The sequence below is a fragment of the Anabrus simplex genome, chromosome 2 (assembly GCF_040414725.1).
Source record: "Anabrus simplex isolate iqAnaSimp1 chromosome 2, ASM4041472v1, whole genome shotgun sequence".
Lineage (NCBI taxonomy): Eukaryota > Metazoa > Arthropoda > Insecta > Orthoptera > Tettigoniidae > Anabrus > Anabrus simplex.
In genome coordinates this window covers 1,240,219,080-1,240,507,437 of record NC_090266.1, presented here as the reverse complement: position 1 = coordinate 1,240,507,437, position 288,358 = coordinate 1,240,219,080, and positions in this window count along the sequence as shown.

Genomic DNA, 288,358 nt, shown 5'->3' with positions numbered 1-288,358 from the left:
TAATCCCAGTTCTTTGACGTCATGAAGGCGACCGACTGTAAAACAATAGTGTATGATGTAAGAGGCTAGATGCTGCTATTTAAAATCCTAGACGGGTATCCAGTTGTAAAACAGATTCTTGTGATTTAAAATCTCACGTCAGGAAGGGCAACCGACCGTAAAACAATAGTGTATGATGTAAGAGGCTAGATACTGCTTTTTTAAATCCTAGAAGGGCATCCAGTTGTAAAACAGATTCTTGTGATTTAAAATATCGCGTCAGGAAGGGCAACCGGCCGTAAAACAGATACTTGCGATTTAAAATCTCATGTTATGGAAGGGGCACTCGGCTGTAAAATATATTTTTAATCCTGGCCCTGTTACGTTAGGAACCACATCTAGCTGTAAAAACAGGAGCTCCTAACATTTACATTTTTAAGCTTTAGGAACGGGCTATGGGTTACATTTTTTGTTCTACCGCATAGAACACTATCTTTGAAGTTGTATCGGCGCAGTTAGTCAGAGCGAAGTGCGGAATGCATGTGTTGACTGAAATTGTACACTCATCTTCCGGCTGTAGTAACCTTGAACGAGGACACTGCGTGCTGATAAGCCACTTATAACTCACGGAACGTTTTCTTTGCCGCGTAGCATTTAGCTCGTGTAAGTTCCTAACATAAAATATTATGATTGTACGGAGAGGTTAAAACACAGTGCCAGAACATAGCCTACCCCTATCGAAAGAGCCTGCACTGTGCCGGCATATAGACTACGCCTGCTGAAGGAGCATGTACAAGGTTTAACACCCCCCATCAACAGCCCTTACTTAATGCTGGCTTCTTGCACGCCCTCGAAACTGCCTAAGAATGTAAAATACTACAGTAGGGAGAGGGTAAAACTCGGTGCCGGCACATAGCCTACTCCTACCGAAGAAGCCTGCACAAGGCTTAACGCCTCCATCCGACAGATGAATCACCATCAACATCTTATACTCACAATCATTTTCGAAGGAGTCTGCACAAGGTTTAACGTCCCCATCAACAGCCCTTACTTAATGCTTGTTTTTGCACGCCCTCAGCCTGCACACAGCTTATCGCCCCCATCCGACAGATGAATCACTATCAAGATCTTGTACTCACAATCATTTTCGAAGGAGTCTGCACAAGGTTTAACGTCCCCATCAATAGCCCTTACTTAATGCTGGCTTTTTTCACGCCCTCGAAACTACCTGAGAATGTAATATGCAACAGTAGGATCACCCCCATCCGACAAATGAATCACCCTCAACACTCTTGTACCCGCAATCATTCTCGCTACTTCGGGAGATAGCAGGTTCGAACTCGTACTGTCGGAAGCCGTAAAAAATAGCAAAAGCTAGGCGAGGGACCTGTGCGATCGTCATAACGTGTAATTACATGATCTAGCCGGATGCCCTTCCTGACGGCATAAGTTGCCAGGATTTGAATCGCGGTATCCATCATTGTGTCTGACTTGCGTGTACGCAAGCTATTTTTTGCTGAGATATCATGCTGCTTCCGTTCGCCAGCCATAGCGGAAACTCGCAGTACTGCGTCTATTTCGTCTTACAACTTGGAGGAGACAACATGTGTACATATAATTTATGATCTTTCATCCCCCTATTTTTTTAAAAAAAACATGTAAGTATGTAGTACCTCACAATATTCTTATCCGTGTGTGTGTGTGTGTGTGTGTGTGCGCGCGTGTGTGTGTGTTTCGAGAAAAAAAGAGTAACGTGTATCAGTGTTCTAGTCGTGTTGCAATTACTAAGCGAGTGACCGAGCGAGTTGGCTACGCAGTGTGCTTTCTTGATTTTCGTATGACATATATCAGTGTATTTGCAATTACTAAGCGTCTTAGCAGTGCGGTGAACGAGTTAGCTACGCGGTGTAGATTTTTTATTTTCGCACTAAGCAAATCATTTGAAGTGTTGCCGAGTTAGCTATGCAATATGTGCACAGTGTGTTTTTGATTTTCGTACTAGGCGAGTGATAGGCGAGATAGCTATGCGATATGTGCACAGTGTGCGTTTTTGATTTTTACACTAGGTAAACCATTGAAGTTGTACTTTTGCTCTGAACACATCAAACAATGTTCTAATCACATGCTGTATCGAGTACAGTGTTTGATTCTAGTCTTGCTATGTTTCAATCTAATGTTCTCAGAACAAAGGTATCCCCTAACATGTTGTATCGGATCACATGTTAAGGTTAACGACATCGAGTGTAGTGTTCGATTCTAGTGTTGTTATGTTTCAATCTAATTTTCTTAGAACAAAGGTATCCCCTGACATGTTGTACAGTGTTCGGTTCTACTTGTTTAGTGATCTGAACACATCAATCAATGTTCTGATCACATGTTAAGGTTAACGACATCGAGTGCAGTGTTCGATTCTAGTCTTGTTATGTTTAAATCTAATTTTCTTAGAACAAAGTGAAAGGTATCCCCTAACATGTTGTATCGAGTACAGTGTTCGGTTCTAGTCTTGTCATGTTTCAATCTAATTTTCTTAGAACAAAGGTATCCCCTGACATGTTGTACAGTGTTCGGTTCTACTTGTTTAGTGATCTGAACACATCAATCAATGTTCTGATCACATGTTAAGGTTAACGACATCGAGTGCAGTGTTCGATTCTAGTCTTGTTATGTTTAAATCTAATTTTCTTAGAACAAAGTGAAAGGTATCCCCTAACATGTTGTATCGAGTACAGTGTTCGGTTCTAGTCTTGTCATGTTTCAATCTAATTTTCTTAGAACAAAGGTATCCCCTGACATGTTGTACAGTGTTCGGTTCTACTTGTTTAGTGATCTGAACACGTCAATCAATGTTCTGATCACATGTTAAGGTTAATGACATCGAGTGCAGTGTTCAATTCTAGTCTTGTTATGTTTCAATCTGATCTTCTTAGAACAAAGGAATCCCCTAACATGTTGTATTAAGTACAGCGTTCGATTCTACTTATGTAGTGTTCTGAACACACCAGAAAATGTTTTAATCACATGTTGAAGTTAACGACATCGAGTGCAGTGTTCGATTCAAGTCTTGTTATGTTTCTTTCGTAATCCGCAAGTCTAAACATGCATATCGCTGCACACTCTTGCCTTCGCGATGCGTTTTCGATAAAGCTATGCCTTGACAGAGGAGGAGGAGGAGGAGGAGGAGGAGGAGGAGGAGGAGGAGGCGGAGGTGGTAGGGGAGAAGGAGGAGGAGGAGGAAGAGCAGGAGGTAGAGGAGGTGTCGTATAGTCTCCTTCAAGATAGTAGATGAGAGGTTAGGTTAGCGAATGCACTAATGTTTAATGATGATAGCTAACGGAATTTCAAATTATCCGTCACCACAATTCAAAGGGATAGCAGCACGGTGCTCTGTTGATTAAAGATGGCATCTAGATAGAATTTCAATTTAGCGCCACCACATGGTAAATTTATGTAGCTAGAGATAGCAGCACGATGCTCTGTTGAATAAAGATGGCGGATGATAGCTAACGGAAGTTTTTTTCAAATTATCCGCCACCACATGTTAAATGTATGTAGCTAAAGATAGCAGTACGATGCTTTGTTGATTAAAGATGACGGATGACAAGTAACAGAACTTTTCAAATTGCCCGCTCCTACAGAGAGCATGATAGCAGCACAGTGCTCTATTGATTAAAGAATGCGGATGACAGCTCTCAAAATAGCACGTGGCTTTGTTTCCAACCAAGAGCACGTGGAATTTGCCGCCACCACATGTCAAAGGTATCTAGCTAAAGAGTACAGCACTGAGGTTTGTGATGCAAGATGGCGGATGACAGCTGTGACGTACCACATTTCAAAGGTAAGTAGCTAAAGAGGGCAGCACGGTGCTCTCTGGATTAAAGATGGCGGATGATGGCTGACAAAAAAGCACGTGGCTTTGTTTCCAAACAAGAGCACGTGGAATTTGCCGCCACCACATTTCAAAGGTATCTAGCTAAAGAGTGCAGCACTGAGGTTTGCGATGCAAGATGGCGGATGACAGCTGTGACGTAGCACATTTCAAAGGTAAGCAGCTAAAGAGGGCAGCACGGTGCTCTCTGGATTAAAGATGGCGAATGACAGCTGTCAAAAAAGCACGTGGCTTTGTTTCGAAACAAGAGCATAAAGAATTTCTCAAATTTCCGCCACTACATTTCAAAGGTATTTGGCTAAAGAGTGCAGCACTGAGGTTTGCGATGCAAGATGGCGGATGTCAGCTGTGACGTACCACATTTCAAAGGTAAGTAGCTAAAGAGGGCACCACTGTGCTCTATGGATTAAAGATGGTGGATGACAGCTGTCAAAAAAGCACGTGGATTTGTTTATCTCGCGCTAGTGAGGTTAGGTTGGTACCACTAAGGTTTAGGTCCGTCAAGATGGCAGCACTGAGGTTAGCGATGCGTTGTTTTCTGTCAAAAAGCACGTGGCTGTCAAAAAACACGTGGCTTCGTTTACCTCGCGCTTGTGAGGTTAAGTTGGTACCACTGAGGTTTAGGCCCGTCAAGATGGCAGCAGTGAGGTTAGCGATGTGTTGTTGTCTGTCAAAAAGCACGTGGCTGTCAAAAAACACGTGGCTTTGTTTACCTCGCTCTAGTTAGGTTAAGTTGGTACCACTGAGGTTTAGGCCCGTCAAGATGGCAGCAGTGAGGTTAGCGATGCGTTGTTGTCGATGACAGCTGTCAAAAAGCACGTGGCTTTGTTTACCAATTCAAATTTCCCGCGGGAGGCGGAGGAGGCCTCTGGGAAGGCCCCTCGGGAGGCAGAGGCGGAGGAGGCCTCTGGGAGGGCCTACCGTGAGGCGGAGGCGGAGGGGCCCCTGGGAGCCCTGAGGCGGAGGCGGCGCCCGAACTGTCCTATTATACTACTCATCACCATTTATCGTAAATATCACCACCATTTACTTAAGACTGAGGTGATCTTAAGTTCCCTAGCCTTACTCTAATTCAAATATAATTATCATTACTGGCAATTGAAATTTGCTCTGCACACAAATTCCAGGCTATGTCAAGATCAACGCATGTCTGAAGGACACATCATCGACCATTCTACATCATTAGAAAACTCTTCTTATAGTTCTCTGAATCAAATAGAGTTCATTTATTACTACGACACGCCTTACTTGTCGGCTATGTGTCTGTGATTCTTCCTAACATTTTTGCCGATGTTCCTAACGTAATGCATTTAGATTTTGCTGTGTTTTCTAAATAGATGATTTCCAATGAAACCTTGCCCTTTCATGTCCGACTACTATCATTCGTAGTACTGAACATGGGACTCTAGACTCAAGTTGTCTGAACGTTAGGTTGCCAGATTCCTAAGTTGCGCCTTTGGTTCGAAATTACCTATCTACCATTACATACTGGATACCAACACTTGGTCTCTTCCAGCTTTCGAACCACAATACTAATCATGTCTAGCCTTCGGAATGGCTCGTCAAACCACATTCACTATCGTAAATCTTAATGTGACCTGCCCAAATTTATAAGGACAACCTTGACATCTTTGGCTATCACAGAAATACTCCCAGGGGGATACGGACACACGCCAAAGTGCCTATTTGCCCTACGATGGGCTCCACAAATACTGTACCGTACCCAGGGGTAAGTACCCTCTAGGACGATGCCTATATTCCTGTATAAACATCCGACTAACTCAGGGTAGGGCAGAGAGTGGGTTGGTCATCGATGGGTCAGGCTAAAAGTCGAAGATCGGCACATAAATATAAGTAAATGGCAGGAAAATGGAGGTATAACTCGAATGAGAAACAATAATATGGGGTAGGATGAGTGTATTCATAAATATCCCCGATTCATATCAATAAAAATTCAAGCAAATCAAATAATAAAAGTGACATTACAAAATCACCAGATTAAAGATAGAACTGGACATTAAAACGTTATTTGATCAGAATTAAATGTGAAATGAAGTATCAAGCACAACATTGAATACTTGAAAACTTTTAGGAATAATCTTCTTCTGTTTGTCCATTGTTCATATATCTAATAATAGTACGCAAATACTGTCATGTATTCATTTCGGATCGAGTAACACACTTTAAATTATCACACTGATATGGGTTTGTAATTTATTTTGAGTCGTCGCAGGATTAAACGTTAAAAGAAAATTACAATAACAGAAAATTACGATGAAAGGAAAATTAAGATGAAAGAAAAATTTAGACGCAATGGAACATGCTATGAATTATGAAAAATACTAGTGGCATTTCCCTACGCTATATTTACAATAAACAAAAAATAACCAATGCATTACATCTATTTACATCGGATAAAGAGAAGGAAATCTTACATACTACACTGATTCGACGTGAATCACGGTTCACCAAAAAGGATCTAGTGAGAAATAGATTGACCATCAATATAACTCAGCACTCGGGCTGTTCCCCATTAAACAACAAGGCAACATATTCAAACAACAAGAAACATCATAAAACACCCGCTGTAAGAGAAAAACGTATAATTATCCTTATAAAACATGTGGAAAGCAATGGGCAACATTGCCTTCTTCTGCTGCATTTGCGCACTCAAATGCGCGGTCATCCGTCATGTATTTTCTGCTATGCTGTGAGCTGAAAGGAAATGTTGAAACTCAACACTGTACTAAGGCTTGGTTTATGTCCGCCAAGATTGTATCACGGAAACCATCTCATTCACGCTGTCAAAGTAAACACGGCCAATAAATAAGCTTGTGAGGCAATATCATCTTTCTTCGGATATACGGAAACTCACGTACAATCTTACTCTTTCCTAGCATGCTTCGACAACTATAACACACGTCAGACTCATTGGTCTGGAATCAATTCCGTCAATTCTGATAATTAATATTCTCTCAGAAGACAATAGCAGGTACATATCCACTGCACATCATTCCTTCACTTATCAGGCTTGCAACCGGCCTGCATAATCACTTTATAACTCCGCATGCATTATAACCTCTTATATCTCTCACAATTCTCTTCAGCCTTATACATTATGAGACCTGGTTCGATTCCTGTACAATCATTGGGCAAAACAGTTTCCAACCTGTCATAAGATCCTATTCTTTCAACGTTGTTATGCAGCTCCTTACTGTTCAGCTTCTGAAATACCATGCGTCATGCAATTTAACTGTTACTAACTCTCTAAATGACCAAAATTTAATTGAATTTACACTCAACGTAGCAAGTGTTTAACTTGGAAAACTGGATGAACTTGTCAATCTAATCCTCCTAATATTAATATACAAGGAAAAATAGGAATAATACTAAGCTAAATTATCATGCATAAATTAACAACAAACAATCCTAACAACTCAGTCATTTTCCCACCTAACTCATCATAAATCAGAATAAAAATGTAGAGAACATGCATTTCTCTCTTATCCGTATATACAACAATACAAAGGTGAAATAAACACATGCCGTCAGGCTTATTTTACGTTAAAGAAAATCCCTACACTAAACTGCACTAGTATTTTAACATAATCCATATAATATTCCATAATTAAAACATGCGCCTTATCTTGGACGACTCTACGGACACATGGCAGCGGCTGACAGCCCTGCTTCGTTAGGTGTTTACTCCATGTTGATCACTGCTTTAACACATAGAAGTACTCTTCCTTCTTCCATGGGCGATGCCATCTTCTTGCTGAAAGTTATTGAACACTGCAACACAGAAGGCTTTGGATGAATATCTCTTCACCGCTCAATTCTGCACGTGCCGAACAACCCAGTTATTGAGAGCGGTAAGCAGTACATATCGAGAGTTCCTCGCGAAACGCGACCGACACGAAAATATGATACAACTGAGCGTATCTCCTTCACTTTTCAAAATGCGGCTAACTATCACCGTCTATTTATTGGTAGTGAACTCTGTGCTATAAAATGATCTGCAATTAAATCTGCATCAGATAATTTATTCAACTGCACGACTGAAACACTGTTTATCGGTCTTAAAAACCATATACTGTTACTGATATATTCACGTGGCAACTTTCACGTATAATTCTGGGAGCACACCGAACAACGTTCACATCACGTCAGTATCCGCGATCAGAGTGATGCTCTCCAGAGCTTCAGGTGCTAAGGAAGCTTGGCCAACGACGTTGTCACTATGGGATTCCCGCATGTCTAGACAAACCAACAATCAGAATGCTTGCCATTCATAATGACACAATATTAATTATAACATACCAATAAAATACAGTTCAAATAATATCAAATCTCTTCCTATAATTTTTATATCGTACTCCTGATTATATTTCACTTGTAGACCTGTGGAAATCAGTCAAATAACAGAACATATCTCAAGCAACTGTCCATGTTGGTCAACCTGGGATTGTGACTTCGCGCTATGTAGACTCCATATTTGACACATCCACGCGTTCTCATTGCCTGAATATTTCTCATGGCCAACACGATGTACTGCACCTGTCCAGGGCTCCAGTGCATAACAATTTACATTAATCGGCTTGTGAAGTGGCTGTCAGGATTTATTTGACGAGACCCTCGGACGGACCCTGGAATCGAAGCCCATCACCCCTACTTGAGTTTTTCCTCGGATTGCTCAGAGCTTGGGTACGTGGTCTGTCCGGAAAAGGGCTTAAACTATTTAATTCTAAGTAGAGGGAAAGAGTCTCGGACATCAAAGGAATACGAACACATTACTAATGAGTAGGAACGCCGTCATTTTGCAGAAACACTTCTAATTAACTAAGGAAAACACTTGAAATTTCATTACATACAGATATGCCGAGATATTTATTAATACACTACACTAATTCATAATCAGGTCTGAGCTTGAATGTCCTTTTCTGTCTTTTTCTCAGACTGGCATTTGTCATTTCATAACCTTCAAATCATTAAGCACACTGAAAAGGGCGTCCCCTTTGAATTTACCTAACACACGAAGATCTTATTATATTAAGCATTTTACACATATGTTATTTACAAGGGCATATCTTCTTTACCGTATGAGTTGTATCACTCAAGTTAATCATATCATGTTAATTGAGGGTCGCTAAAATTATCGAGTACACCTTGAAACACATGATAGCTATGTCACGTTCTCTATGCTAATGACCTCGTCTGATTTATCGCACGGAGCATTAACTCCTCATAACGCCTGCTTCATAGGGATTTACCTAGGCGTCAATATAACACGTGACATTTCATTTCAACGGTCTTCCTAAAAATAACAGGCATAGCAACCGACAACCAATAGATTGCATCACTTATCATATATTACACTTACTGGAAGAAATAACATAAGACCTTGCATTTGCTTCTCCATGCCAAAGAAGAGAAAAAAACACAAAACACAGGATCTTGGTACAGCTCAGCTTAGTTACCACATGTGGGGAACAGTCTTCGTCGAACCCTGGAGCCTCGAGCTCAGGACTCCCATATGTGGGGTGTAAAAAAACTGAAAATCCTATCACGGTTTTTATTTTAATAATAAAAACAAAGGTGGAAGGAGTTCATTCATTTGTCAAACCTGAGATATGTGCGACGGTGCCTTTATCTTGAATTATGCATGTTTTCGTTCGACTATGGAAAGAAAGGAGGACTGAAAACATCCCTTTACACAGTGGCCAGCGAGCTCCGCCCGTCCCCCCTAGGCCATAGATTTGTCAGTCGGCTCGGCTTGCCTGTCTTTTATTTTCCTTTTTTCTTCCCCCACAGAGCAAGGCTATTCACTTACTTGCTATATTTAAATACTCGTATTATCGCAAAACAACTTTTTCTCTGTGATTCATTGGCGCTGTCAGCGTGACATCCTACATTATGGCCTCAGCCATCTCATTCATATGACGGCATTTCCATCGTCCCATATATCTGTTCTACCGGGGGAATCCACATATGTAAACACCACTGTACTTTCATACTTACCAACTCACAAATCAAGTACCGTCCTTTCGATCCTCATATTCCGAAAACTATGCACATTTAAATAGAAGACTCTAGCCTTCAGGACAAAAAAAAGAAAAAATTCATGGTTAATCGCGGTCTATGTAGTTCAAGTACACCCCACAATTGGTTCATTGGCGTCTTGTGGTATGCAGCCTTAAATCTATACAGGAGGAAATTCTATCATCAGGTGACGTACCATCCTAAATAACTAATCGGGAATTTTGTGATGATTCGTAACATTTAAACTCAGCCTTGGACGATCGGATCATATTATGAAACCTTATTCCCCTTTATTTACATCACTTCACCTGTAAATTATACTAGGGCCTTATTAATTACCATGTATTATATCCCCTAATTAATGAAATGAGTGGATCCAGCCACGAAGAAACTCTCACAGGAAAATCTTATCAACTATAATCCCTGAAACTTGCGTTATACTCAAATGATATTCAAAGTATTTACATGCAAATAATTTTACTTCCCTACACGTGACTAGCTATCAAGGTAAATGAAAGAGTACTCAACACTTCTGCAATCAGCTCTCCTCAAGGAATACATCCATCAGCTTAGGCGGTCATCGAGGCGTTGATATCTGCAGGGTTGTCCAGAGGCCTCACGTGCCGGTTCGTCCGCATGCCGATTGGATCCTCAGATGTCGTCGGAAAGTCCAGAGTATACCTGATGTGTTGAAGTGACTATACAGCGGACCGCTCACCAGCCCTGAAGTTCTCGGAGGTCAAATATGGAATGAGGAAGGATTAATGTGTTATAAATGCACTAATTTCGTCATGCATTATAATTCTGTCACGGCTAAAGGTACTCATATATTCAAGTATCCTAGCCCTAGATTGTTAATCTGTCCTGCACCTCAATTCCGTTGCCTTCCCTTGCACACACTAGTTCTCCATAAATAGTGTAGTTGAATCTAGGAGCACCACACACCAGACGGGCGCACTCACAAGGTTCGAACATACGTGTTAATATATTTTTTTATCGGTCATCAATCGACCCACTCCGCTTCAATAATCTTTAATACAATGTGCAACTCACTGCGTTAGAGCGAATACGGCGGACACTGCCCGGTCTACAAAAAAATGATGGCTGAATGCCAGTCACTGATGTCGTCGGTTCGGACCTCACTGTGACACTGTGATCGAACTATATCTTTGACACCCCGCGCCTCTCTGATACATAATCCGAATAAAAAATTCACATCCAGATCATTGCAGGTTGCATTAGAAACATAATAAATATCTGGCTTGCAACGCACTGTCACTCATTATATGTTGTCATTTACTATTTCATATCACTGTTCGATGAGCAATTTCCACAATGTAAAACACTGAGTATTCATACTAACTGTTCACTCACGAATAGGCCTGTTGACTAGACAGAATGCACAAAATATACTGGAATACACTGGTCTCTTGCCTCTCGCCTATATGGTGGAAAGAATTATTTCTGGAGGGGGAATCAGTCCACGCCCTCTTGTCAAACATCGATCCGCTAGCAGATACATTTACACGTTGAATTTAGTATCGAATTAAAGCCTGTACATTCCACTTTCCGTTGATCAATTTTCATTGCGAATCCTTCACGGGCTCGTCTGTAATTATCAAAGCGTCAGTACCAATTTAAAGTAGGTGGAGCTTGACCCCCGGGATTTTCCAATCTTCCTGGTCCCGTCATGGCCAGGCATCTGGTTTATCTCATCTCAGGCGATCAGCTATGTGCGTACTTCCTCTTATTCTTATTACGTAAAGTGGTTCTCCACATGATAAATCCACATAAAATTCCCTCATTTATTGAAGCTATAACTCGAAATTATCTGTCAAGCATTTCCGAGTTATTAATGTTGATAGCCTCGAAACAGTTGAAAACTATACATTGGTGCCAGCAGATATTTAGGGGAATACATGGGGTGATATCGTCTCGAATGTTGGGACGACTTCTTTGAGGCTGTTTCGTGACCTCACCTCTCAGTCATGTGACATCTCGCTTGCCCCAGCTCTCTCGCTCAGAGAGAGAAAGAATTCCACTTACGGGCGCCTGTACTCTCTGTTTTCTCAATTGCGCGCAACGAGAGGAGAGGTGCGTGACTCTACGGGGAGCGGCTCGCATCCCGGAACAGTCAAGATTATCCCCGTTCGGCGGCTATTTAACATAGAACCGCGCGGAAAACGGCATATTCTCTCTACGGGATGTCTCCATATACGTATGACGAGGTCATGAACGGTCACATCCCTCCCCCACTTGGGTTAAGAAAAATCACGACAATGAGGAGGGATTTTTCTTACAAATCAAATGCATCATCATGACCCCTTTCACTTGGCTATTTCGGAGGATAACATTCTCCAACCTCAATTCATATCCGATCATAAGGATGCGCAAGCAGTCTTGAGTCACCATATTCCGTCTTTCCGCGCAATCTATACAATCATCCTCATCTGAATAACCCCCGTCAGCCTCTGCATCTCGATCAACTTCTTCCATTAGCACATAGTTGACATCATCACCCTCTTCTTCCTCTTCATGGTCATCTTCAACGTCGGCTTCATCTTCTTCCTCATCTTCTTCTCCCGATGGTTCTTCATCACCATGATCATCCGGGTTTTCTGCTGGTAGCTGTCCGGGTTTTATCACAAGTAATAATTCTCGTGGGCACCTGTTCGAATGGAAATGTCCATGATACGTGAACCGCGGCTTCTGAAGTTACACCATGCACCAGGTTCAACGTGATTTATTCCATCTCTCTTCTTCGATGTCTTCTTTATTCTTTATGTGCAATAGTCTTCATTGGTGGCTCTGTTTCTAGAAAATAGAACTCAGAGAATTAGAGTAGGTGAAGCTTTATCGGACCCTCTAGTAATTAAGAGGGAAATTCCTCAAGGCAGTATTATTGGACCTTTATGTTTTCTTATATATATCAATGATATGTGTAAAGAAGTGGAATCAGTGATAAGGCTTTTCGCAGATGCTGTTATTTTGTACAGAGTAATAAATAAGTTACAAGATTGTGAGCAACTGCAAAATGACCTCGATAATGTTGTGAGATGGACAGTAGGCAATGGTATGATGATAAATGGGGATAAAAGTCAGGTTGTGAGTTTCACAAATAGGAAAAGTCCTCTCAGTTTTAATTACTGCGTTGATGGGGTGAAAGTTCCCTTTGGGGATCATTGTAAATACCTAGGTATTAATATAAGGAAAGATCTTCATTGTGGTAATCACATAAATATGATTGTAAATAAAGGGTACAGATCTCTGCACATGGTTATGAGAGTATTTAGGGGTTGCAGTAAGGATGTAATGGAGAGAGCTTATTTGTCTCTGGTGAGAACTCAACTTGAGTATGGTTCCAGTGTATGGGACCCTTACCAGGATTACTTGATTCAGGAACTGGAAAATATCCAAAGAAAAGCAGCTCGATTTGTTCTGGGCGATTTCCGACAAAAGAGTAGCCTTACAAAAATGTTGCAAAGTTTGGGCTGGGAAGACTTGATAGAAAGGAGACGAGCTGCTCGTCTAAGTATTATGTTCAGAGCTGTCAGTGGATAGATGGCGTGGGAGGACATCAGTAGGCGAATAAGTTTGGATGGTCTCTCTAAAAGTAGGAAAGATCACAATATGAAGGTAAAGTTGGAATTCAAGAGGAGAAATTGGGGCAAATATTCGTTTATAGGAAGGGGAGTTAGGGATTGGAATAACTTACCAAGGGAGATGTTCAATAAATTTCCAATTTCTTTGCAATCATTTAAGAAAAGGCTAGGAAAGCAACCGATAGGGAATCTGCCACCTGGGCGACTTCCCTAAATGCAGATCAGTAGTGATTGATTGATTTCCACAAATCATTTGGATAGCTAGCCTATAAGTAACAGACGTAATAAAACATTTAGAAAACTGGATAAGATGATTTCAAAATACACTGCTGTTGATAGTAAATATATACCTACGTAGATAAACACATGTCTTAAATTTAGAAAACACTCTCCAAAAACAGAAGAACATTGTATATCAGTACATTAAATTAAAAAACTTCAAGAAAGAATATGTACCTCACATTAGGTCTGCTATAAGGATCGTGTCTGTAACTGATTTGTTTGCATATTCGGAGTAGACACATGCAATTAAATCCTAGACCCGGCAGTTAAACTTTAATGAAAATACCAAGTCATTTTAAAATCACAGCAGTATACAACTTCAGTATGATTTACAGATTATTGAGGAGTAAAACAATCTTTTACCTGTGACTTAGGAGACTGGAGAACATCAATAATCCATCAATTCTTTCAATATTTAAAGTATTTACATACAGTTGTATCAAAAGCAAGAATCTGTAATGTTTGCAAAAAGAAAACCAGTGAAATGGAATGGTTTCTATGGAAGTTACATGGCAGATCTTTTGTTTCTAATGATTTATCACAGCAGCTATTGTTCAGTACCATGAACAGATTGTTGAAAAGGTACATGACTTTATAAATATGTAAAAAAAACCGAGTTGTGCCCAGTGTTCACCAGAAGTTACTTTACTTACTTTACTAATTCCCATCTGAATGAAATTTTTCTTTTTTATTATTTCCAGGATATGAAATAGTATATCAGGATGAGCATACCTTCAATTATGGTTTCTATGTGGTTTGGAAAATAGCAATCTAAAATCCACTTATATATATTTTGTGGGACTTTCTGCACTAAAATAATTATGCTCAGATGAAATGCACTGAGGAACAGTACTGACTGAACTTCTGCATGGACTGAGATCCGTGGTATTGTTCTCTTGATTTGTCCCTCAAAAACCTAACTTCTTTTTAAAATCCAGCAGGGAGCCTTTTCAACCTGGAGAACTTGGGTCTACCATAAGCAAAACCTTATCATTGATTAAAAGAATGAAGTAATACAATATAAAATCCAAATTACTTGACCTACAAGTACCTTCTTTAGATGATCTGGAAAGTCAAAAACTTGCTTCTGTGAAGTGAATTGAACATAGTCTGTGGGAATAAGTTGGAAAAAACTTGTCTCTTTCAACAAAAGCAAGCCTCTTCGATAGAAGTTCAGGCTTCTTCAATGGAAACTTATAAGCAATATGCCTAAAAATAACAACCATGTATTCGAAATCAAAGAAATGTATATATTTCTATCTCCTCCTTTTTTTCTCAACCATTCCTGGCACAATGACAGAACATTCTCTCATTGATTCATCACAAAATATTCTTCTGCTCATAAATAAAACCTCATGTGATGTATTTCAGAACAGAGTAGTGGAGCCAGCAATCATTCACATTTCACTACATTATTTTACATTTTTAAAATACTCTTCCTGAAAAAACTCATTACACTAGTGCTACTCTACCTCATAATTCTAAATGTATCTAACAATGGAACGAATACTTAGCTTAGTTTAAGTTTCTCTGAATTAAATATATTTTTACCAGTAGGTTAAATATAAGAAGTGAAAAGTACATCATTTAGGGTGCAAAATTCCCTCTCAGACTATTCTCGTCTGAAATACCAATATTAGGCTTACTGATTTTATAAACTCGAACTGAAAGGAGATTTTCTGAGCACAAATTAAAACTGCAAAAGTGTTCTAACTTTTCTATTACAGGAACATTATAATTCACATAAGGAAGAAGGTAAAGGACCTTGAATATTAAGCATATATGAATATAACAATTAAACAGGTATTATAGTTTGTTTAGTGTTTTCTAGTGCAATGTAGGAGTCAGCCTAGTAAAACGTCTCTGGAACAGCATATTTAACAATTATTTTATTATAAAGGTGATGTTAAAACATGGATATTGGCATCCATAAATCATTTTTCTGATAATTGTCAATAATCTGAAGCCATAATTTGACCTAAAAATAGTTGGATTTACCAAGCTTTATCAATCATATTTTTCGGATTCTAGGTCCGTGTTTATCGAAATGTTAATACGGGTAAGAAAAAAATATGCGCTTGTTCAGAATAGCTGTTTAATTCTTTAGAATTGTCCCTAATGAAATGGAAAACTCCAAGAAGATGAAACCTAAACATTGAGAATGCCATGTCCATACCTCCCTGAATCCACCACTCTGTAGTCCATTTTCAATTATGGTAATTTTGTAACATTTCAATTTCTACTCACTTGTGAAAAGAAATACCAGATCCTTTCTGATACCGATTTGTGCAATTGAAAGCTGCACAAGAGGTCACAATCGTGAATAGTTCTCCACTCCGCACTTACGGCTTAACTTAGGCCTATTCCCCTTTAATGTCGCCGATCAATGTAATCTCGCACTTATCACTAAAAATAGTTGCCAATACTATAAATTATCACTTTATCACATAACACAACCACATATCCCCTAACCGATCGGAATCATCACGAAAACACACAAGAAACTGTAAACCTCACCACGTGTTAAACATGCATTCACACCTCAAGTGCCCGCAACATGGCGATGCGCGAAGATATTAAGTTTTCCGCATAGCACCAGCGCGCTCTGTGAGTCTAGATAAGTAATATTAAAGTCTTTGCAGTAGACGTCCCACGATGAAATTATGTTGCACATTGTAGAGGAAGAATCCATCATGAAATACACGGCGATTCGCTGGTATGAGTTTCGCCACGTGCCAGTAATGTAAGCTGTAACTAATGCAACAGATATTAGAATGAGCACACACACGCTGGAATATTTAATGATCTCGTGGACAAATAAACTTAACTTGGATCACTAAGGTTGAAGTTCACTCCATAAGATTTTATAGTAAAACAGCACTAAATTAGCAGAGTGGATGTCTGCTTGCACGGTGAAATTTTCTCACGTGGTTTCGACGAATAGAGTCACAGCGTAGATCAGAGTTGAGTAGAGTAGAGTTGATCAGAGTAGAGTTACAGAGTAGCGTAGACCAGAGAGTTCACATCGGAGTAGATTGATCAGAGTAGAGACTGATTTACTGCGAACATCACGTTTTATATTTTTTGCTCGGGGCGTGTGCTTTTTTTGAGACGGTGATTGCTTCACGGGGTCTCTTGCAATTGGTCGTGACTCTTTCTAGAAGCTTGCCTGCTTGCAGCGCAGGTCGAGATTTCCGTGGTAGTTAGAGGTGAAAGAAGGTACTGGGATGAATAGGTCTCAACTTACGAACTTAAAGCTAATTTAAAATTTAATAAAGGTTATATTTTCTTTTCGAGATCAAGAAATAACTAGTATAACAGGAACTCAGTTGTATATCAACAAATTAATAATGTACAATTACAGTTTATTAATGGATTTTGGGGCTTCGAGCCCCAGACTCATAATTCTTGAGAAATTAGCCCAACATTTACCCAAATACAAGGTTTGACAAAGGGGCGGAAAACCCCAATCATGCCCAGGAGCACTTGCTCCCAATTACCCAGTAAAGCCTGCTCGAGGCACACAGAAACCAAATTTAAGAAAGAGCAACCCGCTCTCAAAGTTCAAGCCCATCAACGGCCACACCAAACTCCACCTTCGAGCTGTCCTCCGGTCACATAAAACAGGGGTAAAAATACCCAACCTACTGAGGCCTATTCAGTAAAGAAACAGGACAATGGGATGGCCCCAAAATACCAACTTGAGTGGAGGCGTACTCAGCACTCCTAATACACTTTATTAAAACCTAATTTGGCCCTAGGCCGCTTATGCAAGGGCTAATCCCATACTACGAAGGTGACGCGAAATAAAACTTTATTACATTACGAAGAGATGGGAAACTGTTATAAAAATGTAGTCACCTCAAAACAATATGAGTGGGAGCTCGAGAGGGTTAGGCACTCTCTATCCCAATTTGTAGTTAAAGAGACAGAATTTATATCAAGTGTCTTTTACATTTTAAAGGAAGGTTACATGATAAAAGTTTCGAACCTGCCCCGAGGGTTAAACTGCTGAGCTAGCAAGAAAAGAAGTTATTAAAAGTTATTACCTTATGGATGAACTGCTGCTCGAAGAAGGAGGCGCTTCCCGCCCCTGCTACATAATCACAATAGGATAGATGTTACTGAAGTGGCCAGGAGACCAGAAAATCAGCAGTTTATATATCCTCGTGGAAGATTCGAGACGTTTCATGAATGATTACAACCCGCCCACAAAATTTTATTGGTTACCGAACACAGTTACAGAGCAGGTTGGGGAAGAAAGCCCCGATTGGTCGAAAATTAATTTAAGAAATTCGGGATTGGCTAATTTCAAAATTGGCGGAACGAACGGATTAACATTGCCAACTCAAACAATGACAGAAAGAAATCTAACAAAGAACATACTTATGACTACAAAATTTCTTCAAAAAAAGGTTCCTTCACTTCGCACTAGGGTGCACAATTGTAGTTCTTAAGTGGTGCCATCTAGAAGAGAATGTTCACACTTCTTGCTACAGAGAAAACAAAAACGAATCGAAACTGACATAGTTCAGAACACTTCAAAATTTACAGTAGGGACATCTTCTGAGAAATCTTAGAATTAATGTGGTTGTTAAAGTTCAGGCTTCCTCCAGTAGAGGAGTTTCAACTGGCGCAATGTTTGAATTAGCGGCGTGGAGGTGTACCGCCCGGTACAGACCTCCCCCCCCAAAGGACCCTCCAAGGGGTAACACAGAAGAACACAAACTTTTGTTTAAAATAAGGTCCAAGTTATGATGTTGATATAGAAATTAATTGCAGAAGGATTTACAAACAAGTTTTCTTAAATTGATTGGATCCAGTTTCAAAATTCTTTGTAGTAACTTTTGATGTAATGTCTTTATGCTTGTAGTAGTTGAATTCTGAACGAAAAACTTTTAATTCTTGAAAGGGAAGAAAAATTTTCTAAGTCCAACAAATATTGCAGTAGAATCCAAAAATGTAGTAATTGTTGATATGAAATGTCCATGTAGCTGATTAAGTACATTCAATGTTGATTAAGTTTGACGGCCAGACCAGCCGCCGCTGCTTGTGTCCAGAGGAGGGCGCTCGGACCCCTCAAGTACCCTGAGATACCGCTCGCCCGCACCATGAGTGGGGTAGTGGTGCTGAAGCACGCCGCACCCGCTGCGAATGTTTACAGACCGCGGGCAAGTTGCAGGAGGTGCGCCGCACATCAGCCTTGACCGGGAGGAGGGCTCCGGCTCGCCATACACTGGTTGACCTCACTGAAGTAGATCGGGCCCGTGCTCTACTCCAGTAGCGGCACGGCGCCGCGCGGCTGCGGGGGCAGTGAAACATTAAGATTTCGGCGGCAGAATTTGTTGGACCATAATGATTTTCGGGTACAGTACTTGTGGTGGAGCTGAGGGGCCAGCGGCGTGGAAATATTTATTTCATTTTAATTAGCCACTTGTGTTGTTGAGCAGGAGATGGGAGCGTGGTAATGGCCATGGCAAGGACAGGATAGCAGTTTAGCTGGTCGGGGGAGGTTGTACAATGAACATTAGGAAACAAAGAACATAATTCCAAGGGCAGAAGGCCTCAAACTGAATCCAAAATATAACCTTCAGATTTCTTTCCAAATGTAACAAAAAATAAAATCGAGCTAAGTTAGTGCGGAAATTACACAGGTTTCACCTGGGACAGGTGAACCCTAAATATCATCTCGGTGGCTGGATTGCTTAATAACAACGTAACCGGCGTAAGAAAATCTAGAATTATGCACGGCCCATGAAATCTGGGGGCAAGCTTGCCCACGGGAACAAAATTTTTGACCATCACCTGGTCACCTACCTTCAAATTGGTGGGTCTCCGTCCACGATCATATCTTTCCCTAACCTTTTCATGAGACACTTTAAGATTGGCTTTAGCCTTCTTCCAAAGATATTTAATATTATCTGGATCTATTGTCTCGGGTAGAATGTCAATCAGAGACCAAAGGTTAGAGAGCGGCGTGTTAGGAACAAACTTGAACATCAACGAAGCTGGAGTAAACCTATGAGATTCATGAACCGCCGAATTCAAAGAAAAAGCTAACCAATGCAGGGACGTGTCCCACCTGGAATGATCTTCATGATGATAGGCAATCAGCGCCTACCTCAGATTACGATTGACCCGTTCAGCCAGAGATGGTTGCGGATAATAAGCAGAAGTAGTTACATGTGATATGGACAGATCAAAGCAGAATTTACGAAATAGATTAGATGTGAACGCCTTAGCATTGTCAGACACAATACGTTGGCACGGACCAAAAGAAGCAAAGATCGAATTTAAACAAGTAATGGTGGACTGAGTGGTAGCCAGCTTAGTCGGAAATAACCAAGAAAATCTTGTAAAACCATCTACACATACAAGGATAAACTTGTTGGCATTCCCCTTTGACTGGGGAAGGGTCCTACGTAATCGATGTAGAGACGTTCCATGGGGCGCGACGCTTGATGAGAAGACAAAAGCCCTTGCTTAGTTGACATAGTGGGTTTACTAAGCCAACATGATTTACAAGATTTTACCTATTCACGGATTTCTCCGTCCATACCCTTCCAAATGATCATTTCACGAATCTTTTCTCGGGTTTTGGAGATGCCTAAATGCCCCCCTAATGGGGTCTCATGATAGTACTTGAAGATCATTGGCACAAGAACAGCTGGAACTACAACTTTCATCTTTTTATCATGCCTCGACGGGCAACATAAAACACCATTCTTCAGAACATAAGGGACAACATGTTCCCCAGAAGAAAGGGTTTCCATGATTGGAGCCAGCGTCGGATCTTCACGTTGATATTTCTCAATATCCCTAAAGAGCATGGGAGCATCTGTTAAGATGGCATAAACCTGAGGTAGTATGGACACGGGAGGTGAAGAACTATCATCCAGATCAGGAGTCTCTACATCATTAGAAAACATACGGCTTAGTCCGTCAGCAACCACGTTTTCAGAACCTCTGATATGCCTAACATCAAATTGGAAGGCCGAAATTCAGATGGCCCACCGGGCTATACGACCAGTACGACGCGGCCTACATAACACCCAACTTAAGGCTTGGTTATCGGTCTCCAAGTCAAATTTGACATGTTCCAGATAGAGACGAAACTTTTCTAAAGCAAATAAGACTGCCAAACCTTCGAGCTCATAGATGGAATATTTGGCTTCTTGAGCCGATAGAGTCCTAGATGCATAGACGATGGGTCACCTCCCTAGTTCAGTCTCTTGAAGAAGGACTGCAGCTAACGCCGACGACTACGCGTCGGTTCGGACGATGAATTTCTTGGAGAAATCGGGCATGGCCAGAACAGGGGCGTTACACAGAGCTAATTTGAGATCTTCAAAAGCGGCTTGTTGAGAAGGTCCCCACTCAAATGTGACGCCTTTCCTACGAAGATGGTTCAAGGGGGCCGCTCTATTGGCGAAATTTGGAATAAATTTCCTGAAGAAATTCACCATGCCAATGAACCTAGCAATACCTTTGATGTCCTTGGGAGGCTTGAAATCACGGATGGCCTTTGTTCTAGAGTGATCGACTGCAACACCATCGGGCGACACAATATGCCCTAGGAATGACAGTGAAGGCTTAGCGAAGGCGACATTGGACAACTTAACAGTTAACCCAGCCTTACGAAGGCGACTGAGAACTTCTTTTAGATGATCTAGATGTTCTTCGAAAGTCTCCGAAAATACGACGACATCATCCAGATAGTGGTACAAGTACTCAAATTTGATGTCGGAGAAGACCCTATCTAGCAGTCTCGTAAGTACAGCTGCTCCCGTGGGGAGCCCGAAAGGCACGCGGTTGTACTCATACAAATTCCAATCAGTGGTGAAAGCCGTCAGGTGTTTAGATTCCTCTGCTAACGGTATCTGATTATAAGCCTGGTTAAGATCTAGGATAGTAAAGAACTTAGCCTTACGAAACCATGAAAAACAAGAGTGAAGGTCTGGAAGGGGCACAGATTGTAACACCACCTTCCGATTGAGAGCCCTATAATCATTTACAGGCCTGAAACCACCTTGGGGTTTCGGGACTAGGAAAATAGGCGAAGAATACGCCGACTTAGAGGGCCGAATAATACCATCTTTTAGCATCTGATCTATGATTTCTTTCAGCGCCTTCATTTTACGTGGAGATAGCCTATAAGGTGGAAAACGGACAGGAATCGAATCTGTAACCTCAATCTTGTATTCAATAAGGTCAGTAACACCGAGAGTATCCGAGAACACCTCTGGAAACGACTGACAGAGCTTACGAATACTATCAGCCTGCTCCTCAGGTAGATGTCTAAGGTCTAACAACATCTCATCCTGGGTAGGCGAAACAGATGAACATGATACAGAATTACATTTCAATAGGGGGATTTTACAATTAGAAGCAAATTTGAATGTGCACGACTTACTCTGAAGATCGAGCACCAGACCAGTGTGAGACATGAAGTCTGATCCCAATATAATGGGGCAAGACAAGTGCTCAGCCACTAAAAGTTTAATTTTCCAAGTAAATTTAGAAATACGAATTTTGACATTTAAGGAGCCTAAGATTTCTAATGGAGAAGAATTAGCCGAAACATATTGAACCGAAGACGAGCAATAGGCAGGAAGTTTACAAACAGATTTCAATTTCGAATACCATTCGGCCGAGATAATGGAACAAACACTGCCAGAATCTAAAAGAGCAGTCACAGGTTCATTATTTAATTCAATTTTGAGAAAAGCCACAGGTGCGGGGGTATCCGCCGCAATCCTAAGACATTCTTTGGGACCTTCAAAAGATAAATTTGAAGCCTGAGTTTTTCTTGGGAATTCGGCCGTTTTACTTGGGGCTGAGCCTCGGAATGAAGAATTGATCGACTCAGCTGAAGCCACTAGTCACTTTTGATTGTTGTTGGAAGTTGCACCCGAAGTTGAGCAAGAGGGGGGTGCTGTTAGTATTAGGGCAGTTCTTGGCAATATGGGAGAACGCGCCGCATTTAAAGCAGCCTTGGGATGGACCTGCTCCATTATTAGTCCTACTAGATTTGATCAATGGACATTTATTGCGAAGATGGTCGGGCGACCCGCAAGCGTAACATTTACTGGGTGTGATGGGTCGGCGAGGTGGAGGCCGAAAACTACTAGAGGATGGAGGGGGTTCTTTTGCGACACGCAAGGTATCGGCGTATCTGACTCTTTCGGCTGACACAGCCAATGCTTCTAGCTCGGCAAAAGTTTGAGGACGCGGCGCAAAACACAAGTATGACCTTTAGGATGGTGAAATCCCTTCCACAATCGCCTGAACAATCTGCTCTTCAGGGAAGTGAAGAGCAAACACCCTGGTATAGAATTTGATGTCTTGTATGAAGTCTGCCAGGTTTTCATCAAGTCGCTGCACTCTATAGTAGTGCTTCTGAATTAGAGATGACCTAGCTCGAGCCGGAATAAAATTAGCTAACAGATGGGCGTGGAAGTCTTCTATGGATGACTGTTCAGCAATTGCCCTATCTTATCTGAGAGAACCCCTATGGCATATGGATATATAATCTGAAGGATTTGCGAAGCAGAGAGGGAAAACACTAGAGCATGATCCTGGAATTCGACCAAGATTCTCAAAAAAGAAATTACATCACTGGTAGAGTTGACCGAAAACTTAGAAATACCCCTAAGTAACATGGCTAATGGATGAGGCAAACTACTGAACCCGGGTGACATAGTAAGTACTTGCCTAGGGGGTGACGGAGGCTCGGAGGGGGCATTATTCAAAAAGAAGGCAGAACAGAGGGCCGACGATCAAGGCCGGATTCTAAATGGGCAGGAGTCTTTTGAGCAACTGCAGATGTGCCATTTTCTTCCCCTTTGGAAGAAGTTTCCTCACTGACAGTGTTTACCGCCATGGGCGGGTCGGCCTTGGGAGTCGTTACCCCCGATAACAATTGACCGACAGTACAGGACAATTTAGAAATATTTTCAAGGAGGCCACTAGCCTCCTTTCCCTGAATGTCATTCAATTTTAAAGACAATAAATCATTGAGTCTATTGTAAAAATGGAATAGTCGAGCTTGTACACGTTTAAGTTGTTAGGGGATGGATTCCCTTCCTCAAAAAAACTAACTACAGATGCTAGCTCAGTAGTATTGTCATTGATTTTGGAGAGAGCATCGTCAATTTCTTTCTCTCCCAACGTTGGGGTGGTAATAGGCAAATCAAGGGAATCTTTAAGTTTATTGGCATCCAACGCAACCGTACCTCCAGATTGAACGTTTCTAAGATATAGTTCATAAATTAATTCCTCTTTACGCAAATAGAAAGGATGAAGAACCTCGCGAGGGCCGGACATGATGACAGAAAATTTTGAAAAAAGTAAAATCCAAAAATTCCAGCAACTGAGAAAATAGAGTTCGAATCAAAAACAATGGTCAGCCGTCAAAAGGGGCTAAATTGAGACCCATTCAACCACGCTCTGCTACCACTTGTTACGGAGATTTCCGTGGTAGTTAGAGGTGAAAGAAGGTGCTGGGATGAATAGGTCTCAACTTATGAAATTAAAGTTAATTTAAAATTTAACAAAGGTTATATTTCCTTTTCGAGATCAAGAAATAACTAGTATAACAGGAACTCAGTTGTATATCAACAAATTAATAATGTACAATTACAGTTTATTAATGGATTTTGGGGCTTCGAGCCCCAGACTCACAATTCTTGAGCAATTAGCCCAACTTTTACCCAAATAAAAGGTTTGACCAAGGGGCGGAATACCCCAATCATGGCCAGGAGCACCTGCTCCCAATTACCCAGTAAAGCCTGCTCGAGGCACACAGAAACCAAATTTAAGAAAGACCAACCCGCTCTCAAAGTTCAAGCCCATTCAGTAAAGAAACAGGACAATGACATGGCCCCAAAATACCAACTTGACTGGAGGCGTACTCAGCACTCCTAATACACTTTATTAAAACCTAATTTGGCCCTAGGCCGCTTATGCAAGGGCTAATCCCATACTACGGAGGTGACACGAAATAAAACTTTATTACATTACGAAGAGATGGGAAACTGTTATAAAAATGTAGTCACCTCAAAACAATATGAGTGGGAGCTCGAGAGGGTTAGGCACTCTCTATCCCAATTTGTAGTTAAAGAGACAGAATTTATATCAAGTGTCTTTTACATTTTAAAGGAAGGTTACATGATAAAAGTTTCGAACCTGCCCCGAGGGTTAAACTGCTGAGCTAGCAAGAAAAGAAGTTATTAAAAGGCCATTACCTTATGGATGAACGGCTGCCCGAAGAAGGAGGCGCTTCCCGCCCCCTGCTACATAATCAAAATAGGATAGATGTTACTGAAGTGGCCAGGAGACAAGAAAATCAGCAGTTTATATATCCTCGTGGAAGATTCGAGACGTTTCATGAATGATTACAACCCGCCCACAAAATTTTATTGGTTACCGAACACAGTTACAGAGCAGGTTGGGGAAGAAAGCCCCGATTGGTCGAAAATTAATTTAAGAAATTCGGGATTGGCTAATTTCAAAATTGGCGGAACGAACGGATTAACATTACCAACTCTAACAATGACAGAAAGAAATTTAACAAAGAACAAACTTATGACTACAAAATTTCTTCAAAAAAGGTTCCTTCACTTCGCACTAGGGTGCACAATTGTAGTTCTTAAGTGGTGCCATCTAGAAGAGAATATTCACACTTCTTGCTACAGAGAAAACAAAAACGAATCGAAACTGACATAGTTCAGAACACTTCAAAATTTACAGTAGGGACATCTTCTGAGAAATCTTAGAATTAATGTGGTTGTTAAAGTTCAGGCTTCCTCCAGTAGAGGAGTTTCAACTGGCGCAATGTTTGAATTAGCGGCGTGGAGGTGTACCGCCCGGTACAGATTCATCACAAAATATTCTTCTGCTCATAAATAAAACCTCATGTGATGTATTTCAGAACAGAGTAGTGGAGCCAGCAATCATTCACATTTCACTACATTATTTTACATTTTTAAAATACTCTTCCTGAAAAAACTCATTACACTAGTGCTACTCTACCTCATAATTCTAAATGTATCTAACAATGGAACGAATACTTAGCTTAGTTTAAGTTTCTCTGAATTAAATATATTTTTACCAGTAGGTTAAATATAAGAAGTGAAAAGTACATCATTTAGGGTGCAAAATTCCCTCCCAGACTATTCTCGTCTGAAATACCAATATTAGGCTTACTGATTTTATAAACTCGAACTGAAAGGAGATTTCCTGAGCACAAATTAAAACTGCAAAAGTGTTCTAACTTTTCTATTACAGGAACATTATAATTCACATAAGGAAGAAGGTAAAGGACCTTGAATATTAAGCATATATGAATATAACAATTAAACAGGTATTATAGTTTGTTTAGTGTTTTCTAGTGCAATGTAGGAGTCAGCCTAGTAAAACGTCTCTGGAACAGCATATTTAACAATTATTTTATTATAAAGGTGATGTTAAAACATGGATAATAGCATCAATAAATCATTTTTCTGATAATTGTCAATAATCTGAAGCCATAATTTGACCTAAAAATAGTTGGATTTACCAAGCTTTATCAATCATATTTTTCGGATTCTAGGTCCGTGTTTATCGAAATGTTAATACGGGTAAGAACAAAATATGCGCTTGTTCAGAATAGCTGTTTAATTCTTTAGAATTGTCCCTAATGAAATGGAAAACTCCAAGAAGATGAAACCTAAACATTGAGAATGCCATGTCCATACCTCCCTGAATCCACCACTCTGTAGTCCATTTTCAATTATGGTAATTTTGTAACATTTCAATTTCTACTCACTTGTGAAAAGAAATACCAGATCCTTTCTGATACCGATTTGTGCAATTGAAAGCTGCACAAGAGGTCACAATCGTGAATAGTTCTCCACTCCGCACTTACGGCTTAACTTAGGCCTATTCCCCTTTAATGTCGCCGACCAATGTAATCTCGCACTTATCACTAAAATAGTTGCCAATACTATAAATTATCACTTTATCACATAACACAACCACATATCCCCTAACCGATCGGAATCATCACGAAAACACACAAGAAACTGTAAACCTCACCACGTGTTAAACATGCATTCACACCTCAAGTGCCCGCAACATGGCGATGCGCGAAGATATTAAGTTTTCCGCATAGCACCAGCGCGCTCTGTGAGTCTAGATAAGTAATATTAAAGTCTTTGCAGTAGACGTCCCACGATGAAATTATGTTTCACATTGTAGAGGAAGAATCCATCTTGAAATACACTTCGATTCGCTGGTATGAGTTTCGCCACGTGCCAGTAATGTAAGCTGTAACTAATGCAACAGATATTACAATGTGCACACACACGCTGGAATATTTAATGATCTCGTGGACAAATAAACTTAACTTGGATCACTAAGGTTGAAGTTCACTCCATAAGATTTTATAGTAAAACGGCACTAAATTAGCAGAGTGGATGTCTGCTTGCACGGTGAAATTTTCTCACGTGGTTTCGACGAATAGAGTCACAGCGTAGATCAGAGTTGAGTAGTGTAGAGTTGATCAGAGTAGACCAGAGAGTTCAGATCGGAGTAGATTGATCAGAGTAGAGACTGATTTACTGCGAACATGACGTTTTATAGTTTTCGCTCGGGGCGTGTGCTTTTTTTGAGACGATGATTGCTTCACTTGGTCTCTTGATATTGGTCGTGACTCTTTCTAGAAGCTTGCCTGCTTTCAGCGCAGGTCGTAATGCGCGTGCCTCGCTTGGGGACACAGGCTTGTCACGTGATTTACCCCGCACTCAATCGAACACGGATCAATACATTGTCCCTCTGAATGACAGAAAAAAAACCAGTTTGGTGCGCACACACAGCTTTCCAAATGATGAATACAACTCCCGGCCAACAATGAAACTTTTATTGTTGACCTGTCGTAAATAATCTAATAATAGCCAAATTTGAAGGGGACAGTATGGCGTTTTTCAGGTGTACTGAGTACTGCTAATACTACTGCTGGTACTACTACCAACACCACCACTACGACTACTAAATGTTTACATTGCACTCTTGAAGCGAACTTTGAGGTGACGCTGTGAGTCTGCTCCGTGTTTATCCCACGCTAACTGCATTTAAAACAGCATATATAGTTCGTAAGTTGTGTGAAAAGTGGTGTTAAGTTGTAACTAGTAACTAGTGTACGTTGGAAGATGCCTTCAGTCAAAGGTGCACACGAAAGACTGGATAAATTTGAAGCAGCTATGAACAGGTTCGAGGCACGCCTAGAACTTGTTGATGGCTCCCAAGGCTCCAGCACAACCAACCCTGCTCGTAATTCCCTAGCTTCCTTGGGGCAGGAATTCATGGAATTTAGGTCAGCGATAACCAGTGAACTCAAGTCGCTTAGAGATGAACTAAATGATCTTCAACATAAACTGGAGGAACATGACGAGCTACTGGATGAGGCAGAGCAGTACAGTAGAAGAAACTGCTTGCTCATACATGGTATCGCCGAGGAACCAAATGAAGACATTTACAGAAAAGTGAAGGACGTATTCTCCAAACACCTAGAGTTGGAAGTGCCCATGGAAGGGATCGATAGAATCCACCGAATTGGAAAGCCTCAGAGGACAGCAGCAGAGGTACTAACAGCGGGTAAGCGGCCGATTATCGTCAAGTTCACTCGCTACTGGGAACGTGAACGTGTGTGGGGTGCTAAGCGCAAGCTAAAAGGCACGAAAATCCTGATCACTGAATCGCTGACAAGAACACGTAAGGCAATTTTAAATTCTGCTCGGGACAGATTCGGCATGAGAAATGTGTGGACACTAGATGGTCGTATTGTAGTTCTGCTTCCAGACGGCACTAAGAAGATTATTACCACGAATGCGGATTTGAAATCTTTAAAGTTTTAGTGGGATAAACGTTAACAACTATGTTGCTTGTAATTATTATTGTTGTTGTTATTATTATAGTGTTTTTAAGAATGTATGAATGTGTGTGTAAATGCCGGCAAGTGATTGTTAGCTGTCTCATTCTCCAGGAAGTCGAGGTGAGTTTCCTTCTTCTAAATAGCATGTATTGTTATCTTATAATCTACTTGTTGGAATTCTTAGTATTCAGCTAGACAGTTATTGTGCACCTGGACCTGACCTTGGCAGTGACAGTATCAATAATCCCTCACTCTCGGTCTCTCCCTTCTCAGCAAGTACCGGTACTCTGTTGAAACAAGCATTGTCGTCCTCTTCTTACAGTCTACAGTGTTGCCATGTAAATGCTCTTTCTCTTCCGGCGCACTACGACGAAATTCAAGCAATACTAACGGAAAATAATTTACATATACTTTGCAGCTCTGAAACCTGGCTGTCTCCTAGCATCCCTTCCTCCATGGTTGATATCGATCGATATGATCTAATACGCTTCGATCGGTCGGATGGAAGGCGTGGTGGCGGGACAGCGATTTACTGTAGAAACGATCTACAGAGCCGAGTGATATGTACTTCTTCCCAGGGTGTACGAACACGGCCGGAATTCATGTTCGTTGAAGTAAATATCAACAGACAAAAAGTTATGTTTTCTGTCATATACAAACCGCCTGGTATAACTGATATGACCGAATTCGAAACGTCTTTACTAGATTTCCAGGCTATTTATGAACACATAATCATTATGGGTGACTTTAACTGTAACCTACTTAATACGACTCATGACAGTAAACGATTAGTAGATTTGTTTAGTACTTGTAACATGACCATTCTCCCACTACAACCCACGAACCACGTGTATGCAACAAACCGTTTATCACACACACTCATAGATCTCATTATAACGAACAACCCAGGTAAAGTAATAACCCATGGACAAATCCCTGTACCATCCATTTCGACCCACGACCTTATATATTTATCCTATTCCCTCAAAGTGCCTAAATACAAACCCAAGTACATAACTGTCAGAAATATGAAGGACTTAAACTTGGATTACTTGAAATATGACGCTTATCAACTACCGTGGGACGATATACGGAGTCTAAATGATACTGACGCTAAAGTTAACTTGTTTAATACGATGGTAAAGAACTTATATGACAGACATGCCCCCAAACGTCGAATAAAGGTTTCTCGCCCTTCTTGTCCATGGCTAGATGATGAAACCAAGAGAATGATGGCCCACCATGACTCGTTATTTCAACATTATAAACAAACCCTAGATGACACAGACTTCGAATCTTACCGCATCTTAAAAAATCGCACAAAGCAGTTAATCAGACATTTAAAAAAATGTATATATCTCCGGAATTTAGCTAACAACTTACATTTTAATCGCACATAGGACCAACTTAGAGCTCTGGGAACAGGAAAACATCAACAGAGACAGACAACTGACATTCCACTTGACGAACTGAACGATTACACTACCTACCCCAGTTAACTGCACCGACTCTCCGCCCTCCCCTCCAGCCAATCCGCCATTCACATTTCACAGTGTCAGAGAAAATCAGGTTAAAAAGGCTTTGTACTCGATTAAATCAAAGGCCACAGGTGTAGACGATATTCCTATTGCTTTTATACATAACATTATGGGTGCTGTCCTGCCTATACTGACGCACATACTGAACGTTTGTTTACTAAACGGAACTTTCCCTACTGTCTGGAAAACAGCCAATATTATACCGGTACCTAAGAGTTTAGACCCACAATCACCCTCCGACTATCGTCCGGTGTCCATACTCCCTGCGCTTTCTAAAGCCTTCGAACGTTTAGTATACGAGCAGGTTCTGGAGTACCTAAATAAAAATGCTCTTTTGGACCCTTTGCAGTCTGGATTTAAGAAGGGGCACAGTACCGCGACAGCACTTTTGAAGGTTACTGAAGACATTAGAAATGCTATGGACAAACGACTGCTTACTATACTTATCCTTCTTGACTTCAGTAGCGCCTTTGACACTATAGACATTCAGACTATGATAAAGAAAATGGAACTACTAAATTTTGACCTGGCTGCACTTAAGTTTTTTAGTTCTTATTTGAGTAACCGTCAGCAGCGTGTAACAGTAAACGAAAAGGTCTCTAAATGGAAAATGAAACTTAGTGGTGCCCCACAGGGCAGTATTCTAGGGCCCTTACTTTTCTGTATTTATATCAATGACATATCATCGGTGACAGGAAATAACACACACCACCTCTATGCTGACGATCTTCAGATTTATCGACACTGCAAGACTTCAGACTTAGATGAAACAATACAAGATATTAACAATGACCTCCGACGACTCAGTATATATGCACAACGAAATTCTCTTATACTAAACTCCACAAAATCTCAGGCAATCATAATAGGAACACGAAAATTACTGAACTGCTCAAACAATATTGCAATCCCGCCTATCCTACTGAATGGTAACATTATTCCCTACAATAAAACAGTTAAAAATCTCGGTGTAATTATGAATGAAACACTTGATTGGTCTGATCACACGAAAATCATCTGTAAAAAGATTTTTGGAGCGCTACACCCTCTTAAACGGCAAAGGGATATATTTCCATTTGAGCTTAAGGCCAAACTAATACAGACACTGGTTCTCCCTATTCTTGATTATTGTGACGTTGTTCTAGTTGATATGACAAGAGAAGAAACACTTAAACTTCAACGAGCACTGAATTCCTGCCTGCGATTTATTTACAATATTGGGTACGATGTTCACATTACTCCATACTATAAGGCTCTCTCATGGCTGAAGCCTGATAAACGTCGGCAGCTACACATTTTAACGATGGTATTTAGAGTACTGGCGGAAAGTCAGCCACTGTACATTTCTTCTAAATTCACCTTTCTATCATCATTTCACAACTTAAATACACGTTCCAGATCCACTCTTTCTATTCCAGTGCACCGCACAAATAAAATTAATAGATCGTTTGTAGTGACCGGCGCCAGATTATGGAATTCCCTGCCAGCTCAGGTCAGAGAAACTAGCTCTTTACAAAGGTTTAAGGTCACCTGCCGAGACTACCTGCTGAGGACAGCTAACTGAATGGTTGAAGTATGAATGTGTGCGCGCATGAGGATAAGTCATTATTAAGAGTTCTTACTTTTAATTAGTTTTATTATTAACTTAGTAATGTATTTAAAATTGCTCTCAATTCTATTAATTTTTTGTTTGGTTTTAACTATTTTAAATATCTCATAACTTTATGTATGGTTTTGATTAGTATGTGGTTAAGTGGAAGAGAGGGCCTCGAGCCCTAACTTCGCCACTGAAAAAAAGGCATTATTAAATAAATAAATAAATAAATAAATAAATAAATAAATAAATAAATAAATAAATAAATAAATAAATAAATAAATAAATAAATAAATAAATAAGGGGGACGCGGGCCTCCTAGACGGTAACGCCGGCTCTCATGGTAGGGGATTTGTATCGGGGAAGGAGATGTATGGTGAAGGTGAGGGGTTTGGCAGCCGTGGCGTTACTGGGAACTGTCTCGGCACGAGAATGGGGAACCACAGAAAACCATTCTCAGGACAGCCGACGATGGGTACCAGAACCTCCCCGTCTCCCGAATACAGGGGCGTAGAGCCACGGTAGAGCCGTGGCCACCCCCTCTGCTCGGTTGGCCGGTCGGAGTGCAGAGCTATTGGACCACGATCCAGCCATGTCCACTTGCGCTCCGAGACCCACTCTGCATCCGCCGACCGGTGTGGTGACACAAATGATCGTCCTAAAGGGGTTTGCTTCTTGTTTAGATGGAGTTAACATTAAAATTAGTGCAGGTAATTGTGCATGGTACAACTTAGATATCCTTGATAATTTTGTGAAATCCAGCGATGACCTATTTGTGATATATGCTGTAACTCCCTCTCCTCCAGTTTCACACCAGCTAAAAGTTAACTTCTCATTGTTCGCCTTTGGTACGTTCCTTTGGCTGTTGCCAGGCTGTTGCGGTCCTTGTATGTGGGCGGTGTCTGGGAGGATAGTGCGTCAGTTGAAGGAATGTTTTTAGGAAAGCACAAAAATCCACTCCCCGAGGCATGAGAATTAACTGCTTACGACGCCCTGAGTCCCTTGACCGGTCCTGGAATCGAATTCGGAATACCGAGGACCGAATACCAGGACGCTGACTACTCAGCTATGGAGCGGACTTACTTGAAATGGTCCACCTATTCCAGTTCTATATTTCGTACCTGGCATTCAATCTTCTCAGCTGACATCACTTACACTTCGTCTCCCCAATGGTCCTGCCTTTCCAGTTCATCGAACTCAATGTACAGATTGATTCTCTCGTGTATGTATAAACGCAAGGAGGCGATTCGTTAGGTGATAAGGATGATAACAAAGCAAGGATAGCGCTTTTGTTCTACAGACTGTAAAATCCCCTCGACTGATAATAAAAGCAACAGTTAATTGTAGTTGATAGATATATTTTATCGTAAAGTGGCGAAATGTGCATGCATTAAATTAATAAAATACAATGATATTCGGACCAACTGACGGATCATGAAATACAAACACCAAGAAGAATTGTGATAGATAGACGAAATTTGGGAGTCGTGTTTTCATATCTGAAAAATGACGCCTATTCAACTGTGCGCGCTAGTCGACGACGAGCGGTGCTAGGAGTGCCACTATGTCCTTGCGAAGCAAGTTTACATTAAATGCGCTCTGTACATTTATGAGCGTTAGTCATCGTCTGGTGTTGACATTGTGAGGCAGGTGTGAGTCATACATGTCTTTGAGGAGACGAAGAATGCAGTGCAAGCAGCTTACTGAGTTTGAACGAGGCCGTGTTAGAGGCCTTGGAGATGGTGGGAATTCTTTCCGCGATATTGCAGAAAGACCTGGCAGTGATGTGTCCACAGTGGAGTGGGAAGGAAGCAGCCGTGGCCTTAATTTAGGTACAGCCCAAGCATTTGCCTCGTGTGAAAGCAAGAACCGCGGAAAACAATCGTCAGGGTTGCCGACAGTTAGGTTCAAATCCACTATCTCCCGAATACTGGATATTGACCGCACTTAAGCGACTGCAGCTACCGAGCTCGGTATTGCCTGTTTGTGTCGTTTGTTCTTATCTTTGCATTTTTGTGTGTTTCCTTAACTACTCCTTGTTTCCCCCTGATCCCGGGTGTCATGCTTGCGCCTGACCTTCCCTTTCTTTTAATCTTCGACCGGCCATATTTACATTTCCAACTTCACGTTTTGTGAAGTTCGTTGGAAACTATTTTTGTGAGATGTACTTTATTTTATGTTCGTGTGTCGCGTTCGGTTAATACTCGTTCTGTTGAAATGAATATCAGTGAATAACAATGAATATCAATATCAAAATGATAAATTACTTTGGGCCGAGAACTGCGTAATGCAACAAGGATATTTTGTTCTTAAGGTAACAATTTATTTCCCTATGTTGAACCTGTTGACTGGATCCTGTTATGGGTAGGCACGACGCTACGATGAAAGTGAAAAGGTTTATATGTGTTGATCTCATAGGGCCTGTTTTTATTCATTATTTCTTTCTGATTTTCCTGTGACTATTGATATTATTTTGGTTTCCTTACATTTATTTAATAAACTCTATAATTCCTACTCAGCGTTATTGCTGAAGGAGTAGGAGGGGAAGCCTTTTAAGTCTTATCCTTTAATTTAATAGGATCGAGTTCAATTCATGACTTTTCTTTTGGTCATTTTCCACCCGGTCTCCGCAAGCATCCTCGCCACATTACAGGGAACTGACTGCAAAATAAATAATAATTACGTGGAATTTGAACCTCCATACCCTCGAGCACTGTCCACTATCACATCTCCAACTGCGCCCCTGAAAAGTAAGCTGTTGCGAGGCAAGACATGCAGCGGGCTGTTGCCAGCCTATACAATATCTGCTTCTGGTCTGTGTGTGACCCTCCTGTTGTAAGGTGCATGTTCTTTGTATCTGTGCCTGTTTTACAGGTTCATTCTAGGTACCAATTATGAATTATAAATTGGTAGAGGCACTCGCGTAGCCTGTAACTACAAATTTATTTGTAGTACACAGATTTAGGGAGAAGGACCGATATATTTAATTAATGTAGTCAAAGCGGCTGGTTGCATAAAAGTAGATCACAAGGGGCAGGTGGACGACCCGATATACAATAGATACATATAGTTCTCTCTTATGTTATGAGGTTAAGTGTCATCCTATTAAGAAGCGTTGCCATTTGTAATGCTTCGTAAAGGTTGCCTTCTTTCTCAATAACTGTATGCCTTCATTCTCATGAAGATAAAGTCATCGCAGTACAGGCAATTGAGGCCCTGGAGCTTTGAAAGATTCCACTATCTGTAACATGGGCACTTAGTAGAGTAAAGTGGTCAGTTCTACTCGCCTGGTACTCATTTTTGGTGTAGGCCGAGTGAACCTCATGGCCATGTACACCTCCGGAAGTGGAAATCTCGTTTCATAAATTTTACGACTTGCTGTCCGGGAATCGAACCCACGTTCTTCCAGACGAACCGTGTATGTCTTTACCGCCTCAGCCAGACAGCCCCTTGATGGTAAAAATGCCACCAGTCTTCCTGATTGTGCAAAATAATGTTGCTCTAGTGACAAAATATGATGCACCAGTTGCTATAGTTTTTAAATTTTGTATTTAATCCGTTTATCCACCAAGGTTGGTTTTACCCCGGACTCAGTGGGGAATCCCACCTCTAGTGCCTCTGGCCAGTATCCTGAATCGGGAGACATTTAGTCGTGGAGAATACAACTTGGAAGGAGACCAGTACCTCACCCAGGTGGCCTCACCTGCTATGCCAAACAGGGTCCTTGTGGGGGATGGCAAGGATGGAAGGGATGGACAAGGAATGGGAAAGGATGCAGCCGTTGCCTTAAGTTAGATACCATCCCAGCATTTGCCTGGAGGAGATGTGGAAACCACGCAAAACCAGTTCGACGATGGCTGAGGAGGGAATCAAATCCCCTGTAATCAGTTGACCTCCCAAGGCTGAGTGAAGCCCATTCCACACTTCGAACCACTTTTCAAATATCACGGCAGAGCCTGGAGTCAAACCCGGGCCTCTGGGGGTGGCAGCTAATCACACTAACCATGGAATATATAGCAGCCGACGTAAAATCGGGAGGTTGTGGGTTCGGATCCCACTGGTGTCCGGTTGGCCATTTTTGTTCTGTACATAACATCTCTTCAACACGTATTAAATGTGCGTAACACGACCTAATAGGTTGAAAGTCGGTTTAAAATATTCTTTATTGCTGTAGATAGCACATCCTCCTTCAGATGATGAAAAACTACGCCTTAGTCAAAGGAAAGGATTTTGCCAACACCAGGGAGCATACCTTTTTAGAAATATATGGTATTTAGTTTGAGTTGTGGGAGTAACTGCCTAGAAATATCAAAATACTGAAAATAAATCTCCATACTTTTAGTGGGATTGTAACTACCTGGCTGCATTTCAATGACAGGTTTGAATTCCTGATTGTTAACAACAATGACCTGTTAAACATACAGAAATTCCACTACTTACTCTCCTCTCTGAAGGTTTTTTTTTTTGCTAGGGGCTTTACATCGCACCGACACAGATAGGTCTTATGGCGACGATGGGATAGGAAAGGCCTAGGAGTTGGAAGGAATCGGCCGTGGCCTTAATTAAGGTACAGCCCCAGCATTTGCCTGGTGTGAAAATGGGAAACCACGGAAAACCATCAGTAGTATAATAAGCGGGTTCGGCCGCCTCCTCCTCCTCCCGCCGCCTCCTCCGCCGCCTCCTCCGCCGCCGCCGCCCGCGGGAAATTTGAATTTTGGCGGGAAATTTGAATTTTGGCGGGAGATTTGAATTTGTAAACAAAGCCACGTGCTTTTTGACAGCTGTCATCGACAACAACGCAACGCTAACCTCACTGCTGCCATCTTGACGGGCCTAAACCTCACTAGTGCCAACTTAACCTAACTAGAGTGAGGTAAACAAACCCACGTGTTTTTTGACAGCCACGTGCTTTTTGACGGACAACAACGCATCGCTAACCTCAGTACTGCCATCTTGACGGGCCTAAACCTTAATAGTACCAACTTAACCTAACTAGCATGAGGTAAACAAAGCCACGTGCTTTTTGACAGCCACATGCTTTTCAACAGATTTGTAAACAAAGCCACGTGCTTTTTGACAGACAACAACGCATCGCAAACCTCAGTACTGCCATCTTGACGGACCTAAACCTTAGTGGTACCAACTTAACCTAACTAGCGCGAGGTAAACAAAGCCACGTGCTTTTTGACAGCCACGTGTTTTTTGACAGCCACGTGCTTTTTTGACAGCTGTCATCCGCCATCTTTGAGCACGGTGCTGCCCTCTTTCGTCACCTATCATCGGCAGTGCTGCCATCTTGACGGGTCTAAACCTTAGTGCTACCAACTTAACCTCACTAGCGTGAGATAAACAAAGCCACGTGCAGCTGTCATCCGCCATCTTTGAGCATCGTGCTGCCCTCTTTAGCTACTTACCTTTGAAATGTGGTACGTTATCCGTCATCTTGCATCCGAAACCTCAGTGCTGCGCTCTATGTAGTGGCGGCAAATTCCATGTGCTCTTGTTTGGAAACAAAGCCACGTGCAGCTGTCATCCACCATCTTTAATCACCGTGGTGCCCTCTTTAGCTACTTACCTTTGACAGTTGTCATCCGCCATCTTGCATCGCCAACCTCAGTGCCGCACTCTATGTAGTGGCGGCAAATTCCACGTGCTCTTGTTTGGAAACAAATTCACGTGCTATTTTTCTGACAGCTGTCATCCGCCATCTTTGAGCACCGTGCTGCCCTCTTTAGCTACTTACCTTTGAAATGTGGTACGTCACAGCTGTCATCCGCCATCTTTAATCCAGAGAGAACAGTGCTGCAATCTATGTGGTGGCGGCAAATTCCACGTGTTTTACAAATCAACATGCTTTTTTGACAGCTGTCAACCGCCATCTTTAATCACCGTGCTGCCATCTATGTGGTGGCGGTAAATTCCACATGCTTTACAAACCTATATGCTTTTCTGACAGCTGTCATCCGCCATCTTTAATCCAGAGAGAACAGTGCTGCTCTCTATGTGGTGGCGGCAAATTCCACGTGCTCTTGTTTGGAAACAAAGCCATGTGCAGCTGTCATCCGCCATCTTTGAGCACCGTGCTGCGAGCAATTTCGTCAGTTGTCATCCGCCATCTTTAATCTACAGAACACCGTGCTACCCTCTTTATGACTACTACCTTAACCACGTAGTAGCGGGCAATTTCGTTAGCTGTCATCCGCTATCTTTGAGCACCGTGCTGCTCTCTGTAGTAGCGGGTAATTTGAAAAGTTCTGTTAGCTGTCATCCGCCATCTTTGAGCACCGTGCTGCCATCTATGTGGTGGCGGCAAATTCCACATGCTTTACAAACTCACGCGCAGCTGTCATCCACCATCTTACATCGCAAACCTCAGTGCTACACTCTATGTGGTAGCGGATAATTTTAAAAAGAAAAATTCTACAGCAGCTATCTCTCGACGCTAATTGCACAAGATGGTAGCTATACATGACTCCTTAAAGGTGCTCATGCAAGATGATCGCTATACATAGACGCCCTTGGGATGCTTGCGCAAGATGGCGGTTATACAAGGCTCCTTATGAGGGATGCTTGCGCGAGATGGTGGTTGCTCTTATGAGGCGGCTCAAGGATCCATGGCTAGAGACGCCCTAAGGATGCTTGCGCAATATGGCGGCTATACATAGCTCCTTATGAGACAGCCAGTACAACATGTGATCAGAACATTGATTGATGTGTTCAGAACACAAAATAAGTAGAATCGAACACTGTACTCGATACAACATGTGATTAAAACATTGTGTGGTGTGTTCAGAACACTAATCGAACGCTGTATTAGGGGATACCTTTGTTTAGATTGAAACATAACAAGACTAGAATTGAACACTGCACATTGATTGATGTGTTCAGAACACAAAATAAGTAGAATCGAACACTGTACTCGATGTCGTTAACTTCAACATGTGATTAAAACATTGGCTGGTGTGTTCAGAACACTACATAAGTAGAATCGAACGCTGTATTAGGGGATACCTTTGTTTAGATTGAAACATAACAAGACTAGAATTGAACACTGCACTCGATGTCGGAAGATCAGATTGAAACATAACAAGACTAGAATTGAACACTGTACATTGATTGATGTGTTCAGAACACAAAATAAGTAGAATCGAACACTGTACTCGATGTCGTTAACTTCAACATGTGATTAAAACATTGTCTGGTGTGTTCAGAACACTACATAAGTAGAATCGAACGCTGTATTAGGGGATACCTTTGTTCTAAGAAGATCAGATTGAAACATAACAAGACTAGAATTGAACACTGCACTCGATGTCGTTACATGTGATCAGAACAATGATTGATGTGTTCAGATCACTAAACAAGTAGAACCGAACACTGTACAACATGTTAGGGGGATACCTTTGTTTAGATTGAAACATAACAAGACTAGAATTGAACACTGCACTCGATGTCGTTACATGTGATCAGAACAATGATTGATGTGTTCAGATCACGAAACAAGTAGAACCGAACACTGTACAACATGTTAGGGGATACCTTTGTTTAGATTGAAACTAACAAGACTAGAATCGAACACTGCACTCGATGTCGTTACATGTGACCCGATACAACATGTTAGGGGATACCTTTATCCTAAGAACCGAACACTGTACAACATGTTAGGGGATACCTTTGTTTAGATTGAAACTAACAAGACTAGAATCGAACACTGCACTCGATGTCGTTACATGTGATCCGATACAACATGTTAGGGGATACCTTTGTTTAGATTGAAACATAGCAAGCCTAGAATCGAACATTGTTTGATGTGTTCAGTACAACTTCAATGATTAACATACACACTGTGCACATATCGCATAGCTAAAAACACACTGTGCACATATCGCATACCTAACACTTCAAATGATTTGCTTAGTACGAAAATAAAAATAAAAAATCTATACCGCGTAGCTAACTCGTTCATCACACTGCTAAGACGCTTAGTAATTGTGAATACACTCATACGAAAATCAAGAAAGCACACTGCGTAGCCAACTCGCTCGGCACGAAAAAAATCTATACCGCGTAGCTAACTCGTTCATCACACTGCTAAGACGCTTAGTAATTGTGAATACACTCATACGAAAATCAAGAAAGCACACTGCGTAGCCAACTCGCTCGGCTCACTCGCTTAGTAATTGCAACACACACGGATAAGAATGTTCCGAGATACTTACATGTTTTTTAAGGGGGGTGAAAGATCATAAATTATATGTACACACATGTTGTCTCCTCCAAGTTGTAAGATGAAATAGACGCAGTACTGCGAGTTTCCACTCTAGCTGGCGAACGGAAGTAGCATGATATCTCAGCAAAAAATAAAAATACGCGTGAGCTTGCAAGTCAGACACAATGATGGATACCGCGATTCAAATCCTGGCAACTTATACCGTCGGGAAGGGTATCCGGTGAGCATCTAGCTGTAAATCCCCGATTCTCGACAGATTCTTAATCCCAGTTCTTTGACGCCAGGAAGGGCAACCGGTCGAATACAATAGTGTATGAAGTAAGAGGTTAGATACTACCAGTTTTGTGTCAGGAAGGACAACTAGTCTTAAAACAAAACAGATTCTTAATCCGAGTTCTTTGACGTCAGGAAGGGCAACCGGACGAAAACTATAGTGTAAGAGGCTAGATACTGCCAGTTTTGCGTCAGGAAGGGCAACTCAACAAATCCTTGCGATTTAAAATCTTAGTCAGGAAGGGCATCCGGCTGTAGTGATACTGCGATTTAAAATCTAGCTGTAAATCCCCCGATTCTCGACAGATTCTTAATCCGAGTTCTTTGACGTCAGGAAGGGCAACCGGTTGAAAACAATAGTGTAAGAGGCTAGATACTGCAAGTTTTATGTCAGGAAGGGCAACTCAACAAATTCTTGCGATTTAAAATCTTAGTCAGGAAGGGCATCCAGCAGTAAAACAATAGTTCGTGATTTAAAATCTAAGAAGTGCATCTAGCTGTAAATCCCCCGATTCTCGACAGATTCTTAATCCGAGTTCTTTGACGTCAGGAAGGGCAACCGGTTGAAAACAATTATCGAACACGCATCGCGAAGACAAGAGTGTGCAGCGATATGCTTGTTTAGACTTGCAGATTACGAAAGAAACATAACAAGACTTGAGTCATAAAACAAATTCTTGCGATTTAAAATCTTAGTCAGGAAGGGCATCTGGTAGTAAAACAATAGTTCGTGATACCGCGATTTAAAATCTAGCTGTATATCCCCCGATTCTCGACAGATTCTTAATCCGAGTTCTTTGACGTCAGGAAGGGCAACTAGTTGAAAACAATTATCGAACACGCATCGTGAAGGCAAGAGTGTGCAGCGATATGCTTGTTTAGACTTGCAGATTACGAAAGAAACATAACAAGACTTGAGTCTTAAAACAAATTCTTGCGATTTAAAATCTTAGTCAGGAAGGGCATCCAGCAGTAAAACAATAGTTCGTGATTTAAAATCTAAGAAGTGCATCTAGCTGAAAATCCCCCGATTCTCGACAGATTCTTAATCCGAGTTCTTTGACGTCAGGAAGGGCAACCGGTTGAAAACAATTATCGAACACGCATCGCGAAGGCAAGAGTGTGCAGCGATATGCTTGTTTAGACTTGCAGATTACGAAAGAAACATAACAAGACTTGAGTCATAAAACAAATTCTTGCGATTTAAAATCTTAGTCAGGAAGGGCATCTGGTAGTAAAACAATAGTTCGTGATACCGCGATTTAAAATCTAGCTGTATATCCCCCGATTCTCGACAGATTCTTAATCCGAGTTCTTTGACGTCAGGAAGGGCAACTAGTTGAAAACAATTATCGAACACGCATCGTGAAGGCAAGAGTGTGCAGCGATATGCTTGTTTAGACTTGCAGATTACGAAAGAAACATAACAAGACTTGAGTCTTAAAACAAATTCTTGCGATTTAAAATCTTAGTCAGGAAGGGCATCTAGTAGTAAAACAATAGTTCGTGATACCGCGATTTAAAATCTAGCTGTATATCCCCCGATTCTCGACAGATTCTTAATCCGAGTTCTTTGACGTCAGGAAGGGCAGCTGGTTGAAAACAATTATCGAGCACGCATCGTGAAGGCAAGAGTGTACAGCGATATGCTTGTTTAGACTTGGAGATTACGAAAGAAACATAACAAGACTTGAGTCTTAAAACAAATTCTTGCGATTTAAAATCTTAGTCAGGAAGGGCATCCAGCAGTAAAACAATAGTTCGTGATTTAAAATCTAAGAAGTGCATCTAGCTGAAAATCCCCTGATTCTCGACAGATTCTTAATCCGAGTTCTTTGGCGTCAGGAAGGGCAACCGGTCGAAAACAATTATCGAACACGCATCGCTAAGGCAAGAGTGTGCAGCGATATGCTTGTTTAGACTTGCAGATTACGAAAGAAACATAACAAGACTTGAGTCTTAAAACAAATTCTTGCGATTTAAAATCTTAGTCAGGAAGGGCATCCAGCAGTAAAACAATAGTTCGTGATACTGCGATTTAACATCTAGCTGTAAAACCCCCGATTCTCGACAGATTCTAAATCCGAGTTGTCAGGAAGGGCAACCGGCCGAAAACCATAGCGTATGATGTAAGAGCTTAGATACTGCCAATTTTGCATCAGGAAGGACAACTAGTCTTAAAACAAAACAGATTCTTAATCCGAGTTGTCAGGAAGGGCAACCGGTCGTAAAACTATGGTGTATGAGGTTAGATACTGCTAGTTTTGCATCAGGAAGGACAACTCAACACATTCATGTGATTTAAACACATTTTTATCCCCAAGAGAATCGAACCCGAGACTACCGGGTGAGAGGCATGCATACTGTAGGCTATAGGTTTGTTCTACTGTCCATGAAGTCGTATCAGCGCAGAGCGAGCAGCGGAATGCATGTGTTAGCTGAAATTGTACACGTATCTTCCGGCTCGGCCTTGAACGAGGACACTACATGCTGATAAGCGGCTTGTAACTCGCGAAGGTCTTCTTAGCTGAGTACCATTCAAGCTCTTAAAACACAGTACCAATTAAGGTTGTAAAATATTCTGAAATAGTCCTCCTCTGTGGTGTAGTAGTTAGTGTGATTAGCTGCTACCCTCGGAGGTCCGAGTTCGATTCCCGGCTCTGCCACGGAATGTGTAGCATTTAGCCTATGTAAGTTCCTAACGTAAACTATCATGATTGTACGGAGAGGTTAAAACACACACAGTGCCTACTCCTATCGAAAGAACCTGCACGGTACCGGCATGTAGGCTTCTCCTGGTGAAGGAGCTTGCACATGGTTTAACGCCTCCTATCAACAGCCCTTACTTAATGCTGGCTTTTTTGCACACCCCGCCTCACACCATAGTTTTATACGACCGGCTGCCCTTCCTGACTAGGATTTTAAATCGCAGTATACGCGATAAATTTGTTGTAGCGGGTTTTATAACTAGATATCCCGGTACCGATACATAGCCTACTCCACTGAAGAAGCCTGCACAAGGCTTATTGCCTCCATCCGACAAATGAATCAGCATCAACACTCTTGTACTCAAAAAATAATTTTCGACCGAGTTCGATTCCCGGCTCTGCCACGGAATGTGTAGCATTTAGCCTATGTAAGTTCCTAACGTAAACTATCATGATTGTACGGAGAGGTTAAAACACACACAGTGCCTACTCCTATCGAAAGAACCTGCACGGTACCGGCATGTAGGCTTCTCCTGGTGAAGGAGCTTGCACATGGTTTAACGCCTCCTATCAACAGCCCTTACTTAATGCTGGCTTTTTTGCACACCCCGCCTCACACCATAGTTTTATACGACCGGCTGCCCTTCCTGACTAGGATTTTAAATCGCAGTATACGCGATAAATTTGTTGTAGCGGGTTTTATAACTAGATATCCCGGTACCGATACATAGCCTACTCCACTGAAGAAGCCTGCACAAGGCTTATTGCCTCCATCCGACAAATGAATCAGCATCAACACACTTGTACTCAAAAAATAATTTTCGAAGGAGTCTGCACAAGGTTTAACGTCCCCATCAACAGCCCTTACTTATTGCTAGCTTTTTTGCACACCCCGCCTCACACCATAGTTTTACGACCGGCTGCCCTTCCTGACTAGGATTTTAAACCGATATCCCGACATAGCCTACTCCTACCGAAGAAGGCACCTTAACGCCTCCATCCAACAAATGAATCACACTAAAACACTCTTCAATCATTCTCGCTACTTCGGATGATAGCGGGTTCGAACTGGAAGCTGTAAATGCTAGGCGTGGGACCTGTGCGATCATCATTACATGATCTAGCCGGATGCCCTTCCCGACGGCATAAGTTACCAGGATTTGAATCGCGGTATCCATCATTGTGTCTGACTTGCAAGCTCACGCGTATTTTTATTTTTTGCTGAGATATCATGCTACTTCCGTTCGCCAGCTAGAGTGGAAACTCGCAGTACTGCGTCTATTTCATCTTACAACTTGGAGGAGACAACATGTGTGTACATATAATTTATGATCTTTCACCACCCTTAAAAAACATGTAAGTATCTCGGAACATTCTTATCCGTGTGTGTTGCAATTACTAAGCGAGTGAGCCGAGCGAGTTGGCTACGCAGTGTGCTTTCTTGATTTTCGTATGAGTGTATTCACAATTACTAAGCGTCTTAGCAGTGTGATGAACGAGTTAGCTACGCGGTATAGATTTTTTTCGTGCCGAGCGAGTTGGCTACGCAGTGTGCTTTCTTGATTTTCGTATGAGTGTATTCACAATTACTAAGCGTCTTAGCAGTGTGATGAACGAGTTAGCTACGCGGTATAGATTTTTTATTTTTATTTTCGTACTAAGCAAATCATTTGAAGTGTTAGGTATGCGATATGTGCACAGTGTGTTTTTAGCTATGCGATATGTGCACAGTGTGTATGTTAATCATTGAAGTTGTACTGAACACATCAAACAATGTTCGATTCTAGGCTTGCTATGTTTCAATCTAAACAAAGGTATCCCCTAACATGTTGTATCGGATCACATGTAACGACATCGAGTGCAGTGTTCGATTCTAGTCTTGTTAGTTTCAATCTAAACAAAGGTATCCCCTAACATGTTGTACAGTGTTCGGTTCTTAGGATAAAGGTATCCCCTAACATGTTGTATCGGGTCACATGTAACGACATCGAGTGCAGTGTTCGATTCTAGTCTTGTTAGTTTCAATCTAAACAAAGGTATCCCCTAACATGTTGTACAGTGTTCGGTTCTACTTGTTTCGTGATCTGAACACATCAATCATTGTTCTGATCACATGTAACGACATCGAGTGCAGTGTTCAATTCTAGTCTTGTTATGTTTCAATCTAAACAAAGGTATCCCCCTAACATGTTGTACAGTGTTCGGTTCTACTTGTTTAGTGATCTGAACACATCAATCATTGTTCTGATCACATGTAACGACATCGAGTGCAGTGTTCAATTCTAGTCTTGTTATGTTTCAATCTGATCTTCTTAGAACAAAGGTATCCCCTAATACAGCGTTCGATTCTACTTATGTAGTGTTCTGAACACACCAGCCAATGTTTTAATCACATGTTGAAGTTAACGACATCGAGTACAGTGTTCGATTCTACTTATTTTGTGTTCTGAACACATCAATCAATGTGCAGTGTTCAATTCTAGTCTTGTTATGTTTCAATCTAAACAAAGGTATCCCCTAATACAGCGTTCGATTAGTGTTCTGAACACACCACACAATGTTTTAATCACATGTTGTATCGAGTACAGTGTTCGATTCTACTTATTTTGTGTTCTGAACACATCAATCAATGTTCTGATCACATGTTGTACTGGCTGTCTCATAAGGAGCTATGTATAGCCGCCATCTTGCGCAAGCATCCTTAGGGCGTCTCTAGCCATGGATCCTTGAGCCGCCTCATAAGAGCAACCACCATCTCGCGCAAGCATCCCTCATAAGGATCCTTGTATAACCGCCATCTTGCGCAAGCATCCCAAGGGCGTCTATGTATAGCGATCATCTTGCATGAGCACCTTTAAGGAGTCATGTATAGCTACCATCTTGTGCAATTAGCGTCGAGAGATGGCTGCTGTAGAATTTTTCTTTTTAAAATTATCCGCTACCACATAGAGTGTAGCACTGAGGTTTGCGATGTAAGATGGTGGATGACAGCTGCGCGTGAGTTTGTAAAGCATGTGGAATTTGCCGCCACCACATAGATGGCAGCACGGTGCTCAAAGATGGCGGATGACAGCTAACAGAACTTTTCAAATTACCCGCTACTACAGAGAGCAGCACGGTGCTCAAAGATAGCGGATGACAGCTAACGAAATTGCCCGCTACTACGTGGTTAAGGTAGTAGTCATAAAGAGGGCAGCACGGTGTTTAAAGATGGCGGATGGCAGCTAACGAAATTACCCCGCATGAGGGCAGCACGGTGCTCTGTTGATTAAAGATGTCGGATGACAGCTAACGAAATTGCCCGCAGCATAGTGCTCTGTTGGTTAAAGATGGCGGGTGACAGCTGTCAAAAGAGCATGTGGCTTTGTTTCCAAACAAGAGCACGTGGAATTTGCCGCCACAACAAATAGGGCAGCACTGTACTCTGTTGCTTAAAGATGGCTGTCAAAAAAAAGCGCGTGGGTTTGTAAAGCATGTAGAATTTGCCGCCACCACATAGAGGGTAGCACGGTGCTCAAAGATAGCTGCTGTCAAAAAGCATTTTTCAAATTATCCGCCGCCACATTTCAAAGGTATCTAGCTAAAGATGGCAGCACGGTGATTAAAGATGGCGGATGATAGCTAACAGAACTTTTCAAATTGCCCGCTACTACGTGCTTAAGGTAGTAGCCATAAAGAGGGCAGCACGGTGTTCTGTAGATTAAAGATGGCGGATGACAACTGACGAAATTGCTCGCAGCACGGTGCTCAAAGATGGCGGATGACAGCTGCACATGGCTTTGTTTCCAAACAAGAGCACGTGGAATTTGCCGCCACCACATAGAGGGCAGCACTGTTCTCTCTGGATTAAAGATGGCGGATGACAGCTGTCAGAAAAGCATATAGGTTTGTAAAGCATGTGGAATTTACCGCCACCACATAGATGGCAGCACGGTGATTAAAGATGGCGGTTGACAGCTGTCAAAAAAGCATGTTGATTTGTAAAGCACGTGGAATTTGCCGCCACCACATAGATTGCAGCACTGTTCTCTCTGGATTAAAGATGGCGGATGACAGCTGTGACGTACCACATTTCAAAGGTAAGTAGCTAAAGAGGGCAGCACGGTGCTCAAAGATGGCGGATGACAGCTGTCAGAAAAATAGCACGTGAATTTGTTTCCAAACAAGAGCACGTGGAATTTGCCGCCACTACATAGAGTGCGGCACTGAGGTTGGCGATGCAAGATGGCGGATGACAACTGTCAAAGGTAAGTAGCTAAAGAGGGCAGCACGGTGATTAAAGATGGTGGATGACAGCTGCACGTGGCTTTGTTTCCAAACAAGAGCACATGGAATTTGCCGCCACTACATAGAGCGCAGCACTGAGGTTTCGGATGCAAGATGGCGGATAACGTACCACATTTCAAAGGTAAGTAGCTAAAGAGGGCAGCACGATGCTCAAAGATGGCGGATGACAGCTGCACGTGGCTTTGTTTATCTCACGCTAGTGAGGTTAAGTTGGTAGCACTAAGGTTTAGACCCGTCAAGATGGCAGCACTGCCGATGATAGGTGACGAAAGAGGGCAGCACCGTGCTCAAAGATGGCGGATGACAGCTGTCAAAAAAGCACGTGGCTGTCAAAAAACACGTGGCTTTGTTTACCTCGCGCTAGTTAGGTTAAGTTGGTACCACTAAGGTTTAGGTCCGTCAAGATGGCAGTACTGAGGTTAGCGATGCGTTGTTGTCTGTCAAAAAGCACGTGGCTTTGTTTACAAATCTGTTGAAAAGCATGTGGCTGTCAAAAAGCACGTGGCTTTGTTTACCTCATGCTAGTTAGGTTAAGTTGGTACTATTAAGGTTTAGGCCCGTCAAGATGGCAGTACTGAGGTTAGCGATGCGTTGTTGTCCGTCAAAAAGCACGTGGCTGTCAAAAAATACGTGGGTTTGTTTACCTCACGCTAGTTAGGTTAAGTTGGCACTAGTGAGGTTTAGGCCCGTCAAGATGGCAGCAGTGAGGTTAGCGTTGCGTTGTTGTCGATGACAGCTGTCAAAAAGCACGTGGCTTTGTTTACAAATTCAAATCTCCCGCCAAAATTCAAATTTCCCGCCAAAATTCAAATTTCCCGCGGGCGGCGGCGGCGGAGGCGGCGGCGGAGGCGGCGGCGGAGGAGGCGGCGGGAGGAGGAGGCGGCCGAACCCGCTTATTATACTACTACCATCTTCAGGGCTGCCGATAGTCGGATTCGAACCTACTATCTCCCGGATGCAAGCTCACAGCCGCGCGCCTCTACGCGCACGGCCAACTCGCCCGGTCCTCTCTGAAGGGCGGCACCAAGAACAGCATAAGATATATCAGCATTTCTTATGCCTACCACATTCTGGTCAACCCAGTAGGCAATTTATGGAAAATTAAAATAAAATAGGTTCGACGGAGAGTGAAATACGCAAGCTGATCAACACATTTAAGGGCAATATGGTGCCCTCAATGCCCTAACAACCAAACTAAGAATCCTAGAATAATTACATCTTTATGAACTCATACTCTCTCAAGTAGACAAAAATCTAAGGTTAGAATTTGAAAAAGATCATGCTCATTCTGACGTGGTTAATTTCGAGTTCATTAGCATTTGAAGAGATGCTGTCAGACACTACAACATTTCTCTTCTACCCAACCACCTGCAACTAGTCTTAACAATTACCGCAAACCAGGGCCACGTATGGTAACACAACAATCATACATTTCGACAATAGAAAGCTGTTACATCTGCTCGGGAGAGCTCAGACTGTATAAATGCCCTGGTTTTACCAATTTGAGCTCTGATGAAATGTTCAAGTTGATGTGGGATAGCAAACACTGCAGTAACTCCCTTAGTCCATCGCACACACTTGGAAGACATTCAGTTCCAGTACTGCATGTAAGGTACGCAAGAAATACCACCACACTTTGCTACAACAAAATGACCAGAATGGGAAAATATTTAACGCAAACAACGCTGTGGCATAAAACCCACAGAGTAACAACACATGCCAATTGTTGTATCACTCCTTCAGAATTACTCCAAACACTTGGAGCACAGTCACAATTAAAATCAAGGACACCGGGCGAGTTGGCCGTGCGCGTAGAGGCGCGCGGCTGTGAGCTTGCATCCGGGAGATAGTAGGTTCGAATCCCACTATCGGCAGCCCTGAAAATGGTTTTCCGTGGTTTCCCATTTTCACACCAGGCAAATGCTGGGGCTGTACCTTAATTAAGGCCACGGCCGCTTCCTTCCAACTCCTAGGCCTTTCCTATCCCATCGTCGCCATAAGACCTATCTGTGTCGGTGCGACGTAAAGCCCTTAGCAAAAAAAAAATCAAGGACACAAACAGGAGATATAATCAATAGTGTGCTGTATTAGATAGCTGCTCCCAACCGAGCAGGTGGTACAACAACTTAAATTAGAAGAAAAGTAGTAGTCGAACTGACGTCCGAAGCTAATTCATCAGTAAACGTCGAAATGCATTTGACGATCAGTGATTTCATTTCAGTATGTAATGTATAGTACTACCTAGGATAACTGGCAATATCCCTGCATGAAATATCGACCTCAAGGAATGGAATATCATATAGGATGTCATCCTCGCTGATCCAGACTTCCACCTTCCGCAGGGTACACATTTAATAAATGGAGTTAAGTTCTTCTTGCATTTCATGAAGGAGGGAAGGAAATCTTGCGCAGGATACCCCAAATTTCAGAACACTCACCGAGGATAGATTCTAACTGGGGAGTATTCACAACAAATTAGTAAAGAAGAAGACATTGGGCAAAGATCTAAGTCATTCTTCATTAGGTCTCATCTCGGTCTGGAGTATCAAATACAATAGTTATGGTCCACAAAGGAAGTACCGGTAATCATGAAATTCATTGTAACATCGTCTGCTTATCTTGTGTCGCCGGCTGCACTATTCACGTCTACTGCTGAAATCGTCAACTCTACTCTGGTGTTCCATAAGTTTTCTGTGGACGTTCATGAACTTTCACTCAACCTTCCCTGTTCAACATTTGTTTACATCTCTACCTACTCTACTCATCACCACCATCAACTGTCTACTGCCTGCCTGCCTGCCTGCCTGCCTGCCTGCCTGCCTGCCTTACAACTCTTGCCGGAACTGTGACATCACTTCATCATATGTCTTACTTTACTTACCTCTCTCAGTTCTGAAATTTTCTTGTCTTCTCTGTGCCCTGCCCTGGTCTGTATAAATAAGGAGTAGTTGGCTTTAAAAGGTAGTTCAGGTGTGACATCGACTAGCTATGTGTGTTGAGTCCTCCTGGGATGGAGCTAAGAGTCCCCTTGGATAGTCGTTCTTGCCATCCATGCTCCAACTTCGCATCACCATGCCAAGGCAGTAGACACGAATGAGGTAAATACACATTAACTGCTTCGTCAAGCTAAGAATAAACTTATCTTTCTACTTCTGTGCGGTGTCTCTCACAATTTTAAATTTAGGAAAATGCAGGCTTATCTTGGACCCTTTAAAAATTATTTTAAATTCCTTTTTGGTGTTTACTGGCTGCTTGCTTCCAACTTTCCCTTACCCTTCCTTCTATTACCAGATTGTTTGCTGTGGGAACAGTAGCCACTACTGCAAACATGAGACTTAACTTTATTGTTATCTAAGTGTCCAAAATTTTATTGCCCCATGTCTCTCCCATTGTTGGTTAATTTCAATTATCTTTCTATTATCGCTGGGCTAATTCCTCTATTGTGGCATGTTTAGTTACCTAATTTTTAGTACCTCATCACCATGCCAAGGCAGGAGAAACAAATGAGGTAAATAAAATTAATTACCCTCCTTATAAGAATTTTTATATTCTATAATCCATTGCATTATCTCTTAGGCTTATTATCTACTCTCTTGTAGTAGTTCTTGAAAGGGCTTTGTCTATAATGATTATTTCCTTTCCCATTTTTTTAGTGTTCTTGCCTGGTCTTTATCCCCCTCCTCCCATTTTCTTTTGCATTTTTAAGAGTTTCGGGGCTTTTCTCCTTTCATTGGTTTCTTTTCTGGAAAACATTTGTACACGTATTTCCTATTCTTTTCTAGTGATATGTAGGAACGAATTGATTTTGGCGATATTCCTGAGATTTTTCTGACGTTCTTCTCTACAATTGTGTATTATCCTAAAAGACAAATTGTTACTATACATGGTTTGATACCATAAGATATTTGAATAATGTTGGAAAACTTTTATATGGAACTTCTTTTAATATACGTATATATATATCTATTACTTCCATGTGAAGCAACACCTCCTAGATAATAAGGCCTAACAACAGCGTGGTGGCGTCACGCTAACGAGGCGATAACAATCCCGAGAAACGCGGAGCTTGGTCAAACACGGGCATGATTTTAATATTTTTTGCCAATTGAATAATTTATTTACTAACAAATAGCGTTTTAATTTTAAAGGATATTGAATTATACTGTCGTCATTACCGTATTTTAGTAACACCGCCATTAAAGGTAAACAGTACACAGTCGTAAAACACGACAGCATTTTACAATGTTAACTTACTTAGGTTGAATTGCTAACAGCACAACAGGAAGTTACAAACATATTTCAATTCAAATAGGTACTAAATAGGCATTACATGATCTTAAAAGACAACTAGCATGTATAATATATTTGTTTTGCTAGTGGCTTTACGTCGCACCGACACAAATAGGTCTTATGGCGACAATTTGATAGGAAAGGCCTACTAGTTGGAAGGAAGCGGTCGTGGCCTTAATTAAGGTGTGAAAATAGGAAACCAAGCAAAGCGATCTTCAGGGCTGCCGACAGTGGAATTCGAACTCACTACCTCCCGGATGCAAGCTCACAGCCGCGGGCCCCTAACCGCACGGCTAACTCGCCCGGTGCGTATAATATTAGCTTAGGCCTAACATCAAAGCTGATGTAGCGTCACTGGCAGTATTTGCACATGATCCTACAAAGTTTCCTCCCTTGAAGTTCATGTATGGTTTAATGAGAATGTCATCTACTATCGATGTTATAAATTTGTCATTCTGTTCAAAACCTTGAACTGTATGTTATATTGGACTACCATTCAGACTGGAGCTTACTCTTTTAAAAGTATTGACATGTGGCAAAATTAAATTGCTACTATGTCTCTTTGTTTGTCCAACCCTTGTCCCGTTTCCCTACGGGGTGGGTATGAGGTGAGATGAATCCGCCGTGGCGGGTTTTTACGACTGGATGCCCTTCCTGACGTCAACCTCATCAGAGGAGTTAATGAGACGAAATGAATGACGTGATATATGATAGTAGGGAGGGGTTGAAATCCGGTGCCGGCACATAGCCTACTCCTGTCGAATAGCACCAAGGGGTCTGCTCAAGGCTTAACGTCCCCATCCGACGGACGAATCACCATCAACAGCGTCATATGCCCTCATTTCATATGAGCACTGCGGAGAGGTTTGGAATTTAATCCAGACTTTTGGCACGCAATCTAGTGATTAGAAATTGTATACCACTACCTCCCCTACCCTGCCGGCCAACATTTTGATGGTGAATTTTTTTTCGACCAACGGGACTCGAACCTGCTAACCTCAGTGTCAGACCGTTTAGACTTCAGCGCCTTAACGTTCAAGGCCACCAGGCGGGGTAAATTGCCACTACGTCTCATAAATTTGTAAAGCCAACACGGCGCAACAGCCCTGAAGAATCTTGGCCAACAAAGCAACCGCTGCTGAGCCCGAAGGCCTGTAGATTACGAGGTGTCTTTTGTTCGGCACGTCGAATCCTCTCGGGCGTTATTCATGGCTTTCTAAGCCGGGGCCGCTATCTGACCATGAGACAGCTCGTCAAATGTAATCACGTAGACAGGGTGGGCCTCGAACCAACCCTCGGATCTAGGTAAAAATTCTTGACTTGGCCGGGAATCGAACCAGGGGCCTCCGGGTAAGAGGTAGGCACGATATCCCTTCACCACGGGGCCGACCATAAATTTGTAAACATGAGGAGATATCAGACAGAAGGTTGAACGAATAAGAAGACAATCAATAACATACTCCTTTATGAACTTACCAAAGTTTTAACTGTGACTTAAATTAACAGTGGGGTCATCATCCTCGGTGTTCAATTTACCAATTCGGACTAGAATTAACTTATTTCTTGTATCATTCTGCACATTGTCACACTCATTCCTTGTAATGCAGCTATGAAGTTTCGTAACTAAGGAATATACCGCATTAGTAGTACCAGCAGTAATTTTGTCCATACTTTAATGAAACCCCTTTAGAATAAAGACCATGTCCTATTCCAAGTATGGTTGCCTTGATGTATCCACGTACAGAAAAAATACTTACGTTCCCTTCACCACAGTACAACGACCATCAAGTAACAACATGTTTATTGTACTTTTCAGCTGTGTATGATTGTTGATTGAAATTCTGTCTGTCTATGAGGTGTGGGTGCTAATACTATCATTAATGGCTCTGTTTATTCCTTCTCTCTCTATTCTACTTCTCTTCTCTTCACCTGCCAGAATGTGACGATAAATATGATGGGCAGTTGGGAAAGATTTAAGGGACTGCATTCTCTAACAATCATGGTCTTGGAAGAGTAGTTAAAAGTTCTTCATCAGGATCAGTACCAGTTAGTTCCCATAAAATATCACCGACTTTGAAATGTCTGTGGCATACCTGTAAAATAGTGTATCACCGTGAGCGAAATTCGTGCATTTACAGAGTGAATCGGCCTATATCAGCAGCTCTTGTAGGCCTGTATGGTGTGTTTTATTCCGTATAAAATAATAATAATAATAATAATAATAATAATAATAATAATAATAATAATAATAATAATAATAATAATAATACCATTGAAATAATGTATCACATGATTGTGAGCTAACATAACCTTATATCTTTGAAGAGTAAATATGCCTACATATCACCAGCTGTTGCGTGTAGTTAAATACGTCATAGGCCTGTGCTCATTATGATGGTGTGAGAATGTAATAATAACAGTTACGCACCATTGAGTAATTAGTAAATATGTAGTCTTATCTTGGCATTGCACGTAAACATCTCTGCCGCATAACCTCGTCTTTCGGAAACTTAACGCATGCACTTCGTTATCACTGTCGCAGTTATCCTTACAGCTGAGTACACAACACATCAGTACCATTACATACAATGGTATTAACAACTGGCCCCATTAAACGAATTAAAACTCTTCTAATTTCAGCGTTACATTGCCAAACTCATTGCTGTCTTATTACTGAAGAGGTTCAAGCTTGCCTCCCGATGCTGACGTCACAGTATACTCCCAGAACGGTTGTGAGGCCTTATATCAAGGAGTTGTTGTTTGAGGGAGGTATGGCTGAAACTTTCCTACTCCGATATTCTTTGCCCCCACCTTTTCTTTCTATGTACCATCCACTATCCTCTATGTGGGCCAAGCACTTGATTGCAATTGTTACCACTGTATTTTCAACCAGGTGTCGTCAATGTTGTATAATGCCTATTTAATGTTGTCACGGCAACTGAGCCTTGCAATACTAAATCCTTAACTCTTGTTGAAATCTGTGGATATATACAGAAGCACCTGATTATCACATCATTTTCCAGAGCATGTGGCATGTGAGAAAAATTTCTTTGATACCACCCTACATGATAGAAATGAAAGTTACAGAATATTAAGAAGCACGTGAAATGTGCACAATAAAAGAATGAATATTGCAAGAATATTAAGGCAGTGAATTATCACATTCAGATCAAGTAACAGACAGAGTAAGAGAACAGCACCCTCACCTGTATGGAATTAGAAAAGGCTTAAGAAGCTATGGAAATAGCTCCAATTTCTCACCTGTAGTAAGAGAAATGAAATAGAAGAATGACCCAGATGACACCAACGAGAGTTCATGTGACTCGGATCTAGTGAGTGAAAGATTAAACAGTTACAACAACAACGGTTTTCATTTTACAGTGAAGAGCAGGAATTCAAACATTACCACCGAGATATTAGCAGGTGATAATCCCGCCTCAAATTTACGTAGCAGAATGTCAAAAACAATATGGAAAAGGAACATACTGAGCTATCAGGGAATGGATTCCAGGTAAGTATACAGAATATTCAGCCTGGACTTAAGATATTTTCTGGGAAGCTGGACAGGCACAAAGGAACTATCAAAACGAAGTTCTCATTATGGAAAAATATTTCAATTGTTCATTTTCAGGGCATGACAGAATTTGGCGTATCACTGGAGCACATTATTCGAAACTGAAGAATAACTTTTGGTCAGAATATAATGTTCCAATACCGTACTAGACGTAAAAACATAACATCAAACATGGTATAAGGACTACCTCAACACACTTCAGTAACGTTAAATTGGACACAAGAGCATCCTAACCTACGTCCTGATGATCTTGTGCTCATCAAGGATGACAACCTGCCTCCTATTCAATGGAAAACAGGATTGGTGGAAATGGTCCTTCTCAGAGATGATGGTCTCATGAGGGTGGATACTGTCAACACCATCATGTATATTTTGTATATGGTACCAGAATCAAAGTAGGAGTGATCATCAAACTATAACTTGCTTGAACATTATAAACATAATATATAAACATTGTATTTGCCCCATTTCTGCCTGGTTAGTTCTTGTGTGCATCTATTTCATTTCACTATTCTTCTGCAAGAGGCCAATCCCGTTTGGAGGGGCGGTATGTACCTTTGTATCTTTGTATGTTGGTAACTGTATAGAAATAAGTGCATTATTGTAATGTCAAAAACTTTACCCCATATTTATTTTAGTCCCACATGAACTTGTGTGGCACTGTGTGTCTGTGCCGATTTCCAGCAGAGAAGACAATTGATGATCTACAAACTTCTTCAATCAATAATTTGGACTAATTTCTAATGGTGGTTGAGAGTGGCATGAACATTTTTGCCAAACTGATTTATTGCTTTGTCCTTGAATCTAGGGGCTAGGCAGTGTTGTGTACTCTCTCATCTGATCTGGCAAATACCATTTCGAATGACTACACAAATTTACATTACAAACCCTGGATTCCTCACTACTGATTTTGTCACCTTTTAAAATAATCTCCACTCTACTCTGCATTTCCTGTGGCAAACAACTCAGGCTTGCTGAAATCATAAGTTTCTGTTGATGGCATGTGGCATGGCATGTACCAATTCAAATTACCTTGGGCTAAGACCAGCATCACTTCATAACTGTCAATGAACAGCAATGAGGCATTTCACTGATCATAAAAGTTCACCTCATCTAAATGAAGAACAAACTCCTTTGGTGTGGTAAACCATTTAAAATGACCACATCTGTATAGGCATACTGGTACTTGTTTTCCTCACTGTAGACAAATATGCTCATTCTTAAAGATTCCTGATGATTTTAATTTTTAAAATATTACATATAGTACAGTATACATTTGATTTTTCCCCTCTATGGTACCATAAAATATTTGAATAATGTTGGAAAACTTTTATATGGAACTTCTTTTAATATATGTAGGCCTACTCCCATTTGAAGAAGGTATGACTGAAACCTTCCCACTCAAATATTCTTTGCCCCCACCTTTTTTTTCTATGTACAATCCACTATCCTCTATGTGGGCCAAGCACTTGATTGCAATTGTTACCACTGCATTTTCAACCACGTGTTGTCAATATTATATGATGCCCATTTAATGTTGTCACGGCAAATGAGCCTTACAATACCAATCCCTAACTCTTGTTGAAATCTGTCGATATATAGAGGAGAAGCACCTGATTATCACATCATTTTCCAGAACATGTGGCAAGTGAGTTGGCTGAACCCAACTATGGGTAGGCTTGAAGATGGTTTTCTGTAGTTTTTCCAGGAATACATAGGCCTATATGATCATTCTGAATGGTTTACCACATTGCTGAACTCTCCTCTCAGTAACAGTTAAAGTTCTGTGTGGCTTACATGGCCAGAGGGTCTGAAAATGTTAAATCAGAAATTATGATTTGATATAATTAAGCTATGATCTTGCATTTTACTCTTATCATATTTCTAGGATGCTTTTATTCCATTGTATTCTGCTCTCTTCACATAAAATTACCTATGATAAAAATGAATTGGGCCTATAAATAAAGCAGTATATATCTCCACATAACAGTGGTTTTCAAAATTAAACATTACCAGATGAGATATAAGGAGAAAAGAAAAATAATTGCAGCTTTAAGCAATCACACATCTGTGAAGTGCCATCTAGTTGTGAAATTCCCAAATCTTCTATGTTGAAGAACACATTCACTGCCGCTTGAGACTTCACGTTTGTTGATCCTCAACTGAGCTCACTCATTGAGCCTGTTCAGGACTGTGAAGTACGTGTAGGATACCTGTAAGATCTGAAACCAAGTAACAGAGTCTGCTTCAGTCAGGGGATTATTTACACTGAAGATGGGAAGCTCTCACTAGAAAGCATTCATAAGGATTGGTCCACTTTCGCTCATATGGATACCATGAACAATACAAATTTCACTTTTTCTACACTTTTTCAACAAAACGTGAGGATGTAATGTTACCACCAAATCAATACACTACACATATAAACAAATTACACTTATGTTTCAAGTCCCAGTACTAGTTTTGGCCTTTATATAGGTCATATTCAGCTCTTCAGCTCAATATAATTATAAACCTAAATTAAAAAATAGCACACTTCACTTGTTGATTAATATCACTAATGTTGTCTTAAAATATTTTCTTTGTAATAAAATGAGTTTGTTTAGAAGACTTGCTGTGCAGCCATTATCTACATGTAAAATATAAGTAGGTTATCTACCTTAATTTAGCAAACCACATCTTCTTGTGAAGAAATACGTCAGCAACACGTTATTCTTTAACCAATTTGATGTCTGAAAATGGCTTAGTTAGAATTCTTTAGAATAATTTCTGGTACTGTGAAGCTAGCTCTGACAAGAGATTGAGACTGAATGACCATATTTGTAAATATTATCTGCTTGCTTGATAGCTTAGTTTTTTTAGTTCAAATAATTTGTCTTTACCAAATTAATCTTCTGATTTATGATAAGATGATGTCTGTGTAATATTTTAGTGTCACTTTATGTTTATATTAGCATTTACTCATGTCATCATAGGCACAGAATTTCTCTCAGTTTGATATGAGTAACTAACAATAGTAGCTTGCATTAGAGTACAATCACTAACACTATGAAAGTTTAACTTGCAAGAACAATAGAATAACTCCCATTGCCCTTGAAACAATCACTTATGCGTGTGGCCTCAGGTTTCAAATATCATATTGCAATGGGCTTTCAGACGAGTGACTAGCCCTTGTTTGGGGTCATATATTGGTCTCTAGCCTGGAGGGCTTGGGTTTGATTACCAGCTAGTGGATTGAGAGTTGGCAAAAAAAAAAAAATAATGAGAATGGCACTGAAGACGAAGGGTAGTAAAAAGACTTTCCATCCCAGTGAATGGATGAAATGAGTTGTTACATTTACAGTCAAATTATGGAATGGGTTTGCTAGAGTAATAGCGCTCTGTAGCCAAAATGTATTCATCATCATCATCATCATCATCTGTTTACCCTCCAGGGTCGGCTTTTCCCTCGGACACAGCGAGGGATCCCACCTCTACCACCTCAAGGGCAGTGTTCTGGAGCTTCAGACTCTTGGTCGGGGATACAACTGGGGAGAATGATCAGTACCTCGCCCAGGCGGCCTCACCTGCTATGCTGAACAGGGGCCTTGTGGAGGGATGGGAAGATTGGAAGGGATAGGCAAGGAAGAGGGAAGGAAGCAGCCGTGGCCTTATGTTAGGTACCATCCCGGCATTCGCCTGGAGGAGAAGTGGGAAACCACGGAAAACCACTTCCAGGATGGCTGAGGTGGGAATCGAACCCACCTCTACTCAGTTGACCTCCCGAGGCTGAGTGGACCCCGTTCCAGCCCTCATACCACTTTTCAAATTTCGTGGCAGAGCCGGGAATCGAACCCGGGCCTCCGGGGGTGGCAGCTAATCACGCTAACCACTACACCACAGAGGCGGCAAAATGTTTTCAATAGTGCAAACCTGGTGAAAGCTATAATCAGGACAGGGAGAGATCATAACCAGTGTTTACAATTGCACCACACCAAGGACACTTGAGGAAACAGCAGTCTGTATATTAATTATCCGGACTTGAGTTCTCTGACCAGTCTCATGGCAAGCAGTTACCAATGGCTGTAGCAGTAATATGTAAAAGCTACAAATCATGTGTAATCAGATAAGTTGTTCACTGGAGGAAGTGCAATAAAGGTATCTTTCTGGTATTAGAGTCCTGCTCCATGGCTAAATGGTTAGCGTGCTGGCCTTTGGTCACAGGGGTCCCGGGTTCGATTCCCGGCAGGGTCAGGAATTTTAACCTAAATTGGTTAATTTCGCTGGCACGGGGGCTGGGTGTATGTGTCGTCTTCATCATCATTTCATTCTCATCATGACGAGCAGGTCGCCTACGGGAGTCAAATCAAAAGACTTACATCTGGCGAGACGAACATGTCCTCAGACACTCCCGGCACTAAAAGCCATACGCCATTTCCATTTCTGGTATTAGCAGTGCTTGTTTGAAAATTATAGAATCCCTCCAGCTGCATCACTGGATGTGCTTTATCTGAATGAAATTCCTCTTTTAGGACTTGCAAATCAGTAAATTCTGAAACCCAAATGACTTTGTATAACTTAATGAATTTCATCAGGTATAATCACATAGAACAATGTAAAAATGTCAAAACCCAAACCTGACTTTAATTGTTTTACTTGTGAACCCATGATCATACTGATGAAGTGAGTACCTTCACTGTAGTTGCAATTTTTCATGCTTCATTGTTGAAGATTAGTGTGATTACTGACGTTAAAATACTCAGTGCAGCTATTCTGTTCATATCTTGTCATAACTTTCATCATTTCTGGCCTGCCATCATATTCTATTGCCTCTGTAAGTTTTTACCACCTCTCTATCACTACTGATCTGCATTTAGGTCAGTCACCCAGATGGCAGTTTACCTATTTGTTATTTTCCTAGCCTTTCTTTGAATGATTTAAAAGAAATTGAAAATTTATTTATTTATTCTCTTGACCAAATTTTAATTTACGTCCTCATTCTAACTCTGCTTAGTTATTAGTGGAAAGGTTTCTTTTTCAGTGAATAGGTTTTCAAAACATTCTGTCAATCAGTCCATCACTTCTCTAGGATCTATGATTAGTTCAGTGATATTGAAAATGCTGCTCATTTCCTTTTTACATTCCAGAAAGGTTCCCCCAGTACTGGCCGAATATAATCACGTTATTCCCAAAATTTTCCTAATTTTTTTTGTTTTCTCTTTGCTTGCTGGCAGGATATCATTCCTGAATATGCTTACTTTTAACGATTTTGTTTCCTTTCATGAGGGTGAAGCAAAGAAAACATACCTGGTGGAACAGTAAATGTGATGCAGCGGAAAAATAATGATAGCTCATTAAGACCTAAAATAAGTGCTGCAAAAACACCTGCAAAGTGAAACGTGCTTTTGACTAGAACCAGTTGGCATAGACTGAACAGGACTTTTAGAAGAATGACAAGCAAGACTTCTATAGAAACGTAAGACAAAATGTAAGCAGGTACAACCCCTACAGTTCACAAACTTTGATGGGAAGGCAGCAGACAATGACAAAGAAAAATTCCAGATTTGGGCAGATTAAATTGAATCTCTCCTCAACCATGAGGATCCAAATTCCACATTCATATTCGAAGAAACTGAAAAAGTCCATCGTGCTTCATTTCCACCCACAAAAGAAGAAATACAAAGAAAACGTACACTCCCTAAAGAACAATAAGTTACCAGGAGAGGACTCAATGGCAGCTGAACTGTGGAAGTGCACAGGTGACAAGGTGACTGAGAAAGTGATAGATGTCATCCATGAGGTTCAGGAAACAGATAAAATTCTAAGAGAATGGAATTCTGATCGGGTTCATTCCCTTCATAAGAAAGGCAACAAAAAGAATGTTAACAAATGTTGTGGTATTTCTTTCTTCCTAATTACTTACAAAATCCTTTTGAATGCTCGTCAAACTATTGCAGAACAATTAAATCCACAACAGATAGGGTTCAGAAAAGGGCGTTCTTGTATTGAGTAGATTATGTATCTAAAATCTACTGTACCTTCTCAGACTAAATCTCAGCAACAATAGATCAAAATTTCCTAATACAAATCCTTAAACAGTTTGGCTTGGATAATAAAACTAGAGTGATCATTCAACAGATCCTCTGACAGACACCATGTCCGAAGTTAAGTTCAGAGGAGAAATTTCAGATGCTCTTGAAATACGGACAGGAGTTAGGTTCTCACAATTCCATTTTGGTTCCGTGTTGTTGTAACTAAACATGTACAAATGCAAATGTAAAATATCTACCAATTCAATATCTACCAATTCAATACATCATATAATCAGATAAATTTATTAACTGACAGCAAGTACTAGTGCATGTTTTGTCCAATTATTGGGCATCTTCAGCTAATACCATCAGTACTATACCATTAACGCCAAATATTAAATGGACAATGCAATAAAATGTATGGGAAACTAGTTTATCACTCATTAAAATCTAAGAATAAATATCAAATTAAAGTATTAATAGAAAGTGCATCTATCAAGTCATAAAATCACACATATTCTGGCCAGCTAATCACTAAAGTCTTAAAAGTGTTCTTTCATGTGTTAATACACAAGGTCTTGATGTGGTGAAATCCAACTTATACGTCGCATATAACAATGTGCATAAAAACGTTTAAAAGTAGGGTATCCATCCTCCTTTAGCATGGATTAGTCTTATTTAATGTTGCTGCGAAATTCAACAGGGAACCATCAAACATTTTGAATACTGGGGTCTTGCTATTGACAACTGTATACAACACGTTATCATGTGAGGTTCTCTGCTGGCCCTGTTGGAACTTCTCAGGCTGGTCTGCAGCCTTGTTTTAATGCGACTCTAGTATACTAGTACTTGCTGTCAGGTAATAACTTTATCTGAATATACAGTATGACATATTGAATTGGTGGATCTTTTACATATACATTTGTAAAAATCTCCTTTGGATTTTTTTCCAGTTCTCTTATCAAGTAGCTCCTGGCATGCGTCCCATACACAGGAACCATACCTTATCGGGTTCTTACCAGAGACTTATACACCCTCTCCTTTACATTCTTACCACACCCCTTAAATGCCCTCACAACCATGCGAAGAGGTCTATTGTATAACCTTTCTTAACGACCTAGATAATATAATTATCCCAATGAAAATCATTCCTTATATTAATACCTAGGTATTTACAGTGATACCCATGAGATACAATCACCTCATCAATACAATAATTAACACTCAGGGGACTTTTCCAGTTGGTAAAACTTAGAACCTGACTTTTCATCCTTTTTTTCCATGAAGAGAAATAATTCTCTCTTGAAACATGCACGTTTAATGTAGACAACAACTTTGTTTGTCATTGTATGCATTCAGTATTGAAAGGGCGAACCCAATAAAGACTACTTAAGTAGTATAATTGCTGTCCATCTCACAACATAGCCGGTCTTTCTGTAGTCACTCACAATCCTGTAACTTATTTACTAATCTCATCTGTGATTCCACTTCTCTACTCAAATATTGTATATAAGGAAACATAAAGGACCAGTAATACTGCCCTGGGGGACCCCCATTTGTCCGGCCCTGCGGTGTAGGGGGCAACGCGTCCCCTGTCACCCAGCGGCCCCGGCTTCGATTCTTCGCATGGTAAGGGCTGGGTGTTTTTGATGTCCTTAATCTTCCTTTCCTCACACACAACATTCCACACTACCGCCATTCTAATTACACGCAGGTCCATACAATATGGTGCCAGTAGGGGCAAAGGATCCACATGGGTTGACGCCCCGAACAAATAGCATTTTTAAAAAGGGGAGCCACTCTTAATCAATACAGGATCGGATAACACTTTACCTACTCTAATTTTCTGAGTTCTGTTTTCTAGAAATGTAGCCACCCATTTAACCACCCTTTCGTCTAATTCAGTAGGCCTCATTTTCATCATGATCTACACCTATCAAAAATCTTGGATAGGTCAATTAGTGATACAGTCCATTCGACCTCCTGAATATAAAACATCTGCTATACCTTGCTGGAATCCTACAAGTTGAGCCTCACTGGAACAACCTTTTATAAACCAAACTGTCATGTGTCAAATGAGTTAGTAATTTTGCAAATGTGTCTAATATAATATGAAACAATGCTTACACAGAGCTTAAAAATAACTGGCCGGTAATTTATCTACTTTATGCATATTACCCTTTTCCCTTTTCACTGGAGCTACTATGAAGGGGTTGACTGTGGAATCAGACTCGGTTTCAGGAATGGGAATCTGACTGTCTTGCTTTTTCAGATGATCTCACATACTTTTCTGATTCACTATGGACAGCTACAAAAGAAATCAGCCAGCTGAAGACACAGGCAGCAAAAGCAGGTCTTCAGATCCCCCATGAGGAACTTATTTTTTAACAAATAGAAAGCTGCAGGAAAAGAGCTAGATGTGGATCAAGGGAAATGAAATGGGTGGAAAAGTCTAAAGACGTAGGTGAGTGGGTAGAACCCAACATGTCCTTGAACACCAAGCTCAGACACTACCGCATCGTCATTTGAACTGAGGCCCTCTATGCAGCAGAGTGCCTTACAATGATTAAGAAAGCCCTTACTGAGAAATTTGAGATCAAAGAAATAAAAATTTTGAAGAAAATATTGGGCCCCATCAAATGCAAAGGTGAATATTGAAGATGGCAAAACCACGAGCTGTAATTTAACGTGGAAAATATAACTGATAAAATATGGAAGAGGGGGATTGCTTTCTATGATCACGTGACAAGAATGAGCCCAGCAGGTTCAAACAAGGTCTCGTACTTCCAGACTGAGAGGAAAGAATTGGCCTGGTTCAGTGAGGCCGAGAAAAATATACAAGGGCTGGGTACCACACATAACGATATCCAAGAGCTCAACTCACTTAAGAAGAAACATCAAGACCACAAGTATTTTCAAGAAGAGCCGAAGTTGAAAACAGGGAAGGTGTGGACCAAAGCAAGAACGGAACAACACTGGCAAAGAATTTAGAAGTACAGGCACATGATAAAGCCTGGACCGAAACAACATTAGTAATAATAATAATAATAATAATAATAATAATAATAATAATAATAATAATAATAGGGTCCTATGAGTCAACATACGAGGGGTCTTCACGGCCCTGGCAAATGGGAGTGAAATGCGTCGTTGCGACCATCTGCAACAATAAACTATTGGATTCAGCAAGATAATTCAGCTAGCCTCTTTCACTCCAACTCCAGCACGTAACCTAAAAGAGGTGCCCCTGTTAAGCCGAGTAACCCAGTGGAAGGTTGGGTAACCAATCCCAGCGGGAAACTGGGTCGGTGAACTGATCAGTGCTGGGGGCTCCAAGGCTCACAACCTTGGTCGGTGCGAAATATCACCGACCCCAGTCTACAGTTTTTCAGCTGTGAAAAAAAGCATGGAGGAAATTTAAACTAAAGCTACTACCCCAGGTGGTAACCAATCCACCGTCGTCTTGTACGACGTTAGCGGGCCTTCGTATTCTGGGGAGCCTGCACCGACATAGCGGAGACTCCTCGAAAGATCAAGCATAGAGCCAAGAATTTATTTGCTACCTTTAATGCCCATTCTCTCCAGAAGTTTAGAAAACGAAAACAGCTCACAGATATTCTATCGGAACAGCAAATTTTGATTGCAGCAATTCAGGAAACGAGATTTACAGATGAGCAGGCCTTTGAATCTGAAGGTTACAAGATCTTCGAGGGTAAACCTGGTAAACGTGTCATACAAAATGTCCCCCACCTCGGCAAAGGATTTGTAGTCAACAAAATGATTCCGGACTCAATAACAAATTTCACCTCTGTGAATGGCAGAGTCTCAACTCTGTCCTTTCGAAGCACAAACAAAATGTATACTATTGTGAACGTTCATGCGCCGATCAACCAAGCGACCAAGAGAGACCCAGAGGGAACTGATAGATTCTGGGAGGAACTTGAGGTGATTTTATCCAAGATTCCAGACAAACATACCATAATCGTGCTTGGAGATTTCAATGCCCAGGTAGGCAAAGAGAGAATGTTCCGAAACATCGTTGGAACTATCCTGCTCACCAGAGAACAAATCGTAATGGAGAAAGGTTAATAGAGCTGTGTAAGGCATTTAACCTCGTTATGAAGTCTACTGCTTTTAAACACCTGCCCAAGAAACAGAAGACCAGGAAATCCCCAAATCACCACCTTGGTGAATTCCAGATTGATCATGTCGCGATCGCACGGAAGGCTCAAAGAGAAATTCAGAATGTGAAGGTTCTAAGACAAGCAAAACTGGATTCAGATCACTATCTATCCAAGATAAAAATCAAACTACTCCCAAGAAACACAAGGAGAGTTCGAGCCAAGAGGATTGAAAGATTTGATAGAGAAAAACTAGGATCTAACCATGGGTTCACTCAGAAACTAGAATTGGTGGATGCAGAGAACTGGGAACAACTGCGCGAGACCCTGGTCAAAACAGCTAAAGATCAGCTTACTAAGCCCACGAAGCATGCTTGGTGGAACAGTCAATGAGATGCAGCGATAAGGCAATGACAGTTCGCCTGACAGAAATGGAACTCGCTAAAGAACCAAGTCAATTGTACAAACTTCTTGAATGAGAAAAAGTGTGCAGCAAAAACCATCCGCAGCGTTAAACGTGCTTTAGATAAACACCAGCTGGCTCAAAATGAGCAGGATTTCAAGAAGAACAATACACGCGACTTTTATAAAACATTTAAAAGCAACTTGAGGAAATACGACCCACCGAGCCTACAGTTCAGAGATTCCAATGGAAACCTAGCCCATAACGACAAGGAAAACTGCCGAATCCTTGCAAAATACATCGAATCTCTTCTTAACTGCGAGGCCCCAATGTCCAGATTCACATTTGAAGACAAAAAACAAGTCCACCGAGAGGAAGTGAGACAGATTATCCAATCCTTGAAGAATAATAAAGCGCCGGGTGAAGATTCGATAATAGCTGAATTGTGGAAGTTCGCTAGTGACAATGCAGTGGAGAAATTGACGGACATCATACATGAAATCTGGAATACTGAAAGACTTCCAAGTGACTGGACATCTGCCCTAATTCACCCACTTCATAAGAAAGGCGACAAGTCGGATGTCAACAAATATCGCGGCATCTCCTTCCTACTTATAACCTACAAAATTCTCTCGAAAGATCTTCAAATCAGGGCAGTAGAACAGCTAGATCCAGAGCTGGGTGATTACCAAGGAGGTTCCAGGAAAGGACGGCCATGTGTGGAGCAGATTATGAATCTGAAATCTGTCCTTTCATATCTTAAACTAAGGAGCAAGCCTTTTGTAGTAACGTTCATCGACTTTAAGAAGGCCTATGATTCAATTGATAGAACTACCCTACTTCAGATCTTAAAGGAATTTGGCTTGGACGGTAAAACAAGAGTGATCATCCAACAGACTCTCACCAACACCATCTCAAAAGTGAAGTTTAGAGGAGAGACTTCAGATGCCTTTGAAATGCGGACAGGAGTTAGGCAAAGAGATGGTCTCTCACCTCTGTTGTTCAACTGCGTTCTTGAGAAAGTTATCCGTCAATGGCGCAGAGAAACGAATTATGAAGGAGTCGAGGGCGGAGTCAGGCTAAGCCATAAGAACAAGAACCCTTCAATTGACTGCCTAGCATTTGCAGACGATCTGGCGGTTTTCGCTGATTCCTTGGATGTGGCCACGAAGCAGATCAACGAACTTCAAACACAAGTTGCAAAGCGGGCCTCCAAATCTCCTTTGAGAAAACGAAATTCATTACAAACATCAAACAGGCGCCAAGTGAGCTAGAAGGGAATCACGGAAAAGTCATGCGAGTTGAAAAATTTAAGTATGTTGTTGAATGGATAGAACCTAACATGTCCGAAAAAGAAGCCTTTGCTTCACGCATGAATAAAATGGAAATGGCTTACCATTTGACTATAAATACCTGTAACAAAAGATCTATATATCTGAATGCAAAAATTAAACACTATTGCACTGTCATCCTGCCAGAGACTCTATATGCAGCGGAATGTCTCGCCATGAACAAAAAAGGCATGATGGGGAAATTGGAGGCCAAGGAAAGAAAGATTTTGAGAATAATCTTAGTCCAGTCAAAGACAACGGCGAGTTTATTAGACGGCACAACCAGGAGTTGTACTCGCATGTGGAGAAAATAACCGATGTGATGCGAAAAAGGAGGATTACTTTTTATGGACACATGGCCCGAATGAATTCAACACGGTGAACCAGCCGCATTTTCACTTTCTTCCAGGAGAAAAAGCCAAAGGGGGCATGGTTCATTGAGGTACAGAAAGATCTGAAGGAGATTGGGATCTCATTTGAAGATATCCAGGAGCGTGTCCCACTTAAGAAAAAACTCCAAGAAGTTTCCAAACAAAGCCGAAGATGAAAACAGGAAAGGCATGGACGAAAGAGCGAAAGGAGCAACACCGTATACGAATGAAGGAGTACTGGACCAACATTAAAGCTCAAGGGAAACAGTTGAAATGACGTGGTCCTTAGTTGGCCGAAACGAAATAATAATAATAATAATAATAATAATAATAATAATAATAATAATAATAATAATAATAATAATAATAATAATAATGAGCATTTTAATCTTTAGGGTTTTTACCATGTCAAACGAAACTCCAGAAGAGAAGAAATGCTTGTCCGTGAGGAAGACTTCTCTAAAAATGATACTTTGAACTTGAACTTGAAAATACTGGACCCGCGATCTGTTGTAAGTGGTACTCTCGTTCTTCACCAGAGGGCTCGCTGTGTGCTAGCTTTCTGAGTGGGAAGAGACGATGCCATCCTAGTCCAAAGTAAGATGCTTTCTGTTCAGTACATCCAATACACCTGTGTGTTTCAATATAGACAGCAAGGTTATCAGATTAAAAGATGATGTTGGGGAATTATGGTAGAAAAAAAATGAAGTGCAATGAAAGACCAACAAGTACAAAAGAATACAATAGAGAGGAAGAAAAGTGAGAGGGTGGGGGTGGGAAGAAGGATATACAACAATGAATTTGATGAAACGAGAGTAAAAAATATTAAGAATTAGTACAGGAATTGGTGCACACAGCCTAGAGTGAACCATCTAGTGATGAGGAGAGTACGAATTGGGCAAAAAAATTAAATAAAGAGTGTGGGGACAGAAAAGAGAACCACCTACCTAAATCTTTAAGTTCCCTTTACATCACCATAAGTCCCTAATGTATGATTCTGTACATCCTGTATGAGGCTGAAGATATTTTAACCAAGCATGTGTAGGAGAATCTATCACACTAGCTATTGGTTTGAGTAGAACATCCTCTTCATGGTAGTTCATACAATCTTGGTGGCACTGTGTCCCCTGGAGTCACATATTTAAATTCCTATATTGGAATTAGGGACTGCCTTAACAAATTAACAGTGGTGTTAGGCTCATGAGTAGTAGGATAATGTGAGCTTAGTCTGTAAACAAGCTTGACAACATAGGAGGGGTCTTGATTTTATACTAGCCAGTGTCCATTCCCACCGTCGCACTTATCACCTGAGAGAGTGTCTGCGAATAGTAAAATATTTCCTACCTCTGACAATGTCTACCAATACAGGCTGTGAAAGCATCAATGTAAATAATAATAATGATAATAATAATAATCATAATAATAATAATAATAACCCATGTGGGGATTTACCGGTTACCTCCATCGGGCGCGTCCCATTGGAATTGGGGAAGCTCGCTGGCTCTGCCGCCAGCAGAGTCAGAGGGTAGTAGGGAAATAAAATACAACCGTGAAAAAAAAACTGGTCCCTTGCCAGGGTTACGGCGAAGACTGGTAATTGACCAGAAGCCAGAAAACATCTTGAGGCAACCTCTAGGACTAACAAGCCTAGTTGTAAAAGGATGGGTACCCGTCCAAAGTAAAGTCAAGTCAAAAAGCATGATGGCACAACATTTCAAGAAACATACCCCAGGGGGTAAATCTTCGGATAAATCCCTCGTCGTGAACGCCACGGCGCACGAGTCTCATTCGGATTCTGGGGGAGACTCGACATAATGCAAGAGACGAGTTGGAGCGTCTCGGTGTACCCCGAAAAGTCAAAAACTCAGGTCAAAATCTAAAACCTTTCTAGCAACTTTCAACATAAATTCACTTACACAAACTGGCAAGCTGAAAACCCTCACCAAAGCTCTTCACGAAAATTAGATATCCTTAATGGCCCTACAGGAAACAAGGTACCCAGATGAAGAGATTTTTGAATCCGAAGGCTACCGATTTTTCAAGAGCAAAGCGCAAAGAGGAATCCTCAATGGAGCTGTGATGCTTGGAAACGCGTTTGCTGTTAGAACCAAGATCCTTAAATCGGTTGCAAATTTCGTACCTGTGAATGACAGATTGTCTATACTCACAATTAAATGCGCGAACAAAACCCACGCCCTAGTTAACGCACATGTTCCTACAAAGGATAAGAACAAGTCTGATCCAGACGAAGTTGATAATTTCAGGGACCAACTGGATGAAATATTTAAAAAAATCCCCAAACACCATGTCAAGCTTCTTTTGGGTGACTTCAATGCCCAACTAGGTCGTGAACAGAAGTACAAGAAAGTTATAGGAAATTACCCTGCTCACAAAAGAACCAATCCCAGCGGCAAAAGACTGGTGTCCATTTGCGAAAATCACAACCTGTAGGTCACGTCGACCCACTTTCGCCATCTACCCAGAAAGCAAATGACTTGGCTTTCTCCCGTCCAAGCTCTCGGAGAGTTCCCAATTGATCATGTTGCAATCTCCAGGAGAAACAGCCCTGAGGTTATGAATGTCAAGGTAAAGAAAGGCATCAATGTGGCCTCAGATCATTATATGTCTCTTATCAAATTCAAACCAATTCCCGCAAACACAAGGAAGACAACCACACAGATCACACGTTTCGACAATGATAAACTTCGGCAAAGGGTCGAGGAGTTCCAGGAGAAGGCTAGACCAAATGACTGTGACTTTAACAACGCCAAAAGTCTCCTTGTTGAGGCCGCCAAAGACGTTGCAGAAATCAAGAGAAGCAAAAACCATGCCTGGTGGAATGGTACCTGCGAATCAGTCCTCCAAGAAAGACTCAATGCGTGGAAACAGTACTACCCTACGAAATCAGAAAATGATTGGGAAACCTACAAAACCCAACGTGCCCAAGCAGCTAGGGTGTTAAGAACTGAGAAACGTAAATACGAAAAATCTCTCATTGAAAAGATAGAACAAAACTTTTGGAAGAATGAAATCAGAGAGTACTACAGAGCCTTCAAACGCAAACTCACTGGCTATCAACCACCATCTCTATGCTTTGAGCGAAAGGATGGCACACTGGCGACGTCAAATGAAGAAAATTGCAGCATTCTGTCAGATTACTTCAAAAATTTACTTAATTGCTCTAAACCGCAAAGCGCCATTGAGACCAAAGAACCCTTACTCATGTACCCAGATTCCAGACCACCCAACAGAGATGAAATCGAGCGCCACATTGCCCGTCTCAAAAATAACAAAGCGCCGGGGGAAGACTCAGTAGTAGCAGAAATATGGAAATATGCCCCAGATGAGTCACTTGATATCTTGCAAAAGCAAATAGAAGAAATTTGGAACAAGGAGACCCTACCCGAAGATTGGAAAATAGCTTTGATCCATCCATTACACAAAAAAAGGCAGCATGAAGAACACAAACAACTACAGAGGAATATCTTTGCTACCCGTGACTTACAAAATTCTATCTTGCCATCCTGGAGCGTTTGGAAGCACAAGTCGAACATCAAATAGGTGAATACCAAGGAGGGTTCAGAAAAGGTCGCTCAACAGCTGAACAGATCCAAAATCTCAAAACGATCATCAGATATTGTACACTAAGTTCCAACCAGTATGTGTCTGTCTTTGTGGACTTAAAAAAAAGCGTACAACTGCATTGACCGGGAAGTCCTGCTAAACATCTTAAGTGAATTTGGAGTTGATTTGAAACTGCTGGCATTAATTAGAGCTACCCTGACCGATACCAAATCCAAGGTGAAGTTCCACAGATGTCTCTCGCATTCCTTTGACATCAAAACAGGAGTCCGACAAGGTGATGGGGTATCCCCGATACTCTTCAACTGTGTTCTTGAAAAGATCATCAGAACCTGGCGGGTGAGATTACAGGAAACCAACTACAGTCCATTGAGAATAGGAACCAAATCCAAGGGGATCGCAACGGACTGCTTAGCATTTGCCGATGATATTGCTGTTCTCTAAAACGACATAGAAACCGCTAGAGCTCAAGTTGAAATTTTAAAGGAAATTGCCGAACAAACTGGTTTGCAGATATCGTTTGAGAAAACAGAAGTAACGACTAATCTCAAAGAGGCTCCACCAAAACTCCATACAAAATACGGGGACATCACCCGAGTAGACAAATTCAAATACCCGGGTGAGATCGTCATGAAAAATGGACTGGACAAAGAAGCACCTCAGGAGCAAGTACGCAAACTGGAAATAGCCTACCAAACATCCCGCACAATCTACAACCAAAAATGCCTTTCCCAAAACATCAAGCTATGTCACTATGAAACAGTTCTGAAGCCAGTAGTTCTGTATGTAGCCGAAACCCTGTCTCTAAATGCCAACAAAGGACTCCTTGAAGAACTGGAGAAAAGAGAACGCAAAATTGTGAGAGGAATCTTGGGATCAAAGTACAGAAATGGAATCCATCAAAAGAGATCCAACAAGGACGTCTACAGCAAAATAGAGAAAATTACCGATACAATCAAAAAAGGACGGGCACGATTTTACGGTCATCTGAAAAGAATGGACGGAAGCAAGTTAACTAAAGAAATCTTTCACTTTTTTGATTCAAACCCCAAAAGCACAATTCCCTGATTTAGAAATACCAAAGAAGACCTGCAAATGCTACATATCTCAGCTGAATACGCCCTTAACAGAGATCTCTTCCGCAAGAAAATATTGACGAACGGGATAAACCGAGACGAGCAACCGAAGAGAAGACAGAGGACAGAGGACAGAGGAGCGTAAGCAGGCCCACACACAAAGAATGAGGGAAATTTGGTCTCTAAAGAAGGCCAAGTTCAGTGTCAAATGCAACAGACTTAACGTGGACCTTGATGGCCTCAGCGAATTATATGTAATAATAATAATAATAATAATAATAATAATAATAATAATAATAATAATAATAATAATAATAATTGTTACGGAGTTATCCGTGGAATGCAGAGGTGAAAGAAGGTGCGGGCTGGAATGGGTCTAACTACAAGTCCGAAAGATGAATTAAAATTTCAATAAAGGTTATATTTTCAATAGACAACAAGATTTAACAAATTTTCACTAGGTGGAATAACAATAAAAAACACAGGTACACTGATAACTTTACAAACGAAAGCACAAGTTTCGGGGTCTTTACAAGTTCTGGCTTCGAGCCTCAGTTACACAACCCTTGGGCTACTAGCCCAACATTACCAAGGTACCTCATTTATTCAAAGGGCAGAAAACCCCCTCATTCAAGGAGCACTTGCTCCCAACTTTTAACCTCAAGCCTCCCAGAGGCACTTTTCAAAGACAAGAAAGAGCTGTCCCGCTCTCAATTTTTCAAGCCTATTAAAGGCAACACCAAACTTTACAAAAACTTGCCATCGAGGCACAACTTATAAGAATTAAACAGGGGTATCTCGTACCCAGCCTACAGGGCCTTAAAAGAAAAATAATAGGTTAATTAAATGGCCCAAAATACCAGGATGAATGGAGGAGTTGCTTGCACTCCTACATGAAACTTTACAAAACCTAAGGGGCACTAGGCCGATGATAGAGGGGCTATTCCCAAACTAGGGAGGTGACTCGTATAAGAAAATTTTAATACATTAAGAGTAGAAAATCGGTTATGAAAACGTAGTCACCTCAACTCAAAATGAAGGAGAGCTCGAGAGGGTAAAGCACTCTCTATCCCCGATGTACAGTTAAATAATAAGAAACTGTTACATAAGCCGGCACTAAGTTACATTTTTCGAAAGGTAGGTTACATTGAAAAAGTTTCGGACCTTCCCCGAGGGCTAAACTGCTGAGCTAGCAAGAAATAAAGATGTTAAAAGGCTATTACCTTGTAGAAGAGCTGCTGCCGGATGAAAGAGGCGCTTCCCGCCTCCTGCTATAATTCCATACACTGAGCTAGATATTTTACGAGTGGCCGAGGGCCAGGAAAATCAGCAGTTTTTATACTCTCGGGGAAGATTCGAGACCTTTCATGAATAATTAAGATACACCGACATGCGTTCATTGGCAAACTAAAAGTTACACACCAAAAATTGGGGAAGGAATATACAATTGGCAGAAAATTATTTACAGAAATTATTGATTGGCTAACTTCAAAACTGGCGGAAAGAAAAGCTTTATATTGCCAACCTACAAATGAAAGAACGAAATTTAGTTATAGGAAAACTTATGAGTATAAAATATCTTCAAGAAAAGTTCCATCACTTCACACCAGGGTACATGATCATGGCTTTTTGGTAGAGACATCTGTGAGAGAATGTCCACACTTCTTGATAATAGTAAACAAAAACATTTCGAAATTAGTACAGTGACATCTTCTGATAAACGGTTGAATTAATTGAGTTTCGAAGTTCAGAGTTTCAGCTGTAGAGGAGTACTTTAAGGCGGAAAATTCAAATGTGCGGCGTATAGGTGTTACAACCGGTACAGACCTCCCCCCCCAAATGTCCTTCCAAGGGGTGATAGAGAAGAATGTTGAAGAAAATTATTTTCCAAAACAAAAGTCCAAGTTTTGTTTAATCCAACATTAATCATCACTTGAAGACAATTTTTTGCTTCCTTGCAAATAGATTTGTTGAAGTACATGGAAGAAACATTAATAGATGAAAAGGTCTCCTATTGTTGAATAGAAGAAGAATTTTGAAGAAAGAAAACAAAAAAATTTTTTTTTGAAAGTCTTTTTTTTTTGGATGTCTAGATAAATTCCAGACTTAGAGTGTCTTTCTTATTGTATACTGCCAAATACATGTTGCTAATTTCGACGGCCAGACCAGTCGCCGCTGTCAATATCCATTCGAGGTCGCCCGGACCCCTCAAGTACCCTGAGATACACCTCTCCCGCTACTATTAGAGGGGTAGACGTGGAGAAGGACGCCGCCGATGTGAAGTTTGTTTACAGTCCCCAGATAAGCTTGCGGTTGGTGCGCCGCACTTCAGCCTGTGCCGGGAGATACACTCCGGCGCGCCGTACACTGTAGGACATCACGGGAGTGGAGTGGGCCCTTACCCCACCACGATGGCGGTAAGGTGCCGAACGGCTGCGGGGCACTGAAACAGTAAGATCTCGGCGGCAGAATTGTTGTTTACATCTGATTTTTTATTTTAGGGTACGATCTTGTTGGTGAGGCAGAGGGGTCAGTGGCGTGGAAATTTTTTTTAAAGCCACTGGTATGGTTTAGCAGGAGACGGGAGCTTTGTAATGGCCGCAAGGAAGAGACAGCAGAGTAACCATAGGGGAAGGTCGTACATATTTATACAGAGCAGATGACAAAACAAAGGGCAGAAGGCCTAACATTAATAGAAAATATAACCTTTACACCGTTGCAAGACACAGATGGCAAGTAAACAATTACATTACACAGGATTCACCTGAGACAGGTGAATCCTAAAGATCCTCTCGGTGGCTGGATTGCTCACTAATAAAGTTACAGGAGTTAGAAAATCTAAAATGATACACGGCCCATGAAATCTGGGGGCCAGCTTGCCCGCGGGAACAACGTTTTTGACCATAATTTGGTCTCCTGCCTTTAAATTGGTGGGCCTCCGTCCACGATCATATCTTTCCCTAACCTTTTCATGAGAAACTTTAAGATTGGCCTTAGCCTTCTTCCAAAGATCTGTAATATTATCTGGATCTATTGTCTCGGGTAGAATATCACTAAGAGACCAGAAGTTAGAGAGCGGCGTGTTGGGTACAAACTTAAACATCAAGGAAGCTGGAGTGAACCTATGAGATTCATGAACCGCCGAATTCAAAGCGAAAGCTAACCAATGCAAGGACGTGTCCCACCTAGAATGATCATCATGATGATAGGCAATAAGAGCCAACCTCAGATTACGAATGACCCTTTCAGCTAGAGATGGTTGAGGATAGTATGCAGAAGTTGTTACATGTGAGATGGAGAGATCAAAACAGAATTTACGGAAGAGATTGGAGGTAAAGGTTTTGGCATTATCAGGAACGATATATTGACACGCACCAAAAGAAGCAAAGATGGAATTTATACAAGAAATAGTGGACTGAGCGGTAGCCATCTTATTCGGAAATAACCAGGAAAATCTTGTGAAACCATCTACACACACAAGAATGAATTTGTTGGCGTTCCCTCTTGATTGGGGGAAGGGTCCTACGTAGTCGATATAAAGATGTTCCATGGGGCGCGACGCTTGATGAGAAGACAATACTCCAAGCTTAGTGGACATGGTAGGTTTATTCAGCCAACAAAGTTTACAGGCTTTTACCAATTCACAAATTTCACCGTCCATACCTTTCCAAATGAACATTTCTCTGATCTCTTCTCGAGTTTTGAAGATGCCTAAATGCCCCCCTAACCGGGTCTCATGGTAATACTTGAAGATCATAGGTACAAGAACAGCTGGAACCACCACTTTCATCTTCTGATCATGCCTCGACGGGCAACATAAAACACCATTCCTCAATACATAAGGGACGACATGTTCCCCAGAAGAAAGGGTTTCCATAATAGGAACCAGCACTGGATCTTCACGTAGATATTTTTCAAGATCCCTAAACAATATGGGAGCATCCGTTAGTATGGCATTTACACCAGGGGATATGGACTCGGGAAGTGAAGAACTGTGTTCTTGATAAAGGGGCTCGACATCATTGGCAAACATACGGCTGAAGCCATCCGCCACAACAATTTCAGTTTCTCTTATATGCCTAACATCAAATTGGTAGGCCGAAATTCTGATGGCCCAGCGGGCTATATGACCAGTGCGACGCGGTCTAGCTAAGACCCAACTTAAGGCTTGGTTATCTGTCTCCAAGTCGAACTTGACATGTTCCAGATAGAGGCGGAACTTTTCTAGTGCAAATAAGTCTGCCAAACCTTCAAGTTCATAAATGGAATACTCGGCTTCTTGAGCCGATAAAGTCATAGACGCATAGGGGATGGGTCGCCTCCCTAGTTCAGTCTCTTGAAGAAGGACTGCAGCCACCGCCGACGACGACGCGTCGGTTTGGACGATGAATTTCTTCCAGAAATCAGGCATGGCAAGAACAGGGGCATTACACAGCGCTAATTTGAGATCTTCGAAAGCGGCTTGTTGAGAAGGACCCCACTCAAATTTAACGCCTTTCCTACGGAGTAAGTTCAAGGGCGCCGCTCTATTAGCGAAGTTAGGAATAAATTTCCTGAAGAAATTCACCATGCCAATGAATCTGGCAATACCTTTGATGTCCTTAGGAGGTTTGAATCACGGATGGCCTGTGTTCTAGAATGATCTACAGCAACACCATCGGGTGACACAATATGCCCTAGAAATGACATGGAAGGCTTAGCGAAAGCAACTTTGGACAACTTCACCGTTAACCCTGCCTTACGAATGCGACTAAGGGCCTCTTTCAGATGATCTAGATGTTCTTCAAATGTCTCAGAAAATACGACGACATCATCAAGATAATGGTACAGATACTCAAATTTGATATCGGAGAAGACCCTGTCTAGCAGTCGCGTAAGCACAGCTGCTCCCGTGGGGAGTCCGGAAGGCATGCGGTTGTACTCATACAAGTTCCAATCCGTGGCAAAAGCTGTCAGATGTTTAGATTCTTCAGCTAGAGGGATCTGATTGTAAGCCTGATTGAGGTCTAAGATGGTGAAGAATTTAGCTTTCCGAAACCACGTGAAACAGGAGTGAAGGTCTGGAAGTGGCACCGTTTGTAACACCACCTTGCGATTTAAAGCCCTATAGTCAATCACAGGCCTGAAGCCACCTTGGGGTTTCGGAACTAGAAAAATAGGCGATGAATACGCCGACTTAGAGGGCCGAATTATACCATCTTTTAACCTCTGGTCTATGATCTCCTTCAGAGCCTTCATTTTACGTGGAGATAACCTATAAGGTGGAAATCGAACAGGAATCGAATCTGTAACTTCAATCTTGTACTCTATAAGGTCAGTAACACCAAGAGTATCTGAGAAAACCTCTGGAAACGACTGACACAACTTACAAATATTATCAGCCTGCTCCTCAGGTAGATGTCTAAGGTCTAACAACATCTCATTCTGGGTTGGCGAGACAGATGAACATGACACAGAACTACAATTAAGTAAGGAGATTTTGAAATTACTAGCAAATTTGAAAGTGCACGACCTGCTCTGAATGTGGAGCACTAGACCGGTGTGAGACATGAAATACGCTCCCAATATAATGGGGGCAAGACAAGTGCTTAGCCACAAACAGTTTAACTTTCCACGTAAATTTAGCAATTCTAATTTTGGCATACAGGAAACCTAAAATTTCTAACGGAGAAGTGTTAGCCGAAATGCATTGAAAAGAAGACGAACAAAAATCGGAAAATTTACAAACAGATTTTTATTTGGAATACCATTCAGCCGAAATAATTGAACAAACATTACCTGAGTCTAATAGAGCAGTTACAGGTTCATTATTCAATTCAATTTTGATAAATGGTACAGGAGCGGGGGAATCCGCTGCAATCCTAAGACATTCTTTGGGACCTTCTAATGATAAATTAGAAAACTGAATTTTCCCTGAGTTTTCGTCGTGTTTAACAGAGGCTGAGCCTGAAGAAGGTGGGCATGCTGACTCAGCCGATGCCGCTAGTCACTTTTGATTGTTGTTGGAAGGTGCACCAGACGTTGAGCAGGAGGGGGTGCTATTAGAATTAGGACAATTCTTAGCAATATGGGAAAAAGCACCAAAAAGCACCGTATTTGAAACAGCCTCGAGATGACACTGCTCCATTCTTTGCCCCGTTGGATTTGATCAAAGGGCACTTGTTCCGGAGATGTTCTGCAGACTCACAAGCATAACATTTGCTGGTTGCGATGGTTCAGCGAGGTGAAGGCCGAAGATTACTTAAAGGAGGAGGGGGCTCCCTCGCCACACGTAGTGTGTCAGCATACATAACTCCCTCGGCTGAGACCGCCATAGCTTCTAATTCGGCAAAAGTTTGCGGACGTGACGCAAAACACAAGTATGATCTATAGGATGGTGAAATTCCTTCCACAATGGTGTGTACAATTTTATCTTCAGGGAAATGTAGAGCAAATACCCTAGTGTAAAACTTAATATCTTGGATGAGGTCTGCCAAGTTTTCATCCAATCGCTGTACTCTATAATAGTACTTCTGTATGAGAGAGGACCTTGCCCTAGCTGGAATGAAATGAGCTAACAAATGGGCGTGGAAGTCTTCGATGGAGGATTGATCAGCAATGGCTCTTACTATTTTGTCAGAGAGGACACCAATGGAATAGGGATAAATAATCTGCAGAATTTGACACAGAGAAAGAGAAAATAAAAGGGCGTGATCTTGGAACTCAACTAAAAACCTTAGGAATGAAATAACATCACTGGTAGAGTTAACAGAAATCTTAGAAATACCCCTGAGCAACATTGCTAATGGGTGAGGCAAACTAATGAACCCGGGTGACATAGTAGGTAACGGCCTAGGGGGTGGAGAAGCTGTTTCAGAGAGTGCATTATTCAACACCAATGGAGGGATGGATGTACGATGACCCGACTCGGTTTCAAATGGGGCAGATATTTGTTGAGTTGCCACGGATTTTCTACCTCCTTCACCCGTGGGAGAATCCTCGTCGCTAACTATGTTTACCAGAGTGGGTTGGTCTGTTTTGGGGGCCGCTGCCCACAGTTAACAATTGGCAAACCATACCTGACAATTTAGAAAGGTTTTCTAGAAGAGCACTAGCCTCCTTCTCTTGAATGTCATTTAACTTAAGAGACAATAGATCAGTAACCCTATTGTAAAAATGGAACAATCTAGCTTGTACACGTTTAAGTTGATTAGGTGATTGATCACCCACTTCAAAAAAACTAACTACAGATGCTAGCTCAGTAGTATTATCAGTGATCGTGGAGAGAGCGTCGTCAATATCTTTCTCCCCCAAGGTGGGGATACTAATCGGCAAATCAAGAGAATCTTTAAACATAGTGGTATCGGCCGCAATCGTGCCTACAGATTGAACATTTCTAATAGATAATTCATAAATGAATTCCTCCTTGCGCAAATAGCCGGGATGGAGGACATCGCGAGGGCTGGACATGAGGACAAAAGATTGACACATTTAGAAACTAAGACTGAAAATTCCAGCGACGGAGAAAATTGTTAGAGTTCAAAACAAAAGCAATGTTTAGCCGTCAAAAGGGGCAAAATTGAGACCCATTCAACTACGCTTTGCTACCACTTGTTATGGAGTTATCCGTGGAATGCAGAGGTGAAAGAAGGTGCGGGCTGGAATGGGTCTAACTACAAGTCCGAAAGATGAATTAAAATTTCAATAAAAGTTATATTTTCAATAGTCAACAAGATTTAACAAATTTTCACTAGGTGAAATAACTATAAAAAACAGGTACACTGATAACTTTACAAACGAAAGCACAAGTTTCGGGGTCTTTACAAGTTCTGGCTTCGAGCCTCAGTTACACAACCCTTGAGCTACTAGCCCAACATTACCAAGGTATCTCATTTATTCAAAGGGCAGAAACCCCTTCATACAAAGAGCACTTGCTCCCAACTTTTAACCTCAAGCCTCCCAGAGGCACTTTTCAAACACAAGAAAGAACTGAACCGCTCTCAATTTACAAAAACTTGCCATCGAGGCACAACTTACAAGAATTAAACCGGGGTATCTCGTACCCAGACTACAGGGCCTTAAAAGAAAAATAATAGGTTAATTAAATGGCCCAAAATAACAAGATGAATGGAGGCGTCGCTTACACTCCTACATGAAACTTTATAAAACCTAAGGGGCACTAGGCCGATGATAGAGGGGCTATTCCCAAACTAGGGAGGTGACTCGTATAAGAAAATTTTAATACATTAAGAATAGAAAATCGGTTATGAAAACGAGTCACCTCAATTCAAAATGAAGGGGAGCTCGAGAGGGTAAAGCACTCTCTATCCCCGATTTACAGTGAAATAATAAGAAACTGTTACATAAGCCGGCACCAAGTTACATTTTTCGAAAGGTAGGTTACATTGAAAAAGTTTCGAACCTTCCCCGAGGGCTAAACTGCTGAACTAGCAAGAAATAAAGATGTTAAAACGCCATTACCTTGTAGAAGAGCTGCTGCCGGATGAAAGAGGCGCTTCCCGCCTCCTGCTACACTTCCATAAACTAAGCTAGATGTTGTACGAGTGGCCGAGAGCTAGGAAAATCAGCAGTTTTTATACTCTCGGGGAAGATTCGAGACCTTTCATGAATAATTAAGACACACCCACATGCGTTTACTGGCTAACTAAAATTTACACATCAAAAATTGGGGAAGAAAGATACGATTGGCTGAAAATTATTTACAGAAATTATTGATTGGCTAACTTCAAAACTGGCGGAAAGAAAAGATTTATATTGCCAACCCACAAATGAAAGATCGAAATTTAGTTATAGGAAAACTTACGAGTATAAAATATCTTCAAGAAAAGTTCCATCACTTCGCACCAGGGTGCATGATCATAGTTTTTTGGTAGAGATATCTGTGAGAGAATGTCCACACTTCTTGATAATAGTAAACAAAAACAATTCGAAAGTAATACAGTGACATCTGATAAACGGTTGAATTAATTGAGTTTCGAAGTTCAGAGTTTCAGCTGTAGAGGAGTACTTTAAGGCGGAAAATTCAAATGTGCGGCGTATAGGTGTACCAACCGGTATAATAATAATAATAATAATAATAATAATAATAATAATAATTGTTACCGTGGTTTGGTGGATTAGCAGAGGTGAAAGAAAGTGCTGGGGTCAGTGGGTCTAACTACAAATGCCAAGAAAAAAATAAAATGAAATGGAAGGTTATATTTAAAAAAAAATTCTTACTGAGTGAGATAACAATGACCAAGCAATTTAAAATCAAGATTAGAAAGAGTTCCAAGATTTCAAATTCTGTAACACACATCGTCTATAAGCCCCCATTTTTACAATTTTTGCGTTTCCGGAGCAAAATTTACAGAGAATCATGAATTTACAAAGGGGCAGGAATCCCCTAGTAATAATAATAATAATTCACAGTATGTTTCCAGTCATTCGACAGTATGGCAGTGAGGATAGGATTTGTGCCAACCGTCGAAGCCTGTTGCACTTCCCTGGGGCAATGATTAGTGGCTCACAGACGAAAGTAAATTTATTGGACAGTGTTGCTTAAATGAAAGGTGACAGGAAGACTGGAGTACCCAGAGAAAGACCTGTCTCGCCTCCGCTTTGTCGAGCAAAGTCTCACATGGAGTGACCGGGATTTGATGCACGGAATCCAGCAGTGAGGTGCTGGTGCGCGGCCACCTAAACCACGGAGGCTTGTCAATAATAATATAATAATAATAATAATAATAATAATAATAATAATAATAATAATAATAATAATAATAATAATAATAATAATAATAATAATTGTATCTGGAGGTACACCCCAACGCCGCGCAAACAAATTCAGCGCCTAAATGAACTCCTCTATTGGTAAAACAGTGAAACTGGAACTACACCAACTTAGAACTTTACTCAGAAGATGTCACCACAGAAATAGGATGTAATTTTGTGATTGTGCAGTTGCCTAAACTGACTGAATTTATACTAGATTTTTTTGACATTCATCAAGAAGTTTGGACTTTCTTCCCCAGATGACACTACTAAAAGACCAAGATCATGCACCCTGGTGCGAGGTGTAAGAACTTATAATTTAAAGAAGTTTTGTATTTCTAGGTTTTTGTAACTGAATGATGTTAATTTGTTTTTGTGTTGGCAATATTTCCTTTCTCTTTCCGCCAATTTTGAATTTAGCCAATCCCTGATTTATGTAATTAATTTTCTACCTATCACAGCCCTCTTGTTCGATCCTGAAGTGTAACTTTCAATTTGACCAATTAAATTCAGAGGGTGTGGCTGGTTTATTCTTGAATGATCTCGAACCTTCCCTGAGGGTTTATAAACTGCGGCTTTTCACGTTGCTTGGCCAATTGATCGTCATCTTACTCAGTGTGCGTGTCAGAGCAGGAGGCGGGCGGGCTCTTTCATCGATCAACAGAACATCTACTAGGTAATGGCCACATAACTTTATTCTTTCTTGCTACCTCCGCAGTTTAAGCCGAGGGAAAGGTCTGAATCGTTAACTATGTAACCTTCTGTTCTAAAATGTAACTTTCTTCCGGATGATGTAAAAAATTCATAAATCTTTAACTGTAAATCGGTGATAGAGAGTGATGTACCCTCTCGATCTCCCCTAGATCTCGGTTTGAGGTGACTACGTTTCATAACTGTTTTTCATTCTGAAATGTGGTGATTGTAATTTCTATACGAGTCACCTCAGTAGTTTGGGAATAGCCCCTGTTTCATCGGCCTAGAGCCCTTTAGGTTTTTGGTGTTTGTTATCTTGGAGTGCAGGGTACGCCTCCATTCATTTTGTGATTGGGCCAGTTACTTAACCTGTTCCTTTTCTATGAAGGCCCCCGTAGGTTTGGTATTAGATACCCCTGTTAAACCAGTTTTCATATCGCAAATTGTGCCTTGAGAGGCCAGTGTTTGTAAGTTAGATTGCCTTGAGTAGGCAGTAAGAAACTGAGAGCCTGTTAGCTCTTTCTCAAGTTTTGTAACTGTAAAGTGTGCCTCTGAGAGGCTAGATATTGTGATTTAGGGAGCAAGTGCTCTTGAATGAGGGTATTTCGCGCCCTCATTATATAATACCTCTTCCTTTCGTAAAATTGTATAATTAGGGGCTTAAAGCCCAAAGGGTTAAGGTTCTGAATCTTGGATTTTCCCCAATATTGTTTAATGATTGCTACTTGTACCTGTATTACAGGCATAAAACATTGTTAAGTTTGAAGTTCTGAAAATATAACCCTCAGTTTAAGTTTTAAATTTAATTCTTGACATTGTAGTTAGACCCATTCACCCGGCATTTTTTAAAAACCTCTGCGTTTCACGGATACCCCGGAACAAGTAGTAGCAGAGTATGGTTGAATGGGTCTCAATTAAGCCCCTTTTGACGGCTCAGCATAAGATTCGATCAGAACTCTAAGAATTTTCTCGGTCGCTGGAATTTTTTTATATTTGAGAATTTCCTTTCATCATGTCTGGCCCTCGCGAAGTCCTCCATCCCGGCTACTTGCGCAAGGAGGAATAAATTTATGAATTACTTATTAGGAATGTTCAATCTGGAGGCATGGTTGCGGCAGATACCACCAAGCTTAAAGAGTCATTAGAATTACCTATTTGTATCCCAACTTTGAGAGAGAAGGAAATTGATGAGGCTCTATCCACTATCACCGACAACACCCCTGAACTAGCATCGTTAGTTAGTTTTTTGAAGTGAGTGATCTATCTCCTAACCAACTTAAAAGAGTACAGGCAAGATTGTTCCACTTTTACAATAGAGTTAGCGATCTATTGTCTCTAAAGTTACAAAACGTTCATGCTAAGGAGGCGAGTAATTTAGTTGATCATCTAGCAAGAATGTCAAATTACGTTAGTGAATTGTTGTCTGGGGCAGTTACTCCAAAATCCGATCAAGCTCCTTTGGTCAACTTGCCTGCTGAGGAAGATTCTTCCAAGAATGTAGAAAGCAGGAAATCTGTATCAACTCAACAAACATCTGTCCCATTGGAAACAGTGTCTGGTCATCCCAAACAAATTCCACCTTTCTATTTGAATAATGCTGTATCGGGAGCTTCTCAACCATCTAGGCCGTCACCAATTTTGTCACCTTCTTTTAGTGGTCTGCCCCATCCTCTGGCTATGTTGCTTAGGGGAATTTAAAAATTTTCAGTAAATTCCACTAATGATGTTATTTCGTTTCTCAGATTTTTAGTTGAATTTCAGGATCATGCACTAGTGTTTTCTCTTTCTCACTCCCAAATTCTTCATCTCATGTACCCGTATTCTGGAGGTGTTCTATCGGTCAAGATAGTTAAGGCTATAGCTGATAAATCATCCATAGAAGTCTTCCATGCTCACCTTCTGGCAAATTTCATTCCGGCTAGGGCAATGTCATCTCTCACACAGAAGTACTATTTTAGGATACAACGTCTCGACGAAAATCTGGCTGATTACATCCAAGATATCAAATTCAATACCAGAGTGTTCGCCCTGCATTTCTCCGAAGACCAGATGGTGCAAACTATTGTTGAAGGTATCTCTCCACCTTATAGATCCTACTGGTGTTTTGAGTCTCGTTCCGAAACCTTGGCAGAATTAGAGGCTATGGCTGTCTCAGTCGAAGGAGTGCGGTATGCAGACACCTTAAGTGTCGCGAAGGAGCCCCCTCCGTCTTCTAATAGTTTTCGGCCTTCATCTCGCCGAACATTAACCACCCGCAAGTGTTTCGCTTGTGGGTCTACGGAACATCTGCGTAATAAGTGCCCTTTGATCAAATCCAGTGGGACAAAGAATGGGGTAGTGTCATCGCAAGAATGTTTCAAGTGTGGCTCCTTTACTCACCTAGCCAAAAATTGCCCTAATATTAATAACACCTCATCCTGCTCAACTCAACCAACTCAAATAGTAGGAAATGGCTAGTGTCTCCGGCTGGGTCGGCGTGTTCATTCTTTCAAGGCTCAGACCCTGTTAAACCCTGCGAAAGCTCTAGTAGGGTAAATAATTCTTCTAATTCATCATTTGAATGCCCTAAAGAATGCCTCAGGATTGCGGCGGAGACCCCCGCACTCGTACCTTTTCTTAAAATTGAATTGAATAATGAACCGGTCACGGCTCTATTGGATCTGGGAGTGTTTGTTCTATAATTTCGGCTGAGTGGTATTCCTAATTAAAGTCCATGTGTAAGTTTCCTGACTATTTTTCATCTTCTGTTCAATGCGTTTCGGCTAATTCTTCTCAATTAAAAATTTTAAGTTTCATCTTTGCCAAAATTCGTATCTCTAAATTCACTTGGAAAGTTAATTTGTTTGTGGCTACGCACTTGTCTTGCCCCGTCATATTGGGAGCGGATTTCATGTCCTATAAAGGTCCAGTCCTCGACATTCAGAGCAAGTGGTGCACTTTCAAATTTTCTAATAATTGTAAAATTCCTTTACTTAAATGTAACTCTGTGTCATGATCATCTGTTTCGCCTACCCAGGATGAGATGTTAGACATTAGACATCTACCTGAGGAGCAGGCTGAGAGTATTCGTAAATTATGTCAGTCGTTTCCAGATGTATTTTCCGATGCTCTTGGTGTTACTGATCTTACTGAATACAAGATTGATGTTACGGATTCGGTCCCAGTTAGATTTCCTCCTTATAGGCTGTCTCCACCTAAGATGAAGGCTCTGAAGGAGATCATCGATCAAATGCTAAAAGATGGTATAATTCGACCCTCTAAGTCGGCGTATTCATCGCCCACTTTTTTGGAGCCGGAAACCCAAAGTGGCTTCATGCCTGTGATTGACTATAGGGCGTTAAATCGGAAAGTGGTGTTACAATCTGTGCCTCTTCCCGACCTTCAGTCTTGTTTTTCATGGTTTCAGAAGGCTAAGTTCTTCACCTCTTAGACCTTAATCAGGCGTACAACCAGATCCCTCCAGCTGAAGAATCGAAATATCTAACAGCCTTTGCCACGGATTGGAACTTGTATGAGTACAACCGCGTGCCTTTCTTGCTCCCCACGGAGGCAGCTGAGCTCACTAGACTGCTGGATAGGGTCTTCTCCGACATCAAGTTTGAATACTTGGATGGTGTCATCGTATTTTCTGAGACCATTGAAGAACACCCAGATCATCTGAACCAAGTACTAAATCGCCTTCGTAAAGCGGGGTTAACTGTCAAGTTAGCCAAGATAGCCTTTGCTAAGCCTTCTATGTCATTCCTGGGGCATGTTTTGTCGCCCGATGGTGTTTTTCTCCATCATTGTAGAACACAGGTCATCCGTGATTTCAAACCCCCTAAGGCTATAAAAGGTATTGCCAGGTTCATAGGTATGGTGAACTTCTTCAGGAAATTTATTCCCAACTTCGCTAAGAGAGCGGCGCCCTTGAACTTACTTCGTAGGAAAGGCGTCAAATTTGAGTTGAGGCCGTCTCAAGAAGCCGATTTTGAAAATTTGAAATTAGCTCTTTGTAACGTCTCGGTTCTTGCAATGCCTGATTTTTCCAAGAAATTCATTGTTAAAACCGACGCCTCAACTTTGGCGGTGGCTGCTGTGCTTCTTCAGGAAAATGAACTCGGAAGGCGACCCATCGTCTATGCATCTAGGACATTATCGGCCCAAGAAGCCAAATATTCCTTTTAAGAACTTGAGGGTTTGGCAGCCTTATTTGCACTAGAGAAGTTCCGCCTCTATTTGGAACACGTCAAGTTCGACCTGGAAACAGATAACCAAGCCTTACGTTGGGTCTTAGCTAGGCCGCGTCGTACTGGTCGTATAGCCCGCTGGGCCATCCGGATTTCTGCTTTCCCATTTGATGTTAGGCATATCAGAGGATCTGAAATTATAGTTGCGGATGTACAAAGCCGCATGTTTTCTCATGATGTGCAGACCGCCGAACAGGAAGATTGTTCTTCTCTTCGCACGCCCATACCTTCGGGTGTAAATGACATTAGTATATAAAGTCAGAGATTCGTCGGCCTCTTCCTTCTCCGGCTCCCAGGGGCCCGCTCCTTGTCCTCGACCCCCGGTGGCCTGCCCAGGGGCCCGTTCCTCCTCCTCCTCCCGGGGGGCCTTCCCAGGGGCCTCTTCCTCCTCTTGCGGGAAATTTGAATTTTAAACAAAGCCACGTGCTTTTTGACAGCTGTCATCGACAACAACGCATAGCTAACCTCACTGCTGCCATCTTGACGGGCCTAAACCCCACTGCTACCAACTAAACCTTACTAGCACGGGATTTGAATGGGTAAACAAAGCCACGTGCTTTTTTGACAGCTACCATCAGCAAACTTGCATCGCTAACCTCAGTGCTGCACTATATAGCTACTTACCTTTGAAATGTGGTGACGGCAATTTGAAAAAATCCACGTGCTCTTGTTTGGAAACAAATCCGGGTGCTTTTTTGACAGCTGTCATCCGCCATCTTTAATCAAGAGAGCACCGTGCTGCACTCCTTAGGAACTTACCTTTGAAATGTTGTGGCGGATAATTTAAAAAATTCTACAGCAGCCACCTCTTGACGCTAATTGCATAAGATGGCGGCTATACATGACTCCTTAAGGGTGCTTACGCAAGATGGTGGCTGCAAGATATAAGTTCTTATGAGACTCCCTTGGGATGCTTGCGCAAGATGGTGGCTATACATGTCTATTTATGAGACGCCAAAGGGCGCTTGCGCAAGATGGCGACTGCTCTTATGAGACGGCTTAAGGGTGCTTGAACAAGAAGGCTTGAGACGCCCTAAGGATGCTTGCGCAAGATAGCGGACACGAGATGGCGGCTAAACACGGCTCCTTATGAGACGCCTTAAGGACGCTTGTGCAAGATGCCTGCTGCTCTTATCAAGAAAGCTAGCTTAGAGGCTTAACGTGCCTTGCTAGTTCCATTAATTAAATCTGGGGCTTAAATGCAAAATGTTCAATATCTCGAAAACGGTGCAAGGTAGAGCAAAACGGACAACATTTTTCTGCCCATTACCCAGGTTCGCATATGAGGAACATGATAGCATAAGATAAACATAGTCTAATGATGAGATCAACGGTTCGGTTCCTACTTAGGCCCTATGGCATTTGCTCTGTTTTAGCTTGTATTGAAGCAAGTTTTTGTAACATGATCAGGTCTAGCTATGATAGAGAGTATAACGTGCCGTGCCGGTTCGATTCATTAAATTTGGGGCTTAAATGCAAAATGTTAAATATCTCGAAAACGGTACGTCGTAGAGCAAAACGGACAAAATTTTTCTGCCTAACACGTATGTTCGCAGTATGAGGAACATGATAACATAAGAAGAACGTAGTGTAATGATGAGATCAACGGTTCGGATCCTACTTAGGCCCTTTGGCATTTGCTCTGTTTTAGCTTGTATTGAAGCAAGTTTTGTAACATGATCAGGTATGGTAGAGAGTATAACGTGCCATGCCGGTTCGATTAATTAAATTTGGGCTTAAATGCAAAATGTTAACTATCTCGAAAACTGTACGTCGTAGAGCAAAACAGACAAAATTTTTCCGCTTCATACCGAGGCTAACAGTAACAGGAACATGATAGCATAAGAAAAACATAGTCTAATGATGAGATCAACGGTTCAGTTCCTACATAGGCCCTATGGCATTTGCTCTGTTTTAGCTTGTAATCTAGCTATAGTAGAGAGTATAACGTGCCGTGCTGGTTCGATTCATTAAATTTGGGGCTTAAATGCAAAATGTTAACTATCTCGAAAACGGTACGTCGTAGAGCAAAACGGACAAAATTTTTCCGCTTAATACCGAGGCTAACAGTAACAGGATCATGATAGCATAAGAAAAACATAGTCTAATGATGAGATCAACGGTTCGGTTCCTACATAGGCCCTATGGCAGTTGCTCTGTTTTAGCTTGTATTGAAGCAAGTTTTGAAACATGATCAGGTCTAGCTATAGTAGAGAGTATAACGTGCCGTGGTGGTTCGATTCATTAAATTTGGGGCTTAAATGCAAAATGTTAACTATCTCGAAAAAGGTACGTCGTAGAGCAAAACGGACAACATTTTTTCCGTTTAATAATGAGGCTAACAGTAACAGGAACATGATAACATAAGAAAAACATAGTCTAATGATGAGATCAACGGTTCGGTTCCTGCTTAGGCCCTCTGGTATTGACGGCTATCTAATTCTACAAGATGGTGGCTGCTCTTATGAGACAACTTAAGGGAGCTTGCACAAGATGGCTGCTTCCCTTATGAGACTCCCTAGGGATGCTTGCGCAAGATGGCGGACACAAAATGGTGGCTATACATAGCTCCTTACGAGACGGCTTAAGAGCGCTTGTACAAGATGGCTGCTATACATAGGCACTTCTGAAACGCCCTGTTCTTGTGCAAGATAGCAGCGAAAAAGATTGTGACTATACACAGGTCCTTATGATACGGCCTAGGGGTGCTCGCACAAGATGGTGGCGGCTCTTATGAAGAAAGCTACCTTAGAGGCTACTGCGCAAGATCTCGGCTGCTGTTATGCATGTGGTAGAGGGCAATTTGAAATTATATTTGCTTGCGGCCATGTTTAATCAACAGAGGACTGTGCTGCTATCTTTAGCTACTACCTTTGAAATGTGGTGGGGGCAATTTGAAAAACTCCTACGTGGTTTTTGACAGCTGTCATCTTTAAACAATGGCGGGTATACATAAGTAGTATAATAGGACAGTTCTGACGCCACCACCCCCACCGGCTCCCACAGGCCTCCTCCACCACCACCACAGCCAGAGGCCTCCCAGAGTTCTCCTCCACCACCCGCGGGAAATTGTAAACAAAGCCACGTGCTTTTTGACAGCTATCATCGACAACAACGCATCGCTAACCTCAATACTGCCATCTTGACGGGCCTAAACCTCAGTAGTACAACTTAACCTAACTAGCGCGAGGTAAACAAATCCACGTGTTTTTTGACAGCCGCGTGCTTTTTGACAGACAACAACGCATCGCTAACCTCACTGCTGACATCTTGACGGGCCTAAACCTCAGTAGTGCCAACTTAACCTAACTAGCGCGAGGTAAACAAGCCCACGTGTTTTTTGAGAGCCACGTGCTTTTTACAGCTGTCATCCGCCATCTTTAATCCAGAGAGCACCGTGCTGCCCTCTTTATCGTAGCAGGTGTAAATTCGTCACCTGTCACCGGCAGTGCTGCCATCTTGGCGAGCCTAAACCTTAGTGCTACCAACTTAACCTCACTAGCGCGAGATAAACAAATCCACGTGCTTTTTGACAGCTTTCATCCGCCATCATTAAACTACAGAGCACCGTGCTGCCCTCTTTATCGCAGTAGCTGCAAATTCGTCACCTGTCATCGGCAGTGCTGCTATCTTGGCGGTCCTAAACCTTAGTGCTACCAACGTAACCTCACTAGCGTGAGATAAACAAATCTACGTGCTTTTTTGACAGCTGTCATCCGCCATCTTTAATCCAGAGAGCACAGTGGTGCCCTCTTTAGCTACTTACCTTTGAAATGTAGTACGTCACAGCTGTCATCCGCCATCTTGCATCGCAAACCTCAGTGCTGCACTCTTTAGCTAGATACCTTTGAAATGTAGTGGCGGCAATTTGAGAAATTCTTTATGCTCTTGTTTGGAAACAAAGCCACGTGCTTTTTTGACAGCTGTCATCCGCCATCTTTAATCCAGAGAGCACCGTGCTGCCCTCTTTAGCTACTTACCTTTGAAATGTGGTACGTCACAGCTGTCATCCGCCATCTTGCATCGCAAACCTCAGTGGTGCACTCTTTGGCTAGATTCCTTTGAAATGTAGTGGCGGCAAATTGAAAAATTCTTTATGCTCTTGTTTGGAAACAAACCTATGCGCTTTTTTGTCAGCTATCATCCGCCATCTTTAATCCAGAGAGCACCATGCTGCCCTCTATGTGGTGGTAGTAAATTCTACACGCTCTTGTTTGGAAACAAACCCACGTGCTTTTCTGACAGCTGTCAACCGCCAGACAGCACCGTGCTGCCCTCTTTGTGCCGATGGCAAATTCCACGTGCTTTACAAACTCACGTGCTTTTTGACAGCTGTCATCCGCCATCTTGCATCACAAACCTCAGTGCTGTACTCCTTAGCTAGATACCTTTGAAATGTGATGGCGGCAAATTCCACGTGCTCTTGTTTGGAAACAAAGCCACGTGCTTTTTTGATAGCTATCATCCGCCATCTTTAATCAATAGAGGACTGTGCTGCTATCATGCGGGTAATTTCGTCAGCTGTCATCCGCCATCTTTAATCTACAGAGCGCCGTGCTGCTCTCTGTAGTAGCCAGCAATTTGAGAAGATCTGTTAGCTGTCATGCGCCATCATTAATCAAGAGAGCACCGTGCTGCCATCTTTAGCTAGATACCTTTGAAATGTGGTGGCGGCAAATTGAAAAATTCCACGTGCTCTTGATTAGTAAACAAAGCCACGTGCTTTTTTGACAGCTATCATCCGCCATCTTTAACCAATAGAGCACTGTACTGCTATCATGCGGGTAATTTCGTCAGCTGTCATCCGCCATCTTTAATCTACAGAGCGCCGTGCTGCTCTCTGTAGTAGCGGGCAATTTGAAAAGTTCTGTTACTTGTCATCCGTCATCTTTAATCAACAATGCATCGTACTGCTATCTTTAGCTACATACATTTACATGTGGTGGCGGATAATTTGAAAAAACTTCCGTTAGCTATCATCCACCATCTTTATTCAACAGAGCATCGTGCTGCTATCTCTAGCTACATACATTTAACATGCGGTGGCGGCAATTTTAAATTGTATCTAGATCCCATCTTTAATCAACAGAGCACCGTGCTGCTACCCCTTTGAATTGTGGTGACGGATAATTTGAAATTCCATTAGCTATCATCATTAAACATTAGTGCATTCGCTAACCTAACTTCTCATCTACTATCTTGAAGGAGACTATACGACACATCCTCTCCTTTCTGCTCTTCCTCCACCTCCTCCTCCCCTACCACCTCCGCCTCCTCCTCCTCCTCCTCCTCTTCCTCCTCTGTCAAGGCATAGCTTTATCGAACACGCATCGCGAAGGCAAGAGTGTGCAGCGATATGCATGTTTAGACTTGCGGATTACGAAAGAAACATAACAAGACTTGAATCGAACACAGCACTCGATGTCGTTAACTTCAACATGTGATTAAAACATTGTCTGGTGTGTTCAGAACACTACATAAGTGATCAAGACTAGAATCGAACGCTGTACTTAATACAACATGTTAGGGGATACCTTTATTCTAAGAAGATCAGATTGAAACATAACAAGACTAGAAGTGAACACTGCACTCGATGTCGTTAACCTTAATATATGACCAGAACAATGATTGACGTGTTCAGATCACTAAACAAGTAGAACCGAACAATGTACTCGATACAACATGTTAGGGGATACCTTTGTTCTAAGAAAATTAGATTGAAACATAACAAGACTAGAATCGAACACAGCACTCGATGTCGTTAACCTTAACACGTGATCAGAACATTGATTGATGTGTTCAGATCACTAAACAAGTAGAACGGAACACTGTACAACAAGTCAGGGGATACCTTTGTTCTAAGAAAATTGGATTGAAACATAACAAGACTAGAACCGAACACTGTACTCGATACAACATGTTAGGTGATACCTTTGTTCTAAGAAAATTAGATTGAAACATAACAAGACTAGAATCGAACACTGCACTCGATGTCGTTAACCTTAACACGTGATCAGAACATTGATTGATGTGTTCAGATCACTAAACAAGTAGAACCGAACACTGTACAACATGTCAGGGGATACCTTTGTTCTAAGAAAGTTAGATTGAAACATAACAATACTAGAATCGAACACTCGATGTCGTTAACCTTAACATGTGATCTGATACAACATGTTAGGGGATACCTCTGTTCTGAGAACATTAGATTGAAACATAGCAAGACTAGAATCGAACACTGTACTCGATACAGCATGTGATTAGAACATTGTTTGATGTGTTCAAAGCAAAAGTACAACTTTAATGATTTACCTAGTGTAAAAATCAAAAACACACGCTGTGCACATATCGCATAGCTATCTCGCCTATCACTTGACTAGTACGAAAATCAAAAACACACTGTGCACTTATCGCATAGCTAACTCGGCAACACTTCAAATGATTTGCTTTGTGCGAAAATAAAAAATCTATACCGCGTAGCTACCTCGTTCACCGCACTGCTAAGACGCTTAGTAATTGCAAATACACTGATATACACTGACTGACAGTGACAATGCAACACCAAGGAGGAGTGGTTCAGAAAGGGATGAAAGTTGGGAAAAAACAGAGACGGCACCGACGAATAATTGATGTTTATTTCAAACCGATATGCAGGTTACACAATGCGCATGGCATAGACTCAGTAGGATGTAGGACCACCGCAAGCGGCGAAGCACGCAGAAACACGTCGAGGTACAGAGTCAATAAGAGTGCGGATGGTGTCCTGAGGGATGGTTCTCCATTCTCTGTCAACCATTTGCACAGTTGGTCGTCCGTACGAGGCTGGGGCAGAGTTTGCAAACGGCGTCCAATGAGATCCCACACGTGTTCGATTGGTGAGAGATCCGGAGAGTACGCTGGCCACGGAAGCATCTCTACACCTCGTAGAGCCTGTTAGGAGATGCGAGCAGTGTGTGGGCGGGCATTATCCTGCTGAAACAGAGCATTGGGCAGCCCCTGAAGGTACGGGAGTGCCACCGGCCGCAGCACATGCTGCACGTAGCGGTGGGCATTTAACGTGCCTTGAATACGCACTAGAGGTGACGTGGAATCATACGCAATAGCGCCCCAAACCATGATGCCGCGTTGTCTAGCGGTAGGGCGCTCCACAGTTACTGCCGGATTTGACCTTTCTCCACGCCGACGCCACACGCGTCTGCGGTGACTATCACTGACAGAACAGAAGCGTGACTCATCGGAGAACACGACGTTCCGCCATTCCCTCATCCAAGTCGCTCTAGCCCGGCACCATGCCAGGCGTGCACGTCTATGCTGTGGAGTCAATGGTAGTCTTCTGAGCGGACGCCGGGAGTGCAGGCCTCCTTCAACCAATCGACGGGAAATTGTTCTGGTCGATATTGGAACAGCCAGGGTGTCTTGCACATGCTGAAGAATGGCGGTTGACGTGGCGTGCGGGGCTGCCACCGCTTGGCGGCGGATGCGTCGATCGTCGCGTGCTGACGTCACTCGGGCTGCGCCTGGACCCCTCGCACGTGCCACATGTCCCTGCGCCAACCATCTTCGCCACAGGCGCTGCACCGTGGACACATCCCTATGGGTATCGGCTGCGATTTGACGAAGCGACCAACCTGCCCTTCTCAGCCGGATCACCATACCCCTCGTAAAGTCGTCTGTCTGCTGGAAATGCCTCCGTTGACGGCGGCCTGGCATTCTTAGCTATACACGTGTCCTGTGGCACACGACAACACGTTCTACAATGACTGTCGGCTGAGAAATCACGGTACGAAGTGGGCCATTCGCCAACGCCGTGTCCCATTTATCGTTCGCTACGTGCGCAGCACAGCGGCGCATTTCACATCATGAGCATACCTCAGTGATGTCAGTCTACCCTGCAATTGGCATAAAGTTCTGACCACTCCTTCTTGGTGTTGCATCTGCTCTGTGTGTCAGTCAGTGTATGTCATGCGAAAATCAAGAAAGCACACTGCGTAGCCAACTCGCTCGGTCACTCGCTTAGTAATTGCAACACGACTAGAACACTGATACACGTTACTCTTTTTTTCTCGAAACACACACACACACACACACACACACGGATAAGAATGTTGCGAGATACTACATACTTACATGTTTTTTAAAAAAATAGGGGGATGAAAGATCATAAATTATATGTACACATGTTGTCTCCTCCAAGTTGTAAGACGAAATAGACGCAGTACTGCGAGTTTCCGCTATAGCTGGCGAACGGAAGTAGCATGATATCTCAGCAAAAAAATACGCGTGAGCTTCCATACACGCAAGTCAGACAAAATGATGGATACCGCGATTCAAATCCTGGCAACTTATGCCGTTAGGAAGGGCATCCGGCTAGATCATGTAATTACACGTTATGACGGTAGTGCAGGTCCCTCGCCTAGCTTTTGCTGCTTTTTACGGCTTCCGACAGTAGGAGTTCGAACCTGCTATCTCCCGAAGTAGCGAGAATGATTGCGGGTTCAAGAGTGTTTGAGGGTGATTCATTTGTCAGATGGGGGTGATAAGCCTTGTGCAGGCTTCTTCGGTAGGAGTAGGCTATGTTCCGGCGCCGGGTTTTACCCTCTCCCTACGGTAGTATATTACATTCTTATGTAGTTTCGAGGGCGTGCAAAAAAGCCAGCATTAAGTAAGGGCTGTTGATGGGGAGTGTTAAACCTTGTACAGGCTCCTTCAACAGGAGTAGCCTATATGCCGGCACCGTGCAGGCTCTTTCGATAGGGGTAGGCTATATGCTGGTACTGGGTTTTAACCTCTCCGTACAATCATAATATTTTATGTTAGGAACTTACACGAGCTAAATGCTACACGGTTAAGAAAACGTTCCACGAGTTACAAGTGGCTTATCAGCACGCAGTGTCCTCGTTCAAGGTTACTACAGCCGGAAGCCGAGTGTACAATTTCAGCCAACACATGCATTCTACACTCCGCTCTGACTAACTGCGCCGATACAACTTCAAAGATAGTGTTCTATGCGGCAGAACAAAAAAAAAATGTAACCCATAACCCGTTCCTAAAACTTAAAACTGTAAATGTTTGGAGTTCCTGTTTTTACAGCTATATGTGGTTCCTAACGTAGCAGGGCCGGGATTAAAAATATGTTTTACAGCCGAGTGCCCCCTTCCATATCATGAGATTTTAAATCACAAGAATCTGTTTTACAACTGGATATCCTTCTAGGATTTAAAAGAGCAGTATCTAGCCTCTTACATCATACACTATTGTTTTACGGTACGGCCGGTTGCCCTTCCTGACGTGAGATTTTAAATCACAAGAATCTGTTTTACAACTGGATCCTTCTAGGATTTTAAATAGCAGTATCTAGCCTCTTACATCATACACTATTGTTTTACAGTCGGTCGCCCTTCCTGACGTCAAAGAACTGGGATTAAGAATCTGTTTAACAACAAGTTGCACTTTTTAACATGAGAATCGGGGATTTACAGCTAGATGCTCTTCATAGATTTTAAATCGCAGTATCTAGCCTCTTACATCATACACTATTGTTTTACGGTACGGCCGGTTGCCCTTCCTGACGCGATATTTTAAATCACAAGAATCTGTTTTACGACTAGTTTCCCTTCCTGACGCAAAACTGTCAGTATCTACCCTCTCACATCATACACTATTGTTTTCGAACGGTTGTCCTTCCTGACGTCAAAGAACTAGGATTAAGAATTTGTTTTACAACTAGTTGCCATTTCTAACACGATAATCGGGGATTTACAGATAGATGCTCTTCTTAGATTTTAAAAAGCAGTATCTAGCCTCTTACATCATACACTATTGTTTCACGGTACGGCTGGTTGCCTTCCTGACGCGAGATTTTAAATCACAATAATCTGTTTTACGACTTGTTGCCCTTCCTGACACAAAACTAGCAGTATCTAGCCTATTACATCATACGCTATTGTTTTCGACCGGTCGCCCTTCCTGACGTCAGAGAACTGGGATTAAGAATCTGTTTTACAACTAGATGCTCTTTTTAACACGAGAATCGGGGTTTTACAGCTAGATGCACTTCTTAGATTTTAAATCGCAGTATCTAGTGTTACACTTCACAAGAATCTGTTTTACGACTGGTTGCCCTTCCTGACACAAAACTAGCAGTATCTAGCCTCTTACACCATACACTATTGTTTTCGACCGGTTGCCCTTCCTGACGTCAAAGAACTGGGATTAAGAATCTGTTTTAAAACTAGATGCTCTTTTTAACACGAGAATCGGGGTTTTACAGCTAGATGCACTTCTTAGATTTTAAATCGCAGTGTCTAGTGTTACACTTCACAAGAATCTGTTTTACGACTGGTTGCCCTTCCTGACACAAAACTAGCAGTATCTAGCCTCTTACATCATACGCTATTGTTTTCGACTGGTTGCCCTTCCTGATGTCAAAGAACTGGGATTAAAAATCTGTTTTACAACTAGATGCTCTTTTTAACACGAGAATCGGGGTTTTACAGCTAAATGCACTTCTTAGATTTTAAATCGCAGTATCCAGTGTTACACTTCACAAGAATCTGTTTTACGACTGGTTGCCCTTCCTGACACGAAATTACTAGTATCTAGCCTCTTACATCATACACTATTGTTTTCGAACGGTTGCCCTTCCTGACGTCAAAGAACTGGGGTTAAGAATCTGTTCTACAACTAGTTGCCCTTTCTAACACGAGAATCGGGGGTTTACAGCTAGATGCTCTTCTTGGTGCAGGAACTAAGATTTTAAATAGCTGTATCACGAACTATTGTTTTACGGCCGGATGCCCTTCCTGACGCGAAATTTTAAATCGCAAGAATTTGTTTTAAGACTAGTTACCCTTCGTGATGCGAGAAATAAGATTTTAAATTACAGTATCTAGCCTCTTACATCATACACCATAGTTTTACGGCTATTTACCCTCCTTGACGCGAGGACTCAGATTTTAACTCGCGATAATCTGTTTTACTGCTAGATACCCTTCCTACGCGAGAACTAAGATTTTAAATCACGAGAATTAATTTTACAGCTGGGTGTTATTTTTGATGAGAGAAACAAGATTTTAAATTGTGTCCCACACCACAAACTATTGTTTAATAGCTAGATGCCCTTCTTGACGCGTAAACTATTAGTATCTAGCCTCTTACATCATACACCATAGTTTTACAGCTGGTTACCCTTCCTGACTAGGATTTTAAATCGCAGTATACGCGACAAATCAGTTGTAGCGGGTTTTATAACTAGATCTCCCGGTACCGGCACATAGCCTACTCCTACCGAAGAAGCCAGCACAAGGCTTATCACCCCCATCTGACAAATGAATCACCCTCAAACACTCTTGTACCCGCAATCATTCTCGCTACTTCGGGAGATAGCAGGTTCGAACTCCTACTGTCGGAAGCCGTAAAAAATAGTAAATGCTAGGCGAGGGACCTGCACCATCGTCATAACGTGTAATTACATGATCTAGCCGGATGCCCTTCCTGACGGCATAAGTTGCCAGGATTTGAATTGCGGTATCCATCATTGTGTCTGACTTGCGTGTATGCAAGCTCACGCGTATTTTTTTTGCTGAGATATCATGCTACTTCCGTTCGCCAGCTATAGCGGAAACTCGCAGTACTGCGTCTATTTCGTCTTACAACTTGGAGGAGACAACATGTGTACATATAATTTATGATCTTTCACCCCCTATTTTTTTAAAAAAACATGTAAGTATGTAGTATCTCGCAACATTCTTTTCCGTGTGTGTGTGTGTGTGTGTGTGTTTCGACAAAAATGAGTAACGTGTATCAGTGTTCTAGTCGTGTTGCAATTACTAAGCGAGTGACCGAGCGAGTTGGCTACGCAGTGTGCTTTATTGATTTTCGCATGACATATATCAGTGTATTTGCAATTACTAAGCGTCTTAGCAGTGCGGTGAACGAGTTAGCTACGCGGTATAAATTTTTTATTTTCGCACTAAGCAAATCATTTGAAGTGTTGCCGAGTTAGCTATGCGATATGTGCACAGTGTGTTTTTGATTTTCGTACTAGGCAAGTGATAGGCGAGATAGCTATGCGATATGTGCACAGTGTGTGTTTTTGAATTTTACACTAGGTAAATCATTGAAGTTATACTTTTGCTCTGAACACATCAAACAATGTTCTAATCACATGCTGTATCGAGTACAGTGTTCGATTCTAGTCTTGCTATGTTTCAATCTAATGTTCTCAGAACAAAGGCATCCACTAACATGTTGTATCAGATCACATCTTAAGGTTAACGATATCGAGTGTTCGATTCTAGTATTGTTATGTTTCAATCTAATTTTCTTAGAACAAAGGTATCCCCTGACATGTTGTACAGTGTTCGGTTCTACTTGTTTAGTGATCTGAACACATCAATCATTATTCTGATCACATGTTAAGGTTAACGACATCGAGTGCAGTGTTCGATTCTAGTCTTGTTATGTTTCAATCTAATTTTCTTTGAACAAAGGTATCCCCTAACATGTTGTATTAAGTACAGCGTTCGATTCTAGTCTTGATCACTTATGTAGTGTTCTGAACACACCAGACAATGTTTTAATCACATGTTGAATTAACGACATCGAGTGCAGTGTTCGATTCAAGTCTTGTTATGTTTCTTTCGTAATCCGCAAGTCTAAACATGCATATCGCTGCACACTCTTGCCTTCGCGATGCGTGTTCGATAAAGCTATGCCTTGAGAGAGGAGAAGAGGAGGAGGAGGAGGGGGCGTAGGTGGTAGGGGAGGAGGAGGTGGAGGAAGAGCAGGAGGTAGAGGAGGTGTCGTATAGTCTCCTTCAAGATAGTAGATGAGAGGTTAGGTTAGCGAATGCACTAATGTTTAATGATGATAGCTAATGGAATTTCAAATTATCCGTCAATTCAAAGGGGTAGCAGCACTGTTGATTAAAGATGGGATCTAGATAGAATTTAAAATTGCCGCCACCGCATGTTAAATGTATGTAGCTAGAGATAGCAGCACGATGCTCTGTTGAATAAAGAGGGTGGATGATAGCTAACGGAAGTTATTTTTTTCAAATTATCCGCCACCACATGTTAAATGTATGTAGCTAAAGATAGCAGTACGATGCTTTGTTGATTAAAGATGACGGATGACAAGTAACAGAACTTTTCAAATTGCCCGCTACTACAGAGAGCAGCACGGCGCTCTGTAGATTAAAGATGGGGGATGACAGCTGACGAAATTACCCGCATGATAGCAGCACAGTGCTCTATTGATTAAAGATGGCGGATGACAGCTGTCAAAAAGCACGTGGCTTTGTTTACTAATCAAGAGCACGTGGAATTTTTCAATTAGCCGCCACCACATTTCAAAGGTATCTAGCTAAAAATGGCAGCACGGTGCTCTCTTGATTAAAGACGGCGGATGACAGTTAACAGAACTTTTCATATTGCTCGCTACTACAGAGAGCAGCACGGCGCTCTGTAGATTAAAGATGGCGGATGACAGCTGACGAAATTACCCGCATTATAGCAGCACAGTGCTCTATTGATTAAAGATGGCGGATGATAGCTATCAAAAAAGCACGTGGCTTTGTTTCCAAACAAGAGCACGTGGAATTTGCCGCCACCACATTTCAAAGGTATCTAGCTAAAGGAGCCTTGTATAACCGCTATCTTGCGCAAGCATCCCAAGGGCGTCTCATAAGAACCTATGTATAGTAGCCATCTTGCATAAGCACCTTTAAGGAGTCATGTATAGCCACAATCTTGTGCAATTAGCATCGAGAGATGGCTGCTGTAGAATTTTTCTTTTTAAATTATCCGCCACCATATTTCAACTAAAGAGTGTAGCACTGAGGTTTGCTATGTAAGATGGCGGATGACAGCTGACAAAGAGCGCGTGAGTTTGTTTACTAAACAAGAGCACGTGGAATTTTTCAATTTGCCGCCACCACATTTCAAAGGTATCTAGCTAAGGATGGCAGCACTGTGCTCTCATGATTAAGGATGGCGGATGACAGCTAACAGAACTTTTCAAATTGCCCGCTACTGCAGAGGGCCGCACCGTGCTCTGTAGATTAAAGATGGCGGATGACAGCTGACAAAATTGCCCGCATGATAGCAGCACAGTGCTCTATTGATTCAAGATGGCGGATGACAGCTGTCAAAAAAGCACGTGACTTTGTTTCCAAAAAAGAGCACATAGAATTTTTCAAATTGCCACCACCACATTTCAAAGGTATCTAGCTAAAGATGGCAGCACGGTACTCTCTTGATTAAAGATGGCGGATGACATTTAACAGAACTTTTCAAATTGCCGCAACCACATAGAGGGCAGCACGGTGCTCTGTGGATTAAAGATGGCGGATGACAACTGACGAAATTGCCCGCACGATAGCAGCACAGTGCTCTATTGATTAAAGAAGGTGGATGACAGCTATCAAAAAGCACATGGCTTTGTTTCCAAACAAGAGCACGTGGAATTTGCCGCCACCACATTTCAAACTAAAGAGGGCAGCACTATGCTCTGTTGATTAAAGATGGCGGATGGTAGCTGTCAAAAAGCACGTGAGTTTGTTTCCAAACAAGAGCACGCGGAAATTTTCAATTGGCCGCCGCCACATTTCAAAGGTATCTAGCTAAAGATGGCAGCACGGTGCTCTCTTGATTAAGATGGCGGATGATAGCTAACAGAAGTTTTCAAATTGCCCGCTATTACGTGCTTAAGGTAGTAGCCATAAAGAGGGCAGCACGGTGTTCTGTGGATTAATGATGGCGGATGACAGCTGACGAAATTACCCGCATGATTGCAGCACGGTGCTCTGTTGATTAAAGATGGCGGATGACAGCTGTCAAAAAAGCACATGGCTTTGTTTCCAAACAAAAGCACGTGGAATTTGCCGCCACCACATTTCAAAGGTATCTAGCTAAAGAGGGCAGAACTGTGCTCTGTTGATTAAAGATGGCGGATGACGGCTGTCAAAAAAGCGCGTGAGTTTGTTTCCAAACAAGAGCATGTAGAATTTTTCAAATTGCCGCCACCACATAGAGGGCAGCACGGTGCTCTCTTGATTAAAGATGGCTGCTGTCATGTGGAATTGCCTGCCACCACATTTCAAAGGTATCTAGCTAAAGAGGGCAGCACGGTGCTCTCTAGATTAAAGATGGATGCTGTCAAAAAGCATTTTTCAAATTATCCGCCACCACATTTCAAAGGTAACTAGCTAAAGAGGGCCGCACTGTGTTCTATAGATTAAAGATGGCGGATGGCAGCTGTCAAAAAAGCACGTGAGTTTGTTTCCAAACAAGAGCATGTAGAATTTTTCAAATTGCCGCCACCACATAGAGGGCAGCATGGTGCTCTCTTGGTTAAATATGGCTGCTGTCATGTGGAATTGCCTGCCACCACATTTCAAAGGTATCTAGCTAAAGAGGGCAGCACGGTGCTCTCTAGGTTAAAGATGGCTGCTGTCAAAAAGCATTTTTCAAATTATCCGCCACCGCATTTCAAAGGTAAGTAGCTAAAAAGGGCAGCACTGTGCTCTATAGATTAAAGATGGCGGATGACAGCTGTCAAAAAAGCACGTGGATTTTTTTACCGATTCAAATCTCTCGCTAGTGAGGTTAAGTTGGTAGCACTAAGGTTTAGGCCCGTTAAGATGTCAGCACTGCGGATGACAGGTGACAAATTTGCAGCTACTGCGATAAAGAGGGCAGCACAGTGCTCTGTGGTTTAAAGATGGCGGATGACAGCTGTCAAAAAGCACGTGGATTTGTTTACCTGCGCTAGTGACGTTAAGTTGGTACTACTGAGGTTTAGGCCTGTCAAGATGGCAGTACTGAGGTTAGCGATGCGTTGTTGTCTGTCAAAAAGCACGTGGCTGTCAAAAACACGTGGATTTGTTTACCTCGCGCTAGTTAGGTTAAGTTGGTACTACTGAGGTTTAGGCCCGTCAAGATGGCAGGTTAGCGATGCGTTGTTGTCGATGATAGCTGTCAAAAAGCACGTGGCTTTGTTTACAAATTCAAATTTCCCGCGGGTGGTGGAGGAGACCTCTGTGAGGCCTCTGGCTGTGGTGGTGATGGAGGTGGCCTCTGGGAGGCCTCTGGCTGTGGTGGTGGTGGAGGAGGCCTCTGGGAGCCGGTGGGGGTGGTGGCGGCAGAACTGTCCTATTAAACTACTTACATAGGCTGTTAGGGCCTCATCATTCTCCTCCTCCTCCTCCTCCTTGACCTCCTACTCTACCACCTCCTCGTCCTCCGCCTCCTATGTCAAGGCATAGCTTTATCGAACATGCATCGCGAAGGCAAGAGTGTGCAGCGATAACATCATTGTGCATGTTTAGACTTGCAAATCATAAAAGGAACATAACAAGACTAGAATTAAACACTGTACTCGATGTCGTTAACCTCAACATGTGATCAGAACATTGATTGATGTGTTCAGAACAGTACATTAGTAATTAAGACTAGAATCGAACACTGTATTCGATACAACATATGTTTAGAACATGTTAGGGGATACCTTTGTTCTAAGAAGATCAGATTGAAACATAACGGGACTAGAATCGAACACTGTAATCGATGTTGTTAACTTCAACATGTGATCAGAACATTGTTTGATGTGTACAGAGCAAAAGTACAATTTCAATGATTTGCCTAGTGTAAAAATCAAAAACACAATGTTCACATATCGCGTAGCTAACTCGCTCAGTAAACGATATTGCAAAAGTACAACTTCAATGATTTGCCTAGTGTAAAAATAAAAAACACACTCTGCATATACTGCGTAGCCAACTCGCTCGGTAAACGATATAGCAAAAGTACAACTTCAAATGATTTACCTTCTATCATTCGTCTTGTGCGAAAATCAAAAACTACTGAAGAAAATGTACTCCGTAACCAACTCGCTCGGTAAACGATAATCTGATTTAGTTACAATAGAAAAAAACATAGATTCAAACTTGTTCTATTATCGCAAACACGGAGAGTAAAATTAAACAGAAAGATTGGTGTAATAAGAAATACATTTGTAACGTTGAGTTCCCTACCAGTCGAACAAGTTATCAAATAAACATGAAATATCAGTCAATGTTTTGGCATGGGTTGCAAGCATGTAGCTCATGCGGAAAGTAAAATTATTCAGAACGCTAGTTTTATATAAAAGACACTGCTTACATATGAGTCCCTAGCTGTTGAACAAGTTATCACATAAATATGTAACATGAAATATCTGTTCGGAAACATATTGTTTCAATTTGTTCGCATGGGTTACAAGCATGTAGCTTGTGTAGGAGAGTACTACTATGCAAGATGATTGCAAAATGCTGAACCGAAAGAATAATCGTAATAGGGAATGGAACCCAGGGGTTACGTCTTATCATATGGGCAAGAGGACCCTTCCTCCACCTCCTCCTCCTCCTGACTGCGTCCCCTTCATCCTCCTGCCAGGGCTAAAGGGCTAATGGGCTAAAGGTCTAAAGGGCTAATGGTCTAAAGGGCTAATTGGCTAAAGGGCCAAAGGGCACCTCTACCACCTTCCTCACCACACCCTCCTCCTCCCGGAAGGAATTAACTGAAGTTGGTAGATTTCTAACATAAAATCCCCGAGGTGAGGTGAGTTGCGTTTTCTTAACAGAAATCAGTATCTGCATGATTGTTTTAAGTGTTTGGAACACTGAACTTTTCAAGATGGCAACAGTGAGGTTAGCGATATTTTGTTTTTGGATTTTAAATTCCGCGCTACGACATGCATACGGTGGCAGCCTTGAGGTTTAAGGCCGTAAAGCTGGCAGCAGTGAGGTTATCGATGCGCTATTATCCTTCAAAGTGAGTTTAGGGTCCGTCAAGAAGACAGCTGTCAAAAACGCACGTGGCTATGTTTACCAAACAAGAGCACGTGGTCGTGACGTCCCGGTCACGTAGTATGCCGCATCAGCATGCAATGTTCAATGTCTACACCTACGTAGTTAACACTCTGCTATGTTCACAAGATTTTTACACATAGTTATTCTTTATGCTTTAAGTTCGTGCACATACGTTATGTTACTATAGCAGCACACGTACAAGAGATGGTCGTACGCTCTAGTACAAGATGCATACATCATCGATAGGTGATGTGTACACGCTTTTAAACCTTGCTTTTCTTACTGCTAGTATGTTCGCAGGATTTTTAAACATCGCTATTCTTTGTGCTTTAAGTTCATGACTATAGGTAATGCTAAAATATCAGCACAAACACATGTGAACGTAGTACATTCTAGGGGAATAATTTAGTACGATAGTTGATACATGCATTATTGATAGGTGATGTGTACACGCTTTTAAACCTCGCTATTCTTTCTGCTGCTATGTTCACAAGATTTTTAAACATAGCTATCCGTTGTGCTTTAAGTTCGCTCACATAAATCATGCTAAGATAGCAGTACACACATGCGATCGTTGTACATTCTAGTAGAATAAGTTTAGTATCATATTCGATGCATTTATTATCGATACGTGATGCGTACACGCTTTTAAACATTGCTATTCTTACCGCTGCTATGTTCACAAGATTTTGAAACATCCCTATTCATTTTGCTTTAAGTTCATGCGTGTAGGTTATGCCAAGTTAGCACTACATTTATACGTTTTTAGCATAATCTAGTGGGAAACGTTTAATACGATAATCGATGCATGCAAAATCGATAGGTGATGTGTACACGCTTCGAAACATAGCTATTTTTCAGCTTTAAGTTCCTGCGCATAGGTTATGATAAGCAGCAGACTTATACGATTTCCGCACAATCTAGTGGAAGAAGTTTAGAACAATAGTCGATGCATGCATGATCCATACGTGTTGTGTACAAGCTTTTAAACATAGCTATTCTTTGTGCTTTAAGTTTATGCACATAGGTTAGTAGCACACAATTGCGATCGTTGTACACTCTAGCGGAAAAAATAGTCGATGCATGCAAAATCGATAGGTGATGCGTACACGCTGTTAAACATAGTTATTTTTTGTGCTTTAAGTTCGTCCGTATAGGTTATGCTAAGATAGCAGCACACTTATATGATTTTAGCTCAATCTAGTGGAAAAAGTTTAGTACGATAGTCGATTCGTGCAAAGTCAATAGGTAATGAGTACACGCTTTGAAACATGGCTATTGTTTGTACTTTAAGTTCACACTTATAGGTTATGCTAAGATAGCAGTACAATCTAGCGTAAGAAGTTTAGTACGATAGTCGATGCGTGCTAAGATAGAGGCACAATCTAGCGGAAGAAGTTTAGTACGAGAGTCGATGTATGCAAAATCAATATGTGATGTGTACACGCTTTAAAACATAGCTATTCTTTGTACTTTAAGTTCATGCACATAGGATATGCTAAGATAGAGGCACAATCTAGCGGAAGAAGTTTAGTACGAAAGTCGATGCATGCAAGATCAATATGTGATGTGTACACACTGTTAAACATGGCTATCTTTGTGCTTAAAGTTCATGCTTATAGGTTATGCTAAGATAGCAGCACACTTTTACGATTTTTGCACAATCTAGCGGGAGAAGTTTAGAACGAGAGTCGATGCACGCAAAATAAATAGGTGATATGTACATGCTTTTAATCATGGCTATTCTTACTGCTGCTCTATTCCCAAGATTTTTAAACATAGCTAATCCTAATGCTGTTCTTAACGACGTAGAGCTTAGAATTGATTACGTGACCGTGACGTCACGACCACGTGTAATTTTTGGTAAACAAAGCCAAGTGCTCTTTTGACAGCTGTCAACTTGACGGACCCTAACCTCACTTTGAAGGACAATAGAGCATCGCTAACGTCACTGCTGCCATCCTGAAAAGTTCTGTGCTCCAAACACTTAAAACAATCAAGCAGATACTGATTTCTGTTAGGAAAACGCAATTAATCGCACCTCGGGGATTTTATGTTAGAAATGTACCAACTTCAGCTAACTCATTCCGGGAGGAGGAGGGTGTGGTGAGGGAGGTAGTAGAGGTGCCTTTTTGGCCCTTTAGCCCATTAGCCCTTTAGCCCTTTAGCCCTTTAGCCCATTAGCCCTTTAGCCCTAGGAGGTGGAGGAAGAGTCCTTTTGCCCTTATTATAAGACGTAAGCCCTGGGTTCCCTTCCCTATCACGATTAATTTTTCGGTTCAGCATTTTGCAATCATCTTGCCTAGTAGTCCTCTCCTACACAAGCTACATGCTTGTAACCCATGCGAACAGATTGAAACAATATGTTTCCGAACAGATATTTCATGTTACATATGTATGTGATAACTTGTTCAACAGCTAGGGACTTAAATGTAAGCAGTGTCTTTCATATAGCACTAGCGTTCTGAATAATTTTACTTTCCGCATGAGCTACATGCTTGTAACCCATGCCAACAGATTGACTGATATTTCATGTTTATGCGATAACTTGTTCGACTAGTAGGGACCTCAACGTTACCAATATATTTCTTATTACACCAATCGTTCTGTTTAATTTTACTCTCCGTGTTTGCGATAATAGAACAAGGTTTGAATCTATGTTTTTTCTATTGTAACTAAATCAGATTATCGTTTACCGAGCGAGTTGGTTACGCAGTATAGTTTTTTCAGTAGTTTTTGATTTTCGCACAAGACGAATGATAGAAGGTAAATCATTTGAAGTTGTACTTTTGCTATATCGTTTACCGAGCGAGTTGGCTACGCAGTATATGCAGAGTGTGTTTTTTATTTTTACACTAGGCAAATCATTGAAGTTGTACTTTTGCAATATCGTTTACTGAGCGAGTTAGCTACGCGATATGTGAACATTGTGTTTTTGATTTTTACACTAGGCAAATCATTGAAATTGTACTTTTACTCTGTACACATCAAACAATGTTCTGATCACATGTTGAAGTTAACAACATCGATTACAGTGTTCGATTCTAGTCCCGTTGTGTTTCAATCTGATCTTCTTAGAACAAAGGTATCCCCTAACATGTTCTAAACATATGTTGTATCGAATACAGTGTTCGATTCTAGTCTTAATCACTAATGTACTGTTCTGAACACATCAATCAATGTTCTGATCACATGTTGAGGTTAACGACATCGAGTACAGTGTTTAATTCTAGTCTTGTTATGTTCCTTTTGTGATTTGCAAGTCTAAACATGCACAATGATGTTATCGCTGCACACTCTTGCCTTCGCGATGCATGTTCGATAAAGCTATGCCCTTACATAGGAGGTGGAGGACGAGGAGGTGGTAGAGTAGGAGGTCAAGGAGGAGGAGGAGGAGGAGGAGGAGGAGGAGGAGGAGAAGGAGAATGATGAGGCCCTAACAACCTATGTATAGCTGCCATTGTTTAAAGATGACAGCTGTCAAAAACCACGTAGAATTTTTTTCAAATTGCCGCCACCACATTTCAAAGGTAGTAGCTAAAGACAGCAGCACAGTCCTCTGTTGATTAAACATGGCCGCAAGCAAAGAGAATTTCAAATTGCCCTCTACCACATGCATAACAGCAGCCGCCATCTTACGCAGAAGCCTCTAAGCTAGCTTTCTTCATAAGAGCCGCCACCATCTTGTGCGAGCACCCCTAGGCCGTATCATAAGGAGCTGTGTATAGTCACCATCTTTTTCGCTGCTATCTTGCACAAGAACAGGGCGTTTCACAAGAGCCTATGTATAGCAGCCATCTTGTACAAGCGCTCTTAAGCCGTCTCATAAGAAGCCATGTATAGCCACCATTTTGTGTCCGCCATCTTGCGCAAGCATCCCTAGGGCGTCTCATAAGAGAAGCAGCCATCTTGTGCAAGCACCCTTAAGTAGGAACCGAGCCGTTGATCTTATCATTAAACTACTTTTTCTTATGCTATCATGTTCTTGATACTGCGAAGCTACGTATACGGCAGAAAAAAATTGTCCGATTTGCTCTACGACGTACCGTTTTCGATATATTTAACATTTTGCATTTATGCCCCAAATTTAGTGAATCGAACGAGCACAGCACGTTATGCTCTCTACCATGGCTAGACCTGATATTGTCACAAAAACTTTACTTAACTAGAATCTAAAACAGAGCAAATGCCAAAGGGCCTAAGTAGGAACCGAACCATTGATCTCGTTATTAGACTATGTTTTTCTTATGCTATCATGTTGCTGATACTTTGTACCTCGGTATTAGGCGGAAAAATTTTGTCCGTTTTGCTTTACGATGCACCGTTTTCGAGATAGTTAACATTTTGCGTCTAAGCCCCAAATTTAATTAATCGAACCGGCACGGCACGTTATACTCTCTACCATAGCTAGACCTGATCATGTTACAAAACCTTGCTTCAATACAAGCTAAAACAGAGCAAATGCGAATGGGCCTAAGTAGGAACCGAACCGTTGATCTCATCATTAGACTATGTTTTTCTTATGCTATCATGTTCCTCATGCTGCGAACCTAGGTATTGGGCAGAATAATTTTGTCCGTTTTGCTTTACGATGCACCGCTTTCGAGATATTTAACATTTTGCATTTAGGCCCCAAATTTAATGAATGGAACTAGCACGGCACGTTAGTCTCTAAGCTAGCTTTCTTGATATGAGCAGAAGCCTTCTTGCATAAGTGCCCTTAAGGCGTCTCGTAAGGAGCCGTGCATAGCCGCCATCTTTTGTCCTCCATCTTGCGCAAGCACCCAAGGGAGTCTCATCAGAACCTATGTATAGCAGCTATCCTGCAGCCACCATCTTGCGTAAGCATCCTTAAGGAGTCATGTATTGGCGCCATCTTATGAATTATCGCCGAGAGATGGCTGCTGTAGAAATTTTTAAATTATCCGCCACAACATTTCAATGGTAAGCATCTAAAGAGTGCAGCACTGAGGTTTGCGATGCAGGATGGCGGATGACAGCTGACGGATTTTGTTTTTAATTGTCCGCCACTACGATAAAGATAGCAGCACGGTGCTCTCTTGATCAAAGATGGCCGATGACAGCTGACGGAATTACCCGCTACTACGATAAAGATAGCAGCACGGTGCTCTGTTGATTAAAGATGATGGATGACAGCTGTCAAAAAAGCACGTGGGTTTGTTTCCAAACAAGTGCACGTGGAATTGGCCGCCACCACATTTCAAAGGTAAGTAGCTAAAGAGTGCAGCACGGTGCTCCCTTGATTAAAGATGGTGGATGACAGCTGTCAAAAAAGTACGTAGATTTGTTTCCAAACAAGAGCACTTGGAATTTTTCAAATTATGCCACCACATTTCAAAGGTAATTAGCTAAAGAGTGCGGCACTGAGGTTAGCGATGCAAGATGGCTGATGGTAGCTGTCAAAAAAGCACGTGGCTTTGTTTACCCATTCAAATCTCGCGGTAGTAAGGTTTAGTTGTTAGTACTGAGGTTTAGGCCCGTGAAGATGGCAGCAGTGAGGTTAGATATGCGTTTTTGTCGATGACAGCTATCAAAAAGCACGTGGCACTCAAGAAAGCACGTGGCTTTGTTTTCCCATTCAAATCTCCCGCTAGTTGGGTTAAGTTGGCAGCACTGAGGTTTAGGCCCGTTAAGATGACAGCAGTGAGGTTAGCGATGCGTTGTTGTCGGTGACAGCTGTCAAAAAGCACGTGGTTTTATTTACAAATTCAAATCTCGCGCTAACATTCAAATTTCCCGCGGGAGGAGGAAGAGGCCCCTGAGAAGGCCCCCGGGAGGAGGATTAGGAACGGGCCCCTGGGAAGGGCCCCGGGAGGAGGAGGAGGAGCGGGCCCCTGGGAACCGGAGGAGGAGGAGGCCACCGAATCCCTGACTTTATCTACTGCCATTCTAACTGTTGCCCCCATGTTGTTTAGCGATAAGGAAAGATATCAACGTGAAGATCCCGTGCTGGCCCCAATTATTGAGACGCGTTTTTCTGGGGAACATGTCGTCCCTTATGTATTGAGGAATGGGGTTTTGTGTTGCCCCTCGAGGCATGACCAAAAGATGGAATTAGTGGTTCCAGCTGTGCTTGTACCTATGATCTTCAAGTACTGTCATGAGACCCCACTAGGGGAAGCTTTTAGGCATCTTCGGAACTCGGGAATAAATCCGAGAGATATTCATTTTTAAAGGTATGGACGGCGAAATTCGAAAATTGGTAAAGGCTTGTAAATCTTGTTTGCTTAGTAAGCCCACATTGTCCACTAAGCTATGTCTATTATTTTCTCATCAAGCGTCGCGCCCCATGGAACGCCTCTATATAGACTACGTCGGACCCTTCCCCAAATCAAAGGGAAACGCCAACAAGTTCATTCTAGTGTGTGTAGACGGTTTCACGAGATTTTCCTGGCTATTTCGAGACTAAGCTGGCAACCGCTCAGTCCACAATTTCTTGTTTAAATACCACATTTGCTTCTTTTGGTCCGTGTCAATATATAGTTCCTGATAATGCTAAAGCATTTGCATCCAACCTCTTCCGTAAATTCTGTTTTGATCTGTCTATTTCACATGTAACTACATCGGCGTATTATCCTAAACCATCTCTGGCCGAGCGGGTCAATCGTAATCTTAGATCGGCTCTCATCGCATTTCATCATGATGATCATTCCAGGTGGGATACGTCCCTGCATTGGTTGTCCTTTGGTTTAAATTCGGCGGTTCATGAATCTCACAAGTTCACACCTGCTTCTCTTATGTATAAGTTTGTGCCTAACACGCCGCTCTCTAACCTTTGGTCACTTAATGATGTATTACCGGAGACAATAGATCCCGATAATATTAGAGATCTATGGAAGAAGGCTTAGGTCAATCTTTTTTTTTTTTTTTTTTTTTTTTTTTTTTTTTTTTGCTAGGGGCTTTACGTCGCACCGACACAGATAGGTCTTATGGCGACGATGGGATAGGAAAGGCCTAGGAGTTGGAAGGAAGCGGCCGTGGCCTTAATTAAGGTACAGCCCCAGCATTTGCCTGGTGTGAAAATGGGAAACCACGGAAAACCATCTTCAGGGCTGCCGATAGTGGGATTCGAACCTACTATCTCCCGGATGCAAGCTCACAGCCGCGCGCCTCTACGCGCACGGCCAACCCGCCCGGTAGGTCAATCTTAAAGTGTCCCATGAAAATGTTGGGGAAAGATATGATCGTGGACGGAGGCCCACCAATTTAAAAGTCGGAGATCAAGTCATGGTTAGGAACTTTGTTCCCGCGGACAAGCTTGCCCCCAAGATTTCATGGGCCGTGGATTATATTGGATTTCTGACTCCCGTTACATTATTGGTAATTAATCCAGCCACAGATAGGATCTTTAGAGTACACCTCTCTCAAGTCAAACCTTTATAATTAAAGAATATTTGACACTAAATTTAGCAGGAGTTTGAAGGTTATATATTTTTATTATTATCCGAGGCCTTCTGCCCCGATTATGTTATTAAATGTGGAACATGATCTGTATGTACGATCTTCCCGTCTGGTTTTCCTGCTGTCAATTCCTTAGTGGCCATTGCCAAGTCCCCGTCTCCTGCACCTCCGCACTATTGGCACAAAAGCACCTACCACGCCGCACGCTCCTATCCATCACAAATAAAGATCTTACACTCAAGTCTGCAACAACACTTCTTTGACGCCTAGATCTTACTGTTTCAGTGCCCCCTAAGCCATTTGCCGCCGTACTGCAACTGAAGTGGGTTACGGGCCCACTCCACTCCCGTGAAGTCACCTTGTGAACGACTCCCCGAAGTCCATCTCCCGGCAAAGGCTGAAGTTCGGTGTCCCTACCACCAACTCATCTTGGGACTACACATACTTCTAATCTGCGGCGTCCATCACCACGACTACCCCTCTCATAGTAGCGGCAGAGGTGTATCTGAGGGTACTTGAGGGGCCCGGGCGACCTCAACTGAATATCGGCAGCGGCGGCAGGACTTGCCGTCAAAACTATCAACATGTATTTAACATTCAAAACAACAAGGACGCTCCAAATCTGGAGCTAATCAAGTTTCTACCTATCAACTTCAAAAAGAGAAATTTTCTTCAACTGGTAATGCTTTTTTTCTTTTCAAAATTCTTCTGTGTCACACCTATGAAAGACATTTGGTGGGGGGGGGACGCCTGTACCGGGAGGTACACCCCAACGCCTCGCATCCAAATTCAGCGCCTAAATGAACTCCTCTATTGGTAAAACAGTGAAGCTGGTACTACACCAACGTAGAACTTTACTCAGAAGATGTCACCACAGAAATGGGATGTAATTTTGTGATGTGCAGTTGCCTAAACTGACTGAATTTATACTAGATTTTTTTGACATTCATCAAGAAGTTTGGACTTTCTTCCCCAGATGACACTACTAAAAGACCAAGATCATGCACCCTGGTGCGAGGTGTAAGAACTTATAATTTAAAGAAGTTTTGTATTTCTAGGTTTTTGTAACTGAATGATGTTAATTTGTTTTTGTGTTGGCAATATTTCCTTTCTCTTTCCGCCAATTTTGAATTTAGCCAATCCCTGATTTATGTAATTAATTTTCTACCTATCACAGCCTTCTTGTTCGATCCTGAAGTGTAACTTTCAATTTGACCAGTTAAATTGAGAGGGTGTGGCTGGTTTATTCTTGAATGATCTCGAACCTTCCCTGAGGGTTTATAAACTGCGGCTTTTCACGTTGCTTGGCCAATTGATCGTCATCTTACTCAGTGTGCGTGTCAAAGCAGGAGGCGGGCGGCCTCTTTCATCGATCAACAGAACATCTACTAGGTAATGGCCACATAACTTTATTCTTTCTTGCTACCTCCGCAGTTTAAGCCGAGGGAAAGGTCTGAATCGTTAACTATGTAACCTTCTGTTCTAAAATGTAACTTTCTTCCGGATGATGTAAAAAATTCATAAATCTTTAACTGTAAATCGGTGATAGAGAGTGATGTACCCTCTCGATCTCCCCTAGATCTCGGTTTGAGGTGACTACGTTTCATAACTGTTTTTCATTCTGAAATGTGGTGATTGTAATTTCTATACGAGTCACCTCAGTAGTTTGGGAATAGCCCCTGTTTCATCGGCCTAGAGCCCTTTAGGTTTTTGGTGTTTGTTATCTTGGAGTGCAGGGTACGCCTCCATTCATTTTGTGATTGGGCCAGTTACTTAACCTGTTCCTTTTCTATGAAGGCCCCCGTAGGTTTGGTATTAGATACCCCTGTTAAACCAGTTTTCATATCGCAAATTGTGCCTTGAGAGGCCAGTGTTTGTAAGTTAGATTGCCTTGAGTAGGCAGTAAGAAACTGAGAGCCTGTTAGCTCTTTCTCAAGTTTTGTAACTGTAAAGTGTGCCTCTGAGAGGCTAGATATTGTGATTTAGGGAGCAAGTGCTCTTGAATGAGGGTATTTCGCGCCCTCATTATATAATACCTCTTCCTTTCGTAAAATTGTATAATTAGGGGCTTAAAGCCCAAAGGGTTAAGGTTCTGAATCTTGGATTTTCCCCAATCTTGTTTAATAATTGCTACTTGTACCTGTATTACTGTCATCACATTGTTAAGTTTGAAGTTCTGAAAATATAACTTTCAGTTTAAGTTTTAAATGTAATTCGTGACATTGTAGTTAGACCCATTCACCCCGGCACCTTCTTTAACCTCTGCATTCCACGGATACCCCGGAACAATGATAATGTTAATAATAATAACAATAATAATAATAATAATAATAATAATAATAATAATAATAATAATAATAATAATAATAATAATAATAATAATAATAATGACAGCAGCAATCAATACCAACCTACTTTTATTCGTGAATCAAAAATCAGTTATGCTAGACAGAAAATAAGTAATTCCTTACCGAAGCAAATGTTTCCAGTGACAGTACAGCAAACTTTCCAAATGTAATTTTTGCTGGCCTTTGTGAGCGAATCATGATGAGTCGAATAGAATGTTTCATTCTTTCAGGGAAGTGGTACCACTCAGATTCGTAGGCAGCCAGTGCAACTCCCAGGGCCTGGAATGAAATGTACCTTCATTATTGAACTGCGTTACAATGAGAATTAGACCTACCTTCAGCCAAGTACTACAGCTTTAATGAATAGTGACTTTGTCAAACATTCAAGCTAACTAAAGCTCTGCCTATGTTGCCACACAACACATGAGGAAAAGGAGTTGAACAAGCATCCCATATTACACAGAGGTGGAACAGGGGTCTAGGGAACAAGTCCTAGTTTGTTTGGAGTACAAATTGGACATATCGATCATCTACCAATTGATCCTGTATATTCTCAGAGAATAACTTTGAATACTGTAAAATAATGTGTTGGACACTCAATAGGAAACATTGTAATTTATTGTGTCCCATGTATGATTTAATGTTCGGAAAAGCTAATCTTTTCTAATGTTGTTTTTTCTGTATTCTATTTTTTTGGTATCAGTATGCTTTATACATAGGGGGAAGCAAAATTTATAAGGACATTCATTATAATTATTATAAGTTACTTACAATCATAGGAATCAACCTACAGTGGCATGCTTTTGTAGTCTGCCACCATGGCTATGCAGAGGGGTGAGTATCATTGTAAATCATTGTAGATGTAACTTCAGAGTTTTGCAATCTTTTGAAAAGACTACTTTGACTTACTTGTCCATAACATCACCAATTTACAATCACTTACAAGTTTGCGTGATTTAAAGTGATGTGGTAGAATCTGAGGATGTCCTTCTTTTTAGAGATACCGGTATATGTTAGAACTACAGTTTTCAAATTTAAAGTTACATTAATTGTGTTGAAGCTAACAAATATTGCTTCCTTCTTAACAGATCATTGTAGAGTCATATAAAATCAACAATCCATGGAATCTGTTGTTAATAACCATATTTATTTATGTAAAGTAAAGTTTTGTTTTGACATTTGCTCTATTAATCAGTGTTACTGTTTTCTGTAAGAAAGCAATTTAAAAAACTTATGATGAATCATTTACTGGATGTGATATTCTCTAAAACATTTTGGAAGAACTCTTAAATTGCATTTTTGTAACATTGATAATTGAGGAGCTCTGGTTAAGATGCAGCAGGTCATTATGCTTGTTAGGTACCAAAATGGGTAAAAAAATGCAACACAAATTTTAATCCTATAGCAGTTGTATAGTATTATTTCAAGTAATTCCACATGCTGTACATGAGTTGATTGTGTTTGTAAGTACAAAAGATATTATGAGTAGAATTTTGTAAATAGTATAAATTTGTTAAGGATGAGCTGTGTGTTTAATACAAAAATTATTAGTATAAAATGTATAATAATGTGTTTTAGGAAAATGCCTTCTTCTCTTGTTAATTCAAAATTTATTGATTTTTGTATACCATTTACCACAGAGGTACACACCACATTTGCAAATAAAGCGATTTTTAAAATTGAATTTGAATTTTGAACTTTATATTGATTATATAGCTTAAAGTGCAGGACCCACCCACTGAATATGTTAACATCCAGGAAGTAAGAGAATGCAGTATTGGCCACCACCATTTATTCAGCCTCATGTGTAACCAGTAAGTTTGTTATAGGACACACGTAATGAAAGTTATGTTATGGTAACTTTGCTTTCATCTCTCATTTGACAACCTACTGTAGACACTGCACCAATTTTCATTTCCTCATACTGGTGGCAATGACACTATTGTGAAGCCAGCAAACCAGAAGGACATCGCTTTTGCTTCTATAGATATATAATCTTCTCATTTTTCTTGACATTTGCTCTTGAGAGTACATTTTTCAGTTCATTCCTTTTGCAATGTCCCTGTCATGCAAAATACCCTCAAACCTGGATGCCACATAGGTTTCACAGATGTAAAATAGTTGTCGCATTTCCCCTTGTGTGATTGAATTCCAGCTGCTTCAATTAGAGATAAGAGAAAACTCCCATCAATGACGTATTTATGTGTGCCCAAATGCTAGAAGATTGGCTGGCAGGGTAGGAGAGGTGCTGATTTAAAATTCCTAAATGCTAAATCATGTGCTAAATCTCTCAGTGCATTTTAAAACATCTCCACAGTGCTCATGTGGAGGGCAAATATTTTTAACGATGATTCATCGGATTGGGGCATTAAGGGCTCAGCAGACACCTTGGTGTTTCTCAACAGGAGTAGGCTATGCAAACAGGCCGAACATTTTAATGGATTCCTCCCTCCATTTTTATACCTTCATATAAATGATCCAAATAAGCTTTGTATGAACAATAAGGGTGAAAGATTACAAAATCAAATCAAAATCAAAATCTCTGTATTTGCAAATGAGGTGTATACCTCAGTGGCAAATGGTACATTAAAATACATTATTGTCAAGCACTAAATATTAAATTAACAAGAGAAGAAAATTTTCCTATAACACGATATTATACAATTAATGATAACATTTTTTCTATTAAACACACAGCTCATCCTTAATAAATTTATATTGCTTACAAAATTCTAAATATATCTCCTGTACTACTTACAAATATAGTCAACTGATATACAGTATGTGTAATTACTTCAAATGATACTTTACAACTGGTATAAGATTAAAATTTACATTGCATTTGCTTTTTTATTTTTCTCCCATCCTGGAACGACCTGCTGCATCTTAAAAAGAGCCCCTTTTTCCACCACTTTTCAGAGTTCCTGAAGGGCTTTCAGAGCTACCGTAGCGGTCCCACGGCCCTCGAAGTTCCCACTGTACTTCACCCTTACAGGTAGTCCCCTACTTTGGCTGTCCAAACTTCTTGGATCAGGGGATGGAATTAATTTATTCACACACATTTTTTATTTACATTAACTTGCACTGGTCGAATGCCCTCTGACATTTCATTTATTTTCTCTGTTGCTGTTTATTCTCTTCTTGAATATCTGTACAGATTTTGGAAAAGGATCAAACACTACCCTGCATAAACTATTCCACTCCTTCACACCCTTCCAAATGAATGAAAATTTACCCCGATCGCTTCTGCTAAAATTCCTTCTAATTTTATATTTGTGGTCAGTCCTGCCAATATAATTATTTTCCAACTGAAGCCTCTTACGGATATCTCCCCATGCTTCTTCTCTTGTATAGGCTCTATATAATCCTATAAGTCTAGTTTTCTCCCTTCTCTTACTTAAATTTCCCACCCAAGTTCCTTTAACATTTCTGATACACTACTCTTTCTCCTGAAATCCCATATTACAAATCTTGCTGCTTTCCTCTGCACACTATCTATTTCTTTTGTTAGGTATTCTTGGTGAGGATCCCAAACACTGTTTGCATATTCCAATAATGGACAAAACATACTTAAGTAACTTTTTTCTTTTAATTCTTTGTTGCATCCTTTAAGTAGCCTCATGACATGTAACGATCTGTATGCTTTCCCAACAATGTCATCAACATGACCCTTCCAGTGCAAATTACTTTCAAATCTCACACCTAAGTATTTGCACGTGCCATCTTTTGGGATAACTACCACATCCAAAGTATATTCAAATTCAGTTTTAAAACTCTTGTTTGTAAATGTTGTAACAGTTGTTTTGCCTCCATTAACTTCATATTATTCTCTTCAACCCATTGTTGGATACTCTCAATGTCCCTTTGTAATTCTGAACAATCCTGAATGTTATTTATTTCCCTATAAACAATTATGTCACCTGCATACAATCTTATTTTTGATGTTACATTATTCCCTAAATTATTTACCTATATTAAGAAAAGTAATGGACCAATTATACTACTCTGTGTAATTCCCTTCCAAACTTTCTCTTCCTGAGATGCATTATTTCCTACTTTGACTTTCTGAACCCTTGAATTTAGAAATGTTTTTATTCAACGTGTAACCTTTACGTCCAATCCTATTCCCTCCAATTTCTTTAATAATACTCCATGTTCCACTCTATCAAAGGCTTTGGGAAAGATCTATGGCTATGCAATCTAACTGGCCTCCTGAATACAATTGATCTGATATGTCCTGCTGAAATCCCACCAGTTGTGCCTCACAAGAAAATTTCTTTCTAAATCCATACTGGCTCCTCATGAACCAATTTTTATCATCACATATCCCTCTTATGTACTTTGATATTAAACTCTCCAGTATTTTACAAACTATACTGGTCAGGCTGATTGGTCTGTAGTTCTCTGGTTTCCTTTTATCACCCTTTCCTTTATAAATTGGTATTATTATAGATTCCTTCTATTTCTTTGGTATTACACTATTATTTATGGCATAGTCAAAGAGAAATTTTAAATAAGGCACTATGTACCACCCCATTATCTTTAACACCTCCCCAGAAATTTGATCACTTCCTGCTGCTTTTCCTTGCTGAAGCAGTTGGATATCTCTGAAAATATCTTCATTTGTGAATGAGAAGCTTCTTGTTTCCCTATGTGTCCCTCCCACTCTATCTTCTGTTTCAGTTTCCAACTCCTGACAATCATCTACTGAATCTCTGAATTCCCTACTAACGAGGTTTGCTTTCTCAGTATCTGTTAAATAGTGTTCACCCCCTTCTCCCACCATTGTAGGAATTTGGATTCCTTTTCCTTTTTGATTCCTGATGTATGAATATAGCTTTTTCCATTTCCCCTTGTGGTCATTACCCTCTTGAAGTATGCCATTCATATAGTTCTCTTTTTCTTCCCTTTTCACTCTATTCAGTTCCCTCATTAGCTGTTTTCTAGTTTCTCTACTCTCCCTACCCTCTTTGATTTTCCTGTTTATTATTCTACATTTTTTTAAATTTTCTTATTACCTCGTATAATAAACAGGGTCTGAGGTCATTTTACCCTTCTTAACAGGTACAAATCTCTTCTCCCCTTCCCAAATGATTTCTTTAAATTTACCCCAAAGTGAATCCACATTACTTCCTTCACTTATCCAACAACTGAATTGTGATTTAAGGTAAGTCCCAAATTCATCAACTTTAGTTTTTCTGTACAATTTCTTGTCCTGTGTGACCCTCTTATTAAGCCTTTTTGGTACCAGTCCTACATCCATTATTACAGCCTTATGGTCACCTATTCCTTCAATTACTTCAGTTTTATCAAAAATTTCCCATGTTTTAACCAAGAATACATCTAGTAAGTTATTGAGATGAGTCGGTTCTTGTACTACTTATATAAATCCTCCCTCCCAAATTAACTTATTTGCCAGTTTCTGTTCATGGGCTTCACTTGCAGCTCCATTCCATTCAACTTCAGACAAGTTTAGAACTCCCCCAATTATTACCATTTCATTATTATTTTTATGAGTATAATCTATTATTTTCTCAAATATTTCCATGTCTCTTTCCTCTTTTCCAGGCCTGTATGTTCCTATAATTCCCACCTCCTTCATATTATCACAAACTTATTTTATCTCTAATATTTCATCCCATTTATCGGTAAACAATTCATGTGAACAATAAGTTTCCTTCACCAGAATAAGCACCCCCTCCCTTTTTATCTCCTCGGTCTCCACGATAGACTGTGTACCCTTCTGGAAATACTTCTCTATTACCCACCCCTTCTCTCAACCACGATTCCACTCCTATCACCACATCAGTCCCATAATATTCCATCAATGTACCGAATTGTAATTGTTTATTTACTACACTCTGACAGTTTAGCAAGAGCAATCTCATACCCCTTCCTCCCTAAAACTTGGCTGTCGCAGTTGGGTAACTTGAAATTCCTTACTTTCCTGAGTTTCATTTTCTAGATGGCTGAGCCAGCTTGAAGTACAGGGGGCTCTTTCTACTAGTTTTCCTGGTCAGTATTATAACTCGAGGGAGTTGCCTTTTTTACAGTACATATCGTAAGTTTAATAAAATCTAGAACAACATTTGTTATCTTTCGTTTACCTGAATTGTTTAGATGAAGGCCATACTTTGTGCAACAGTGTGTCTCGAAACTGCTGCTATCAACTACCTGTGTATTACGAAAATGTTTACAAATTTTAACCATATGTGTATTAACTTTGCCCATTTCAATGTTCACACACGAGTCTCTAATCAAATCATGCCTGTGGGGCACGTTCACTACAAAGATGTTAGTGTGAGTCAGCTTACCTAGTGTACATTTGAGTTGAGAAATGACATTCTTAGCGTCGTTGTGAGCTACATCGTTCGTCCCGCCGATGATCACTACTGCATCACGACTTCCGAGATTTCTTGCTGCCTGTTCCGTGTTTTTCAATACCGGTACCTTCTTGATTGGGCCCCAGGATAGATGACGGCCGATGCTGCAATATCTTCATTGTTCATTTTCTCCGCAATTCCCCTCGCCTGGCTATCACCAAATATAAGAATGTTCGACACTTTCTCCGGTGCACTGTGTGGGATTTTAGGCCTAACTTTGCCGCTTCTCGTAACGGATTTTGCGCTGTACGTTCGACTGCTTCCCATACGGATAAGTCCTTGCGTATCGCTTAGTTCCCTCAGGGCTGAAAATCTATTTTTGGTGTCAATTACAAAGTTGTCCTTATTTAACTGCACATTTTTTCTGCTAGAACATGAAGCAACTTGGTACCACGCGCTAGAATTCACGGAGCCACCAGTGTTCTGAGTGTTTACTGGTACAGGTACTTTCGATTCCAGTAAACGCACCTTCTCATTTAAAATCTCATTCTCCGCTTTTAATGCTTGTAAATCCTGTTGAAATAAAGAGAGAATTACAAGTACATTATCATTACCTCCATCCTCCAAGGAATGAGACGCCAGCGATTCGTTGACAGTTGTAGGCCTAGGTTTGTTACCGCTATTCAAATTGCTCTCGCCACAGCTCACACAGGTCCAAGTATCTTCATTTTAGCAAAACCAGCACTAAGTATACACTCAAAATGGTACCAAATTAAACACTTTTCAAACTGGATACCATTCTTCACTCGCTTCTTGTTTACACCACACTTATTCCCTATTATTTCGCAAGAGAACCGGGAGCTATCTTCAATTGGATGCCGTTATGCATCAGTAGACTAAGCGCCATTTGACGAAAATTGAGATTTTAGCCCCATTTTGTAGAGGAAGGCTTGAACTATTTATAAAAAAATTCCCCAATGCATTACAAGAGGCCGTTAGTTGTTAGTAAACAGAAAACCTAAGCGACAAAGCGGGAATCAGTAGAAATGTAAATTGCATCAGTAGACTATGCGATGTTCCTGTCTGCATCATTAGACCAAGCGCCACATTCCTCACATGGCGCGCGGATGACAGCGAGGGAGCCCGCGTTTTCGATAGTGCTGACATTTTTACGTGGTGATACATTCAGTGGTTTATCAAGTGACGAACTTCAGCGATGTATCAAGTACTTCCAAAAGTAAGGAGAAGGACAATGCTATTAATGCAGCTTGCTAAGAAGGTTGCGTCTGAAAATCATTCTCTAGAATTTGATGGTGAATCTCAGGAAGTAAATCTAAATAAGTCAAGACAGGGACGACCACGGGAAAGTAGAGTTCCCTTTCATCAGGCATTCATACCTCTGTGGTCAAAAGGGGAAAACCTATCTCTGAAGCCAAACTAAGATACTTTTGTTTGCTGATGCACCTAATACCTGCAGATGCCAAACAATTTTACCAGAATCTTCAAGCAGATTCTGACATCGTGGATGACGTAGATGGATTTAATGGAGATCCTGATTTCAGGTTTGAATGAACTGAGTGCAACAATCTTATTACCTGTCCAGTGATTTGTGTGTATTTATGGGAGAAAATATCTGGAATCACATTTTCTGTCTCAAGCAGAACAAAACTTACCCACAGGCTTAAAAGTATCACGTCAATACTGTAGGCCTACTCTCAGAATATAATAGGCATATCGTTAAGGAAAATCCATTCAAAAATTGTACAGACTACAATGGCTCATGTCTTACCAATGTATTTGACTCAGATAAGTTGAAATTCCTCAAATCATTAAGTCGTTATAGCAACGACTTTAGAGAATAGCTTCCCATCTAGAATTTCTCCATCTAAAACTTGAATAATGTACCGGAGTTGTGGCCCAGCTCGCAGTGCATCAAGCACTTAGCGGGCCTTTCCAGACAGTAGGAGATTCAGGTTTTAATCATGGCTGCCGCCACGTCATGTTTTTTGAAGTTTTACTCTGTAGATACTCAACAGTAAGGGGTTAACGGTGTAGCATCGTGATGCATTATTCATACTTGAGAAAAACCTTAAATTGCATCAGTAGACTAAGCGCCATTTCTTCAAGAAAATCTATGCAGTGCGAGTATAACAATGTTGAAATTTGGTGAGAAGGTACAATCTATTATCCTACAACACCAGTAATACCATATTTAGCAAAATTATGTTCGCTCTAATTTACACATAGAACCAAATTTAAACGCGATTATCTCGCAACCAAGTTTTGGCGCTTGGTCTAGTGATGCATAACGGCATCCAATTACATCCTTCACTGACGACATCTTGAAAACCCTGTCTAACCCCTTTAAACCTTTATACCATCAGTTTTCACTATGGCCTTATTGTCAACAAACATTATCTCAACGCTTGTAATATTGTACCTCTGCTCCCATAACCCTCAGTATGACAATCAAGTTTTCATTTGGTACCATACTCTAACATCTGCCTTCTCGATATTTACAAAACGTAGACATAACTGTCTGTTCCTCCCATAATATTAGCAGTATACATACCCTGCTTCAATTGGGGCAATGGGCTAAGATGAATATGATGAATATATCAACAGAAAATGAACAGGCTTTATTAACATTCAAGCCCCATGCAAATGTACATTTTCCTGTTCTGAATATATATACATGGCCTTGATGATGGGCTATTCGCAAACTTTATTTATTTGTGTGCACCATGGTTTATGACTCCTAATTGAAATCTCATTACTGGAGAGCAAGCAGCTTAAAAATTTTCTTTGCTCCTACCTTCTCAGATATTACTTAATAAGCAACGTTTTGATCTAATTTGAACCAAACCTCCATCAAATGGAAATCACCTCATGTTCATGTTAAAGTTCATAAACAACGTCATCACACTGAATATTAGAAGTCTCAATTAATATATCACAGATTGCAAGACCAAACTAGTCAACAGTTCTCTTGACAGTCTGAATCCCTATCCTCACAGAACAAGCATGCACAATTACTTCAATGAATGTTTTTACACACCAGAGTCTTTGCTCTTTATTTAATGTTGTGGCTCTGTAATTATGAAATACAAGGTAGCTTCAAACAATAAAAGTAACAAGAGCTTGTACAGCTCAGGCAGATACAATGATACACAATAGTAAGGCACTGATACACTGCACTTATTCCAATGGTACAACAATGCATCAGGGTTGGCATGGAAGAAATCTATATCGAGTCTCAGAACCCAGGTCATAACAGCATGCTCAAATGCTGCATTGTCGGTGAATTTCTTACCACCCAGGTGCTCCTTTTAATGATGTGAAGAGATGTAAATCACTGGATGGCAGATTGAGGCTGTAGCAAGATTGTTGATTTCCTCACCAGGGGAGCGATAGTTACTGTTTGTTGTTAGCAATTTACAGAAAATGACGCCAGACCGCGTGCAGCCAGCAGTACATATGAATTGTTACGACATTTCTGGTGGGAGGAACAGGACCATCCTCCCTACAGCCCCGACCTGGCATCCGGTGATTTCCATCCCTTCGGACTGTTGTTGATACAGATTTCTTCGATGCTCGTGCACTATTGGGACAAGTGACTATGCTGAGCAGTAATGTGTATCCTTATATCTACCTGTAAAATAAAGTTTCTCCATGCAATCTCTGCACCGTTGTAGACAAAATTGTTTGATGTATGAATATGGCATTCCTACTGAATATTTCCAAATGATGTGGTACAACTATTTTCTGAAAGGGGAAAATATAACTCAAAAGCACTAACACTTTATATAACTCACCTCATCCATAATTCGGTTGGCAAACCAGCAGAAAACTCCAAGCTCGAACATGGCCGAGAAGAGTAGCTCTCCCATAGTGAGTGCTTTAATGACCTCCCCAGGACTCTGAAATTAAATTTTGGAGTATTATATTGCTTGTCATATGAAGTATCATAAATTTTATGATATGAATAATCTTCCTATATTTTGATAGTAATTGGAGCCTTGCAACTTCCAAGAACTGGATTACTTGTATCATTTGCATAGGTTTTAATTCTTTACACATACATCTTCATTACAGAATGTTATGCACTTCAGCATCAGCATCACTAACTAGGAATCTCCATAATCCTCTATGTCCTACTATCTCTGTCATGGGCGACTGCAGGATCTTTTCCAGGAGAGGGGGGGGGGGGACGTTAACAATTTTCTTGAATATAAAAACCAAAATAACGTCAGTAACATTAAATTGTTTACAGAAATTTCCGGTTATAACAGATGCTAGATGACTGCCAGTAAGTTCAGTTTATGAAATAATTTAGTATGATATTAAACAATTGAACATAAACTTTTTAGAATTCCAGGGGGGAAGCGACCCCCCTTGCTCCACCATGCGGGCACCCATGATTTCTGCGGCCTTGCATATAAATCTGTTGAAAATCTGCTAACCTCCTCCACAAAATCTTGTATCTTCTGTACATTAGAACTGAGACTAACCTTCATTGTCTTGGTCTCCTTCTACTTCTCTTGCCCTCCATGGCTGAGTCTGTTTTTCTCCTAGGTGACCCATCTTCTTCCATTCACCTCACATGTTCATCATCAAATCTATTTGATGCATACAGCTTTTCCCTTTGAGTTCATTCCTAACCTAGCTTTTATATCCTAATTTTAAGTACCTTCAAGCCATTCTTCCCACCTATTTGTCCCACACATCATTTTTGCTAATTTCATGTTTGTTACTTCGAACTTACAAATAAAATATCCTGAGCCCACCAAGGTTTCACTCCCGTAAAGCAAACAAAGTAGGCCTGAAAACAGACTGATATAAAAAAATAGCTTTCCCTGAGACCTCACTCCTTTCGTTCGGAATATCATTGATTGCAACTGCGAGCTTACTTCATTAGTTTTTCTGCACTTTGACTCGATTTAAGTAACAAGTGACACTCTTCATCTCGAATGCTCTGAACTACATGAAAACATGCCTAGAGCATATACTGATCGTCACAATAACAGAGGTCTAAGTCTTTCCCATGCAAAATTGATTTCTACCTCAGGAGATATCTAAACAATCATCTATTAGAGTCCAAAGAGAGTAACTAGGGCAATGTAAGGGAACAGAATATCAACATAATATGAGGAAAAACACACATTATTTCTTTGTTTTACGAGTTGCTTTACATCGCACCAACACATCGTCTTATGGTGACGATGGAACTGGAAAGGGCTACGAGTGGGAAGGAAGGGGTCGGTGGCTTTAATTAAGGTACTGCCCCAGCATTTGCCTGGTGTGAAAATGGGAAATCACAGGAAACCATCTTCAGGGCTGCTGAGATGAGGGTTTGAACCAAATAGCTGAGAGCTACCTGATGCATATCATGCAGCCGCTCACTCGTTCAATTGGTTAGTGACAAATAAACAAAGATCTAGAAGAAGTTGATAATACCGAGGAAATAACTCATGATAGAAGAAAACATAGAAACTTAGTAAACAAACATAAATTTACAGAGAAACCTGAAGAAAATATACAGGTGGAGGGGGAGGAGTAATACCTGGGTCTATCTGGCTCCAGATGGCAGTACTCTGTAGGGTTAGAGGTGAAACCCGGTAAACGGTGTAAAAGGCATATGAGGATTCTTAGATTCCCAACGGTCGAGAGAGCAGAAGAATATAGTGGAGTAAATCACGAAAAAAAAAGATCAAAATTTTGGACTAACAATTCGATCTTATCTTGGAATTTATTTCCTACCCTGTACTATGTACAATTCCAATTGCGGATTAGTAGGTCCACTGAAAGAAAGCACTACGCCATGTGGTGGATCAGAAGAGGAATCTACCATTGCATTATGCAATTGATGCTAGGATTATGGGACATCCTAACATAAACAATAAGGATGAGTCGGAACATCCTTGGTATCCTTCCGGACTCAACTTTAAGAAGACATTTTACAGGTACTTATTTCTTATTGAAAACTGGTAAACAGGAAGAACTGGAAATTCTTTTACATAAATATGAAATACAAATCCTATCAGTACAAGAAACAAGATTTTTGGATGGAAATGTAACACAAACCAAGAACCATAGAATTTTTAGTGTGAACCAGCAATCAAAATTATAAAATGAATGCTACCACTAGGTATTGCTTTTCATGTTCATGAAAATATAATAGATAATGTAACAGAATTCAAACCTAGTTCAGGAAGAATATCTTATATCACAATTAAATGCAGAAATAAACAGTACCGTTATACCTTTGTTAATTGCCATTCACCAATAAATGAAAACAACAAGAAAAATCCCAGTAAAGTATAAGAATTCTGGGAATTTCTGAAGGAGGAAATATCCAAAATCCCTAAAAGTAAATGTTGTGAAACTAGTTTGAGATTTTAATGCAGAAGTAGGGAAAACAACAGGGGAATAATCCAGCCCATAAAAGAACAAATGAAAATGTCTGTAAAACCTTTCAGTTGAAATTAATGTCGACTTTCTTCAGTAAAATACCAAGAACTGGTAAAAAATGGCTATCTCCGAACCCAACGTTACGGGAATTCCATTTGAATCATGTGGCTATTTCTCAAAGTAATAAGAAATAGACTCAAACTTCTCGCTCATAAAAACAGGCAATTAACAAATAAGCAAACAACAAAACAATATAATAATTAGAATCAAATGGCCCACAATCAACTCCCTACTCTGGATCAGATAGCTATGGTAATACGGCAACTGTATGCACAAAAAATAACATAAAATAAGGTAAAATAAAAACATCGGCAGAACAGCACATCAAGGTTAAAGGATTTCCATATCTCTCCTGTCTGGACTCGCAAAACTTTCACATCTCTCTTGACTCTCTCGTGTTGGCTAATCCAGCCTTAACATTACAACACCTGCCATACTAGTGGGCCACATTCAGCTCACGTTGCAATTTTCTACATGAACTACTTCCTTGTTACCAGTCATCAATATCTAACTTCTTCTCCAAAACAATCTCTTCACTTTCAAGTATATTTAACCATACTTAATGTCATTTAAACTTCAAGCTAGACTTCACATTAAATTATCCCATCACAGCTACCATACCAAAATTCACCAACCGTACTTCACTGCCTACCTTTTCATCACTCCTTCACTCATTCTTCTTATTTTCAATCACTCTTCGCCACCACCACTCTAATCTCAGAAACCTGCACTCAAAATTATCGTCATACTTTCCATTCCCAAACAATTAACAAACACACTCACTCATTACCACCACCACCATTCCCAACCCATTTTAAATTACCATCACTCTTGCATTTGCTTATAATTCAAATCTACTTAATTATTATCACTCTTGGCATTATCACACTAAAAAGCCACCACACTGTTCTCAATCAAATTCCACAATAAACTCACTATTCATTTCAAACTTACAACCACGTATAATTCAATATACTTAACTATAATAATCACTCTGAGCATAATCATACCTAATAATAATAATAATAATAATAATAATAATAATAATAATCGTATGGCCTCAGCTACCGTGTGCAGACATTTCAATTTGACGCCATCTGGCTGTCTGCTCGTCAATTTCGACGTTCCGTTTTACTCTAGGCTCCCACTAGATGGCAGGCAGAGTAAACAGAAACTCTCTTGGGCGTCTATGGCTGAGATTTAATTAATTTTGTCGGGTAAACACCAAATGTGTCACCAGAGATCTTTTACATGCCGACATCGTACGACATGGAGTGTCGAATGGACTTTTTTCCGCCCTTCAAAAATCCGACTACCTCTGCCGGGTTTGAACCCGCTATCTTGGGATCCGGAGGCCGACACTCTACCGCTGATCCACAGAGGCAGCTATCATACCTAATAACAACTTCATAACATATCACTAACAGTATTTAACTTACTTCTCATTACTATGCCCTCATAAAATACCAAAATTTACCAACCAAACTTCACTGCCTCCCTTTTCATTGCTCTTTCAATAACTTTTTTATTTTTTAAATACTCATGGCCACCACCACTCAAAACTCATTTATATTTCAGGCCACATTCACTTAAATTACCATACCCATCTATTAAACATAATCACTCATAGCAAGCTTCACTCAAAATTGGCATCATAATTTCCCTTCACATACAATTAACAAACACAATCACTCATCGCCACCAACACTCCCACTCATTTAAAATTACCATCAATCCAGAATCCATCTTAAATTATGCATTAAATTACCATGCCCATCTCTTCAACATGCTCACTCTCACTCTTACCTTCAGTTATGATTCACATATACTTAACTGTCAAACTCCACATTAAATTCACTATTCATTTCAAATACAACTAACATACACACTCTACCACCTATTAAATTATACCTCTTAACATCGTCCAATCTAATTATTTACATACCTAGTAACATTTCATTACTTCCACTCTCTTGATTACTTAATCGTTACTGTCACCTTTCTTACCCAATAGTTGCTTTAAACTCAAGCTTCTTCCCTTAATCATAGATCCTCTTCCTTCTGCTACCTCCCTCATACCGTTATTTTCACTATGCGTATGTCCGTCCACTTGCTATTCCTTGTGTTTTTCCTCCCTCCGCCACTTCCTGTGTCCTCATTTCTTATCCCGCTCTGGCCCTCATCCCCAGATCTTTTCCTGCCATCCACAATGCTTTTCCAGCTTCCCTGACTCCTTCTCTAATCGCTTTTATGGTATCATTGTTATCACTGTTGATTTCTTCTCTAATCGCTTATATGATATCACTGGTACTCGGTGCTCCTATTTTTCCATTATGCACGTCCTTTCTGGTTTTACTCATTTCCTCCTCCTTAAGACTCTCTTCCAGTACCTGAAGTTTTGTCACTGTCCAACTTCCAATCCATTTCCCATTAGTCACCATCAGTATGTGGTCCCTAATATGCGCCTTCAACCCTTGCAGTCTTGCTCTCACCAGATGTTTCTTTAAAATTTTGTAATTATTAATCCCATTTTCCCCCATGCCCCTCTTAATCGAGATTTTTTCACGCTGCTGATTGCCAGCGTTTCTTGTCACTATGTCCGCCATCAGCGTGAATAGGAATGTCGCTTTTATAGGTCTGGGCACCCTCACCTTACCTACTCTCTCAGCATCATCTATATCGACCTCACTAAAGTTAATTTTCATTTTATTTTCTATGACATCTACCGCTTTATTAATAACTAGCTGGTGTACCCGTGCTTCGCTACGGAATTCTACATTGTACACGGAGTTCTAGTGTACACGTTGTGAGAAAGATTGTATTAAATTGCATAACTCTTAACGTTACCCTAGAAACTCGACGGGAAGTCACCAAACATATTTTCTCATATGAAGACGGAGTTAGGAAATTTTAACTGTAATTTTAGACCCGCTTGCATACCACCAGTCACAAACAGGTTGGGGAGTTTTCATTGTAATGGTAGACACTCACTCTCCACCTGCCTTTTTACATCCTCAGAAAGATTGTCTAGTGGTTTTTCCCAACTGAAAGGAGCATACATTAAAATGACAACAGTAGAAATGGCGCGGTTGAAAGCAATGCTTTTATATGAAGTACTTGATCAAATGAAACACCGCACATTTTCTCACTTTTAACGAACAGGACTACACTGCCTATCTAACAGTCCAAAGTTCCAGAGTTGGAATGACCAAGCAGCAGACAGCCGTGATTCGTGAACAATCTTCGTCGTTTTTCGGCGGGGAGAGGGTCGAATAGTGGAGACTCCCAGAGCAAAAACTACGCCCTTTTACTAATCCGTTTCCTAGGAGTATCCGATGAGTCGGAAAATATCAATTCCAAGCCAGAGGAGAAACCCCCTCTTCACCGATACTTTGGAATAAAATGAATGTAGAATTTAATAAAAGTGAAGAGGAAGAAGCTGTTCTTAAGAAAGGGCTCTTTTCAGGGTTGAATTTTGAGTTACCTCGTATTTAGTGAATTGTGGTGCTATAATTTGAAATAGGCCTAAATTAGTATTATAAACCACGCCATACTACTACTACTATGTAAGCCACTACCTTAATTATGCACACTGCTCATTCAAAACAGCGCGTCAGAGTAGGGATCGAATAGCCGGAATACTATAAAGAACCAGTGAGTTACGTACCAGCTGTATGAGAAAATGTATGAACCAGAGGAATGGCATGCTAAAGAAGAGAGTTTTCTAACTCCCTGGCTATTTCCTGCCAATATTCAGGCAGGCTGTTATACTCGGTACGCAGCGGTAATCCCATCTAACGGAGTTGAGAGGGAGCATAAGAAACAAATAACATCACAACAAACAATGGTCAATGTAATGTTATTGTTGGACTATGTTATGCGCTTTCGATATTGTAGGCCTTCACATTTTGTTTTCTTCCGACTCTGAAATACCACTCATCATAGTCGCTACGGTAAAATTGCATAAACCATAAATGATGGTCGGAAAATGTATTCTCTGCAACTTTTATTATGTGGTACTTTTCGATAGGACCAAAAACATAGGTATTAAAAAATTACATTTTAGGCACCTTCCCCTAAACTACATTTTCATTCAGGGTGAATAAAATTGTTTATAGCTTAGACTGTAGTTTCTTATTTCCCAACTCCATGTACCGCTTTTCATTAAATTCTGTTAACCCATTTTCTCGTGGCTCGGCGTCGATATGGACTTTTCAACAAAAATACAAATTCATGAATATCTGTGTTATCATAGCCGGTACGACAAAAATGTATAAGACATAAATGATCGGAAATTTAATTCTATATAACTTTGATTATGTAGTATTTATCGGTACGACCACTAATAATACAAATATTTGAGAACAAAATTTTAGGTGGTCCCCTAAACTACCATTTCATTCAACGTGAATAAAAAGATTTGTAGCGTATATTGTAGTGGCTCATTCTCCGACTTTGTATACCAGTTTTCAATGAGATAGGACTACTAATGACGTAAATATTTAAGAATTAAATCTTATGCCATCCCCTCAACGACAATTTCACTCAGCGTGAATACAATTATTTATAGCCTAGATTGTAGCAACTTATTCTCAGACTTTACATACCAATTTTTTATTAAAATAGGAACACGAATAACATAAAAATTTGAGAATTAAATTTTAGGCCTTACCCTAAACTACCATTTTTATCAGCGTGAATGTGATTATTTATGGCTTAGATTGTAGCGACTAATTCCCCGACTTTGCATATCGATTTTCATTAAATTCTCTTAAGTCGTCTTCTAGTGATGCGTGTACATAGAGACAGACAGACAGACAGACAGACAGACAGACAGACAGACAGACAGACAGACAGACAGACAGACAGACAGACAGACAGACAGACATTACGGAAGAGTAAAAATTGCGTTTCCTTGTTACTGTGGACATGACCGATACAGAAATACCATTCTTTTCAAATTCTGAGCAATGTACAGACAAAACTCTTATTTTATATATATGGATGCCTTTTCTTCCTGTATACCGTAAATAAACATGGAATTCGTCCTACGTTCATTTACTGTTGGCTGCTATTTCTTTCTTCTGATTCAACACCTCCTATTCTATATTTCTTATTTTCTCCCTTAGTGATACAATTTCCCTCTCACTGCTTTCCTTTGTTGCCTTAGATTCTTTCTTGTTTTCCTGAAACCACTGCCTCGTCTTTTCGTGCTCCTTCACTTGTTCCTGAATTATTTTCTTTAACTGATCAAACGGGCAGAGCTCCTCCACTACTTCCTTCCTTATGAATTCTATGTCCTCCCAGTTCACGTCACCACTGCTCTGTGGGCAATAACCAACAGCACAGTGACCATCGTTACCACCAGCAGCATCTCACCTTCAATCCCATCTCCATTTTGCCTGCATTTCTTTTGATTGTTCCTTTCCTCATTTTTCCCTGTCTTCCGATAACGACCAGGTATTGCTCTATACCAATCATCTTCCTCCTCACATTCCACTTCTCCCGTTCACTCCCCCTGTTACCCCACTCCACTCGTCCGGCACACTCAACACAGCACGACTGTTACCGTTGCTTGCTTAGGCTAGACTAACGTCCCACTAATCACTCGTACGGCTTTCGGAAATGCGGAATTGCTGAAATTTTGTACCGGTAGAGTTCATTTTCGTGCCAGCAAATGTACCGATAGGAGCACCTTCAATTTCCACCGGACTGAGCCACCTGAGACTGGCGCTACTCACCACTGTAATCTGGAAGCCTGTCATGCAGAACAGAATAGAACTTCCCAAGAACTGGCTCAGGAACACTGGGTTCACGATCGATTCCAGCTCCTCAACGAACCTGTGAAGGAAAAGAAGTCAGGTCCTGAGTGGCATTTGAATATTACGACATTCGTTATTCCTTAATTACTTATACTCTATAAAAACCGAATAAAGTAGATCTTAAGTTAACAGTTGAAATGGAAAAATTCCACGTGTAAAAACATCTTCAAATATCTTTGGAACAAGAAGTCATCCAAATTTTTGTTTATTTGAATTGTTATTTCTATTCATATCTCCACCCTAAAAGCCAGTGTGCCGGCCTCTCACCGCTTGGTTCCGTGGTTCAAATCCCGGTCACTCCATGTACGAATGTTTGTGCTGGAAAAGGCGGAGACGAGAAAGGTATTTCTCCGGTTTTCCCTGCCATGTTTCAACCCAGCAACACTCTCCGATATAATTTCACTTCATCTGTCATTCATTAATCATTGCCCCAGAGGAGTACGACATACTGAAACAAGAACGCCCGTACTTCAGCTTTGTGGAGAGCATGGATTAACGCCAAGGCGTGTACGGTTCATGCTTTAGAGAGTACGAGAGAAGGGTAGTGAAATTAGTTCATTCTTTAAGTGGAATTTGGAGTTAATTAAAAATGCATAGAAATTATATCACCTTTTACAGACGAATAGTTTGAATGTCCTCAAAGATGTGGAGAAGGAGTCGTCCTGTGGCGTCGGCTTCGTCCCACGTCGTCGGCGTCGTCCCACGGCGGTTGTTAGCCCTTGATGTTGAAGGAGACTCGAACCTGTGGCGGTCGTCTGACGATAGTGCAGCGTGGAATAGTTGTTTAGCTTTGTATTCCACTAAGTCCCATGAAGGGAGCAGAGAAATGTAAAACTTTCGCACAGAATGTCAATAGAATCTGACACGACACTTCTCTACCGCACTGAACTGCAAATTATGGCGAGACACTCTTTACTGGCCGAATAAGTTCCACTATAAATGGTGTTGGACGCACATTTGAAGAAAAAGATGAATTCAAGATCACAGTTCTGTGAGAATGATTAATATTGTTCGTGCAAAGGTCACTATCGAAATAGAAGTGATAGGAAATGAAAATAATCTGGAACGTTCTGAGATACGATGGTTTACCACTTCACTCAATCTCAGTGGCATAAGAAAATAAATTACGTCCTTCGGACACAGTCTCTGGACTGTTTGTAATGAGTACATGCAACGTTCCAGCACACACACACACACACACACACACACACACACACACACACACACACACGTAGAAATAAATTAAAGTTGCTGCGAAGACAGAAAAGAAATAGTTTATGACATAGTCTCGTGAAAAATAACCGGGTTCTAATACGACTCAGTCTTGAGAAAAAATCACGTAGTTTCTCAGAGATAAATTTTCCACTGAGGCACATTTTTAAACGTAATTTAATACAACTTTTCGGCGATAAATGTAGACACAGTCCTTTATGAGTGTAATTAACGTAGTTCCTTGAAAAGAAATAAAGGTACCGTATTTCACGAATCAGCACAGTCCTTGAAGGGAAATATCGGCACAGTTTTATGAAAGTAAATGTTAGCACAGTTCTGTGAAATTTATTGACACAGTCTTTTGAAAATGAAGGTTGGCACAGTCATATGAAAGAAAATGTCGGCACTGATTTTTCACGGGGTGAAATGACACAGTCTTTAAAAGGAAGGTTGGCACTGTCCTTTATGAAACAAATTGACACTGTCCATAAAAATAATTGTACTTTCACTAGAGCACAATTTTAAGAAACAGTCTCCTGTATAGGAAACACCTAAAGCACAGTCTTTATGCCCTAAGTCCTTTAAGCACAGTTTCAAAATATCAAGGGATTACTGCACAGTCTCTTCAATTACACAATTAACAAAACGAAATAATGCTACTCGGCTCGACAGACCGATATTATCAGTGAATAAGCTATCGCTTATACGCGAATTTAGAGTCCACAGAGAAGGCTTTCAACACTCGTATTACATGCTTTCGAACTCCGGTTCTTAGCCGGACAGAGTAACGAACTATATCACATCAGTGAGAGGACTGGTTCATGACGATGTACTGTGACACACACTGTGACATACTGACACACTGACACACACTGATCTCCTCGAGGCTGGCGACCCCCTTATATTGGTCAAGGTCGGATGGTGAGACTGGAAATATGAGCTTCTAAAACAATCATATCTCGGCCAACCTTCCACCCGTTTTAATGAAATTTTGGGTAGTAGCATTTGTTGTCCAGGCCTACAAGGTGAAGTTCTCCAAATTACGATTTGACCTTCCATTCGTGATGAAACGACATAGAATCGAATAGAACTTTCGGTGTGACGTCACTTGGCCTTGGCTGGCACTCTGTAGCAGCGCTTGCTTGCATGCTGTCCCCCATGATGCCTGCACTCTCGGCGCTCGTTTTGAATCCACACAGTCGGGTGTTAGTGCGTTATTCTCAAGAAATACATGAACGTGAATGCTCGCAGGGCATTTCCGTTTCAATACACAGTTCCTGTCCTTGCCGCTAGATGGGGGCTTCATTCATTACATTCCTTATCCGAGTGAAACTGGAAAGAAGCAGTGAATATTCATTTTTAATCCCTCCACTGAATTAAAATGTGTTTATTATTTGTTTCCCAAAGTCATACCTACGCCACTGGAACTCTCTTCAAATTGTCAATCCGAATTTGTACAGTAAGACATCAAAGGAAATAAATGTTTCTACTCGGGGATAGCCGCCTCTTTGGGAGAATCACACAAATATCTTCTAAAATAATTTCCAAGCAGTTGAAAGTCTATCGAACATCTCCCGTGGTAAATTGCTCCAATCCTTAACTCTTCTCAGTTAAAATAATGTTTGCACCGATTTGTTCTCTTGAATTCCAGTTTAAACTTCGAATTTTGAACTCTCTTATTTTTAAAAGCACCACTCAACCTAATTCGTCCAACAATGCCATTCCAGACCATCTCTCCACTGATAGTTCGGAACATACCGCTTAGTCGAGCAGCTCATTTCCTTACCCCAAGTTCTCGCAGTTAAAAGTTTACAACATTTTCGTAACACTACTCTTTTGTCGGATATCGCCCAGAAGAAATCATGCTGCTTTCTTTTAATTTTAGCGGTTTTCGAATCAAGTTATTTTGGTGTGTGTCGCATATACTAGAACCGTACTCCAACTGTGGTCTTACCGGTGACTTATTTTCCATCTCTTTTACATCTTTTTCACATCCCCTAAATACCCTCACAAGCATACGAAGAGACACGCAATCTTTACTTACAATCCACTTAGTGAAATTACCCCAATGAAGATCTCTGCAGTGATCCCTATGAAGTCAGACATATTTAATTCACGCTGATATTTAAGTATTGTTTGCAAAAGCGTATTATGAGGTTGTATCATCACGGTAGGGCAGCTATCCTTTCTGAATTTTCTCTCTTTAGGACTTCCATGACTTATACAAATACCGAGCGAGTTCACCATGCGATTAGGGTGAGCTTGCATTCGGGAGTGGTTGGGTTCGAACCCCACTGTCACCAGCCCTGAGGATGGCATTCCGTGGATACTCACTTTCAGAAGAGCCAGGTGCTGGGGCTGTACCTAAATTAAGGCCAGGGCCTCTTCCTTCCCACTCCTATCCCATCATCGCCTAATCTCTATCTGTGTCAGCGCGACGTAAAACAAAATGAAAAAACACACACAAAAGCGTAAGTGGGTTTCCTTCATATTTCATTCTTAAATGGTATCATATTTTTTGGTAAATAAATTATACTAACTTATATCACGGGCAATAACATAGAACATGTTCTCACTGGCTAGTAAGGATCTGTTATGAGAGAACAATAATGGCATACTGTTCCCTTTTCCGGGGTCGCTCAGCCGGCTGCACGAGAGTCCCACGGGTCGAACGTTCGCAGAGCTGTAGTCCCTGTATTGGGACATTATCCTTTAATTATTTATATTCGTAGAGCACTGGTGACAGGATAGGTGACAGCCTGCACAATAACATACAGCAACAAAACAACAATAACCATTTATTACCAACATAGATAATCCTGGACATCATTTTCAACAAAACCTTGAAGTTCATTTCGCTGAATTAAAAGTAAATTATAAAATATATTATTTACAAGTAGATGCTTCTTAAACTTCCTTTCTTGTACTTTTTATGTTTTAATCAAAATTAAATCTTATTATCATCAATTACTCCACTTCAGGTATCGATAGTGAATCGAAATAACTGTAAAATCAAAATGTCTATGTTAGTGAATGTCCATAATACTTAATTAACAATATTACATTCAAATTAAATTCATTCATTTCTAACGATACATTACTCCTGAAAATTGAGCATTCTACCTTCAGAACAGTTCATTTAACCATATATAGTTCCCTATCAATCTCAACATTATTACAGTATTATTTTTATTCTTTGGAAATTACAACTTATGTCCTAAATCATGCCTATATTTACACATCTTAATTTACAATCAGCAACAACTTAAATACTTTAGGCTTTATATGTCTTTTAATTATGTTTCATTTAAGTTATAAGTTACCATATCTAGCTCATGAGAAATTATGGGCAACGTTTACTTTTATTCTCAATTTTATGTCACACTTTAACCCTATTCTTATTGTATGTTTCCATTTTAATTGCGGGACTTTTATTCTACTCACATAAATAAATTAATTGGGATTGTGATTATTATTTTCCTGCAGATCAATTTCTTTGCAACACTTTACACTTGAATCATTTATCAATTATTGTCTTAGGTTCTCGCAGATTAACTCTCAGATCTTACATTTTTAATTCTTACATTTCCTTCTTTTCAGATTCCCGTTTTTTGTCAGATTCTTTAGTTTATTCCTCTTTCCTGATATTTTACTCGATTGTATTCAATTAATTAATCATCAATAAAATTTTACATTTGCAATACCAAACCCTTAGTTGGGAATACAGAGCATACTATCACAAAACAACGGTCCTGAATTCGACAATAATCAGACTCTCTCTACGTTAATACGAAAAGAGTCCTGAAAATCAACATGAATAATATAAAATCAAAGTTCAAAGATCCAAAAATATATCACAACCACACAATCACCTCAAAATTTACGGAAATAAATTGTTGCGGTAAGGGTTTCATTATTATTAAGTTTTATTATTATATCACGAGACTTCAGATTTTGTAGATGACCCTACAATGACAGTACACGCGACTCATAGCAGTGAATATAGACACACAATGAGACGAAAAATGTTCAAGATCAGACAAAATGATCAAGCACAGCCACGTACAATCAAGGATAAATTCATATAATCCATGCACAAACGCATAGAACCAAATCGTAATCATTGCAAGCACATCATTCATTTGTTGATGAGTTTAATTAATCATATCATTATTATCACTAATGACCAACGTGTATCCTAGTAGTCACCACGTGGTTAATTCACTCCATTTCAATACAATTACCCATCATGCCACACATTCGCCGTTTGGATTCAGTTCCACATCATCACAGTTGAATTCGACATATTCGGTATTTCAACAATCACATCAGCATACATGCTTAATTATCTCGTCCTAAGTCTTTACTTTTATTTCCATGATTATTATTCTCAATCTCGTGAAATATTCCGAAGAAGTAGATATCCCGAGACTGTCAAGGAATAAATTAAATTTTACGATCAGCTTTAAATCGTCAGAGAACGTCTCAATTTCTATGAATGTCCTAATTTAAATCTTCGCTTTAATGCCCACTCCTAAGCGTATTATTATTATCCATATTATGAATCAAATATTTATTATTATTATCATGGCCTCGTTATACCAGTGACAATCTTTGAAGATCATAAGTAACAAATACTGTATATACCATAAATGAACTAGCAACACACGTGCTCTACTTAACAACACTAAAGTGAAAGGAATTCAAATCTAGGTAATAGTAGAGAAATCAATCACTCTAGAATAAAATCTCACGAAAATCTACAGGAAAGAAAAAGTATGGTTTAGTGGTTACTCTTGTTTTTTCGATGCTGACTGATTCAGCTGGGCTGTGCAGACATGAACACAGGTCTCCTCTCTCGATTACGTTGGGTCGTACAAGTTCATTGTGCTGGCTCGCACAATTACAACATAGAAGTACATGATGTCGGCACAGTCAGGCAATATGAAGTTGCGGCGATAATTCGTTGGAATTCTTATAGAGATCCTCCCTCTCCGATCCATAACTGATGATATTTCTCTCGTGGGTTTTACATTACTAAGTTGTGCACTATCAAACTTAAATTGTTTAACACTTGATGCAAGGATGTACATCAGTTGATGCCCTATTTTCCCTGGCACCATAGAATAATGCCCAGTACATCTAACTCCTCGTTGATATCTTGACTAGATGCCCTACAGTTGAGTACCATACACCGTAAACTGCTTAAAATTGTCTCTCTACTCACGCCCTGTAGTAATCTGTGTTGTGTGTGTCCACAAGTTAAAAAATAATCTCCCCTTGACGAAATGTTCCAATCCGCACGAAATCGTGGAATGAAATTCAAATTCAAAGTCAATACGAACTCATCAGAACATTTAGAGACCAAGTCCATAAACATAAGTAAACGTATACGAAGTTTCCAGACGTTTACTTCCAGACGAAGTTGTATTATTTAGACTCCTTCAAAAGAAAAGTTCGTCTCTTGACATAATCTCTCTTAGTAGTATAATTGGACAGTTCTGCGGCCTCCTCCCGCGGGAAATTTGAATTTTCGGCGGGAAATTTGAATTTTGGCGTGAGATTTGAATTTGTAAACAAAGCCACGTGCTTTTTGACAGCTGTCATCGACAACAACGCATCGCTAACCTCACTGCTGCCATCTTGACGGGCCTAAACCTCAGTAGTGCCAACTTAACCTAACTAGCGCGAGGTAAACAAAGCCACGTGTTTTTTGACAGCCACGTGCATTTTGACAGCTGTCATCGACAACAACGCATCGCTAACCTCAGTACCGCCATCTTGACGGGCCTAAACCTCAGTAGTATCAACTTAACCTAACTAGCGCGAGGTAAACAAAGCCACGTGTTTTTTGACAGCCACGTGCTTTTTGACAGACAACAACGCATCGCTAACCTCAGTACTGCCATCTTGACGGGCCTAAACCTCAGTAGTACCAACTTAACCTAACTAGCGTGTGGTAAACAAAACCACGTGCTTTTTGACAGCCACGTGCTTTTTTGACAGCTGTCGTCCGCCATCTTTAAACTACAGAGCACTGTGCTGCCCTCTTTATCGTAGTAGATGTAAAATTCGTCACCTGTCATCGGCAGTGCTGCCATCTTGGCGGGCCTAAACCTTAGTGCTACCAACTTAACCTCACTAGCTCGAGATAAACAAATCCACGTGCTTTTCTGACAGCTGTCATCCGCCATCTTAAATCTATAGAGCACAGTGCTGCCCTCTTTAGCTACTTACCTTTGAAATGTGGTGGCGGATAATTTGAAAAATGCTTTTTGACAGCAGCCATCTTGCATCGCAAACCTCAGTGCTGTCCTCTTTAGCTAGATACCTGTGGTGGCAGACAATTCCACGTGACAGCAGCCATCTTTGAGCACAGCGCTGCCCCTCTTTGTGGCGGCGGGAAATTCCACGTGCTCTTGTTTGGAAACAAATTCACGTGCTATTTTCTGACAGCTGTCATCCGCCATCTTGCATCACAAACCTCAGTGCTACAGTCTTTAGCTAGATCATTTAAAACTCTTCCGAAAGAGCATAGTAGAGAAACAAGTAAACAGTCTTTACAACATGTATGCATGCTCTTTGATTGGTTGTGTCGCTTCTCTTTATGATATGATGTTTGCATAGAAGCAAAACTTGAAGTAGACTGCGGTAATGAAGTAGAATTAAAAATTTCTTTGAGTGGTGTACTTAGTTGTGTTTTAAAAAATAAATCCGTGTCTGCTTGAATACGTTTAAGCTCCTTAAATTTCCGTCGAATATTGTTTCGAGCTTGGATGATATGTTTTGTGATCTCCTTGCTAGATGTTAACATGATGATGGTTTTTAATCAAGTAATTACTGTAATTCTGTGTTAATGCATATAAAATGATCGAAACCCATGCGATATCGTCCATGCTGTACATCACTTTCTTTATCAATAACTAAAAAGCTGTAACGGTGTAATGACCAACATTTAGCACACATACGTTTAAAGTCATCGAATGTCATATCAGTGTTAACATGATCGTTATACACATGTCGCATGTTGCGCTCATCTTGCCGAAAAAGCACAATAACATTTGCGTTGTCGCGTATCAACTGCTTAAGCACACGAGAATAGGTTTGGCACAAATAGATGCAATCAACATATTTATGCCGACCCATACTAAAGAATGCACGAATAACGTTTTGCTGTTCTGTTGCGACATCATCAAAGATCATAAGAGAATTAGGAAACACATCGTCTGGTGATGGTACTTGCTCATGCGAATTAAATTTAAAATATCTTATTCCATCTTTAACTAGATCGTGCATTACATTTTGTAGAATAGTTTATAGCGGCTGATAGAGTTACTTTGCGAAAACGTAAATATTCTCGAAGCGTACACCATTTACAGAAGTAATAAGTGTGAGTAAAAGATTTGTTTTCCCGCATCCCGACGGGCCTGATATAATACATCGAACAGTAAAAGGAAACAACGTTCCATGACGTTTTCCTGTAGTTGTACTAGAACTAGGTAAGAGATGTGGTACAATGTCGGTAACAGGTAGCGTGTCTTGCTGCTTTATAATCTTCATGATAACTGAATCATAAAGTACGTAATAGTAATATATATATTAAACGAAACAAGAGGTAACGGTTAGGTTATGATTTGCTCTTGACTAGTAAAGTCGTGTCCAGCATGGTAAAACAACGATATCCAAACGACATGAAGAAGAAGAAGAAAGTAAAAACTGTTGGATGGAAATATGTTATAAAGGCTGCGCAAAAAGCTATTCGAGGGGAATACAATCCTCGTGTAGCTATTACTAAAGCGTTACGCGCAGCAAGAGCGAGAATTTCTCCAAAGTGCGGAGCAATATTTAGTAAACGTGCACGAATTATTCCTGTACCAAAACGAGGAGGATTTCTTCCTGCACTGTTTGCTGGCTTAGCAGCTTTAGGGTCATTGCTAGGTGGTGCTAGTGCTGTAGGGAGAACTGTCAAAGCTGTAGAAGAAGCGAAACAACAGTTCAAAGAGAGTGAACGTCATAACAAGACGATGGAGGCAATTGCGTTACGAGGCAAAGGTATGAACATGAAGCTAGCGCCATACAAGAAAGGGCTTGATATCTACATTTCTCCAAAAAACGTCTACTGAATGCACTGCCATATCGAGCTCTAACGCATGATGAAGTTTTTACGTTTGCTAAACAACTAGGAATTCATTATTTTCGAGGAGTGTATATGCGCGATCAACTACCAGCACGCCCACGTGAACTTGAAAGTGCCGTAATTAACTTGGACGACAGTCGTGGACCTGGAACTCATTACGTTGGTTATGTAAAACGTAAATCTAAAGTATGGTATTTTGATAGCTATGGAGACTTACCTCCTCCTTTTGAGCTCATACGTTATTTCGGAAGCAGTGCTGACATTGTTTACAATAAAAACCGTCTGCAAAACTTTAATACACGCATGTGCGGACGATTATGTCTTATGTTCTTATATCAAACCCAGACAGTAGAGAAAGTGCATTAGTTTCTACGTGATGACGAACAGTGAAAGAACGTTTGCTGTACGTGGAGAAGGACCTGAAACAACCGTCTATTTTAATAAACCAATCGAATTTAGCTATCAGCCGCATAGTCTTGGACTAGTATCGTTTGAAAGCTACAATAAAATCTATAATGTGTGTGATGGTGTAAACAAGTTCTATTACGATGAGTATGTGCTAACACTACCCTCAGGTAGTTATACAGTAGACGGTATTCATGACTATATTGAAAGTACGTTAATTGATCAGTTTGGGGAAGATAGTTTTAGTAATCATAATTACAAGTTCTCAATCACTATAAGCAACATTACACATAAATGTGTTATTGAATCATCATTTAAGATTGACTTCAAATCACAACCTGATGCGATTGGACCACTGCTTGGATTTTCATCGAGGGAGCTCCTACCGAACGTACGTTACGAGTCTGATCAACCTATAAAACTCTTCGATGATTATAATGTGAACATTACTTGTAATATTATTACAGACTTGAATAGTAATCTACAACCTTCGCACGTCCTGCACGACTTTATTGTTACAGAGGAACGTGGATATACTATTTGTGAGAAACCAGCAGTAGTTCTTTATCATTCTGTGTCTGTAAAACACATTAGCAACATTACTCTTAGACTTGTAAATAAACATAATCAGCTTATTCATTTAGATCAGCACGCGTACGTAGCTTACAAACTACATCTTAAACCAGTATGAAAACCATCTATAAAACACGGTGTACATTCCGAAGACATACTACATGTGTGCAGAGACTCATCGAGTTAACAGATACCCATAAGCAGATACTCCAAGATTTGGGATATACACTACTACAACAAAATGGAAGAAATGCTAGACATTACGAATACAGTAGAAAGTCGTGAAGGTGTAGTACGAAGTGAGCTTCATTCCTATCAACCTTTTACGTTTGGATGAAATAACAATGATGAAATTCATTTTATTATTAATCAACAAGATGTTTACACCTTACCACACGAAAGCTACCTCTATATTGAAGGACGATTAGAAAAGTCTGATGGAAGTGGACCAAGCACTTCACAACTAAACAACCATGCTCTAGCTTTTCTCTTTTCTGAAGCGCGATATGAAGTAAATAATGTTGAAATAGATCGAACGAAGAATGTTGGTATTAAAAGTGCAATGAAACTCTACCCTTCTTTCTGTGATGAAGAAAGTAATCTTTTGCGGATGGCTGGATTGTGTCCAAAAGCTACTAACAACTGGATGATTAATGAGGATGGAACTTTTACGGGTATGTTATCACTGAAACATATTTTTGGATTCGCAGAAGACTTTACACGTATTATAATCAACGCAAAACAAGAGCTTATTCTAATCCGTGATCGAAGTGATTACAATTCTCTTAAAGCAGTAGAAACACCAGTAGAATCGAAAATAACACTGCATCGTATACTGTGGCGGATTCCACATGTAACCTTATCTGATCGTGAAAAACTTCGATTGCTCAAGATTGTAGAAAATGATACACCATTACCTATACGTTTTAGAAGTTGGGAGCTGCATGAATATCCTGTGTTACCACCTACAAACAAGCATAGCTGGGCTGTTAAAACATCACGTTTTACTGAGAAGCCCTTGTACATTATTTTTGGATTTCAAACTAATCGTAAATTCAATCACGAAAAAGATAGCTCGCTGTTTGATCACTGCAAATTAAGACACGTTAGACTATATCTCAACGGAATTACGTATCCCTACGAAAACATCGACATTAACTTTGAGAAAAATAAGTTTGGGATGCTCTATGACATGTTTTGTAAATTTCAATCATCGTATTATCAGAAAGAAGATCGTCCGCTATTTACACCTCAAGAATTTAAAAATAAAGCACCGATTGTAGTTATAGACTGCTCTTATCATGAAGAATCTATAAAAGAATCTCCAGTTGATATTCGTTTAGAATTTGAAACATCTGAAAACATTCCTGCTAACACAGCAGCCTATTGTCTTATTATTCATATGAGTGATGTTACTTACTATCCGCAAACGAATATTGTTACGAGACTATAAATAGGAATAGATCTTTATCATTTTCATTAGTGTGTGCTTCGACATCGTACGCTATGGAACAAAACTGTAAATGTGCATGCTGTTTGCATGCTCATACGCAACATCTTATTTATGTTTCACGAGTGAGTGAGGCTATTAAGATGTTCTATAAAAGTAGATCGTCGATGCCGAAACATCTTATTCAATACTTACCACCAGGATTTTTATATACGTACGCTGCCTCTTACGTACATAATTTTTGGGACATCCTTCCTCTACACAGTAAGATGTCGATCGAAGTAGCTTTATGCAGAACTTGTGAACGACATTACAAGCATCGAGGAGAAAATGGTGATGATGATTGGGATGGACCAAATCCGAGGATTGAACACTGTACACAGTGTATGAATGAACTTTCTCTAGTACCTCATGATGATGATGATGATTCCGAAAAGGAATAACAGCAAGGTAAGAAGTATATGATCTTCTCTGTAAAGCATAACATACTTAGTATAATATATTTCTAAATGCTTTATTTATTTTGAATGTTGCAGGAGGCATTTCAGAAGCATACGATGTTAAGAAGCACACCAACCTTGTCAGCAGCAAAAACGAACACTGTTGTAGTACATTTGTAAATAAATATTTGATCGCATTCAAAAAATGTTGTACTTATTGCATTGCTTTACACCGACTTACTCTTAAGAAAAACGATCAGGTCTAAACATGCACATTGACGTCATCACAACAGCGACAGCTGAAGAGCGAATAGAATTTGTTTCCAAACAAGAGCACGTGGAATTTGCCGCCACCACATTTCAACTAAAGAGTGCGGCACTGTTCTCTCTGGATTAAAGATGGCGGTTGACAGCTGTCAGAAAAGCGCATAGGTTTGTTTCCAAACAAGAGCACGTGGAATTTGCCACCACCACATTTCAAGTAAAGAGTGCAGCACTGTTCTCTCTGGATTAAAGATGGTGGATGACAGCTGTCAGAAAAGCACATGGGTTTGTTTCCAAACAAGAGCACGTGGAATTTGCCGCCACCACATTTCAACTAAAGAGTGCAGCACTGTTCTCTCTGGATTAAAGGTGGTGGATGACAGCTGAAGAGCGAGTAGAATTTGTTTCCAAACAAGAGCACGTAGAATTTGCCGCCACCACATTTCATAGGTAAGTAGCTAAAGAGGGCAGCACGGTGCTCTCTGGATTAAAGATGGCGGATGATAGCTGTCAAAAAAGCGCATAGGTTTGTTTCCAAACAAGAGCACGTGGAATTTGCCGCCACCACATTTCAACTAAAGAATGCAGCACTGTTCTCTCTGGATTAAAGATGGCGGATGATAGCTGTCCAAAAAGCACATGGGTTTGTTGCCAAACAAGAGGACGTGGAATTTGCCGCCACCACATTTCAAAGGTAAGTAGCTAAAGAGGGCAGCACGGTTCTCTCTGGATTAAAGATGGCGGATGATAGCTGTCAGAAAAGCACATTGGTTTGTTTCCAAACAAGAGCATGTAGAATTTGCCGCCACCACATTTCAAAGGTATCTAGCTAAAGAGTGTAGCACTGAGGTTTGTGATGCAAGATGGCGGATGACAGCTGTCAGAAAATAGCACGTGAATTTGTTACCAAACAAGAGCACGTGGAATTTCCCGCCGCCACAAAGAGGGGCAGCGCTGTGCTCAAAGATGGCTGCTGTCACGTGGAATTGTCTGCCACCACAGGTATCTAGCTAAAGAGGGCAGCACTGAGGTTTGCGATGCAAGATGGCTGCTGTCAAAAAGCATTTTTCAAATTATCCGCCACCACATTTCAAAGGTAAGTAGCTAAAGAGGGCAGCACTGTGCTCTATAGATTAAAGATGGCGGATGACAGCTGTCAGAAAAGCACGTGGATTTGTTTATCTCGAGCTAGTGAGGTTAAGTTGGTAGCACTAAGGTTTAGGCCCGCCAAGATGGCAGCACTGCCGATGACAGGTGACGAATTTTACATCTACTACGATAAAGAGGGCAGCACAGTGCTCTGTAGTTTAAAGATGGCGGACGACAGCTGTCAAAAAAGCACGTGGCTGTCAAAAAACACGTGGCTTTGTTTACCACACGCTAGTTAGGTTAAGTTGGTACTACTGAGGTTTAGGCCCGTCAAGATGGCAGTACTGAGGTTAGCGATGCGTTGTTGTCTGTCAAAAAGCACGTGGCTGTCAAAAAACACGTGGCTTTGTTTACCTCGCGCTAGTTAGGTTAAGTTGGCACTACTGAGGTTTAGGCCCGTCAAGATGGCAGCAGTGAGGTTAGCGATGCGTTGTTGTCGATGACAGCTGTCAAAAAGCACGTGGCTTTGTTTACAAATTCAAATCTCGCGCCAAAATTCAAATTTCCCACCAAAAATTCAAATTTCCCGCCGGAATTCAAATTTCCCGCGGGAGGAGGCCGCAGAACTGTCCAATTATACTACTTCTCTTCTTCAGAAATTACTAGAAGAATGTGACTGTTCATCGTACTTCACTCCCGTACTACATCGTACTCGCACTGTATTCCCAGATTACTACATTCCATCTACATTTCATCTCCTGACGAACGGACAAGTAAATTGGCATTGTTTCCCGATTAGAGTTTCTATTGGTCGACATTTGCTTAAATGTGATCGGTCCCCTCTTGCGAGAGTATGGAACATTCCAGATATCTGTAGCCCTTTCTCCAAGCTTCTCTTGCATGACGAGTACACCGCTGTGACGTAGCTCACGAGTCCTTGTCCGCTCGACCAGATCTGGCTCTCATGGTTCGCAACGGGACGGCCTGGCTATCAGCTGATTACTGGTCCGTGCGTATGCATGAAATTTAAGCAAATAAAATCAAATCTCCATTTTTTCCCATAAGGTATCAATTAGACGTGTACAATACATAATATGGTCGTCTGACGTGGATGAGGGGTAAGAGATGCGAGGAGTAAGCAGGCGCCTATCTCGAGTCTCTAGGGGTCTCAGTTCGATTCCCGGCAGGATCGGAAATTTTAACCATAATTGGTTACTTCCGCTGGCAGAGGGACTGGGTGTATGTCTAGTGTTCATCATCGTTTTGCCCTCATCACGACGCGCAGACCGCCCAAGGACGTCACTTCAAAAGACCTGCACCTCCCGAGCCGAACATGTCCTCGGACACTCCTGGCACTAAAAGCCAGTTCATTTTTTCGCCCTAGTTACAACTTTACTCTATATACTGCATAATTAACAGTGTGAAAATCAATATACGTGCATACACAAATCAGCAAGCGATGTGACTGTACGGTTAGGGTAGCGCAGCTGTGAACTTGGATTCGAAAGACAGTGGGTTCCAATCCAACCGTCTGCAGCCTTGAAAAATGTTTACCGTGATTTCCCATTTTCGCTTAGTATGTACGAGGGCAAATCAATAAGTATCTGCAATTTTTTAAATAATTTATTACACAAAGAGTACACACTTGTTATTGATATCATATTTAGCATAATCACCCTGCTTTTCAATGCACATGGTCCAACGTTTCACAAGCTTTCTGATACCTTTTGCACAAAAGTGGATTTTGGTTGCGGAGCAGGCCTTGAATGCACAGCTTCCTCCGCCTGTTGATTTCATATATAGAACCATGGCTAATATGCATATGGTTTGCCACGTCATCAACAGTCACATGTCTGTTATTCAGGATCACACCACGCACTTGTTCAAAATTGGCATGAGTTACGGCTGTAGATGGACGCCCAGATCCTTCCTCAAACTTAACGTTCGTGCGACCCCTTTAGAACTGTTCAAGCCACTGGTAAACACTTCGCTGTGGCAAAACATTGTCCCCGTATTGTGCTCGAAAACCTCTATGAATGTTCGCACCTGCCACACCCGCAGAACACAATAAACGGATTACGGAACGCTGTTCTTTCTGGTGCAAACAGAGAGTGGCGCAACCACATGTACGCCACAACAGCGCAAGCTGTACTGACCTGATAACACTGAAGCTTACCACGGACGTAGACAACGGTGCCATCTAGAGGCCGGTGAGAACACAGCGCCATAGAGCCCACCTACAGACAATTAGAGCACAATTGCAGATACATATTGACTCGTGGATACAAGAGCGACAGGAACACTGCAGCAGTAATGTGGATTATAGGAAGACCAGTAAACTGTAGCAGTAATGAGGAACACAGCACGATCTCTACACTGTAGCAGTTATGTGTAACAGAGAACGTCCAGTACACTGCAGCTGATATGTGGAACACAGAACGACCAGTACACTGTAACAGTTTTGTGGAACACAGAACGACCCGTGCACTGCAGCAGTATTGTGGAATATAGGAGGAGCTGTGCACTGTAGCAATAATGTGGAACACAAAACGACCAATACACTGTAGCAGTAATGTGGAACACAGTACGGCCAGTACACTGAGGCACTTACGTGGAACAAATAAGACCAGTACACTATAGATGTTATGCGGAACAGAGAACGACGTTAACACTGTAGCATTTACGTGGAACACAGAATTACCAGTACACTATGGCAATAGTGTGTAACACAGAACGATAGCTACACTGTAGCAGTAATGTGGAATACAGAACTACATGTACACTGTAGCAATAATGTGGAGCACCGAACCACCAGTGCACTGAAGCATTTATGTGGAACACAGAACAACCAGCACACTGCACCAGTTATGTGGAACACAGAACGCCCAGTACACTCTAGCAGTAATGTGGAACACGGAAAACCAATAAACTGTAGCAGTATGTGGAACAAACAATAACCAACACATTATAGCAGTTATGCGGAACACAGAAAGACCAGTACACTCTAGCACTTATGTGAAAGACAGAATGACCAGTACACTTTAGCAGTTATGTGGAGCACAGAACGACAAGTACACTGTAGAAGTAATTCGGAACACAAACCCAGCAGTACACTGTAGCAGTTATGTGGATCACAGAACGACCAGTACACTCTAGCGGTTGCGAGGAACACAGAAGGACCAGTGCACTGTAGCAGTTATGAAGAACACAGAATGACCAGCACACTGTATCAGTTATGTGGAACATAGAATGACCAGTATATTGTAGTAGTAATTGGGATTATAGGACGACAAGTACACTGTAGTCGTTATGTGGAACTCAGAATGACCAGTACACTGTATCAGTTATGTGGAACATAGAATGACCAGTATATTGTAGTAGTAATTGGGATTATAGGACGACAAGTACACTGTAGCCGTTATGTGGAACTCAGAATGACCAGTACACTGTATCACTTATGTGGAACATAGAATGACCAGTATATTGTAGTAGTAATTGGGATTATAGGACGACAAGTACACTGTAGTCGTTATGTGGAACTCAGAATGACCAGTACACTGTAGCAGTTATGTGGAACAAAGAACCACCAGCATACACTAGCAGTTATGGGGAACACAGAACGACAAGTAAACTGTAGAAGTTACATGGAACACAAAAAGACCATTCGCTGTAGCATTTATGTGGAACAGAGAATTACCAGTACACTGTAGTACTAATGTGGAACACGGATAGATCAGTACACTGTAGCAGTAATAAGGAACACATAACTACCAGTACGCTGTGGCAGTAATGCGGAACACAGAACGACCAATCCACTGTAGCCGTAATGTGGACCAGAGAACTATCTGTAGGCTGTGGCAGTAATGTGGAACACAGAACTACCAGCACACTTTAGCATTAATATGGAACAGAGAACGATCAGCACACTGTGGAAGTTATGTAGAACACAGAACGACCTCTACACTGTAGCATTTATGTGGAACACAGAATTACCAGTACACTGTACCACTAATGTGGAACACAGAACGATCTGTACATTGTAGCAGTTATGTGGAACAGAGAACGACCGTGCACCGGAGCAGTATTGTGGAATATAAGACAAGTACACTGTAGCAGTAATGTGGAACACAGTACGAACAGTACACTGTGGTAGTTATGAGGAACACAGTAGTCCAGTAACCTGAAGCAGTTATGTGCATCGCAGAAACCAGTACACTTTAGCAGTTATGTGGAATACATAAAGACCAGTACACTGTAGAAGTTATGTTAAACGTAGAACGAGCATTACACTGTAGCATTTTTGTTGAACACGGAATTACCAGTACACAGTAGCACTAATGTGGACCATAGAAAGGTCAGTACACTGTGGAAGTTACGTGGAACACGGAACGACCATTACACTGCATCATTTTTATGGAACACAGAATTTTCAGTACACTGTACCACTAACGTGGAACACAGAACGATCAGTACACTGCAGCAATAATCTGAAACAGAGAACTACCTGCAGACTGTAGGAGTAGTGTGGAATACAGAAATACCTGTAGACTGTAGTAGTTAATGGAAGACAGAAAGATCAGTACACTCTAGCAGTTATGTGGAACACAGAAAGACCAGTACACCGTAGCAATAAAGTGGAACATAGAACAACCAGTGCACTGTACCAGCAATGTAGAACACAGAACGACCAGTACACTGTAGAAGTTATGTGTAACACAGAACGAACACTATACTGTAGTAGTTATGTGGAACACAGAACGTCCAGTACACTGCAGCAGTTATGTGGAACACAGAACGACCAGTACACTGTAGCAGTTACGCGGATCGCAGAACGACGCCTGCACTGCAGCAGTATTGTGGAATATAGGACGACCAGTGCACTGTAGCAATAATGTGGAACACAAAACGACCAATACACTGTAGCAGTATTGTACAAGACAGTGCGACCAGAACACTGTGTCAGTTATGTGGAACACCGAAGGCAGTACACTGAAGCAGTTATGTGCTTCACAGAAACCAGTAAACTGTAGCAGTTATATGGAACACAGAACGATAAGTACACTGTAGAAGTTATGTGGAACACTGAACGACCATAACACTCCAGCATTCATGTGGAACACAGAATTACCAGTGCACTGTACCACTAATGTGGAACACAGAACGATCAGTAAGTGGTAGCAGTAATATGGAACACAGAACGACCACTACACTGTAGCAGTTATGTGTAACACAGAACGACCTCTATACCGTAGTAGTTATATGGAACACAGGACGACCAGTACACTGCAGCAGTTATGTTAAGCACATAACGGCAAGTACACTGTAACGGTTATGTGGATCACAGAACGACCAGCACACACTAGCAGTTTTGTGGTACAAAGAAGACCAGTACACTGAAGCAGTTTTGTTGTGACTTCTGCTGCCACTACTCTTACACCTTCATCTCTTACACACAATATACATAACATTTGTTCAACGCCAGTTGATATAAAAAAAACAACAAAATTCGGTAGAGCATGCCTCTTGTCTCAATTATCTCAAGGCGTGAGGTAATAAACTCACACATCTGGCAATATACAGGAATATGGATCAGGACAATGGTAGATTACGGTTGCATTTACACAATTGAGGATTGTACTTAGAAATAGAATAACTTATTGTTTTAAAATAAAACTGAATTTATGATTATACTTTACGTCACAATGAACTCGTATTGGTGTACTTTAATTTAACACGCGCACACACACACACATATATATTGAGACTTGTTAGAATCAAAAAGAAAATTTAATCTAAACAAAGAAGGCTATTGGCATGAACTTGAAGTGAAATATGATATTGCCGCTGATTACATTCTTCTTCATGTTATTAATATATAACCTGTCTGATTCTGTGATTACCTGATGTCTGCACACATCGCTGTTGAACTTGAAATTCCTGGAAAAGCCAATGAGCTGAAGTCGGGAGCCGTCTGCTGTTATCTTCTTATGAAACCTGGAGTTGACCTACATTCCCTGTACGAGTGTAGTATTCTCCAATGTAGTTTAGTCCACTCAATAGATTGTGAGAAATTGGAAAATATTATTGAAACACCTTGTGAAGTCCATCCTCACAAGTAGATGATGTTCCATTATCAGCACAGTACCAGTCTCTACTCGGATCCAACCACCACTCGTAGACCTCTTCGATGATTCTAAGACCATTTCAAACACACCTCTCAGCTCTGACCACCACTCTTAGACCACTCACCACCGTTGCACCGACTTTTATAACCTCGTGATGACCACTGATCTCCCTACTCTCTGGTCATCCCTTCCACCTAAACATACGGTAGCTGGCGAATACAGACACTTCTTCGAAATCACGTGCCCACGCACTGATGTCATCAGCCATGTGTCGTATAAGCTTGCCCACGCGGACTACCGATGACTACCTTGCATGTGTCAGTGGGAAACCTACTTGCTCAATACCATCTCCGTTAAACATAGCCTTGATTGCAAAATAATATGGCAGCTCATCTGGCCAGAGTTACAAGCCACAACATGACTATTTGAAACCAACAAATCTCACTTATTAATATACAGAATAATTAGACACATAATTCACTTAACATACGATTAAATAAAATAATATGCGTGATACCTATTACAGTCTAAATGATGAAAAACAGAATATAAAATCTAATGAATCGGCTTAACAAATAATAATACTAATACTAATAATAATAATAATAATAATAATAATAATAATAATAATAATAATAATAACAATAATAATAATAATAGTTATGACTGGAATCTGTAACCCTGTTGTACGGTTACAATGTACATCACAGAAACTAGTACACTATAGCAGTCATGTGGAACACATAACGACCAGTACACTGTAACATTTAAGTGGAACACAGAACGAAAAGTATACTGTAGCAGTAATGTGGAACACAGAACGACCATTCAATGCAATGTTATGTGGAACACTGAAGGATCAGAACATTCTAGCAGTTACATGGGACCCACGACGACCAGTACACTGTAGCAGTAATGTGAAACACAGAATCGTCCAGTACACTGTAGCAGTTATGTGGAACACAAAAGGCCAGTACCCTGAAGCAGTTTAGTGCATATCAGAAACCAGTACACTATAGCAGTTATGTGGAATACATAACGACCAGTTCACTGTAGAATTTATATGGAACACAGAATGACCATTACACTGTAGCATTTATGAGGAACACAGAATTACCAGTACACTGTAGCACTAATGTGTACCTACTGATCGTTCTGTGTTCCACATTAGTGGTACAGTGTACTGAAAATTCTGTGTTCCATAAAAATGATACAGTGTAATGGTCGTTCAGTGTTCCACGTAAGTTCCTCAGTGTACTGACCTTTCTGTGGTCCACATTAGTGCTACTGTTTACTAGTAATTCAATGTTCAACAAAAATGCTACAGTGTAATGCTCGTTCTATGTTTAACATAACTTCTACAGTGTACTGGTCTTTATGTATTCCACATAACTGCTAAAGTGTACTGGTTTCTGCGATGCACATAACTGCTTCAGGGTACTGGACTTCTGTGTTCCTCATAACCGCCACAGTGTACTGTTCGTACTGTGTTCCACATTACTGCTACAGTGTACTTGTCTTATATTCCACAATACTGCTCCTGTGCACGGTCGTTCTGTGCTCCACATAACTTCTTCAGTGTACTGATCGGTCTGTGTTCTACATTAGTGCTACAGTGTACTGGTAATTCTGTGTTCCCCATAAATGTTACAGTGTAATGGTCGTTCAGTGTTCCCCGTAACTTCTAGAGAGTACTCCTCCTTCTGTGGTCCCCATACGTGCTAGAGTGTGCTGATCGTTCTGTATTCCAGAAATCCCTTGCAGTGTAATGATCGTTCTCTGTTCCACATTACTGATACAGTCTACTGATCGTTTTCCGTACCACATTACTGCCACAGCCTACAGGTAATTCTCTGTTACACATTTATGCTACAGTGTATTGGTCGTTCGGTGTTCCACATTACTGCTACAGAGTACAGGTAATTTCGTGTTCCGCGTTAGTGCTACAGTGTACTGATCGTTCTGTGTTCCACATTTGTGCTACAGAGTACAGGTAATACTGTGTTCCACATAAATGCAACAGTGAATGGTCTTTCAGTGTTCCACATAAAATCTACAGTATATTTGTCGTTCTGTGTTCCCCATAACTGATAGGGTTAACTGGTGGTTCTTTGTTCGACATAATTGCTACAGTTTACTGGTCATTCTGAGTTCCAAATAACTGCTACAGGGTACTGGTCGTCCTATAATCCTAATTACTTCTACAATATACTAGACGTTCTATGTTCCAGATATCTGACACAGTGTGCTGGTCGTTCTGTGTTCTTCATAACTGCTACAGTGCACGGGTCCATATATGTTCCTCGTATCCTACAGTGTACTGGTCGTTCTGTGTTCCACACAATTGCTACAGTGTAGTGGTCGTTCTGTTTTCCACATTACTGCTGCAGTGTACTGGCCTTTCGGGTTTCCTCATAACTACTACAATGTATTGGTCGTCCTTTGTTCCAAATTACTGCTACAGTGTACTGGCCGCTCTCTGTTTGAAATAACTATTACAGTGTTCTGGCCGTTCTATATTCCACATTACTGCTACGGTTTCCTCTTCGTCCTGGGATCAACATAACTATTACAGTGTACTGGCCGTTCTATATTCCACATTACTGCTACGGTTTCCTCTTCGTCCAGGGATCAACATAACTATTACAGTGCACTGGACGTTCGGTGTTCCACATTACTGCTACAGTCCACAGGTTGTTCTGTGTTCCACATGACTGCTAATATGGGCAGTTCCGTTAGTGTTACACTTTAGTGCTACAGTGTACTGGCACTACTGTTTCCATATAAATGCTACATTGTGAATGTCGTTCTGTGTTGCACATAACTTCTACAGTGTACTGAGAGTTCCGGGTTCCCCATAACTGGTAGAGAGTGCTGATCCTTCGGTATTCCACAAAACACATGTAGTGTCATGGTCGTTCTGTGTTGCACATTACTGCTGCAGTGTACTGCTCGTTCTGATTTCCACATAACTGTTACGTTGTACTGGTTGTTATGTGGCCCACATAACTGCTGACTGCCACAGTTTACTGGTCGTACTGTGTTCCACAATACTGCTGCAGTGCACGGATTGTTCTCTATTGCATATAACTGCTATAGTGTACTGGTCGTCCTGTGTTCCACATAACTGCTGCAGTGTACTGGTCGTTCTGTGTTCCAAATAAATGCTGCAGTGTACTGGTCGTCTGGTGTTCAACATTATTTCTGCAGTGTACAGGTCGTTCTGTATTCCATATTACTGCCACAGTGTCCTGATTGATCTGTGTTCCAAAGAAGTGCTACAGTTTACTGGTAATTCTGTGTTCCACATAAATGCTACGGTTTTAATAAATTTCTCCTTTCCACATAACTTCTACACTGCACTGTTCTGTGTTCCACGTAACTGCCACATTGTACCAGTCGTTCTGTGTTGCACATAACTGCTGCAGTGTACTGGTCGTTCTGTGTTCCACATAACTACTACAATGTATTGGTCTCCTTTGTTCCACATTACTGCTGCAGTGTTCTGGTCCCTCTGTGTTTGACATAACTATTTCAGTGTACTGGCCGTTCTATATTCCACATTACTGATACAGTTTTCTCGTCGTCCTGTGATCAACATAACTGTTACAGTGTACTGGTCGTTATGTTTTCCACATAACAGCTATAGTATATAAAATTTCTGTGATGCACATAACTGCCACAGAGTACGGGTCGTACTGTGCTCCGCATGACTGCTACAGTGTACTGGTCGTTCCGTGTTCCACATTATTGCTACAGTACACTGCCCGTCCTATACCCCACAGTACTGCAGCAATGCAAATGTCGTTCTGTATTCAGCTTAACAGGTTTAGTGCACTGGTCGTTCTGTGTTTCACATAACTGCTGCAGTGTACTGGTCGTTCTGTGTTCCACATGAATGCGGCAGTGCACTAGTTCGTCCGGTGTTGCGCATTAAGGCTACAGTCTACAGCTAGTTCTGTATTCCATATTACTGCTACTGTGTACTTGTCGTCGTATATTCCACAATAATGCTGCTGCGCAAGGATCGTTCGTTGCTCCACATCACTGCAACAGTGCACTTTTCGTTCTGTGTTCTACATAGCAGTTACAGTGCACTGGTCGTCATGTGCTCCACATAACTGTTGCAATGACCTGGTAGTTCTGTGTTCAACATAACTACTACAATCTATAGGCAGTTCTGTTTTCCACATTACTGATACTTTCCATAACTAGTTGCGTGTTCCACAACACTGCTACATTTAGTTAGTTTGTTAGTAATGTTTTATTTTATCTGGCAAGATTAAGGCCTTCAGGCCTTCTTCTCCATCTAACCAGGCACTGAAATATACATATATTATATTGTATCACTTTACAATATTAGATTTAATACTAATTAAATTAATAGTAATATGAGAAGGATATGTGATAAGGTTAAATGAAGATCAAATAAATTAGGTATAATAAAAGGATAAACTATTATGACCAATATCCTACATGTAAAAAGAGGTAGTACATAAAATTTTATAAAATTTAGAAAACAGATCCGGTAAGAATTTTAGACTAATCTTCTACCAGAACATCTATGACAATAGAATGGTTGTAAGCCGCGGCATCAAGTTTAAAGATGAACCTTACTCATGCATAAAATGTCTCCACAGAGCTTCCTTGAAAGTGAGAAAAGCGCTTAACCCTTTGAAACTTTCGGGAAGGAGGTTCCACTACCGGCAGGCAGTTACCGTGAATGATTTATCGTAGATGGCAGATCTATGGGTAGGTAAATCAAGGATGGAATTATTAGTAGATCTGGTGTTAAGACTGTGATAAGGAGATAGGTATTTGAAATATGAAGTGAGGTAAAATGGCTGTGAAGAATGAAGGTTTTTATGAAGAACGCATAGGGTATGAACAGTGCGACGGATATCTAGTCGGGGCCAATATAGGTGGTTATACGAAGGAGTTACATGGTCATAGTACCGTTGGTTACAGACGTACCTCACACATGCATTTTGACAACGTTGTAATCTGCTCAATAACTTGCACCAGCATTTCTATAAATCACGTCACAATAGTCTAAATGAGGGAAAACCAAAACTTCCACCCTTTTTTTTTTAGTTTTCTAATAAATAATTATTTATACCCGCGCAGCATGTGCAATGCAGGGAATATTTTCTGATTGATGTTCGTAATATGCGTTTTCCATGACATGTCATCATCGAAAGTAACGCCTAGGGCTTTTACTGGTGACGTGAATGGAATGTTAGTATTACATAACCTTATAGATGGAATATCTGGTCGATTGACCTTCGCGAGTAGTTTCGGATATCCCAGGATGATGGCCAAGAAGAAAACGATATCAGATCCCTATTGATTTTGTCTGTGGCCGAAAATATTCGATCTGGAGATATATGGAGGTACATTTGTACATCACCAGGGTAAATATGGAATTTGCAGTGTGTTAGGGTTTGGGAGACATCATTATTGTAAATTGAAAAAAGAAGGGGTCTTAACACCGACACTTAGGGCACACCACACTGCACGGACCGCTATGTTGATTTGTTTAACCTATCTGTAACACACTGTCGACGGCCATGCAGGTAGGAATGCACCAAAAGGAGGGCACTGTCCGAGATTTGGAGGGAATTCGAGAGCAAAACGTCAATGTCAACAGAGTCAAAAGCATTACTCAAGTCCAGTAGTATTAAAACTGTCACTCCTTTGTTGTCCATAGCTTCTCGAATGTCTTCTGTGACTTTCAGTAGTGCGGTTATAGTACTGTGTGCTTGACGAAAACCAGATTGTAGTGGGTCAAGTAAGTTGTAAGTCGTCATGTAGTCTGTTATTTGTCTATGAACGATGAACTCTAACGGTTTTGGATAAAGCAGAGAGTATGCAGATGGCTCTGTAGTCAGATGGTTCAGAGGGGGAAGTTACATTTTTAGGGGAAGCATAATGCCAGCTTTCCATGCTTTGAGAAATGTGCTGTCTACAAGGGAAGAGTTAATTTCGTTAACTAGTGCAGTCTACTGATCGTCCTGTCTTCCACATTAGTGCTACAGTGTACTGGGATATCTGTGTTCCTCATAAATACCACAGTGTAATGGTCAATCTGTGTTCCACATAACTTCTACAGTGTACTGATGGTTCAGTGTTCCACATTAGTGCTACAGTGTACTGGTAATTCTGTGTTCCGCATAAATGCTACCGTGTAATGGTCATTCTGTGCTCCACAAATTCTACAATGTACCGGTCGACTCCGTGTTCCCTATAACTTCTAGAGTTTGCTGGTACTTTTTCCCGCGACGTAACTGCAACGGTGTAATGGCCTTTCTATAATACACATAACTGCTACCGTTTTGTCGTCGTCCTATGATACATATAACTGTTACAGGGTAGTTGTCGTTCTGTGTTCCACGTAAAAGCTCCAGTGTACTGGTCGTTATGTGGTCCTCACAGATGCTGCACTGCACTGATGTTCGTTGTTCCACATCACTGCTTAAGTGCACTGGTCGTTCTGTGTACCACATAGCTGTTAAAGTGTACGGGTCGTTATGTGCTCCACATATCTGTTGCAGTGTACTGTTAGTTCGGTGTTCCACATAACCACTAGAGTATAGAGGTCGCTCTGTGTTCCACATAACTGCTACAGTGTACTGGTCCTTTCGAGTTCCACATTACCGTTACACTGCACTGGTCGTTCTATGTTCCCATTACTGCTACGGTGCACTGGTCTTTCTGCGTTCCACATAACTGCTACAGTGTACTGGTCCTTCTGTCTCCCAGTAACTATTAGAGTTTAGAGGTAGTTCTGTGTTCCACATTACTGATACAGTCTGTACCGGGTGGTACACCTCCACGCCGCTAATTCAAACTTTGCGCCAGTTAAAATTCCCCTACTGGAGGAAGCCTGAACTTTAACTTCCATATTAATTCAACGATTTCTCAGATGTTATTACTATAAATTTTGAAGTGTTCTGAACTATGTCAGTTTCGATTCGTTTTTGTTTTATCTGTAGCAAGAAGTGTGAACATTCTCTTCTAGAGGACACCACTTAAGAACTACAATTGTGCACCCTAGTGCGAAGTGAAGGAACCTTTTTTTTTGAAGAAATTTAGTACTTATAAGTTTGTTCTTTATTAAATTTCTTTCTGTCATTGTTTAAGTTGGCAATGTTAACCCTTTCTTTCCGCCAGTTTTGAATTTGAAGATAAGGAATTTCTATAATTAATTTTCCACCAATAAGGTGTTTCTTCTTCATCTAGTGTAGTAGTTTTTGCCATTATGCAATAAAATGCTTGTGGGCGGGTGTTCTCATTCCTGAAAGGTCTCGAATGTTCCGCGAGGGTATATAAACTGCTGACTTTCGGGTCTCTGCGCCACTTCAGTAACATCTATCATTGTGTAAATTATGTAGCAGGGGGCAGGAAGCGCCTCTTTCTTCGGGCAGCAGTTCAACCACCAGGTAATGGCCTTTTAATAACTTCTTTTCTTGCCAGCTCAGCAGTTTAACTCTCGGGGCAGGTCCGAAGCCTTTTACCATGTAACTTTCCTTTAAAATGTAAAGATACTTGGTATCTATTCAATCTTTTTAAACTACAAATTGGTATAGAGAGTGCTTAACCCTCTCGAGCTCCCACTCATATTGCTTTGAGGTGAACTTATTTTCACAACCGTTTCTTCCCTTCTAATGTAATGTAAATCGTTTTCTTATATAAGTCACCTCTTTAGTATGGGATTAGCCCTTGCATTTGCGGCCTAGTGCCAAGTAGGTTTTAATAAAGTATATTAGGAGTGCAGTTTCGCCTCCTCTCAAGTAGGTATTTTGGAGGCCACGTAATGGTCCTGTTTTTTCACTGAATAGGCCTCAGTAGGTTGGGTAGTTTTACCCCTGTGTTATTTGTGTTTGGAGGTCAACTTGAAAGTGGAGTTTGGTGTGGCCTTTGATAGGCTTGAACTTAAGTGCGGGTCGCTCTTTCTTAAAAATTTGTTTCTGCGTGCCTCGAGGAGGCTTTACTGTGTAATTGGGAGCAAGAGCTCCTGGGCATGATTGGGGTCTTCTGCCCCTTTGTTGAATCTTGTATATCGTAAGGTTGGGCTTACAGCTCAAGAATTGTGTGTCTGGCTCTCGGAGCCCAAATCCTGTAACACTGTAATTGTACACTTTCGAATTGTTGCTAGGCTACTGAGTACCTGTTATAATTGTTATTTATTGATCTGGAAAAGAAAATATAACCTTGTTAAATTAACTTTAATTTCGTATTTTGAGACCTGTTCACCCCAGCACCTTCTTTCACCTCTGCACATCCATAATACTCCGTAACACAGTCTACAGGTAGTTGTGTGTTCCACATCACTGCTACAGTGTACTGATCGTCCTGACTTCCACATTTGTGCGACAGTATACTGGTATTACTGTGTTCCACATAAATGCTATAGTTTAATAGTCGTTCTGTGTTCCACGTAACTTCTACAGTGTACTGGTCGTTCTGTGTTCCACATTAGTGTTATAGTGTAATGGTAACTCCGTGTTCCAAATAAATGCTACAGTGTTATGGTCGTTCTGAGTTCCGTATAACTTCTACAGTGTGCTGGTCGTTCTGTGTTCCCCACAACAGGTAGTGTGTGCTGATCGGTCTGTATTCCACAGAACTGTTACACTGCACTGGATTTTCTACGTTCCACATAACTTCCTCAGTGTTCTGGTGGGGATGCATTCCACTTTACTGCTGCAGGGTACTGTTCGTTCTATATTGCACCTAAACGATCAAGTGTATTGGTCGTACTGTGTTCCATATTACGGCTACAGTGTACTTGTCGTTCTATATTCCACGTAAATACTACAGTGTGCAAGGCCTTGTGTGTTCCTCATATCTACTATAGTGTACTGGCCGTTCTGTGTACCACATTACTGCGACAGGGTAGTGGTCGATTCTATGTACCACATTACTGCAACAGAGTACTTGTCGTTCTGTGTTCCACATTACTGCTACAGTGTAATGGCCGTATTATATTCCACATCACTACTACAGTTCTCTCGTCGTCCTGTGATACACATTATTGTTACAGTCTACTGCTCGTTATGTGTTCCACATAAATGCTACAGTGTACTGGTTTCTGTGATGCACATAATTGCCTCAGTGCACGGATCTTCCTCTGTTCCGCACAACTGGTACAGTGTACTGGTCTTCCTGTATTCCATTAAATACTACTGCCTACAGGTAGTATTGTGATCCACATTAATGTTACAGCGTACTGATCGTTCTGGTTCCACATTACTGCCACAGTGGACTGGTCGTTCTGTGTTCCACATTACTGGCACTGCCTACAGGTTGTTCTGTGTTCCACATTAGTGCTACTGTGTACTGGTCGCTCTGTGTTCCACATAAATGCTACAGTATAATGGTCGCTCCATAATCCAAATAACTGATACAGTTTTCTCGTCTTCGTGTGATACACGTAACTGTTACAGTGTTATGTATTCCAAATAACTGCTATAGTGTACTGATTTCTGTGATGCACATACCTGCTTCAGTGTACTTGCCTTCTGTGTTCCACATTACTGCTACAGTGCACTGGTCCTTCGGTGTTCCACATTACTGCTACAGTCTATAGATTGTCCTGTATTCCGCATTTCTGCTACAATCTAGTAATCGTTCTGTGTTCCACATTAGTGCTACAGTGTACTGGTAATTTTTGTTCCACATCGATGTTACGGTATAGAGGTCGCTCTTTGTTCCACATAACTGCTACAGTGTACTGGTCCTTTCGTGTTCCACATTACTGTTAAACTGCACTGGTCGTTCTATGTTCCCATTACTGCTACGGTGCACTGGTCTTTCTGCGTTCCACATAACTGCTACAGTGTACTGGACCTTCTGTCTCCCAGTAACTATTAGAGTTTAGAGGTAGTTCTGTGTTCCACATTACTGATACAGTCTACAGGTAGTTGGGTGTTCCACATTACTTCTACAGTGTACTGATCGTCCTGACTTCCACATTTGTGCTACAGTGTATTGGTATATCTGTGTTTCACATAAAGGCTATAGTTTAATGGTCGTTCTGTGTTCCACGTAAGTTCTGCAGTGTACTGGTCATTCTGCGTTCCACATTTGTGTTATAGTGTACTGCTAACTCCGTGTTCCACATAAATGCTACAGTGTAATGGTCGTTCTGAGTTCCGTATAACTTCTACAGTATACTGGTCTTTCTGTGTTCCCATAACAGCTAGAGTGTGCTGATCGCTCTGAATTCCACAGAACTGTTACACAGCACTGGACTTTCTACGTTCCACATTACTTCCTCAGTATTCTGGTGGTTCCGTATTCCACTTTACTGCTGCAGTGTACTGTTCGTTCTACATTGCACCTAAACAATCATGTGTATTGGTCGTACTGTGTTCCATATTACTGCTAAAGTGTACTTGTCTATATTCCACGTAAATACTACAGTGTGCAAGGCCTTGTGTGTTCCACATATCTACTATAGTGTACTGGCCGTTCTGTGTACCACATTACTGCTACAGTGTACTGGTCGATTCTATGTACCACATTACTGCTACAGAGTACTGGTCGTTCTGTGTTCCACATTACTACTACAGTGTACTGGCCGTACTATATTCCACATCACTACTACATTTCTCTCGTCGTCCTGTGCTACACATTATTGTGACAGTCTACTGCTCGTTATGTGTTCCAAATAAATGCTACAGTGTACTGGTTTCTGTGATGCACATAATTGCTTCAGTGTAGAGGTCTCCCTCTGTTCCACATAACTGCTACAGTGTACTAGTCTTCCTGTATTCCATTAAATACTACAGCCTACAGGTAGTCCTGTGATCCACATTAATGTTACAGCGTACTGATGGTTCTGTGTTCCACATTACTGCCACATTGGACTGCTCGTTCTGTGTTCCACATTACTGACACTGCTTACAGGTTTTTCTGCGTTCCACATTAGTGCTACTGTGAAACGGTCGCTCCATAATCCACATAACTGCTACAGTTTTCTCGTCTTCGTGTGATACACATAACTGTTACAGTGTAATGGTCGTTATGTATTCCAAATAACTGCTATAGTGTACTGGTTTCTGTGATGCACATACCTGCTATAGTTTTCCCGTCTTCTTGTGATACACATAACTGTTACAGTGTACTGGTCGTTACGTATTCCAAATAACTGCTATAAAGTACTGGTTTCTGTGATTCACACACCTGCTTCAGTGTACTTGCCTTCTGTGTTCCACATAACTGCAACGGTGTACTGGTCGTACTGTGTTCCACATTACTGCTAAAGTGCACTGGTCATTCCGTGTTCCACATTGCTACAGTGCAGTGGTCGTCCTATATTCCTCAATACTGCTGCATTGCACGGGTCGTTCTGTGTGCCACATAACTGCTACAGTGCACTGGTCTTTCCGTGTTCCATTACATGCTACATTGTACTGGTTGTTCTATGTCCCATATAACTCCTGCAATGAGCTGGTCGTTCTGTGTTCCAAATAAATGCTGCAGTGCACTGGTCCTTCGATGTTCCACATTACTGCTACAGTCTACAGGTTGTTCTGTATTCCGACTTTCTGCTACAATGTAGTAATCGTTCTGTTTCCACATTAGTGCTACAGTGTACTGGTAATTCTGTGTTCCACATCGATGCTGCAGTGTAAAGTTCGTTCTATGTTCCAGATTACTGGTACAGTGTACTGGTCGTTCTGTGTTCCACATAACTGCTACGTGTAGTGGTCTTTCCGTGTTCAATTATCTGCTACATTGTACTTGTCGTTCTGTGTTCAACATAAAATCTGCAGTGTACTGGTCGTTCCATGTTCCACATAAATGATGCAAAGCACTGGTCGTTCGGTGTTCCACATTACCGCTACCGTGTACCGGTCGTTCTGTGTTCCACATGACTTTTACAGTTTACTGGTCGTTATGTGCTCCAGATAGCTGATGCAGTGTACTTGTTGGTCTGTGTTCCACATAAATACTACAGTATAGAGGTCGTTCTGTGTTATGATAAGTTTAAATGAAGATCAAATAAATTAGGTATAATAAAAGGATAAACTATTATGACTAATATCCTACATGTAAAAATAGGTAGTACATAAAATTTAATAAAATTTGGAAAACAGATCCGGTTAAATTTTTGAATAATCTTCTGCCAGAACATCCATGACAATAGAATGGTTGTAAGTAGCAGCATCAATTTTAAGGATGAACCTTACTCATGCATAAAATGTCTCCACAGAGCTTCCTTGAAAGTGCGAATAGCGCTTAAACCTCGGATACTTTCGGGAAGGAGATTCATTTCCCGGCAGGCAGTTACCGTGAATGATTTATCGTAGATGGCAGATTTATGGGTAGTTAAATCAAGGATGGAATTATTAGTAGATCTGGTGTTAAGACTGTGATAAGGAGATAGGTATTTGAAATATGAAGTGAGGTAAAATGGCTGTGAAGAATGAAGGTTTTTATGAAGAACGCTTAGGGTATGAACAGTGCGACGTATATCTAGTCGGGGCCAATATAGGTGGTTATATGAAAATGTTACATGGTCATAGTACCGTAGGACACAGACGTATCTCACAAATGCATTTTGACAACGTTGTAACCTGCTCAATAACTTGCACCCAGCATCTCTATAAATCACGTCAGAATAGTCTAAATGAGGGAAAACCAGAGCTTCTACCAACATTTTTTTCTAATAAATAATTATTTATACCCGCGCAGCATGTGCAATGCAGAGAATGTTTTCTGAATGATGTTCGTAATATGCGTTTTCCATGACATGTCATCATCGAAAGTAACGCCTAGGACTTTTACTGGTGACGTGAATGGTATGTTTGTATTACATAACCTTATAAATGGAATATCTGGTCGATTGACCTTCGCGAGTAGTTTCGGATATCCAAGGATGATGGCCAAGAAGAAATCGATGTCAGATAGTAATTGATTTTGTCTAAGGCCGAAAATATTCGATCTGGAGATGTATGGAATTACATTTGTACATCATCAGCGTAAATGTGGTATTTGCAGTGCGTTAGGGTTTTGGAGACATAATTAATGTAAATAGAAAAACGAAGGGGTCCTAACACCGACACTTGGGGCACACCTCACAGCACGGACCGCCATGTTGATTTGTTTAACCTATCTGTAACACACTGTCGACGGCCATGCAGGTAGGAATGCACCAAAAGGAGGGCACTGTCCGAGATTTGGAGGGAATTCGAGAGCAAAACGTCAATGTCAACAGAGTCAAAAGCATTGCTCAAGTCCAGTAGTATTAAAACTGTCACTCCTTTGTTGTCCATAGCTTCTCGAATGTCTTCTGTGACTTTCAGTAGTGCGGTTATAGTACTGTGTGCTTGACGAAAACCAGATTGTAGTGGGTCAAGTAAGTTGTAAGTCGTCATGTAGTCTGTTATTTGTCTATGAACGATGAACTCTAACGGTTTTGGATAAAGCAGAGAGTATGCAGATGGCTCTATAGTCAGATGGTTCAGAAGGGGAAGTTACATTTGTTAGAGGAAGCATAATGCCCGCTTTCCATGCTTTGAGAAATATGCTGTCTACAAGGGAAGAGTTAATTTCGTTAACTAGTGCAGTCTACTGATCGTCCTGTCTTCCACATTAGTGCTACAGTGTACTGGGATTTCTGTGTTCCTCATAAATACCACAGTGTAATGGTCAATCTGTGTTCCACATAACTTCTACAGTGTACTGATGGTTCAGTGTTCCACATTAGTGTTACAGTGTACTGGTAATTCTGTGTTCCGCATAAATGCTACCGCGTAATGGTCGTTCTGTGTTCCACAAATTCTACAATGTACCGGTCGACTCCGTGTTCCCCATAACTTCTAGAGTTTGCCGGTACTTCTGCTCGCGACGTAACTGCGACGGTGTACTGGCCTTTCTATAATACACATAACTGCTACCGTTTTCTCGTCGTCCTACGATACACATAACTGTTACAGTGTACTGGTCGTTACGTAATTCACATAACAGCTATAGTGTACTGGTCCTACTGTGTTCCACATTATTGGTACAGTGCACTGGTGTTCGTTGTTGCACATCACTGCTTAAGTGCACTGGTCGCTCTGTGTACCACATAGCTGTTAAAGTGTACTGGTCGTTATGTGCTTCACATAATTGTTGCAGTGTACTGGTAGTTCAGTGTTCCACATAACTGCTACAGTGTACTGATCCTTCCGTGTTCCATTATCTGCTACAGTGTACTTGTCGTTCTGTGTTCCACATAAAAGCTCCAGTGTACTGGTCGTTCTGTGTTCCACATAAATGCAGCAGTGCACTGGGGTTCGTTGTTCCACATCCATGCTTAAGTGCACTTGTCGTTCTCTGTACCACATAGCTGTTAAAGTGTATTTTTCGTTGTGCTCCACATAACTGTTGCAGTGTACTGGTAGTTCAGTGTTCCACATAACTACTACAGTATAGATGTCGCTCTGTGTTCCATATAACTACTACAGTGTACTTGTCCTTTCGTGTTCCACATTACTGCTACACTGCACTGGTCGTTCTATGTTCCCATTACTGCTACGGTGCACTGGTATTTCTGCGTTCCACATAACTGCTACAGTTTACTGGTCCTTCTATCTCCCAGTAACTACTACAGTTTAGAGTTACTTCTGTGACTGATACAGATTACTGGTCGTACTGTGTTTCACGTTACTGATGCTGTGTACCGGTCGTTCTGTAGTCCACATTATTGCAACAATGCACTGGTGTCCTATATTCAGCAATACTGCTGCAATGCACGGGTCGTTTGGGGTTCCTCATTACTGTTACATTGTACAGACCGTTTAGCGTTCCATATTAGTGCTACATTGTATTGGCGATACTGTGTTCCACATACTTGCTACAGTGAAAAGTTCGTTCTGTGTTCTACATAACATCTGCAGTCTACTGGTGGTTTTGTGTTCCCCGTAACTGCTAGAGTGTGCTGATCCTTCGGTATTTCACAATACACTTGCAGTGTGGTGGTCGTTTTGTGTTCCACATTACTGCTACAGTGTACTGGTCGTTCTGCTTTCCACAGAACTCTTACAGTGTACATTTCATTATGTGTTCCACATAAATAATATTGTGTACTGTTCTCTGTGATGCACATAGCTGCTACAGTGTTTTGGTCTTCTGTGTTGCACATAAGTTCTACAGTGTACTGGTCGTACTGTGCACCACATTAATGTTAATTGTAGTGGTCGTTTTGTGTTCCACCAATTGCTACAGTCTGCAGGTAATTCTGCATTCCATATTACTGCTACAGTGTACTGATCTTTGTGTGTTCCACATTTGTGCTACTGTGTACTGGTAATACCGTGCTCCACATAAATGCTACACTGTAATAGTCGTTCTGTGTTCCACACAACGTCTACAGTGTAGTGGTCGTTCTGTGTTCCCCACAACTGCTAGGGTTTACTGGTCGGTCTGTGTTCCACATAACTGCCACAGTGTTCTGGCCGTTCAATAATCCACATAACTGCTTCAGTTTTCTCGTCTTCGTGTGATACACATAAATGTTACAGTGTACTCGTCGTTATGTATTCCAGATAACTGCTCTAGTGTACTGGTTTCTGTGATGCACATAACTGCTACATTGCATTAGCCTTCTGTGTTGCACATTATTGCTACCGTGCACTGGTCGTCATATATTCCTCAATACTGCTGCATTGCACGCGTCGTTCTGTGTTCCATATAACTGCTACAGTGTACTGGTCTTTCTGTATTCCATTATCTGCTATATTGTACTGGTTGTTCTGTGTTCCATGTAAGTCTTGTAATGAGCTGGTCGTTCTGTGTTCCACGAAAATGCTACACTGCACTGGTCGTTCGGTGTTCCACATTACTGCTACAGTCTACAGGTTGTTCTGTAATCCACATTACTGCTACTGTGTACTAATCCTGCTGTGTTCCACATTAGTGTTACAGTGCACTGGTAAGCCTGTGTTCCACATAGACGATACAGTGTAAAAGTCGTTCTGTGTTCCACATTACTGCTACAGTGTAGTGGTCTTCCCGTGTTACATTGTCTGCTACGGTGTGCTTGTCATTCTGTGTTCAACATAAAAGCTGCAGTGTACTGGTCGTTCTATGTTCCCCATTAATGATGCAATTCACTGATCGTTCGATGTTCCACATTACTGCTACAGTGTACGGGTCGTTCTGTGTTCCTCATAACTGTTACAGTATACTGGTCGTTATGTACTCCAGATAACTGTTGCAGTGTACTTGTCGTTCTGTGTTCCACAAAAATACTACAGTATAGAGGTCGTTCTGTGTTCCACATAGCTGCTACAGTGTACCTGTCGTTCTGTGTTCCACTTACTGCTACGGTGCACTAGTCCTTCTGCGCTCCACATAACTGGTACAGTGTACTGGTCCTTCTGTCTTCCAGTAACTATTACAGTCTAGAGGTATTTCTGTTTTCCACATTACTGCCAGTGTTCTGACCGTTCTGTGTTCCACATTAGAACTTCAGTGCACTGGTAATTCTGTGTTCCGCATAAATACTACAGTGTAATGGACATTCTGCTTTCCACATAACTTCTACAGCGTACTGATCGTTCTGTGTCCCACATTAATGCTATAGTGTACTGATAATTCCGTGTTCCACATAAATGCTACAGTTTAATGGTCGTTCTTTGTTCAACATTACTTCTACAGTGTACTGCTCGCTCTGTGTTCCAGATTACAGGTAGAGTGTGTTCATCGTTCCGTATTCCACAATACTGCTACAGAGCCCAGGACGTTCTATGCTCCAACTTACTTCCTCAGTGTTCTGGTCGTTCTGTATTCCACATTACTTCTAAGGTGTACTGGTCGTTCTGTGTTTGACATAACTACTACAGTGTACTGGTCGTTCAATATTCAATATTACTACTACAGATATCTCGTCGTCCTGTTATCCTCATAACTGTTACAATGTACTGGTCCTTGCGTGTTCCACATAACTATTATTGTGTACTGGCTTCTGTGATGCTCATAACTGCTTCAGTGTACTGGTCTTCTGTGTTCCACATAACTGCCACAGTGTACTGGTCGTACTTTGTTCCACATTACTGCTAGAGTGTACTGTTCGTTCTGTGTTCCGCATAACTGATGCAGTGTACTGGTCGTTCTGTGTTCCACATAAATGCTTCCCTGCACTGGTCGTTCGGTGTTCAACATTACTGCTACAGTCTAAAGGTAGTTCTGTGTTCCACATTATTGGTATGTTGTACTGACCGTCTAGTGTTCCAAATTAGTTACACAGTGTACTGGTAATTCTGTGTTCCACATAAATGCTACAGTGTAAAGTTCGTTCTGTTTTCCACATAACCACTGCAGTGTACTGGTGGTTCTAGGTTCCCCGTAACTGCTAGTGTGCTGATCCTACGGTACTCCACTAAACACTTGCAATGTAATGGTCTTTCTGTGTTCCACATTACTGCTACAGTGTACTGGTCGTTCTGTGTTCCACATAAATACTACGGTATAGTGATCGTTCTGTGTTCCACATAACTGCTACAGTGTCCTGATCGTTCTGTATTCCACTTTACTTCTTCTGTGCACTAGTCATTCTATGTTCCACATTACTGCTACGGGTGCCGGTCTTTCTGTGTTCCAGATAATTGCTACAGTGTACTGGTCTTCCATTAACTACTGCAGTCTACAGGTTGTTCTGTGTTCCACATTACTCCTACAGTCTACGGGTAGTTCTTTGTTTCACAATATTGCTACAGTGTACTGATCGTTCTGCGGTCCACACAAGTGGAACAGTGTACTGGTAATTCTGTGTTCCACATAAATTCTACTGTGTATTGGTCGTTCTGTGTTCCACATAACTTCTACAGTGTACTGATTATTCTGTGTTCTACATTAGTGCTACAATATGCTGGATATTCTTTTTTTCCACATAAATGCTACAGTGTAATGTTCGTTGTGTGTTCCACGTAACTTCTACCCTGTACTGTTCATCCTCTATTCCCCATAACTGGTAGAGTGCACTGATCTTCTGTGTTCCACAAAACCCTTGCAGTGTAATGATCGTTCTGTGTTCCACATTACTGCTACAGTGTACTACTCGTACTGTGTTCCACATTACTGTCACAGCCTATAGGCAGTTCTGTGTTCCTCATAACTGCTACAGTGTACTGGTCGTTCTGTTTTCCACATTACTTCTACAATGTATTGATCGTTCTGTGTTCCACATTACTGCTACAGTGTACTGCTCGTTCTGTGTTCCACATTACTGTCACAGCCTATAGGCAGTTCTTTGTTCCTCATAACTGCTACAGTGTACTGGTCGTTCTGTTTTCCACATTACTTCTACAATGTATTGATCGTTCTGTGTTCCACATTACTGCTACAGTGTACTGCTCGTTTTGTGTTCCACATTACTGTCATAGCCTATAGGCAGTTCTGTGTTCCTCATAACTGCTACAGTGTACTGGTCGTTCTGTTTTCCACATTACTTCTACAATGTATTGATCGTTCTGTGTTCCACATAACTGCTACAGCATACTGGTCACTCAGTGTTCCACATTACTGCTACAGTGTACTGCTCGTTCTGTGTTCCACATTACTGCCACAGCCTATACGCAGTTCTGTGTTCCTCATAACTGCTACAGTGTACTGGTCGTTCTGTTTTCCACATAACTGCTACAGTGTACTGGTCACTCAGTGTTCCACATAACTGCTACAGTGTACTGGTCACTCAGTGTTCCACATAACTGCTACAGTGTACTGGTCGTTCTGTTTTCCACATAACTGCTACAGTGTACTGGTCACTCAGTGTTCCACATAACTGCTACAGTGTACTGGTCGTTCTGTTTTCCACATAACTGCTACAGTGTACTGGTCACTCAGTGTTCCACATAACTGCTACAGTGTACTGGTCACTCAGTGTTCCACATAACTGCTACAGTGTACTGGTCGTTCTGTTTTCCACATAACTGCTACAGTGTACTGGTCACTCAGTGTTCCACATTACTGCTACAGTGTCCTGGTCGTTCTGTGTTCCACATTACTGCTACAGTGTACTGGTCCTTTTGTGTTCCACATAACTGCTACAGTGTACTGGTCACTCATTGTTCCACATAACTGCTACAGTGTACTGGTCCTCTTGGGTTTCACGTTACTGCTACAGTGTACTGGTCCTCTTGGGTTTCACATTACTGCTACAGTGTACTGGTCACTCAGTGTTCCACATTACTGCTACAGTGTACTGGTCCTCTTGGGTTTCACATTACTGCTACAGTGTACTGGTCACTCAGTGTTCCACATTACTGCTACAGTGTACTGGTCCTCTTGGGTTTCACATTACTGCTACTGAGTACTGGTCGGTCTGTGCTCCATATAACTGCTACAGTGCACTGGTCGTTCTATATTCCTCATTACTGCTACAGTGTACTGTTCGTTCTATACTATACGTAACTGTTACATTTAGGGGCATCAGAAAGTAATATAGGAAGTGGTACTGATCGACGTTGCACGGGGGACCCAGTACAGAACCGAGTATCTGTCAGTTCGGTCCGGTTGATCAAATAGTAGCCGAACACTGTTCAATCAGACTTGTAAGTACCATTCTATATAAACAAAGTCATAGACTTCTAATTTTGTTAATTATTATTTTTTCTTTGGAACACCCTCTTCATGGAACGAAATGCTGATTTGAGTTCAGTGTAAAAAAGACCCTATAATAGCAAAAGAGGACGAACTTTAAAAAAAATGTTTGCCGGGCTGAGTGGCTCAGACGGTTGAGGCGCTGGCTTTCTGACCCCAACTTGGCAGGTTCGATCCTGGCTCAGACCGGTGGTGTTTGAAGGTGCTCAAATACGTCAGCCTCGTGTCGGTAGATTTACTGGCACGTAAGAGAACTCCTGCGGGACAAAATTCCGGCACCTCGGCGTCTCCGAAAAGCGTAAGAGAGTAGTTAGTGGGACGTAAAACAAATAAGATTACTATTATTATTAAAAATAATTTTGTTGCCCTCGATAATATTAGACATGGTTTTATTTTCCTATTTTTACATATTCAAAGAATAGTAATCCGTTACAAGTTTCGCGTTACATTCGTCTTACAATGTACAAGCGTGCAAGCTACGATTTTCAATTTCTTGGATAGGAATTGCTGGATTTCCGATATGAAAAATAAAGTTCCTGTTATGGTATTCATTCAATAAATCTAATTTATATATTGCAGCAAGATTAATTCTTGATTTTGCACAGTTTTGTAATGCTATGGGTCTTCCAGATTTACTGAGTTTATGAAAATATTATTTTAAACTAATCATCAGACGTCCGTTGATAACGGCTAGCCTCTAAACAGCACGTGAGTTACATCACTAGTGAAGACACCACTATTTATTATCCAAGTACATCAACACTGTGAATGCAGTAACAGGGTTAAGTTCAGCATTTCTTCGAATAAACAATCTTACTAATGTTATTCCCTGGAAAAATGATTGGATTGTTGACGAATTTATCAGATTATTTCATCTCAAGCAGTATTCGGGAGATAGTAGGTTCGAACCCCACTGTCGGCAGCCCTGAAAATGGTTTTCCGTGGTTTCCCATTTTCACACCAGGCAAATGCTGGGGCTGTACCTTAATTAAGGCCACGGCCGCTTCCTTCCCACTCCTAGCCCTTTCCTGTCCCATCGTCGCCGTAAGACCTATCTGTGTCGGTGCGACGTAAAACAACTAGCAATAATAATAATAATAATAATAATAATAATAATAATAATAATAATAATAATAATCATCATCATCATCATCTTCTCAAGCAACAAAAAGCCACACTTTATCCGCTTTACTCCTCTTTTTAATCAATACTATTTCTAAAGAGTAATTCCCTCTTAAAATATAATAGTGGAAATTGTTATTCATTGCGTAGAGTTCACGAATATTTTGAGGTACTGGTAAACTCTTCATTGTAACCGGTTAATTCTGTAGGCGATACCAAAATAGAACAGAAATAACTAGGTAAGTTATATTGAAATTACCTGGACTTGTGTGCACTGAAAATAGAAAAGCTACTATGTCCTTCATACTCGAATGTTCATCTTCACGGCCTGTGAAGCTCACCCGCTCACTAATATGCTGTGTATCCGAGGGACGAACTTGACTCAGGATAATTCTGTCTGTACTTTATTAATTAGTTATTTAAAATACCGGTGCTTTTTCGCCAGCGTAACGGGTCCTTCCTGCACACACTTCATCCATTCCTTAAGCGATCGTTGTTGTTTCCACTGACCGTACTAGGACATTTTGAATGTATAGAGAGCAATTCCAAAACGACAGCACAAATCTGCCTGTTTTTTCACTTGGAATGGTACAGTGAGGACATTTGAACTAAGAACCACCGTGCTGTGTTCCTTATAGGACGATGGGATAGTAAAGGGCTAGGAGGGGGAAGGAAATATTAGTGGCCTTAATTAAGGTACAGCGAAAATGGGAACCGCGGAAAACCATATTCAGGTCTGCCGGCAATGTGATTTGAACCCACTATCTCCCGAATGCAAGCTGGTAGCCTACTGTTAAGGTACTGGAATTGTTTATGTTAAGTGAGAATTGCTATGTAATTTTTCTTTAATGTTTGTTATTTGTAATGAAATATTTTAATTATACTATTTAAATCTTGTGAGAAATTCTGTTGCAGTTATTATGCTACGCTACTAATAATGAAATATTGCATTTTAAAATGTGTACGGTTGATTGTAATTTTGTTACTGTACTGGTAAGTAACCTCTCATTTTCATGCTTCATAGTATTTTCCTGGTGATTCCTTTTTAGTCTTTTCTTTCGTTAATATATAATGTATTGTTTCGATATAGTTTCTTGTAATATTTTCTTTCAATGTACCGTAATCCTTTTATTGTATTTTTGTTGTTAAGTAGCGTATGTTTGATTTAATTTCGTTGTAAATAAGCTTTGCCACCGCGATATCTCCAAATTTCGACGTGTTTAATAATAAGAAGAAGAATAAGAATAATCATAATAGATAGTAAACAACAGTGACAACAATCTGGAGCACAGCTGTTTGATTTCTTCCATGTTTTATGTAAACTCTGTAAATGTTCTGAAAATACTTGTTAAGCTATTTGTTCAGTGCTATGTAATTTATTCACATTTCGGAGTACCGGTACAAGAAGTACACGACGTTATCTGCACAACACAGAGCAACTTCTCCTTGTCGTTAGAACTAACATGCATCTTTCAGATTTTAAATATTCTGAGTTAAATTTTACGTGATGTAACTCATAACAATATCATTCTCCTATCACGTCCATTGGATACAATTCAAGAACGGGTTACGTATCATATTAATGAAGAGAAAGAAACTTTGACGCCTGTAGGAGGGCAGTACCAACCGGAACTACCGTACAGGAGGAGGTAAGTCCAGACATGCTCACGTTATTTCAGTGGCTGTTCGCATACTCGCAAGTGCACATCCCAAATGGTTAACACTGTACCATGTCCTTGTTGGTGAAACACGTGAAGAGGTCGAGGCAGCCTTAGAACTTTGGAGAAAAGCTTTGGAGACGAATGGACTCAGAATAAGCCGTAAGAAGACGGAGTTTATGTTCTGTAACTTCGCCAAGCCAGAAGTTCAAGGTCCACTAAATACAATTTTCTTAGCGGTTGAACCAATGGCAATGACGAATGAATTCAAGTACCTGGGCTCAGTTATTTACCATCGATACGGCGATAAATGATGACGTGAAGCATCGCTTCAACGTTGGATGGACCAAATGGCGTTTGCTGACATACAAATTAGGATGCTGAGATGGTCAGTGGGTGTCACCCTCTTGCACCGAGTGAGCAGTGAGCATATACAAGGATCATTTAATAGCAACATGGTGGCGTACAGCCGAAAAGGCCTTGAATAGAAACGGCATTCCAGTGGCGGAGAAATCCAACCGCAGGGAGTACTCTCTAAATATCAGAAGAGCCGACCCTGAGTGTTACTTGGGAGTTTCCATTCTGGGCACACATACGGCCAGGAAAGAAGAAAGAAAAATGTTAAAGGAAATGCTCCGCATTGCTATTGCCACCTCATAGGGGCATGTTGTTTCCTGGCAGAGTCGCAATATCCTATGAGTTTGCGGAGAGCGGAGCGATAGGCTGAGTTACAGTGGGTGGTGTGTCAGTTGCTTGAAAGGTGATGAGCCTTCACACCCTGCTATTTGCCGACGTACACGTCTCCATCGTTTTCGGTAATAAATAGATGGATAGATGGGGAGTGTCAACGGCTTCTGTCTGATTTTGTGTGTGTCAGCGTATGTGGAAGAGGGAAATGTTGCACGCCACGAGCCGCCAATGCGATAGCTTCATGTGTGTGCTCTAATGTGGCGTTGGTGCTCTATCCCGTTGGTTTGAAATGTCTGCATGAGTTGAGTCCATTTGTTACTACTGAGCACTGTGCTGCCTTTGAGTGGTTTTATTTCCAAGATATCCCAGATTCCTTATACCTAATTAATCTCTGTATTGTAATAAAACAAGAAACACTGTGGAGAAAACGTGGAAATGGTTGTAACAATCATTCATTACTAACATAGACTGTCTAGTTTAGCACAACGAAAGGAGACGAAATTATTCCCTAGTTACAATATATTATTTAGGTAATACATTTGAGGTTATTCTTACTTGCACCTTCAGACTCATCGTACGTAATTATGCACATCGATTTAATTTGGCTGTGTACCAGTGGTACACCTTCCAGGTTGTTCAAACTGCGCGCCTTCTCTAAGACCATCTATACTAATGGACCTGAACTTGTGGACTTCCATAGAATTTCATCTTCTACAATTAGATGGCTCAACCATCCATTGTTTTGCTCCCTCTCACGGAAAAATCTCTCATTATTTCATAGAGTAACGTTTATTTCATAAGTTGTTAAAACTTTTCTGAGGAATTTTTAATGTTCCTAAGTTGTCAACACTTCGGCTTGTTCCTCCTCGATTGTAATCAAACTATCAGATGCTAGTAAATATGTTCCCTGGTCAATTAGAACCGGGAGTATGTACAGGAATCCATCATATCAGTAAAGAGTTCTGGAAGCTTCCTACGATGCAAGCAGGGCACTTTAGGGCCGTCTTGTCTGAATAGCTCCAGTGCTTGGTAGTGTGAATTGACGGAGGCCGAAGGGAGACAGGCGCGGGGCCTGCATGAAAAGAATCAAGCGGCATAAGGTAATACCATAAATCACCTAGACATGTGCTACCTCCGCGTGTAGTTTGAGGGGAAGATTTCAACCTCTTTTCTTTTAAAGTAATTTCGTAAACGGCTGGTTACAATATAGAATTTTCGGCACTGGTTCTACTCCCTACTGAGAAATATCTAATGTAAGGGACCAAAGAGTGATGACCCTCTGCCGTTACCCATTCAACCTTGCATTACATGACTATAGCTTTCAACCTCTAAATTTCTTAAATCCTGTCTTGGAATTAATGTTTCTCCTTTAGTCACCCCTTGTAGTATCTTCGGGTCGTAAGCCCACTTAGGGTTTTAATCATTTCTAAAACTGGTGCTCGTGTTTCGCCTCCTTGCCTTTTGTTTACGTACAACCTGGTCTCTTACAATTGGATGCCGTTATGCATCACTAGACCAAGAGCCAAAACTTGGTTGCGAGATAATCGCGTTTAAATTTGGTTCTATGTGTAAATTCGAGCGAACATAATTTTGCTAAATATGGTATTACTGGTGTTGTAGAATAATAGATTGTACCTTCTCACCAAATTTCAACATTTTTACACTCGCACTGCATAGATTTTCTCGAAGAAATGGCGCTTAGTCTACTGATGCAATTTAAGGTTTTTCTCAAGTACGAATAATGCATCACGATGCTACACCGATAACCCCTTACTGTTGAGTATCTACAGAGTAAAACTTCAAAAAACATGACGTGGCGGCAGCCATGATTAAAACCTGAATCTCCTACTGTCTGGAAAGGCCCGCTAAGTGCTTGATGCACTGCGAGCTGCGCCACAACTCCGGTACATTATTCAAGTTTTAGATGGAGAAATTCTAGATGGGAAGCTATTCTCTAAAGTCGTTGCTATAACGACTTAATGATTTGAGGAATTTCAACTTATCTGAGTCAAATACATTGGTAAGACATGAGCCATTGTAGTCTGTACAATTTTTGAATGGATTTTCCTTAACGATATGCCTATTATATTCTGAGAGTAGGCCTACAGTATTGACGTGATACTTTTAAGCCTGTGGGTAAGTTTTGTTCTGCTTGAGACAGAAAATGTGATTCCAGATATTTTCTCCCATAAATACACACAAATCACTGGACAGGTAATAAGATTGTTGCACTCAGTTCATTCAAACCTGAAATCAGGATCTCCATTAAATCCATCTACGTCATCCACGATGTCAGAATCTGCTTGAAGATTCTGGTAAAATTGTTTGGCATCTGCAGGTATTAGGTGCATCAGCAAACAAAAGTATCTTAGTTTGGCTTCAGAGATAGGTTTTCCCCTTTTGACCACAGAGGTATTAATGCCTGGTGAAAGGGAACTCTACTTTCCCGTGGTCGTCCCTGTCTTGACTTATTTAGATTTACTTCCTGAGATTCACCATCAAATTCTAGAGAATGATTTTCAGACGCAACCTTCTTAGCAAGCTGCATTAATAACATTGTCCTTCTCCTTACTTTTGGAAGTACTTGATACATCGCTGAACTTCGTCACTTGATAAACCACTCAATGTATCACCACGTAAAAATGTCAGCACTATCGAAAACGCGGGCTCCCTCGCTGTCATCCGCGCACCATGTGAGGAATGTGGCGCTTGGTCTGATGATGCAAACAGGAACATCGCATAGTCTACTGATGCAATTTACATTTTTACTGATTCCCGCTTTGTCGCTTAGGTTTTCTGTTTACTAACAACTAACGGCCTCTTGTAATGCATTGGGGAATTGTTTATAAATAGTTCAAGCCTTCCTCTACAAAATGGGGCTAAAATCTCAATTTTCGTCAAATGGCGCTTAGTCTACTGATGCATAACGGCATCCAATTAAGGCCACATAGTATGGGCAATTATGCCCCTGTTCATTTATTTCTGAGTATCAAGTTTTTCTAGTGTTAGTTCCCTTTAGGAACAATGATTAATGTAACTTTTGAGGAGTTGGGGCTACTGTGTGTGAATAGTTTAATGTGAGGCCAACAAATAGGTTGTCAGGGGAATTCTAGTGCGCCTTAAGAAACTGATGCCTCTAGGAGGCTGGACTATGGTATATTTGGAGCGCAGACTCCTATTTAGTGTAAATGAGCGAAACAAATCGTGCTCTTGTAAAATATTGCACCTGTCAAGGGCAACAGTCCTATTTTCTATGTAAATTAGCTGCCTAGTAATTATCACAAGTTTCAAACTTCTAAACTCCTGATATTGTTAGAGCAGACGAGCTGTTCCATGTATTTGTTATTCGTTCAGATTTTCTTTCTCTCCATTTTAACAACAGGAAAGAAATAAAATTTCCAAATTTGTTGTGCTAAGATCTGCTCTAGCTCATTCCTTGTCCAGCCATTCAACTCAGACACTTCTTATCACTTTGAGAACGACGGAAACGCCGTAACAGGCTGTATAAATCCTTCCGAGACCTCAGGACGTGTTGTGCACAACTTAATTGAAACTGATACAACCATATACACTGTATAATACAGAACTACAACACGTTGATCAATCACTCCGCTCGTCGACGTAATGAGACAAATTTTATTATAACATATAAAAACGTGTGGTATGGAGATATTGCTACTGATTGTGCAGTAAAGCGTTGCGGTATCTGGTGTGTATAATTGTAATATCAGATGCAACCCCCAGTATTGAACCTATTATAATTATACACGTGAACGTTTTTCTTTTTTCAGTCACGTATTTGAATGCAATTGTTTTATAGGATTCTGTAGAACATCGTATTAATTAAATTGTTCACAACTCAGGTTTTCAGGGTTTAAATCCGTTTTACACGTTTTAAACATCACTTCGTAAAACAGAAATAATATAAAATCTGAATTGTTAAGCATTTTGCTGGATATTTTACTAGTATTACCATTGTTAGTTGATGTGCATTTTGAACTCCACGAACACAGGCAGTTTGTGACTTAACATAAGGTAATTTTATTTATCATTATGCTTGTGATCACAATGTATAAGGCAAGACAGCTTGGAGGTTTACGAGACTGTTGATATCGTCATCAAGGGCACGGGATCTCCAATTATCAGTGGAATCCGAACCACGGGAACATGTTATTTCATGTCAGTTCCTTGGTAAGGATTCGAACCAAGTCCCCCTCCGTGTAATCGGAATGATTTTCATGCATACTCTTATTTTTACTGTATTAGGTTGATTATGTATTTCTTAATATCTTATATCATTAGGGGTAGAATAAGTAATCACATGGACTTAGCCCATTTCTAAATTTCCATTTGTTATTACGTCACGGTATGAGTTGCAGTGTTATCGTTTGCCTTGTGGGACGTATACATTTGATCACGCCTCAGTCGCATAGTGTACCGAGCTCGATAGCTGCAGTCGCTTAAGTGCGGCCAGTATCCAGTATTCGGGAGATAGTAGGTTCGAACCCCACTGTCGGCAGCTCTGAAAATGGTTTTCCGTGGTTTCCCATTTTCACACCAGGCAAATGCTGGGGCTGTATATTAATTAAGGCCACTGTTGCTTCCTTCCCATTCCTAGTCCTTCCTGTCCCATCGTCGCCATAAGACCTATCTGTGTCGGTGCTACGTAAAGCAACTAGCAAAAAGAAAAAAAAAGGTCGCATAGTGTGTACGCTGCCGATCACTCTCAGTGCTGCATTAACAATTTCTGGCCCAGAAATTACCTCACTCCTCATCATCCCTTGTACACTTCACTATGGCGACTCCAACTTTCTTTGCTGTTTCCCTATAACCACATATTATTTGGTGGTACTGTTTGACGATCTAACTAGCCTCCGAGGTGAAGAATTTTCGGAAGGTGGTGGGTTCGAAAACCACCGTTGAAAGTCATGAAGATGGTTTTCTGTGGTTTCCCATTTTCACACCAGCAGATGCTGGGGCTGGAGCTTAATTATGGTCACTGCCGCTACCTTTCCACTCCTAGTGCTTTCCATTCTCGCATCACCAAAAATCCTTTGATGTGTTGGTGCGACGTTAAACCACTAGCAAAAAATAAATATACTATAGGCCTACCAGCGCCGTGCTTTGTACTTATGTGTCCCGCATGCACTTACGATGAGTGGGATATCTAAAAACTTATTTTCGCAGGGGTTCTTCTGCCTGCAAGTAAGTTACGTCAGAATACGCTGCCTTTTCCTTGGAGCTACTCGTCTTTTTTTTTGCTAGGGGCTTTACGTCGCACCGACACAGATAGGTGTTATCGCGACGATGGGATAGGAAAGGCTTAGGAGTTGGAAGGAAGCGGCCGTGGCCTTAATTAAGGTACCGCCCCAGCATTTGCCTGGTGTGAAAATGGGAAACCACGGAAAACCATCTTCAGGGCTGCCGATAGTGGGATTCGAACCTACTATCTCCCGGATGAAAGCTCACAGCCGCGCGCCTCTACGCGCACGGCCAACTCGCCCGGTGCTACTCGTCTAATGCGTCTCCTTGCGTTATTAAGCCTCGTTTTCGAACGCATAGTAGTAGGCCGGTATCTGGTTAAGCAGTTCTATGATTGCTGTCAATGTATTGAAAATGGCTGGTGTGTTAAGCAACGACGAATACATAAATTATTAATATATGGATAGCATTAATGTGTGGAGAATCTAGTCGGAATTCAGCCGAAGCTACGCGCAGGAGTTTCCAAATAGCCGCCTGCCTTCTATACACCGAGTTGCAATTAAGAGCTATATGCCATATGCCACATACAAGCAACGTTATGGTAGAGAGGAATATCTGCACGTATATAAATTAATGAGTTATTGGACTTTATTGCTGTGTCTTTGGCGTAACTCTATGTTACAGAACGCGTATATTAAAATTACTGTTATTTGTTTCACATCCAAATACAGCAGGTTGGCGAATCAGCTATTAGGCATTCCATTCATCAAGACACTTATAAGTAGGAAATACGCCTCGTACTGGAGGGCCACCAGGTATATATAAAAACTGAAGGCCTGACGGACAATATCTCTAAGTGTTCATTTGGACACTTGGCCTTTTTTTTTGAATTTACAGTCTTGAATTAGGGAATGTTGAAAATATTTTGAACTATGAAGTGCAATACATAATTATTACTTCATGTGTCCGGCTCCATGGCTATATGGTTAGCGTGCTGGCCTTTGGTCAGAGGGGTCCCGGGTTCGATTCCCGGTAGGGTCGGGAATTTTAACCATCATTGGTTAATTTCGCCGGCTCGAGGGCTGGGTGTATGTGTCGTCTTCATCATCATTTCATCCTCATCACGACGCGCAGGTCACCTACGGGTGTCAAATCAAAAGACCTGCACCTGGCGAGCCGAACATGTCCTCGGACACTCCCGGCACTAAAAGCCATACGCCATTTCATTACTTCATGTGAAAATTCGTGCCATGATGGAAATTCAAGTTATACATGTGAAGACTAAAGGTAAACTTACTTGAGAAGAGCTTCATGGTGAAGAACGCAGCAACCTAGACGTCTCGACATCTCCCATTCTAGCTGCGGCCACCCGGCTTTTGTTTTCCAGTCCAGTAGCGTGTTTTCTCTTAAATTCTTCAAAGAAAGCTGCAAGATTTGGAACTGGACACAGATATGGTTAACAAAGGTAAAATAAAACATGTCATACATGGGTATCATGTAGATTAGAGTAAATCCCATGAAAATGTGATACACGTAGATGGTCGTGTACACAGTTGTGGATGAAGTGTCGAAAGGTGTCCAGGTCCGATATGGAAAGCTTGCTGTTGTGTCAGTAGAGTTAAGTGTGGCTTCGTAGCCCAGAAGCTGTCCTGTCCATGGGATCAACATCATGCTGGAAAGTGTGCCAGCACACATACCTGTCCAGATCTTGTTCAGAGTGGCTGAATCCTTGATACATTTCTCAATCATTGAAGAAAATTCCTTCATTGTGCGCTGCTCTTGCATGGAAAAATTGCTGTCTAATTTTCCGACCAGACTCTTAAACTTGGCCTCAAACCGAAACATTGTTATATACTTGTGGAAGGTGACACCAAACACACAGAATATGTCTATCGTCTCGGTCAGGTTTTCCAGGTGACCCCAGTTGTGGTAAATCTCTAAGGCTGAGATACTGAAGAAGAATATGTATGCCGGGCATATGATTGTGGATGCCAGAGGTATGCAAATTTTCTCCTCATTTTTCGACCAAATTTGACAGACTTCAACAATTCTGACGTAAATTCCCATGTAACTGTTTGGCTTTGTCTTCAACTCAGCCATCCCTCTGCAGTAAAGGTTTGCTTCTCGGCACGGCAGAGGTACACTGCCTAGGCTGGTAGAAGATATTAGAGACAAAACAAATATGGGATTATGATTACTGGAAAAAGGAAGATAACCAGAGCATAGGAATCCACCACTTCACAACTGAATACCACGTATACAATAAAACAGGGTCTATGTTCCAGCAATGAAAATTTGTTTCTTTTTTTAGTTGAAAAGGGTCTATGTAACAACCCAATGCATGTGTAAAAGGTTTGTATCCAAAAAGTCGAAGGAAGTACTTTTTAGAACAATCTCAAGATTGTGTTTTGTATGAACAGTACTACGTGAAATAAAAAAATTGTAGAAGTTACACTTTTCTTCACTAGATACCGCAGCCTTCACTGTGATCAGATAAGTTTATAAAAAATCACTTCATATTACTAGAATGCAGGTAGGTGTTTGTGCCGAAAGATTTAGAAACTTCAATACTATTTAGCAGACAAAACATTCTTATGTTGTTGTATGGTGTGAACTGCATTCAAGGATTATTGCTAAAGCTGCAGATACCTTTGTGAATACTGGATAGTTAAATATTTCTCAACCTTCCTGGATTAAATCACAAACGAAAATCGTTGAGTTGCTTGAAAGGAAGTCATTTAATGATATTTCTGTCCGCAACATTGCAGAAACTAGAAGACGACCTCAAGATCTAGCAAGTTCGGAAAAGCAGCAAATTGAGTGCATCACAAGTGAAAAGAAAAAGAACATGAGAAACACGATCCCTTATTCGTCAGAAGAACTTAGTGTAATTACACAGTTTCACGGTGAAGGTTTGCAGTTTCATGTGTACTAAAATAGTGTCCGTATCTCAAGTACACATATAATAAGTTTGAATATAATTACTAGTAGGTTAAATATAATATTACATGTCGTAATATATATATTGTTCTATTGTCGTGTCGTTATATATTTTCCTTAATTTGAATATTAAAGTGCAGGTGAATTGAACGAGAACATCCCTCCATTCACAGTTTTAATCACGAAACTCTCTCTCCAGCTGGTGGCTATCCGTGACTGGGAAAGAAGACTTAGAGTCCAGGCCATTCATTCATGCACTCAGCGATTCATCAACTTATTCATTTATTTCGGCAGTCAGTATTTCATTCGGTCCAAGTCATTCACTCAATCATTCACTGATTCGTCAGTGAGTGCTCTCTCCCCACCTGGTGGCTATCCGCGACCGCGTGAGAGGAGTGTTATTCATTCATTCATGCACGAGCGCAATTCAACCATCAAATCATTCATTTACCAATTCATGCAGTCATCCACTCATGCAGTTCAGTCATAATGTGTGTTGTAATTGTAGGATAACACTATAAGACTTGTGACACAAAAGTAAGCGCTAAATAAGCTCACGAAAGGGAAGATACATGTTGTCCTGGACTATAGAACATTGTTAGCGCCTTGGATAAATATGTGGTGTTGTAATTTTAAGAAGGAGAATATCCAGTCCAGCTTCAGGCGATCGGGAAGTAGGGGGCGGGAGTATTCTCTTCTCTAATAAGTTTGAAAATGAAAGTTTCGTCATTGATTAGTTATAACAAAATGGTACACAGATCCATTATTGTATTTTGTTCTTAAGTATTTTTTGTTTGTAAATATACTTGCTATATATGTTTCTATGAATCTACTTTTTAATAACGTTGAAGAGCCAATTCCTTTTAAAACGTTACCAGGTAATAAAAGTTGTTTTTTCTGCTTTTCCCTAGTTTAAAATATTTGCACGTACTTGTTAGACCGTATATAAATTATTGTATTCAATTCATAAATAGAGATGAACTTGATGGTGTATACTTTGAATTGGGATATGGAAATTTCAGAAAGGGACCTGTTCAGTAGCTGTCTAGCGTGATTATGGAAAGCTAGATCACAAGTGGCTGTGTCAGCGTTGACTCAGCTGCATGTAAATAACGATGAACAGGTGGTGAAAGGGAACGACCAGCTTGAGAGATGGGTATGTAAATGAACGAGTAAGGAGCGTGTATTTTTTGTTTCAATACTTAGTCCTAGATTTGTCATAGATGAAGATGGATTACTCAGGATCAAGACTGAAGGTAGTGAAGTACTACAATGTGATTCGAATGCAAAATCTGGAAAGAGAATCATAGAATTGTTACATCGACCCTCACGTAAGATACCGAGCCAGTGGCTGCGCGGTTTGAGTCACGTAGCTATCAGATAGTGGATTCAATCACCGCTGGCTGCTGCCCTGAAGATGACTTTCCGTGGTTTCCCATTTTCAATCCACGCCACGGCCGCTTCCTTCCCATCGTCGCCATAAGACCTGTCTGTGTCGGTACGACATAAAGCAGATTGTTTATAAGAATGTAAAGGAAGTCGAGTGAAACTTTCCCATTTCTGTTTGCTTCTACTTGCTACACATTTACAGCCTTTTTTCAACTTTGTTTTCGAAATATATTTTACTATCTACTGTAACTAGCTTTTCTGTTGATCCTGAGCACTCCATCCTCATCATCGAAGAAATCTGTTAGGAGTCTTGTCTTTCGGGGATATTTCCATGATAAAGACAACTATCTGATCTAGAGTGAATTAAATATTATTGGGCCTAAGACACATAAAATGAAGACTGTCTGCACACATGTAACGACGGAAACTTCAGGAGGAGGCAATTAGTCAGAAATGTATAGATATGATCATAAAATATTTCCAAATACTCAGTTCCGGAATTCTGAAATGAAATGGATGGTATACAGGAATCGTGTAGTGAGAAGGAAATAGAAAACCATGCAAAAAGCGAATAGGTCCGGAGACGTGTGGACTTAAATAAAAGGTATCAAGGAAACGTTCCAAACAAGAACTGAAGTAGATTGTCAAACGGGCAGAAATAGTGTGTATCAAAAGAAAATTATGAGAGGAATTAGGAAATAAACTGGAAAAATGGATCAGATGGCAAAAAAGTCTTTCTGTACTCCACAGAAAGGAAGAAAAGAGGGAAACGAAAAGTGGTTAGGGCAAGTCACATGAATGTATTGCACCGGTATATCATTGGGAATCACTGGACATATGGGGAATATTGTGAACATCTTCCTAGATTAAAAGGAAATATTTCTTTTGACGGTCTGAACTACATAATTCATTGAAAGGTGAACAATGATGCTCATAGAATCATCGAAGCGAAGGTAAATACAAGAATAATCACCGAAGATTTTTGCACGCCAAATATTTCAGAACTGTAAGGTGAAATTGTTGTGCTGTTTTCGCAGAAGTGAACTGTAACAAGGCACTCATAATTGTAGCCCATGCAGAGATTTTACTAATTATTAGAATGTGTATTTATTTTGGAAGGTTGCGTTTTCAAATGGAACAGTACCCATTGACATTAAAAAGTAAAACTAGTGTAAAGTGGAATGTCAATGGATTTTATTACAAGTAGTTTACGAACTATCGTAGTTTGAAAATCATATAAAAACCGGCAGTTTTCTGCTCTATGTGTCAGCACTAACGTAAAAAAATGTGAATAAATAAATTCTTCAGATTCTGAAGAAGAAAGAGAAAGGTCTTGAAATGATGTGTTCAAAATTAAGACCAACAACTTCAATGCAATCTTCCAGTCTGCCATTTAAAGACTGATGCGCACATTTTAGGATTTCATCCGAAATTTCAGCGCAGGCAGCAGTAACGCGTAGTTTCATATCTTCCCATATAGTCGATATGACCTTGTAATCAGTGTATTTTAGCTTTCACCAGAGAAAATTCTGAAGATGTAAAGAGGTAAAATCTGGTGAGTAAGACGGCCAAGATACAGGTCCCCTTTGTACAATCCAACGATTTGGACAGAATCGGTGGAAGCAGGCTGTAGTGCAGCATGCACTATGCGCTGGACAGCCATCATGCTGATACCACATGTTCCTTCTAGATTACTGTGGAACGTCCTCTGTGAAAGTTAGTCTGTTAGGAGATTGAGGATCTACAGTAGCATTCCTGCTATGGGAAAGGGGCCTTTCAGCTGATGGTTCACTCTTGCACACCATGGATGCCGACGTTCCACCTGACGATCAACAGTGCATCTTTCGGAGGTATACTTTACTTGGCCATAATTTGTAAATGTTGTTTCATCACTAAACACGACAAAATATAAATCTGGTATATCTTGTCTTAATGTCTATGTACAAAAGTGAACACGATTCTCAAAATCGTTTCCATGAAGCTCTTTATGGAGAGAGGCATGATATAGGTGGAGATCGCGTAGAACCCTTGCCTGCCTCATGCCTCTTCCTCGTGCGATTGCACAGAAACCAATGTGCGAATCTACAGCGACAGCAGCTAGAACAGTTATTTCACCCTATTCTCCACTCGCGTGTTTGTTTCACTTACGTTTTCTAGGTGTTACACTTCCAGTTTTACGTAATGCTTGATGAGTTTCACAGAGCATTGGTAATTACAATCTTCTTGAACTATCACAAAGTAACTGACAGGGAAGTGGCAATGCAATCAGTTTCCTGCAAAGGAAACAAACCCTCGTAACTACGCAGCAACAGTCTGTATTTACAATTTCCGAAAATTTAGTAAAATGCTTGTTCCAGAATCCTCTAAAAGAACCACCACATACATTCTAATTTAGTCTAATGGTTTTTGTTAATGTCAGCAGGGATTGTTCCATTTAAAATATGTAACTTATAATAATGGGCTACAATTATGAGCACTTGGTTACAGTTCATTTCTGTGGAAATAGCACAGCAATCCATTTTATAAATATTTAGGGCGCAAATTTTAGGTGTTTCATCCTGTATAGTGCAGTATGATAAAGCATCAAGGTAGATAATATTCAATCTGAATGTGGGAAGTTAGGGATAAACTGGCATCGTAGACTAACAGGACTAGCCTGAGATTTGATGAAAATACGATGTGTTACTACAGCTATCGGCGAATTTCTTTGACCAGTATACTGGCCAAAGTGTTCACGGGAGTTTTATAAAAGAGTGTGTATAAACGATCAACTGTGGAGAATAAATTGGATGGAATCGTTATATTGGGGCCAAATCCAACTTTCAGTATCTGCCGAGTATTTGAAAACTGCTACGAGAGGAACAAACAGTTTCGTCTAGGCTTAGTAGATGTAGAGAAGGTATATGACAGACTACTGGTACCAAGAGAGAAGCTGTTGACTAGGCCGTGGGATTATGGCATCAAGTGTAGGTTGTCACAGATATTGACAGTCGGGCAGCAGTAACATTTTCTAGTGGAACAGTCTATTCCTCTCCTAGATATTTTTCAATTAATTCAAGCATGTATATATGAATTATTCGGAATTTTTAACCAAATTGATCCATGTAGTTATGGCGTATATGCTTCTGAAACTTGCGGGATCTTCATTGTGAGCCTCAGCATGCACTCTTCGATCGTCAGTGAATTCTTCAGATGATTATTGTTCTTTTGTTTGGCTGAATAGCCCATATGTTAAGAAGATTGAAACAGTTTTGAATCAGACAATGCGTATTCAGTGATGCAGCCAAATCTTCTCCACTTTTTGGTTGCCAGAGTTCAGTTACAAACCACCTCGAAGAATACGAAGACTAAATAATCTGGTCTATGAATTAAAGAAAATATTAACGAACCCAGGTTTCCTCATCCATGAAGACTTGGCTGTTGAGTTTGGACGTCTGAAAATAAGATCTCCTTCCCTTTAAACTGTCAGGGAGCTCATCGATAGATCCTACAGTGGATTTTGTGAGTGGCAAGTGGAGTGGAACAACACAGCTCCAATTGATTGGCAAGCCTTATTTAGTAGGACGAAGGTTCGATTCCCCGTCAGAAAGTCGAAACATTTAAGAAACGGGACTTCCAATTTCGCAGGTGCATATGGCCCAGAGGTTCGCTCAGGCTTCATCAGTTTAATTCCTCGTGGCAATGGTGGTCGGGAGTAGAGCTAACCACTCTACCCCAACACGTGCCGAGGTTACGACAGTGGAAACATTCCAAGGGCCTTCGTGGCCTGTACGGAGATGACATAGCTCTGCTTTTGCCTTATTTAGTGTTCAGCATGCACCAGCTAGGTATAATAGAGTGCCAATCAAGATTTCGCGTGAGCTACAGATGAGACTGTGCAAATTATATTTAGATTTAAAATTTAGATTTAGGTATATGGACTCTCTATGAGCTTTGTTCAGTTTTCTTTCTCAATTACTTCTTTGATATTTGTATGTGTAATATTTTGTAATAGCCATAAGCTAAATAAATAAATAAATACTGTAATCCGAAATTGTTATATACATTACAGATTATCTCAGTTTGCTGTGTTTATTGTGTCGTGAAAATGTTAAATTCAAGTTTACTTCTTTTATTACAGTCTGATACAGTCGAAACTTGATAGAGCAGTGGTATTCACAGTGTGGTCGTCTCATAGCAGTTCAGAAAAGAGTCCAACCTACATTTTAAAAATAAAATGTTGTTACCATTATGTTTTTGTCCACCACTATACAGAGATAGTTTGTTCGTATCTAAAAATACGTACTTATGCTGTTTTGCTCATGGTTGGAATTTTTGTTTTTAAATCAACTCATTCACTTCAATTTTTTGAGTAACAATGCATAAATTATGGCACAACAATAATTGTTGCATTGGTAGGCATAACTACGTTTCTCCATCTTTCCGCATTGCCTGAGAAGGGAACAGAAGACTCCAATGGTCGAATAATTGGGCTACCGTTCAGCAATAAAAAGGCATTCGTGACCGTTCAGTGTTTAACTTCTTTTGTAAACTTCTCTCTGAAGGAGTTAAGAGGTCAGCGACGATTACATACAACACTTTACTGTTATTATTGGGGAACAGGGTGGTGTACCTGCTTGCCTTTCATCCGGGCGACCGTGGTTTGATTCCTGGTGTTGCTGGAGTGCCCGGAAGACCATGCCACAACTCAATCATGCCACCCTGAGCAAGCGGAATAAGCTGCAATAATCATTTGGTATTTCTAGTATAATCGCAATATACTCGCACTTGGGGTAACGCCAATCAGAAAGTTTGAGTACCACAGCGATAGGCAACTACAGAACACAGAAGCTAGAAACACAGATATTAACAACAATAATAAGAAGAATATGTTCGCAAAACATACTTACAGCTTTTGGGAACAATCAGGAGGGGAAAAAATCTACAACGACCTACTGTATGTGTTACATAATCCTCGAATAACAGTTAATAGGTCTACCCTGAGGTGTAATTTACTTCACTTCTCCTTTACCAGGTTAACAATCCTTATCCGCGGGACTATGAAGTTAGACTGCCACCACTAAGCAGCGTCCAGCTAGTCCAACTGATGAGCCAAATAGGCGAAACACTGCACATGCAGCTGGTTGTATATTTCGATCTACGACCGTGAAAGCCTTCATTGGCTATTTGGACGTACTCGACTTGTTGACTTGCTTGGTTTGTTGTGTTACGTTGCCACACAATTCACGTGCAGAGTTCACAGTTTTGTTCCTGGTGTGCAAGAAAATAGTAGCTATTTAGAAGATTGCGACAGCCTGCCTACCTTCAGAGAGTGATGGTGAAGAGTCAGATGGTGAGCATTAGTGACGTATCCACGTTGTACATACGCAGTCTGAGGGACGAAACGGGTACCATAGCAATATTCACCAACCAGAGAGAGCCTGTACAACCTCTGTAACAAGGAAATGGTGGGTTCGAATCAAACTCTCCCCAGCTCTGAAGATGGTTTTCCGTGGATTCCCATTTTTTTCACACCAGAAAAGTAGTGAGGATTTATCTTTAATTAAGGCACGGCGCTTCCTATCCCATCACCAACAGGCCTAACGGAGTCGGTAAAATATTAAAACATTAGCAAAAAGAAGAACGCTACTGAAGCACGCCGATTCGAGAGACAATTGTAAGAAAATGGTTCCTGAACACTCCTTATGACGGAATAATAATAATAATAATAATAATAATAATAATAATAATAATAATAATAATAATAATAATAAAGCCTCCGTGGCTCAGGTGGCAGCGTGCCAGCCTCTTATCGCTGGATATAGTGGTTCAAAATCCGGTCACTTCATGTGAGATTTGTGCTGGACAAAGCGGAGCCGGGACAGGTTTTCTCCGGGTACTCCGGTTTTCCCTGTCATATTTCATTCCAGCAACACTCTGCATTAACATTTCATCTATCAGTTATTTATCATTGCCCCAGGAGAGTGCGACAGGCTTCTGCAGCCGGCACTCCTACCCTCGTCGCTAGATGGGGCTTCATTTATTCCATCCCTGACTCGGTCGAATGACTGGAAACAGGCTGCGGATTTTGATTTTATTTCAATAATAATAGTAATCGTATAACCTCGACGTATGACAGTGAAATGCATCTCTGTTGCGCGATATACGCTGAGTTTTGATTGGTTTTGTCAGCAGAGGTCTTTTCCATGCTGACAGCCAGAATGTTGAATTGACTTTTATCAGCCCTTCAAAATTCCGATTACCTGTGCGAAGCTCAAACCCGGCACTTCGGGATATGTTGAGGCCGACTCTCTACCACGCATGTGTTCAGAACACTGTTTGAGACCGAGAGGCGTAGCAATATGATCACAGAACGTTTTAAGTAGGACTGAACTCACCTCTAGCGATAAGACTTCACAACTGAGTGTTCTGACCATCGACCAGCTCTTGATTAGCCTGTCATTTGCACGCACGCGTCTGCTCGATAATAGCGCCTGCTATAAAACATTCAAGCGTCCAATGGCGAGTATCTCCCCCTATCTACAAAAAGTAACTTCTATAAAACAGACATAATACAATGATTTACGGAAATCGCAATTTACTTCAGTTTCAAATTAATCTCCCTGAAGAATTATTACATTATTGTTTATTAGACTAATACTGACAGTTATCATTATTACCATGGCCACATTCCATGCGAAAGCTACTTGTTCATTTTACATGACTAACGTCCGGAGAGCTTAGAAAATGGTGACGCCATTTTACATTTATAACGTACCCGTGGTTTTGTGGTTTTCCCAACTGAAGTCAAGATAAGTCATTACAATGACGCCAGTGGGAACGTAGCGATTAAAATCAATAAAACACTCGATGAAATGAAAACTGCACATTTTCTCACTTTTAACGAACAGTATTACGCTGCCGATCTAACAGTCCAAAACTCCCGTGCTTGAGTGATCAGGCCGCAAACAGTCGCGGACACTCTTCTGCCATTATTCCGTTAAATATGCTCAATGATCATTCTAATCAGTGCCTCAGAGTAGGGACTCAATAGCTGGAATGCTATGACCGAATCCTTGGCTAAATGGTTAGCCTGCTGGCGTTTAGTCACAAGGGTCCCGGGTTCGATTCCCGGCAGGGTCGGGAATTTTATCTATCATAGGTTAATTTCGCTAGCACGGGGGCTGGGTGTATGTGTCGTCTTCATCATCATTTCATCTTCATCACGACGCGCAAGTCGCCGAAGGGAGTTAAATAATAAAACCTGCATCTGGCGTGTCGAACATGCCCTCGGACATTTCTGCTTCTCTTCTTCTTTGTTTTGCCTCATGACTGAGGCGTCGTGTCTAGCATAATATTCAGCTATCTAGCCGATGAACCATACTCTGCCATTCTTCCCTATCTAAAGCTTTCATTGTGGTTACTCTGAGAGAACTTTGTAGGGGGGCGGTCACCATGTCAATCCATCGTGTTGGTACTCGTCCTAGTTGTCTGGCTCCCTGGAATTTGCCCTCAACAATCAACTTTTGAAGACTACCATCTCGGCGCATTATATGTCCAAAGTAGCGTAGGATCCGCTGGGAGACCTTACACGATAGACGAACTTTTATCAGAAGTTGGTTCAGGACTGATGTGTTCGTGCGATGAGCCGTCCAAGAAATTCTCAACATTTTCCTCCAGCACCACATTTTAAAGCTTTCTATCCGTTCACGATCACGTCTGAGGATGGTCCACGTCTCTGCGCCATACATGAAGACTGAGAAGACTAGACATTTAACGAGCTTCTTTTTTGTATTGATGATGATGTTATTATCTGTCCAGATCTTCCGCAGACGGATCATTGCTACCTTTGCTATTTCAATTCTTCGCTTTATTTCATCTTTGGAACCACCAGAATTGGATAGTAAGGTGCCTAGATATACATACTGCTGTACAACTTCACAGCATCCAATCTGTTGGATATGTGGACTGTTGTTGACATGACTTTGGTTTTCTGTCGATTTGGGCGTAATCCACTATCTAGGCTTGCTTCCTCCACTCTCTTGATCAGCTCTGCCAATTCCACTTCAGATGATGCTATCAATGTGGTGTCATTAGCAAATCTCAAGTTGTTGATCTTGCATCCCCCAATGGAAAATCCTTTGTCCCAGTCATCTAATGCAGTTCTCGTTGCATATTCACCATAGAGATTGAAAAGTAACGGTGACAGGATACATCCCTGACGGACTCCAGCCCTCGTACAAAACTGCTGTGACTGGTTGAATTGAATCTTCACAGTGGCTGTATTTTCTTTATACAAGGACTTGAGGACATCAAGCAAATGGAGTGGCAAACCCACGTCATCCAAAATTTTCCAAAGATGGTTCCATTTGACGGTATCGAAGGCCTTTTGGTAGTCAATAAAGCACAGGTATACCGAAAAATTGTATTCTCTAGCCTTTTCTATGATTTGTCTTAGGCTTAAGAACTGTGCTCGAGTGCCTTTTCCTTTCATGAATCCCGTCTGGACTTCAGGAATTTGATACTCTAGGAATTCCCGGAGTCTTTTATGCAGGATATAAAGCATAACGTTACTGGCATGGGAAATGAAAACAATTAAGCGGTAGTTTCCACGTTGTTTGTTCCATTCTTTCTTGTGGATTGGGACAAAGTTTGACTGTACCCATTCCTCGGACCAGCTTCTAGAATTCCATATTGCTTGGCAAATTTTCAACAGCATTTCAATTCCAGCATCGCCTGTAGCTTTCAAGGCTTCTGCACTTATTCCATCAGGTCCACACGCTTTTCCAGTTTTCATCATTTTCAAAGCCATTTCTACTTCAATTTGGAGGATGTTAGGATCAGGATCTAACTGTTTGTCTATCTTCACTTGGTCTTGTGCATTGCATTGTTCACTGTACAGATCCTGGCAGTACAATCCGCATGTTTCTAGAACATTCTCTATAACCACACCATCATCACCCTGTGGGTCCTGTACAATCCAAGAATATGGCTTGAAATCTCGAGTGATTATTCTAATTTCGTCAAAAAGATCCTTTCTGTGGTTTTGATTTGCATGGTCTTCAATCTCGGAACAAATGTTACTAAGGAAATTATTCTTATCTCGTCTACAAGAAGACTGAATCCTTCGATCTAGATCAAGCATTTGCTCTCTTTTTCCTCTAATGTTAATGCCAGATTTTTTAAGTCACATTCTTTCTTCTCCAAGCTGAAGGGTCGAGTCAGAGATCCACTGTTGCCTTCTAGTATTTGGTTCTCTAGATTAATTCAAAGAGGACTCTATCCAGTTTGTAGTCACATTCCACAGCCCTTTTGCAGTTGTTACTGTATCCTGCAATATGGAGGCTGTTCGCACCAATGATTCTTTGAATGGCGACATATTAACTACTTGTGGTATCCTGTGTGATCTTTTAACTGGGGTTTGAAGTTTTATTCTTATTTATGTTCTAAGAAGCTGATAATCACTGCCACATACTGCACCTGGACAGGTTTTGGTGTCCGTTACAGAAGACCTCCATCTTGAACTGATCAGGATGTAGTCAGTCTGATTTTTATATTGACCATCAAGCGAAGTCCATGTGTACATGTGCTGGATGTGATGCTTGAAAACTCTATTAGTTATAGTGAACCTGTTTTGAATTGCAAACTCAAGAAGCCTGCTTCCCCGTTCATTTCTTTCTCCAATTCCATATATTCCTACCGATGTTCTGACATGCTCATCATGTTTTGGCATTGAAGTCTCGCATAACTATAGTTAGTTCTCTGCTTGGAAAACCTGAAACAGTAGCATCAAAATTATGATAGAAGTGGTCAATTATTTCATCAGATGCATCCGCTATTGGGGCATAAACCTGAATGATGTTGATTGAAAGTGGCTTGCATTTGAGACTTAGTGTTATAGTGCGATCATTAACTAGGCCATTCAGTTTGTCGATGATCACAAATGCAACCCCGTTACTGCTTTTTAAATCATTTCCAGAAAGGTCGACCCAATGATTACCACTTCTGAAATGGCCATTGTTTTTCCAGTTAGTTTCACTTAGCACAGTCACTTCTATATTATACCTTTCCAGCTCTTGTATTGTAAGGAAAAGTTTTCCTGAAGCTAAAATCCTCTCACACTTCAAATAGCCACAATCTGCTTTGTTCTTCCAGTCGCAAATTTCGCATATGCAGCCTGGTTGCCTACATACACATGCCCAGTAGCAGCCTTGAACCGCAAAAACGCCGGTTGTCAGCCGGGTCGCATGACGAATTAGATCCATTTAAAGTAGGTATCATGATAGTGTTCATGGGAATAATAGTGTAGTGAGGTACCTCCCTCTTCCACACCGCAGTATCACAGTCATTCTGGTGACGCTTGAGGCTCCTCGCTCTTGACCCATCTCGAGCATGAATTGCTCTGTGCGTCAAGTCGATACTGACGTCTCTGCTGCCCGACATGGGCTTTTCAGTGGATTCCAGTGGCATTTCCTCCACTGAGGGACCACCGCCCTTCCTCAAGGAGCTCATCCGCCCAAAGCCGTTGGCTCCCTAAGGGTGTCAGGTTATTTCTCGCCGCCTAACACTCGGCTTTCTTCGGACACACCTGGCTCTAAAATCCATACGCCATTTCATTTCATCTGGAATGCTATGATAAACCAGTGTGTTGCTTATCAGCAGTATCAGAAAATTTATGAGCCAGAGGAATAGCATGCTAAAGAAGAGAGACGTCGAACTCCCTAGCTACTTCCGGCCAATATTCTGGCAGGCTGTTATACCCGGTACGCAGCAGTAATACCATCTATCGGAGATGAGTGGCAGCAGAAGATACAAAGCACAACCAACAATGGTAAATGTAATGTTATTGTTTATAAATTTTATATGCCTTCTATATTGTAGGCCTTCACATTTAGTTTCCTTCCGACTCTATGATATTAGGGCACCTTACGCAATTATTTATAGCGTAGACTGTAGTTGTTTATTCCCCGACTTTACATACCGATTTTCATCAAAACCTGTTTACCCATTTTCTCGTGACTTGGCGCGTATATGGACTTAGCAACAAGAATCCACATTCGTGAATATCTCCGTTATCATAGTCGGTACGCTAAAAATGTTTGGCATAAATGATCGGAAATTTAATACTATATAGCTTTAGTTATGTAGTATTTATCGATATTTGAGAATTAAATTTCAGGCCTTCTCCTAAAGTACCATTTCATTCAGCGTCAATAAAATTGTTTATGACCTAGGTTTTAGTGATTTTACACACCGATTTTCATTCAATCATCTTCAGCCGTTTTCTCGTGATGCGCATACATACATACTCTACATACATACATACATACAGACAGACAGAAATTACGGAAAATTAAAAAGTGCATTTCCTTGTTACTGTGGACATGGTCGATACAGAAATACAATTATTTTAAAATTATGAGCAATGTACAGACAAAACTCTTATTATATAGCCTATATATGTATATATATTGAATTCTGCGGAATCTGTTCATAACAGAAATGCACCGTACCACTAAATGTAACAAATCATCTACTTTCAACTTCACCCTTTTTCTGAAGAGCTACTCAAGGTACTGAGAACATATTAACTTCAGTTTCTTAGCCAAAAACCGAACATTTCTTAAATAATTGTTTTACTTGCCGATACTGCAATTTTTCAATTTTTGCGGATCAAAAATAATTTTAACTATGCTTTATTTTCTAATGTTTGTATGATGTATTGTGACCGTTCACGGTACTTTAGATACCATATCGTGACATCCCATATCAATAATATGCCGTTTTCCGCGTCATTCTACGACGTTTAGCCGCAAAGATAGCAGGCCACAGCGCTACACGGTATACGAACGATGCGCTGCTACTTTAGAGGACAAGGGGCTCTGTGCGCGTAATGACGAGGGCGAATCATACGCTAGCCAGCAATTAGGATGTTTCTTTCTCCTGTGCGAGTGAGTTGGAAGGAGTAGAAGGTCATGTGACAGCCCGCCGGCCATGCTTAATAAGTCGGGTTAACTTGGGGAGAAGTAACTCCCTAAATATTTGTTGGTGATTTTAGTGGTACCAACCAAAACCTTCATTTGTTTCAGAATTTTCGGTATTAATAACAATAATAAGAATCATGTGACTATTGACTTACGCATCTAATATTCATAAATAAGACCTTGCCGTGATCAAGGAATTATTTAGTTAAAGATGACAACGAAACATCTTCCAGTTATTCAACTTATCATTGATTACATGATCTGAATCGGTGCAGAGAATTACAGAACGTCGTCACAGGTCTGGCGAGGTGAGCCTATCCTGGAGTTTGGCAAGACGTAAGTCAATCATTGCACAAGTTGTAAATGACGCTTTGGCGATTATAATTAAACCGCCGATCCTAAGAGAATAAGATTCGATCAGTAAAATATGGAAGGTCGGAGCTATCTTTTGATATGCAAATCAACGCCGACAAACGGCTTTTTACGGAAGCGGCCCCCGACATGAAGGCGGAGTTAACCCCCACTCTTGATTTTTTCCTCTGTTTTACAAAAGGAATCGGACAGGAGACTACTTACCCATTATCTACTGTGTTTCCGTGTTGTTCGGACGTGTTGCTATTTTGCACGACCTGTGATATTGTGTAATACTTTCATCAAGTGATGAAGTACTGCAATTGTGAGATTTAACTAGCAGAAGTACTGCATAAATCATTATTTAAGCGCAGTGATTATTGACGTGCACTTATTGTGTAAATTTCGTGTATTTATAACATTTTGTATCATGGTGTAATCAATGAGGATAGTGAACGAGGAATAATCTACCTGTTAAGAGCTGCGTAGCATTCAAGCTACTGTAATATATGCTCGATGGATTCGTGTGTGGCTAGATTAATCCACTACTAGTCAAATACAGTGAAGTGTTGTGAGAGCACAATTGGAATTACAATTAGAACGTTGAAAAAGTGAATTTGTTCAGGAAATTGCGACTCACGCATAATAATAATAATAATTTGGGCAGCGTCTGCTGAAAGTACAAACGTGGATGTGAGTTGTCTTACATTGTGAGGGGATGTGAAATAAGCAAGTTAGTTACCCTTAACGTTGGATTACAGTGCAAGTGAATACGTGACAGTTCAGCAATATTCGGGATAAATTTAACCATGCCTGAATGTAGTGCGTGTTACAAAGTGACCCAATTATAACCATAGTGTTTTCCCCTTTTGCATATTGGAACGAGTGATCGCTGGTCTGGGAAGAGGATACACGAGTCACTCACCTACCCAACATCTCATTGTGTTGGATACATCCAGGATTATTATGCGTGGTGAAGTCTACAAGATTGAGTTCATCCCGGAAACGAACCAAGGACCTCACGACATCAAAGGCAGCAAGATGATGACTTAAGCTGTTATGAGTGTGCTGCCTCGGACGAGAATGATCACCCTAAGATAAGTGCATTTTCAAGTTTACTATGTTTGAAAGTCATTTTCCCTCCTGTAAATAGTTAGAATTAGCATGTCAAGTAGATTAAAAATGTGAATGATGATCGCGGGCTGTTCGAAGGGATTAAAATTTTTAGCTTGTGTAGTAGGAAGTTTGTACTGGCAATGATGACCAGCAGTTTATTTAAACCCCTTGGAAAGTAATGCATGTTAGTTATAAGATTCCTGTAATGATTTATTTTGTCTTCAAGAAGTGTTATGATGGATGGAAGTGGTATCCATCTAGATAACCCCAGATCTTATGATAAGATGAGATGCTCTGCCTCTTCAAAAGAATACGAGGATGACTTGTATGTCATGTATAAGACGGAGCATATGAGGAGTTCAAATGGTGTTTTTAGATGCGAGTATAATTTCTAGATCGTGAATTTAATATGTAAATTTGTTTTATAGAGTGGCATGAATTAATATCCCTTATGTAATTATATGTGAGTGTTCGTGGTATTGAGTTGGAAGTGATGGTTGGTGAATATCTAACAATTGATAATCAAGGCGGTATAAATATGTGCCAGAGATAATTTATGCAAAGCGTGAAGAAGTGTACCACGCCAGTTATATTGAGATTAGGTTGAATAGAACCATGTGAGAATTAAAATGTTAGCGTTGAGCTTGGAGAAGCCGAGTCGGCCCGAATTTATATCGAGGCAGTTTATTAAAGAGAGATACCTTCCCCCGACTGTATGAAAGGGAGGCGTGCGGAAGTACCGTTACACTAGAGAAAGTGACAGATGGATACAAAGGCTAAGGAAGCTGTGGGCACGTTAAAAGCCTTGACTGTGGAGTGTTCGATGGCCATTTACTTTCTACCAATATCCGACGGACATTTACGCATAGAGTAGCTAATTGTCACCGCGACTGAATTAATATAGTAGGAACAATAGACTTCCTCCCAATCTATTTTGTTCATTCCATCCGATCTAGAAATTTAAAACATGCATCCTGCAGTGAGAAGACTATGAGTTCGACCCCCATCCAGAGCAACGTGTATCATTGATATTATTTTTGGTAATGGAAGGACCATTCCCTCCATATAATCTTGTATATATGATAAAGGGTCATATTATGTGTTTGGTAGTAGTTGAGTGTATTATTACAAGTAAAATGTCGTGTTATTGTTCACGCGTCATCCATAAGCCCAGTATTATTATATGTTAATTGATCAAATGGTATTTTATTTTAATCCCGGCGAAACATGCCTATGCGATTTGTTATACCTTTGTAAATAATAATGAAGTTAGTTATTAGGGCTGAACATGACTTTCAGATATCTTGGAATGTGCTTGTCATAATTAACATACTGTCTTAATCCTTGATTGCGTAATAATATGATCACAAGAAATTATAATATTTCAAAACTCCAGTTTATGTATAGAATGCTTGGATGATATCAAAAGGGTGATCATTATAGTGCCGATTATTATGTATAATTAATTAATTGATTAATTAATTAATTAATTAATGACTATCAATGTTGTGAATAATAGAGGTAATAACAAGTGAAAGGCCTCTAAATATCGGGATTATCGGTGTGGAATATTAATTCCACAAGACAATTAAATAATAATTTCATTAATATGAATCCCGCTTTTTTTCTTCTTTTTTAAATTTTGTGATCAAATATTATATGGCACATTTCGTTTTAATTATGGATGTTCTTTCTCAGTTGATAATAAATCAGATATTCATAAAACTTTAAAACATCATTCTTCTGATTTGTAGTGACGTTGTATTCCTCTTCTGTACTGAGATCCCTACTTATAAATAATTTAGTAATGCCTTTTAGTCCGAACGTACCATTGACCTGAATGCTCTAATATTATAGCCGTGGTTATTATGAAGTAGGGATGATGATGAGAATTCGATTCTAGGGCCATTCGCCGAAGATCTCATCACGTATTTTCCATTCGGCTGATGCCCTCACGAATTATTATTATTATCATTGTGCACTGAAGCCCCGGATCGGCACAAATTATGGCGCCCAGCGTGTTAAGGGCAGGGTTCATACCCATATTCTGGTACAAATATGGCATTCAACGTGCTAAGGGCAGGGTTTATACCCATGTTATGGCACTAAGCTAGCACTCAGCGTGTTGAGGATAGGTTCTGTGTTACGTTATAAGCATAAAATTGGCGCCTATTGTACGTGAAGCATTGTTGTGTATTGGCAAGTTTATATCGCTATTGTGGTGCTGTAAGTGATGTCCAAAAGCGAGTTGTGTATTGCTTGATGGGCAAGGCTGTCAAAGCACAAGTTTGAACACCACTATGGTGAATGGAAATACTGAATGCATTTGTATAATTAAATTTGTTAGGAAAGAGGAATACAAGATAGGTGAAATCAGAACGTGTGAATATATTATTTATAAGGAATTAACATGTCAGATGGAGTTCTTAAGCCACGACCATAGACAGGTATACCACACGTGATGATATTTGAAAGAGTGACAGAAATAAATTAAATTTTTATAGGAAAAAGAATGAAAGATAGTGTGTCCAATTTAAATGGAAACATACACGATAGTCACTCACAATTATAGTAGACCTAATGAAGTTATTGGAACTTCAAGGAAACAATGAAATGATTTTCCTATTATGTGGATAAAGTGACTGGAAAGAATTCTTCAAATTCTACCGGTCACGGGTCTATGTTCAAGGTGATACATTTGCAGCAGGCCTTGGTAGTTTAGGGGACATTCCATTATTAATGAATTAGATATTGCGGTTGAGAAGGGAAGCCTCATCCTATTATTCTCATTTCTTTTTTATGATAAACAGTGAAATGTTGTCAGCTCATAGACGAGTAACTATCTGCTAAAGCATTTTACTAGTCTTGAAGTTGAAAGCATCCAATGTTTATTTAAAATACCATATTTTTGGTACATGTAAAGCACCGAGCCCATCCTAGGTCGCGAGTTCGATTAATTTTATTTATGAAGAGCTAAAGTAAAGTAATTTAAATGATATTTCGGGATATTATTGGTGAATAAGCCATATGAATACTGAGAAAAGGACAGTTATTTGTTAGGAGGCGTGACACAGCTGTTGTGAACCTGATTTTGGTTTAATGAATTTTAGTTGTTTTTGTTTATTTTGAAAAAAAATATATACACGCCTACCTAAAATTAGGTAAATGAATCATTGGGATTAAGACAGTTGTGATCATTTTTGGTTCGGGGGGCACACGTTTTTAAATATTGTCAGAATGGAAGAGTTGAGAGAAATGATGGCCAAAATGATGGCGGACACTCAGGAACGTTTTGAGAAACAGGAGCAGGCAAACTTGGAGTTAAGGGAGCAGTTAGATGAACGTTTTGAAAAACAGGAACAGGCTAGTCTGAAACTTCACGAACTCTTTGGGGATCAGGAAAGGCAACTCACAGAGCGTTTAGAAAAATATGAGGCGTCGTGTAAGGCCCAAGCTGCAGAATTAAAACAACATGTCACTTCACATATTGATGACGTAAATGACAGTATAGGGTCGATGACCGACAAAATGGAGCAGACATATACGCGTTTAGACCAGCATTTGAGGGAAGTAGACGCAAAGATGATCGCCTGTGAACAGAAGATTGAAAATCTGGAAACGAAGATTGATGCCGACGCTGAAGAGATCGGAAATTTACGAACCGAATTCGAGGAGTTGTCATTAAAAACTCAGGAACTTGGTGGACAACTGACTCAGGTCATAGAGTGTAACGAAGTAAGATTTAAGGAATGTTTTAACCAGAATATAAACCCAGTAAAGGACGAATTGCGTTTATACACCAAAGGAAAGCAACGGGAAACCCAGAAATTAATTGAAAATCTTGAGAATAATGTTGAGAAATATGAATTAAAGGCTATTAAAGCGTGTATTAAGGTTGATATACACGATCAATTAATTCAAGAATTACAAGAAGAAGTTGAGAATTTTAAAGTTCAGGGACTTCAAGGAGATGAGGTATTGAAACCAATCTTAAAGAAACAAGATAAAAATCAGCAGGACGTTCAAGGGAATGAGACCGAACCAGGAGTGACGGGAGACACGTCGCATATCAGCGAGACTTCTCCAAGTCGTCTTCCTCCGAGATACAGTTCGACTCCTGTGGACATGAGTTCGATGCCATCTTATTGCTTCATCCGTATGTCCAATGATGAACCAAAGAAGTTTGGATCCAACGCACACATGACACCTAAAGGTTTTCTTTCTGAAATGGATCAGTACTTCATAGACCATAACATACCTATAGACAAGCGTCTTAGAATAGTTGAGAAATACCTTGCCGAACAACCTCTCATTTGGTTCAAGGCATTTAAAAACTCTTTCGACAGTTATGAAGAGTTCAAGCGTCGATTTCTCGATCGATATTGGGGGATCGAATCTCAGCAGAATTTACGTTTAGAGCTTTATTCAAGGCGATATTCCGCCGCCGGTCAAACAAGATTCTCAGAGTACTTCACTCATCAGCTTTTACGAATGAAAGAACTTGATAGCCCACCATCAGAAATAGAGTTGGTCTCAGCGATAGGTAAACAACTACCACTGGAGGTACAAAAGACACTCATTTCAGCAAATGTTAGGACGGCTGTTGAAGCTGAACGTATACTACGCCAGCTTGATCAAACTATTAATAGCGGACATTTTAAACAGAGACATCAGGAGGCGATCAATACCATGAACATAGAACAAGAAGAAGGGTCGTTTAAATCCAAAAACCAGGGTACGAATACTGAGGAATGTAAATATACCCAACACCGAGGGGAGACAATAAGAACCCTCCAATGTGGAATTGGCCCAGGGATCGACATCGAGACGCATGGAACTCTCGAAATTATGAATATCGACGTCGAACGGAGAGAAGAAATGGATCCAGATATAATCAAAGGGATAGGTTTCGCAGACCATACTCTAGATGGAAAAATGACAACCGTCGATCATGGGAAGGACCGAGAGATCCAGATAATCAAATTCGTGAACGTCAAGCCGAATCTCGTAGATATGTCGAACAGTTAAGAAACCAGCCGACTGGAACAGATAAGTGGCAGAAACCTATTCAGAAAATGGCGACCTCGGGAGAGTGTGAAGGAGCTGAGAGTCTCCAGTTTCAGGCACAACGAACCCATAATCAAGAAAATAGGCTCAATCCCCATGCTGCTGAATATTTTGCTGGAGCCGTAATAAAAAGATCAATTAAATCGGGAAGAGATAGTTTTTCGACAGGTTGGCAGTCATCCGAATGAGCCAGAGTGGACCACTGTTACTATTGACACTTGGGTAATCCAACCGGAGGATTTAATAGAGGACCCAAGTCTTGGTTTTAAGAAAATTATCAGGGAGTTACCTATAATTTATATACGGGTGCAGGGACTACGCGTGCGCTGCTTAGTTGATACAGGGGCTAGTGTCAGCGTAGTGTCAAAGGCTTTTATTCGAGAAGTCCAAACAAATTTTGAAATACCAATACTACCTGTATCCAAAGTTAAAGTACGAGGTATCATTCCGGACCGTACTACCATGTGCGATACACAGGTTTACCTGGATTTGGAAATAGGTAACGCTATATTGGCCCATCCATTTTTAGTGTTGGACAAAATGGAATATAACATCATTTTAGGCTCAGATTTCCTGCGAGAATGTAAGGCCGTTATCGACATGGATCAAAATCAAGTAAAGTTTTACATAAATATGAGCCATGAAGATGTCCAGTTGAATGAAAAGCCAGAGATTATCGATGGGGAAAGGATTTGGACGGCTGAAGTACTTCATAATGAGAAAAATGAACAGGTAGAATTCCCAAATTGGGACATACAGGAAATGGAAGAGATTAAAGATAAATTTGAAAGGATGATTGCTAATTTAGAGAGAGAAGAAGATGATGAGGAGCCCAAATTTGAAGACTTGGTCCAAGCTAAGGTGGACGAAGCCAAAGTCGCCGAGGGAGATAAGCACAAATTGAAAGAAATCTTGGAAACGTACCAGGATGTTTTTGGGACACAACCCGGGAAGATATTAAATTTTAAATATGATTTGGTTGTAAATATTTGGGAACCTTTTAAGAGAAATCCGTATCCCATACCGGAAAAACACCATGCCAAAGTCCGTACTATTATTAAGGAAATGGAAGACCATGGTATAATTTCGAAGAGTCAACACCATTTCTGAATCCGCTGGTCATTGTGAGTAAATCAAACGGGTCTCTGAGGGTATGCCTAGAAGCAAGGGCCGTAAATGACAGACTAGTGCCGGAATATGACAGGGCACCCAATATTAAAGACATTTTAAAGAAATTCCAACATATGCAGGTATTTTCAATTGTTGATTTAAGGGCGTCTTACCATCATGTTGAGTTATCTAGCGAAACCAAGATCCTAACTGGATTCTTATTCGACCAGCAAACATATGTATACAATCGTTTGCCCTTTGGCATTAAGAATGCAGGATCAGCTTTGATTCGGGCATTGGATCGAAACCTCAGTGACAAGGTTAAGGATATAACGGTGAGATATGTTGATGATATCCTGATAGCGACCCCAACGCTAGAAGAACACTTTGAACATTTGCGCCTAGTGTTAGAAGAACTCAACAGAAATAATTTCAAAATTAATCTTGGAAAGTCTCATTTTTGCCAACGCAATATTTTGTTCTTGGGGCACATCATAGATTCAAAGGGGATCTCCCCAAATCCGCTAAAGATAAGAGCCATACAAAATTTTCCAAAACCCACCAGGGTTAAGCATGTGAGACAATTTTTGGGCATATGCGGGTTCTTCGCGGACCACTGTCCAGCATACACGACCACGGTTGCTCCATTACAAGACTTACTGAAGAAGAACAACCGCTGGAAGTGGGATGCGACGTGCGAAGAGGCGTTTAACAAAACTAAAGAACTTTTGAGTAGGAGTGTCAAGCTGGGATATCCCGATTTTAATGAGAAATTCATCATCCAGACTGACGCATCAATGATTGGCGTTGGTGCAGTGCTCTATCAAGAGAGAAAGGATACAGAACCCCGCATAAATTATTTGGCTTTTATGAGCCGTAAATTAAGGGAACATGAGCGACATTATACTGTAACTGAATTGGAAATGCTCGCCATTGTGACAGCCCTTAGCTACTGGCGCAAATATATTTATGGTTTCCCTATCCTTCTTAGAACCGATCATCGAGCATTAACTTTTATGCTCAAATCTGTAATGTCATCAGAAAGAGTGAATCGGTGGGTCCTATTTGTACAGCAGTACGATTTAGAGGTCGAACATTGCGCGGGTAAAGATAATGTCATTGCTGATGCACTAAATAGAAACCCGGATCCTGAGGTAGAAGTTATACAACATTTGGAATTAAGTGAAGGAGATCGTGAAATTGTGGATAGATTGAGGCAAATTCCTGAGGAGCAGGAAAGTTGGCCCGAAACCCGTCGGATAATCCGGTTCCTTCAGAAACGTTTACAACCAGGGACACTTGAGTATCAAGACGCCGAAAAACATGCTCAAAATTATAACTATCTCAATGGTATTCTTTACAAGTATGTCGACGAAGCCCATACCCAACTCAGAGTCGTCGTCCCACCAGTTCTTCAAGTGGATCTGATCTGGTTAACACATAATTCAATAGGACATGCAGGAACAGATAAAGTTTTGGCGACATTGAAGGAAACATTTGTTTGGTCGAGAATGAGGAGGATGGTACGTACGGTTTTGATGACATGTGATACCTGTCAAAGTGTTAAACCAAATCCGTACTTACTTAAGCAGCCACCAAAGCCCTTGATTCCGGAAAAACCCCGCGAGCTATTTTCAATGGACTATTATGGACCCATTCCCAAGGCGACCAGAGGGTTGCAGTTCATTTTAGTGTGTATGGACGTGTTTACAAAGTATGTTATGTTGTGTCCTGTGCAGAAAGCAAATACACGTTCTGCACTGAATCAGATTCGGAACAAAATTATTCCGAAAATGGGAAAACCAAAAAAATTGCTTACTGATCATAGATCCCAGTTCACATCGGCTGCCTTTCGACGGGATATGGAGCAGTTGGGAATCCAACACATTATGAGCTCAATTAGACATCCGGAATCAAATCCCTCTGAAAGAATCATGCGGGAAATTGGGAAATTCTGCAGAATTTATTGCTCTCGGCAACATTGGCGTTGGGTTGATGTAGTTCCAATCATTATGGAGTGCATCAACTCCACGATCCATGAGTCAACGGGACAAATTCCAAGCGTGCTTCATTTTAATGAGCAGCCTGAGAGACCCTGGAAAAATGTCGTGATGTGTCCAGAGGACCCCAGACCTTCGGAAGAATTGAGAGTGAGGAATACATTAGAATACCTCCGAAAGCAAGCAGAAAAACGTTTACGACGACACCGAAACAAGCGATTTCACCGACCTTTACGTGTGGGAGAACTTGTTTTGGTCAAACGTCCTGCCATTTCAGATCCGCCGAGAAAATTCTACCATAAATTCGCGGAGCTGTACATTGGACCGTATAGAGTCGTCCAAGATTTGGAGAACAACTCGTACAAGGTTCAGTCAATGGACGGTACAACAGAGGCAATTTATAACGCCCCTAATTTGAAGTTGTACCATGTACCAGGAGTATTACGCGCAGAAGATCCTAGAGATCAAGGTGATGAAGACTTACCTGAAGAAGACGACAACGAGGAGATGACTGACGCTGTAGATGGTCCTGAGATCGACGAAGAGGAAGATGATGTGAATTGCATACACATGGAACAAGATTGTCAAGACGAAGATTACGATGATGACACTTTAGATGATGAGGATTGCTCCGAATGCGCGGAAAGACGTGATATGATGACATTGGCATATTTACGTATTCTTATGGAAAGATATAAAACCATACAGGAAAATACAATTCTTCGTAAGATTCAATCATGAATATTTGAATTACTATGAGATTGGTAAGAAAAATCACTGTCCATGATTTTTCTTAGTCAAAGCAGGCCAGGGATGTGTCCGTTCACGGTTCTTTAGATACCATATCGTGACATCCCATATCAATAATATGCCGTTTTCCGCGTCATTCTACGACGTTTAGCCGCAAAGATAGCAGGCCACAGCGCTACACGGTATACGAACGATGCGCTGCTACTTTAGAGGACAAGGGGCTCTGTGCGCGTAATGACGAGGGCGAGTCATACGCTAGCCAGCAATTAGGATGTTTCTTTCTCCTGTGCGAGTGAGTTGGAAGGAGTAGAAGGTCATGTGACAGCCCGCCGGCCATGCTTAATAAGTCGGGTTAACTTGGGGAGAAGTAACTCCCTAAATATTTGTTGGTGATTTTAGTGGTACCAACCAAAACCTTCATTTGTTTCAGAATTTTCGGTATTAATAACAATAATAAGAATCATGTGACTATTGACTTACGCATCTAATATTCATAAATAAGACCTTGCCGTGATCAAGGAATTATTTAGTTAAAGATGACAACGAAACATCTTCCAGTTATTCAACTTATCATTGATTACATGATCTGAATCGGTGCAGAGAATTACAGAACGTCGTCACAGGTCTGGTGAGGTGAGCCTATCCTGGAGTTTGGCAAGACGTAAGTCAATCATTGCACAAGTTGTAAATGACGCTTTGGCGATTATAATTAAACCGCCGATCCTAAGAGAATAAGATTCGATCAGTAAAATATGGAAGGTCGGAGCTATCTTTTGATATGCAAATCAACGCCGACAAACGGCTTTTTACGGAAGCGGCCCCCGACATGAAGGCGGAGTTAACACCCACTCTTGATTTTTTCCCCTGTTTTACAAAAGGAATCGGACAGGAGACTACTTACCCATTATCTACTGTGTTTCCGTGTTGTTCGGACGTGTTGCTATTTTGCACGACCTGTGATATTGTGTAATACTTTCATCAAGTGATGAAGTACTGCAATTGTGAGATTTAACTAGCAGAAGTACTGCATAAATCATTATTTAAGCGCAGTGATTATTGACGTGCACTTATTGTGTAAATTTCGTGTATTTATAACATTTTGTATCATGGTGTAATCAATGAGGATAGTGAACGAGGAATAATCTACCTGTTAAGAGCTGCGTAGCATTCAAGCTACTGTAATATATGCTCGATGGATTCGTGTGTGGCTAGATTAATCCACTACTAGTCAAATACAGTGAAGTGTTGTGAGAGCACAATTGGAATTACAATTAGAACGTTGAAAAAGTGAATTTGTTCAGGAAATTGCGACTCACGCATAATAATAATAATAATTTGGGCAGCGTCTGCTGAAAGTACAAACGTGGATGTGAGTTGTCTTACATTGTGAGGGGATGTGAAATAAGCAAGTTAGTTACCCTTAACGTTGGATTACAGTGCAAGTGAATACGTGACAGTTCAGCAATATTCGGGATAAATTTAACCATGCCTGAATGTAGTGCGTGTTACAAAGTGACCCAATTATAACCATAGTGTTTTCCCCTTTTGCATATTGGAACGAGTGATCGCTGGTCTGGGAAGAGGATACACGAGTCACTCACCTACCCAACATCTCATTGTGTTGGATACATCCAGGATTATTATGCGTGGTGAAGTCTACAAGATGGAGTTCATCCCGGAAACGAACCAAGGACCTCACGACATCAAAGGCAGCAAGATGATGACTTAAGTTGTTATGAGTGTGCTGCCTCGGACGAGAATGATCACCCTAAGATAAGTGCATTTTCAAGTTTACTATGTTTGAAAGTCATTTTCCCTCCTGTAAGTAGTTAGAATTAGCATGTCAAGTAGATTAAAAATGTGAATGATGATCGCGGGCTGTTCGAAGGGATTAAAATTTTTAGCTTGTGTAGTAGGAAGTTTGTACTGGCAATGATGACCAGCAGTTTATTTAAACCCCTTGGAAAGTAATGCATGTTAGTTATAAGATTCCTGTAATGATTTATTTTGTCTTCAAGAAGTGTTATGATGGATGGAAGTGGTATCCATCTAGATAACCCCAGATCTTATGATAAGATGAGATGCTCTGCCTCTTCAAAAGAATACGAGGATGACTTGTATGTCATGTATAAGACGGAGCATATGAGGAGTTCAAATGGTGTTTTTAGATGCGAGTATAATTTCTAGATCGTGAATTTAATATGTAAATTTGTTTTATAGAGTGGCATGAATTAATATCCCTTATGTAATTATATGTGAGTGTTCGTGGTATTGAGTTGGAAGTGATGGTTGGTGAATATCTAACAATTGATAATCAAGGCGGTATAAATATGTGCCAGAGATAATTTATGCAAAGCGTGAAGAAGTGTACCACGCCAGTTATATTGAGATTAGGTTGAATAGAACCATGTGAGAATTAAAATGTTAGCGTTAAGCTTGGAGAAGCCGAGTCGGCCCGAATTTATATCGAGGCAGTTTATTAAAGAGAGATACCTTCCCCCGACTGTATGAAAGGGAGGCGTGCGGAAGTACCGTTACACTAGAGAAAGTGACAGATGGATACAAAGGCTAAGGAAGCTGTGGGCACGTTAAAAGCCTTGACTGTGGAGTGTTCGATGGCCATTTACTTTCTACCAATATCCGACGGACATTTACGCGTAGAGTAGCTAATTGTCACCGCGACTGAATTAATATAGTAGGAACAATAGACTTCCTCCCAATCTATTTTGTTCATTCCATCCGATCTAGAAATTTAAAACATGCATCCTGCAGTGAGAAGACTATGAGTTCGACCCCCATCCAGAGCAACGTGTATCATTGATATTATTTTTGGTAATGGAAGGACCATTCCCTCCATATAATCTTGTATATATGATAAAGGGTCATATTATGTGTTTGGTAGTAGTTGAGTGTATTATTACAAGTAAAATGTCGTGTTATTGTTCACGCGTCATCCATAAGCCCAGTATTATTATATGTTAATTGATCAAATGGTATTTTATTTTAATCCCGGCGAAACATGCCTATGCGATTTGTTATACCTTTGTAAATAATAATGAAGTTAGTTATTAGGGCTGAACATGACTTTCAGATATCTTGGAATGTGCTTGTCATAATTAACATACTGTCTTAATCCTTGATTGCGTAATAATATGATCACAAGAAATTATAATATTTCAAAACTCCAGTTTATGTATAGAAAGCTGGGATGATATCAAAAGGGTGATCATTATAGTGCCGATTATTATGTATAATTAATTAATTGATTAATTAATTAATTAATTAATGACTATCAATGTTGTGAATAATAGAGGTAATAACAAGTGAAAGGCCTCTAAATATCGGGATTATCGGTGTGGAATATTAATTCCACAAGACAATTAAATAATAATTTCATTAATATGAATCCCGCTTTTTTTCTTCTATTTTAATTTTGTGATCAAATATTATATGGCACATTTCGTTTTAATTATGGATGTTCTTTCTCAGTTGATAATAAATCAGATATTCATAAAACTTTAAAACATCATTCTTCTGATTTGTAGTGACGTTGTATTCCTCTTCTGTACTGAGATCCCTACTTATAAATAATTTAGTAATGCCTTTTAGTCCGAACGTACCATTGACCTGAATGCTCTAATATTATAGCCGTGGTTATTATGAAGTAGGGATGATGATGAGAATTCGATTCTAGGGCCATTCGCCGAAGATCTCATCACGTATTTTCCATTCGGCTGATGCCCTCACGAATTATTATTATTATCATTGTGCACTGAAGCCCCGGATCGGCACAGTATGCTTTACTATAACTCGAGTTGGTGTTGTGTTTGAGTCATCAGTCCATAGACTGGTTTGATGCAGCACTCCATGCCACCCTATCATGTGGTAATATTTTCATTTCTACGTAACTATTGCATCCTACATCTGCTCTAATCTGCTTGTCATATTCATACCTTGGTCTACCCCTACCGTTCTTACCACCTACACTTCCTTCAAAAACCAACTGAACAAGTCCTGGGTGTCTTAAGATGTGTCCTTATCATTCTATCTCTTCTTCTCGTCAAATTTAACCAAATCGATCTCCTCTCACCAATTCGATTCAGTATCTCTTCATTCATGATTCGATCTACCCATCTCACCTTCAGCATTCTTCTGTAACACCACATTTCAAAAGCTTCTATTCTCTTTCTTTCTGAGCTAGTTATCGTCCATGTTTCACTTCCATACAATGCCACGCTCCACACGAAAGTCTTCAAAAAACATCTTTCTGATTGCGATATCAATGTTTGAAGTGAGCAAATTTCTTTCCTTAAGAAAGCTCTTCCTTGCTTGTGGTAGTCTGCATTTTATGTCCTGCTTACTTCTGCCATCGTTAGTTATTTTACTACCCAAGTGACAATATTCATCTACTTCCTTTCAGACTTCCTTTCCTAACCTAATATTTCCTACATCACCTGCCTTTGTTCGACTGCACTCCATTACTTTTGTTTTGGACTTATTTATTTTTATCTGGTACTCCTTACCCAAGACTTCATCCATACCATTCAGCAACTTCTTGAGATCTTCTGCAGTCTCAGATAAAATAACAATATCATCGGCAAATTTCAAGGTTTTGATTTCCTCTCCTTGGACTGCGATTCCCTTTCCAAATTTCTCTTTGATTTCCTTTACTGCCTGTTCTATGTAAACATTGAAAAGGAGGGGGACAAACTGCAGCCTTGCCTCACTCCTTTCTTGATTGCTGCTTCTTTTCCAAAGCCCTCGATTCTTATCATTGCAGACTGATATTTTACAGATTGTAGATAATTCTTCGTTCTCGGCATCTGATCCATATCATCTTCAGAATCATAAATAGCTTGGTCCAATCAATATTATCGAATGCCTTTCCTAGATCTACAAATGCCGTGTACGTGGGCTTGTCCTCCTTGATTCGATCCTCTAAGATCAGACGTAAAGTCAGGATTGTTCACGTGTTCCTACATTTCTTCTGAAGCCAAATTGGTCTTCTCTCAACTCGGTTTCAACTTGTTTTTCCATTCCTCTGTAAATAATACGTGTTAAAATTTTGCAGGCATGAGATACTAAACTAATGGTGCGGTAGTTTTCACACCTGTCAGCACCGGCTTTCTTGGAAATAGGTATGACAACATTCTGCCGAAAATCGGATGGGACTTCTCCTGTCTCATACATCTTGCACACTAAATGAAATAACCTTACCATGCTGGTTTCTCCTAAGGCAGTCAGTAATTCAGAGGGAATGTCATCAATTCCAGGTGCCTTGTTCCTATTTAGGTCACTCACAGCTCTGTCAAACTCTGATCTCATCAGCATCAACAACCTCTTCATATTCCAGAAACAAATTATCTACATCTTTACCTTGATACAACTGTTGGATATGCTCCTGCCATCTTTCTGCTTTGTCTTCTTTCCCTAGAAGTGGCTTTCCATCTGAGCTCCTAATATTCATACACCTAGATTTCCTTTCTCCAAAGGTTTCCTTGATTTTCCTGTATGCAGCATCTACCTTTCTTAGGACCATACAGCCTTCGACATCCTTGCACTTTTCCTTCAGCCATTCTTCCTTAGCTACCTTGCACTTTCTATCCACTTCATTCTTTAATCGCCTGTATTCTTTTCTGCCCTCTTCATTTCTAGCATTCTTGTATTTTCGTCGTTCGTCAATCAGGTTTATTATCTCCTGAGTTATCCACTGATTCTTAGTTGATCTTTTCTTCCTTCCTAACATTTCTTCAGCAGCCCTACTGACTTCATTTTTCATGACTATCCACTCTTCCTCTATAGTGTTTCCTTCAGCTTTTTCATTTAGTCCTTGTGCAACATGATCCCTGAACAATCCCTCACACTATTTTCTTTCAACTTGTCTAGATCCCATCTTTTTGCATTCTTCCCTTTCTTCAATTTCTAAAACTTCAGATGGCATTTCATGTCCAACAAGTTGTGTCAGAGTCCACGTCTGCTCCATGAGAAAGTTTTGCAATCCAACACCTGGTTTCTGAATCTCCGCCTAATCATAATGAAGTCTATTTGATACCTTCCAGTGTCTCCAGGTCTCGTCCACGTATGCAGCCGTCGTTTGTGGTGTTTGAACCAAGTATTGGCAAGGACTAAATTATGATCAGTGCAGAATTCAACCAGCCGACTTCCTCTTTCGTTCCTTTGTCCCAATCCAAATTCTCCTACTGTATTACCTTCTCTTCCTTGGCCTACCACTGCATTCCAGTCTCCGATCACAATTAGATTCTCGTCACCTTTTACATATTGTATTAAATTTTCTATCTCCTCATATATTCTTTCGATTTCTTCATCGTCCGCTGAACTAGTAGGCATGTAGACCTGCACTATTGTGGTGGGCATTGGTTTGGTGTCTATCTTGACGACAATAATTCTTTCACTATGCTGGTCGTAGTAGCTTACCCGCTGCCCTATTTTCTTATTCATTATTAAACCAACTCCTGCATTTCCCCTGTTTGATTTTGTGTTGATAATTCGGTAGTCGCCTGACCAAAAATCTTGTTCTTCCTGCCAACGTACTTCACCTATACCAACTACATCTAACTTTAGCCTATCCATCTCCCTTTTCAGATTCTCTAACCTACCACAACGATTCAAACTTCTAACATTCCACGCTCCGACTCTCAGAATGTCAGTATCCATCTTCCTGATGACCGCCCCCTCTCGTGTAGTCCCCACCCGAAGATCCGAATGGGGGACTAGTTTACCTCCGGAATATTTTACCCGGGAGGAAGCCATCATCAGTACACCATTCATACAGAGAGAGCTGCATGTTCTCGGGAGGGAGTTACGGCTGTAGTTTCCCGTTGCTTTCAGCCGTGTAGGAGTATCAACACAGCTAAGCCATGTTGAGTATTATTACAAGGCCGTATCAGTCAATCATCTAGACTGCCGCCCTTGCAACTACCGAAAGGCTGCTACCCCACTTTCGATGAACCATTCGTTAGTCTGGTCTCTCAACAGATACCCATCCGATATGGTTGCACCTGCGGCTCGGCTATCTGCATAATTGGGACACGCAAGCCTCCCCACCGCGGCAAGGTCACATGGTTCGCAGAGGAGGCTCGAGTTGGTATCTGTACAAAAGTCGACCAACTTGACCATATCGCTCCTTAATTGGTCCGTATTGACACGTAATAACAATAACGTACAACGGGCGATTGTTTGGTCCGCCCTGTCAATATATTTTGAATAATTTATACGAACATGTTTCGGGAGCTTTAACTCCCTTCGACAGCGTATTTACATCAAAATCTACCTTACCTAAGTTTCAAGATATAACATCTTATCACATTAACATTGTAATGCTGAATGTTAATGTGATAAGATGTTATATCTTGAAACTTAGGTAAGGTAGATTTTGATGTAAATACGCTGTCGAAGGGAGTTAAAGCTCCCGGAACATGTACGTATAAATTATTCAAAGTATATTGACACGGCGGACCAAACAATCACCCGTTGTACGTTATCTGTACAAAAACAATCCTAAAATAAATCTGTTTTAAGTTTAATTTTTAATTAAGTTCCTGTAATAATTGTTTCAGTATATTCTTATATCTGTATCTCATTCTATGTCAATGCTATATACAGGAGTTTATTAACCTCATCAGCATGTAAATTATCAGTAAGTTCAAATCAGATCCTTTCGATATGAAGAATACTTCAATGAAGAATCTATTTCTTTAAGCAATTGTCCTGGTCTCGCCTCCCAGTCCATCAGATCAAAGTTCGTTTTGTTCAATTTCCTACGCAGGAGTGTAAAGGAAAATGAACCTTAAATACAGTGCACTGTATGTGTGAGTATAGTACGGTACGGCAGGCTTCCCAGATCGTGTGGCCTGTCAATTGCCGATATATCGCCATTTAAATACACATTTGGCTCCTAGTCTCATAAAACGAGGATATTTGCCAATATTTCCAAAAATCCATCCGATGTTTCGGCCATCAAGACTTACCAGCTGTGATCTTTCAAGGTCACAGTGAGCAGCGCCTGGCAAAGGATTTTTCACTAGATAATATTTGAATGTACAAAACAACAAAGATTAGTTACATGTGGTGGTATTGCAGTTAATGTCCTTCACGAGGAGAACTGGCCGTGCGGTTAGGGGCGCGCAGCTGTGAGCTTAAGGTGCGGTTTCCTATGTGCAGCGATCGCTTGCGTCTGCTGCCGACCGCTACTGCATCCATCCCCTCCCTGACTCCTACAATGGATTGCTGTAGGACTGGTTTCCTTCATGCAGCCCCTAGAAACAATCGCATGCAGTAGACGCAGGCAGTGCTGAGTATACCAGTCGGGTGCAGCGGACGCGTGCGTGTATTATCTCAAGATGAGCTTTTCTAAAGACGAAGAGGCGAGATTCATCGAGTTTGTTTCCGGAAGACGGGAACTATATGACTGCTCCCATCAGGACTATAAAAATATTGTGCTCCGAGACAAAATCTGGGAAGAAATAGCTTCCAAATTCAATGATAAAACAGGTGGTTGATTATTTTTAATTGCCCCACAGTTTCATTTTTATAAAATGTTAACACAACCTATTTACAAAAGTTTTCAAGTCACATAGCATTTTATGAATAGTGGGAAACAAAAATTAGTATATTATTTGCTCTTGAATGGATATTTTTCAAGAAACACTATATTTATTTTAACATCTCATTTTAATTAATGAATCATATGCTTATAATAAATACAAAAATTACAAACAATCATACCGTACAATGGAAACATTGCTTTGTGAATACTAATTTATATGAATATTCTCTATTTTGCATTATTTTGACAGTGTTTACATAATTTCACAACTGCTTAAAATATTGCAATGGAACACGTTTCTGCAAGCGGAAAAGTGCCTTATGTACAAAACATATATACAGATGAAGGCGGAATTCGAAGGAACCGATTTTGCTTTCCGATAGATTCGTTTCTGCATTGCATTCGGAAGAAACGCAAAATTACTAAAGAAAGCATTAACAACATATCAATATATGTTCTTGTAATTCGCGTCCACGATTACCAGAAGAACAATGGAGAAAAAGTTCTTGTAATTGAAGAACAAAGACCCGCACTTCAAAGGGCAAACAATCCGGATATGTTTCCCGTCAATTGCTCCGACACAGTTAGGAAATTGCCATCTTTCCCAAAATTCAGTGGCCTTCAACTTCCAAATACTTTCTGTTGGTGGCGGCATCAAGAAGTTGAGCATTCTTGTACAAATAGCAGAAACGACCTCTTTAATTATAAAACGTATTTAACTATGAGAAATTCTAAAAGCGTACTTCAGGGAATGGAAGACTTCTCTTGTTGCTAAGTACCTGGAAAAGAGGATAAAATTACAGTATAGTTGCTTTATTTATTATTATTATTATTATTATTATTATTATTATTATTATTATTATTATTATTAATTCAAATATATTTCATATAACTGGAAAATAGAATTGAATAGGTAATAAAGGTAAAGGCTCATAAATAAGAATTGCAATCACACATGGTATGAAATGAAACATAATTACGGAAAATTAGAATTAAGCACGCAAATAGGCTACCGGTATGCAGTATTATTTATTGCTTTATAGGTGAATTCTGAAAGAAGAGGTGGCGATCCATTCGAGATACCTGGAAGAGGCAGAACAAGGAGGAGATGTTTGGAACGGGATCGGGGGCACAGGCAAAGCCGAAGTGGCATTTGGCTCCATTTCTCGATTTTTTAAAATTTGTAGAGTCGGAAAGGAGACTGTTGGAATCATTGAGGCTGCAGATTACGAAGATAGGGAGGAAATGAAAAGGCCATTCCAAGAAGACGTGCAATCTGCACCAAACCAAGATCCGTCTCTTGAAATACCGAGTAGTGGCAGAAACAAAAGAAAACGGCCAAGAACTGAGAGGAGTAGTTTCGAGAACGTTTTGGACCATTCGCGTAAAGAAAGGCTGCAGTTACTGGAGTCTATTAACAATGTGCAAAAGGAGGACGAAATAGACCTCTTTTGTAAAAGTTTGGCTTTGTCAGTAAAAAAACGGCCAGACTACTTACAGTCTGAAGCCAATTTAAGCCATCTTCAAGTGGTGATGGAGCTAGGGCACCTACCAATAATGGTGTTATTATATTCCCTTCAACGAGTCAATAATAAGTGAAAATGAAAACCTACATCCTGTTTTCCAGTCTTTGACCGGGTCAGGGATGTAATGAATGAATCAGATATAGGCTGTTATTACGATGGGGTCGCCACTCCCAAAGTGATTTATATTAATGAGTGATAGATGCTATGAGATGAGTATGGAGAGTGTTGCTGGAATGAAAGATGACAGGGAAAACCGGAGTACCCGGAGAGAAACCTGTCCCGCCTCCGCTTTGTCCAGCACAAATCTCACATGGAGTGACCGGGATTTGAACCACGGTATCCAGCGGTGAGAGGCCGACGCGCTGCCGTCAATAATAAGTATCTTTGTTAAATTTTAATATGCTAATTTCATTATTTACCATATAATTCCAACTCCTGTCAAAACAATTAAATATAAATATAAGAAAGTCATCACCAGACATAATTAATTCACAAATTATTGTCATATAACTGTACGACTGAAACTCTTTGAGATATATAGTCGATTTTATGTTTTTATGAACATGTCTAATATTGAATATTCTATAAATAAAAGTAGATGTAATGAAATGTCGTATGGCTTTTAGCGCCGGGATATCCCAGGACGGGTTCGGCTCGCCAGGTGCAGGTCTTTCTATTTGACTCCCGTAGGTGACCTGCGCATCATGATGAGGATGAAATGATGATGAAGTCAACACATACACCCAGACCCCGTGCGATTGGAATTAACCAGTTAAGGTTAAAATCCCCGACCCGGCCAGGAATCGAACCCGGGATCCTCTGAACCGAAGGCCAGTACGCTGACCGTTCAGCCAACGAGTCGGACATAAAAGCAGATAATATTGGGTTAATTGCGTGTGGTGGTGACTTTTAAAATAATGTATTCTCTTATTAAAATGTCTTACCTCAGGGTCACAGTAAGTTTCTCTTCGGGTGAAATTACTCTTCGCACTATTCTAGACGAAAGTTTCTCTATGTCACTTTTAAATGCAGAAAATCCAAATTGAAACTGATATCTCGTTTAACGAAAAAAAAAAAAAACTTTATTCCATCGTCCAATATTTGCTTGGAAATTAAATTGGAATGATATATTTCCCCGTTTCTCCTTAAATACATATTATCTACCTTCTCTTTTTATTCTATTTCCATCATGATACTTCCATTTCCTGTTGTTTTAAAATGTACAACCATGCTTGTGTCACAGCACTCGCCATTGCTGGAGTAGACTAGCCCTTCTGAGGCGCGCGCACCAACTGCACGATGGAAACTGCCAAAGCCATGCGTCCAACGCATGCGGCCCCTGCATGCAGCAATCGCAAGCGATCGCTGCACATAGGTAACCGCACCTTTACATTCGTAATTTAGTGTTTTTAATAATGCTATTATTTTTTACGTCGTACTAACAACTTATGATGGTTTTCGAAGACGCCGAGGTGCCAGAATTTTGTCCGCAGGAGTTCTTTTACGTGCGAGACAATCTACCGACAAGAGGTTGAGGTATTTGAGCACCTTCAAATACCACCGAAAACATGATCGAACCTGCCACTCACCCCGGTAAAGGTTTGAACCCCACTGTAGCAGCCCTGAATATGTTTTTCCGTGGTTTCCTATTTTCACAACAAGCAAATGCTGGGGCTGTAAAACAAATTGAAAAAAATTAGTTAATAGCCTTCAATATTGTAACGTGCTGCAGTGCAAGGTGGTTGTCACTCAACACTTATTTCTTTCAAGGTCTGGAAGATGAATCTAGGATAGGCTAAATGTACCATCAAACGTATTGGCTGAATGACCTGTGTAGCGGCCTTCGGTTCGGGTTAATTCCACTGGTTTGGGGATTGGGTGTTTTTGTTTTTCTTAGTGACAACAATCCAGCCGTAGTGCCTGTTGGTAGCAACACAGGAAGTCTCTTCGCCTCAGGCTAACTCGACACAAATGTTCTACCCATCAGATGCCAATTACTTTGTTTCACTCATTTTGCATGAGGATCTTTTAAAAGAAATTTAAACAGGGTGTTAGGTGTATACGTGCAGATATTTCTTGTAGCAATAGAGAACGATGTGACGAACCATTAATATATCAAACTTTTAGTAAACCTCGGAAGTTATTTTCGAGAGCAAAGGGATACGATGTTTTTAGAATAGGTAGTATGCAGTGTTCTTGTGAATGAATAGCTTTCCTGTGATAACAGGCAAGTCACGCGCCATCCGTGCCAAACTGGTTTCTGTTCTGTTTATGTTTAAGAGCAAATGTACTACTCTGACAGCTGAGCGATACCTATGCAATGCCACGAGATTTTACGTAATATACTTGCCAAACTGGTTTTATATATACGGGCAACTGACCTACGATAACAGCTGAAGGCTGCTACCAGTGTATAACATGTTACGTTACATTCTCGCCAGACTGGTTTTGTTGAAGTTAGTATTTAGTTTCCGTCTTAGGGGCGTCAGACAACACTAGTCATCGGTTTCGGACCCTGGAGGTGTATTCAATTGTCAGCGTTAATACTGGTTCATTTGCTGTTACGTCCTTTAGGGTATTGGAATATCTGTGGTCGTCAGCCCTGTGGTCTAGTGAGTATGGAAATGACCTGAAAACCTGTGTCGGTGCGGGACCTGTACGAACGTGTGTTATAATTATTGGTTGGGATAGGCGCGCCGGGACGTGACATACGGTACGATCCCCGTTGTGCATTGCGTAAAGGTAGAAGAAGGAAGACAGTTCTTTACGCCAACGAACGAATGCATGGGGTAGGATATCCATATGAGTAGCATAGGAATTGAATTGAAAATCGAAGCACATCGAACGTTTTGTTTCAAACGAAAAACGGACATGTTATACAAGTAAATAAATTAAACGTACCTACATTGCGTGCTTCCTGAAGGGTTGAGTGGCTCAAACGGTTGAAGTGACGGCCTTTTGACTCCAACTTTGCAGGTTCGAACCTGGCCACGTGCGGTGGTATTTGAAGCTGCTCAAATACGTCAGCCTCGTGTCGGTAGATTTATTGGTACACCGAGCTCGATAGCTGCAGTCGCTTAAGTGCGGCCAGTATCCAGTATTCGGTAGATAGTGGGTTCGAACCCCACTGTCGGTAGCCCTGAAGATGGTTTTCCGTGGTTTCCCATTTTCACACGAGGCAAATGCTGGGGCTGTACCTTAATTAAGGCCATGGTTGCTTCCTTCCCACTCCTAGTCCTTACCTGCCCCGTCATCACCATAAGATCTATCTGTGACGGTGCGACGTGAAGCAACTTGTAAAAAAATTACTGGTACATAAAAAGAACTGCGGGAATAAATTCCGGCACATAAGTTTCTCCGAAAACCATAAAAGTAGTTAGTGGTACGTAAAGCAATTCTTATTCTTATTCTTATTCTTATTCTTATTCTTATTCTTATTCTTATTCTTATTCTTATTCTTATTCTTATTCTTATTCTTATTCTTATTCTTATTCTTATTCTTATTCTTATTCTTATTCTTATTCTTATTCTTATTCTTATTCTTATTCTTATTCTTATTAGATCATTAACAGATGAAAGACGAGGAAGAAAATAGTTCAATATGCGTGGTTTAGTAGGAAACAAGATGAAATATACGTCACGTGAGGCAATATCGGTCGCAATAGTTAACTACAGATTGCTATACGTAAGACGAGAACCAGATACTGCTCTTGGGGATGAGTCATCTGTAACCTCGTATTGTGGTTAGCACGAGAGGACGACGTGTGACAAAATAGGTTTTGTGTACAAACATCAAACATACACATCAACAAATCTCATAAACATAACAAGGTTACACGTGGGAGACATGTAGCTATTAACCTGAACGCCAGGCCGACGGTCTCTTTCATGAGTACAAGATGAGTTATCAAGTTATACACAATTCACAGATGTCGAACGTATTTAAGAGGATTTTACCACATCTACATCATACATTTCAATATGATGGTGCTAATAAAAGATCGCAGCAGATTACGCTACTGCGTGTTAAGATGATACCGGTGGAATACATCTGTTAAGACATAAGGCTTCAGTAAAAGAAGAAGATGGTAACGAGAGCCACATAGTCAAACAGGACATAGCCGAATAAGGCTCACATTTGTGACACAGGTATAAAAGTGGCGTGTTCGTAGGAACTACAGTCGTAATAGTAGCACTCTGTTGTAGGAAAGAATGAACGAACATATAGTAGGGGTTCTGTAATTCCAGGTGGACGGTAACAAGACTATCTCGATTAGAAAAGCACGCATTTACGAACGTACACGAAAATGCCTGTGTACACGAAAAATTTACCTATGTTAAACATTACAGCACAACAGTTTAGAAAACTAAAACATACAGATTCCTTTACACTAAAATACATTTTAAATTGTCTTATGTAAATAAAAACGCTCTAGGCAACTTTCTTCACTTAAATGTTAACTTATAGTTCCTATTTCAGTAGTGATGAATATAAAACAAGCATTTTATTGAGATTTTTAAATGTGATGATGATGATGATTGCTGCTTTTAGTTCATCGTCTCTTAAAACGCAAACTATCTTCTGTTTTGACTCTTCTTCTTCTTCTTCTTCTTGAGGCGCCTTCTCCTAGCGGAGGTTGGCGGTCCACATAGCCAGCTCCAAACGTGATGTTGCAGCATGGAAAGCATCTTCTGAAGTGCTGTTGTGCCATCTTCGGATGTCCTTCATTTCGAACTTTGTTGTCGTACACTTTGATCTTTCCAAAACTGTCGGGCTTTCTAGTCATAGCAACGTTTAAAGAATCCCCCCCGGAGATCCGAATGGGGGAATAGAAACTCCGGATAATAATTTTAGGTTAAACAGGGCCATGCCATGTGAACTTAAAGGGATATCCTTCAGGATCACTAATGCAGTGGTTTCCCATTGCCTTCCGCATCCTAATGCCGTTGACCAGTTGTAGGTTATTCTGCCTTTTGGGACCATTTCCTGCCCCAAGGACAATAGAGTGCCCTAACCTCCACCCGCTCATGCACCCTCGAGGAGAATGTTGGCACTTGGTAGAGGGGATCTTCTTATACAGGAGAATACTCGGTCCCTTCATTCGTTAGCTGCCTGCATATAACAAAATTGTCATAAACAGTCGTTGTCCCCTCTATAACGTCGAGAGGTGAATGTCAGGATTTCACCGTCATTGAAACTGAGACCATAATGGCTTTTCTCAGTTTCTCTGGATCTTTAGAGAGGTGTTTTAACTCATAGTGAGTAAAAAACAAAATACAAAACTGCTCGAACACATGTAATGAACCCAACCACGTGAAAGGTAGGAATGCGGAACTCTTTAGCGTTTTAGCAAGCATGTCTTCCGTCTGTTGTGTTCACCTTTCGCCACGTACAAGGCACTCACGCACTGAAACTCTCGATTTATAAATTTTGTTACGATACATCAATTTCTCTGCTCGGATTTATGAGAATATCGAACTAGCGAGTCTCAAAATACTATACGATTCTGTACTGTACTCTCAAGTAAATACGCTGCAGAGATGGCGTAACATCTGACATACCAAAGCGAAACTCGTAGCAATTGTTCACCGTGACCACCCTGGGCTTCTCTGCAGGCTTCACTTCTCCGAATCCAGTTGCGACGCATTCGAACCAAGACACCAGTGTTGTTCAGAACATCCTCTGGTGCTTAAAAATACGTTCACGGAGGTCACCGAAGTGGTTACTTCATTTCAGTATACTTTGTGTTTCATGTCCCGCCCGACATAACAATCCACTGGAATAAAGTCTGGAATAAGGGCTGGCCAATTGATAGTTCCACATCCTCCTGTCTACCGTTGAGGAAATGTCTGCACCATCGTGTAAAATCCACGTGGTTCGGCGTAGTCGAAGCGGCACATCCTCTGAAACCTCCAGTAACGTAGTGTATTTACAGGAGCAAGATAGCATTAATAAAAAGATGTAACCGACCTCCAACTACACCCATCCAGATATTAATTAGAACCGGTGCTGGAAATTGCCTTGTCCTATTGAATGGGGATGTTCCACAGCTCATGAGTGGGATATAGTGGGTTCGAACCCCTCTGTCGGCAGCTCTAAAGGTGGTTTTCCGTGGTTTGCCATGTTCACACCAGGAAAATGCTGGGGCTGTAACGTCATGAAGGCCACGGTCGCTTCCTTTCCGATACTAGCCGTTTCCCGTCCCATCGTCACCACAAGGAAAGCTACACCGATCAAATTTATGCAAGTAAGGTGATTGGTACCGGTCTGAGTGTCTTAGACGGTTGAGGTCCTGACCTTCCGACCTCCAACTTGGCAGGTTCAATCTTAGCTCAGTTTGATGGTATTTGATGTGGCACACATACGTCAGCCTCGTGTCGTAGAAATACTGGCACATAAATGAACTCCTGCGATATTAAATTTCGGTTCCTCAGCGTCTCAGAAAACGGTAAAAATAGTCAGTGGGACGTAAATCAAAATAACTGTAATAAAAATACGATTGGTCAAAGAAACAGACCTCCCACTGCATCCATCCAGATATTAATTGAGAGCCGGTGCTAGAAGTTGCCTTGGTACACTGAGAATGGATGTTCCACAGCCCATGAGTAACTTATGTAAATATTAAACACTCCTTGTATAAAAATTGACTTACGTGTCACTAATAAACTGGACAGAAATTCTGGATCGCGTGCTTGATCAATTAACTAGCTGCAGAAATCCACTCTTAAATCATCACCGAGCTTGATAGTAGCAGTCGCTAAAGTTCGACCAGTATCCAGTGTTCGGGATATAGTGGCTTCGAACACCTCTGTCGGTAGTCTTAAAGATGGTCTTCCGTGGTTTTTCATGTTCACACCAGGCAAATGCTGGGGCTGTACCTTAATTCAGACCACGGTTGCTTCCTTCCCGATCCTAGCCCATAGGTATATCTGTCGCCGTAAGGCCTATTTGTGTCGTGGCGACGTACATCAACTTGTAAAACAAAATTGGTAATCAGCTGGTGAAAAGCACTGCACCCGTTGAATGTGGTCAGGGTGCATTCGCTCTTCATGCAGTGTCCTGCGTATGGCCTAAGTTGGTACGCCAACGGCACGTGTTATACTACGCGTACGGCGCCCGGGATCATCGTTTACCATTGTCAGGATGTCTCCTTCTGCGTCTAACAAAATAACGTTATTTGCTTTTCGTCCCACTAACTACTCTTACGGTTTTCGGAGACGCCGAGGTGCCGGATTTTAGTCCCGCAGGAGTTCTCTTACGCGCCAGTAAATATACCGACACGAAGCTGACGTATTTGAGCACCTTCAAATACCACCGGACTGAGCCAGGATAGAACCTGCCAAGTTGGGGTCAAAAGGCCAGCGCCTCAACCGTCTGAGCCACTCAGCCCGGCCTTTCCGCGTCTAGGATTATACGTGGCCGTTCAGACCTTCGCTTTTCGTAGCATGATATAACACAGCCTGTACCGCACACATGTTGGTCTACAGCAAGTATCGTTGCTGGATTAGGCACCCGTATGTTGGAAAACCTTTCCCAACAGCTTCGTTGCGCGCGACCCGTATTCTATTCTGCCTCACGATACACTAGCAGCATATCATTGTATTCACACTTTTCATACACTGGCATTTTTGAAATACTACTACGACTACTACTAGCACTACTACTACTACTACGCAGTAACTGGTGAACGACTAGTCCGGACAATAATTCGCCCCTCTGACAGCTGTTATTCATGTGAAAGTCAGGCAGGCCGCTCATACCTCTAGTCCGGTTTCATGTAGGGGGCTGGGACCCGTCTAACCATATCCCCGTCGCTAGGAACAGCAGACAACCGAACCGGCACGTGACATGTAGAGTGTTTTTTTCGAACTGCTTACGTTGAATTTTCTCCCACAATGTAATTTCATTATTATGGATTCTTGGGAGAGCTATTCGCAGTATGCAGAAACACACCGGACTTCATTCCTTATTTTATTATAATGTACAACATAGCGCAAACACAAAGCCTATAGGACGTCCGATAAGTCTGGTAGACATCTCTAAATACCATAAGGTAAACATTTTTATCGCTAAACGACGCACATTTTACTATGCGATTTGCGCGTGTTTTAGCTCTCTATTCTAGCTCAGCCCGGTGGTATTTGAAGCTCCTAAAATACGCCCCACTTGTGGTCGGTAGATTTACAGGCACGTTAAAGAACACCCGCGGGCAAAATTCCAACACATCGCATCTATAATAATGTTATATGCTTTATGTACCACTAACTATTTTTCCGGTTTTCGGAGTCGCCGAAGTGCCGGAATTTAGTCACTCAGGAGTTCTTTTACGTGCCAGTCAATCTATCGACAAGAGGCCGACGTATTTGACCACCTTCAAATACCATCGGACTGACCAGGACCGAACGTCCCAAATTGGGATCAGAAGGTGAGCGCCAACTCGAGTCTCCAATGGGACGTAAACAACATTATTATTATTATTATTATTATTATTATTATTATTATTATTATTATTATTATTATTATTATTATTATTATTATAACTGTATTAGTCTATTACTACTACTTTTATTCAAATAACAATTAACCGCTACACTCAAACTTCGTAGCTCTTCAACTGTCAGAAAACACTAAAGAAAGTAGTGAACTGAAAACAAGTCCGAATTATTAATCTTGAAATTCCGGACATGTCTCCGAGATTAGTGGAACTTGTACTTACAAACTGTTTTTCGTCGCACCGACACAGATAAGTTTTATGGCGTCGATATGAGAGGACTGTGTAGGAGTGGGAAGGAAGCGGCCGTGGCCTTAAGTTAGGTACCATCCCGGCATTTTCCTGAAGGAGAAGTGGGAAACCACGAAAAACCACTTTCAGGATGGCTGATGTGGGAATCGAACACCTTCTACTCAGTTGACCTCCCGAGGCTGAGTGGACCCCGTTCCATCCCTCGTACCACTTTACAAATTTCGTGGTTGAGCGGGAATCGAACCCGAGCTTCCGTGGGTGGCAACTAATCGCACGAACCACTACACCACAGAGGCTGGTGAACATGTACTTGAACGTCCAAAGTTACAGTTCTATTCGTTGCGTTAGCTCGACGACAAGCTTCCATGCGGTGACACCACGAAGCTCTCACCCGCCTCCACACATCCACGTCAGCTCTCACAGTTGCGACGGCATCCCAGATTCGTTGTCGTAGAGTTGCTTCAACGGCAATTTCCACTTGGTACAATAAGTCTTTGAGGTGCCCCCAGAAATAAAAGTCTAGTGGATTTAAATCGGGGGACCGCGATGGCCAGCTGATGGGTCCATACCGACCAACCCACCGATTCGGGAATCAGCGATCTAGAAATCGACGAACGTCCATACTGACATGAAGAGTTGCCCCGTCGTGCATGAACCACATCCGCTGACGTATCTGTAGTGGAACGTCGTCCAGAAGCTCTGGTAGAGAAGACTGCAGAAAATGGAGGTAACTAGAGCCAGTTAGTCGTGCAGCAGTTCCAATGGTCCAAGAAGCTGATCTCCCAATATCCCGGGCCAAAGATTTATAGAAAACCTGTGCTGGAAATGACCTTGGTGAATGACAGGAGGGTTTTCCTTTGCCCATGTATGAGCGTTATGAAGATTAATGATACCCTCACGAGTAAAAGCTGCCTCATCTGTAACCAACACATCGTGCGGAAAGTCTGCATGACCTACACATTGTTGCAAGAACCAGGTACGGAATTCAGCTCTTGGTAGTTAATCCGCTTCTTGGAGATGCTGAACCCTCTGGTTGTGGTACGGGTACAATAACTGTTCACGCAATGTACGGTAAACAGTCCAGTTAGATGTACCTACTTGCCTTGCCAAGCTCCTTGTGCTTATTGACGGTCTCTCTTCGACAAGTCATAAAATGTCTTCTTCCCGCCGAAGCTCCGCAGGATCACGATGCGGTCCACGACCCTCGATCCGAAGAAGAAGCGAGCCTGTGTCCAGGAGCCTTTGATGCACAGCGACGTACGTTCGGCTATTGGGAATACGGCGGTTTGGAAATCGTTGTCTGTGGAGCTCCCTCGCTGCATGTGCCGATTCTCCTGCTGCACCGTAAACGAGGTGAATATCAGCTAATTCCGAAAACGTAAATGTCTCCATTATCTGATCAATTGGATACAGTGATGTAAGGTCTACAACTGTCCCACGCCTGGGGGACAACAAGCGACAACGTGAAAGCAATGACGATGGGGCAGTGGGTGGAGCCTACGTCCAGTCCCGCATTCATTTGTTCACGCGCCACCGCTGATTGTGCAACAGCTGCGTCAAACCGTTTCCTCATGTGATTGGTTTACGTAGAGTTAACAGTGTGTTGAGGCTAAAAAGGGTACATTTAAAGTGAAAAAAAAGAATACATTTTGGAATAAATCAGTGGAGCGAAGTCATATGCAATAATAATAGTAATTAGGAGTTAGAAGGAAGCGGCTGTGGCCTTAATTAAGGCACTGCCCCTGCATTTGCCTGGTGTGCAAATAGGAAACCAAGGAAAAACAGCTTCTGGGCTGACGACAGTGGGATTCGAACCCACTATCTCGCGGATGCAAACTCTCAGCCGCGCGCTTCTAACTGCACGGCCAACTCGCCCGGTGGTAGTAATACTAATAATAATAACAATAATTTTTACTAGTTGTTTTATGTCGCACCGACACAGATAGGTCGTATGGCGACGATGGGATAGGAAAGGCCTAGGAGTTGGAAGGAAGCGGCCGTGGCCTTAATTAAGGTACAGCCCCAGCATTTGCCTGGTGTGAAAATGGGAAACCACGGAAAACCATCTTCAGGGCTGCCGACAGTGGAGTTCGAACCCACTGTCTCCCGAATGCAAGTACACAATTGCGCGCCCCTAACCGCACGACCAACTTACTCCAAGCTCTAATGCCGGGATGAGTAGCTCGGACCATAGAGCGTTGGTCTTTTGATCCCAACTTGGCAGGTTCGATGGAGGCTCAGTTCGGTGGTATTTGAAGTTGCTGAAATACGCCAGTTTCATGTCTGTAGATTTATTTGCATTAAAAAAGTCCTGCGGTACAATATTCCGGCACTTCAGCGTCTCCAAAAACCGTCAAAGTAGTTTTTGGGACGTAAGAAAAATACATTATTATTTCGTGCTCGCAAACGGAAAGCACATGTGTCATGGTAAAATAAAGCATTTTAGCTTACTGCTGCCTTCGCAGTGCTTAATAAATTTTTAAATTAAAAGTGGCCAGTCTGAGATGCTCAGACGGTTAAAGTACTAGTTTCTTGGTTCTAACTTAGCAGGCTCGATCTTGGCTCAGTATTCGAAGGTGCTCAAATACGTCAGCCTCGTGGCGGTAGATTTACTGGCAAGTAAAAAGAACTCCTGCGGGACTAAATTACAGCACGTCAGTGCCTCCAGAAACAGTAAGAGTAGTTAGTGGGAGGTAAAGCAAATAACATTACCGGTATTATTATTATTATTATTATTATTATTATTATTATTATTATTATGAGCTGAAAGGCAGGGAAGAAAATAGTAAAATATGCGTGGTTTAGGAGGAAACAAGATGAAATGTACTTCACATGTGCCAACATCGCTCGCAGTAATTAACTACAGGATACTATGCGTAAGACTAGAACCAGGTCTCTTGGCGATGAGTCAGGTGTAAGTTCGTATTGTGGTTAGCACTAGAGGACGAAGTGTGACGAACAGGTTTTGTGTATAAACATCAAACATGCACATCAACAGACACACACACGCAATGAACCCAAACCACTTACAGTGTAGAATGAAAAACTGCGAAGCTGCGTTCAAGGTCAATATCTAGCGTTTTAACAAGCACGTCTGCCGTGTGTTGTGTTCAACTTGCGCCACGTACAAGGCAATCGCGCACTGAAACTCTATATTTATAATTTTTGTTACTGGTACTTCAATTTTTCTGCTCGGATTTATGAGAATATCGAACTATCGAGACTCAAAATACTACATCGATTGAGAACTGAACTCCCAACTCAATACGCTGCAGAATTGGTGTAACATCTGACATACCAATGTGAAACTCGTGGCAATTGTTCAAGTGACCACCCTAAGCTACTCTGCAGGCTTCACTTCTCCGTACCGGGCGAGTTGGCCGTACGGTTAGGAGCGCACAGTTGTGTGCTTGAATCCGGAAGATCGGGGCTTCGAACCCCAATGTTGGCATCCCTGAAGATGGTTTTCCGTAGTTTCCCAAGTTCACACCAGGAATTGCGGAGGCTGTACCTTAATTAAGGCCACAGCCACTTTCTTCCCACTCCTAGGCCTTTCCTGTGCCATTGTCGCCAGAAGACCTCTCTGTGTCGGTGCGACGTAAAGCAACTAACAAAAGAAAATCACTTCTCCGAATCCAGTCTTCCGTAATATCCATTGGAGATCTGGCGGGCCAATTGATGGGTCAATGTCGTCCTATCCACCATTGACCAAATGACTGATCCAAATGATCACGCAGTAAGCGGCTTATATCAGGTGGTGGACTATCGTGTAAAACCACATGTTTCTGGGTAGTCGAAGCGGCGCGTCTTCTGAAAGCTCTAGTAACATACCTATGAGGAATTCCAGGTAAGATACCCCTATGAACCGTGCAGGTAAGATGATAATAATACTGTTATTGGCTTTACGTCCCACTAACTACTTTTCACGGTTTTCTGAGACGCGGAGTGGCCCGAATTTAGTACCACAGGAGTTCTTCATGTGCCAGTAAATCTACGGACACAAGGCTGAAGTACTGTATTTGAACACCTTCAAATTCTACCGGACTGAGCCAGGATCGAACCAGTCAAGATGGGGTCAGAAGGCCAGTGCCTCAACCGTCTGAGCCACTCAGCCCGGCAAGATGATTGCTGCCGCACTGCGTAAAGTGCTGGCCTTCTGAAGCCAACTTGGGAGGCTTGGTCTTGGCTCAGTCCGGTGGTATTTGAAGGTGCTCAAATACACCAGTCTCGTGTCTGTAGATTTGAATTTAAAAAGTACTGCGGAAAAAAATTCTGGTAATTCAGCGTCTCCGAAAACCGTGAAAATTAGTTAGTGGAACGTAAAGACATTATTATTATTATTATTATTATTATTATTATTATTATTATTATTATTATTATTATTAGTAGTAGTAGTAGTAGTAGTAGTAGTAGTAGTAGTAGTAGTAGTAGTAGTAGTAGTAGTAGTAGTAATATTATTATTACGGAAGTTCTAATTAAACGAGTCCATTACAGTCATCATTTTACCTATCGGCACTTACTGTCCAGTAATAAGCCTTCTGTCCGCCTCTGTGGTGTAGTGGTTAGTGTGATTAGCTGCCACCCCCGAAGGCTCGGGTTCGATTTCCAGGTCTGACACGAAATTTGAAAAGTGGTACGAGGGCTGGAACCGGGTCCACTAAGCCTCGGGAGGTCAAATGAGTAGAGGAGGTCCGATTCCCACCTCAGCCATCCTGAAAGTGGTTTCCCGTAGTTTCCCACTTCTCCAGGCAAATGCCGGGATGGTACCTAACTTAAGGCCACGGCCTCTTCCTTCCCCCTTCCTTGTCTATCCCTTCGAATCTTCCCATACCTCCGCAAGGCCCCTGTTCAGCATAGCAGGTGAGGCCGCCTGGAAAAAGAAGAATAAGCCTTCTATTACAAATGCCCGGCGGCAATTCCACAGTAGCTCTTTTTCCATCGAGCAATGTTCACGTATGGATGCAACTACGGTTTTTGAAATTTGCCTCATTAATAAAAATTTCACTGAATACTTATAGCCTTTTCTTTCAGTGTTCACCGTCCTTTCATTGACCTGAAAAGTTTATGAATAAGCATAGACAACCCGCATTGTCCATTGTCAGAAATTCATCGTAGACTGTCGCAATAACAGCACAGAAAGGTTGCGCCTATTTTTCATTTACTTATTAACTATTTCCTTTCATTATGTCGGCTTGGATCACTGAGTAATGCCATTGACGTCTTATAAATCACACACAACTACACAACACTTGATTTGCATGCATGTCTTCGATGTCACTGTAAGAATTCTGTGTACTTTTCACACAGGCTACCTTAGACCGGTTTTCGAGTACAGCAAGTGGCCTGGCACGTGAGTCATCCTCTCCTACTTGCCAAGCCTTTAGGGGAAGTGCACAACATGTGTTGGCCTGCGATAAGAAACAGGTTCAACAAGCCCTATACTCTGCTACTGTACTTAGACTACGCGTGGACAGAATGACATCACCGGCGTATCCTGCTACGGCCGTTCAAAACACATTAGGTCCTGAAATATTTGGCTCAGTTATGGGAAAACTAATGGGACAAGGTAAAAAGTTCATAGCATATATTGTGAGATGTATTTTTCTTTGCCGAATAGCTTAATATCTTCACGTATACCCTTAACACTCTGTATAAGAACTGAAGGTATGGCAAGAACGGTCAAAAACGTCGGTTTTGACCTGTCCGTGGCCCATACAGTAAAATGTATATCATGTCTTTCTTCAAACAAATTACTACGTCTGCCTCTGTATTTCTACACATATTCAGAAATGAATCAACTCATGCATGCAATAAATTTGCTCATGTGGAAGATAGACGAGGTTCTGGGAGTGTCTCTGTGCTAAGATAACTGCGACGGGTATCTCGCTGTTATTCTGCCTTTCAGTCTACTGCACAGCTTGTCCAATATACTTCATTTCTATGTCATATTTTTTCATTTTTTCATTCTTAATTATTTGTTTGTAATCAGTTAACTTAGGTGCACGATTAAATGCATTGAGTTTAATATCTGTGTAAGTAGACATTCTTTTATATTTTCATCGTATGTGTTAATTAGTTATATACATTTAATTACTTAAAAGCCATCTTAGTTATAAATTCTTAATTAGGAATGCTTTTGTTATAGTGATTTTCTATAATGTATAATGCGTCACTTTATATTTATCCGATTAGATGTGGCACAAGGCAATTTGGCTTTAATATTTTCGAATGAATGAATGAATGAATGAATGAATGAATGAATGAATGAATGAATGAATGAATGAATGAATGAATCAATCAATCAATCAATCAATCAATCAATCAATCAATCAATCTGAAAAATAGGATTTAGACAAATATTCAACTTCTTTCGTTTCCCACGCACTTCCCTTATTTTACTTGAGAACACACAGAGTCTGTACTACTTCATTAGGAATGCATAGATAGATGTTTCTATGATGTGTATATTTGAATTCAGCTTAAATATGTAGCCCAACTGAACTTCCTTCATAATTACTGTGTAACATTTACTTTGATCATTTTTTCGTTTACACTTTTCTTTTCTTTAAGTACTAGTAGGCCCTGCTATTCTATTTGGTTCGTTACGACCTCTGAGGATCACGAGTGACTTGTTCGGCACGTCTTCTTTCTTCCCATTACCTCTTCATTCTCTCACTCCTCCTCTGTCTTTCTGCTTCCGTGATCTGAATATGGATCCTAGTGTCCGTCCATATGTGACCTTCCACGAGCTTTCAGTATTTGGGCCTATCCTGTACTGTCATCAGTAGATATTTTTCCTTTATGCCAATAGCCTCCCAATCTTCCCTGACTTCCTTCATCCACTTATTTCCAGTTAAGCAGGTTGCATTCCATATCTTCTTCCTCAGCCTACTGTCAACCATCCTCATGAGATGTCCAACAAATCCTAACCTTCTCTTTCTTATCACACTCGAGATTGGTTTTATACTCTCATAAAGTTCCTGCCTTGATCTGTGTTCCCAGATTTCACCTTGCTTTTTGGTGCCCCATATATATCTCAACATTTTCCTTTCCTCCTTCTCCAATTGTATGCATGCTCTCTTGCCCCATGTCAGCCTCTCAGTTGCGTACAATGCAGCATTCCTGATGATTATCACGTAGTGCCACAGTTTGGCCTTCCTCGAGATGTCCCTAATTCCATATATAGTCATGGCTGCATATCGCAGTTTTAGCAGCAGTTGAGCTCTGTCTGTGGTGCTTTTGTTGCTTTGTACTTTACCAGAGATGTTCTCACCTAGGTACCGGAAGCTGTCCGCTGTCTCTAACACTTGGCCTTTTACATTCCAATCGATCTTCGTATTCAGTACCTTCGTCTTGTTGTAGGCGACTTTTAGACCAACCTTTGCTGCAGTATAGGCTAGATTTGTTAGTGCCAACTTCGCGTCTTCTTCCTTGGCATGTAACAATACCATATCATCTGCGAAGGCAAGGCAATCCATTATGACATTGTGTTTGATCGTATATCCAATCTGAAATGAAATGACGTATGGCTTTTAGTGCCGGTAGTGTCCGAGAATAGGTTCGCCTCACCAGATGCAGTTCTCTTCGATTTGACTCCCGTAGGCGACCTGCGTGTCGTGATGAGGATGAAATGATGATGAAAGCGACACATACGCCCAGTCCCTGTGCCAGCGAAATTAACCAATTAAGGTTAAAATTACCGACCCTGCCAGGAATCGAACCCGGGACCCCTGTGAACAAAGGCCAGCACGATAACCATTTAGTCACGGAGTCGGACATATTCAATCTTTACACCTTCAATTCCCATGGTTCTATTCAACTGTCTCCAAAACTAGGTTAAATAATATTGGCGACAGACCATCCCCTTGTCGGAATCCTGTATTAATTTCGAAGCTCTCTGAAAACGTACTCCGGTATCTTACCCTAGAGGTTGTAGCCTCCAATGTTTCCCCCACCAATGCATGTGTCGTAGAATCCAATCCTCTGTCGCGTAGGATGTTCAGTAGTGTTTTCCTGTCTACCGAGACGTAGGCTTTTGCGAAGTCTACAAATGTCAATACTGTGTCATTTCCTTTCCTGTGTCTGTGTTCTATGATACTCTTGAGTTAAAAAATCTATTCTAGGCAGTTTCTCCCTTTCCGGAAACCATCCTGGTATTCTCTTATGGTCGATTCAAGCTGTGCCTCCACTCTATTCAGCAATAATCTCGAGAGTATCTTGTACCCAATGTTTAGCAGTGAGATACGTCTGTAGTTATCCAGTACTCTTTTGACTCCTTTCTTATATACCGGTATAATTATGGCTTCTTTCCAGTCATTAGATATCTTCTTATTCATCAAGATGTCCATTACTCTATACATGCTTTCTTCCATTGCAGGACCACCCTATTTGATCTCCTCGGCGAATATATCATCATTACCTGCCGCTTTGTTGTTCTTGAGATCCTTGATTGCCTTCACAGCATCTGTTCTGGTGGGTGCTCGTCCTTGAATGATGTCCCTGTTGTACTGTAGTGTCATACTCCCTATGGGTGCTTCCGTGTTCAGTAGACCTTTGAATTATCTAGCCATTTACTCGCATACATCTTTTTACCTATTTTCAGCTCGCCATCTTGTCCTTTCACAAAAGGTTCTTTCGCCTCATAACCCTTTATCCTACTCTTCACCTTCTTCAAGAAAGATCGTGATTTGTATTTCTTAACCGCACGAGCAGCTTCTTCCAGCCTCCCATTCCACTTTTTCCTTCTGGCATTCCTGATTGCCTTGGCAGCCATCCTACTCGCTGTTTCGGATGTTGACAGGTCCTCTTCCTTCTTGGTAGTCTGTCACCTTACCCATATCTTTCTCCTGTACTCTACCGCCTCTTCACATTCTTCTGCGCATCACTATGCTTCCTTCTCTTGTTATTAGTGGCCAATCGTTTGGATTCTTCTCAAACATAGCCTTTTAAGTTTTCCCATTTACTCTCCAATGTCAGGTTCTTCATGTATTGATCTCTGTTTTTGTTCAGCAGTTCTTTGTCGATCTGGTGTGGGTTTGTGTTCGTGTTTCTCCTAGTTCTGTTTGGTATTCATCTACTATTTCTGTGATATTTCATATAAAATGTAAACAATATTTTTATAACGTTAAGCATTGTCATTCTGTCTACACTATGTTACATGCTTCTTCCTACCTTCAGGGTTAAACACGTAAATAAACACATAATAATAATAATAATAATAATAATAATAATAATAATAATAATAATAATAATAATAATAATAATAATAATAATAATTGTACCGGGCGGTACACCTCCACGCCGCTAATTCAAACCTTGCGCCAGTTGAAACTCCTCTGCTGGAGGAAGTTTGAACTTTATCTACTGTGTTAATTTTCAAGTTTCTCAGAAGATGTCACTACTTGGAAATTTTGGAGTTTCTGAACTGGGTCGTTTTTGATGTATTTTTGTTTTGCCTATTGTAAGAACTGTGAACTTTCTCTTCTAGAGGACACTACTGAAGATCTACAATGGTGCACCCTAGTGCGAAGTGAAAGAACTATGTTTCTGGAGAAATTTTGAATTCATAAGTTTGTTTCTTGTTAAAAATTTATTTCTGTTATTGTTTAAGTTGGCTGTATAACCCTTTCTTTCCCCTTGTTTTGAATTTAGCCAATCCCGAATTTCTTTAATTAATTTATAACCAATCAGATGTATCTTCTCCAACTTGAATATCTTGTTTAACCCTAGCCAATAAAGTTTTGGTGGGCGGGTGTTCTCATTTCCGAAACGCCTCGAACTTTCCACGAGAGTATATAAACTGCTGATTTTCGGGTCTCTGCGCCACTTCAGTACCAACTTTCAAAGTGTAAAGTACGTAGCAGGGGGCGGGAAGCGCCTCTTTCTTCGGGGAGCAGTTCAACACCAAGGTAATGGCCTTTTAATAACTTCTTTTCTTGCTAGCTCAGCAGTTTAACTCTCGGGGCGGGTCCGAAGCGTTTCTACCATGTAACTTTCCCTAAAATGTAAAGACTCTTAGCATCTATTCTCTTTCAAAGCTACATATTGGGATAGAGAGTGCTTAACCCTCTCGAGCTCCCACTCATATTGTTTTGAGGTGAACTTATTTTCACTACTTTCTTCCTTAACGTAAGGTAAACTGTTTCCTTCTAAAGTCACCTCTTTAGTATGGGATTAGCCCTTGCATTAGCGGCCTAGAGCCAGCTTAGGTTTTAAACAAAATGTATTAGGAGTGCAGCTTCGCCTCCTCTCAAATTGGTATTTTAGAGGCATGTAATTAACCTTTTCTCACTTAATAGGCCTCAGTAGGTTGGGTATTTTACCCCTGTGTTTATGTCCTTAGAGGACAACTTGAAGGTGGAGTTTGGTGTGGCCTTTGATTGGCTTAAAATTTGAGAGCGGATTGCTCTTTTGAAATTGATTTTGGGTGCCTCAAGGAGGCTTTACTGTGTAGTTTTGGAGCAAGTGCTCCTGGGCATGAATGGGGTTTTCTGCCCCTCTGTTAAATCGTGTTTTGGGGTAAAGTTGGGCTAGTTGCCCAAGAATTGTGAGTTCGGGGCTCGAAGCCCAAATCCTGTGAATACTGTAATTGTAATTTGTTACCTTGCTACTCTGTACCTGCCATGCTTGTTATTTCTTGATTTTGCAAAGAAAATATAACCTTGTTAAATTTTAAATTAACTTTAATTTCGTAGCCTGAGACCTGTTCACCCCCCGCACCTTCTTTCACCTCTAACTACCACGGTAAACTCCGTAACAAGTGGTAGCAGAGCGTGGTTGAATGGGTCTCAATTTAGCCCATTTTGACGGCTAAACACTGCTTTGATTACAACTCTAACTATTTTCTCACTTGCTGGAATTTTTACCCTTTCCTTTTTCAAAATTGTTCTGTCATCATGCCCGGCCCTCGCGATGTTCTCCATCTTAACTATTTGCGCAAGTAGGAGTTGATCTATGAGTTAACTATCAGAAATGTGCAATCTGGAGGCACGGTTGCGGTAGACACAAATAAGCTTAGAGAGTCCCTTGATTTGCCCATTTCCATCCCCACTTTGGGAGAGAAAGAAATTGACGACTCTCTTTCCACGATCACTGATAATACTACTGAGCTAGCATCTGTAGTTAGTTTTTGAAGAAAATGATCCTTCGCCTAATCAAATTAAGCGTGTGCAAGCCAGGCTATTTCATTTTTCAAATAGAGTTAACGATCTGTTGTCTCTAAAGTTGAATGACGTTCAGAGGAAGGAAGCTAGTATGGTTCTTGAAAATCTTTCTGAATTATCTAGTAAGGTTACCCAATTGTTAACTGGGGAAGTCCCTCCCAAAATCGATCAACCCACCACGGGGAATGCAGGTAGCGAGGAAGAACCTCCTAAGGGAGATGTCAATAGGAAAACCGTTGCGGCTCAAACAACCTCTGCCCCATTGGACAACGAGTTTGAACGCCGAACCTCATTGAATAATGTACGTTCTGAATTAAAGTCCTTGCCACTTAAACCTTTACCTACGATGTCACCTGGGTTCAGCAGCTTGCCTCATCCATTGGCAATGTTGCTCAGAGGTATCTCGAAATTTTCTGTTAACACTACCAGTGAAGTTATTTCCTTTTTAAGGTTTTTAGTTGAGTTCCAGGACCATGCTCTTGTTTTTTCTCTTTCTCCATGTCAGATTCTACAAATCATTTATCCCTATGCAATTGGTATTCTCTCAGACAAAATAGTAAGAGCCATTGCCGAGCAATCATCTATTGAAGACTTCCACGCCCACTTGCTAGCTAACTTCATCCCGGCTAGGGCAAGGTCCTCCCTTATTCAGAAGTACTATTATCGTGTACAGCGCTTGGATGAAAACTTGGCAGACTTCATCCAAGGTATTAAATTCTATACGAGGGTGTTTGCTCTTCATTTCCCTGAAGATCAGATTGTACAGGCTATTGTGGAAGGCATTTCACCATCCTATAGGTCATATTTATGTTTCGCGGCATGCCCGCAAACTTTCTCTGAACTTGAAGCATTGGCTGTCTCAGCGGAAGGAGTTAGATACGCCGATTCCTTGCGTGTACCGAAAGAACCCCCTCCTTCTTTTGGTAATCCTCGGCCTCCACCTCGCCGACCAGTCACACCTCGTAAATGTTATGCTTGTGGGTCGCCTGACCATCTTCGGAACAAGTGCCCATCAATCAAATTTAGTAGGGCAAATAATGGAGCTGGCTCATCACAAGGCTGTTTTAAATGTGGGGCTTTCTCACATATCGCCAAGAATTGCCCAAATTCAAATAGCAACCCCTCCTGCTCAACTTCTGGTGAAAATTCCACCAATGCCAATAATAAGTGACTAGCGGCTTCGGCTGAGTCGATTAATCCATCTTCCCGAGGCTCAGCCCCTGGTAAACAGGTTGTAAATTCAGGGAACAATCAGTCTTCAAATTCATCTTTTGAATGCCCCAAAGAGTGTCTTAGGATTGCGGCGGATACCCCCGCACCTGTTCCTTTTCTTAAAATTGAGTTAAATAATGAACCTGTAACCGCTCTATTAGATTCAGGCAGTGTTTGTTCTATTATTTCGGCTGACTGGTATTCAAAATTGAAATCTGTGTGTAAACTACCTGTCTATGGCTCATCTCCTGTTCAATATGTTTCGGCAAATTCATCTCCATTAGAAATTCTAGGTTCTGTAAATGTCAAAATCCGCATTTTTAAATTTACATGGAAAATTAAATTGTTTGTGGCTAAGCACTTGTCTTGCCCCATTATATTGGAAGCCGACTTCATTTCTCACAGTGGTCTTGTGCTCGATCTTCAGAGTAAGTCGTGCACATTCAAATTTGCTTCCAATTGTAAAATCCCATTATTGAAATGTAATTCTGTATCATGTTCATCTATTTCGCCTACCCAGGATGAGATGTTGTTAGACCTTAGACATCTACCTGAGGAGCAGGCTGATAGTATTCGTAAGTTGCGTCAGTCGTTTCCAGAGGTGTTCTCTGATACTCTTGGTGTTACTGACATTATTGAATCCAAAATTGAGATCACGGATTCGATTCCTGTCCGTTTTCCACCATATAGGCTATCTCCACCTAAAATGAAGGCTCTGAAAAAAATCATCGATCAGATGTTGAAGGATGGTATCATTAGGCCCTTTAAGTCGGCGTATTCTTCGCCTATTTTTCTAGTCCCGAAACTCCAAGGGGGCTTCAGGCCTGTCATTGATTATAGGGCTCTCAATCGGAAGGTGGTGTTACAATCTGTGCCCCTTCCTGACCTTCATTCTTGTTTTTCATGGTTTCGTAAGGCCAAGTTCTTTACTATCTTGGACTTGAATCAGGCCTATAATCAAATTCCCCTTGCCGAAGAGTCTAAACATCTTACAGCGTTTGCCACGGATTGGAATTTGTATGAATACAACCGCGTGCTTTTCGTGCTCCCTACGGGAGCTGTACTCACTAGATTGCTAGATAGGGTCTTCTCCGACATCAAATTTCAGTACTTGTATCACTACCTGGATGATGTCGTCGTATTTTCGGAGACCTTTGAAGAACATCTAGATCATCTGAGAGAAGTTCGTAATCGCCTTCGTAAGGGTTAACTGTTAAGTTGTCCAAGGTTGCCTTCGCTAAGCCCTCCATGTCATTCCTAGGGCATATTATGTCACCTGATGGTGTTGCAGTTGATCATTTTAGAACACAGGCCATCCGTGATTTTAAGCCTCCCAAGGACATCAAAGGTATGGCCAGGTTCATTGGTATGGTGAATTTCTTCAGGAAGTTTATTCCTAACTTCGCTAATAGAGCGGCGCCTTTAAACCTTCTTCGTAGGAAAGGCATCAAATTTGAGTGGGGACCTTCTCAACAAGCCGCTTTTGAAGATCATAAATTAGCTCTCTGTAATGCCCCTGTCCTTGCTATGCCTGATTTCTCAAAGAAATTCATCGTCCAAACCGACGCGTCGTCGTCGGCGGTAGCTGCAGTCCTTCTTCAAGAGACTGAACTAGGAAGGCGACCCATCGACTATGCATCTAGGACTCTATCGGCTCAAGAAGCCAAGTATTCTTTATACGAGCTCGAAGGTTTGGCAGTCTTATTTGCCTTAGAAAAGTTCCGCCTCTACCTGGAACATGTCAAATTCGACCTGGAGACGGATAATCAAGCCTTAAGCTGGGTCTTAGGTAGGCCGCGTCGTACTGGTCGTATAGCCCGTTGGGCCATCCGTATTTCTGACTTCCAATTCGATGTCAGGCATATCAGAGGTACCGAAAATGTAGTTGCCGATGGACTCAGCCGTATGTTTTCCAACGACGTCGAGACCCATAAACTGGTCGATAGTTCATCTCCTCCCGCGTCCATACTATCTGAGGTTAATGCCATCTTAACAGATGCTCCCATGCTCTTTAAGGATATCGAGAAATACCAACGTGAAGATCCGACGCTGGCTCCGATAATGGAAACCCTTTCTTCTGGGGAACATGTCGTCCCTTATGTACTGAGGAATGGTGTTTTATGTTGCCCTTCGAGGGATGATAAGATGATGAAAGTCGTTGTTCCAGCTGTTCTTGTTCCTATGATCTTCAAGTACTATCATGAGACCCCATTGGGGGGGCATCTTGGAATCTTTAAAACTCGTGAAAATTTTCGTGAAAGGTTCATCTGGAAAGGTATGGACGGTGAAATCCGTGAACTAGTAAAGGCTTGTAAATCCTGTTTGCTTAGTAAACCAACCATGTCCACCAAGGTAGGCCTTTTGTCTTCTCATCAAGCGTCGCGCCCCATGGAACGCCTGTATATTGATTATGTAGGACCCTTCCCCCAGTCAAAGGGAAATGCCAACAAGTTCATCTTTGTATGCGTAGATGGTTTTACAAGATTTTCCTGGTTAATTCCGACTAAGCTGGCTACCGCTCAGTCCACCATTACTTGTCTAAATTCTATCTATGCTTCTTTTGGTCCGTGTCAATATATTGTGTCTGATAATGCTAAGGCTTTCACGTCAAATCTTTTTCGTAAATTCTGTTTTGACCTGTCCATCTCTCATGTGACGACTTCTGCTTATTACCCTCAACCATCTCTGGCTGAACGGGTTAATCGTAACCTCAGGTCCGCGCTTATTGCCTATCATCATGAAGATCATTCTAGGTGTGACACGTCCCTGCATTGGTTAGCTTTTGCTTTGAATTCGGCGGTTCATGAATCTCACAAGTTTACTCCAGCTTCTTTGATGTTCAAGTTCGTTCCCAACACGCCGCTCTCTAACTTTTGGTCTCTGAGTGGCATTCTACCTGAGACAATAGACCCGGACAACATTAAAGATCTTTGGAAGAAGGCTAAAGCCAATCTTAAAGTGTCTCACGAAAAGGTCAGGGAAAGATATGATCGTGGACGGAGACCCACCCATTTGAAGGTAGGTGACCAGGTGATGGTCAAGAATTTAGTTCCCGCGGGCAAGCTTGCTCGCAGATTTCATGGGCCGTGTATCATTCTCGATTTCCTTACGCCGGTTACGTTAGTAGTATAATGGGAGAGTTCTGCCGTCTCCTCCTCCTCGCGCGGCGCGGGAAATTTGAATTCTGGCGGGAAATTTGAATTTGTAAACAAAGCCACGTGCTTTTTGACAGCTGTCATCGACAACAACGCATCGCTAACCTCACTGCTGCCATCTTGACGGGCTTAAACCTCAGTGGTACCAACTTAACCTAACTAGCATGAGGTAAACAAAGCCACGTGTTTTTTGACAGCCACGTGCTTTTTGACAGACAACAACGCATCGCTAACCTCAGTACTGCCATCTTGACGGGCCTAAACCTCAGTAGTGCCAACTTAACCTAACTAGCGCGAGGTAAACAAAGCCACGTGTTTTTTGACAGCCACGTGCTTTTTGACAGATTTGTAAACAAAGCCACGTGCTTTTTGACAGCTGTCACTTAACCTAACTAGCATGAGGTAAACAAAGCCACGTGTTTTTTGACAGCCACGTGCTTTTTGACAGACGACAACGCGTCGCTATTCTCAGTACTGCCATCTTGACGGGCCTAAACCTTAGTGGTACCAACTTAACCTAACTAGCGCGAGGTAAACAAAGCCACGTGTTTTTTGACAGCCACGTGCAGCTGTCATCCGCCATCTTTAAACCACAGAGCACTGTGCTGCCCTCTTTAGCTAGATACCTGTGGTGGCGGCAAATTCCACGTGCTCTTGTTTGGAAACAAAGCCATGTGCATTTTTGTCATCCGCCATCTTTGAGCACAGTGCTGCCCTCTTTAGCTACTTACCTTTGAAATGTGGTACGTCACAGCTGTCATCCGCAGTGCTGCCATCGTAACGGGCCTAAACCTTAGTGCTACCAACTTAACCTTACTAGCGCGAGATAAACAAATCCACGTGCAGCTGTCATCCGCCATCTTTAATCACAATGCTGCCCTCTTTGTGGTAGCGGATAATTTGAAAAATGCTTTTTGACAGCAACCATCTTTGAGCACCGTGCTGCCCGGTGGCGGTAAATTCCACGTGCTTTACAAACCTATATGCTTTTCTGACAGCTGTCATCCACCATCTTTAATCCAGAGAGAACAGTGCTGCAATCTATGTGGTGACGGCAAATTCCACGTGCTCTTGTTTGGAAACAAAGCCATGTCCTTTTTTGACAGCTGCCATCCGCCATCTTTAATCACCGTGCTGCCCTCTTTGTGGTGGCGGTAAATTCCACGTGCTTTACAAACCTATATGCTTTTCTGACAGCTGTCATCCGCCACCAGAGAGAACAGTGCTGCCCGGTGGCGGCAAATTCCACGTGCTCTTGTTTGGAAACAAAGCCACGTGCTTTTTTGACAAAAAATTCTGCTCTCGAGATACTTACCGAACTAGACGATACTATACTTACGAATCTGCTCATCACCTTATTTCTTCTATGAGTAATAAACAAAAACTCTATCTTGCAAATAAGGAGCGGGAGGAAGGTAATACCTAACCTAAAATAAAAGAATATGCCAATTCTACATTATTTATTTACATCCTGTATGTACAAGTTTTATCTTGAATCATTTTACCCTAGTGATGTTTGCGTACTTCTCGATGCAATTCTTGAATGTACAAGTTTAAACTTGCCGTACTACTCTCTCAGCGTACCTCTCCCCTACAATATGTACAGTGAATTGTGATGTAAGGCAGCGTAACGTAAGTACACACCTCTAGCATAATGTTTATGTAAAGTAGTACCTATCAATACTACTATGCCCCCAGGCTAGCGTGTTGGTAGAATATGGAATGACAAACCGTTTACAATCATCGCTATTAAGGGCTACCTTACTAATTAAATGAGTGTACAACTGGTGCTTCTTGCTTCTAATGACAGACATTTGCTTATGCAAAACAGGTGGATTACTTTTAATGCAATTGTTATAGTTTTCAAAACTTAGCTGATTCTGAACGACATTCTTTTTAACCCCCTTCAATCTCTTTATTTGTAATTCATTTAAGAGTTTTATGCAATATGACTTGGATTTAGTACCTACAAATGAATCGATAATATTCCCAGCACATTCATCTTTCATTTTACCTAGAACCTTTTTGTTCACTAGCGGTATATGATATTGATTATCTGCAGGATAGTTACTTGTATCAAACCTACCCAAGTCCGGCTTTATATCATTGTAATAGTCATCAGTTTTGATTTGATAAATAAACGAATCGGTATCTGTGTAGAGCACTTGCGCATTATGCGCGTACTTCTTCATCATATAATCGTAATGGAATTCATACATGAGTGTTTTAGCCAATTCAAGTACTGCAAAGCCGACGTAGGTAGGTTTGTCATACTTAACCTTAACACGATTCATCTGTATAATAACTAAATTCTCATGTATGATGGTGCAGCTGTGGAAATTTGGTTTACTTATTAAATAGTTAGCACCATACCTTTTCTTAATATTATCCCAGTTTGTAATCAATTTTACATCAACGCGTTTGTCAACATTTTCCATAGTCTTACCAAACACACTGTTATTCATGAGCTTGTAGAAATCTTTTTTAAACTCGTTAACCGCATTCGTTCTTAAATTATTGTTCAGATCGATATATGGCTTTAGCCACGGTGACTGATTAAATTCTAGTACGCGATGAATTTTGGATAACTTCAAACCATGCTGCAAACACTGTTTTAAATTTCGGTAATGAATGATATACTTAGATTTATCGCACAAATTAGCAATGAGCATTTTCGTCGTTGATGTGATGTACGGGGGCTTCATATTTTCAGGGCAGAACGGTAGGTCATTATGAGAAGTGTGTAACTCTTTAGGATACTGTAAGTCAACTTCGAGGAAATAGCCTTTATCAGCTTCATCACCTAGGGCGTGTAGCTGTAAAGCATCAATTTCGCACTGCGTCAGCCAGCGGAAACCACTCACCGGTAGATGCTGACTCATCGCCCACCCATACTGATTATTAGCATCGAGGTAAACGATATACCGAGATTCCTGACTAGAATCGAAACTCGGCATGTACTTATTATTTGCCTTCGAATACCGCCCGCTGCACTGACTTAGACCACCTCGAATAGATGATTTTATAAAGTGCACCATATCAATATCAGTTAGCAGTTCCAAATTCACATGCGTGTGTTTTAACATCGCATCCCAACTTAACCCAGGTGCAGTAAAATACTGACATGAGTCAAGGCTGTCGGTGTTCATGCAAACACAGCGAAAATTTTCAAAAACATCAGCTAACAAAAGTACATCTGTTTTTAAATATAAATCGGAGTATTCACCCAGCGTTTGAATGTGGAACTGCTCCCAGATATGTTGTGCATGTAAATAGTCATCATCACTAATATCTGCTGAATTCAGCGAGCTGTAAAAGGATTGTTTCGATGGTAAGGCACGTTCTTCGAGGCGGTCTAAGCAGTCGAGATATTCATAACAAAAAACACCCTTACGCCGAAGTAAATTAAACTGCTCTTCTTCGGGAAAAACGCGTCGAATTTCCGTAAATTGTTCAGGCTGCAAATGACTAGAAAGTTTATCGAGGCTACTCGCCATCAAGCGAAACGAGTCAAGGAATCTCAGTTTTATAGAATGCTCAGCATCTACTTTTACAGACTTTGCAAACGCTATGTACCGCTCTTTATTCTGAGGGATTATATCTACTTTTTCATCTGAAGCTCCAAATTGTGAAATGATGAAATGAGAGTCGTAACCAGATAAGTTATGAAAAATTACAGGGATAAATTTAGGAACTCTATACTTAAGATTACAGCTATAATGAGCAGCACATCTGTAGAAACCAGTTAAATGATCATGATCAAAAACTTTAGGGTCATTTTCGGAAAATTCCCCATCACAAATGCTACACTTTGTAGCACGTTCATGATCATTTAACTGAATTTCGGTGAGTGGCTTCATAGGAATATTACTATTTAGAATACGACCAAGACGAACTGCCTCACTTTCAAGTCTTTCTAAAAATACTTTAGCAGCATCATGTCCTCGATACAGCTCTAACTTGTTAAGCGTACTATCGTAACTACACTTGATGTAATACGCGAAGCTATACGGGACATGCATGTGCGTAGTATTAGTGAAAGTGTTGTCAGGATTAGGTGAGCATGTGTTGCATGGCGTGAGGATGGCTTCAAAGTCTGCATAAATCACGAACGGTACCCACATCTGCTTATGAAAATTTGTAAACTTTAAAACATTATTGCTTGTAGTAGGTATCTCTGTACGTACATGTTTGCAGTCATTCTTGGAGTGCTTCGTTAACTGATCTTCATTTTTAAAATACTGCAAGCATCCATCACATAGCCACTTTTTTCCATTACGTTTTGACAACTGACTGCCAACAAGTCTACTCAGATTTTTAATCCAGCAAAAGTGGCTATTTTCACTGTTTTCAATATAGAGTAAATTAACATGAGTACTCTTCTTATGACATGTATAATACAGAGGACCTACTACATACTTTTTCTCTACACCATACACATTAATACTAATGTTATTTTGTTCCTCAAAGCGCTTAATATCCTTTATCTGCACAGGAAATTCTATACTATCGAAATTTAGCTAAGTTGAATAGTGTGGATACGATGATGTTCTATTTGCTACATTCGATTTAGCAGGATTTAAAGCTGACATCACCGCCCATGCAAAACGTGCTTCGTCATTGTTTTGGATGTTTACAACAGCTTTTCTTTGCTGAATCCATGTCGGCAGCTCGATGTGCGAAGATCCACGCATAGGATTGTACTTATTGATGTTAACTTCTAGATACATTATTTCAACTAAAGCCCACCCTGATTCCTTTTCCTGAAATTCCTCGCTCTTAGTTGAAATAATGTTAGAGACATCCCTAAGTACATCACCAAAATTAGTCGACTGACTTATGACAAAATTCTTCGTATTAAATGATTTAATGTCCGTTATTTCGGATTCATCCGTGCTTTTAATGTACAAGGCGAAAAGTTCAAAATTAACTTTAAATAAATTATGATTGGACAAAGATTTAGCAAGAAGCTGTTGTACATCCGGTTGAACGCAATTTAAAAAGTTTGAAGTGCTCTGAAACTTTTGACTGGTGCGAATTCTGTAACTAGCAATCCTACTTTTAAATGCTGTATTAATTTCCTCGATGTTTGCGTTACTACCACTTCTACACGCATTATTTTTATGTGCATTACTCCGTAAGTGTCCCTGAAAATGCGAAGGTGGTACATCAGTGTTACAGTGCTCGCAGTGAATATTTTGAATTTCATGATTTTTTCTAGGTTTTTTACTACTAGTACTTTCTACAGCTACATCAGTAGCTGCACGCTTTTTCCCTACTACTACCTGAGGGCAAGTAGATATTTGATGTACCTCTGCTAAGTGAACCTCGTATCGCACTACGTTAGCGAAATACACACTACAAACTTTACATAAAGCAGATGTTATGCTAGGGTTTTTTGATTTCATATGGCGCATGAAGTTATCACGCCTTGTAAACGTTACATTACATTCCTCGCAGCAGGGGAACATCTGAAAAGAGAACGACCGATAGAGATTAGGTGAAAGTTACGGAAGAAACCAAGTTTCAACGTATAGAGGTTGGACATGGCTGTGAGTTAGGCCTATAGCATGAGGATTGAAGAGAACGACTATTTATCAATAGACTAAAGTTACGATGTTCGGAAGAAACCAAGTTTCAATGTATAGAGGTCAGACATTGCTGTGAGTTTGAAATTATACCTCGTCTATAGCGTGAGGATTAAAGAGAACAACTATTTATGATTAGCTTAAAGTTACGATGTTTTAGAAGAAACCAATTTTCAGCCTGTTGAGGACAGACATAGCTATGTGCGCGTGTTTGAAATTATACCTCGTCTATAGCGTGAGGATTAAAGAGAACAACTATTTATCAATAGACTAACGATGTTTTAGAAGAAACCAAGTTTCAGCCTGTTGAGGGCAGACATAGCTATGTGCGCGTGTTTGAAATTATACCTCGTCTATAGCGTGAGGATTAAAGAGAAAAACTATTTATCAATAGACTAAAGTTACGATGTTTTAGAAGAAACCATGTTTCAGCCTGTTGACGGCAGACATAGCGATGTGCGCGTGTTCGAAATTATACCTCGTCTATAGCGTGAGGATGGAAGAGAACAACTATTTATCAATAGCTTAAAGTTACGATGTTTTAGAAGAAACCAAGTTTCAGCCTGTTGAGGACAGACATAGCTATGTGTGCGTGTTTGAAATTATACCTCGTCTATAGCGTGAGGATTGAAGAGAACAACTATTTATGATTAGCTTAAAGTTACGATGTTTTAGAAGAAACCAATTTTCAGCCTGTTGAGGACAGACATAGCTATGTGCGCGTGTTTGAAATTATACCTCGTCTATAGTATGAGGATTGAAGAGAACAACTATTTATCAATAGCTTAAAGTTACGATGTTTTAGAAGAAACCAAGTTTCAGCCTGTTGAGGGCAGACATAGCTATGTGCGCGTGTTTGAAATTATACCTCGTCTATAGCGTGAGGATTAAAGGGAACAACTATTTATCAATAGCTTAAAGTTACGATGTTTTATAAGAAACCAATTTTCAGCCTGTTGAGGACAGACATAGCTATGTGCGCGTGTTTGAAATTATACCTCGTCTATAGTATGAGGATTGAAGAGAACAACTATTTATCAATAGACTAAAGTTACGATGTTTTAGAAGAAACCAAGTTTCAGCCTGTTGAGGGCAGACATAGCTATGTGCGCGTGTTTGAAATTATACCTCGTCTATAGCGTGAGGATTAAAGAGAACAACTATTTATCAATAGCTTAAAGTTACGATGTTTTAGAAGAAACCAAGTTTCAGCCTGTTGAGGACAGACATAGCTATGTGTGCGTGTTTGAAATTATACCTCGTCTATAGTATGAGGATTGAAGAGAACAGCTATTTATGATTAGCTTAAAGTTACGATGTTTTAGAAGAAACCAATTTTCAGCCTGTTTAGGACAGACATAGCTATGTGCGCGTGTTTGAAATTATACCTCGTCTATAGTGTGCGGGTTGAAGAGAACAACTATTTATCAATAGCTTAAAGTTACGATGTTTTAGAAGAAACCAAGTTTCAGCCTGTTGAGGGCAGACATAGCTATGTGCGCGTGTTTGAAATTATAGTTGTTCTCTTCAACCAACTATTTATCAATAGCTTAAAGTTACGATGTTTTAGAAGAAACCAAGTTTCAGCCTGTTGAGGGCAGACATAGCTATGTGCGCGTGTTTGAAATTATAGTTCTTCTCTTCAACCAACTATTTATCAATAGCTTAAAGTTACGATGTTTTAGAAGAAACCAAGTTTCAGCCTGTTGAGGACAGACATAGCTATGTGCGCGTGTTTGAAATTAACCACGTCTATAGCATGAGGATTGAAGAGAACAACTATTTATGATTAGCTTAAAGTTACGATGTTCGGAAGAAACCAAGTTTCAACGAAGACTAAAGTTACGATGTTTTAGAAGAAACCAAGTTTCAACGAATAGAGGTCAGACATACCTTAAAATCTTCGCGCTGCAAACTGTTACTCGGATGAATAAAATGCGTGCGTTCAAGCCTGAAACTCTAATGATAATATTCTGGTCGTACCTAAAAAGAAGAAACATATATGAATGTAGTGTAGGGTACATCATCTAACCTAGTTATCTTTACAACTCAAAGTTCGAAAACATAACTTTTAAAAAATGCACGTGCTGCAGACTGTTACTCGGATGAATAAAATGCGTACTTTCGAACGGTACCTAAAAAGAACAAACATATATGAATGTAGATGTCTAGTGTAGAAGTTGCTTTGCAAAAAAAAAGTAACTAACAGTTCTACCTTACCTTAAGATAAAGGCTGAAGAATAATATTCACAGCAGACGGGAGATGTGTGTACGTAATAAACGCATACAGAGAACTGTGAGCACTTCGCGCAGACTGCAGCGAGTAAATATGCTGCTTGTTACCAAGCGGATGTGAAAAATCGCTGACAACTGCAGTACAGTGGGAACGAAGTGTTTATGCGACAAGAGCTCCCCTGTAGTCCAGCAGGCTGACGTATTTAAGCCGGAATCGAACCTCCTGTTGATGCCGAGGTGTCAGAATTTAAGAGTTCTGCAGCGGATCGTGCCTTGGAAAGTTAGCGCGCGATCCTCGACTTCTCGAGGGTACTAAGCTACATACGCGGTATTCCTTACCTGTAGGCACTTAAAGGTATTGAGCTAAAACTACATTTAGTTAGATCATGTAATGACGATCGCGCAGGCCCCTCGCCTAGCATTTGCTATTTTTCACGGCTTCTAGTTCGAACCCGCTATCTTCCGAAGTAGCGAGAATGATTGAAGAGTGTTGAGAGTGATTCATTTGTCGGATGGAGGCGTTAAGCTGTGTGCAGGCTTCTTCGGTAGGAGTAGGCTATGTCAGGACATCTAGTTATTGATTTAAAATCCTAGTCAGGAAGGGCAACCGGTCGTAAAACTATGGTGTATGATCCAAGAGGCGGGGCGTGCAAAAAAAAGCCAGCAATAAGTAAGGGCTGTTGATAGGGGGTGTTAAACCTTGTGCAGACTCCTTCGAAAATGATTTTTGAGTACAAGACGTTGATGGTGATTCATTTGTCGGATGGAGGTAATAAGCCTTGTGCTGGCTTCTTCAGTACGAGTAGGCTATGTCGGGATATCTAGTTATCGATTTAAAATCCTAGTCAGGAAGGGCAACCGGTCGTAAAACTATGGTGTATGATCTAAGAGGCGGGGTGTGCAAAAAAGCCAGCATTATGTAAGGGTTGTTGATGAGGGCGTTAAACTTTGTGCAGGCTCCTTCGAAAATGATTTTGAGTACAAGAGTGTTGAGGGTGATTCATTTGTCGGATGGAGGCAATAAGCCTTGTGCTGGCTTCTTCAGTAGGAGTAGGATATGTCGGGATATCTAGTTATCGATTTAAAATCCTAGTCAGGAAGGGTAACCGGTCGTATAAAACTATGGTGTATGATCTAAGAGGCGGGGTGTGCAAAAAAAGCCAGCATTAAGTAAGGGTTTTTGATGGGGGCGTTAAACCTTGTGCAGGCTCCTTCGAAAATGATTTTGAGTACAAGACGTTGAGGGTGATTCATCTGTCGGATGGAGGTAATAAGCCTTGTGCAGGCTTCTTCGGTAGGAGTAGGCAATGTCGGAATATCTAGTTATTGATTTAAAATCCTAGTCTGGAAGGGCAACCGGTCGTAAAACTATGGTGTATGATCTAAGAGGCGGGGGTGTGCAAAAAAAGCCAGCATTAAGTAAGGGCTGTTGATAGTGGGCGTTAAGCCTTGTGCAGGCTCCTTCGAAAATGATTTTGAGTACAAGACATTGATGGTGATTCATCTGTCGGATGGAGGCAATAAGCCTTGTGCAGGCTTCTTCGGTAGGAGTAGGCTAGAATCGAACTCGGACCTCCGGGGTAGCAGCTAATCACACTAACTACTACACCACAGAGGAGGACTATTTCAGTTTTACAGAACAGAATATTTTACAACCTTAATTGGTACTGTGTTTTAACCTCTCCGTACAGAGCATACATAGCTGAATGCTACTCAGCTAAGAAGACGTTCGTGAGTTACAAGTCGCTTATCAGCACACCGTGTCTTCGTTCAAGGTTAGTCGAGCCGGAAGATAAGTGTACAATTTCAGCTAACACATGCATGCCACAACTCGCTCAGAATGACTACGTCGATACAACTTCAAAGACTGTAGAACAAACCTATAGCCTACAGTTTAGTATGCATGCCTCCCACCCGGTAGTCTCGGGTTCGATTCTCTTGGGAATAAAAATGTGTTTTGCAGATTTTAAATCGCAAGAATTTGTTGAGTTGTCCTTCCTGACGCAAAACTGGCAGTATCTAACCTCTTACATCATACACTATAGTTTTCAACCGGTTGCCCTTCCTGACAACTCGGATTAAGAATCTGTTTTGTTTTAAGACTAGTTGTCCTTCCTGACGGAAAACTGGTAGTATCTAAGCTCTTACATCATACGCTATTGTTTTCGACCGGTAGCCCTTCCTGACGTCAAAGAACTCGGATTAAGAATCTGTCGAGAATCGGGGGTTTTACAGCTAGATGCTCTTCTTAGATTTTAAATCGCTGTATCACGAACTATTGTTTTACTGCCGGATGCCCTTCCTGACTAAGATTTTAAATCGCAAGAATTTGTTTTAAGACTCAAGTCTTGTTATGTTTCTTTCGTAATCGGTAAGTCTAAACATGCATATCGCTGCACACTCTTGCCTTCGCGATGCGTGTTCGATAATTGAACCGGTTGCCCTTCCTGACGTCAAAGAACTCGGATTAAGAATCTGTCGAGAATCGGGGGTTTTACAGCTAGATGCTCTTCTTAGATTTTAAATCGCTGTATCACGAACTATTGTTTTACTGCCGGATGCCCTTCCTGACTAAGATTTTAAATCGCAAGAATTTGTTGAGTTACCCTTCCTGACGCAAAACTGGCAGTATCTAGCCTCTTACATCATACACTATTGTTTTCGACCGGTTGTCCTTCCTGACGTCAAAGAACTAGGATTAAGAATCTGTCGAGAATCGGGGATTTACAGCTTAAAGATGGCGGATGACAGCTGTCAGAAAAAGCATATAGGTTTGTAAAGCACGTAGAATTTACCGCCACCGGGCAGCACGGTGATTAAAGATGGCGGTTGACAGCTGTCCAAAAAGCATTTTGATTTGTTTCCAAACAAGAGCACGTGGAATTTACCGCCGCCACATAGATTGCAGCACTGTTCTCTCTGGTGGCGGATGACAGCTGTCAGAAAAGCATATAGGTTTGTAAAGCACGTGGAATTTACCGCCACCACAAAGAGGGCAGCACGGTGATTAAAGATGGCGGATGGCAGCTGTTAAAAAAGGACATGGCTTTGTTTCCAAACAAGAGCACGTGGAATTTGCCGTCACCACATAGATTGCAGCACTGTTCTCTCTGGATTAAAGATGGCGGATGACAGCTGTCAGAAAAGCATATAGGTTTGTAAAGCACGTGGAATTTACCGCCACCACAAAGAGGGCAGCACGGTGATTAAAGATGGCGGATGGCAGCTGTTAAAAAAGGACATGGCTTTGTTTCCAAACAAGAGCACGTGGAATTTGCCGTCACCACATAGATTGCAGCACTGTTCTCTCTGGATTAAAGATGGCGGATGACAGCTGTCAGAAAAGCATATAGGTTTGTAAAGCACGTGGAATTTACCGCCACCGGGCAGCACGGTGCTCAAAGATGGTTGCTGTCAAAAAGCATTTTTCAAATTATCCGCTACCACAAAGAGGGCAGCACTGTGATTAAAGATGGCGGATGACAGCTGCACGTGGATTGGTTTATCTCGCGCTAGTAAGGTTAAGTTGGTAGCACTAAGGTTTAGGCCCGTTAAGATGGCAGCACTGCGGATGAAACAGCTGTGACGTACCACATTTCAAAGGTAAGTAGCTAAAGAGGGCAGCACCGTGCTCAAAGATGGCGGATGACAAAAAAGCACATGGCTTTGTTTCCAAACAAGAGCACGTGGAATTTGCCACCACCACAGGTATCTAGCTAAAGAGGGCAGCACAGTGCTCTGTGGTTTAAAGATGGCGGATGACAGCTGCACGTGGCTGTCAAAAAACACGTGGCTTTGTTTACCTCGCGCTAGTTAGGTTAAGTTGGTACCACTAAGGTTTAGGCCCGTCAAGATGGCAGTACTGAGGTTAGCGATGCGTTGTTGTCTGTCAAAAAGCACGTGGCTGTCAAAAAACACGTGGCTTTGTTTACCTCATGCTAGTTAGGTTAAGTGACAGCTGTCAAAAAGCACGTGGCTTTGTTTACAAATCTGTCAAAAAGCACGTGGCTGTCAAAAAACACGTGGCTTTGTTTACCTCGCGCTAGTTAGGTTAAGTTGGCACTACTGAGGTTTAGGCCCGTCAAGATGGCAGTACTGAGGTTAGCGATGCGTTGTTGTCTGTCAAAAAGCACGTGGCTGTCAAAAAACACGTGGCTTTGTTTACCTCATGCTAGTTAGGTTAAGTGACAGCTGTCAAAAAGCACGTGGCTTTGTTTACAAATCTGTCATAAAGCACGTGGCTGTCAAAAAGCACGTGGCTTTGTTTATCTCGCGCTAGTTAGGTTAAGTTGGCACTACTGAGGTTTAGGCCCGTCAAGATGGTAGTACTGACGTTAGCGATGCGTTGTTGTCTGTCAAAAAGCACGTGGCTGTCATAAAACACGTGGCTTTATTTACCTCATGCTAGTTAGGTTAAATTGGCACTAGTGAGGTTTAGGCCCGTCAAGATGGCAGCAGTGAGGTTAGCGATGCGTTGTTGTCGATGACAGCTGTCAAAAAGCACATGGCTTTGTTTACAAATTCAAATCCCCCGCCAAAATTCAAATCTCCCGCCAAAATTCAAATTTCCCGCCAGAATTCAAATTTCCCGCGCCGCGCGAGGAGGAGGAGGCGGCAGAACTCTCCCATTATACTACTTACGTTGTTATTAAGTAATCCAGCCACCGAGAGGATATTTAGTGTTCACCTGTCGCAGGTGAAACCGGTATAATTTCTGTACTAATTTGTTTCATATGATTTTGAAAGAAATATGAAGGTTATATTTTTGAGGGGTTTCACTTTTAAGGCCTTCTGCCCTTTCTATAATATTTTTTTATATTTAAGCATTTATTGTAAACCCTCTCCGCACAGTTAAACTGCCGTCCTGTCCTTGCCACGGCCATTACCACGCTCCCGTCTCCTGCTCCACAACACACAGGGGCTTATAAATGCCATGAATATCTGCACGCCGCTGGCCCCTCAACCTCTCCACAAAGCCTGTGCCCTCAAAAAATGATGATGGTCCAACAAAAATTCTGCCGCCTAGCTTTAATGTTTTAGTGCCCCCGCAGCCGCGCGGCGCCGTGCCGCGACTGGGATAGAGGAAGGGCCCCCTCTACTCCAGCGAGGTCGACATGTGCACGGCGAGCCGGAGCCCTCCTCCCGGCCAAGGCTGATGTGCGGCGCACAACCTGCTACTTGCCCGCAGCCTATATATGTTCGCCGCTTGCGCGGCGTGCTTCAACACCACTACTCCTCTCATAGTGCGGGCGAGCGGTATCTCAGGGTACTTGAGGGGTCCGAGCGGCCTCCTTTGGACTCAAGCAGCGGCGGCTGGCCTGGCCGTCAAAAACATCGGCAACTGATATATTTAGTCAGTTACATGGACGTTTCACATCAACAATTATTACCTTTTTGGATGTTACTGCAATATCTTGTGGACTTAGAAAATTTTCCTCTCTTTCAAGAGTTTAAAGTTTTTCCTTCTGAATTCAGCTTCTACAAACAAAGACATTACTTCAACAGTTACTACAAGAATTTTGAAACTGGATCAAACCAAATTTAGTTAATTTTTATAAATGCTTCTGCAATTAATCGCCATATCAAGAGCATAACTTGGACTTTGCTTTCAAACAAATTTCATGTGTCACCCCTGGAGGGACTTTTGGGGGGGGGGGAGGTCTGTACCGGGCGGTACACCTCCACGCCGCTAATTCAAACCTTGCGCCAGTTGAAACTCCTCTGCTGGAGGAAGTCTGAACTTTATCTACTGTGTTAATTTTCAAGTTTCTCAGAAGATGTCACTACTTGGAAATTTTGGAGTTTCTGAACTGGGTCGTTTTTGATGTATTTTTGTTTTGCCTATTGTAAGAACTGTGAACTTTCTCTTCTAGAGGACACTACTGAAGATCTACAATGGTGCACCCTAGTGCGAAGTGAAAGAACTATGTTTTTGGAGAAATTTTGAATTCATAAGTTTGTTTCTTGTTAAATTTATTTCTGTTATTGTTTAAGTTGGCTGTATAACCCTTTCTTTCCCCTTGTTTTGAATTTAGCCAATCCCGAATTTCTTTAATTAATTTATAACCAATCAGATGTATCTTCTCCAACTTGAATATCTTGCTTAACCCTAGCCAATAAAGTTTTGGTGGGCGGGTGTTCTCATTTCCGAAACGCCTCGAACTTTCCACGAGAGTATATAAACTGCTGATTTTCGGGTCTCTGCGCCACTTCAGTACCAACTTTCAAAGTGTAAAGTACGTAGCAGGGGGCGGGAAGCGCCTCTTTCTTCGGGGAGCAGTTCAACACCAAGGTAATGGCCTTTTAATAACTTCTTTTCTTGCTAGCTCAGCAGTTTAACTCTCGGGGCGGGTCCGAAGCGTTTCTACCATGTAACTTTCCCTAAAATATAAAGACTCTTAGCATCTATTCTCTTTCAAAGCTACATATTGGGATAGAGAGTGCTTAACCCTCTCGAGCTCCCACTCATATTGTTTTGAGGTGAACTTATTTTCACTACTTTCTTCCTTAACGTAAGGTAAATTGTTTCCTTCTAAAGTCACCTCTTTAGTATGGGATTAGCCCTTGCATTAGCGGCCTAGAGCCAGCTTAGGTTTTAAACAAAATGTATTAGGAGTGCAGCTTCGCCTCCTCTCAAATTGGTATTTTAGAGGCATGTAATTAACCTTTTCTCACTTAATAGGCCTCAGTAGGTTGGGTATTTTACCCCTGTGTTTATGTCCTTAGAGGACAACTTGAAGGTGGAGTTTGGTGTGGCCTTTGATTGGCTTAAAATTTGAGAGCGGATTGCTCTTTTGAAATTGATTTTGGGTGCCTCAAGGAGGCTTTACTGTGTAGTTTTGGAGCAAGTGCTCCTGGGCATGAATGGGGTTTTCTGCCCCTCTGTTAAATCGTGTTTTGGGGTAAAGTTGGGCTAGTTGCCCAAGAATTGTGAGTTCGGGGCTCGAAGCCCAAATCCTGTGAATACTGTAATTGTAATTTGTTACCTTGCTACTCTGTACCTGCCATGCTTGTTATTTCTTGATTTTGCAAAGAAAATATAACCTTGTTAAATTTTAAATTAACTTTAATTTCGTAGCCTGAGACCTGTTCACCCCCCGCACCTCCTTTCACCTCTAACTACCACGGAAAACTCCGTAAGAATAAGAATAAGAATAAGAATAAGAATAAGAATAAGAATAAGAATAAGAATAAGAATAAGAATCCGGGAGATAGTAGGTTCGAATCCCACTATCGGCAGCCCTGAAGATGGTTTTCCGTGGTTTCCCATTTTCACACCAGGCAAATGCTGGGGCTGTACCTTAATTAAGGCCACGGCCGCTTCCTTCCAACTCCTAGGCCTTTCCCATCCCATCGTCGCCATAAGACCTATTTGTGTCGGTGCGACGTAAAGCCCCTAGCAAAAAAAAGAATAAGAATAAGAATAAGGTCTCCAAATGAAACCTCAGTCAGTATACCCCACCCAGCCTACACTTAAGGGTACAAGATAGAAGCATAGCCTGTAACGACAAAGGTAACTGTCACTTATTGGCAAAATACTTTGAGAATCTTTTCAATTGCAAGTCCCCTAAATGCTCATTTGCCTACCAAGACAGTCCCAGGCAACCAAACTCTCACCTTCCAACAGAAGAAGAAGAAGTACAAACATCATCCTATTATTATACCACTACGCCACTATTCCCTATCCTTCGCCTACTAGCTGACTGTCGATACCAGCTGTACGCCGCCATGCGCTGAAGTGTTCCGTCTTCTGTCATATCCTCTTGGTTCTGTGAGTTCCGTTGCACTGGCAACTGGCCTTCCGTACATGCAAAGATTGTAATGTGTTCTGTTTTGTTTTCAACTGTTTTATAAGAGTGTTTCCATTGAAGCCTGGTAATATAACCCTACGAAAGACGGTATATATATGGATCAAATGATCTACATTATTTAACACAAATATGTACGTAATAAATTAAAAATTAATATCAAGGCTCTTCAGCCAGGAAAGCGCTGGAGCTGATGCTTTCATGAACTCTTCCCAAACACCTGTAAAGCTACGCTGTTGACACTCCTGAATGATGTGGTTTATCGTATTTTCTTAAGTTTCGCAATCGCAAGCAGGTGAATCTAGCCATCCCCATTTGTGCAGCGTTGCATTGCACCTACCATGACCAGTTCGCACCCGGTTTAGTTGCCACCACGTATCTCTTGGTAGATCAGTTCCTGGAAGATGCTGGGAAGGATCATCTAATTGGATTTGACGGAATGATGAGAAATCTCTCCAAACTTCCTTCCAGACGTTGTTGATGTTGAGAGGCCCTGGTTGCTTAATAATGTTATCATTCCAAATAGGCTTCCTGGATCTCAGACGCATGGTTGGAGGATTACTCAGTACTGAGTGAATCGGAGAGTGTTTAAAGTCAGGACAGATGTAAGTTTTCCCAGTTTGGGCAACGGCTTGTTTTCCTCTCAGTTGTGGAGGAGGTATAGTTGCCGGTACGTGCAGTCATGACACAGGGGTTCATCTTAATGTGCCCGTTATGATCCTTAAGGTCTCATTGAGCTGAGTATCCACTCTGTGGACATGAGCACGTCTATACCATACCGGTGACAGTATGCGGAAACAGACTAGACCAGTGCAAGGCTTGCCGTACGAAGAGTACTTGCATAAGTACCCCATGTTATGCCGGCTAGTTTGCAAATGATGTTATCCATGGTCCTAAGCTTCCAGCAATATTCTCGAGGTGTCTTCTGTAAGCCAGAGAGCGGTCCAGAGTAACTCCCAGGTATTTGGGGTTAGGATTGTTTCTCACCCTTTTTCCGCAGAATGTAATGATCAGCTCTTGTTTGGAGATTCTATTGTTAAGGTGAAAACCTGTGACCTCCGTTTTTGACGGGTTTGGGCAAAGCCTCCATTGTTTGAAATAGTTTTCTAGTTTGGTACATCCTGTGTCAGGATTTCTTCTTCTTCAAGAAGGTTAGTTTGAATTGCTATGGCAGGGTCATCAGCATAGCAGAACTTATGGGACATTGTTTCTGCAACATCAATTGTATATAGGTTGAAGAACAATGGGGCTAAGACAGATCCTTGAGGGAGGCCATTCTTGATGGCGCACGACTTGCCCATCTTGTCACCTGCACACACTCTAAAATAACGATTCCTTAACATGGTAGATAACAGGGCAGTGGGTCTTCTACACGGTAGTGCTTGTTTTATCGTCAGGATTAATCCATCAATCCACACTGTATCATACGCAGCAATTAAGTCGATGAAAGCCGCGGATGTTTTCAATCCTATTTGAAAACCTGATACCATAAAGAATATTAAAGATAAAAGTTGCTCACAACAGCTTCGTTTTTCCCTGGATTCAGCCTGTTCTGGTGGTATTCTGCTGTCTAATGTGCAGTATATTCCGTTGTAAATTAAGCGTTCCAGAATTTCATAGCAAAAGTTGAGGAGTGAGATTGGACGATAAACTTTGTATAATGTCGCACCGGAGTCCTTTTTAGGACTTTTTTACTAGAATAAAACCGGACAGAGTGAAATGCAGTTTATGTTCTTCTATTTTGTCTGCGAAAGTATCTCAACCGGCACAGTGACAAGACCTTTCAAACTTAAACATCCCACAATTTTTTATTTTCGTGTTCTGTTTGTATAGTTTTGTTTTCTGTTTCCTGTTCCGCTTGTATATAGTGTTTAATTTTTTTCTTCGTGTTTTGATTGTATGGTTAATTTTTATTTTCGTGTTCAGCTTGTATATTCTGTACGTAAATAGAGTTCTGATGGATGTTTCTTCAACTGTGCGAGTACATATTTAATTGGTGAAAATAGCATTGCGACATTTGTAAACACATCTACTGCCAGTGTAATTTTGGCAGGTGTATTTAAGAATGAATGAAACATTCTTATCCTAAAAACAACATTTAGACACGATTTTTTGGATGCGTATTTCAGAGTTCCGACTTTTTTTTCACGTGCTGTAAAGTTTTATCCTGGCCTTAATTACTCACAATACAGGCCGATATATTCAACTGGTGAAAGTATCCATGGGTTAGTTACTTTTAAACACATGTACTGCTATTGTAACCGAGTTATGCGTATTTCATAATGACCGAAAAATCTTAACCTAAAAGAAGCTTTTAAATGTGATTATTGGGCGCAAATTGCAGTGTTCCGACTGTTCCTTGACGTTCCGTGCAGCTTTATGCTGGTCGTAACTACACACAGCACGTCCGGTACAGCAGCACTTTCGCGCTAACGCGGAGCATGTCATGCTGCCTCACTAAGTTTTCTCTACTGCGCAGTTACAGTCCCGTGCGCCGTGTGTCGGCACATTGTACCGAAACACTCCACCTCAAGCTCCTAATGTTCCGGAACAATTGGCTATTTCGGTCTGCCAAACCCTACTATGGAAGCAGGCTGGGGCAAAGCTATCAGCAAGTTGATAGAGATCCTACGGAACATTTGGGAAACTGAGAGGTTACCACATGACTGGACCTCTGCTCTAATGATTTCAAGATGGCGGCTGAGAGTGGTCGTGTGCCGGTATCGCTCCTTGTGTTTTGTCTCTTAGTAGTGTTCAAATTTAGTAGCACGTCCGTTCGAGTTTCCCTCCGGGATGAAAATGTGCTAGACTTCGACGTGAAATATGGAAAACGTTGCGAAAATGCTCTTGTGAATGACTCGGAGCTTCGTATTTCGTCCATCGTGCTGGCTTTGAATGGAAGTATGTATCTGGGGACGTTACAACCAGGTGACCAGTCTGCGAGAAAACAACAGACGGAATCTAGTCCGAAGATATCAGGTTCAGCCATTTATGTGCTTCTGTTGGCTTTGTCCGAGGACCCCAGCATGACAGTGATATGAATGTATTCTACCAAAATGTAGGGAGCATGTGTAATTCATTGACGGACTTAACCTCGTTTTCATATAGGCTAGTAAATATTGTAATTGTATAGTTAAAAGTGGGTGATAATTGGTGATAATGAATTGTTGTCTACTGATTACTGTGCATTTCGTGAAGACAGACATCAGGTCCAGAGTAGCAAAGTGAAAGGGGGAGGGGCATTGGTTGCCGTGAAGTCTTCTCTAGGGCCAGTTTCCCGGCCAGAGCTGGCAGGAGACTGGGAGGGTCTCGTGGTCTAGGACACTCCTAGACCAGGAAGCGCTGTGCTTGTAGCGTGCTGCAGTGACTGCTAGGATGAGTAATCTACAAGCAACACTGGCCGAAGTCACAGCTGTTTAAAACCCGCAGGATATTCTTGTAGTTTGCGGAGACTTTAACATCCTAGTCCTGTTATAAAACAAAGATGTGCGGAATTCTTCTTACATCTTGAACTCATCAGTGAATTTAGACTCAAGCAAATGTGTGGCTTACTAACAAGAAATGAGTACTTCCTGGAACTTGTCCTAATCTCGGAACAATACTATGAACACTTGGACTGCTTTGAGACATCGACCATCGAGGTGTAGAATTCACTTTATCTTTACTGCGAGTTACGTACCCAGTGCCATAGAGGAAGTTAATGCTCACATGGACTAAGGCTGATTTTCCTCGAATGAGATATCTCCTTCGTTGTGTGCTTGGAATTTAATCGAAAATTCCCCCTCCATCGATGAGGCGTTAACACCTCCTTCGCACTGTAACAAAACACGCGTTTGAATTAAAAGGAAAGGAGAGGGCAAGAAGGAAGTTTCAAACACTGACTATAGTAGAGATTACGTGCAATTTTCGACCATACGCGGTGAATTTAAGCGTCTTCAGGTCAAAAAGTACAGAAACTGTATAACATCGATGGAATCGAATCAAGCTACTAATCCGAAATATTTTCGGAATTTTGTGAACAACAAACTGAAGTCATCTCGCCTGCATCTACTATGCTTCAGGACGGAAAAGATTTGCAAGACAAAAGGAGCATCTTGGACAGTTTTGCAGACACGTTTGAAAAGTACCACTCACCTGTCGCGAAGTGTAATCTGTCCACTTCGTCCGTGTGTGATATGGGCCTAACCTCAATAGTGACCTCTCCCACTGAGAAATCTTCAATTCTTGCATCTTTGGATACCACAAAATCATTTGGTGCGGATGACGTACCCGCAATTGTTTGGAGAGAATGTGCACCTGAACTAGGTAGGCCTCTTAGCAAACTAAAAACCAAACCTCATGGCACTACAGCCTTTGAAGGGCCTTGGCCTACCAAGCGACCGCTGCTCAGCCGGAAAGCCCGCAGATTAAGAGGTGTCGTGTGGTCAGCACGACGAATCCTCTCGGCCGTTATTCTTGGCATCATAATGAATATGTCACTCTCGTCAGGGTATTTTTCGTGTGAGTGGAAGAAAGGTTACATCATACCAGCGTTCAAGAAAGGAGAAAAAACTGTGTTTGATAACTATAGGCTTGTTGTGTTATTGTCCCTAATTTCAATTCCGAATCTCTGGATAAGAGGCAACAAGTGGATGCTGCTTACACGGACTTCACCAAAGCCTTTGATTCAGTTCAACATGATGCTCTACTCATCAAATTGTCAGCATACGGGACAGGAGGAATTGCCTTGGAGTGGATTGGAAGCTATCACACTAACAGGGTTTGCGTAGTAAAATATGACGGTATTATGTCAAAACCTTACCACACTCTTTCCGGTGTCGTCAAGGCTTTTTACTGGGCCCTTTCTTTCTGTGTCATTATCATAAAGGATATAACAACATTTATAGAACACATTAATTGCCTAATCTGTGCTGACGATGTCAAGAACCTTGAGGTGATAAATAATGAGTTGCTACAGTCTGACTTAAACCTCATAAGTAACTGGTGTCAAAAGTGGCCACTTGGTTTGAATACTTCAAAATGCAATGCAATTACATTTTCACGTATGTTGGAACCAGTAAATTTATGCAATTTTCAAATAGCTCCAGTGAATGAAATAAATGATCTTGGTGCGACACTTTCAGACTCTTACGGTCTTTCCTTCGAGACATATAAACAAGATTTCTAGGAAAGGTTTTAAATTACTTAGCTTTATGGAAAGAAACTGCGTCGATTTTGTTTCGCCTAGAACTCTGATAACTTTGTTTCGCACTCTAATCAGCCCATCGCCAGATTATTGTTGCGAGGTGTGGCTACATTCTCAGCAGTATTTAATACAAAACTTGGAAAGAGTCCACATAAAACCAAACCAAACCCCTTGGCACTACAGCCCTTGTAGGGCCTTGGCCTACCAAGCGACCGCTGATCACCCCGAAGGCCTGCAGATTACGAGGTGTAGTGTGGTCAACACGAAGAATCCTCTCGGCCGTTATTCTTGGCTTTCGAGACCGGGGCCGCTATCTCACCGTCAGATAGCTCCTGAATTCTAATCACGTAGGCTGAGCGGACCTCGAACCAGCCCTCAGGTCCAGGTAAAAATCCCTGACCTGGCCGAGAATCGAACCGGGAGCCTCCGGGTGAGAGGCAGGCACGCTACTCCTACACCACGGGGCCGGCAAAGGGTCCACATAAAGTTCATGAAATGGATCAGCTACAAAGGTTTGGGTATTTCTCTCTGTCCGATTACGACTCTTTTTGTGAGACATTGAGTATGAGGACATTGCACTCGTACCGCAGAAGTGCCAATGCCCTTTTTCTTTATAAGTGTCTGAGAATAGAGTGGATTGTTCAACATTATTGGAGTTGACGCCATTACATGTTCCTCGTCGCAGTACTGGACAAAGGTATACTTTCCATCTGCCTAACGTGAGAACTGGGTTTCGGACAAATTCATGGCTGCTGAGGGCACTGAAGCCACTTAACAAGGTTAGTGAATCAGTGGACCGTTTCCAATCACCCCCGTCTAAAATGAGACGTGCCCTAGAAGGTGCCAGTACTCTCTGTAAAATATATAAATACGTGTGTGTGAATGTCCCTAGATGTATTCGACAATTATTTAAGGAGATTTATTTATTTATTTATTTATTTATTTATTTATTTATTTATTTATTTATTTATTTATTTATTTATTTATTTTTAGTTCCGCTTGAGCCTGCTATGGACCATGTGGTTCTTATCTCTAGCAGCTTTCTTCTTTGACCAGTATTCCTTCATTCTTACACTGTGAACGTCATTTCGCTCCTGAGTCCATTTCACACCTCCTCCCTGACGTACTGTTTTTCCTGTTGGTGACTGGAGAGAGTTTGATGTTATGATCAACGTTCTGTACCTATTCCTGTCATAAATTTTACTGGGAGCAACGTCCAATCCTTGAAGGTCTTTTCCGACGAGTCTTGCCTATTTGGCATTAGTCACTTTTCCTCTATAGATGGCGTGGAAGATTCTGGAGGTGAGCCTCTGATTGCCCATTCTCATGACATGACCATAGAAGTTCAATCTCCTCTTCCTCATAGATGTTGTAATGCTCGCCAGTTGTTGGTACAGTTCGTTGTTCTGCCTGATTATGTACTTGCCTTCTTTCCTAATAGGGCCCATGATTTTTCTCAGGATCTTCCTTTCCTTCAGCTCCAGTGTTCTAAGTTGCCCTTTTCTTACCATGTTTAGGCATTCTGAGGGGTATAGTACTGACAGTCTCACTATAGTAGTAGTAGTAGTAGTAGTAGTAGTAGTAGTAGTAGATTTTGAGGTTAAGGGAGAGGGATTTGGATTTGTACATACTCTTACATAGGTGGTAGGCGCTTCCCAGATTTATGCATCTGCTGTTCATGGCCTGTACTTCATTCATGTTTGGGGTTATCCATTCTCCTAGGTATTTCAAGGAGTTAGTCCTTTGTACTGTTTTGTCCCCCAGTGGGACTGATTTGGGTGCATCTTTGATGTTGGTGATAAACTGTGTTTTGTTGATGGCCATCTTCAGCCCTACTTTAGCTACTATGTGGTCGAGAGAGGATAGTTGATGGATATCTTCCTCCACACTGGATGCCAGGAGTGTAAGGTCGTCTGCGAAGGCTAAACAGTTGACTGTTAACTTGTGTTTCTTATAGCCTCTTCTCAATCCAGAGTCATCCTTTAACATTTTCGTCCACTCACGAATGACTTTTTTGTGTAGGCATTTATTTACTTACTTATTTATTTATTTATTTATTTATTTATTTATTTATTTATTTATTTATGTATATATTTAAGGTTTATTTGTTGTATATATTGTTTTATTGAATCAACTAAAATTGGGCAAATAACCTGTTGATGATAAATCTATCTATCTATATGGTCCACCACTTACACATAAAGGGGCACTTGACTGACATCAATAACAATGTAGAGGGATCTCATTGATACCAGTAACCTATTCTCTAATGCCATATTGAAGAGAGCCGAACCTCAATTGGATGCCGTTATGCATCACTAGACCAAGCGCCAAAACTTGCTTGCGAGATAATCGCGTTTAAATTTGGTTCTATGTGTAAATTCGAGCGAACATAATTTTGCTAAATATGGTATTACTGGTGTTGTAGGATAATACATTGCACCTTCTCACCAAATTTCAACATTTTTATACTCGCACTGCATAGATTTTCTCGAAGAAATGGCGCTTAGTCTACTGATGCAATTTAAGGTTTTTCTCAAGTACGAATAATGCATCACGATGCTACACCGATAACCCCTTACTGTTGAGTATCTACAGACTAAAACTTCAAAAAACATGACGTGGCGGCAGCCATGATTAAAACCTGAATCTCCTACTGTCTGGAAAGGCCCGCTAAGTGCTTGATCCACTGCGAGCAGCGCCACAACTTCGGTACATTATTCAAGTTTTAGATGGAGAAATTCTAGATGGGAAGCTATTCTCTAAAGTCGTTGCTATAACGACTTACTGATTTGAGGAACTTCAACTTATCTGAGTCAAATACATTGGTAAGACATGAGCCATTGTAGTCTGTACAATTTTTGAATGGATTTTCCTTAACGATATGCCTATTATATTCTGAGAGTAGGCCTACAGTATTGACGTGATACTTTTAAGCCTGTGGGTAAGTTTTGTTCTGCTTGAGACAGAAAATGTGATTCCAGATATTTTCTCCCATAAATACACACAAATCACTGGACAGGTAATAAGATTGTTGCACTCAGTTCATTCAAACCTGAAATCAGGATCTCCATTAAATCCATCTACGTCATCCACGATGTCAGAATCTGCTTGAAGATTCTGGTAAAATTGTTTGGCATCTGCAGGTATTAGGTGCATCAGCAAACAAAAGTATCTTAGTTTGGCTTCAGAGATAGGTTTTCCCCTTTTGACCACAGAGGTATGAATGCCTGATGAAAGGGAACTCTACTTTCCCGTGGTCGTCCCTGTCTTGACTTATTTAGATTTACTTCCTGAGATTCACCATCAAATTCTAGAGAATGATTTTCAGACGCAACCTTCTTAGCAAGTTGCATTAATAGCATTGTCCTTCTCCTTACTTTTGGAAGTACTTGATACATCGCTGAAGTTCGTCACTTGATAAACCACTGAATGTATCACCACGTAAAAATGTCAGCACTATCGAAAACGCGGGCTCCCTCGCTGTCATCCGCGCACCATGTGAGGAATGTGGCGCTTGGTCTGATGATGCAAACAGGAACATCGCATAGTCTACTGATGCAATTTACATTTTTACTGATTCCCGCTTTGTCGCTTAGGTTTTCTGTTTACTAACAACTAACGGCCTCTTGTAATGCATTGGGGAATTGTTTATAAATAGTTCAAGCCTTCCTCTACAAGATGGGGCTAAAATCTCAATTTTCGTCAAATGGCGCTTAGTCTACTGATGCATAACGGCATCCAATTGGGGAATATAAGGACGTTCCTGTACTGAAAAAATCCTGAACTTGAAGTCGGTATTAGTGCAAGTTGAGCTGGTGGGCAAGAAGGTGGAAAGAACTAGAAAAACAAATGGTATCAATCGGTATTTACCTAGGACACAAACGGAATAGACTAATAGTAGACATTCGCACATGACCTGGCACTTGTGGTGAACTCAGTAGAAGTAGCAGTGAAGCAGCTCCATGCACTTAAACTCCAGGCTGCCAAAGTCGGATTAGAGGTGGGTATTAGTGTTTTTTTTTGTTTTTTTTTTTTTTGCTATTTGCTTTACGTCGCACCGACACAGATAGGTCTTATGGCGACGATGGGACAGGGAAGTGCTAGGAGTGGGAAGGAATAGGCCGTGGCCTTAATTAAGGCACAGCCCCAGCATTTGCATGGTGTGAAAATAGGAAACCACGGAAAACCATCTTCAGGGCTGCCGACAGTGGGGTTCGAACCTACTATCTCCCGAATAGTGGATACTGGCCGCGCTTAAGCGACTGCAGCTATCTAGCTCGGAACAGGTGTTTCTAGAAAAGACAAAATACTCCACCAACATCAGTGATACTCCCAGCGAACTACGGTTGGAACAGGGCTAGATTGAGAAAGTCAACAGATTTAAGTACCGGCTGGAACTTAATAAATGTCGAGCACTAACAACCCGAATTAACAAACTAGACTTAGCATGTCGATTGACCAAGAACATTTATAACAAGAAATTTCTCTCTCATAACACCAAATGGAGACACTACCGGACAGTTATCCTCCCTAGAAGCCCTAGACGCCACAGAATGCTTGATACTCAACAGGAAAGTATTGATGGACAAACTGGAATTAAAGGAGGGGTAGATCTTGAGAAAGATACTAGTACAGATCAAAGTAGGTGGCGGGTACAGAAGGCGACCAAACCAGGAGCTATACATTTTTACTGAAAAAAAAATCTCAGACGTAGCCAGGAAGAGGCGTGTGGCTTTCTTTGGACATGTCACGAGGATGAACCCAACTAGGATGACGTACCGGCTTCTCAACTACTGGAAGAATAGGAAGATAGGGACACCATGGCTAACAGTAGTGAAGAAAGACATAGAGGAACTGGGAGTAACTGAAAACTACCTCAGAAACCGAGAACCTCTCGGAGTAATAATTAAAAAAATAGGTTTCTGGACAGACCACCCTGTAGGAAAACTGGCGCTCTCTGGACAAACGAAAGATGCCAGAAAATGCGCGAGTACCGGGCAAACATCAAGTCCCTCTATGAGCGGAAAAGTTTAACACCGTGATCCTCAGAAGAAGAAATTGATGATGATGATGATGATGAAATCCCTTCTGCCATACCGTTGTTCTCACTTAATATTGTAACATATATAATGAAACCAATAGCTGAATGATTCGAAATAAGGTATTAGTAGATGAGGTAATATCTTTCTTACCTTTCCCAGGAATTTAATCCAGTAAAATAGCGTACGTCTTTTATCGACGGAAGGTATTCAGGACAGAAATATATTTTTCTGCGAATGAATCACTTTGTCATTGGTAGAAACTCTCATCTAACTCAGAAATTCTTAAAAGTGCATTTTTGATCAGTAGACAACATCTAATTTCTTTCTTAAAAGGGATGGGATTATTGTCTATTCAGTTTGTGCTGTATAGTGGACATCGATATCGGTTAACCAGATCTCCGTACATTTTGAAGTTTATAGCTTACCTTTAATAATGTATTTAATGGCGATATTTAAGTAGTCACTGACTATAACCATTCAAACAGAGTTCCCGGAGATTATAATCTCTGCCTTTGACAGCGAAATAGGCATGATAGTTAATTTTGTCGTTGGTCGCTGTATGAGCATTTTGCAAACAATGAATTTGGAAGAATTTTCACAGCAGTGGTGAAGATTATTTTTGTAGTGGTGTTACCTAGCTGTTAAAGAATTCCTTCTTAAAGTAAGTTGTTCGTATGGTTTTAATTGGAACATCCGCGTGAACAGGGATGGGACGATTGAAGCCCTCAACCTGCGGCGAGGACAGGAATTGTGCCGGCTGCCGAAGCCTGTCGCGCTCCTCTGGGGCAATGATTAATGAATGATAGATGCAATTAAATGATATTGGAGAGTGTTTCTGGAATGAAAGATGACAGGTAAAACCGGAGTACACGGAGAAAAATCTGTCCCTCCTCCGCTTTGTCCAGCACAAGTCTCACATAGAGTGACCGCGGTATCCAGCAGTGAAAAGCCGGAGCGCTGCCACCTGGCTCCTATTAAATAGATCGTAGTGGAAGAAAATAATGATAATTTCATGATCAGCTTTAACATTTTACAATTAACTTTGAGAAACGCTCCTAGTAGTTGCAATATATCGTCGGTGCAACTAGAATAATCGCTATGTGAAATATTTCAGCTTATCTTTACGATTTGCTTTCATTTCGCACCGACTATTATATGAAAGGAGTGGGAAGAAAGGGACCGTGGCCTTATCTAAGGTACAGCCCTGTCTGGTGTGAAACTGGAAAACACGGAAGAGATTTTCATGGCTGCCGACAGTGAGAACTGAACTCACTATCTCTTGAAAGGAGGACGATAGCTACGTGACCCAAGCCTCGTAGAATTTCATCTCCTTTCTGGCATAAATATTCTATCATCAAAGGTTAAATATTGTACGAGTATAAAATCTCTGCTGCAGCTCAGTATTCCTCCGAACATAGCGTTCTTTTCAGGTGTGAAAACGATACCACCATCTTGTTTATGTACTCTATATTTATATCTGACTTATTTGTTTAAAACAAATTCTCTATTTTAATTTAATTTACCGTTGCCAGTAGAATCTGGTGCCTGAGAAACAGAAGGAACAATAAACAACACTGACAGAGTAGATTAAGACAATGAAAGCTAATATAATGATCACATGACGTAAAACAACAATCCGTAAGTTGTAATAGTGACAGCGAAGAGGCTATGGGGGTCAAAGAGGAAAAGAGCATGAATTCAGGTAATTTCCCACAGTAGTATAATATGACGGATATTTAGGAGTATATCGCACTCTCGCAGCTCCTGTTAGCTCTGTTCTGGCAAGCTAGCTCGTCATCATGACACTCACAGTCCCACGCGCAACACATCACGACGAGCCCAGAAGCAGCTCGTTATCATGACACTCACAGTCCCACGCGCAACACATCACGACGAGCCCAGAAGCAGCTCGTTATCATGACACTCACAGTGCTACGCACAACACATCACGACGAGCTCAGAAGCAGCTCGTCATCATGACACTCACAGTGCTACGCACAACACATCACGACGAGCTCAGAAGCAGCTCGTCATCATGACACTCACAGTGCTACGCACAACACATCACGACGAGCTCAGAAGCAGCTCGTCATCATGACACTCACAGTGCCACGCACAACACATCACGACGAGCTCAGAAGCAGCTCGTCATCATGACACTCACAGTGCTACGCACAACACATCACGACGAGCTCAGAAGCAGCTCGTCATCGTGACACTCACAGTGCTACGCACAACACATCACGACGAGCCCAGAAGCAGCTCGTTATCATGACACTCACAGTGCTACGCACAACACATCACGACGAGCCCAGAAGCAGCTCGTTATCATGACACTCACAGTGCTACGCACAACACATCACGACGAGCCCAGAAGCAGCTCGTTATCATGACACTCACAGTGCCACGCACAACACATCACGACGAGCCCAGAAGCAGCTCGTTATCATGACACTCACAGTGCCACGCACAACACATGGCGACGAGCTCAGAAGCAGTTCGTTATCATGACACTCACAGTGCCACGCACAACACATGGCGACGAGCTCAGAAGCAGCTCGTTATCATGACACTCACAGTGCTACGCACAACACATCACGACGAGCCTAGAAGCAGCTCGTTATCTTGACAGTCACAGTGCTACGCACAACACATCACGACGAGCCCAGAAGCAGCTCGTTATCATGACACTCACAGTGCTACGCACAACACATCACGACGAGCCTAGAAGCAGCTCGTTATCTTGACAGTCACAGTGCCACGCACAACACATGGCGACGAGCTCAGAAGCAGCTCGTTATCATGACACTCACAGTGCTACGCACAACACATCACGACGAGCCTAGAAGCAGCTCGTTATCTTGACAGTCACAGTGCTACGCACAACACATCACGACGAGCCCAGAAGCAGCTCGTTATCATGACACTCACAGTGCTACGCACAACACATCACGACGAGCCCAGAAGCAGCTCGTTATCATGACACTCACAGTGCCACGCACAACACATCACGACGAGCCCAGAAGCAGCTCGTTATCATGACACTCACAGAGCTACGCACAACACATGGCGACGAGCTTAGTACTAGCTCGTTATCATGGCACTCAAAGTGCCACACATCGCTACGAGCTTAGTAGGAGCTCGTTAGTAGTATAATTGGATGGTTCGGCCGCCACCTCCACCTCGGACTCTCGGGAGAGGCCTCCACCTCCCGCGGTAAATTTGAATTTTGACAGCTGTCGTCGACAACAACGCATCGCTAACACTGCTGCCATCTTGACGGGCCTAAACCTCAGTGGTACTAACTTACCTAACTAGCGCGAGATTTGAATTTGTAAACAAATCCACGTGTTTTTAGACAGCCATGTGCTTTTTGACAGACAACAACGCATCGCTAACCTCAATACTGCCATTTTGACGGGCCTAAACCTCAGTGGTACCAACGTAACCTAACTAGCGCGAGATTTGAATTTGTAAACAAAGAAACGTGCTTTTTGACATCCACGTGCTTTTTGACAGACAACAACTCATCGCTAACCTCAGTGCTGCCACCTTGACGGGCCTAAACCTTAATGCTACCAACTTAACCTCCTAGCGCGAGATTTGAATCGGTAAACAAATCCACGTGCTTTTTGTCAGCTGTCATTCGCCATCTTTAAACTACAGAGCACCGTGCTGCCCTCTTTATAGCAGTAGCTGCAAATTCGTCACCTGTCATCCGCAGTGCTGCCATCTTGGCGGGTCTAAACCTTAGTGGTACCAACTTAACCTAACTAGGGCCAGATTTGAATCGGTAAACAAATCCACGTGCTTTTCTGACAGCTGTCAACCGCCACATTTAATCTATAGAGCACAGTGCTGCCCTCTTTAGCTACTTACCTTTGAAATGTGGTGGCGGATAATTTGAAAAATGCTTTTTGACAGCAGCCATCTTTGAGCACCGTGCTGCCCTCTTTAGCTACATACCTTTGAAATGTGGTGGCAGACAATTCTGCGTGACAGCAGCCATCTTTGAGCACAGTGCTGCCCTCTTTGTGGTGGCGGAAAATTCCACGTACTCTTGTTTGGAAACAAACTCACGTGCTTTTTTCCGACAGCTGTCATCCGCCATCTTGCATACAAACCTCAGTGCTGCACTCTTTAGCTAGATACCTTTGAAATGTGGTGGCGGCAATTTGAAAAATTCTACATTCTCTTGTTTGGAAACAAACCTATGCGCTTTTTTGACAGCTATCATCCGCCATCTTTAATCCAGAGAGCACCGTGCTGCCCTCTTTAGCTACTTACCTTTGAAATGTGGTGGAGGAAAATTCTACGTGCTCTTGTTTGGAAACAAACCCATGTGCTTTTCTGACAGCTGTCATCCGCCATTTTTATCCAGAGAGAACAGTGTTGCACTCTTTAGTTGAAATGTGGTGGCGGCAAATTCCACGTGCTCTTGTTTGGAAACAAATTCTACGTGCTCTTCAGCTGTCATCCACCATCTTTAATCAAGAGAGCACCGTGCTGCCCTCTTTGTGGTGGCGGATAATTTGAAAAATTCTTTTCTTGACAAGCAGCCATCTTTAATCCAGGGAGAACAGTGCTGTCCTCTTTAGCTACTTACCTTTGAGGCGGTTAATTTGAAACATTCTATTTGACAAGCTACAATCTTTAATGAAAAGAGCATCGTGCTGCTATCTTGCGGGTAATTTTTACGTCACAGCTGTCATCCACCATCTTGCATTGCTAACCTCAGTGCTGCCCTCTTTAGCTACTTACCTTTGAGGCGGACTATTCGAAAAAAGTTTATTTGACAAGCTGTCACCCGCCATCTCGCATGGCAAACCTCAGTGCTCCACTCTTTAGTTGAAATGTGGTAACGGATAATTTGAAAAATCTTTTTTGACAAACAGCCATCTTTAAACTACAGAACACCGTGCTGCTATCTTTATCGTAGTAGCGAGTAATTTAAAATTTAGATGCTTTTTTCTAACAGCTGTGAACCGCCATCTTTAATCTAGAGAGCACCGTGCTACCCTCTTTGTAGTGGTAGTAAATTCCACGTGCTTTACAAACACACGTGCTTTTTTGACAGCTGTCATCCGCCATCTTTAATCAAGAGAGCGCAGTGCCGCACTCTATGTTGTAGCGGATAATTTGAAAAATTCTTTTTGACGAACAGCCATCTTTATTCAACAGAGTTATCGCTATCTTACATCGCTTACTTCGGTGCTGCACTCTTTAGTTGAAATGTGGTGGCGGTAAATTCGAACAAGTTTAATCATACATCGGGGGAGCTAGAGTAAGCACGTGCTGCAGTGATGACGTCATCATGCATGTTTAGACTTGTCCGTTTTCTTAAGAGTAAGTCTGTGTAAAGCAATGCAATAAGTACATCATTTTTGAATGCGATCAAATATTCATTTACAAATGTACTACAACAGTGTTCGTTTTTGCTCCTGACAAGGTTGGTATGCTTCCTAAGAACGTATGCTTCTGAAATGCCTCCTGCAACATTCAAATTAAACAAAACATTTAGAAATATATTATATTAAGTATGTTATGCTTTACAGAGAAGATCATATACTCCTTACCTTGCTGTTATTCCTTTTCGGAATCATCATCATCATCATGAGGTACTAGAGAAAGTTCATTCATACGCTGTGTACAATGTTCAATCCTCGGATTTGGTCCATCCCAATCATCATCACCATTTTCTCTTCGATGCTTGTAATGTCGTTCACAAGTTCTGCATAAAGCTACTTCGATCGACATCTTACTGTGTAGAGGAAGGATGCCCCAAAAATTATGTACCTAAGAGGCAGCGTACGTAGATAAAAATCCTGGTGGTAAGTATTGAATAAGATGTTTCGGCATCGACGATCTATGTTTATAAAACATCTTAATAGCCTCACTCACTCGTGTAAGATAAATAAGATGTTGCGTATGAGCATGCAAACAGCATGCACATTTACAGTTTTGTTCCATAGCGTACGATGTCGAAGCACACACTAATGAAAATGATAAAGAGCTATTCTTATTTATAGTCTCGTAACAATATTCGTTAGCGGATGGTAGGTAACATCACTCATATGAATAATAAGACAATAGGCTGCTGTGTTAGCAGGAATGTTTTCAGATGTTTCAAATTCTAAACGAATATCAACTAGAGTTTCTTTTATAGATTCTTCATGATAAGAGCAGTCTATAACAACAATCGGTGCTTTATTTTTAAATTCTTGAGGTGTAAATAGCGGACGATCTTCTTTCTGATAATACGATGATTGAAATTTACAAAACATGTCATAGAGTATCCCAAACTTATTTTTCTCAAAGTTAATGTCTATGTTTTCGTAGGGATACGTAATTCCGTTGAGATATAGTCTAACGTGTCTTAATTTACAGTGATCAAACAGTGAGCTATCTTTTTCGTGATTGAATTTACGATTAGTTTGAAATCCAAAAATAATGTACAAGGGCTTCTCAGTAAAACGTGATGTTTTAACAGCCCAGCTATGCTTATTTGTAGGTGGTAACACAGGATATTAATGCAGCTCCCAACTTCTAAAACGTATAGGTAATGGTGTATCATTTTCTACAATCTTGAGCAATCGAAGTTTTTCACAATCAGATAAGGTTACATGTGGAATCCTCCACAGTATACGATGCAGCGTTATTTTCGATTCTACTGGTGTTTCTACTGCTTTAAGAGAATTGTAATCACTTCGATCACGGATTAGAATAAGCTCTTGTTTTGCGTTGATTATAATACGTGTAAAGTCTTCTGCGAATCCAAAAATATGTTTCAGTGATAACATACCGTAAAAGTACCATCCTCATTAATCAGCCAGTTGTTAGTAGCTTTTGGACACCATCCAGCCATCCGCAAAAGATTACTTTCTTCATCACATAAAGAAGGGTAGAGTTTCATTGCACTTGTAATACCACCATTCTTCGTTCGATCTATTTCAACATTATTTACTTCATATTGCCCTTCAGAAAAGAGAAAAGCTAGAGCATGGTTGTTTAGTTGTGAAGTGCTTGGTCCACTTCCATCCGACTTTTCTACTCGTCCTTCAATATAGAGGTACCTTTCGTGTGGTAAGGTGTGTACATCTTGCTGATTAATAATAAAATGAATTTCATCATTGTTATTTAATCGAAACGTAAAAGGTTGATAGGAATGAAGCTCACCTCATACTACACCTTCACGACTTTCTACTGTATTCGTAATGTCTAGCATTTCTTCCATTCTGTTGTAGTAGTGTATATCCTAAATCTTGGAGTATCTGCTTATGGGTATCTGTTAACTCGATGAGTCTCTGCATACATGTAGTATGTCTTCGGAATGTACACCGTGTTTCATAGATGGTTTTCATACTGGTTTAAGATGTAGTTTGTAAGCTACGTACGCGTGCTGATCTAAATGAATAAGCTGATTATGTTTCTTTATAAGTCTAAGAGTAATGTTGCTAATGTGTTTTACAGACACAGGATGATAAAGAACTACTGCTGTATATCCACGTTCCTCTGTAACAGTAAAATCGTGCAGGACGTGCGAAGTTTGTAGATTACTATTCAAGTCTGTAATAATATTACAAGTAATGTTCACATTATAATCATCGAAGTGTTTTATAGGTTGATCAGACACGTAACGTACGTTCGGTAGGAGCTCTCTCGATGAAAATTCAAGCAGTGGTCCAATCGAATCAGGTTGTGATTTGAAGTCAATCTTAAATGATGATTCAATAACACATTTATGTGTAATGTTGCTTATAGTGATTGAGAACTTGTTATTATGATTACTAAAACTATCTTCCCCAAACTGATCAATTAACGTACTTTCAATATAGTCGTGAATATCGTCTACTGTATAACTACCTGAGGGTAGTGTTAGCACATACTCATCGTAATAGAACTTGTTTACACCATTACGCACATTATAGATTTTATTGTAGCTTTCAAACTATACTAGTCCAAGACTATGCGACTGATAACCAAGTTCGATTGGTGGATTAAAATAGACGGTTGTTTCAGGTCCTTCTCCACGTACATCAAACGTTCTTTCACTGATCGTCATCACGTAGACACTAATGCACTTTCTCTACTGTCTGGGTTTGATATAAGAACATAAGACATAATCGTCCGCACATGCGTGTATTAAAGTTTTGCACACGGTTTTATTGTAAACAATGTCTGCGCTGCTTCTGAAATAACGTATGAGCTCAAAAGGAGGAGGTAAGTCTCCATAGCTATCAAAATACCATATTTTAGATTTACGTTTTACATAAGCAACGTAATGAGTTCCAGGTCCACGACTGTCGTCCAAGTTAATTACGGCACATTCACGTTCACGTGGGCGCGCTGGTAGACTATCGCGCATATACACTCCTCGAAAATAATGAATTCCTAGTTGTTTAGCAAACGTAAAAACTTCATCATGCGTTAGAGCTCGATGTGGCAGTGCATTCAGTAGACGTTTTTTGGAGAAATGTAGATACCAATCCCTTTCTCGTATGGCGCTAGCTTCATGTTCACACCTTTGCCTCGTAAAGCAATTGCCTCCATCGTCTTGTTATGACGTTCACTCTCTTTCAACTGTTGTTTCGCTTCTTCTACAGCTTTGACAGTTCTCGCTACAGCACTAGCACCACCTAGCAATGAACCTACAGCTGCTAAGCCAGCAAACAGCGCAGGAAGAAATCCTCCTCGTTTTGGTACAGGAATAATTCGTGCACGTTTACTAAATATTGCTCTGCACTTTGGAGAAATTCTCGCTCTTGCTGCGTGTAACGACTTAGTAATAGCTACACGAGGATTGTATTCCCCTCGAATAGCTTTTTGCGCAGAATTTATAACATCTTTCCATTTTTACTTTCTTCTTCTTCTTCATGTCGTTTGGATATCGTTGTTTCACCATGCTGTACACGACTTTACTAGTCAAGAGCAAATCATAAACTAACCGTTGCCTCTTGTTTCGTTAATATATATATATATTACTATTACGTACTTTATGATTCAGTTATCATGAAGATTATAAAGCAGCAAGACACACTACCTGTTACCGACATTGTACCACATCTCTTACCTAGTTCTAGTACTACTACAAGAAAACGTCACGGAACGTTGTTTCCTTTTACTGTTCGATGTATTCTATCAGGTCCGTGGGGATGCGGGAAAACAAATATTTTACTAACACTTATTACTTCTGTAAATGGTGTACGCTTCGAGAATATTTACGTTTTCGCAAAGTCACTATATCAGCCGCTATATACTATTCTACAAACTGTAATGCACGATCTAGTTAAAGATGGAATAAGATATTTTAAATTTAATTCGCATGAGCAAGTACCATCACCAGACGATGTGCTTCCTAATTCTCTTATGATCTTTGATGATGTCGCAACAGAACAGCAAAACGTTATTCGTGCATTCTTTAGTATGGGTCGGCATAAATATGTTGATTGAATCTATTTGTGCCAAACCTATTCTCGTGTGCCTAAGCAGTTGATACGCGACAACGCAAATGTTATTGGCAAGATGAGCGCAACATGCGGCATGTGTATAACGATCATGTTAACACTGATATGACATTCGATGACTTTAAACGTGTGTGTGCTAAATGTTGGTCATTACACTGTTACAGCTTTTTAGTTATTGATAAAGAAAGTGATGTATAGCATGGATGATATCGCATGGGTTTCGGTCATTTTATATGCATTAACACAGAATTACAGTAACTACTTGATTAAAAACCATAATCATGTTAACATCTAGCAAGGAGATCACAAAACATATCATCCAAGCTCGAAACAATATTCGACGGGAATTTAAAGAGCTTAAACGTATTCAAGCAGACACGAATTTATTTTTAAAACAGAACTAAGTACACCACTCAAAAAAAATTTTAATTCTACTTCATTACCGCAGTCTATTTCAAATTTTGCTTCTATGCAAACATCATATCATAAAGAGAAGCATGAAGAAGAAGAAGTAGAAAAGCATGGACAAGATAAGGAAGGGAAGAAGCAGGATGTAGATCAAGAAGAGGAAGATAAGGAAGAAGAAGAAGAACTTAATGATACATCACCATCTAAGCGTGTTGAGTTTTTAACTACCGATGTTATTGCTGAAACACCTACTACATCGACGCAAAATCTGCCATCTTTGTCTGAGGTTATGATTACACCAGAGTATCGCAATCAGTTTAGGACTTTTATTCAAGGTACCTATGGATCTCTCTTTGCAGCTTATATAGAAAAATTTTTACAGTACAAACTGACACTACCTACGGTATTCGCTACGAAGATGACTGTTTCCGGATAGGAAATTCAAATGTTAAGATTAATAGCAACAAACTCATTGTAAAAGGTGTTACCTATAAACCTACGAAAGGACTCTTAGAACTTCTTTTCTCACGAATACCTGACAAGGATATAATTTTACAAGATGATCTTAAAAAATATAAAGCTATACTTTTTGCTACTGACGCAACACGACGTAATTACAAGAGAAAAGAAGCTGTAAATGCGAATAAAAGCTACAAGTATCGTGAGTTTATTTCTAAGCTGTTTCCGACTGCACGTAGTCTTGATGTTATCTACAAGCTTTTGTTGCCGTATGTGGATGTAAGATACTGGAATGACCCAAACTAACTCGTTGAACGATTACAACTTTTAAGAGCATCGCAAGAGGCTGGTCACACGGGTCACGGATCAGAAATTCTAGAAATAGAAAGAGTACTACGTTATGCCTGTATTATTTTGTAATGGCTCGTCAAGAGAAGATCTCACCTGTAAAGGTAAACATCGCAGATGAGTTACATAAACCAGCACGTCGCACCTACTGTCGCAGACGCGTCATTACACGAGGAAAAGATGATCTCTGGCAAGCAGACTTAGTAGAAATGATTCCATATGCCTCTAGTAATGAGGGGTATAAGTATCTACTTACTGTTATCGATGTGTACTAGAAGTTTGCTTTTGCACAAACCGTGTGTTCTAAAACAGCAGCTCAAGTTAAAGAAGCATTTAAACATATTGTTGAAGAATCGAAACGCTGCGCAAGGCTTCTTCAAACTGATCAATGTAAAGAGTTTTACAACAAGGATTTTTCTTCTTACCTCAAGTTACTTGGCATTCAACACTACTCTACGTTCAGCAATCTCAAGGCAAGTGTTGTAGAACGCTTTAATCGTACACTCAAAACAATGATGTGGCGAGAATTTACAGCGCAAGGTTCATATCGTTGGATTGATCTGCTACCTAGACTTTTATCTACCTACAACGATACACCTCATCGCACTATCGGAACAAAGCCACGTCTTGTTACAAAGAATACACCTCGTATAAATGCTATTCATCTTCTAATTAAAACAGCTGATCCACGTCGCCATCGCTTTAAAGAAGGTGATTTTGTTCGCATCAGCAAACACAAGTCTATCTTTGCAAAAGGATACACATGAAACTGGAGCACTGAAATTTTTCTAATCAGAAGTGTTAAGCTTACTAATCCAGTTACGTATTTACTTCGCGATCTCAGAGGACAGCCTATTGAAGGAGGATTCTACATCGAAGAATTGCAGAAAACAAAATATCCTGATCACTATTTAGTTGAACGTGTTATTCGACGTCGTGGCAATAAACTGTATGTTATATGGCTCGGTTTTAATAACAGCCTTAATTCATGGATTAATAAAGAGGATGTACTTTAAATCGTATGTCTGTTTCCTTTTAATCCTCTACGTTTCTTTTCTTCTAAGTCACTAGGACATGCTGTAGGATTAAACAACACCTGTAATATGTTTTGACAATTCATATTTATTTTAGAATATATATATATACATTTTTATATTTTGTTTATTTTACGGTCTTTGTCAGTTAGTTTTCGTTTTATTGCACCAACAACGACAAGTGCAGCTATCTTCTGAGCAGCTAAAGCACTAGGTAATAACACACACACACACACACGCAGCATAACTGTACGAAGCAGATTTTAACAGCTACACGACGTACTCTATGCAGGCAGCATGTAACTACGTGTGAGGCGAACGTGTTCTAGGGCCGCAGGTGAGTTGAAGCACGAAGAAAAGAAGATCAATCACTCTATTGATGAGTCCACGCCCAACATGCTTCCTCATCTTTTTCCCATCACGTTTCTTCACCTTTTCCTTGTTTACTCTCTCCACAGCCATGATAAGTGTTTATAAGCTTAGACAACCCGTTAGTTTTAGGTCCGTGGTACATTTTAATTAGTTGACATGTACGGCACTGTCTCACGGAAGGTCTTCTACCTAAACTCACGTGTTCATGATGTAAACTACACGTTTGAAGCTCTGACAAAACAGTATCTTGAGTCCACTCACGAGGCACCTTTTCCCAAATCTTCTTTACAGCATTCGCAGCTACATTAACCAAAAATGCCTTTGGTAATGCATTTAACTCTTCTTCAGTAAAAGTGTTTAGTTTCTTTTTGCATGTATAAAACTTTACGATCGCCTTTTCAACTGCGTTACACATAGTATCTGTTAGAAATGACATGATGTCTTCACTCTACAAATGTTTCTTTTACACTAAGGTTATTTCGACACTGCAGTTTACAAATGTTGTTCACTTCCCGGCATGCACTGCAACACAACCAATCAAAGAGCATGCATACATGTTGTAAAGACTGTTTACTTGTTTCTCTACTATGCTCTTTCGGAAGAGTTTTAAATGATGGGCACCACAATTCATGCATGTCGATAATTTCACACGATGATGGTAGAAAATCACGCAACCATTCTTTCTTTTCACAACCCTTTAAAAGAACAAGATCTGCTCTTGACAAATGTGCATTCATCATTAAAGGTAGAAAACGATAAGGTATTCCCTTTTCTTCCCACTTCAAACCTAAATTGTTTTCAATCCACTGAGTCTGCTTTTTATCTTCATCTGTTTGCAAACAGTAAGGGAACGGTGGGCTAAATACTCAACTAACAAGTTTTGGTGCCCACAACACACTGCAATCTAACACAGCTACCTCTTTAAACACAAATTTGTTTCCGTTTTCTTTAAAGCCTTGCACATCAACTATTAATGTTTTCGTCATGTTTGCACTCTACTCTCCATCACTGTTTCTCGAAAACTAAAGCTTTTAGTCAACGAACGGGTTTAAACATGCGCACCTACAATAATGTCATCGCTGCAGCACATGCAAACTCTTGTTTTTATGATGCATACTTATTGCATTCCTTTACACCGACTTACTCTTAAGAAAACGGACGAGACTAAACATGCACGATGACGTCATCACTGCAGCACGTGCTTACTCTAGCTCCCCCGATGTATGATTAAACTTGTTCGAATTTACCGTCACCACATTTCAACTAAAGAGTGCACCACCGAGGTAAGCGATGTAAGATAGCAGTAACTGTGTTGAATAAAAATGGCTGTTTGTCAAAAAGAATTTTTCAAATTATCCGCTACTACATAGAGTGCGGCACAGCGCTCTCTTGATTAATGATGGCGGATCACAGCTGTCAAAAAAAGCACGTGGGTTTGTAAAGCACGTGGAATTTACTACCACTACAAAGAGGGCAGCACGTTGCTCTCTAGATTGAAGATGGCGGATGACAGCTGTTAGAAAAAAGCATCTAGATTTTAAATTGCTCGCTACTACGATATAGATAGCAGCACGGTGATCTGTAGTTTCAAGATGGCTACTTGTCAAAAAAGAATTTTTTCAAATTATCCGTTACCACATTTCAACTAAAGAGTGCAGCACTGAGGTTTGCGATGCAAGATGGCGGGTGACAGCTTGTAAAATAGATTTTTTCAAATAGTCCGCCTCAAAGGTAAGTAGCTAAAGAGGGCAGCACTAAGGTTAGCAATGCAAGATGGTGGATGACAGCCATGACGTAAAAATTACCCGCAAGATAGCAGCACGATGCTCTTTTCATTAAAGATGGTAGCTTGTAAAATAGTATTTTTCAAATTAACCGCCTCAAAGGTAAGTAGCTAAAGAGGACAGCACTGTTCTCTCTGGATTAAAGAAGGCTGCTTGTCAAGAAAAGAATTTTTCAAATTATCCGGCACCACAAAGAGGGCAGCACGGTGCTCTCTTGATTAAAGATGGTGGATGACAGCTGAAGAGCACGTAGAATTTGTTTCCAAACAAGAGCACGTGGAATTTGCCGCCACCACATTTCAACTAAAGAGTGCAGCACTGTTCTCTCTTGTTTAAAGATGGCGGATGACAGCTGTCAGAAAAGCACATGGGTTTGTTTCCAAACAAGAGCACGTAGAATTTTCCGCCACCACATTTCAAAGGTAAGTAGCTAAAGAGGGCAGCACGGTGCTCCCTGGATTAAAGATGGAGGATGATAGCTGTCAAAAAAGCGCATAGGTTTGTTTCCAAACAAGAGAATGTAGAATTTTTCAAATTGCCGATACCACATTTCAAAGGTATCTAGCTAAATAATGCAGCACTGAGGTTTGTGATGCAAGATGGCGGATGACAGCTGTCAGAAAAAAGCACTTGAGTTCGTTTCCAAACGAGAGTACGTGGAATTTGCCGCCACCACAAAGAGGGCAGCACTGTGCTCAAGGATGGCTGCTGTCACGCGGAATTGTCTGCCACCACAATTCAAAGGTATGTAGCTAAAGAGGGCAGCACGGTGCTCAAAGATGGCTGCTGTCGAAAAGCATTTTTCAAATTATCCGCCACCACATTTCAAAGGTAAGTAGCTAAAGAGGGCAGCACTCTGCTCTATAGATTGAAGATGGCGGATGACAGCTGTCAGAAAAGCACGTGGATTTGTTTACCGATTCAAATCTCGCGCTAGTTAGGTTAAGTTGGTACCACTAAGGTTTAGACCCGCCAAGATGGCAACACTGCCGATGACAGGTGACGAATTTGCAGCTACTGCGATAAAGAGGGAAACACGGTGCTCTGTCGTTTAAAGATGGCGGATGACAGCTGTCAAAATGCACGTGGATTTGTTTACCGATTCAAATCTCGCGCTAGTGAGGTTAAGTTGGTAGCATTAAGGTTTAGGCCCGTCAAAATGGCAGCACTGAGTTTAGCGATGCGTTGTTGTCTGTCAAAAAGCACGTGGCTGTCAAAAAGCACGTTTCTTTGTTTACAAATTCAAATCTCGCGCTAGTAGGGTTAAGTTGGTACCACTGAGGTTTAGGCCCGTCAAAATGGCAGTACTGAGGTTAGCGATGCGTTGTTGTCTGTCAAAAAGCACGTGGCTGTCAGGAAACACGTTTCTTTGTTTACAAATTCAAATCTCGCGCCAAAATTCAAATTTCCCGCCAAAATTCAAATTTCCAGCGTGAAGTTGTCCCGAGGCTTGTCCCGAGAGTCCGAGGTGGAGGTGGCGTCCGAACCGTCCAAGTATACTATTCTCGTTATCATGTCACTCACAGTGCCACGCACAACACATCGCGACGAGCTCAGCAGTAGCTCGTTATCATGGCAAACACAGTGCCGCTAACAACACATCGCAACGAGCTCAGCAGTAGCTCGTTATCATGGCAAACACAGTGCCACTAACATCAAATTGCGACGAGCTCGGCCGTAGCTCGTTAACATTACACACACAGTGCCACGCAAAACATATCGCGATGAGCTTAGTACTAGCTCGTTATCATGGCACTCACAATGCCTCACACAATATATCGCGACGAACTTATAAGTAACTCGTTACCATGGCACTCACAGTGCAACGCACAACATATCGCGACGAGCTTAGTACTAGCCCGTTATCATTGCACTCAGTGCAACGCACAACATATCGCGACGAGCTTAGTAGTTGCTCGTTATCATGGCACTCACAGTGCCACGCACAACACTTCGCGACGAGCCTATAAGTAACTCATTATCATGGCACTCACAGTGCCACGCGCAAAACACAGCGACGAGCTTAGAAGTAGCTCGTGATCAAGACACTCACATTGCCACGCACGACATATCGCGACGAACATAGTAGGAACTCGTTATCAAGGCAAATACAGTGCCACACACAAAACACAGCGACGAGCTTAGCAGGAGCTCATAATCATGACGCTGACAGTGCCACGCATAACGCATCGCGACGGGCTTAGTAGTAGCTCGTTATAATAACACTCACAGTGCCACGCACAAGATATAGCGACGAGCTTAGTAGTAGCTCATTATCATGACACTCACACTGCCACGCATAACACATCGCGACGAGCTTAGAATTAGCTTGTTATCATGACACTCACAGTGTAACGCGCAACGCATCGTGACGAGGTTAGCAGTAGCTCGTTATCATGGTAAACACAGTGCCACGCACAAAACACAGCGACGAGCTTAGTATTAGCTTGTTATCATGACGCTCACAGTGTAACATACAACAAATCGCGACGAGGTTAGATGTAGCTCGTAATCATGACACTCACAGTGCCACGCATAACACATCGCGACGAGTTTAGTAGTAGCTCGTTATCATCGCAGGTAGTATAATTGGATGGTTCTGCGGCTACCTCCTCCTCCCGCGCGAAATGTGAATTTTGGAGGGAAATTTGAATTTTGGCGGGACATGTGAATTTTGGGGCGTGATTTAAATTTGTAAACAAAGCCACGTGCTTCTTGACAGCAGTCATCGACAACAACGAATCGCTAACCTCACTGCTGGAATCTTAACGGGCCTAAACTTTAGTGGTACCAACTTCACTTCACGAGCGCGAGATTTGAATTGGTAAACAAATCAACGTGCTTTTTGACAGCCACGTGTTTTTCGACAGACAACAACGCATCGCTAACCTCAGTACAACCATCTTGACGGGCCTAAACCTTAATGCTACAAACTTAACCTCACTAGCGCGAGATTTGAATCGGTAAACAAATCCACGTGCTTTTTGACAGCTGTCATCCGCCAACTTAAAACCACAGAGCACCGTGCTGCCCTCCTTATCGCGGCCTAGCTGCAAATTCGTCACCTGTCATCCGCAGTGCTGCCATCTTAACGGGGCTAAACCTTAGTGCTACCAACTTAACCCCACTAGCGCGAGATTTGTATCTGAAAACAAATCCACGTGCTTTTTTGACAGCTGTCATCCGCCATCTTTAATCCATAGAGCACAGTGCTGCCCTCTTTAGCTACGTACCTTTGAAATATGGTGGCGGATAATTTGAAAAATGCTTTTTGACTGCAGTCATCTTTAATTCAGAGAGCACCGTGCTGCCCTCTTTAGCTAGATACCTTTGAAATGTGGTGGCAGGCAATTCCACGTGACAGCAGTCATCTTTAATCAAGGGAGAACCGTACTGCCCTCTTTGTAGTGGTGGCAAATTCCACGTGCTCTTGTTTGGAAACAAACCCACTTGCTTTATTTCTGACAGCTGTCATCCACCATCTTGCATCACAAACCTCAGTGCTGCACTCTTTAGGTAGATACCGTTGAAATGTGGTGGCGGCAAATTGAAAAATTCTATGTGCTCTTGTTTGGAAACAAAGCCACGTGCCTTTTTGACAGCTGTCATCCTCCATCTTTAATCAATAGAGCACTGTGCTGCTATCATGCGGGCAAATTACGTTAGCTGTCATCCGGCATCTTTAATCCACAGAGCACCGTGCTGCCCTCTTTATGACATGTAGTAGCGGGCAATTTGAAAAGTTCTGTTAGCTGTCATCCGCCATCTTTAATCAAGAGAGCACCGTGCTGCCATCTTTCGATAGATACCTTTGAAATGTGGTGGCGGCAAATTGAAAAATTCCACGTGCTCTTGTTCAGTATACAAACTCAAGCGCTTTTTGTCAGCTGTCATCCGCCATCTTACATCGCAAACCTCAGTGCTACACTCTTTAGGTACATACCTTTGAAATATGATGGCGGATAATTTAAAAAGAAAAATTCAGCAGCAGCCATCTCTCGACGCTAATTGTACAAGATGGTGGCAATACATGACTCCTTAAAGGTGCTTATGTAAGATGGCCGCTATACATAGGTTCTTATGAGACGCCCTAGGGGATGCTTGCGCAAGATGCGGTTTTACAAGGCTCCTTATGAGAAACCCTAGGGATGCTTGCGAAAGATATCGGTTGCTCTTATGAGGCGGCTTAAGGGTCCTTACACAAGATGTCTAGAGACGCCCTATGGATGCTTCCTCAAGATGGCGGACGCAAGATGGCGGCAATACACGACTCCTTATGAGACGCCTTAAGGGTGCTTGCGCAAGATGGCTGCTGCACTTATGAAGAAGGCTAGCTTAGAGGCTAACGTGTCATGCTAGTCCGATTCATTAAATTTGGGGCTTAAATGCAAAATGTTAAATATCTCGAAAACGGTGCAACGTAGAGCAAAACGGACAAAATGTTTCCACCTAATACCTAGGTTTGCAGTATCAGGAACATGATAGCATACGAAAAAAAAGTCTAATGATGAGATCGACGGTTCGATTCCTACTTAGGCCCTTTGCATTAGCAGCTATCTGATTCTGCAAGATGACGGCTAAACACGATTCCTTATGAGACGCCTTAAGTGTGCTTGCGCAAGATGGCTGCTGCACTTATGAAGAAAGCTAGATTAGAAGCTAACGTGTCATGCTAGTTCCGTTCATTAAATTTGGGGCTTAAATGCAAAATGTTAAATACTCGAAAACGGTGCATCGTAGAGCAAAACGGACAAAATTTTTCTGCCCAATACCTCGGTTCCCAGTATGACGAACATGATGACATAAGAAAATCTTAGTCTAATGATGAGATCAACGGTTCGGTTCCTACTTAGGCCCTTTGGCATTCGCTCTGTTTTAGGCTTGTATTGAAGCAAGTCTTCGTAACATGATCAGGTCTACCTATGGTAGAGAGTATAACGTGCCGTGCAGGTTCGATTCATTAAATTTGGGGCTTAAATGCAAAATGTTAAAATATCTCGAAAACGGTGCATCGTAGATCAAAACGGACAAAATGTCTCCACCTAATACGTAGGTTTGCAGTATCAGGAACATGATAGCATAAGAAAACATAGTCTAATGATGAGATCGACGGTTCGATTCGTACTTAGTCCTTTGGCATTGGCAGCTATCTAATTCTACAAGATGGCGGCTATACATAGCTTCTTGTGAGGCAGTTTAAGAGCGCTTGCACAAGATGGCTGCTGCTCTTATGACACGCCCTATGGATGCTTGCGCAAGTTAGCAGCGACAAGACCGTGACTGTACACAGCTCTTTATGATACGGCCTAGAGGTGCTCACACAAGACGGTGGCTGCTCTCAAAGACTTTAATATTACTTATCTAGACTCACAGAGCGCGCTGATGCTAAGCGGAATATTGAACACTTTCGCGCATCGCCATGTTGCGGGCGCTTCAGCTTCGAATGCATGGCTAGCACGTGGTAATGTTTACAGGCCCTTGCATGTTTTCGATTTGAATCATGCCTGTTAGTGGATCTGGTTTGGTATTATATGTGACGGAGTGATAATATATTGTCAAATATATTCAAGGAATGTGGGAGCTGATACATTATGTTAGTTAAATTGATTGGCAATATTAGGCCTAAAGTTAGGCATTACCTTTGGAATGGAAAGATACTCACGAGGGTGAATTCGTGTGCAGCCTTCATTTGTAGGCTACAGACTGCTATCAGAAGGGATGTGGTATTTCTTTTCACATGTAAGTAGAAATTGAACTGTTAAAAGTAACTTTCATTTACCATAATCGAGAACTAAACAGGTTGTTGGGTGGTTGATTCAGAGAACGCATAGACATGAAATTTAGAATATTTAGGCTTCTTTATCTTATTTGCCTTTTTCCAATTCATCGGGGATAATTGTTTAGAACGAAAAAGTTGTTCTTAAAAAGACTACGTATTCTTCACACGTACTGTGTAGCGGTATTACAAATTTGATAAACCTGGGCCTAGAGTCCGTAAGATATGATTGATACAGCTTGATAAAACCTTCTAATATTAGGGCAAGGTATTGCTTCAAATTATCAATTATCTGAAAAATGATTTATTAGTATCGTATGTCTTAATTTCTCCAATTTTTCCCACTTGCTTTATAATAAAAGAATACAATTGTTAATACGCTATTCCAGAAAAATCTGACAATATCAAGTCTAAACGAAGCTCATTACAATCTTGTCAATCCTAGTCTGCATTAGAAAACGCTAATCAAATTAACTTTTCACTATGATATTAATCTTTTTTGTTTGCAAGTGCTTTACTTTCAATTTCATTTTATTTTCTTTCTGGTGTAAATCATGGTGCTTATATTAGAGAAAAATTAGAACGCACTTTCAATTTTTATGTGCTCAGATAATGTTAATTCAGAATGAGTTTGTAAAAGTAGTAATATTTAAGAAGATAATATTATGAGGAGGGTTTTACATCTTAAATGATAACATTCTTACTTAAGCCTAACCGGGCGAGTTGGCCGTGCTGTTAGGACCGCACAGCTGTGAGCTTGCATCCGGGGTATAATGGGTTCGAACCCCACTGTTGGCATCCCTGAAGATGGTTTTCCGTGGTTTCCCATTTTCATAGC